Raw genomic sequence first — 288,358 nt, forward strand, 5'->3', positions numbered from 1 at the left:
GGGCACCGAGAGAGCTGAATCAGGAACGCGGGCAACAGTAACGGGCGGGCACTTCAACGTCCTCTACTTCGTCCCATTTCGCTCCTTCTTCTTCTAGCTCTAATGCACGTGTCAATATGACCAAATTTGTCACCGCTGCATATATTTATATTCACGCATTTTGCTGCTTATTTCCTTCACTTGCTCCAGCACTTCACAGCAGCGTTAGCAATGGCTTAGTTTCAGGTGTTTCGCCCGTTCTCGTTTTTCTGCCTTTTTTTAATTAACCCCTTTCACATACAAGTGCAGTCTGGTGACTAAATAAAACCTTGTTACTTCTTCAGATGGGCCTTCTGCGTGAACGGGGCAACCAACTTCTTATGCAGTCTATTTCTAACCACTTCCAAAATATCAAGAATACTTTCAGAATCTGTTCGTTTGGGGCCGATTCTATACTCTTCTGTTGTTACGGGTATATCGGGCAGACTTATTTGTTTTCTTGGGCCCATGAGTTACAACACCAGTGGGTTTCCTCTTTCTTTGTTGTCTTTCTTTCGGTATCTTTTTTGAAAGATAGGCCGGCAGATTCGGCAATAGCGTCGGTGCGGCATCGGCGGATAATGCTGGCTTCCCACGAGGGAGGCGGACTTCTTCACTCAGACCCGTAGAACGAAACGAGGTTCGAAATGAAGCTCACAAACAGCACAGCTACACAGCTCTTATCCAGCCGCTTGTCTGAGTGACGGAGGTTGATCTCCCACTGCTTTCTTAGAGCGTCATAGAAAACTCTGGGAGTGTTTAAAGAGACGGTATGTGTTTTTTTTTTTAACTGCTCTTTCACATGGAGTTAATAGGATATTGAAAAACATCGCTACAAGCGTCCTCTACATGCCACAGGAGAATTTGCCTAGCAGTGTCTTTAGAACAGCCGGTTTGCCTTCTTTAGACAATCTTTTTAAACAAATTGTAGAACTAAAATATTTTTGGAGCAGTGCATACAGGCACATAAACACGAAACTTGTACTGTTGAGACATATTCCTCGCTATCTTAAACCGAGAGTCCGCATTCATTATGGTAAAGCAACAAGACGCTATTATATGTTCCAGCCATCTTCAACGAACTACCAGACGACGTATTTTCTTTGACCACCCGCAAAACATTGAGAGTTGCTGTTCAAGCGTTAGAGAACATATAATATATGTACTGATGTTAGCAGTGCATTTTTGATAGTGTGTTGTGCCAAATGTTTCTTCTTTTTTTTTTTTGCCTCTGATGATTGCAGCGGCTGCCGATTGTCGCCGCACAAGCCCGCTTGTGGCTTCGGCGCTTCCGTATGTGTATGTTGTTCTAACTATACTAAATAAATATTGTTATTATTATTATTAGCAGTCTGTCCCAGTGAATTAACCGGTTAGTACAGGCCACATGTCCGCTTACCCCCTCATGTGCGAAAGAAAAGCACAAAGAGTTCTGATCTCCAGGCAGAACATGCATACGGCTGACGCACGTGGTGTAGTCAACACTCACTTTCGGCGGGAGCTTAAACAAGAGCCTGAACTGGCCTTTACTGAACAAACTCTTGAATTGACCTCCGATAAGCGCTAAAAAAAACATGCGCACAGCAGAGCAATAACGAACCCACAAATGCGCACAACACAGTGACAAATTGAACCGGCTGACAGCGACGGGCGGAGCAAAATCCTACCGTGAAGTCTACCGTTACGCCGCCTGGTGCCGGCGCCGCGAAGCAGACGCCTGTCGACGTACGTGGGGCCTCCGCTCCCCGTAGAGCCGCCGCGGAGTGAGCACACTACCCAATATTCTAGTTCACTGTATCGAGACGGCCGTGACCGGCGTCTGCTCCGGAGAGCGCGCGTGGAGGACGGTAGAGCTACGGTCGAAATGAGAGAGGAGGAGCGGCGCCGCCGGAGGAGGAGGGAGGAGATGGCGCTACCTTTAGTTTATTGTAGGGTGCCTCGATGTAGCGCGCCTTACATCGAGGGAAAAAAACATGTAGAGAAACCAGCCGTCTGGATGCGGCCGCTGCCGCCCGCGAAATACGCGCCTGGAGGCGTCATGGTCTGGTACTTGAGATATCACCAACGCATTGCGGACGAAGCTTGTCATGGTGCGGGCGTAGCGCTGACGGTATGGGCAAATCAGCCCTCCCTCTCGACTATAAGCTTTGGCTCCCAGAGGGTGAAATAAAAAGAAAAGCAGTGCATGCACAGATATCGCACCACTGCATACGATAACGCAGCGCCAGACGAGTAGTTCACGAGCGGCAGCAGGCGCCTTCAGACGGCTTGATTCGCCCGGCGACGTCACGACTGCGTCACTCGTGGGCGCGTACAATTCCGCGCATCGTCTGCTAGGTTTCGTTTTCGTGCGTCGAAAGTGGCCAGAATTGCCAGTGCTGCAGTCCTTAAGAAATGCACGTTTCTTGTCGTTTAAAATACCATTTGGCATTCTCACACCGGTAGCTCACTGTTGCAATTTGAAAGTAGCTTCTAGCTTGTATAAAGAAAAAGTTAATTAGTCAATCTTAGTTAATTATTAAGCTAATTAGTACGCTTTAGTACTCCTGATTTTTCTCTACTCTTAATACAGCAGCTAAAAGAAGAATCGACAATAAAACTTAATTTTCCTATTTTTAAAAAATAGGTAAAATCTTAGATGAAACACCCTGTATAATGATTGCACGTGTATTGATAGTAAGCACAACTGCAGAGAGCGAGAATCCTATCAGAGCAGCTTGGCCTTTTTCCTTGCTACTCTGACTTTTTCTGCAAGCTCCACGCCGCTCTAAATCTTCTTCTGAGTTCTTTTCGATGTTTTCTTTTAACTGCGCTATTTCTTCTCTCTTTTTCTTTTTTGCTGCCGAAGCTCACAGAAGTGCTTTTCTTAGCAGTCATGTCTTTAGTTGTTGAAGTCGTTTTCTTTTTTCTGACCCTCTTGCTTGCCGAATATTTCTGCGTAGCCTTAAACAATCAGAATAAACTTGTCGCGAATTGTTATCACAGAGCAGTTTTTATGACGCATTCGCTCTTCGCATAAGCTCCGAACTGCGGCCCCCACATACAATTTCATTTCACTGGCCTGCTTAAGATCTTCTACCTATCCAACCCTTTGCACATTATATAAGAACTTCTTGTGCACTTTACCGGTGTACGCTTTCATTGCACATGACAACCGCTCGTCGATCACAAAAGTCTTTTCAACTAGCAAGTTTCCTCGAACTAGACGACGAGTGTAAAACAGCCCGCATCTTTCACCTGTCTCCTCATCGCGAAAGTACTGAAATTTCCATTGAGTTGTTGCCAAAGTTACAGACTCCAGGAAATCGAGATTAAAGTCCGAGTGCGTTTGTTCAGTGCTGCTGTCGTGCCGCTCTGATGCGGAGTCTTGTAGGTTCGCTTCCGACACCACCGTCGAAGCACATGTGGAAGCGCAATCCTTTGGTGACTTTCTTTTCGGTCTAGATTGCTTCGGTTTTGAAATGTGTGCTGGTAATGAAAGAAAAACCCTTGGTAGAGCCCCTGGTGCCAACATCCATTTCCCTCTATCCAAAATTACTTCCTTACCTTAAATTATATGCCGATAGGTTTTTAGGATGTCTTCCTCTTCGAAGTGCATGCAGATCACAAACCTTGCATTTCGAAGTCAGTTTTTGATCTTTTCTGTGAAGGGCTTGCTCCCATCTTTTAAATTCGATAAAGTCTTTGACGGCCTTTCGTGTCTTCATTTCGATACCCACTTTTGCACCCTGGGGCAAAGCAGGTCGGCATGGAAAGTACCGATGTCGCAAAATAAAATTAAAAAGAAAGAATTAAGCCAAAAGCAGTCGACGCGCAGTGACTGGCGCGGGCACGTGTTTACGAAGACCGCTGCAGCCGCCGACGCTGGCAGCCGCGGGGCAGAGTGGCGGCGAGAGAGCAAGAATAGTTATAATTTTACTACAGCCATATGTAAGTGCAACGGCAACACGTCAATGGGTTATGTGTTACCTTGAGGCGCGGAGCCTTATGCAACCAAACCTCCCCCCATCTGACAGCGCCATGGCAATACTAACAGCTACATGTGTGCCGGCCGCTCCATGCTTCCGCGCCGTGTGTAGCAGACGACGCGCCCAGCAAGGAGCAAGAGTGGACTGCAGCGCAGCTAGTTCTCGCGACCGCCACCTCTCCGGGCGGAGCTCTAATTCTACCAATGCGGATCTGTGAAACTGAGTTTGTTCTTGTAACGTTTATGTAGTTCACTGCGTTGTCTCCCTTTAAACAATTTCTCTCGCTATCTTGAATCCGATCCTGCTTTCTTTGATTCTTTTTCGCTAGCCAGCTTATATGGTTCCCGAATTTCCTTGCTCCGCCTCTAGAGGCATCGTGTATGTCAGCATCCAGCGATCGGTGGACTGCTTTATTTTACTTTGGACGAGGGCCTGTACCTCAAGTTTCTTTTGTCGATATAATTCCCATTTTTGGTCGATTTCCCCCTCAGATACATGTGCTTTCTTTGCCACTCGGTGTTCCCTTGAAGCATCCCGTCGTTGTTCGATGGCTTCCCTGATTTCCTTATTCCATCAGCTCCGTGGCTTCCTCTTTCCATTCCAGCGGTTTGCTACTTTAACATCCTTAATTTTTCTCCTTATGAGTAGTTCTACCTGTTCATAATCCCAGTCTTCCATGGGGATTTTCTCTATTGCTTCCTCTATGTCTGCAGCTATCTGCGTTATTTGATCGTCGTTTAATTTTGCGTTTACTTTTTGTCTAAGCTCCAATTATTTTTTCATCAAGGGCCCCATCTGCAGACTAATAAGTTTATGATCACTTCCCAGACTACACTCCCCTTCTTCGTCTATTTCCATTTTTGTGACCTTGCATGGACCTTGCTATAAATTCCCCTCGGCCAAACGACCGCCACGCCGCCGCCGGTCGAAACCGGCACTACAGTACCTCCAGGCTCGGGGCTCATCAATCCATGAGAAGTTAACCACGCCACGCAGCCGCCAACATGGCGCCGTCTGCAGCGCGTGTTGATGAGCTAGTGCAACATATTTCTTTACACACGCGAAAACCTTTTCTCTTAGACGGCTGCGTTAGCCCGTTTTTGACTCTGTACACAGCGTGGCTTTACCTCTGGACGTGTGTGTATGGTGTGTCTGAGTACTACGAGGCCGGACTAATCGCGCTTGCCTGCATAGCCGTCGTGCACATACTGACGTGCTTGTTCTGCCACTGGTCGGTGCATGTTCGGTGCTTCCTTTCTTGCAGCAAGGTAGGTCCGTACCGAATTATGCGAATTCGAGGGTTTTATTTTGCTTTGCCAGCAAGGAGAACGCAGTTTTCCGGCTAGCACATGTGACGCGTTATCATGGTAACCAGGAGAGCTAAATAAAGCGGGCCGCATTGACCGGCCCGTTTTACGCCGCTCATTGAACGATTGCAGTTTCTCCCTGAAACTCTCCCCTTAGATTTTTATCGTTTCAGCAGATCTGTTTTACGTGCGCTTTTTACATTCATGTTTGCTTAGTGTGTGCCGTCTGTCCTTTTGTGCCCAGCCTTGGAAGTTTTCGTGCGTTACGATGCGTATGCTCTGATGATGTGGGCTGATGTAATGTGGCGTAGGCTAGCAGGTTGTGTGCTTTGATCGTGTGGAAGGATATGAGGTGGTGCAGACTAGCAGCTGTGCGTTTAGCTGTAGCTAGGTCTGAACATGCTTTTGAAAGCCGGTCGGAGTCGTAGCCGTGGGCCCATGGTCACTGTTTCAGGTCGCAGCTGCCCGAATAGCCGGTTGATCCTGTTTGAATGAAATATTCAGGTTTGGTACTTATGAAGGCTGTGTTAGATCTTCGCACACCTTTCGAGAGCTGCGGTGCCGTGGGTTTTGACCTCAACCTATGGCCACCGTTTCAGGTCACAGCTGCCCGAATACCCAGTGAATCGCGATCCGCCGACGTTATAAGAAGGCGCCAGAATTGGTAACTACGGGCAATGTACCGCGCTAGTGCGGTCACCATTAACAGAGGAAAAAATCCTCGCTATTCGCTGTGGGAGCCGTCCAAGAACCACTTTGAAGAAAGAAAACGTCAGTATGATTGATCAGAGCGCTTTGAACTCTACCCGCAATTCTAAGCAAGTAACGTTATTTGACTGCTGCGAACAGCAGAACAAGATACGGACGGATCCGTATCTCGAAACTGGCACGGCTGTTCTCGCACTTGGTACCGCTGTCAGATTCAAGCAAATGCCTAACGACTTGGTTTGACGGTCGTGTTGCAAGCGGGTAGTCTGTGAAAGAACACCGCATAGTCGCTTTCGGAAGCAGTCTCTAGCCGGCAAAAGTCCCCGCAGGGAACTTCCTGTTGGCGGCGTGGCCGTGTGTTTCCGTGGTTTCTATGCCACGCTAGTTGTGCCGGGCGGAGCAGCAGGGAACGCCGTCAGCTCCCTAGGTGACCCATTTCTAGGTGCCGATGAGGTGCTTGGCCATGTGTAAATTCTGGCGGCAGCATCCATAAGGCATTCTGCTGCCATTTATTTTCCTTGATTAAGAGATGTTTCCGCAGCTTGTCCCGCATGTTTATGGGGTTGCTTTTTCTGATAAGTGTCCTCCGCATTCTCGTGCCTTGCGCTAACGGTCACTAAAAGGGGACGCGTGGCTGAAATGTCAGGTTTGGCGTGCATGAGAGCTACATTTGTGTCTACGAAGTTTGTTTCCGCTCGGCTTTTATGAAAATTTGAAGGAAAAGGGGAAAAGAAAGAACCCATTTATAACATAACGAAATTATTGTGCATTTTCCCATTTCTATCCAGCCGGATAGAAAGGTTTCTGGGATTAACCTTGCAAAATAATTTGCAGATTTATGGTTATTACACACATTTGCCCTGCTGGTAGGACTAATTTTTGTGTTTGTCAAGTGTATTAACCCCACAAACCAAACCAAGCAAATGGGAGCAGAAAATGAACAGGGGTCTCGATGGTAGCCCACTGTCCGCCAGCGAACATTTCTTCCAAGAGGACTTGTCTTTGACTGTCCAGAATTATTCCGTGCCCTCTATCAACCATGGACTTCCTTGTAATGCTAGTTTTTACAAATGGGTAGTTTAGCTTGTTATTCTGAACTAAGAACAAGGAATCATAAAGTGAAGAGACAGCAGATCCATTTTGAAGAAGTGATTGTGTTAAAAATGCTACAGAATTTGCTTTACAACTGATATCTCGTTCAGTATTGTCTTCTAAAACTAGAAAACTTTATCTGGGCTAAATTTGCCTTTGTACCCAGCCTCTCACTACCGGGCGCCTTATTTTTTTATGGATGTGTTATAATTAGGGTTGGGATTTTTGGTTTGTCTGACATACCGAAAAAGGTCAGTATGTCAAGGACATGAAAAGGTAAAAAGTCATGAAAACAAATATTGTGGATGGTGGAAAGTGTCGACAAGTTGGATCAGAAACTTGCAAACTACCCTGTCCCTAGAAAACGACATTAAATATATTACAAAAATTTTCTTCATTCGCTTGATGAAGCTACTTTTAACTCCTTTGTCTTGTATTAAAAAAGCAGAGGGAAGATGAGTGACTGACTACCACCTTAGCTGCATTGAAGCAATTCTCAATAAGTACTTTTATGAATCAATTCTGTGCAAAAATTGAATCGTAGCTGGTCTTCTGATGTTTGATTGGATACACCTCAAGAAGTGGCACGTTTTGCCTCAAATACCTTCAAGTCAGAACAAAGCAGTGCCAACCAGAAAGGGCTTTATTTGTTGCTGGATGCAAGAAGACCACGTTGAGATGATGATGAAAGAAACGTGATTTCATGCAGGTACTACAACAAGCTTCTCTGCATTATACCTTGCTTCACAATCTGCGCAATGTGAAAAAGCTAAAAAATGCTGGCTGTGCTTCTTTATGATTTTTACTGTTTACTACCAGCAGTTTTCTGATTTTTATCACATGAACAACAATAAACTTGATTATGTCAGTTTTACTGAGTGCCTGGTTCAGTTATTTTCTCTTCAACATTGCATGTTTGCTTTCATTGCAATAATGTTAGAAATAAACAGTAAAACAGTATTTTGGGATCAAATTTCTCAGTATAGCAAAATGGTGAAGGGGTTAAGGTAGTGAAGTTTTGCATTTTAGCTCATTACTCGGCTACTTTACCTGTCGGCCCCTTTGGCAGAACTGTGAATCTTTTTCACTAAACAAGAAAGTCGAGAACAGTTATTGTGACAAGAAGCATGCCAGACCCTTTGTGCTACCACTAACCTGTGTGAAAACTTATGTGGGGCAGACTGGACACTTCGGAACAATCGTGCATGGGAACATGGCCGCTCGTTCATAAAAGAGGGCTCTGATTTGCCTAAGCATTGCCAGACCTGCACGTGTTGGTCACAGCTGGATTAGACTGGGATTCTGGCAAGAGCTGCAATACCGCATCATCACATAGCATGCAAGGCTTATAAAAAAAGAGGGCGTGACTGTATCAGCAACTTTTCAGCTGTGCTATACCGAGAGAATGTGGCAGTGTTTCTGGATAAGGTGCTGTAAGAATCTGGCTTCTTGTCTGCAGAATGTTGCATGTTTTTGGCTGCACGTGGTTGATGCATATTTTTTTCTTCTAAGCTATGTCTGCCAATTTTCCAGTAAAATTAGTGGTCACTTTGTGCTCCTCCAGTACCCTGTCTTTTGTGCGTGTTATTTCGTGCGACATTACCATCTCTGAACCACTCTGCTGCACATGATGGCTTCATGCAGCCTGACTGGACAGCATGTAGACGTGTGAAATGAGCAGCACTTTCCTTTCTCATATCTTAACAACTTGTGACACCACTTCCTGTTTTGACTCTCGAAATAGTGTTGCATATGAAAACGAGAAGCCGACCATGGCAGGTAAAGAATTCTCTTGACCAGGTGCAGTGCTCAACTCTCAAAAGGTGTCGCGATAGTCGTTTTTTGTAGTTGCATAATTTCCCGGCTTATTAAAACCTTAAGCTTTGCAAAAAAAAATCTTTAGGCTGCTCTTTTTCATGAAGCTCTAATTTCCTAATGTAGCTTGAACTTAATATTTTTTTTAACCTTCCTTTTTTTTTTTTTTTCTTGAAAAGTTTGAAGATTGTTCTTCCTTCAGATGCTTGAGGAACGAAAATTAAAGCAAGGGCTAAAGGCATAGCTTGACAGTGGCTTTTGTTTCGCCCAGCGCTGACAGCAGCCAGAGTGCAAATACGTAGAAGTTACAGTAACGATGTGTACACATAATGAAAAGGCATTTGTATGTGCATCTTACTGTAGGGTTACATAACATGAGAACACCTAGTTGTAATAACAAATGCTGTACACACTCAAAATGTGTACTGAAATCAATGGTTTCCTCAATTGTTCAGCAAAAGGGGGATTTGGTAATTTGCATTTTACATGCCGCAGTTAGTGTTAATTCAGTGTTGATGTGGTCATTCTGTTTCATTAGATTGGAGAGTCTTCACAGTTCTTTTTTTGCCCTGCGACTTTCCTGCTTTCTGTCCCAGGAGCCGAACCCAGCGAAGGCAACACTTGCAAAAGTTGTGCCCACATCCAACAATGGCTCAGCCGAGCTTGTCCGCATTCACATGGACAGGGTATGAGTGAAGTACTTTTTTCTTTCTTACTTGTGCGGGAAGCATCTGTGGCGTTAATTTGACACAGCAGCTCATGCTCAATGTATGGCATAAGTGATTTGTACACTTAATATTTTGGCCATGCTTTCAGCCTGGAGTCTAAAGTTTTATATTGGCTTCACACTCTCATTGGAATGCTTAATGTCTTGCATTTGGTAATTTAGTTTTCCTCTCCGAGTAGTCATGTTGTCATCTCTCAATGTGTTGTTGATAATATTTAAAAATCAAGTTTCACCTGATTGTAAATGGTTACAAATAGTGCTTGCATAACATACCACATCATTCATATAAAGGCAGATGATGCAGCAATTTATGGTTACCAAGTTGAAAAACTAGCCATTAGGGGACATGTTTGTACACCATTTGCCGAGTGTCAGAAGTATGAGTGCCACTAAAAAAAATGTGTTCTGGAAATTTCGCTTTTCATTGAAAATTGCGAATAAATCATTTGCACTTGAGAGCAGGTTGTTTATTCAGACTTATGTGCTTTTCTATGTATTGAATGAAAGAGTGCACACTTTTGACAAATATTTTGCTTGAAAGATAGTTCACTGCATTAGAGCAAAGGGCATTTAGGTTTGGAATTGCGTGAATGGCATTAAAACTTAAAGCATCACGCATTACAAGACATTGAGGAAACTAGAGCTCATATTTGTCTGTGCCGTGTTTTGCATAGATTGCCTGTTCACACTTGTGGGCATAAATAGGCAAGCTGCAATGCCCAAGCAGTGCTGACATTGTTCCGCTAGGAGCCTAAAAGCTGCAAAATTAGGTCGCTACAAAGGTGAGACTGCATTCTGAACATATAGAGGTACATGCCTGGATGGTAACATGCCAAGCAGAGCATTTCTTGACATATCCTAGTTAGTTTATACTCATGTCACTGATGGCTCGAAAAAATGAGGACGCTCATGAGGCAGGTAGTCGAGAAAAGCAGTGTGGATGCATCAAAACCTGCTTGCTCCTTCTGTGAAGCTGTGTGTTACGGTACTGTGATTGACATGGTACACAAAATTTGTCCCATTTGGCCTTTTTTTATTGTGTTTGTACTGCTTTAAGCTTGCAAGAGAGAGAGAGACTAAAAAAGGAAAGGAAGTGGCAAAAGAGACACTCTCATGACACCACCTAATGAGCTGATAAAAAGGCCATTCACGCAACATATGTGCGAATGCTGTAAGAGTTCCATCGTTCATTTCTAAAGTCTCTGTTCTTTCTCACATTAGTGGTAGCTGGATGGGTCGTCGTTATGTTAGTTGGGCTGCTATGCACAGGGATGTGGCTTTAAATTCTGGCTGCAAATGGGAGGATGGATGCTGTGTGATGTTTGTACAGGTTAAAGAACCCTAGGCGCTCAGAATTAAAGGTGCAGGGTGTTTTCTTTAAACATCCCAGTAAATAAATGTCCATAAATAATTTTCAAGAAAAATTTTTTTTCTTGAGTTGTTTTAGTTTGAACCGTTGAACAGTTGAAAACAGATGATCTGAGACAGCATTGCAAAAAAAGAACTTATTTGCTATTTCAATTCTTTGCAGCACTTTTTTTTTTCTTTTATAGCAGCTGTAATGGATAAGAACAAATAGCTAATATATTACTATTTTTTATGCTTCACATGACAGCAACATTGTCTTGACAGGTGTGTGACATTGTAACTGCCACTTACTTGGTTGCTAAAAGCATAACCAGTGTAAAATGTGAGAAAAAATTGAATCATAAATTATAGCAGGAACCCGGCAAATTCAATGTGACAATGCTTTCTCATGTCTTCTGCATCATTCGTATGGAAATTGAAGGTGCTGCAGAAATTGTGTGTGTCTAACTATGAGTGGGAACCCTGCACTTGAACCTCCCTTCCCCTTTTCTTTCCTTCTCTGCTTCCTTTATATCTCTCATGTCATGGCACATTTGAGGTGGTATTGAGACAGTTCCTAGTCCTCTGCTTTCCTTACAAGCAACTCTTTCACTCACAGTTTAGAACACTTCCACTGGAACTGGCTCATGCCTGCAGTGAAAACAATCACTGTTGCTTGTACTACTCACTCATTTTTCATCTTGCGTAATGTTTTGTATGTTAGTCATTAATATTTATTTGAGAATGGACTGCTGTTATTTCTGGTTTCTCAGGTATTTCGTCACTTCTTGCTGGAGCATCTAAAAATTAATTTCAAGGCTTTTAATTGTGCTAGAGGCCATTGCACTTGACTGAGGCAAAAGTGAGCTGAGTATGGTGAGGTGTAATTTTGATCCCTGTATGGTTTTTCTCATTGGTAGTTGAATTATGTGCACTCACAGTATAACTTGCTTGGCCGGATACATCTGAGATATATCTGCTGAGATATATATACCATTTCAGCAGAAAAGAATGCAGCAAAAATAAAATTGCATCAAGCTCTATCAAGAGTTTTAATCTGGCTGCAGCTTGTAGTTCAGATAATGCATTCATTTTCCCTTCAGAGAGTCATTAAGGGTAAGACAGTGGCAGGACTCTCATTCCGGTGTGCTCCTAATTCTTCTAGGGCAGAAATCTTGCATGGGTATCGTATACTGCTGTTTTGGCATTTACTGCTGTCTTGCATTGCAAATTGTGTGGGAAAATCTGTTCTTTGCATTAAAAATGGCAATCTTTATCTCTGTATTGTACACTTCGGTGAATTTAGGTTTGTTTATCAGCAATAAGACTGGCTTAGAGAAATACATGGAACTTTTTGGCACCTTGTAAGTTTGGTCCGCTAGAGAGAGAGCAGTGCGTTACTTACTGTTAAAGGGGAACTCCAGTTATTTTGTGGACCTCCCCATTCATAGCCATTTTTAAAATAGTAAAAAAAAAAAAAAGTGAACGATAGCATAACAGTAACTACACAATGCACAAACTGCAAGCCAAAGACTACGGCCAAACCTATAAAACCTGTTTGCTGCTGGGTGCTGGGCTGCCTTTCTGCCATTCGTCAGCTCCTTGGCAGGCCGTGCCAAGCGTGGCGTGCATGGGAATGATTGGTTGTAAAATTGCCTGTTTGACTGCATGAACTGACGGATGTGAAGGCTGTGCTTAAAATTATTTTGCAGAAAACCAAGTGGTTCTCATTTGTGCCATATGGCACAACCAGGCATAACTTAAGGAAGATCATAACATACCATTTTTTTTTTTTTGTCATCTGTGAACATAAAAAAAATCCCCAAGTTTGCCCTTTAAAGGTGGGGCAGTAGGAGCCTTAGTCTGTGACACCAGTGGCTGTGGCCACGGTGTCCGTGCAGTGTACCAGCTGTTGCTGGTGGCACTTGCACGTAGTGAAGAATTGGCTTAAGTGAAAGAAGACTGTGTGCAGCTGTGTGATAGGCTAGCTCAGGTATACATATCTATTTGGCAAAGTTTTGTCAGTTTTCAGAGAGGTCTTCTGTCAAAGAATTGCTTGCTGCACAGACATGCGATTCTCTGCTTTTGTGCTTCTGGCTGATAGGCTTCGAGTACATCTGTGCGTAAACACGTGGGAGCATGCAAAAACATTTTTTTTTTTGTGTCGTGGACATTTGGCTGCTTGCCCAAATACTTTCACCTTGACCTTGTTCTGTTTAGTGGCTTGCTACAGCTTGCTGGGTGACATACTGTTGTTTTGTGCACAGGCAGAAGAATTAAAATTTTTTTTTTAAACATACCTCTGTTTTGCTGCTGCTAAGTGACTGCCACTTGGCACAATATTCGCAGGTGGAAGGGACAGTGTGGTTCCTGTTCCAGAAGACCAAGTATGTGTACGACTCTGATCGCAAGACCTTCCGTGGCATCGAGTTCCCCACGGGGCTGCCCATGCGCCTTTACCAGGAGTGCAAAGGATATGCAGATGACGCCGAGTTGGCAGCAGCCGAACGCCAATACGGCAAGAATGAGTGCGCTTTTCATTTCTGTTGGTCACTGTTTTTTTGCACGGGCCCCTTATTTGCCATTCTGAGTTGCTTCCGATTTGGAAAATGTTGGTTGCCAAGTTTTTTTTTTTTTCCTAAAGCAGATGACTGCAGCAGAGACAGTTTATGCATTAACATATGCATAATGTTCATGGTAGTATGAATGAAGTGCAGTGATGTGAATTTGTGGCCTCTCATATGTCCTGTGCTCTGCGGACGCATATGCCTTGGAGGTCCTCAAAATTGACTAGTAATGGCACTCCCGTCTCCTTCATTGGGTCCAACCCCGTAAATGACAAAGCATATGTAGGGCACACGGTCCTTCACTGAAGGGTGGACAGCATGCTCATGCTTGGATTATTGCCTGTTTCTTTTCGGCTAGCCCTTGTGATTGCAGATAAATCTTGCATCATCTGATATGCTCATCACAATGTTACGTTTCTAAAATGAGTATGGGCATCAGATTTTGAAGCTCAGGAAGTAATGAGATTGTTTTATGATTATGCAATGATGCCTTCCGCAATGTATTGCATTGCCGAGAAGACATTTGTTTTTAAGATTTAAATACAGACCAAGCAGAGACGCGGATATGCAGAATCCACCAGTAGCAAAATCTTAACATTTATTGAGATAAATGAAGTAGCCTCAAATGGGTAACCATGACTCAGAGGGGTGACTACACCAACTGGTAGCCGCAATTCGTGCGCCCCTGTTAAGTTTGCATGGCATCACTGTATGCTGCCATTTGTGTTTGTACACTTTGTGTGTGCATGTCATGGGGCAGAATAAAATTACCATAATTGTTTTAACTTCACTACATTCTGCGACAGGTGTAGCTGGGAAAGAAAACAAGAACCCCAAGTGTGACTGAATTTTGCATTTATGTAGTCATACGTCGTTCAGGGGTGTTTTTTTTATTTGCATCTGTTCACCTTGGACATTTATGTTCAAGCTCATGATTCCAGATTGAAATTGAAACTAATCGAAATAAATGCCCCAATAATTGATTTGTTTCATTGCATTCATGCTTTGGCAGGTTGCATTTTTTCTACCTCTGTTTTAATCCTAGCCTCATTTCTGCTTTGCTTTGGATGCCTCAGATCACCTATTTGCTATTGTATGGCGCTGCTTCCATTGAGCATTGGTTTATGTCATTGCACTTGCTGCTGGAGCGTCTGCTGAACGCTCCAGCAACATTGTACCTGTTCCTGCAGCATTGTACCATTTATGGGGCTCTTTGTCCCTCTCACTGTGCATGTGGAAGCAGGCATGGAGGCTGCTGAATGGGAGATTGTGAGAAAGGGTTGGAGGAGAGGTCCTTTGTTTACTGAAACTGGTTGATCTGGCTGGCATAGAAATGAAGGAGGCATTGCTTCTACATAGGATTGCTAGTTATCAGTGCAAGGAAAGAGTAAAAAGCACAAAATTTATGGGCTTGCATTAATTTTTTAAATTCCTTTGCACGGTAGAACGAGAGGAGGAGTGTGCATTTCACTCGGTGCACTAGCTCAATGCCTGCTGGCTTCGTGCCACGCTTCTGTGAATCTGTTCAGGAGCTGCCGACAGCAAATGTGCACATAGGCTTGAACATTATGCTAGTAGTTGCCTATTAAACGAAATCAGAATGCATATTTGAGCCTGCTGAAGCTAAACTTGGGCTTGAAGGCAGAGGCCAAAATATGATGTGGTCATGTGGCATAACTCGCAATGTTGGAGCTCGTTAGCGTGAAGCAAGCATGTATGCTGCTCTTTTCAGCTGTGCGCAGCAGGCTCAGTGTTCAGCTGAAGCATCGAAATGAAAGGTGTCATTAACTCGTGGCCACATCTCTATATGCCAGCATCTTATGTGTGATGTGAACTGTGGCTGCTCTTAAGAAAGGCTGAGGCCTTGAACTCTATCATGATGTCGTCCTGGTGCACGGGCCTGGGAGTCGAAAGATGTTCTCAATATATAAACTTGCGAGCTCCTCCATACCTGTGCCCATCCGCAGGGAAAGTAGACGCTCAATGCGAGGTGAGCATTGTCTCCTGTGAGAGGTGTGGTGAGATAAGGAACGATGTTCCATAAAGATAACACAGAAGCTGTTGCGGAAGAAGTTGGTATGTGATGAATGTTGCAAATGAAGAACAATGAGCACCTTTGGTGCAGTAGAAATGAAAGGAGATAAGTGCATGAAGCACCACAGTCCTCTGGCTCCTCATCTGTCTGTTATCTGCTGGCGGCCACTTTAAAATCGTGATTTAGTGTTGGAGCCTGCAGGCAGTCCAAAACTGCTAAACTGGAGGAAAATTAATGTGTCCTGGTACCCGTTGGAAGTGTGCAGTCCTGACAGTGGACAGGCTTGCCAAGAAAAGAAGTAGTGTTTAAAAAAAGGGGTGTGCTGTAATGGCACAGTAGCAAGAGGAGTGTAAAAGATGCTTGTCATAGTTGGTCTCTGGCTTTTTTTGTGGAGTTGTGGTTCGGGTATTATTTTCAACTTTTCGGGGTCTTATATATAACGCATTTTAGAATGATAGATTAGATGAGAGGGCAGGTACTTTGTGCATTATTTCACATGTCTTAATAAATTACTTGGTGCTGCCTTAATGTTCGTTGACGTGTCTGAGAGCTTCTGAGAGCAAAATGACACCCTCTTCTTGAATGTGGTTATTTTCAGTGCTGGAATTTTGTCGCAATGTTTAAAATTTGCAACAATACCATCACATGTAAGGAGAGAACAAAAATAGTCTGAGTGCATTTACTGTCTCAGACTTGATTTGTAATGTGATTCAGACAAATTCTCTTCAACAATTGTTTTCCTTCAAGCTATGCGCTGCGAAATCTTTCCTGGAGTTGGAAGTTCAAAAACCTTTTCGAGGGCCCATTTGGATAATGATCTCTAGTTTTCTTGATACTGCAGTATGCACAGGTTGCACTTCTCTTTCTGTTAGCTGTGAAAATATTTTGCCTATGCTCTTTCCTTGCTTTTTAAACTTTCATATCAAACACACCGTTTCTTCATTAAACCAAGAGTTACAGTAGTCTAGTATGTTATGCTTGAAGGGCTAGAAGTCTGATGTGTTTTCGAGCCACAGCCTTGAAAATGCCATACCTTACCTGGCAAACAGAACTCTCGTCGAAATTGCGAGGGTTAACGAAAGAGGAATATGGTCAAGTGCACTAAATAGTGCATTGACCTTGCCTTGACGAGAAAGGAGTGAAGTAACGCTGTCTCTTCTTTCGTGTATTTTGAGAAAGTTTAATTCCAAAATTAGGAATGCTATTTTATGAACTGAAACAACTTCAGAAATGTAGAGATTTACAAATATAATGTTTAAGTTTGAGTTCCAGGCATGGAAAAATTAAGAGTGAAGGCCCAGGTGACAGCTGCAAATGAGGAGGGATGTCATCGTGCCAAGTGTTGTTTTTATTGTGCCTACTTCTGTATGCATAGATGCATAGAATATTTGGCTTGTTGCCTGGAAGTCCAATTGAGATTAGCCAATGAGACACCCTCTGTTCGTTCTTGGTTTGTCACATAGTTCCCCCTGCGAGATCTTTGCCACGGAGAATGAGAAGTGCTTTAGTTTAGCTTGTGCAGTGTCACTGCCGCTGCTGCTCTGCCACTAAGGAGATATTTTTCTTCTGCTGTAGCTGTGAGCCTGCCCTGTAACATTTAGAGAGCAGTCTTCAACAGAGGGCCAATGATAACCGTAGTTGGCTGAGAATGGGCGCTCTGCAAAGAGAGATGCGTGCCATGGTAGGCTTAAGTGTTGCATTCTGTGGTACAGTGTCACTTGCAGCCGATATTCTGCTCTGCATAGTTTTCTCACTTCTAGCATGTTAAGGTGACAATGTTGAACATTTCCTAAGCCAGAATGTGCAGGCACTGAACAAAGGCATATCTTGTGGATCCATGATCAGTTTTCACCTCCGCAAGCGCTCTGGCCTGTCCATTGCTGCTGCCACTGCATGCCTCCTTAGAGAACATGTTCCTCTTGCTGCGCTGGCTGCAAGGGAGTCTTGCAAAATTTAAAAAAAAGAAAGAGAACAGTCATCTTGTCAGTAATGGAGAGTAAACAGTGTCACTTGCGGTGCTATTGGACCGTTCACTTACAAGCAGATCGGAGGGCACAGGCATTGAGCGAAACCATGGCTACTGGCACACGCCACATATGTTGTCATTGCTTGCGTGGAGTTTCTGCACTGTGCGACAGAGTGAAGACTGCACTCTCTGCCGCACTGCACAGGGGACACATTCTTTACGTGCACTTTATATTGTTTTGAATATAACGTGGGCTGGGTCCTGGAGTCAGATGAGTTCACAAAATTGTTAGTCTAATTTGTCGATTGTTTTCTTTGACTGACCTGTTGCGTTTTTACCTTTTCAGCTTGGAGATGGAGGTCCCCGAGTTTGGTGCGCTGTTCAAGGAGCGTGCCACTGCACCGTTCTTTGTGTTCCAAGTGTTCTGCGTGGCGCTGTGGTGCCTGGACGAGTTCTGGTACTACAGTGTGTTCACGCTGTTCATGCTGGTGGCCTTTGAGTGCACCCTCGTCCAGCAGCAGCTGCGCAACCTGTCACTCATCCGCAAGATGGGAAACAAGCCATACATGATACAGGTACGCCCCCCCCCCCCCCCCTGCATGACACTTCATTTGGGGCACAGCTGGAAGTCTCATGAGGGGGGGACCTCTTGTTAGTAGCAGGTGCAAACATAAATTCTGAAAAAGTATTTTAGCAGCAACAAAAGTATGTAAGCAGCCAATTTAGAAATAATAATCCATTGCCAAATTAAGTGTGTCATTACAGGGCAATAATAGTACTATTATGATATTATAGTGATAGTAATGTACAGCCTTTGTCAAAAGTTTGAGTCCAGGTGAGCTTCTGAGCTGTGTAGTCGTGCTGATTTAGTATTAATGGAGGTCCTTCCCATTGGAGAGGGTAGGGTAAAAATATCTTATCTTCAAGAGATTTAGAGCACTCGAAATGCATTATAAGACGCACGAAGTGGCTCAGAAGCAGACCTCCTGGAAGCAGACTGCATCTCGGGCACGGAATAAGTACTGTTGTGCTCGATATGACTTGCAATGCCCTGCAGTGGGGCCGCAGCGCTTCCCAGAAGCACGGTGGGGTTGGCAAGCGGAGTGCCTGAGAACGAATGGGAAGGGATTTTGCTCTTCCAGATGGTCAGATGCTTACCCTGAATTCATTTATGAGGAGGATACCCTCTGTGTGACCATCAAAATTTGTTTGGTTTAAAGGAGTATTGGCACTTAATTTTTGTGTTTGTGTTTTATCCTTTGTAATGGTGCGTGAGAGATTGTACTATGCATGGATCACCACGTGACATTCGCCTACGACCGCTGAATAATCGAATTTATTTCCTCACCTGCTTCGGTTTTGGTTTCGACTACTGAGCCATGGCTATGATGTCAAAGTCAAGTCTAGGTTAGTGAGGGATGAAAAAAAACAGCGATATAACTGTGAAGAGTCAGCGATTCTGTCACTGCTTCTTCATGTCGCGTGTGACCTAGACTTTATTGTGATGTCGTAGCCTCCTTTTGGCTGCTGAAGCTGAAGCTGGTGAGGAAAGAAAGTTCAATTTAAATTGCATAGCAGTCATAGGTGAAAACCACGTGGTGATCCATATGCAGGAATGCCTTACACATCATTAACAAGAAGAAAATAGCACCAAAATTTGGTGTGTATACTCCTTTAATGCCTGACAGGATCTGAGGCCTCTCACTGAAAGAGCTTGTTCATTCGACAAAATTCAGCAATGATTGACCCTGAAAATTCAAAAAGAAGAGAGTAGATTTTTTGCAGGAAAAAATGCAGCCCCAAAATCATAACATAGGCAAGAGGAAAATTTTGACTCTGACTTGGACAAAATGAATCCCAGGTTGGCTGTTTGTAGACCAATGTGGTAACCCTGTGGCTTTCATGCACTCACGTCCACATTGTCACTTGGTTTTACAACCCTAGTGCACTCAGCAGGTGTCTAAGGCCATGCAGTCTGTCTGAGTCAATTGCGGGCGTGCCGTTAAGAAAAGCTTCACTGACAAAGTTGTGGCATTGTTCGATGTATCGAATGCTCCCCGGAAGCACGAGTTCGGTAAATGGGAATGACAGTGCTATCCTTATGCATAGGTTTGTTTAGGGGACGTTTCGCTGTTCAATATAAACAATAATTTGATATATCTGTATAAACAATAATAATTTGATATATCTGAGGTTATTTTGTCGCAGTCTGATTTATGAAAGTCAATGCAGTAATGAATTGCTACAAAATATTAGGAAATTTTGGATATTTGGAAATTCTCGGATCGAATGTGATCTGAATAACCCCACATATTAAATGTGTATTAGAATTCTGGAATATTTACACATCCACAGTTAATATTGTGCACCTTAATTGTTTAACGTGATGGTGAAGATTTCATTCGACCTCATGTTTGAAGTTCAGAAGTAGCTCCGCTGATACAGCTTTGACTGTTCAAGCAACTTTGACAATTCCACCTCTGTTGTCACTTCAGGTCTACAGGCATCGAAAATGGCGGCCCATTCTAAGCTGTGACCTCATTCCTGGCGACATTGTGTCTATAGGTAAGTTTGCTGGTTTTGGAAAACTTGTCGGTCTTTTCAGGAGGCGCACAAGCTTATATGAATTGAAATTTCATTTGCAGCTTAGACTTTGGCTTTCATCGTTTGGCTCTTTGTGCAGAGTTTTAAATTGTCCTTGTAAGAAACTTTCAAATTGTTCTGACCTTTTGAAGTCATAAACAAGTCATGGTTAGTCATGGAAAGACCTTTGAAACATCGTTGATAATCTTCGTATTTGCATTGAGCCTTCAGGGACATGAAGTTTCATTAGCCACGTGTTGCACCAAGACAAATTAATGTTGTTCTGCAGTGTATAGCAGGCTCTTGCAATAAACTTTGAGGAACCAGAAAATTCGTCCCACTTAAGGGGGGACGCGGGTCTTAAACTGGTCAGAAATAGGCGAAAAATCGATTTTGAGAAAAATGCATTTTCGGAATGTTTGCACTAGCCTTCAAAATATCAATACTGAATTCGGTCGAGAAATACGATAAAATCGACTTCTAAAACTCCACGGGATCTTCGAAATGGCCGAAAAGGGGTGAAAATTGTTTGAACTTCCTGCGCGCTCCGCAGGTGAAGCAGCTGGCTGGCCGCCGCCATATTTGGCTTGTTTTGAAGCTTATTTCCTTGTGCACATTTTGCGACATCTCCAAATGACGTCGCTCAAGCAGAACGACCACCGTCGCGGGTTTTCTAAAAGCCGTTTCCGTTCCACTGATTGACTGAGCGCGCGCTCGCAAAGCGAGCCCCTCGTCTAGCGCTTCCCATTGGCCAGCGCAACTGAGTTGCCTTTTTTTTTTTACGTTCGGCGTTGCCGCTGCTGTTTCGCATGTTTCTGATGCGGTTTCGTGATCGTATCAATCGCGTCAATCGTTTTCGCGGTCGACGTTGGTATTTAGATGCAGCACGGTAGACGTGCCATATCACGAGTGTATTAAAAACGACAGCGCTTAGCGAGTGCGCGTCGATGAACGAGTACGGCGGCGCGCTGCCAGGGTCGCATGTCGCATCGAAAGCGGCGTGTTCTCGGCCTAGCTGTAGCACGTCCGGCGGCATATAATTGTTTGCGAGAGGTTCGAAGGCATCCAAGACAGCATCAATAGATTGCACTGTCCAGCTGATACTCATGGTCCCCACCAACGCGGCCACTTCGTTGCTTTTTTTATCGCGTCGCTACAGGTGAGCCTGGCATCACGCCTTTGCCAGCGTTCCTCAGCCGCAAATAACACGTACGGATCCGTTTTTTTTTTTTTTTTTTTTTTTTTGAAAGTAGATTGCAAGAAATCGCGTCGCTGCGCTCAAGGGGTACACTGACATCACGGAAGGGGGTAGAAGGGTGGCAATTCCTGGCCCTACGGGGCTGGGATGGTAGGTCAATGCCGCTTGCGACGGGGGCTAGCTAGCCACCGAATTTTGTCTGTTGTAGGTCGTGATTGCACCCGCCACTGCTTCGGTGGTGGACAACGGCTGTTGTTGCGGTGCGCGCCTTTCTCTCCCTCTTCTTTTTCCTTTCTTCTCTATTTTCTCTTCTGTCCTCATGAGGCAGCGGAGGTCGCTCAGCTACAGGCTGCGCTCAAGGGGTATGGAAGTTTGAGCTTGCTCCAGCAATGGGTCCTGTGTGCCGCCCTGCATCCGCTGTGCAGCATAGTTTCATTCTGGAACTTAGCCAATTTATTAGGTTATTCTAGTATGCCACCGTGCTTTAGTCTTAAACTTTCTGCAAGTTTATTAATATAGCTAGATCATTTTATCGTATATTTTGAGTATTTGTTTGCCTTGAAGGGGACTACCATAGGCATGTGAAGTGGTAAATGAAGCTTCTCACGCTGGTTCTAGTGGCGGTATATATGGACTTCGTGGCAAGCTTTTGCCAGTATTTGGGGAGGGTACTGTTATATGTTTAGTATATAGCCTTTCTCATAAAGAACAAAGCCTCACAACAATTCCATTTATATTGCCATAGCTGCAGTGTAGCGAATGTTAAAGGTTGTTTCAGATTGCAAATGCATTTTTCTCAGTGCCTTTTCTAGACAATGCACTCAGCCTTACTGGGCTTTTTCTCTACATTCTCATTAAGTGACAATGACAAACTTAGTATCACTGCAGTCATATTGAAAAGATGAGGGGGTGATCCAATATTTACACCACTCTATCAGGATTTCGCAAATTATCAATTAAATAATATTGCATGTCCAAAAATTTAGCTGATTTCCTAATGGCATACACTATCTTGGCCATGGGTGATGGGGATAGGTTCAGTATTAGTTGTCATATTCAAAATCCAAAGACAGTTTTGGAAATGGGAAGAGCATGTCATTTTTGGTGACAAATATCACAGTGACGCTACTTATCGTCCAAGTTATAATATTTGGTTAAACGTAAAAGGCCATTTTCTCAGTTTCTTATTTTTGGTCGATCTTTATAGTCTTGCACAGGGTTTTGATAACTTCTTTTTAGTTCACACAAATAACTTTGGTGCCATTTTCTTCCGAGAGAAATGAGGTACCCAATGACATTTTAAATTTTTTAGTCCTGGCATTGGATAAATATTAATTTGAGATTAGCTTAATGAGTTCCAGTATCAAATAATGAAGCCTTTTACTCTGGACATATTATGTGAGGATGATGTGCCTTTAGAGGAAAATGAACGATGTCATCGGGGATGGGAAGTCTTTGGCTATCAATCCTTGTAATTAAAAGCAACGAAATGCAATGAGAAAGTTCATGAAAGCTGCATAAGAAATTCACTAATTATGCTTTGGAGTTTGTTAGATAACGTTTGATCTAAGACCACCAGCTCAATTATGATTGCATTTTTTGAAATCAGGAGAGAAAACCCCATCTGTGCGCAAAGTTTCGCGAGATTCTAGCCATAACTAAAGAAGTCAGTTTTAAGACCCTCATCCCCCCTTAACAGAGCTGTTCTGAAATACATGGGAACATGCTGGGTGTATTCAAGTTTATGAAAATTGTTAATAAAATAGCCTACCAGAAAGAGAGCAATTGCTGATAAAGCAGCAGTTAAAGGGAGATGCTACTCGAAGACACTTTTTTTTAATATTTGACTTAGAGCTATGAAACTCTGGTTAATAATTCAGTTTTTTATGCTGATTTCAAATCTGCAATTAGTTTTATTGTAAGACAGTTTTGGAAATGGAATGTTCAGTGACAGTGTGTAAAATATACACTCTTTTGCCCCCCTTCTTTGTCATACTAAACTTCCATAAACACACATTGTTGATGGCACATTGGAGAGTGCCAAAAACTAATAACAAAGTACATATAAAGTATGCTAATGACGTGAAAAATTTGAGCCTGGCAAGTCTACATTGTCAAGACACTACCATGTGGTAATTATTTTTTTTTTTTGTAAATATTTGATCAATATTTATTCTTGAAAGAGATAACGGCACTCCTCACACCTCAGAGAAAATGTGTGCAAAATTTCATTCAGATATGAGCATCAGAAGTACCAAAAACATGAAGGGCAAACGCTGAAAATTGTCCAAAATTGCATTTTGAGAAAAATGCATTTGAAGTTAAAATTGCATGTTTATTTAAAAAAGAGAGCTTCAGTTCCTTTCAAACTTTGGAACAAAAGAAGAAAATTGTCCATAAAGCAGCCACTGGCACTAGAAACTTCCTGCAGCATATGTCGCTCTCTCATGATCCTTGCGAGTGGACTCCAACATGAGCTTTTTTTCTTCACTGTGCGGCGATTTGTGTTCGCTTCCGCAGTCAGTTTCAAGGACATTTGTTTCTGCATTGTTATTTCTCTGGATGTGCCAAGCTATGATGCATTGGCTTGTAAAGTCCAATAATTGAGGAAAATCGCTCTAGCTGCTCATATCCAATTTCTATAAAACAGGCCGCCACAGCATCTTTGACGTTGAAGGCGAAGCTTTCATCCGAGCTCCCGCTGTCAATCTCTGCTCGCATCCCTGCACGCCATAACTCGCCGCAATCAGTATGTTGTGGAAAGCACACATTGCGGGCAGGCAGAGTTCTCACAGAGTAGTTCAAGAAACGAAGCGAGTCTGCACTTTGCGGCCGGTTCCCGAATACTGGAAGTCCTGAATGCTGGCTTGGGCAAATCGCGCCGCCCACAAGAATGTTCACCGCTGCCAAGTCAGTAACTACAGATGACGCCTCATCGCAGGCTATTTCCTCACCTTAGAAATGCCCAATCTTTTTTTCCGAGGCACTCACACAATCTAACGCCGCTTCAAATTCCTCGGAGGCATCTGAAACGCTGGAGGGATCGGCGTCGGTTCCACTAGGCCTAACTGCCACAGGTTGAGTTGTCACTGGACGAGCCTTCTCTTTCGATTTTCGCCAACGTCCTCTATATTTGTGAACAGAACGGTATTTCACTCCTCGGTGACTGCGCTGGTTCAATTGTGCTCCATCCATGACAAAGATGAAGTTGCCGAACGATCGTCACTCGGAAACGCACCTCGACGCAGCATGGAGCCAGCAAGTGGGCTTCGCCACATGCGCGCGCGCTGCGGCCAATGGCGAGGCTTGATTCGTACCACATGATTTAAAAACCAGTCGCAGCGCTCGAAAAACTCGACGTAGGCATGCTTTTTTTTATTATTGCTTGCGTTCTAGACGCGGGGCAACTCTGGTGATTGGGAGAATGCGGCTTGGCTGATCTCCTCACGTGATCCGCAACGGCGATCAACTGCGCTATGCCGACCGCGGGACGCTCGAAGATAGCATACTTTCGGTCATTTAACCGCCACCGTGTGCTCTTTAAACGTAATTTCAGCCCATTTTCTGTTTAAACTCAGCTTTGATTTTTATTTTCATGAAAGTAGATATACTAATCTTGACAAAAGAAGTAAAAACAAAAAATCTGTCATTTTCGAAAAAAACCGCTTTTTTCGACCCGCATCTCCCCTTAAATCTCTGTACAAGAGACGCTGTTACAAGAGACACTCGGTTATAAGAGACACTTGAAAATGGTTTTGTTGGTTTTCCTATGTCTGCCTTGTTAACAAGATTGCATACAAAAGACATGGTTACAAGAGACACTCGGTTACTAAGGGCAACTTTTTCAGGTTCCTTGAGTACATTCTTCACTATTTAGAAGCGACACAACCCAGATGTGCCCATGCAATGCAGCTGAAGCGTACCAATTCATAAATGATGCACTTCAGATTCCGTTAGCAAATTCTGTTCTATATCAGCATTTTTTTTGTTGTATATGTCAGGAACTGAGAAAGAGTGTTTCCCTATAATTGGGTAGTCAGAAAGACCCCGTTGTTTCAGCCACTGGCTTCGCATTACTGTCACTTTCGAAGCAAATCAGAATGCATGAATGACATCCAGCATATTTAACTCCTCGCTGTTAAAATTTGATCACAAGATGAAAGCTCAGAATCCCGATACCTTTCTCTTTGTGGACAATGCTTCTTGCAGCACCAAAGTTATTTTTTCGCTTCAAACTCCACACCCTACTTTCAACCAATAGACAAACTCGTTATGCACTCTTTCAAGTTGCTGTACAAAACATGGTTGGTAGAACGCCTGTTGCTCAACGAGCAGCAAGACTGTACAATAGTAATTGATGCGAAGTTTGCTGTTCAGGTGATTTCAGGTGTCTGGAATGGCTTGAGAAGTGTAGTTGTGAAAAACCGTTTCGTACAAGCAGGCTTTAGATGTGATGGCATGATGTAAGAAGGCCCATAGATGGATACTGTGGAAAGTTTACTTGAAAATCCCTTTCGGGCTCTTCAGTGTAGTACAGTAATTAAATATAACAGCAACGTTATAAAGCAAGTTACGAATCACAAGTTTCTAGGCGTTTGGTTCAATGAAAACCTTTCATGGAATACGCACATTTTAAATTTAGTAAAATACTTGAGTAGAATTGTAGGATGTCTTTACAGAATTTCTAATTTGGTACCCGTTTGGTTAAAAATTTCAATTTATTATGCTCTTTTTTATTCCAAATAACATACTGTATTCTCATATGGGGAACCACAACTTCTACAAATATTAATAAGTTGCTTGTTCTTCAAAAAAAAGCTCTTCGAGCTATTGAAGGTTATTACGGTATACTGCGCGACTTGCCTACAGAACCCTTATTTAAAAAATATGCCATATTAGCCGCTAATCAGATTTACTACTTTCGTCTTCTGCAGTACATTCACCATAATAGGCTGTATACTAATCTACCTGATCTACCTACAGTAACGTATGACCTGGAAACACGAAAAAAACTTGTACCTATTACCCGAACCAACTATGGAAAACAGAAATTAACTTTTCAGGTGCCATCTCTAATCAACAACACACCAAATGTGGAATTTTCATTGGCAGCTAGGGTATTTAAAAAGAACGTAAAACAATATTTAAATGAATATCCCCTATAATTGCAATGGTGGTAGTAACTGTATTTTTCTCATATGTAATCTTTTTTGTGTAAATATTTTTTGGTTTTAGTGAAAATACTTATGTTATTGACAGCGTGATCTGTTGATTTGTATATCCAATGAATACTGCATGTATTCATATCTTTTACATATCGTATGTAAGTGTTGCATAATGTTTCTTTTTTTTTTTTTTTTTTTTTTTATATACACTAGAGGTGTGTGCTGTTGTCTCTTGTTATCTGTTTTGGGAGCCAAGGCCCAGTCAGGCTTGCCGCCTTTTGCCTTGGCTTCCCCTTTCTTGTAAAAGAAAGAAATAAAAAAAAAAAAGATGAAGTTTGGGCCAGCATCCAAGAGTTGCTGAGGTACCAGAATTTATTGAGGAATTCATATCTGCAGATGCGGATCTTGTGTGCTCCCGAAGAGCTTACAGACTGCAATTTTCGCGCAAGTAAATGGCACATGTGCCATAGAGAATGACTACGAGGACATTTCAGAGGAAACGTTTTAAGGGGGGAGGCTACCTTTGAATACCAACTTTGTTGTTTCTTGCGATAATTGAATGAAATTTTCAGGGTAGACTCATGGCACAGCCATTTGAATAACTGCAAAGTTTCATGGAGCTGCGCACATTGGTACTCAAGTTAGAGAACTATATCAGAGTGGTTCACATGGGTTCCTTGTTCCATGCCTGGTGAACTTGCAAAATGTGTTGGCACTATGAAATTCATTATGAAGGTTCCTGATAAGGTGCCACAGGGCAAGACAGAGCCCTTTTTTTTAATTTCCCTGCCGAAAAAATTTAGCAGTGCATTGAGGTTAGTGCCACTAATTGGACTTGCATTACCCTAATTTTGATTGTTTATTATAAATTCCAGACTCAATAATTTGAAAAAATGAGCTTGTCTTGCCCTCGGAAATTTATTCAGGCACACAATAAAAAAAACCAGGTGGGAATCCGATTAGCGGTCCCAGAAATACTGCGGGAATAAGCAACCATACCATGAAAAAAATTCATTCTGAGAAAATGGCCCTTGAAGTTTAAAACAGCATTTTCAAGTCTAAAGTTTGTTTTTCACTGCAGCACGTTGTACCTCCACCTCCCCGATTCCCTCGGAAAGTGCATTTTCATGCGAACAGCGGACGACGCTGACGACGCGTTATCGCTTGCGATGGCAGACGCGATACGGGAGGCCGAGGTCGCCGAGGTTGATATGGTCGGTACAGCAGGCACGCTTCAAACGCCGGCTCCTTACGTTGACGCGAAAGATACGCAGTTGGAAGTGGCAGCGCAGTCGGTCTAGTAGTGATGTAGCAGAAGCAGCACTAATAGAAGAGTCTCTGCGCCCGTTGGCAACGCTTTTCGCTAACTTCGCGATTCGGACGGCATTCACAGAACGACGACGTATGCAGTGTTTTGAACTTCTTAGCGCGCATCGTGGCCGACCGTGTAATAATCCACAAAGTGCACATAACCGTTCAAAACACGCCACCAGAATTCGTAACGAGCGATGATCACGGCGATCTCAAAATAGTGAAACGTAAAGCGATTCAGCGAGCGCACAAAGAACGCCAGCTCAGTAGGCAGCCGGAGCAGACGACGCGCCGGGGAGGGGCCACCGTGTCAGCGCGCGCAGCAGCCAATAGCAGTCGCGCGATCCCCCGCGTTCTCACGGAGCGCGCGCTTTGTCCAATCACAGCCCGAATTCGAGACGCGGGAAGCTCAACAATTCCTGTGAGGCCCCCAATCACAAGCGAGCCATGCTCCTGCTACGCCGCGGACGCCGCCGGCGAAGGCAACATGGAAAAGGGCAAGCATTCACAAACAAAACAAGACCAAGATGGCGGCGCTCGGTTCAGCGGCAGAGAAATGGCGCGCGCACGAAGTTTGGGTACTTTTGCCGTTCGCTCGCGACTCTGGGGCTGCCGCGCCCAGTTGTATATTTAATTTAAAGCAATTCCACGATGAATTAGGCGTTCATAATTATAGGAAAGGTAGTTTATAACATATACAGCCGAGATATGTACTTTTTGAAAAGCCGACTTTTTCGCGATTTTTCGACTTTCAAAGCCCGCGTCCCCCCTTAAAGGTCCCCTGAAAGGGGTCACAAAGAAGGGTAAACAACGCCATAACACTGATAGTTATTGAACCACCCATCATTCTCCCGCAAAAATTTTCGATCTAGCTTCTGCAACACCAGAAATATCGGCGATTAAAAATGACCCTTCCAATTTTCCCTCTCAACTCGTACGCCGAAGGGAGCCATAAAAAAACAAAGAATACAAGCAAGTTCAAAGCTCTGCCCAGACATACGTCACTTCGACGAACTTCCGGTTGCCGCGCGCTCGCTCGCTGGCGTACTCGCGTCAACCCGTCCTCATTCGCACACGCCTGAGGAGTTCGCCAGTTCGTGCAGCGACGGTTAGTGTAACCGCGAACCCGTGGTTATCCTATGTTACACGGTGGACCAAACCATGGTTGCACCACTAACCGCGGTTACCGCAAACCGAGCTTGACGACCTCGGTTTGCGTCGTTAATCGAGGTTATGACGGCGTCTATTGATGGAAGCTACTCGTCGGCGCCCGAGTGTGCGAAACTTACGAGCGGGTCTGCTTCACAAAGTTATTCATTTGCCCACTGTATCACGTTTAAAGATCGATGTATAGATTATGGTGCCGCCCGACGTCTTCGATTACGGCCGACAGCGCAGCGACTGCGCACTGAAGCCTTGTCTTGCCTACAGTATCGTTTGAACAGCTTGTTGCTGAGCAGAAAGTCGAAAAATATGCGGCCTTAGCTATGAAAGTACATGAGTTTGCAACGCTTGCAGCACGGGATGCCGCGAGCAGGCTGAGGTACGTTACACAATTACCGTGGGGGTGGAACGTGCGAGCGCGGCGAACGCCGGCGCCGTGCGTGACCGTCCCTAGTCGTCGCTAGGCCTACATTGTTTCACTTCGAAGCCGCGGCGGTCAACGCTTTGTAACATGATCAACGCTGTCGTAAATTGTCTACTTATGAAACTGCCTTATAGTGATTCCTATCCTGCCATAGTAAAATAATTATAGGATTAACTCTGCCGATGCATTAATCGCAGAGCTAGTACGAGCAGATCGGATCAGCCGAAATGCGCCAGCGGCAGCTGGCTTGAGCAGAAACTAGCTTGTATCACGGCTATCGCTCTTACCAGCAATTTGCTGCTGGTCAGCGATCCTCACGAGGGCTTCATACTTGATATTCGGCTCAGTATTCCAGACGCCAACAAATTTTAGCACGCTTTATTTCGGACATCGGTGCTAACGATCCGCCGTGTCGTTCGCGAACGGTATGCGGGAGGAGGGGCCACAGCGGCAGTGTTTACGGCGGTCGAGGAGATGCTGCCATCGTGCGGTGCTTGACCGTGCTGTTGACGCCTCGTCGGACGACACTCCGATACTCCTGAAACCACGTTATATAAATAAGATATTTGTAAATGCAGCTTCGTTCTGCCAATCCCTGCGTCGCTTCGGTTGTTGCACTTAATGGGCAATGGCCACCTAACCGATAAGGGCGGCGAGCTGTGTAACAGCCCGCACAGAGTTCGAGCTGCGCAGGAGCAGACTACTTTCGCAGCTACCGGAAGTGTGTCCGTGACGTCATGGTTGCAGTGACCGCAGCGAATGGCAGCTTCTAGCAAGCCTTGCCAGTCAACCGACCCGTGACGTCACGGGACTAGGAAATAGTTCCATGCGACACCGCCAAGCGACATTCTCTCTGCCCGCGAATTTCAAAAAACGCTGTTTTTAAAAATGATTAATAAATCGCTGGCTTTGTTCCAAGGAGTTATACTTTGCGTTAATGCTCAAAAGGATGTGTTCTACACACTGAACACGTTTATCAGTGGTTTCTTGGGGGCCGTTTCCGTGGACCTTTAACATCTGAGGGTGACGAGCATGTAAGAGTGCTTCAAAGGTATTAGAGCAACAGGAAGGCTTGCAAAGTGAAGTGCTTTACGACCAAAATTTGGGAAGGAATACACTCTGTACTCACAAAAATACAAGTAAAACCTCGTTACAAGAGACACTCAAGGGACCCGAAAAAGATTTCTTGTAAGCAAGGTCTCTTGTAACCAAAAATTCTAAAAGCACTGTGTTGATCAGTTTACTGCGCATCAGCATATAAATGCATTCACATGCATTTATATGCTTTATTATATAACAGGAAATTATATATAACAGGAAATTATTCATACTAGTATGTATTTTTGTGAGGGCAGAGTGTATTCCTTCCCAAACTCTGGAGGTAAAGCACTTCACTTTGCAAGCTTTCATGCACGCTTACATGCTAGCCACCCTCAGATGCTGACACTTTTCCTCTGAAATGTCCTCGTAGTTATCCTCTGTGGAACATGTGCCATTTACTTGCGCGAGAATTGCAGTCTGTAAGCTCTTCGGGAGCACACAAGATCCACATCTGCAGATACGAATTCCTCAAAAGATTCTGGTACCTCAGCAGTCTCTTGGATGCTTGCCCAAGCTTCATCTTCAAGGAAGCTTTCCACAGTATCCATATATAGGCCCTCTTACATCATGTCACCACATTTAAAGCCTGTTTGTCTGAAACAGTTTTACACAACTACACTTCTCAAGCCATTCCAGACACCTGAAATCACCTGAACAGCAAACTTCGCATCAATTACTCTTGTACAGTCTTGCTGCCTGTCGAGCAACAGGCGTTCTACCAACCTTGTTTTGTACAGCAACTTGACAGAGTGCATAATAGGGAGTTTTAGAATAGGGGGACCCTATCGGTTAGGGGGATAGGGTAATAGCGAGGCACGAGTGCGCAGAACCCAAGCGTGCATTGGGTTTTTGGGTCAGCGGACGACGGTCACTCTATCTCGGCGAAATAGCATGGACCCTATCGCCGGATAGGGTCGGGGAACATGTCGGCGTCCGGCCAAGTGGCGGCCGCTCGCCTCGGCACGCATTCGTTACCGCTCCATGGTGTCATGCGTTCACGGCAAACGAAAGGCCAGCGAAGCTTGTGCTATGTCTCATGATGCCCGCACCACCAAATTTAAGCGATAAAACGCCCCATTATGTCTGATTGCTTCCGGATTTACCGAGCTGCTAGGCTTAGCGAGTTCGCATCGTTTGGTTGCCATGGGGACCAGGCGTCGAAAAGCATTGAAGGTACAAATAAGATTTCCCGGCTCAGCCTGGATCGGTTAAGATTGGCCGATTTCGTCTTGTCTGAAGAAAACAGATCATATAACCGGTATTTTTAAGATAGTTTTGTACAATGACAGCAGGTTCTGTTTAATAAAATAGCGTTGTTGGCTTTTATATATTTAAATGCTTTTCACGGTTTACCGTCGGGGCGCTGCAATCGACGAACGCAAGCTCCTCTCCGCTGCATCGGGAAAACCCCTATTCTAAAACTCGCCGGTCGGCTCTAGCGTTGCGCCGCGACACGCTATTTTCTTGGGGGCCCAAGCCTTGGGTACCCCTATTCTGAAACTCCCTAATGTCTTTGTTGGTTGAAGCTAGGGTGTGGAGTGGGAAAAATAACTTTTGTGGCTTTGAGCACGAGAACTTTGGTACTTTTGATGCTGGAAGAAGCATTGTTCACAAAGAGAAAGACATCAGGATTGTAAGCTTTCATCTTGTGATTAAATTTTAACAGCGAGGAGTTGAAAATGCTGGATGTTATTCATGCATTTTGATTTGCTTCGTAGGTGACAGTAATGCGATGCCAGTGGCTGAAACAGTTGGCTCGTTTTGACTTTCCAATCATGGGGAAGCACTCCTCAGTTCCTGACATAAACAAAAAAGGATGCTGATATGGAACAGAATTTAGCTAACGGGAATATGAAGTGCATCATGTGCGAGTTGGTACGCTTCAGCTTCATTGAATAAGCACACCTGGGTTGTTTCTCTTCTATATACAGTCGAACCCGGATATATTGGAACTCGAAGGGGATCGCGAAATAGTTCGATATATCGATAATTCGATATACAAAAATTGGCTTGGGACGGCACTTACGATGCGAAAAAACGATACTGTATTTGTCGCTGGTCATTACAATGCCGCCACCAACTGAGCCTAGCCTAGTGCTTGCCACTGCAAGCGCAAGGTCAACAATGAGCAAAATGTTTGAACCAGGGGGTTATTCAAGAACTGTGCAGTCCCTGGGTGGCTCCAGTAATTCTTGTGCGCAAGAAACATAGCACATGGCGATTTTGTGTAGATTACCGCCGCTTGAATTCAGTCAGTAAAAAGGATTTCTACCCGCTTCCCCGCATTGATGACGCCATTGACTGCTTGTATTCTGCATCACACCTTTCATTGGTCGACCTGCGGTCAGGATACTGGAAAATCCCAATGCACCCAGCAGACAAGGAGAAGACGGCCTTCATCACTCCCGATGGACTGTTTGAATTTAATGTAATGCCTTTCTGCTTATGCAATGCGTTCGTAACATTTGAAAGATTCATGGATTCTATACTGCGTGGTTTGTAATGGGAGGTCTGTATGTGCTATCTGGACGACATAGTCATCTTTGGCCGGACATTCAAAGAGCACAACGACCGCCTAGTCCTCGTGCTGGACTGCTTGCACCAAGCTGGTTTTGTTCTCAATTAAAAGAAGTGCCGTTTTGGTGAGCGACAGGCGTTGGTGCTTGGTCACCTCATCAATGGTGACGGCGTCCGGCCTAATCCTCAGGAGACCGTAGCCGTTGCATCGTTTCAGCAACCTCGGAATGGGAAGAAGCTCCACAGTTTTCTTGGGCTTTGCTCATATTTCCGACGCTTCATCCCTTGTTTTGCAGATGTGTACACTGGACACTAGAAAGAATGAGGAACACAATGTTGCAAGCAGTTTTTTGATTGAGCAATTATTTCTTGTTTTATTGCATAATAGAGTTCAAAGGTCAAAATATAGCACTGTAATGGTCGCAAAAAAAAAAAAAGCCATTTTAAAAATTTTGAACAAGAAATTAAAAAATCTGCTTGCAACATTATGTGCTCCATGTATTTGGCTTCATGCTGAAAAAGAAATTATTACTCTATCTGCAATAGGTGCCGAGATATTAAGGCCGCAACACTGCAAGTGGTCGACAGTGCATGTTTTGAGAAAAGAGCAGAAAAGAAACAGGATTGTTTAACGGACATTCACTGGTGCAATGCACACATTTACAATTTAAAATGGCTAGAAACCTCCAGGAATGCAGTCTCTTTGCTTTCCAACCACCAAGTGTCGCCTCTTTCATTTTGATTTGCAGTTGCAGCACATTCAGTTATCACTTTTTCGGCTGCGTGAGTCACATGCAGGCAGCGACTTTTTTTTTTTTTAACGTACGTCGCTTTGCCACGTCCTCAAGACCACGGTGAGGAACGTTTATTGCGGAAGAGAAATGCAATTTGGAGCTGTTTGCTGCTTCCCAGTGCTCTTCATTGCACAAGAAGCAAGTGCATTCACTAAGGACTCTGAACGAGGTCTGATCGGCGCTAACGCTCGGCTAGCTCTACGAAGACATGTCCCGCAGTTTGCGCATTGGAGAATGGGTTTGACGCGATTTCTTATCCACGTTCACTTTTTTAAATGCCAATATCGCCGCCGTATATTTTACACTTCGCCAATCTCGGCAAACTGTTTAGATCTGACGATCGTGAACTTCACCTCGCCAAGCGGACTGTCCACCGCGCTGCCGTCATTGTCACGAAAACAATCAGACTACCGCTTCGTTGCTGATGGCGCGAGTTCAAGCATTTTCTGTTTTGAGCTTATCTTTCTGCTCATCTGCGGCCTGTGATATCACTGTCGCGGCGGGTGCGACCGCTGACAGTATATAGCAGTCTCCTGTGCTGGGGAACACGCTAGGCCTACTTCAGGCTCGTACACACGATCGTTCGGTGTACGACTTTCGTCGGCCCGAGCGCGCACAGCCGGGGCAGGGCGTCATTTGAGATGATTAATCAACTATTTTTTTTTTTTTCACTTTTTTCACAAATTCTTGCTGTAAATGCACCTCGCGGTTCGAAACCAAGTGCGGCCGGCGTCACGTCTCCGCCGTCTCCCCGCGGCTCGGGTGCGCCGAACAGACGCCGTCAGCCTGCTTCACCAATGCGGTGACGCCTTATCGTCACGTGCACCTCGAAAGCCAATGGGATTGCAAATGCCACGTTTTCTTTTTTGATAATTTTTATGCAACCAATGGGCGAATGTAAACTGCAGAGGTGGCAATTTGAAGACGAAAGGCGGCTCTTTCGAATGAGACCAAGATGGCTACGGTGCCGCGCACAAAATTGGAGCTACGCCTCATGAAAAATGGTTGTTTTGGGGGCCGTTTTCAGCCCACAATTCGGGCAACATCGATTATATAAATTGGCATTGTGACTAAAATACCTATCCTAGAGATGAAAAACTTAGCAGATAAAGAGCTGCTGATTTCGCAAATCACATTTTCTAAAAAGTGATTTTTGTTGCTATTTTTTGTACGAAAGACCCGTGTCCCCCATAAGTGGACGCCCCAATCAGCAGATAATTATTTTGTTAATTAATGGTTGTCAATTTTTTTGAATTAAGTACAACTTTTCTGTAAAATAATCCTGAATAAAAATGTTTACATTTTCTTCAGAGTTTTGAAGGGCGTTATTAGCATTAAATTTCCACGAAATTAACGTGAAAAAAAAAAAGCAAAACAAAAACGACAAGGAGTGTACAGTGGCGCGGAGAAAAAAAACCCCGGCAGTGAAAGGGTTAATCCCAAAGACATACATAATTTCTTGGGGTACGACATGTGCTGCCTCTGCTGCAGCCTGGCTTAAATGTGCTTTTCCATCTGATTTCAGTGAAACGGTAATAATTTTCGTTTTACTTGGCATTCATGGGGCAGAGGTTGGCTGTTCTTTCTTTTACTAGCTTGGATGGTGAATACATATGGGCAAGAGACCAGTTTTCTTGTTGGTCTGGCTGCCCAAGTTTTATTTTTTCTTTGGTCCTAAAAATTTGTACAGTGAGTGGGAGTTACTTTACGCAATGCCTGATACTAGTGATGGCAAAAATGTTTAACTTGTTTAACTCTCGTTTATATACATGTAACAAACGTGGCTAGGCATTCTAAAGAAAATATCTATATATTTTTTTCAATATTATCTCCCTTAACACTAGTGCGCTGTTCCCATTTTCCTGGAAGGCTTTTGATACCTCACAGAAGAAGAGAAGCTTTTCTGGTTGTTAAGCCAGACCTAGGTGCAAGTTTTAAGTGAGTTCAGGTCGTTAGGCTTGTTCCTTTGACGCTTTTTGTGAGGTTTAACAATAGGGGCCAGATCAGAGAGTGCAGTGTGGTTTGGCCAAGCTCTTCAAAGCCCTTTTCCCGGCTGCACAGGGCCCGTTGCCCAAAAGGCACAAGGCTGCCTGAGGACACCCCTGTTTGCAAAGTTGCATTCTCAGGCAGGAGGACTAAACCTCTTGACACCAGTTCTCGACATTTTTCTTTGTAATGGCTTTGCTCTGTTTGTGGAGAAGGTCACCTGTTACCCCCCTGCTCTTTGCTCTTTTGCGGGTAATACATGAGTAGGCAGGATCTCCATTACCCTCCCCCCTTTCCAGAAAGAACTGTTACGATTAGTTCTTTTGCTTCTGGGCTGCTTGTATAAAGGGGTGAAAGTTCCCTTGGCGAATTCATGCGGTGCTGTTGATCTAGCTTAGGTTTTGTTGCACCTGTCATGCCGATACCTTGCGCATACCCAAAGGCATACCAAAAGCACTGCCATGCACAATGTTATAGTCTATGGCAACTTGGGACAGCTTAACTTGATAGTTTTTCATAAGGGTCTCTGCTGCAGCTGAACGATTGAAATGCGTTGAGGAGCTTGGCCGCCGTGAGCTTAGGTCATCTTTAATGTATTCATGGCTGTGTTGAAGCTCATTAAGCCAACAACCCTTCACTGCTGTACAAGTTACTAAAACCTCGTTACTAGAGACACTCAAGGGGCCCAAAAAAGATGTCTCTTGTAACCAAACATTCTTACCAACACGTATGTGCGGCAGTTTAGATTCCCTTAACTAAACTAGTTTCATATCAGTATCCTGTTTTGTTGCAATATGCTAGGAACCGAGGAGGAGTGCCTTCTCGATTGGGAAGTCAAAATGTCATTGGTTCAGCTACTGTCATCAGATTCCTGTGTGACTGAAACAACAGGGACATTTTGCCTTCACAGTCAATAGGAGACACTTCTCCTCGGTGCCTGACATAATGCAGCAAAACAGGACACTGATATGGAACAGAATTTAGTTAAAGGAACCTAAACTGCCATACATACAAGCTGGTACAAGTCAGCTGCGTTGCATGAGTGTACCTGGATTAATTGTGTCTCTTATAAGTAGTGAAGGATTTACTTTAGGGACGTGAAAAAGTTTCCCTTAGTAACTGAGTGTCTCTTGTAACCATGTCTCTTGTATGCAATGTTGTTAACGTGGCAAACATAAGAAGACCAACCAAACCATTTTCAAATGTCTCCTATAACCGAGTGTCTCCTGTAACCGAGTGTCTCCTGTAACAGAATGTCTCCTGTAACCGAGTGTCTCTTGTAACCGAGTGTCTCTGGTAACCATGTCTCTTGTAATGAGATTTTACTTATTCGTACTCGGAATTTTTTTACAATTTTTTTTTTGCACCAAGATTTATTGTTCTTTGGTAGTCATGTTTGAAATCATGGGAGGACGCCATGCTTGATTAACTATAATGCAGACCAAGGTAGGAGACAGAAGGCTTGATACTGCCTCATTTTTTACTGTAGAAATGACCTAAACCAAAGGTATAGCGAGATCAGTGAGGTGTTTGCTTATAGCCAAGCTGAAAAACTTTTTGGACCTCCCCTCTCGAATGCCACCTTGAAAACAACGGTTATGGTTAATACCATTTAATATTTTCAGGCAACGTCCTGTTGTGCATTTGTGCTGCCTTACAAGGTGACATTCAAGTTTCTCCGATTTTGAGCTTCTCTGGCAAGGCAGTGCAATTGCTCTGAAGGGACAGGGTGGTAGTGTAGACAGGGAAGATTGGTAATTTCTTTCCTGGTGCAGGCCGGTCGCAGAATGAGAACTTGGTTCCATGTGACATGCTGCTGCTGCGTGGCCCATGCATTGTGGACGAGTCTATGCTGACTGGTGAATCGGTGCCACAAATGAAGGTGAGCACCCTCCCAAGAGTGGCTCGGTGTGCACCGATAGCCCTGCAGGATTTGGCAGCTGTTCACTGTTGTAGCCTTCAGCTTTCTACTGTTTTGTTGCTGCTATGCCTTATGTCGTTGCTTGTTCTCATTTCAAGATACCACCCCCGCCAGCCTCACTCTTGCATTCTTTCAACTCCTGGTGTCGACCATTGCGTATACACTGGGGGAGCCTCAGGAATTGCTACTGTGCTTAGGCTTCATATTCCAGCACCTATTTGGAAACAACTATATTAGGCATTACAGTAGTCCAAAATATCGCGCACGTCCAAGCTATTGTAGTCCGAAAAATCGGTCGGCTACTGTTCAGAAGGGTGGTGGATCGGGCTACTAGGTACAGGTTTGGCATTTTTCCAAAGGGCTAAAACAACGTGTCTTGTTTCTTCTCCGTCCATGTTGTTTTAGCGCTTTTGAAAAATGTCTGCTACTGTGTATGGAAAAAGGTTGTCGAAGGTGAAGTAGTAGTTTGAGGAGGCCAAGCTTCCCCGCTGTCTCGACAGCTGTTGACTAGAAGTGGCAGATTGAGCTGCTGAACTTGGAGTGACCAGTTGGAATCGCTGTGGGCTCATTTGACATGTGTAACAGGAACCAGTGGAAGATTTGGATCCGGAGCAGCTGCTGGACATGGAGGCAGATGGCCGACTCCATGTGCTCTTTGGGGGCACCAAGGTCCTGCAGCATACACCCCCAGCTAAGGCTAGCACTGGGCTCAGGCGTGAGTGGACTGGCCTATGTTTTATGCATGACTTTCAAACCATCTTCACGCTAGTAGGTAATTCATTTTTATATCGAAAATACAGGTGCACGATTGATGTCTTTTTAGCTCAAAACAAATTTGATGCGAATAGGAAATTTCGAAGCAAATAGTTTAAATTGTTTTTTTTCGACCAAGAAGGGGCAAACAACGTAATTCATTGTTTTAAAAACCATTTATTTTTATTATACATAAGTTCATTGTAATCATCTGAAGAGAAGGAAAAATAGGCGCTAATGTTTTGCTCTGAATACTCTGAAACAAACGCAGAGACACTAAACTCTCATCTCTGGTGGACTTGATTTTGAAAAAGCTTGTTAATTTGAAATTCAAGGCACCAGGAAAAACGTTCAAATTATCCATAAGTTCAAATTAACAGATGACCCTGAAAAACTGTCAAGAACTGCTTGCACTGCAATAAATTAGTTCAGTGAAGGACATGGGCATGATCGGCTGGTTTTGAAGTGTGGCAGTGGCTATTTTTAAATATTTCCATCAATGATTTATTGCCTGCATCCTGACTGGAGCACTGAAGCAGGACTGCTCCAAAATCGTGAAACCTTCCTGCATCTTTCACGATGCGACGCAGTAGAGCCTTTCCGCTACTACATTGTGCCCATCGTAAGTGGCAACGGCGAGCGTGAGGAGGCTTCGCCCCACAAACAGTCATGTGACAAGCACGCGGTTTGGTTGGGTTGCCGAGACGAAAAAAAATGAAGACCCAGGAAGGGAATGTTGGCAACACGTTTGAGTCCTTCAAAGCTTACTGGTCTCAAAACTTCTCTGTAAAAAGGGGGGGGGGGGGGGGGATTGCTTCACATACTACTGTTTACCGCTGCTGGCTGTGGGCTGTGGCACCGCCATTTGCTGAAGGGCATCATCTGAGGCGCAGGAGGATGTTATGGCAGAGAAGACAGCCCCTCAGCTGTTAATGCGGTGATGAAATTTGATGTTTACTCTACTTTTGTGCATTCGGGCATGTAGTTTGTGTGCTTGGGGCTACGTTGAGCACTTGTGATGTGTCACAATGCTGTTCCTGCTCAGAGTATGCGACCGAGAAATGTCTTGTGTTCCCCTATGGCCTGTGAAATGGAGCTGTTGAGGAAACTGAAGTGCGACAAAAAACAGATGGCTTTACCTCTACCTCAAAGTGTGGTCAAATATTTAGGGGAATCCCCCAAGGTGGAGTGGATTTGTAATAAGGGAGTAATTACTCATTGCATCCACCCAAGCGCAGCCATACGGCTACAAAGGAAAGCTATACAGCTTTCTCAGAAACTTCGTAGTTAAAGAAAAATTCGTCCTGATCCGGGAATCGAACCCGGCACCACCGCCTTTCCGGGGCAGTCGCTCTACCGACTGAGCTAACCAGGACGGTCAGCAGATCAGACGGTAGGGCGAGAGCGAATTGATCTATAACTCGAAGTGGGAATAGTGTTGGTCAAATATTTAGGGGAATCCCCCAGGGTGGAGTGGATTTGTAATAAGGGAGTAATTACTCATTGCATCCACCCAAGCGCAGCCGTATGGCTGCGCTTGGGTGGATTTTTTCTTTTTTTTTTTTTCTTTAACTACGAAGTTTCTGAGAAAGCTGTATAGCTTTCCTTTGTAGCCGTATGGCTGTGCTTGGGTGGATGCAATGAGTAATTACTCCCTTATTACAAATGCACTCCACCTTGGGGGATTCCCCTAAATATTTGACCAACACTATTCCCACTTCGAGTTATAGATCAATTCACTCTCGCCCTACCGTCTGATCTGCTGACCGTCCTGGTTAGCTCAGTCGGTAGAGCGACTGCCCCGGAAAGGCGGTGGTGCCGGGTTCGATTCCCGGATCAGGACGAATTTTTCTTTAACTACGAAGTTTCTGAGAAAGCTGTTAGCTTTCCTTTGTAGCCGTATGGCTGCGCCTGGGTGGATGCAATGAGTAATTACTCCCTTATTACCTCAAAGTATGTGCATGCTTGTGAAAAATGTTTAATGTTCTCAGACTTCGAAATAGGCTTACGCCGGCCCCCTTTCACAAAGACTACACCTAATGAATTCCCAGGAGTTGTGAGTTTGATTTTGGCGCTTGCAGAGAGCCAATTGACAAGTGTCAGTGAATGAAGACACTAGCAATGATGTCAAATCAACGCTTGCATGAGATGCGCAAACAGTTGGAGGGAAGCGCCTGATGGCCTGGTCTGCCTAGCAGTGCTACAAGTGGGCTCTTGTTGACAGTAGGCAAGCAGACATTATTGAAACTCCTCTAATTGGTGCCAAGTGTCCCCTGTCATGTTTTACATTTTATTCAATGCGATTTTGAGCAACTTTTATAAAATGCTGTGCAGTTAGTTTTGCGTCTAATGTCTGCTCCAGTCAGCATTGCCCTTGTCTTTCTTGCGATTTCCTAGTGGAAGGTGCAGACTGCATTTGAAACTTCAAAGTTAAATGTTAGAGCACGTCTGAACATCAATTATGATAAATTTCATACTTTAAATTGCACATACTGCCTGAAGTGTTCCGCTGTCCAGCCAGTTTTGCTGCAGCTAGGTGCCCTCTTACTAATTAATGGTGGTGCCACTGATGTGAAATCTGATATGACCCGATATGAAACTCCGGTGGTAGTTTTGTGACCAAAAGGAGCATTGAAGGACTTTGGAGATGCTAATCAGCATCCGAAATAGTGCTCAGCTGGGTAACTTGGCTGGCTGATACTGGCTGTCGAGACATTGTCGCTGTGGGCTGGCAGTAAGCTCAAAGAAGTGAAATTGAAGCTATGTGGTCAGAATGTTTTGGAGACTGGGCTGTTCACACGTTAGAAGTGCACGAGGAACTCTGGTGCATTGAACTCTGGTTTTGAGTAGGGCCATCTACAACCTCTTGCAGCACTGGTCATACCTGGATGTGGCCACTTAAGTCTAGCACTGTGTAATGCTAGTTGTTCTCTATTTATGATGAGTCTAGTCTTTACTCTTTTTTTCAAGTAATGGTGTAATGGCCTTGTGTGCTAGGAAACTGTGCCAACCATTTTTTTTTTTTTTTTGATTGCAAACAGGAATTTTTATTTGCATAGAGTTCACTTCGAGCCAGAAAACCGTTATTTGCACAGGTCTAATGAGAAGCTTTCCAACTTTTGCAACTTTAAATTTTTTTTTTTCTGTGTTTGCTTCAAATGCAGGATTTTGTGCCAGAATAGGAGTGGTTCCAGAACCCTTAATTGGCGAGGGGCCCAAAAGGTGATGAAAAAAGTCGGTGGAGGCAAGGCTTCTCCTGTACTCTAGAGCTGTAGCTGACTGTAGTTCCCTCTGGTTCTGGTCTCCTCCTCAGAGTTGAGCTCTCAGCCCTTCTTGCCTAGCTGGCTGCTGCATTAAAGGTGTTCTAGGACACCTTTTGCCGAATGTAGTTTTTTCCTGACTTGAGACATGGTGAATGTTAGCCTGTTCTTGCCCGTTGATGTTTGTTGCACCTTTCAGCATCGGACAACGGGTGTGTGGCGTACGTGCTCAAGACTAGCTTCGGAACTGCCCAGGGCAAGCTGCTGCGCACAATTCTCTTTGGTGTGAAGCGGGTGACGGCCAACAACCTGGAGACATTTGCCTTCATCCTGTTCCTCCTCATGTTTGCCATCGCAGCTGCATCCTACGTCTGGATCAAAGGTGACCTGGCGTTCTTGGCAGAGTTCCAACTTGGGTTGTTGTGGGATGTAGTCCTCTCCTTTTCCTATCTGTTTTTGTTGCCTGGTTTGCATCTTCTTCTGGCCAAGATTCATGTGTACATTGGCCAGTCCCCGAGTTTGGAGAGGATTGTATAGGAAAAAAAAAAAAAATAGGCCATCTTGAATTTGAGAAAATGCTGTAGTTGGCAAAACGAGGTGCCAGTATTCCTCTGGGGACTTGGATACAAACTTTTGCAGATTCTTTGTAATGATGTTTTTGAATCACAGTCGATTCTTGCTACAGTCAGCCCGGTACATTGCAATATTACTTTTTTTTTTTTTTTTAATAGAACTGTTGAAATGTCCCCTAGCATTTTTTGCATTCATTGAACTCCCTTTCAGCACATTTTATATATATATATATATATATATATATATATATATATATATATATATATATATATATATATATATATATATATATATATAGGGAGGGGGTTGAAGCTCGAATGGGTCCGGTAGGTCATAAACTTGAAGTAGGTGACACACGGTGGAAAAAACAACACTTTAATCCGACGTTTCGGCCGGGGTCCGGCCTTTGTCAAGGAATGTAGAAAGAAGCTGTCGGTTCCCATTTCTTATATACATGCACAATCGAAGACAGTGGCTGGTCACGTGTTCTTTGATTGTGCATACACAACACAGGAAGAAAAAAAGGCAGGCGGCCAGGCCTGCTAGCTACTGCATATTCATGGAGGAAGGAAACAACTTAGGAGAGGCCCTTGCCATTCCCAATGCATTGGAGAAAGTGTGGCGGAAGTGACATCAAAATTTAGGGTTAGCCAAGTCGGGTCATTAGCAACGGCGACGCTGTTGCTATGAAAACTCGGGTCACTAGCAACAGCGTTGGTTAAGGGCCCTAGGTACGTGAGCGTCGCGGAGAAAGGGTAAAGGAGGAGGAGAGGCGTTGCAGCGTTCGGTCGCGGCGCGGCCTCGCCGGCTTCAAAAAAATGATGTCAGGGCTTCTCCCAAGTTTTCCTTCCTCCATGTGCATATTAAACCACAGTTTTGTGGTGGCGCTGGGAGCTGGCACTAGATATGCTGATGATGATAGCTACAGCACATGGACTATAGACCTCTGCGTTTTGGGCTCCCTGGGCGCTGCCATATTGTTCACTGGACAGTCGTGTTCACCGCGCTTAAGCACTTTGGAAGCGGCAGCGAAACCGGTTTCCGACTGTCCAGAGAGGAATTTCGACAATTTCCGCAAAAGTCTATATGCACAGAAATAGCGATTTCTGTTTTACGCGATTTCTGCAAGCTGCGGCGCTTTTAATTTCGTAATAATGATGTTCCCATGTTTCTAGATTATATAAGAAAAAATAAAATGCATGCGTTATTCTGAAATATATGCTATATTTAAATTCTGAGGTAATTTTACATTGGAAACATAGCAAATCTGCGAGGGTTCTTAACCAATTCGTTAATGTGGTGTTCGTAGTAACGAGATTTCACTGTATTTTAAAATTCTTCTACACACAGTTTCTTCCATGCAGTCCCAGCCATGCATTCATTCCGGCATGAAGTGTGAACAGCAGGCTGAACGCACGACAAAAGACTGAGTTCAGGTCATCTGGTTGCCTTCATCTGAGATAGGCGGGAGCATCCGATTACCAGTAGTTTTGATTCTTTTGGCATTCAATACCTCGCTTTGCCACTGGAGTGCCACGTCCATGCTTCCACCGATCGTATCCGACGTAGCAGTTTCTCTTGCAGTAGCGGTTGCCGGATGCGCGGTTGAAGCGGTCGTTCCAAGCTCTCAGATAGTGCTCTGATCTTGCTTCGTTCACCCCTGTGTTATCGGTGTCTCGTTGGAGTGCTAACAAAGGGTGGATAGAATAGCGAAGCTCCAGTGCTCATGCGTGGAACTGCTACCCAAGAAGTACTACTGTTTCGAACTTTGTCAGTCGAGGATGGGAAAACGGGCTCTCACTGCATTCACGAACACTGGGATGCGACACCCCCACGCTCATGGCCACTGCAGTGACCAAATCGTCTCAGAAGTAATGTCCTCAGTTGTGACAACATCTTTTCCGTATCGCTGGGCATTTTTTAAGAACCTGAAGTCCAATCTTGCTTGCACTTTGTAAGCTAAGTGGGCAAGAAGTCTGATCTTTATTAATTGCCTGTTCTTGCGTAAGGGTCTTATCGAAATGGTCGTAACTACTAGTGCGCCGACGTTGTGCAATATGTTTTTAATGATCTTGAAAGTTGAAGTAAAAGAGTTAAAAAAAAAGTTTAAAAAGCATCAAAAGTGTTTTTTTCTTTTTAATTGTCCTCAGAGATGTTCATTGTTCGCTGTTTTCTTGAAATTGGCGCTAATCATATCTCTGTTGAAACGTTACATAAATATGAGCTTTAGATGTTTGATCGACAAGTATGCTGATAACAGTGCAGAATTATTGCTGCTCTGCTGTTAACCGTATTTGAGAAAAAGGCCTGCAAAGTAGGTAAAATTTCGTTTCCTGGACCGATTTTGAGAAATTTTATAAAAACAGCTCCGTTACCCAGAAAAGAAAAAATTAACTGAATACAAATAAAAACATACATATATTTAGTTAGACAATTTTCAGCCATCTAACTTTATTATATTTTGCATAGTTATAACCAAAGCTGGCCAAAACAGCAAAGGAGATAAGCGCAGCACTCTACCTCTTCGTCATTTTAAATTCTCTGTACCTCGAAAACATTTTTGGCAGCAATACCAATTGCAGATATCTTCTTTTCAGTCGTCAGGTAACAATATATAAAATTTTAATGTAAATATAAAAGGTCGACCAACATGCTTTGTTTAATCTTACGGGGAAACACTCAGATAATCAGGGAATTGAAGAAAATCCGCAATTTTTTGTTACATTCAGGTTTTCGTTATGTGCAGTTTTCACATAAAAAATCACATTGCAGAGTTAGAAACCATAGATACCCTCGTCCCTTAATGTCATTAACGCATAGAAACTAACACATAGAGACTTTCTGTGATAGTGCTGATAGCGTGACTGTGGCAGCCGCCGCCACCTCCGCCTGGTGTTTGATTTGAGGTAAGCTAAGCGTAACAACACCCAGCGAGGGCTGCAGGTTGCTGCAGGGAGGGTTTCGCTAGGATGTGTGCACCATAATCAAACTTCTGGGTTGGAGATAACCACCTCTGTTGCCGTGCTTTATACATCAAATTATCAAACATTTTGAACAAGTTAATGATTCTCATTGAATTTCATATTTAGATGATCCCGAATATATCAAACTCAAAAGGGATTGGAAATAGTTTGATATAATATTTATAGCTTGAAATATAAAATTTGATAAGTGTTGCATAGCAGGAACGTGCATTGCGCGGGTCGATGGGCGCTCGTGATAGGAATCGTTTATTTGTACCAATCAGCCAGCTTATCTAGCATGACTGATAGAGAATGAGGGGAAAAAGGGTCAAGGGAATGCTTACAAAACATGCACTTTGAGTGTTTGCTAAAGTGATAGCATTTCCAAGACTTCTCTTCCCTTAATAATAAAGTCGCTGTATTGGCTTCTCTGGGTGTTTTGGAATATCGCAGTGTCTGTGGTGTGCGTAGCAGTTGCCACTGATGCAGGTTCTGCCTGCTCCAGCTGCAGACAGCTCAGTAAACTTGTGTATGACTTAGAAGCAAAAAATTTGTGGGGAAGACGCTTAAGCTCCATATTTAAGAGTTTGACATGAGAGCATTAATGGCCCCCACCCGCGACTTTTCTTGCCGATCATTGTTTGCGTACATTCACTTTGCTACTAGCTTAATTACTCATCTCCTAATTTATGCCTCTGACATCACGTATAATAATTACCTCATTGCACATTGGATACGCACTCATTAGCATGCAGTCGTGAGCTACCACATTGCGTGAAAAACCATCTGAGACAGATATAAAGCCTGGCTTTGACCAGGCTGTATGAATGTGCCTGCATGGCCTTATGCCAGAGTTGGGTGTCTTACTTGGGATGCAAGCACCCGGTGGGCTTGATTTCCATATCAGAAAAGTGCTCGCCTCATGACTTCGCCTCGAGAACCACCTGAATCACCCTGACTCACACATCGCATGCACATGTGGCACATGTGTAGCTCTTTTCCAAGCCCTATTTATAGTTTGCATGAGAAAAAAAGGCGTCCGACCCGTACTGTGGGTGTCTTTACTGTGTCTGACTCTGTGCTGGGTGTAGTAGTGGACGTGTGACATTTGACTACCCCGTCGTGCTGTCCCAGGCACTGAGGACCCTACGCGAAATCGCTACAAGCTGTTCCTGGAGTGTGCGCTCATCCTGACATCTGTGGTGCCCCCTGAGTTGCCGATTGAGCTCTCCCTAGCAGTGCACACTTCCCTGCTGGCACTCACTCGGCTGGGTAAGACCTTGGCTGCGCCATTTTTGTTCTGTTTTCTTGCGAAGGCGCAATACTTCTGCTAGTGTTTCGTTTTGAGTGGCACTGCATAAGCTGTCATAGTGCAGTACATGTGGTCGCCGCCGTTTCTTTCTTGCCGAGATGCATGCATTGTGATGCTATGCATTCGTAGTTGCACGTTAATTCCTTGTTTTGCTCTTGTCTCGTATCTTGGCCATGGGTGCCGCTTTGGGAGCAAGGTGCCCATGTATTTTACGATGTTAGTGCGTCTTAAATAGCGCCAAGGGGTTAAAACCTCCAGAGGCTTCCACTGTGATGTCCTACATACCACTTTGAGATGTTAAACGTTGTTAACCAAACCTTACGGTAAATTTTTTATTTTTTTTCATATAGTGGGCTTATTTTCTTAGTGATTATTTTCAGCGTATTTGCATTTTAATCTGCAAGCCCCCTTGCCGAGCTGGTGGGCTGAGTTCTCAACACCTGCCTTCATGAAACTCATCCAAGCGAAAGCTTTTATAGTGAAAAAATTTTGTTTGAAAGCTTGTATATTAGAATATTGTGTGACCAGAAATTGGCAGTGGCAGCATTGGCCATTTCAGGCACAGGATGACTTTCCTTTGGCTGACACAGGGACTGCTTATCTTGGCATTGTGCACATGCAAGTCAGTTTTCACAACACCTGGCATGGTGTGTGGAAGGTGTATTGCACAAAGCCTGGAGTTGGCCGAGGCAAGAGAGTCTTGCAGCCGTTTAATTTATCTTTTGATACTGTCAGCTTTTTTGTTCTAATGTACTATAACAGAAATTGGGCACAAAATGTCAGAGAAAGAAATATGTAGTGTAACTTTATAAAAAGTGATTTGGCGTTAACCATAATTGTTGTAGCGGGTCCCACAGGAAGCATAACAAGCTGTTGGGCAGGAAGGACTACACCCAAGCAAATGCTTGAATGGCGAATAGCCCTGCCTTACTCTCTGTACGTGAATAGCCTGTGGCTCTCTGCAGGGGTGTTCTGCACGGAGCCCTTCCGGATCCCATTTGCGGGAAAGGTAGAGATCTGCTGCTTTGACAAGACGGGCACCCTCACTACAGACAGCCTGGTCGTCGAAGGAATCGCAGGGCTCAAGTGAGTTGCATTGCTTTTACAAGTGCCCTCTGTTTCACACTTCTTGGGGCTATCCTCAGAGGGCTACTCTCTGCACCATCCCAGGTGGCATTTCTGCTGTTGATAGTACACTCACAAAGTGGGAGGTGCCAAGTTGGAAATATTTTCTCGGTGACCACTGATTGTGCCTTGAAACAAAAAATGCTGGACAAGCTGGCATTGGAGCTCTATGGGATGGCTTAAAGTAATATATTAAAAGCGGAACAGTTTTAGATAGCTCTAAAGGGAGTGGCTTACTTTTCGAGGCTAGAGCTGGGTGCTTGAGGACAAAATGACTGGCAGAAATTGGACACTATCAATGACATTTTCTGTTACTGCATGCAAGGCGAAAGAATGGTAGATCATCTTCTTACGGCTGAGGAGCACTTCAACCCTGAGTGCGGGATGCCGCCATGAGAGTTCAAGCAGCACCGTGGATTCGGAACAGCCAGGGCATGCTCAATTATCCAAAACTAGATACAAATAAAAGCTGACAAGAGGTGGAGAAGGTCAACAGAATAGTTTAGAAATGGAAACGAGACGGGCATTTAATTTGAAGATATTGTGGATTAGACTAACATTACTCCACACCGTGTCACCTGCAGACCATTGGTCTTATCGAGCGCACCAGTCGCGCTCTGACAACTATGTTGTCCATGTACGTCTCGTCTGGCCATCGCAACAATATTGACAGTATTGAGAAGCTACGTGACAGCTTTTCACTGCCTCTCTACAAAGGGGATGCTAATAATTATCCACGTGGAGGCCACTGGGAAAGGTCTTTTTCCTGCATTGACGATGATGATGATGAGACAGCCTGCATGGTCTTGATTCAAAGGAGTTTGTAAGGAATTACTTGCTTGGCAGTGTGTGGTCGCAAGCCTTATGTATGTATCTCCTTTTCACAACATTGATGTAAAAGATATGGATACTGGTGCTGTAGCACGTTCATCTTCGAATCTGTACACACTCATTGTGTGTGCCTTGGCAGTTGCCTTCATGCTCACACTGTGTATTAGTTCCCATCGGCTGCTCCAGCCCGCCGTGGTGGTGCAGTGATTAGGGCACTCGACACTGTGCCCAGCTTTTTGATGGAGGCTAAAAGCTAGATGCCTGTGTGCTGTGCAATGTCCGTGCATGTTGAACCCCAGGCGGTCAAAATTTCCTGAGCCCTCCACTATGCCATCTCTTATAGCCTGAGTCGCTTTGGGATGTTAAACCCCCCAAACCAAAACCAAACCATCTGCGGCTCCCTTTGTGAATCATTTTTTTGCATACATGCACTTTGCCACTCGCTTATTAATCACTAATCTCATAATTTGTGCCTTTGTTGTTTCAGACAAACTATTTAGCATACATTCGTAAGCTACCACATTAGTATGTGCAAGGCTTGGAGGTATTAATCCCCACTTTAACTAACGTGCTTGTGTGGCCTAGGAGTAGTGGGCCTTGCTTGGCATTCAAGGCTTCTGGAAGGGTTTGATTTCCACCTGAAAGCAGCTGCCTGAGTTGGCGGCTCCTGCCAACATGGCCATGTCATGTGGTTGCGCGGCATCACACAACCTGACAGCATGAATCAATGCCTGACCATGACAACGTGCTGGAGCCAGGCTTCTGATTTTTCGCTCACAATGCTGACAATGCTGAGGGTGTCCAAAGTCCTGCAGAAAGGGGCCTTTAACAGTATCACCTTAAAAATGGCCAAGTGCCGTGTATGCAATCACCTGACACATTTCCGAGATTCCACTTTGCATGAGTCAACCTTGTTTCCAAAAGTAGGCACTATCTGAGGAACATATGAAGATTTTAGAAAGGCGTGAATATGGGCTGCTTCATTATCTGCTGTGCAGGGAGCCTATTGAAAGCATTCGCACGCTGCCACTACTGTGTGTGTCACAGGCGCTGCACTGTGCGTTGCTGAAGACCGTGTGTGCTGTGGTTTGTATGTGCGGCAGACAGGCTGCTAGCAGTACTTTTGAACAGTTGAATCGGTTGTCTGTATTGCCTCCACTTTCATTTGGCACAAGAGGGAATTTCTGACTAGTACAGCCATCTGAGAAAGCCTGATAAAGGGGACCCTTTCTTGCAAAGCGGCACCATGCACCCATGCTTTATAGCTGATAGAGAGGTGGTTCGCTGAGCTTGCATAGAGAACTGTTTCGAACATGGGAAAGAACTTGCACAGATAGGATTTCTTGGTTCTAGCCACCAGTTGCTGCATAGTGAAAGCAGCAATAAGGGGAAGCAAGGTAGAAACACGGGGGCTCTCTGGATATGGAGCTCGACTGTTTGAGCCCAAGGATGAGGCGGCTGGTGAGGATGAGGGCTCAACACCAGCCGCGTCAGCCGTGTTTGTGAAATGCAAGACACCTGTGTGTGTGTGTGTGTGTGTGTGCGTGTGTGCGTGCGTGGACACGTGTGAATTAATTTTTACCACCAGGGGTTCTTGATACCCCAGGAGAACCCCAGGTGGTCAAATTTAATCCACAGCTCTCTATTACGGGGGCTTTTCTTAGCCCATGGGTCATGTGACGTTAAACCTCTTATACCGCATCGTACCATGCCTTAGAGTTGCTGTATTTTCGTGATTCTAAGCAGCACCCCCCACCCCCCACCCCCCCCTTCACCCCTAACTTTGCAAAAATGTTTTGAAAAGAAAACAAAAAATTGCGTGCGAATTTAGCACCTCCTTTTTTGGAGGAATAGAGTCGAGTGGGAGTCATGGGATACCAGAGGTGGTACAATGTCCGTGATGCAGTCCCCAGCATCTTGTGTTGCTTCATTTCGACGCTACACGACAGGGTCGAAAGTGACCCCAATCACTCTGTGTGTTGTCACATGGATATAGAATTGGCGGTCATTCGGCAGATCTTGGCAGGTTTCGTAGGCATCATGGGTCCTTGTTGCTTTGTTTGGCATCAACTGTTTGTCATCCATAACAAAAGTTGGAGCGTTTTAAGAGGGTTAGCCAGCTGTCACAGCTTAAACTTCCAGCGCACTGTAATCATGTTTGCGGAAGGTGTTTGCCAAGTTTGTATGCCAAATTATTTGACTCACTCGTCTCGTCGACATATAGACGCAAAAACGTGTTTGGGGGAGAGAGGTGTTTTATATTTTCTTAAATCTAAATCCCCACCCCCACACATACACATACTTTTGGCCTTACAGTCATGAAAAAAAAAATGAAGGTGCTTGGAATTGAGTAAATAGGGTACATTCATCTTTTCCAGACTGGGCAGTTTGGGGTTCTCACTGGCAGCCAGGCTCACCAGTGCAACCTTGTCATAGCTGTCAAGTCGGCATGCCTGGCTGATATGACAGATTACAGCATCGTTTGAGGCCTTCTTCAAACATGACCGCAGACTTCCGCTCTCAATATGTGTTTAGACATGGGCATAAACGCTTACATTTTGTCAACGTGCGATATGTGATGCAAGCATGCAGCCTTTAATGTTTTCTGCGCAGCGGAAAGGCAGATATGCTTTGGAAGGCACTCAGAAATATTCGAGAAGCTCCACATGCATGCATAATATCACTATCTTTATTAATTCAAAAGAAGAGCTTTCCAGTGGGGGAATTTGGTCAGAATGTAGTGCTTTTCACTCAAGTGCACGTTCTTTACAGAAAAGCAGATACGATATACTGCTTTCATGCCAACCTCATTTTGTGATTTACCGTATTTACTCGCATAATGCTCGCACTTTTTTTCGCGGAAAATTGATGCTACGTTGGGGGGTGCGATAATTATGTGGGGAAAGTTTTTGAGTAAATGTTTTGGAGCGCTAAAAGCAAATTTACATAGGTGCAAATCGGGGATTCTTAGGCCAGCTATTGTAAATATAACCAAAACATTACTTTCAAGCAGAACTTACCCTTGTTATAAAAGTACAGAGTCGCCAAAAGCACAAATCGCTAAAGCACTGTATTTGCCGCACGCAGACTCATCACTCCCCGCGTTTCATGATATAATGCTCACAGCAGACCGTACAGTTCTACTCTTGATCAGAGACTTGACCTGGTACGTGGTTCCTGCTCTCTTGTGTATCTGTGTATATCGTAGCGCGAAAATTCTTGAAATGGTAAACCAAATAGCCCCCATTGCTGCTTTGCTTTACTTGACCTGAGCCAGTGTCGACACTGCAGTCTCCAGTAGTGTACTACGCAGAACTCGATGCTGAAGTGCCTGCTGGCAGCGCGATTGCTATGCTGTAGCGCGTACTTGAAAGCTTTCAGCAGCTGTTTAACTTGTGTACTGCCCCATTGCGATGCGGCACCAATAACACGGCAGACGATGGAACCAAGCAAGTAACACGGACGGAACGAAGGAACAATGACAACGAGGCGCAGAGACACCTCGCAAAATGGCAATGACTACAAGCATCATGGAGGTCAAAAATAAAAAAAAATAAAAAAAAAAAGACGAGCATAACATGATGATGATGATGATCACGCTATCGCCGTCTGGTAGCACGTGCACACGAGGCCAGCCAGGTTCAGTAGCGCTCCAAAGATGTCGCTTGCTACTACTAGCAGACAACTCTCGTGATGGTGCGATGAATATGCGAGGAAAAAAATTCAAATTTTTGATGCCCAATGTTAGGGGTGCTAGCATTACGCGAGTGCAAGCATTATGCGAGCATTATATGAGTAAATGTGGTAGAACCAATCATGTCAATGGCATGCTACTAAATTAATAATAATGGTACAGGTGCTTTCACAAGAAAAATGTTCAACCAACTGATGTATGCTAGTTGAGATTATGTGTGCATTACGGCGAGTGGCAGACTGCAGTTGAGTGCAATTTTTCCTTATTCTTTTCTACTCGCTACCCGAAGGAAGAAATTCACGAATGCAGAAATCTGGAGGGCTACAGCAGAATCACCAAGGGGTGTCTGCGACTATACTGCCTAGGCGACAAATTTGACAATGCAAGAGCGCAATGTGTCGATTAATGAATGATTTGCATGCAATTTCTCACTCAGGTGTGGCGCCAAATGTAAACCATTAGCGTGCACACATACTATTTTTGAAGATCTCTCGAAGCTGATGCAAGCACTTCACAATCCATCGAATTCTGAAATGAAATCATCTGCTTGTTTTGCGGTCTGTGGCTACAACAAAACACTGCTGCACGCAAGGAGAGAGAGATAGAGAAAAAATGGAATAGAAAGGCAGGGAAGTTAGCCTGGCGATGCCCAGTAGTAGGCTGGCCTACACGTGGGGAGGGAAATGAAGGGAGAAAAAGGAAGGAGAGAGCGCCAAGGAAAGGAGTCTGTCACAGGTCCAGAGATTTATAGTGAAAGGAGGTAAAATGTGTACACTTAAAGCCTTGAAAGAAATGTAATGTTGGCAGAGAGTAGGGTTCGGCATGTCTTGCACTTTGCCACCGTTATATTGCCGTCTACTGTGAATGGCTGGCTGGTTCCGGTGGTTGTGAGCACACATGACCGGGGTTCCACTTGCAACCACCGGGTTGCCTGGGAATGGTAAAGTGAAGAAGTCCCGTGCCGAAGCTAGTTACTAATCTGGAAGAAGTGTTAATTGAATTGTTACAAAAGAAAAAAAAATACACAAGGCCGGGCATTGAACTTGCAATTAAGAATGTGGGAACTGGTTATTTGCTTGTCTAGAATGTCCACTTTTGGATTCAGTATTCTGTTCTCATTTCTTCCACCATTTATTGGCCAGCGCATCCGTAATGGTGGGTGATCGGTGATTTCGACAACACATTAAAAAATGGTTGCAGGTTGACACTGACAGGATGCCAAGCCATGTCTGAAACATTGCAGATTTGTTATTTTTCCTCAGCATCTAGTGTTACAAAAGAATTAAGTTAAAAAACCTGCCACTGTTTAATGTTGTTACCCACACAACACAGTGCATGAACCGCTTGTTTTAAGCGGGCTGCTTGAACTTCATGAACTACATGTAACTCGAACACTTTTCTCATTTCACTTTGAGTTATCAAGAATTGATCACAACTTTTCCTATGTCATCTTTATTATACGTAAGTGTGGTCCATTCTATCAGGCTGGTTTTAAATGTATGCAGACATACAAGATCCTCGAGCCATCATTTTGTGCACCCCACTCTGTTTCCAACGTGCCATCAGCATTTGAGGGTGGAATTCACATTTGAAACTTGCACCAGAGAAGGCATCGTAGTTTTGCTCAAGTAAGTGCGACCCCTGAGTTAATGGGAGGACATTTGCAGGGACAGGCCCGAGATGTGTGCTGTGTCCGAGGCGCCCCTCGAGAGCATCCAGGTGCTAGCATCCTGCCAGTCCCTGGCTCAGCTGGATGACGGCCTGGTGGGGGACCCCCTAGAGAAGGCTGCTCTCACCGCCATCGAGTGGAACCTCACCAAGGGTGAGGGTTTGCTGCCGCCAACGTGGCTCTGTCTCGAGGGCACTTGGGTGGACAGGCTCTATATCACTTGATCATGCAGTGTGTCAGCTTGCAACTTATAGATTTCTGCTTCAGTAAAGCCCATCACTAATTTCTGGCATTTAGCATTTTGAGGTTTAAAGATGGCTTTTGCAGCGTAGTAATGTGGTTTACTACACGATGATTGACAAGCGCTACTACCAACTGTTTATTAGGTTGTGAACACCAGGAATTCAAGAGAAAATATGAGCTTGCGCAGACATTACAGGCACACACGTCAGGCAACTGCAATCGATTAGGGCAAAAAAGAATTAAAGGGTACATTCAGCGCTGTAAATCTGCAAAGTGTCACTCGCACAGCGATCAAATAACTTTTTAACATGGAAGGCCTCTAGCACAAGTCGAGCTTTTACATTGGCTTTCCTGTCTAGAATCTTTGTATTCTCAAATCGGGCCCTACATGAGCTGACAGAGGAAGAAACATGCCGCACAAGGTTGGAGGTTCAGTCGTTATTCTCCTATGTTTTTAGCATGCTCCCGTAGCCGGTCATTAATGCAGCGGCCAGTTTGGCCTACATATAGAAAATCCACATGAAAGGGGTATGCTATATACCACTCCTGTGCTCCAGTTGACGTGGGAGATGGCACGCCTTTTTTTACAGCCCCCCTCACAAACGCCATAAATGTGACCGCAAAGCTTTGACAGCTTGTTAGGGGCTGAAAACATCAAAGGCACATGATGCTTGCTGGCCACTTTCTTGCAGTTGTACGGCACCTGATGCACATATGGGACTACCACCAGCTTTGAAGACGAAAGATCAGGTCCTCTTTTTTGAGCGTCTTTCAAGAGAACCTGATCTTTTGTCTTGATTTGAAAGATATCATTCTTGCATTTTGTGTAATTTTTTTTTCGCATGTACCTAGTTAATTTTCACCACGAATAAAAACACTTTGTTTTGTTCTTTATCTTTAAGAGTTCTAGAACAATGAAATTTGTATTTAAGGTGCACAATTGTTTGTTCTGATGTGATCATCTGCGCTACTTGCAGAAGTGAAAATTTTGCTAAACCTCCCCTTTTTTTTTTCTTTTTTGCTGCAGGGGAGAAAATTGCTACTAAACAATTCCTTTTGCTCATAGAGTTGGAACATCTGTTAGATAGTAATTTTCTTCGGCTCCAAAAGCTGCAACATAAATGCATATTTCTAGTTCCAGCACTGATTATGATTAAAAATTGTTTCATTGGGCAAGCAGTTGTTATAATTCAAGGATCAAGAATTTGACATTGGGACTCCTGTAATTTGAAGGCGACCTCAGCAGGCTTAATTCAGGAAAGATTTGCTGACTGAGCCTACTGCAGGGTCAGTGTTTCAGGAGTGTTCTTGTCATCTCCCTCTGCTAATTGCATTCAGTAGCATCATCTCACTGCTAATGGCTCTTGCTGCTACTGTCAACAAACTTCCTGTATGAAGCTGCTGTCCATGGAAGGTGACTTTTTAGCTTAATGTCAGCTACTTGGTGTCCAGCCTGCAGCAGTGAATGTAAAGTGCTGGTTCAGTGGTAGAGTCTGAACAGTGGCCCTTCATTTTCAGGAGACTGTGTGGTCCCCAAGAAAGGCCGTGCCCCTGGCCTCAAGATCTTCAGCCGTTTCCACTTCAGCAGTGCCCTCAAGCGCATGTCTGTGGTGGCAGGCTTTGTGTCTCCGGGAGCCATGGAGACCACTCACATTGCGGCCGTCAAGGGTGCCCCCGAGACCCTCAAGCACATGGTGGGTCCCCATGGGTGTGGCAGCCCTGTGTCAGGCACAGTTGAGGGAGCCACGCTAATGATGCCCAGTAGATAGAAGGCACCAGCCCTTTGTGACACATCAGTATTTTATTCTCTTACGAAGTGCTGCAAACGAAACCAATCCCAGCAGGAAAGGGAGCACTCACTATGTCGAGGAGACAGCAATAAAGAGTACTTTGTGGGCTTAAAGTTTTGTGCGGGGCTCGAAGTATCATTGTGCACATTATGAGAACATGCAGTAATGCTTCAGAAAGAAGAAAGAACTTTCATGTTTAGTGCGAGAGCATGTAAGCACTCGTAACGTTGGAGGAAGGAGAGGCGGCGGGTCTTGGGGTAGTGAATATTTTTTTGACAAGAACTGAATACAGTAGAAGCTCGACGATATCAATCTGGTTCATATGAATTTCGGCATGATACAATTTGTAAAATTCTGCAGGTGGAGTGCATTGTGTTGTACAATGTGTAGAACTTCGGACGTTCAGAGCTTTTTCCTGAGCCACTACGAATCATACGAACATGCTAACCGCAACCTCAGGTGCTGCCTACACATTGTTGACTTTGTGATCGTCAGCCACACTGTACTCACTGCGAGCAATTTGTGGCAGCGCGGGGCCCGCACGTCGCCGCCATCGCAATCTCCTGTTGAGCTCTACACGCTATGAGAAGTTTATGGCTGCGCATGGCCCTCAAGTTGCCAGTGTCGTGATATTCAGTGCGGCAGTATTGCTGGTTCTGATTTGGAGCGCCATCTAAGGCAGAAAAAGTATGTACTGGGAATATGATACTACATCATTTCCGCTCCCTTCCATGCATGCGCAAAGCGCTCGTGATGCAGCTGTGATGTGGCGTGGCTTTAGAAAGACCTTCTTGCTTGACTTTTATTTTTGTAAAGTGAACTTGAATAAGGTTAAAAAGCTCGATAATGTGTACTTTCTAGCAGGCGGTCGATAACAGGGATACATGACTGGACGCGAAGTGTGTTTCAGAAGTAAGCGATCCACCGTGTCCTTCATATGGTTTGGTTCTTTGGTTTTTGAGCTTTAAAGTCCCAAAGCGACTCAGGCTATGAGAGACGCCGTAGTGGAGGACTCCGGAAATTTCGACCACCTGGGGTTCTGTAACGTGCACTGACATCGCACAGCACACGGGCGCCTTGCTTTTCGCCTCCATCGAAAAGCTGCCGCCGAGGCCGGGATCCGATCCCGCATCCTTGGGAACAGTAGTCGAGCGCCGTAACCACTGCGCCACCCCGGCGGGGTCGTGTCCTTCGTATGAGTAACTTTTTATATGCTCGAATACCGAACACACTATACCGTATAAACTCGTGTAAGGGCCGCACTTTTTTTTTTAAATTCGGGCGAGTGTTTTGAAGGTGCGGCTCTTACACGAATAAAAAATAAAACTTTTTGCGTTGCCAAAAGAAAATGAATGACGATTGTATGCATAGGATTGAAAATGCCTTTATTTTGGCTTTAGGCTCTTCCTCACTCACTGTCCGTGTTCTCGGAGCTCGAGGCTGGCTGGTCCGTTTCCTCGAATGCTCGGTCTTCAAACACGAGGTCATCTTCGGTGCCGTCAAGTTCGTTCGAAATTCCGGTTACTTTGAAACTTTTAAAAATGACTTCAGGAGAAACAGAGCCCCATGCGCTGACAATCCACTCCGCAACAGTCGCCAAGGGAGCTCTCTTGAGCCGTCCGGTAGGAGTCTTTTCATGGGTAGCGTTCGCCATCCATTCCGTATAGCACCGACGGAACGCAGCCTTGAAAGGCCTATTGACGCTCACATCCAGGGGCTGTAGCGTACCAGTAAGCCCCCCTGGAATGACTGCCATGTCCGTTCTGGCTTTTCGAAGCTCGTCCTTCACCCCCTCAGTCAAGTGCCCGCGGAAGCTATCCAGCACAAGCAGGGATTTTTTTACCAGCATGGCACCGGGGCGCTTATTCCACACCGATCGAATCCAATCGGACACGAGGGTGTCGTTCATCCAGCCCTTTTCTTGAGCGCGTACGACGATGCCTCGAGGGAACTGCTCATTGGGAATGTTCTTCCGCTTGAAAATAACATACGGCGGCAACTTGCGGCCGTCTGCCGTAATGCATAACATCACTGTGCAACGCTGCCGCTCTGCACCAGTTGTACGCACAGTGACACTCTTGCTCCCCTTGAAGTCGATTGTGCAGTTTTCTGGGCTGTCAAACCATACCGGAGTTTGGTCTGCGTTTCCGATTTGCGATAAGCAATATTGATTCTGCTGTCGCACTGCGATAACATACTTCTGAAAATTCAGCAGCTTGTCTTCGTATTCGTGAGGAAGCCGCTGACACATTGTTGTCCTTCGCCGAATGGACAAATTGTTGCGCATCATAAATCTTCGCGCCCAACCAGCACTTGCTTTAAAATCTTCGCGAGGAATGCTCTTTGCACGCGCCAGCTCTAGTGCCTTGAAACGCAGCATGTCGGTGGACAGAGCATACCCGTTGCTTCACACCTCGGAGACATAGCTGGCGAGCTCTACTTCAAGCTCCGGGAATTTACAGGGCTTACCCCGGAAGGCGCGTCTAGTGCCCGACGTGCTTGCCAACGAATCTTTCTGGTTGCACCAGCGTCGCACATTCTTCTCGTCGACGTCAAAGTGCCTTGCTGCTGCGCGCTTACCGTGCTTCAGGGCATAGTCGATGACTTTTAGCTTGAACGCTGCAGTATAACTGTTCAAGTACTTGCCCATCCTGGCCAGGTAGAATGGCTATGCAGACACGCAAGTCGAGCAGGCTTGAGCCACCAAGCAATCCCCAAAGGTGCACGATAAACACGAGGATGACGAGACGAGGCCTGACGAGGTGCCGATGGGGCTGACAAAGCAAGGAAGAGAACAACCGGTTGTGCCGCTGTTTAGGGTCCGTTGTTCCGATGCGCGCGCCGCGTTTCGGACTGCCACGTAAACACGGCGAGCGCGGGCAACGTTGAGCGCGGGTGCATCTGGCGCGCGGTTTGAAAAAGTGGGGGTGCGGCTCTTACACGAATAAATTCTAGAATATTTTTTAGCAATTTTATCTAGTCAAAAGTGGGGGTGCGGCCCATACACAGGTGCGGTCCTTACACGAGTTTATACGGTAAGCTCTTCGAAACAAAGCATTCAGTGATATGCTCAATCAGTGTTCTGCGCTGCGAATATGAGCATGCTTCGTTTGTTTTGATATGGCATCTGTAGAAGAAATTGCATTCTCTCAAGGATGAAAGTTAACGGTATATAAAAAACATTTTTCTACAGCAGTGGCATACTCTCCACTGAGAAGCCTTGGCAGGTAAGAGACATGCGTTCCCCATTCATTGAAGTATCACTCACTGAATTGTTTGTGAGTCAGCGGAACGTTTTAGTTCTGAGAAGCTAGCTGTGTAAAGCTAGCTCTGAAAACGCTAGTCTCATGTACTTTGAGTCTCACGCCTTGTTTGGACTTGAGTTTTATGGGAATGTGGGCTTTACAGATTCATAAATGGCTGTGCAAGCACAGTGTGCAGTGCAGTCTTACCAAACCAGTGCATGCAACATGCATGTGTTGATAACTAGGGTGCAAACACACGTGAAACGATGACAACAAGCTTTCAAAATGGCTGTGCAAGCACAGTGTGCAGTGCAGTCTTACCAAACCAGTGCATGCAACATGCATGTGTTGATAACTAGGGTGCAAACACACGTGAAACGATGACAACAGGCTTTCAAAGATGTTTTAGCACTTTATTGTTGCCTTGCATGCGCTCCTGGATTATTGGGCAGAGATGCAAATGAGGTTAGCATTTCCTTAGGAAAGTTCGGAAAGCTAATAGCACTTTTTAAACAATGGTAAAAGTCTAGCTCATATTTGTTTATTTCATAGCAGGCATGGTCATTCTATCAAAACCAAGAGCTTTTCATTCGAGACGGAAGATGCCCTTGCAAAGCTGGAACTTACGCTCAGTTCAAGCACAAAGCTTTGGTGGCTGTCATGTAAATTGTCACAAAGTCAATTCATGCACCAGTGGCAATAGCCACTGTCCTTTTGCCCACGAGTTGGAAAAGCATTCGTGCTGTATGCAGTGCTTCGGTAAAATCAATGCATCAATTCAGAACCTATGAGAAATGCTTTCCAGCAAGCAGCAGTTCATTTTTAAAGGGCAGCCTCCACTTTTGAATGAATCATTAACATGTTCACCTCTCACCTCATCCTTAATAACAGGCAAGGACACCAGCTTTTTTGAACAAAAACTTTATGAGGCCCCATGGCAGATGTTCAGTTTGCACTAACAAACTGTTAGAATTTGCTTTCCACCTGAAATTTTGCTATTCATAGAGCTTTACTTATAACACCGTTTTTTGTGGAAGTGGTCTCTGTAATTGGAACATGACACCCTATTGATGAGGACCAACTCCACTTTGTCTTCAGCGTTTCTTGAAGGGATGAACGACAGAAAAAAGTCCACAGGACAAGTGCAGGCCTGACCATGGGCTAATTGGGGTTTTTGCGTTATTTTCTTGTAACACAGTCAGAAATAAGTAGTCATTGGTGTGCCTATTGGCAGTTTGTGTGTGATTTTGTTGTAAACATAATGCCCCTGTGATTCTGCTGCAGCTGCCAGTGTTACTTTTGTCAGGGGCCATCAGTGGGTATGCTTGGACTTGGAATGAGCTGTTGTCTGCAGGCATTATGTCCCACAGTTTCAGCTGAAACTGTCCTCATTTGCGCCTGAGCTGAGCTGGGGTTTGTGCCCTGCTGATCCTGTCTGGTTGGAATTTTCGATGGTGTGGAAACTGTGGGTGGTCCTTGAAACTTGGGAACAGAGGGCTGTTCTGTGCTGTGACGATGGCATGGCTGTTAGGTTTATAAAAGGTTGTCGCTGAGTGGCTTTTTGTTTCGAGGTTATTGTTCTGATCCATGGTGTCTTGTGCATTGATGTGATGTACAAGGGCTTCCTAGGCAGTCACTAGAGCATCTGTTCTGATGGGATAAGAACAATATGCTGAGGGGGGCCTCAGCATGGTGACTTGGTGGTTAGGTTAGTATATGACTGAGCTGGGGGATCTGGGCTCGATCTTAGCTGCAGTGGCCGTGCTTTGATGGCGCCAGAAAGCAAGATGCCTGTGTACTGTGTGATGTCCGTGCACATTAAAATACCCCCAGTGGTCAAAATTATCCACAGCCTTCCACTGCGGTATCCTTCACAGCTTGAGCCACTTTGGAATGTTAAATTGGATTAACCAAATCAAACCAGTATGCTGAACGAATCTGATTACAGTGCAGTCTGTTTATAACTGTATTGAAAGAATGTGGGATTCAGGCTTGCTGCGGCTGCCCTTTGCGCGGCCGCCGCCCGCTTCCCAGTTGTTCTCCCCGTTCCCTTTCTCCCGCCTGAGGCGGCGGAGAGGGGCTCGAACGACTTGTCACTGTTGTTCGGGCCACAGCTCCGCCCTGGCGTTCCAGTGGTTGTTCTCATTGGCGCCTTTTGGCGGGAACACGGCACCGCTTCGACAGCCGCGCTCGCGCGACTGTCCGAGCGGAGCCCACAGAGAGACCCCTCCGAGACATCGCAAGGTGCGTACGCAACTGTTCTTGTCTGCCGGCCTTTGTCCGCGCAGACCAGTGTGTACTCGAGTTCGTCTGCTCCGGGTCTTACCTGAGAGCGAAGCTCGAGCCTGTCGATCGTGATCCAACGATCCGCGACAGGCGTACCTTGCGGTGGTTGCCCAATCTCTCTCAAAGGAACCCTTTGGTTACTGCGAGAGAGAGATCACAGCACGCCCTTGCGTGCTTGCGGCGCGCACTCCGTGTCACTTCGTGCGCGCAGGGGAGCCTAGCTTCTCGCGCGCTCCCTTGACACGGTGACTGCATATGTGTGTGTATGTGCGTTTTGTATATATGTGTATGTGTGTGCGTACGTGCGTGTATGTGCGTTTGTAAATATGTGTGTGCGTATGTGTGTTTGTAAATATGTGTATGTGTGTGCGTGTGTGTGTGTGCCGCTGGAGGATGGCGTTTCAATAAACGTCTCCTTTGTGAACTTGGAGGTTTGTGTCCTTGCAGCGAAGTGCTCTCCTCCCGGTGGAGCTTGAGTGCGCGCTGCAGTGTTTCAGTGCGCGCGCGGTGACGGCTGATCGGGGCTTCGGCTCGCGCGACGCTCGAACCCGCGGTGGTTGGTGGCCTATGCCCACGTAGAAACCACAACTGGCGCCCAACGTGAATTGTCCCTGGCTCCATGAGTCGTTGGACAGCACATCGGCCGAGCCGGTCGCCTTGACGATCAAGCTCATGCGCCATGCCTGCCGCCCTCTGCGCGGCACTCGGCAAAGGCACTGAAACACGAACATGGTTCTTCGGACCACCCTGCGGTGGGACCGTTGACCATATGCCTCCGCTGTTTCAGCTTTACGCCGTTGCGGAAGCAATGTGCGCGACGCCGCCACTGCCGGCATCTCCGCACAACAGCACCCGTACCCCGCTTGCAGTCATTTCTGTTCGGGGAACGGCGAGGCGTCGGCCGGGCTCCCTCTGGAAACCGCACCGACAGCGCGCTCAGTTGGCTGATGCGGCTCCGCGAGCTTGCGAGCCGGCTGGCACGCCATTCTCTCCTCGTACAGCATTTCGACTTTTCGGTGCAGTATCTACAGGGGAGAGCGGGAGAATGAACGTGGTAGCTGACGCGCTATCCCGTGCCCCACTCGCCCGCGGCGGCGTCTTTACGCCGGCAGGCCAAGGGGGCGAAACAGCGGATGAGCCACAGATCGGCACGGAGGGGACGGCCGCAGACGGGTTCCCCATTCCGCTATCCGGGTAAGCAGCGCTTCGCAAAGCAGGCGAGGGTGAAAGCTCTTTGTGAGCACATCTGAGACGCCGATGCCAGCGGAAGTTTTGCTGCGACCCCGCGGGGGGGAAGAAACCAGGCTCTCCTTTGGGATGACTGGGATCGTTTTCAGCCATGAAGAGCTACGACGGTCCAGCAAAATGACCCGTTTTGTCGCGATGTCAGCGACGGTCTCTGGGAGACGAAGCGCCGTTACGCTGCTTGTATTGCAGCGGGCGCAGCGCCGTTACGCTACTTGTATTGAGCGGGCGCAGGGGGGCACGAGCCAGCGTGTGTCGCGGCGTGCCCCGGGGATTCATATTTGCTGGGCCATGACGGGCTCGCGCTGAAATACATAGCCACAGATGATGAGTCCATGAACCATTTGAAGTGGCTATTCCCCAATGTCTGAGCGGCGCTCTGTTGCGTTCTCTCACGACAAACCATTGGCTGGTCATCTGAGTGGCTCCAAGGTTTAAAGAAACTGAGTCAATCGGTGACTGCAGCTGGCATGAAGCGCGACATTTTCTGCTTTTGCCGTTTCTGCCATGTCTGTCAAATGGAGAAGTCAAGGGGTGGCAAGCCACCGGGCATGACGAAACCAACTGACAGTGTGCGTCCGTGGCAGATGGCCACCTGCGATTTCATGGGGCATTTCCCCAGTAACAAGCAGGGGCTCATTGCTGGAGAATCCCCCTATGGGGAAAGCCAGCCGTGCCTACCCTGAAGGCCTATGCGTAATGGTCTGACGAGCTTGCGCTGGTGCCCATTGTCACCACAGGCAAGCGCCAAGGCACACCCGACGCGGTGGAACGCAGCCGTGCCCCGCACCGGTACAAGGTGAGGCGACGTTCACCTGTGTGATTGATACCGGACGGCGGGCCTTTTCCGCAACCGAAGGCATACCGCTTCACCGAGCGAGCTTGCTCGTTCAACCCTACCCGGAAGCAAGGTTGGTCTCCCCCTTTTCTGGCTCGCTCAGTTCCAGCCTGTGTGCTTTATTATTTTTTTTTTTGTGTGTGTGTGCCTCTGTTCCCATGTTTCGCTTTCTTCTGTTTCCATTCTTGCTTCTTATCTTGTAAATATTGTACAGGGAGTGCCTTCTTTTGTACAGCGCGTCTTCTCTCCTCTTTCTTCTTGAAATTGCGAGGGTTGCTCATTAGGCAGCCCCGACGCGCGGCTTTTCCGGTGTGTGTGGGGATGAAGGTGGGGCCGTTTGGGGACGGGGAACATGGACGATGTCCCTTTCACCCAAGGCCGCCGCGATTGCGAAGGTGCTCGGGAGAGGTTCGCCGCTGAAGGTCGGCATCACCCTTTGTTTGGTGTGTGAGTGGCTGTGCGTGTGTGTGCCTGGGCGTGGAGGCGACGACGTCGCGCCATGTGTGTTTGCCGGCGTGTGCGGAGCGCGGTGGAAAGGAAGCCCCGCGCGGTCTTCCCATGTGCGTCTTGGATCGCCACGGAGTCACGGACTTTCCACACCCGGGGCCCCTTCGGCGTGTTCGCTGTCCCTGCACCTAACCTGTACCACCACCGACCGAGATCGTTTGCAGCCAAGGATGAACGTTGGCCACTCAGAAGTCAACGAGCGGTGAGTCACCGCAGGCTCCCTGAGCTGCACCGACGAACTTTGGAACTTCTGTACATAGTTGTGTTCTGTACATGATTGTGTTCTGTACATAGTCGTTGTTACTTAGCCTCCGAAACTTTGTACATTATTCTTCATGTCATCTTGTTCATTTTTTTTTGTGCGCCTTGATAATGTTTGTCTTTCTTGAGTGTGTCTTTTCGAGATCTTTCTTGCTGGAACTGAAGTGTAGTTGACTTGTTGCGTGAGAATAGCATTCTTTTCCTCATGCTGGGGACCTGCCGCGTGCTTTCACTGATGGGTAGGAGGGCAATTAAGGAGAGGAGGATGTGGGATTCGGGCTTGCTGCGGCTGCCCTTTGCGCGGCATCCGCCCGCTTCCCAGTTGTTCTCCCCGTTCCCTTTCTCCCGCCTGAGGCGGCGGAGAGGGGCTCGAACGACTTGTCACTGTCGTTCGGGCCACAGCTCCGCCCTGGCGTTCCAGTGGTTGTTCTCATTGGCGCCTTTTGGCGGGAACACGGCACCGCTTCGACAGCCGCGCTCGCGCGACTGTCCGAGCGGAGCCCAGAGAGAGACCCCTCCGAGACATCGCAAGGTGCGTACGCAACTGTTCTTGTCTGCCGGCCTTTGTCCGCGCAGACCAGTGTGTACTCGAGTTCGTCTGCTCCGGGTCTTACCTGAGAGCGAGGCTCGAGCCTGTCGATCGTGATCCAACGATCCGCGACAGGCGTACCTTGCGGTGGTTGCCCAATCTCTCTCAAAGAAACCCTTTGGTTACTGCGAGAGAGAGATACACAGCACGCCCTTGCGTGCTTGCGGCGCGCACTCCGTGTCACTTCGTGCGCGCAGGGGAGCCTAGCTCCTCGCGCGCTCCCTTGACACGGTGACTGCATGTGTGTGTGTATGTGCGTTTTGTATATATGTGTATGTGTGTGCGTACGTGCGTGTATGTGCGTTTGTAAATATGTGTGTGCGTATGTGTGTTTGTAAATATGTGTATGTGTGTGCGTGTGTGTGTGTGCCGCTGGAGGATGGCGTTTCAATAAACGTCTCCTTTGTGAACTTGGAGGTTTGTGTCCTTGCAGCGAAGTGCTCTCCTCCCGGTGGAGCTTGAGTGCGCGCTGCAGTGTTTCAGTGCGCGCGCGGTGACGGCTGATCGGGGCTTCGGCTCGCGCGACGCTCGAACCCGCGGTGGTTGGTGGCCTATGCCCACGTAGAAACCACAAGAAAAACTTGAAAATCCAATCGTTATAACCGATGATTGCTGTATCTGGATTGGCAAAAAAATAAACTTTCTGGGGGCACTTTGGACCACTAAACTGCGATGAGGCGAAAGGCGCCATTGCATGATTGTCTGAAGCCTTCTTCTACCAGCACCTCTTTCTCACTCTTTTTAACTCTCACCTTCCTTCTTTTCTGTACGGCTCGGCTCAGGTGTCCGCGGAGAATTATGACAGATACTGCACCTTTTCTTTCCTGTAGACCAATTTGAAACGCCGCTGATGCCTACTGTACTGCATCTGCTTCTATATGATGTGGGGTGCGGCGTTCAAGGAAGCGCCAAATTCAAGGCGCCATATGGATGCCTGGATCGGACGCCCGGCGGGGTCAGATTCATATATGGGTGAATCGCCTGGTGATGTCATGACCAATCATGACGTCAGTCAGTCATCCCTGTCATTTTATCATCACTGTCACTGTCACTATCATTATCGATCATTATGTACCACTAACTAGGGGTGGCAGTCTCCATGGCTACCGCGCTGGCATGGTGCTAGACAAGGAGAACGAAAATATGTTTCTCACGTTCCTGGCATGGCTAAGTCAAGATTGACAGCTATTGTGGGACAGGACGGACGCCGGACACCGCATGAGGCATTAAAGGCTTTCTCCATAAAACAAACAAAAAGTACACGCCCACATATTTTCCCATGCTTGTAAGCTTGCCTACTTACCAGCAATGAGTAATACCCGTGTCACACGGGCACTGTAAAGGCATTTGAATAAAAAGACACCTTCCCAAAAGGAGTTTCATCCGCAGACACACGACAGAGTTCGATCACCTTTCCAGAAGCGGTCTTTTCCGTAAGCGGAGATCGCCGATCTCTTTTACTGCTGGAAAGGAGTAGCGTCTAGCCCAGTGGACACCAGTGATTATCTTTTAATAAATAAAAGAAGCAAACGCAAATTTTCGTGTCATGCTTATACATTATAAAAAAGAATTTTACACTTCGCATAAGATTAACTAGGCACAAGAATGCAGTTTTTCTGCAGGGCAGTTGGAAGATATCACATTGTGACGCTAACCGCCGGTGCGTATGCGCGCCATTATCTTTAATTTAACGTTTGTGAACGTACTGTAGCTAAATTTACTATACACAGCGTGTTATAACACACATGTTTAATTTATATGTTTTGATACATCGGTTTATTTTGAGTGGTTTTGTTTCAAGATCTAGTGCTACGCTTGCGATAGCGTCCTCGGTGGAAAACGTTAAAAAGAGATCGCCAGCGTCGTGTGTCTGCTATGCAACTTCTTTTGAATAAAAGTCTTTCAGCTCGCTAAAAGACCGTTTAGGTGAAAGAGTTTTTGCTTGCTCATGTGACACTGATATAAATCTGGTTGAACAATGCTAATCATAAAGAGCACTGAACACTTTCTTGCAGGATACACCAATAGCCGTAAAATAACTTTAGCATACTTAAAAAGTCGGAAATTCAGGCTTGCTTGAGCAGCAGCTAAAGTTTGACATTAGCTGTAAGGATCGCTTGCAGTGGCGCGTATGCTGGCGGCTATGTGTGCACGAAACTGATTAGTGACTAGATAAACTGCAGAAGATCCCTAGTATTGATGATCATTAAAATCATAAAGTACAAATTTCCATATTTTTCTGCAAGGCATCTAACTTTGAAACCCTGTCAAAAAATCCCGATGAATCGGTTGTTTCATCTCAAGAGCTACCGTGTCGTCATTGTGGTTGGCACCATCTTCCACGGATGGTGATGATAATATCCTATGATAGTACTAGTGATCGAACCTCGTTATAACGAACACGGATACAGCAAATTATCGGATATAACGAAGTAAAAACGAAGTTTGGTTGGCTGTGCTTTATTTCTATGGGAGTTCTATCTGTATAATGAAATGAAAAACTGAAAATTTTACACTAAATCGGTTATAACGAAGCATATTTCGTATTCACACGACTCAAAATCTGCAAAGAAGCAAAAAAAAATTTTTCAAAACGCTAAATTTCGGTTTTATCAATCACCTCCACCTAAAATGTGTTTGAATCACCCGCGCTTTCGCACGCCACGCCATCTAGGGACCGCGAATGAATTTAGCATCAACGGCTGCCTGGCATGTGACCGGCACATGATCGAACCACCGCCCGCGTCGCCTCCACCTAAAATATGTTTCAATCACCTGCGCTTTCGCACGCCACGCCATCTAGGGACCGCGAGTGAATCTAGCATCAACGGCTGCCTGGCATGTGACCTGCACGTGATCAAACCACCGCCCGTGTGCCCCTGCCCCTACTTTTTGCCGACTCGCGCGTGTGCTCACTTTCCTCGAGGTTATGCCATCGTCTTGCAGCATGGCGATGCCGAAACGCGAAGCAGTTTCTCTTGAAACAAAGATAAAAATATTCAGGGTGGTCGACAGCGACATGGCGTCAACTGGCGGTTCCGAATGTTACGTTCGAGGACTTTATTGCTGCCGATGACAACTTGGCTGTGGCGCCCGAATTGACCGACCAAGAAATTGTCGATCAGCTGCTTCTTACAGATGATGCTACGAGCAGCGATGAGAGTGAAGAAGAAGGCGAAGAGCGAGCTCTCAGCAGCACCGAGGCCGCCGATATGGCGAGGAAATTGAGAAGGTACCTTAAGAACCTACCTGTGGCCAAATCAGCTGACATTGGGAAAGCGCTGCACAGTGTCGATTTCATTGAGAAATTTATTCTATCGAATAGTGTGAAGTGCCGCCAAATGAAGATTACGTCGTTTTTTAAATAAATCAGTTCTGTGTGGCCTAAATCCCGATTTGAGTGCTCATTTTTGCTTGGTAGTGCAAAATGAAAGGTAAGGTTTCGCGTGCTTATACCACGCTTTAAAGAAAAAAAAAAGCTTTTTTTCAGCTCAGCCCATTTTAGGGTAGCCTTTACTTGGGTTTATGAACAGAATTTTTTTTTGTAGGAATTTGTGTGTACTTTTACAACGAATATCGGATATAACGAACGAATTTCCGCGCAAAATGAGACTTCGTTATAACGAGGTTTGACTGTACTATGATAGTACTATGATAGTATACTATGATAGTTGTAGTGATGATAGTACTGGTCGTACCCTTTTTAACGGGGAGACCGCGGCATCAACCAGAAGGTCAGACCAAAAAACAAGGAAAGAAATGTAAAGGAAAGAATGCACAGTCTGCGATGTCGAAGACAATACGGACACACCTTTTGAGTGGCGACAGGCAGCGATTGCGGTGATGATAGCGCTCATTAACCGCACGCAATAATCACCGAGGATTTCTCCACGCCTGTCCGTTTTCGCCGCATATGTCGAGTTTTTACGTCATTCTCTTAGAATTTTATTTTTTATTAAGTATTTAGACAAATTTTCGTCGCAAACGCGTGTCGGTTGGTGGTAAAGCTATCGTTGTATCCGGTATACTGCCGATAATCGATCGTTATGTCTGGTTTATTTTTACATAGGTGCAATGGAAAAACTGGCGAATCCCAAGAATTTGACTGTTGTAAGCGATATACAGTCGTGCCCCGTTAATATGACCCCCGTTAATATGGACGACCCGAATTATGGACAGCTTTTCGGGGGACGAAACCTTTTCAATGTATTTATGCCTCGCTAATATGGAAACTCGCTGTCTGGACAATGGACAAGGGAAGAATGCACACGGCCCACTTGGGCCCTTGGGCCCATGTATTTTTGTCTCGTTAATATGGACAGTGCTTGAAAAAAAGCAGAGGAGTCCGAACGCAAGTTAAAGAAGGGTGCTCCGCCCGCGAACCTACGCGACAGCCGATACGGCGGGATGCCTGAACGGGTCCTGTGGGGTGGAAAAGAACCAAAGCGGGCGTGTCGCCGTTTTAGGGGTGGGGGGGACGCAAGAGCAGAGAGGAACGTACACAGCAAACCAAGGGTCAACGTAAGAAAGTCCTCGAAAGGGGGGAACCAGGATATTTCTGGGTGCAGGGGAAGTGCTGCCGCTGTTGGGAAAAAAGCAACTTGTGGTTGCAATAAATTCTGCTGAACGTCAACAGAGGCCGGTAAAAGCGTAAGAAAAAAATGATAGGAAGAAAGAAAAGTGCCTACAGTGCAGTGGCGGTGGGAACTGAAGTTTTCTTTCCCAAAGCACAATGTGTGTTCCATGAAGCCATTAACGCTTTTCGGTGAGATTTAAGACACACTCACAAAGTAGAGCGACAAAAGAAAGGCAACATATACAAACATGCAACCGGGACCGGGCGTCCCGTCCTGGACACGCTCTCCTCTCATGCTCCTGGTTTTCGTCCCTGTTGCGCTGTTGAACTGCCACATTTTCAACACCAGGAGGTCCGCATGTCGGCTTCGCTTTCAGTCAACGATGCGGCCTTGAAAAGGTCTGAGCTCTTCGTAGTCAGCTAGGCGTCGTTCTAAACTGTATTTCAGCTTGCAGTGTTTGTTTTATAGGAACACATAGAAATGGCGCCAAGAAGATGGGATGTTCGATAGCCCTCTGCATAGCAGCTTGCCAACTTGACTCCCTTGCTTCCTTACGGAAACAGTACAAGGCAAAAATCCATCTCAGTCAATCCAAGCCGTGAGGGACTAGTATCGACAGCTCAGCTGTTTCCTCGCCTCAGGAGAATCTCAAGCAGCTACTTAGCGGCTACTTTGCTCAGTGAAGAGGCCATTTTGGAAGTGGCGGTGAGTAGAGAATCGGATGCTGATTCATTGGCCAGTGAGGAGTTCGTGCTCGAAAGTTCTACCAACACAAAGCCCACCATCACGGGTGTCATGGTACGCGAGTCGCTTCAGACTGCACTACAATTTTTCGGAGACAACAATGACAAGGATAATGCACTCAAAATTGCTGGTATTCTGTGAAATTTTGAGTCCGGTGCTCATCGTTAGGGACAAAAGCAGTCATTAATTATAATACTTGTTTCTCAATAAAATCCTTTTTGTTTTTGTTCATGACTCGTTATTATGGATGACTCTCTTTATGGACAGTTTTGGTCGAAAACCAAAGTGTCCATATTAACGAGGCACGACTATTATTATGGGGATCTGGTATTATATCTGGTATTGTTATAAGTGGACTGCACTGTACAAGAATTTTACTCGTTGCATTGTATGCATTGTGTGTTGTTGCATTTGAGAGCATGAAGTGGAGAGGATTCGGCTAACAGAGCCTTCTTTGTGCATGCAGTTCGCCCATGTTCCTGAGGACTATGATGAGGTGTACCTGCGCATGTCACGCCGTGGTGCTCGAGTCCTTGCCATGGGGCGCTCCCTGCTTGGACAGCTGAGCCACCAACAGGTATGGCAATTTTTTTGCTTCATTGACATTGGGCTGGCTGCATTTTTGTCCCATCTGCCACTTGTGAACGGCAGTCGTAACTGCTAGCTAGCTTGATCTTGTCTCAGCTCTCGGTTAGGTCATTATTTGTCTCAGCCAAGCAACTCTGTTGAGCCATTTGGCAGTGCGACTCGTTCTGGTAGGCAGCAACAAGCGAGCCCCTCTTTTATGTTTTCACCTGGGCAGTTATCTCTCTAGTGCCTTAAATAGTGAGCAGTACCACCTTGCAGCTGCAGCATTGAGCTCCTTTTTCATGCCAAGTAGATCTTGTGCTCTTTCGATGAGCTTACATCGCAGTTTATCTGGGACTCTTCCAGGTGCGTGACCTCACGCGAGACAAAGTGGAGCGGAACCTGGACTTTGTTGGCTTCCTCGTGATCTCATGCCCCCTAAAGAGTGACTCGCTCGCTGTCATCAAGGAGATCCAGGCCTCCAGCCATCATGTGAGCCCCACTACAACACTTGTTTCTGGATGTGGTAGACTGGTGCATCTTTTTGCAGTGCTTCTCATTCTTTGTCTTATTGATGACATAACAGAAAGACAAGGAAAAACGAGATGCATACAGACTCTGACTGCAATAAGGGAATAATTACTCATTGACATCCACCCAAGTGCAGCCATATGGCTTTCTCAGAAAACCATATGGCTTCTGAAAAAGTATAGCTTTCCTTTGTAGCCGGCTGTGCTTGGGTGGGTGTCAATGAGTAATTACTCTCTTATTACAAATTTGCTCCATCTTGGGGGATTCCCCTAAAATATTCAACAAACACTGACTGTCAGCTGAAACTTAATGATTTATTCAAAGCATAGTCAGTCCTTTGTGCCAAACTTGGGCTGAACATTGGTTTTACAGTGCGCAAAAGTGGAGGGATCGTATGAACCGCTACAACTGCTGTTTTTATGTATAAAAAGATGCTCCTCATGAAATTGTTTGGGCAAGGTAGCTATTGATTAAGGAGGGTACCTCATGCTTATCTCAGAAACATCCAAAAGCTGGCATGCAGTTTTGTGAAAGTGCATGGTCTCCACTTCTTTGCACAGGTGTACGTTCTGTGGTTTTTATGTGGACACAGGCCACCAACCACCGCGGGTTCGAGCTTCGCACGAGCTGAGGCCTCGATCAGCTGTAACCACGTACACACTGAAACACCATAGCACGCACTCAACCTCCGCAGGGAGGAGAGCAATTCACCGCAATGAAACAAGCCTCTGAGCTCACAGAGGAGATGTTTGTTGAACGCCGTCCTCCAGTAATACAGTTGAACCTGGATATAACGAAGTTGACAAAAGTTCGCAATTTTTCGTTACATGCAGGTTTTGTATGAAGGCTCGCACGAATGATGCAGAAATGAAACCTAAAGGTTTCAGATATCAGTGAAGGTGAACTCACCCTTCAGGCATTTATTTTACAGTAAAAAACAGCGTAATCTCTGCTTGTTTCCGAACGAGCGAAAGCACAACACGGCGCTCCAATGAATCTAAATCGTGTAATGCTCCTTCGTCGTCGCACGAGCCGACGAAACGGCGCAATACGTCAATTGCGTTCATCACCTCCTTCGCGATGGGCACGTCACATGGATCTAGCTCACAGGAACCATCATCACAGACATCTGGATTTTGCACGCTTTCGGCAAGTGCCTTATCATTCATTTCTTCCGTAGCTACGGCGGCGTTGTCGGCAAACAAAAAGTCGCTCAGGTCGACGTCGTCGGGGACACCACCTTCGCTGCGTAGCTCATCCCACGCTTCGGCCACATCGGATGAAGCTGAAGTCTCTTCTTTCTTGTCGTCGGCACCGCCCTGTGCATTTTTTGTAATCCTTGCCTTCATAAAGCACTTCTTAATAACTTCTGCCCTGACTTCTTGCCAGGAGGCAGCAAGCATTTCAACTGACTGATAAATATCGATCTTCAGCTCCCGTTCCAGACGGATGTTCAGAAGAAGCTTCTTTATCAGTCGGCGCCGGTAACAGCATTTAAAACTGTTGATTATTTCTTTGTCCAGCGGCTGTATTAGTGGTGGCAGTTAGCCGGGAAGTAGCGTAGTTCGATGTGAGACAGCTGCAAGCCTTCAACATAGTGCGCAACGCAATTGTCCAGAAGTAGGCAAACTTGATGGCCTTGCCGCTTGACATCCTGGTTGAAGTCTTTCAGCCATTCAATAAATATTGCCCAAGTCATCCACGCTTTAGTGTTCATCGTGTATTTCACAGGCATACGCTTCATCCCCTTAAAGCACCTGGGACGGGCACTTTTTCCCACAACTAGCGGGTCTCGCTTGTCAGTGCCGTCGAGGTTGGTGCACAGTAGAACTGTTACGCGGAGTTTGCCCTGCTTTCCGCCGCGGCAGTCATTTGCTTTAAGTGCTAGCGTGTGGCCCGGAAGCATCTGATAAAAGATAGCCGTCTCGTTGGCAGTTTACATCCCCATTCCAAAGAAAGGCAGTGCCAAAGATTGTTCCAACTACCGCACGATCGCGCTTATTTCGCATGCTAGCAAGGTGATGTTAAAAATCCTGCAAGGTAGGCTGCAGCAGTATGTGGATCGGGAGCTTCCGGACGTGCAAGCTGGGTTTCGCAAGGGCAGAGGAACTAGAGACCAAATTGCCAACCTTCGCTGGATCATGGAAAAAGCAAGAGAGTTCCAGAAACCCATTTACTTCTGCTTTATTGATTATGCGAAAGCGTTTGACTGCGTAGATCACAGCAGATTGTGGCAAGCTCTCCAAGAGATGGGAGTTCCAATTCACCTCATCTGTCTCCTCAGGAACTTTTATGAAGGGCAAGAGGCCACAGTCAGAACTGGGCATGGTCTTACTGATTGGTTTTCGATTGAGAAAGGGGTGAGGCAAGGCTGCATACTGTCGCCCTGCCTATTTAACCTATAGGCAGAGTGCATCATGAGGAAGGCCGGTCTGGACGAGTCTTCAGCTGGAGTGAAGATTGCTGGAAAACGTATCAACAACCTTAGATATGCGGATGATACCACTTTAATGGCAGAAAGTGAAGTGGAACTCAAGAGACTTCTGATGCGCGTACAAGAAGAGAGTGAGAAGTTTGGGCTTAAACTGAACATTAAAAAGACGAAGATCATGGCGTCTTGCCCTATCAAGTCCTGGAGCATCAATGGACAAGAAGTGGAAGCTGTGACAGATTTTCTGTTCTTGGGCGCCAAGATTACCTCGGAAGGAGACTGCAGCCATGAAATTAGGAGACGCCTGCTTCTGGGAAAGAGAACAATGGTTAGCCTTGACCGCCTAGTAAAGAGCAGAGACATTAGTCTGCCAACCAAGATCCGTATAACCCGTGCTATGGTCTTTCCAGTTGTGATGTATGGATGCGAGAGTTGGACTGTGAAAAAGGCTGACCGCCGAAGAATTGACGCGTTTGAATTGTGGTGCTGGCGAAGACTCTTAAGAGTTCCTTGGACTGCCAGAAGATCAAATCAGTCGATATTGTCGACCATAAACCCTGACTGCTCATTGGAGGGTCAAATTCTAAAGTTAAAGCTCAGCTACTTTGGTCATCTGATGAGAAGAGAGGAGTCGCTGGAGAAAGATTTGATGTTGGGAAAGGTTGAGGGTCGCCGGAGAAGGGGTAGGCAGCGAACGCGATGGTTAGATGGCATTCTCGAGGCATTGCAGATGAAGCTATGTGATGTTAAGAAGATAGTGAGAGACCGGAAAGCGTGGCGTGACATGGTCCATAGGGTCACGAAGAGTCGGACACGACTGAACGCCTGAACTGAACTAACTCGTTGGCATTATAGATTTCAGCCGTTTCGAAGTGACTCAGTATTCCAGGAAGCATGGGTGGCTGACACGCTGACAGCCACCCATGAAGCAGCGGCATCGCTGTCTGCAGAGGCAGATTTGCCGCAGATAACTTTCCCGATGACATTATGTCGGCTCTTGAAACTGTAGCCACCCGTTGCTTGCCTTGAAGTCATCATGGCCCAAGATGCACGCAAAATCATTCGCCTTCTGTTGTAATATCGTCCCTGCTTATGGGCACATTCCTGGCTCGCGTGTCCAAAAACCATGTGAACACTGCCTTGTCCACATCATCATATGTTGACAGTTTCAATCTTTTCTTAGCCTTTGTTCCCGACTCCACTGCACTTCTAATCTTCTCTTCCGCACTCAAAATTGTTGACAGGGTGCTTGCTGGGATGTTGAAACGAGCGGCGATGTCCTTCTTCTTTTCGCCCGCGGAGACCGCACTTAAAATGGCAAGTTTGTCTTGAAGTGACAAAACGTTTTCTGGCCGTCGAACTCAGCACGACGAACTGATGCCGCAGATACAAGTGGAGCCCCACGAATACAGGCAGAAAGGTTGGCTTAGCACTTCCGAAACACGTCGGGCAAACCAACATCGCAAATCCGCAGACACACAAGACGTGCATGGGACGCAGAACAACAGACAAGATGGCGAATGCACAACGTGCGCAAAAATTGCATGTGCTACATGCATGTACAGTACCTACAAAAAAATCAACTGCAGCCACTAATGCCACCTGGTGTTGCACTATAATGCCACCTGGTGTTGCACTACACTGCCAACGCCTGAGGAGGCTACTGCGTTAGCCACGGAGCGGCACTAGGAGGTAATACTATCATCATCATCAATTTGCTTGATTTCTGTGATTACAGGCGTACACGTAGCTGCTGGCTTCTTAGAGTTCTAATATTCACTAAATTAATGTATTTCTTCGGCCAAATTTTCAGTAAAAGCTAAAAAAATAATGACTGATCAGCTTCACGAGTTAGTTACATCAAGGTTGACTGCCGCAACGCCTTCGTTACATAGAGGTCGAAAATACATTGGCTTCAATGGGTGTGGCAGTGGGGAATTTTAAAACTTCGTTAAATTCAGGAATTCATTACATAGAGGTTCGTTGCATCCAGGTTCAATTGTACACACAAACGTTCAGTTACCACGTCCCGGGAGTGCGTGAGGAGCAAGGCTCCGCCGCGTGCACTAAGTGATGAAAAATGCACGCCACAAGCACGCAAATGCGTGCCGTCATCTCTCTTGCGGTAACTGCAGGGCGGCCTCTTTGAGAGAGAGTGGGCAGCCAACGCAAGGTACGCCTGTCGGGGATCGCTGGACCACGATCGACAAGCTTGAGCTGCACTCTAAGGTACACCCTGAGCGGGCAAACTCGATTACACATTGGTCTGCATAGACAAAGGCCGTGGACAAGAATAGTTGCGTACATATCTTGCGATGTCCCGGAGGGGTCTGACTGTCACACAAGCGTGGTAATCGCAGTGGTACCATTGTCCTGCCAAAAGGCACATATGAGAAAGGCCATTGGGACACTAGGGCGGAGCTGTGGCAAGCGACAGTGACAAGTCGTCTGGACACCTCTCCACCACCTGAGGCAAGGGAGAAAGGGAACACCACAGGAACCAGGCAGCGGCTGCACAAAAGGCAACGGGGGAAGTTCCCAATCTCGCATCTGGAAACTCGATTATGCATTCCCCGTTTCTGTAACCACCTGCATTTTTGTGTGTAACTGTAATGAGCTGTCAATGCTGAAGGCTTAGATTCATACAGTGTTGTTGATTTGCTGAAAAGAAATTATTGTTGTCAAAACCACTGTACTGTTTATCGTTCAAATGTTACATTTATGAATCCATCGCAGAACTGAGTATGGCAGATTCGATATGAGAGCGCTAAACATGCAGCGTCCTGCCAAGTATTTGGCCTCAATTCCTCTGTCTGTGCTGCTTTCTAGCATAGTGAAGGAATGATGATGTCACTCACATTTATGCCCTGCTTCTTGTTCACAAGCTCTCTCACTGCTTTTCGCCAATGATTTGCCACTTTGCACTCCTTCTGAGTAATAGAGAAAAGGCAAGAAATGTTTCCTGAAATATTTATACTTCATCGGGCATAGCATCGATATCTGGCCATCTTTGCATGGCGATAGCGCGTGTTGTGACGCCCTGACAGTTGAAAACGTGGTTCTGGGAGCTTTCAAGCATCAAGCCAATGAGCAGGTGCATTTTGCGCATATATGCGCCTTGCAGTATATGGAAAGCGGCCCACCTGGGTGGCACAATGGTTAGGGCGCTGGGCTACTGTGCCCAAGGATGCGGGATCGAATCACGGCCGCGGTGGCTGTTGAATTTGAACGGAGGCAAAAAGCAAGGCGCCCGTGTGCTGTATGATGTCAGTGCACATTTAAAGAACCCCAAGTGGTCGAAATTTCCGGAGTCCTCCGCTAGTCGTCTATCACAGCCTGAGTCGTTTTGGGGCATTAAACACCATGAACCAAATGAAACCAGTGCGTGGGAAGCAGCGCATTGTGTATGACCCATATGCTATGTCAGCATCTGAACATGCCAGATCTCCGTCAGTACAGGCGTCTTAGTTCCCGCATCAGCAAAGAAAGCCCCCCCCCCCTTTGCCTTTAGAAAAGCAAGGTTCCGCAGAACTCTTTGTGGTGCACAGAATGGCCAGACGCCCCATAAGTGTCATTATGTGTGGTAGCTATGGTTCTCGGGCGTTGTGAAAGTATGCGAAAAACATTTCATCTTGAGCAGATCTTGTTTACATTCCAAAGCCCGCATGAAGTACAACTTCTATTGGCCTGGCATGGAAAGAGAAATTTCACTACGGGTAATCAACTAATGGTTGCACTTTGTTCACCTGTGAGGTGCCCGGCGGTTATGAGGGTAGCGAGGCGGTGGTTCGGGGGTCGAGGCTAGATGTGCGCGGGGAGGAAGGAAGATGGCGTTGGGACAACAGAAGAAGCGTGTGTGATCTGTGGTGTGGTGTGATGTGGTACGGTGCGGCTTGGTATGTGAAATGAGCCGTTGGCCAGCAGAGTGGACTTATGAGTGTGGGACTGACGTTTTGCGGCACAGACATGTTTTTCGTTTAAAGCAGTAAACCCAGTTTTAGCCCCTAGAACCTGACACACCTTATGTGTGAGTTCACTTTAACCAAGTTCATCTTAATGGGACTCGAATGTATTAAACTTTATTTGCAAAATCAAGATTCTCCAATAAGGTCAGGGCAAAAGGTTTGGACAAAATTTGCAGAGTTACGTTCACATTGGGGGGGGGGGGATACAAGGGACCTTTGGAATATGCAAAATATCGGCACTTCTGATAGCTTGTGCAGTTTTTCAGGCCAGAAGCAATTTTTTTTAAGGCCTGTATGTCTAAGGCCATTGGATGAAACAGTCGGGAGCACAGTTGTCACCGCACATATGGTATCAAATCCTGCCAAATGATGGGGAAACTATACAGTTGAGACAAATTACATCGGTAATAGCAGTATAGTACCCTTTTCAGAATGGCGGCTAAGTTTAGTGAAACGGGCCCAAATAAGAAGCTAACTCTGAGGCACTGTCACTGACATTCTCAGCTGGTTCTGTGGGCCTTTTTTGCCCTCTTAAAGTTGGTCGATGAGATAACATCGTAGCAACTGGTGACACCTGGAATCGTGATTTTAAAATTGGCTTTTGCATTTGTTGTTAGCTGGTTTACAGTGGTCAGTGGGCACAATAGGGAAAGAGTCAGCTGGGGTCTGTATAGGGGTGGTGTGTGTGGTTTGAGTAGACTCTGGTCGGCTGTGCCTTGAAAGAGTTGCCTCCCAGCTGCCTTTGTTAGGGCTGACTGTGCCATGCTTTGCTGCAGGTGTGCATGATCACTGGTGATGCTCCGCTTACTGCCTGCCACGTTGCCAGGGAACTCAACTTCATCTCCTCCCAGCGGGTGACACTTATCCTCACCGAGTCGGAGGACGAGAGTAAGTTTTTCATTCTCACACAGCCATGTTGAACATTTGTAAAAACGGTGCAATTGCATGGCCAACTACATTTACGAGTTCGCCTCGCTTTGAGTTCAGCGTGACGTTGAAAGACGGCTCACAGACGCATGCGCTGTCTCGAGGACTTGCATGTGAACTGGCTTGAAAAGGTGTGTTCCTTGAAGTGCGTGGGAGGGAGACTATACGCATACAGCCGAACCCAGATATATTGAATCCGGTTAATTCGAATTTTGGTTATATTGAACTCATGGAATATCCCCTTGAAAATCCCATTTAAAAGTATAGGAAAGTTGCATCGTATATTAAACTCAATTTCACCGGTCGTTCTATGTATCGAACTCCGCACCACGCTTTGGACGGTGCGCCTTCTCCCAAAGACGATCGCATCACCCTCGGCCGTTTGCCGCGTGACGTTTTCAAGCCACGCGCGGAAGGAATGAGAGGGCACAGTTCGGCGACGGCTGGTTTAGGGCAGCGCCGCGCCCTTTCCCCAAAGGCGCGCGCTTCTGCGGTGATCGTTTGCCACGCGCCAGCACGTGACGTTTGCAAGCTATGTGCATGAAGGCGTGAAGGAACGAGAAGGAACCAATGCAGCTTTGGTGTTTGGGAGAGGGAAAAAAACACGATAGAGTGAAGCGCAAGAGTGCGTCCACTCATCTACCATGCTTTATCTGTCCCCTTCTTTTCTCTTTCTCGGTCTTCGTTCCCAGCGCGCGGACAAGCCAGCTCGGCAGCTCCGTCCGTCGCAGACGCTTTCTCCAGTGCGTGTTGTAAACGCTCTGCGCGCGGCGGCTGACGTAGAATGCAAGTCTCGCGTCGTCATCCGAATATGTGTAGCTATGGCGGCTGCAAACTATAAGAAACGTCAGTTGTTTTTTTTCCTCTTTTTTTTTTTTTTTTTTTGCGGGAGTCGTTCGTCCTTGCCGTCATGTTGAACGTGCGACGTGGCGTATGCTATGGTGCCTGCGGACATTAAGAAGCAGCAAATGTTTTTTTCTTTTTCGAGAGTCGTTCATTCTTGCATCTACGAATCAACCAAAGCACGCAGTCAGCTGTGATCATGACACCGGCTTTTAGCATTGTTCACTTCAAACGGCATTTGGAGCCATCACACTTTCTAAATGATTTTGTGGCAGTAGACTACGCCCGCCCCAAGTGCGGCGTGATAAATTGAACCCGGCTTGTGCAATCAAGCCATCACGGGCACTCTGCCAGGTTCGCTCCCCGCCACTGTGGGATTTATATAAAGTATAGTAAAAAGATAAACGCCGTGAAGTTATCCCAGCATTTTAGTGCGCTGCCAATAAATGAGCTGTGGATATGGGACGCCCGAAACGAGGACGCGACACCGAACGCCTTTTTCTTTTTCCTTTTTTTTTTTACTTCCCGGAGCAGAATTGTGGGGTGTGGGTTCATTATGCGATTGGGTTGATTACATGACAAATGCAGTATCATTTTTCACGATTGCAAGTGGCGTCTCGCGTCTCAAGCCTATTTTTGCATATCAAACTATTTCGCGATCCCCTTCGAGTTCGATATGTCCGGGTTCTACTGTATATTATGTCTGGATGGGGTAGTGTAATCCCTAGCCACCTTTTGTTCTAATTGGGGTTTAGGAAGCCCACCTTACTGCCAGTCCTAATGTAAAGAAATCTTTAATAGTTCAAGAAATAAGTAGAGCTCGGCTTACTGGCTTAGGGCATGAATCAACGAAAGCTTTGGCTTAGCTGTCTAGACCTGCATTTCGCCTTGGAACCACCCTTAGCTTGTGCGTTTCTCTACCCTCGTTATAATCTTCTATTTTGATTTTTCCTTTAGAGAACTTGAGATTCTCTCTGTGGCATCCAAAACCTTGCAGTTCCTCTGCTCTTGCTATAACCTTGTAAGCCACTAGGCCACTTATTGCCTTCCACCCTCTTCCCTGTCACACATTCTCTCTACTACTTCGTCTCCCCTGAAGTGAAGAGGATGATTTCCGCTCACAATTTTGCCACGTGCCTGCCATATCATGTGTCAGTTAAATTAATAGTTTAATTAAATTCAGTTGCCACCTGCCCATTGTGGCAGGCAGCAGTTAAACAAATTCACAAAGTAATTTAGGTCATGTAGCTGACGCTATAGACTCCTGGCTAGAATGCAGTGCTGCGTGACTAAATCAGTCTCCTATAATGGCTTTTGGTATGAAAAAAGCCAGCAGAGGACAGCACGCAAGCTTTGAGCACACATTCATGTTGATAGTGTAACAACAGCCATGACTGCCAGAGCTCAGGCACTGCCACCCCTTGGTGCGGGAAGGGGAGATGGATGGGGAGGGAAGGTGAGGGGGTAGCAGCACTAGGGATGCCTGTTGCTTTCTATATTCCCTTTATCCTAGTCTTCCTAGCCATTGTTGCCGTGCGAAGTGCACTCTGAGCTTGCCTCACTTCTCTGCTGTGAATTCTCTGAGCATCATGACCGGTAACAGAGGCGGCACACGTCAGTCCACTGTTCGTCATTTTTATATTTTTATGTTTCCAGCTGCTTTTGTGGCTTAATGGTTTATTGTAGTTGTGGCTCATTCGAAAGTGAAATTTTGAGATGTAACAAGTTGGAGTGCCTTATTTTTAAGATGCTGCAAGTTGGGGAAAAATTTTGGACATACTGTGTGACTTTTAGTCCTCCCTTGGTTTGGACAAGTGCCATGACCACTGTGTCTTCTGTAGTGGTAGTATGTGAGCCATATCTGAGAAATTGGTGATGTCACCTCTCCAAGGTCACTGTCTGACCAGTTAGAATAACGCGGTTGCTTTGTGTCATCGCAAGATGCAGGAGAAATAACCATCACCCGCCATATATCCCAGCATCATGTGACGGTGGGGAGGCTTGACATCATGGAGTTCTCAGTTACAATAACACTACACACTGTGCCGTTCAGCTGGATAACACAGCAGTGGTTACCAAGCATGCCTCGAAGACTCATAGATAGGGGTCATTGTAATAATTGTATCATAATCAAACTGTACTGTGGGCAGGCATCAGGTAGAATAGCATTACTTTTTCTCCTTCACATTTGGTCAAAAAGTGGTTCGTAACCCATGGGAGTGTACATTTAACATGCCTATTTGCAACTGTGGAAAATGGAAGATTTTCATGTTTGCTACAGTCGAACCCGGATAACGAACCCAGATATATCGAATTTTGGTTATATCGAACTCACGGAATATCCCCCTGAAACTCCCATGTAAAAATATAGGAAAGCCGTGTCATATATCGAACTCAGTTTCACCGGTCGATCGATATATCGAACTCCGCACCACGCACTGGAAAGTGTGCCTTCCCCAAAGACAATCGCATCACTCTCGGCTGTTTGCCGCGTGACGTTTTCAAGCCACGTGCGGAAGGAATGAGAGGGGACAGTTCGGCTAGGGCAGTGCCGTGCCCATTCCCCAAAGGTGCGCGCATCTGCGTTTATCTGCGTTTATCGTTTCCTGCGCACCAGCACGTGACTTTTGAAGCCATGTGTGTGAATGAACCAGAGAGAACCGGTGGGAACGAGAGGGGAAAAACGCGATAGAGCGAAGCGCAAGGGTGTGCCCATTCTTTTGCCGAGCTATCTCTCTCCTTCCTCTTTCCTGGTCTTCGTTTGCAGTAGCATGCGCTACGCATGCGCCAAGCCAGCTGAGCCCGTTTTCAGACAGAACGTCGGACGCTTTCTCCATCGTGTGTTGCGAACCCTCTGCGCTGGGCGGCTGACGTGGCTATGGCGCCTGCGGAAGTTAAGAAGCGGCAGATCTATCTTTTTTTTTTTCTTTTTGCGAGAGTCGTTTGTTCTTATCGTTGTGCTGTACGCTCGGTGTAGCTTAAGATATGGCGTTACGAAGCGGCTTTCATTTTTTTTTTTTTTTTTGCGGGAGTCGTTTATTCTTGCATGTATGAATCAACGAAAGCATGCGGTCAGCTATGATCATGATACAGGCTATTAGCATTTTTCGCTTCAAACAGCATTTGCAGCCACTTTATCACGCTTTCCAATTACCGTATTTACTCGAATCTAACGCGCCCTCGATTGTAACGCGCACCCGTTTTTCGTGACCCCCACCCCCGAAAAAAAAAAAAGCTCCGATTGTAACGCGCACCCGTTCTCCGCGAAAAAGAGTACCGCGCACCTAACGCTTTCATACAGCAATACAACTTCGTCTCGTTTGGAAAAGCAAAGATTTAATCTCGGTGCACTAAAAAACACACACACAAAAGGAAACGGCTTATCTTGCCAAGATTGTCACTATGCCGGCACAAGGTTCACTCATCGTCGCTGTCAGACAACTCCTTGTCACTGCTGACGGACCAAAGCATCTCATCCTCGGTGCCGTCCATGGCATTCGATATGCCACATTTTTTAAAGGCCTTGATGACCATGGCAGACGGTATCGTGCACCACGCATCTTTCGCCCATCCAGTGAACTCTTGCAGCGAGGCACGCTTCATTCTGTTGCTGGGAGTGAATTCATGGCAGCCACTCACAAGCCATTCGGTGTAGAACGCCCGAATCCTATCTTTCACTGGCTTGTTCAAGCAAACATCGAGCGGCTGGAGCTGCGATGTCATGCCACCTGGTATCACGACAAGGTCGGTGTTGCACGCAGCGAGCTTGTCCTTGATGCGTTGGTCGAGATGGCACTTGAAAGCGTCGAGCACAAGCATCGCACGCAGGCCCAAACTGCCGCCGGGTCTCTTGCGCCAGACGTTATCGATCCAGTCGGCGACCAAGTCCGTTGTCATCCAACCTTTTTCATTGGCGCGCACAATCACGCCACTCGGAAACACGATTCCTTTCGGGAGCGTCTTGCGCCTGAATATGAGATACGGGGGCAGCTTGTGTCCATCCGCGGTGCAACAAAGCATTGCGGTGACGCGTGTTTTTTCGTGGCCGGAAGACAACACGCGCACTTGCTTCGCCCCCTTCTTTTCAACGGTTGTGGTGGCAGGCATGTCAAAGTACAGCGGTGTCTGATCGGCATTTCCAATCTGGCCGAGGTGGTAGCCGTACTTGCGGCGCAAACTTAGAACGAACCGCTGAAAACTGTGCAGCTTTTCTTCGTACTCTTCAGGTAACTTCTGGCATATCCCTGTCCGCCTTCGAAGAGAAAAGCCTTTTCTCTTCATAAAATTAGACAGCCAGCACCTGCTCGCTTTAAAGTCGCTCCGCGTTAGCCCTGTTTGTAGGGCTAGCTGCATCGCCCGGACTTTGAGCAGGTCCGTCGTCACTGGCCGCTGCGCCGCTCGCTGCTCTAGAACATATTCTGCGAGCCGCTCTTCTATTTCGGTGAACCGGCCCTGCTTCGGTCCACTGAAACCTTTTCGTGTAGCCTTGCTGCCGAAAATATTTTCCTTCTGCTTGCGCCAGTCCCGCACGCATGTCTCCGGAACTCCGAATGCGCGTGATGCGGCCCGATTTCCGTCCGTCTCTGCACACACGATGACTTTCCTTTTAAATGCGGCATCATGATGAACTCGACGAATCTTCGGCACGTTCATACTGGTCGGTCAATCGCAGAAAACGGGTAGGCTAACCAAAGCACATGTACCAAAGCACACGAAGGACGCTACTGCAGCTAGGCATAGACAGCTAGACCAGCTAGTAGGCTCGAAGTGCATACCAGGCGGCAATTTTGAAATGCCGATGGCGATATGATGTCGGAGATTTAGGGTCGTACTCGATTCTAACGCGCACCCAATTTTTGGACACGATATATCGGAAAAAAGGTGCGCGTTAGATTCGAGTAAATACGGTATTTTGTGGCAGTAGACTACGCCTGCCCCAAGCGCGGCGTGATAAATCGAACCAGGCTTGTGCAATCAAGCCATCATGGGCAGTCTGCCAAGTTCGCTCCCCCGCCGCAGCAGGAGCTATCAAAAGGTAAACACACTGAGACGTTATTGCTGTGCAGCATCTTGGCACGCTGCCAAGAAATGAGCTGTGGATGAGACGACCGAAACGGAGTGCGACATGCAAGCGATAATGCTGGCGATATCTGTCGAAGCGACACAGAAACCTTGTTTTGAGCTGCTGCGTACGGCAGAGGGACGCAGTTCCAACAAGTTGGAAATTTTTTTGCTCTGTCGCTGCCGCTCGTTGCTGAGATCACTTAATCGCTTGCATTTGAGCGAGCTGGCCCTAACGCTTTTTTTTTTTTCCAAATTCTCGACTGCAAAAGTGGAGGGTGGGTCCATTATGCGAGTGAGTTGATTACGCGACAAATACAGTATCGTTTTTTCGCATCGTAAGTGCCTTCCCAAGCCGATTTGTGTATATCGAATTATCAATATATCAAACTATTTCGCAATCTCCTTCGAGTTCGATATATCCGGGTTCAACTGTATAACCTTGTATTTCGTGCATGATAGACATAGCTGCTTGTTCGTCATAAAACCTCACATAACTCACCTTATGCTTACTATTCGTGCTTTATGAGGCCACCCTATTTTAACGTCACTAAAAACACACAATAGTACTTGCAATTCTGTGAGACACAAGCAAGAAGCCACAATGTGTCTACTAAGACCAGTGCTGCATTCACTGCTCGTCAGGGAAAACAAAAAGAGCACTCGTGTGTGCACCTCGCAATTTGCAGTGGAAATGTATGAAAACTAGGCCTGTGCAGATATGGAACAGTTTTGAATGTTTGATCGAATATTCAACTATTCAATATTTGATTTGATCCGAACGTTTGGTATTTGAACTTTTGAAGTATTGATCTCGAGCGAATAATTTTTCTGTAACGCTCGCTTCGCGTGGTTTTGATTCCGCCCTTTCCAATGCCCAACGCAAGGTTGTATTGGGCGCACAGGCGTGCGGTGTGTATGCCTAGCAGGTGTTGTTGGAATCACCACACAAGCAAAAGCTGCACAAGGATGCAGTCGCAGTTAAGACCCGCAGTTGGATGTCCCACAAAATGCCATCATACCCCACATATACTAGGTGTGACACAAAAAAACGAGACTGGTCTAATAAATATTGTACTTACAAAATCAATTCTCTTGGACATTATCACCTTCAAAGTAGTTGCCTTTAGCATTCACGCACTTCTGCATTCGGTGCTGCCAGGGCCGGTAACAGTTTTAGAGCGAGGTTTTTGTAAGGCTCTTCAGGAGATTCTCCGTTTTTGCCTGAACCTCTTAAACTGTGGTAAACTGGGTTCCCTTCAAGCAAGATTTAACTTTAGGAAATAAAAAAAAGTCTCATGGAGCCAAATCAGGTGATTAAGGAGGCTTCTCCATCACAGTAATGTTTTTGCTGGTCAGAAACTGCTTGACAGATAGGGCCGTGTGAGCTGGTGCATTGTCCTGCGTGCAACATCACTCCCCAACTGTGACCTTTTTTTTTCCTACTTTTTTCACAAACTCTTTTTAGTACTTCAATGTAGTAGTGTTGAATAACAGTCTGACCACTGAAAATTCACTCAATCATTACAATTCCACTCTTTTTTTCAAACTTCAAAGTTAGTCTCATTTATTTTGTGCCACACCTCGTATGCCTACTGCCCCAAACTTCCAGTGGTTATTTTTGTGCTAAGTCGACACAGCCTCAAAGAGTGTGACCAAAGCTTCAGTGCACTCTTTCTTTCTTTCTTCACATTCTTGCGGGTCGACCTATTTTGTATGCCAGAAGTACTCAGGATGTTCGCGAATTTGCTTCAGACCAAATTTACACGGGCTTAATGCATACATATTCAGGTGCGAGACATGGTTATTTTTAAATCGGTGAAATGTCATGTACTGGTTAAATGCACTAAAAGAGCAGTTAGGTCTTGGGAATGAGTACCTCATCATTGTCCACAATTGGTGGGAGTTGTTTGTTTCAGGCCTGCTCTGTATTTGGCATTTGGTGCAGCTGTTGGTTCTTTACCCCGGAGTAGGAACATACTGGTAGGGGTAACATACTGCCTGTTGTATGTAGCTTGTGAACTCCAAAGAGCAAAAGTAAATTCCTACAAGCTTGCGAAGACTACACTTTAACGAGTTCATGAAATGGAATTTGGGGGAGGGATGGCTACTCTTTAAAAAGTCTGAATCAATTTGCATAGCAAGGGAGTGTTGTCTCAAAATGATATGTGGTGTTAGAAATCTTACAGATTGTGTTGGACGGAGCTGCAAGTGAAACTCTTCCTCATGGCATCAGTCACCCCCTGGGCATTGGCTAGGAAGAGTGGTTTAAAACAGTTGCATTGTTTTTGGCTACTCTGCGTACTATCTTGTAACACGTCGAACATTCTTGTGCTGTCGTGAAACAGTCTTTGGCATCTGGTTAGGACGCATCTTGAAGGCTTTAAACTATTATGTTTACACACAGCGATGCATGACTGCATTTCAGTGCTTCATTCAAAGCTATCTTGTCATGCACATTGTTGGCTACAGGAGATGCAAGTTGGTGAAAGTCGTGTTGGTTAGCCCAGTGAAGGGGTTTTTCTGGTGCAGGGTGGGACTGGGTGAGCATTGATGAGAAGGAGCGCATCCCCTTGGACGAGTCGTTGAGTGACCACAGCCTCTACATAAGGTACAACCTCTGCATCACTGGTGAGGTGAGCGCCCGCTCTTCCATCTTCTACCATCCGAGGGGATAGGTTTTCAGCACGAGGTCATAATCTACAGTTTTGTATTGTTGCTTACACTATTGCTGGGGGAGGCACAAATTATTAACCTTAAGGCATAGGCAGTTTGACCCTGTGGCAAGCAGTGAAAACTGCGTCACATTCAAAACATGCTACTATGAAGAGGCAGGCTAGGCAGGCAGTGTTATCACTACAGCAGTGAAGAAATTTCTCTGACAAACGCTTGAGGTACTTGCTGTAGAAAGCAGCTGCACATCATGAGGCTAAAGTGGGGCACACTTGATAAGTCATGTTGTTTTCGTGTCTTGTACGGTGCCAAAGTAAATCTTATGCTTATTCTTCAGGGCCTGACTTACCTCACAGCGACAGCCAACAACTTTTTGAAGCGGATGTTGCCCCATGTTCGAGTATTTGCACGTGTTGCCCCAAAGCAAAAAGTATGTATGTTCTCTGTACTTTTCTGAATCGCATGACAGATGTGTTTTTTTTTTTCTGTGAAATTATAAAAATGTTGGGGATAGGTCCATTATGTATAGTATATTAGCAAACATTTTAAATGGGGAAAATCGGATAAACAAGCATTCTTGTAGATTCAAAATTTCTTTTATACCTTTCCCAAGTAAAGTTTAGGGACATGTGGATAGTGAAATTTTTAAGTATGTATTGAGTAAACTTGCATTATTTGAAACATCAAGAAACTAGGAGGGTTTCACCATTCTTAAGCCAGCATGTGTTTTCCCCACTCCTCTCCACGTGGCTCTTCTGTTTGTCCAGTAGATTGGCACTGCATGCTCATCAGGTGCAGTTTGTTCTTTGTGGGGGGGGGAGTCTCATTGCATGCGGTATTGTTGTTTGTGGAGAGGTTTAATTGCTACTGAATCATTTTGTGGCTGTTGCCATTTTCTGTGAGTGGATGTGGGGATGGTCCTCAGTGATTGTGAGTAATTTGGAAATTAAGCGGACCCGAGTCCCGTTCGGTGAGCTAGCGTGAATGATCAGCCAAGGTGTGCGTGGGGGCCGTGAATGGAGTCGTGCCCTTTCAGAGACTTGTTAATACTGAGAGATGCAGTCAAGTAAAACCAATTGCCTGTACTCACCTACGGGGCTGAAACGTGGAGGCTAACCAAGAGAGTTCTACTTATGTTGAGGACAACCCAGAGGGCTATGGAACGAAAAATGGTAGGGGTAACATTAAGAGATAGAAAGCGTGCAGAGTGGGTCAGAGAAATAACTCAAGTTACCGACATTCCAGTGCAAATTAAGAAGAAGAAATGGACATGGGCAGGACATGTAGTGCAAAGAGAGGATAACCGATAGTCGCTGAGGGTAACAAACTTGATTCCAAGGGAAGGAAAGCGTAGCAGGGGGCAGCAGAAAGTTAGGTGTGCGGATGAGATTAAGAAGTTCGCAGGGGTCAAATGGATGCAGCTAGCACGGAACCGGGTTAAGTGGAGAAATATGGGAGAGGCCTTCGCCCTGCAGTGGGTATAATCAGGCCGATGAGGATGATGAAAACCAATTGCTGGGCTAGTTGCTGCATATTAAGTTAACGCTGTGGAACCTTTCCTATACTTACAACACTGAGAGAATTTTTTTTAGTAGGGCAGTGCTCAGTGAAGTGGCATAGCCTATGGATGCAGACTCGAAATCACGCTAGTATTTCACAAGGCCCAGTCATGGTCTCAGCCAGTTGCGTGACTTTTCAGCGGTCCTCATATAGACGGACTTCATAAGCAGCTGAGCTATGTCACCGCCATCACAATGATGCAACCTGGGAATTGTGGTACCCCAGCCAGCGGCTGTGCTGACATATCACATTGCGTACTGCTCGAAGCACATTTTGTGTCTCTGCTCATTCTTTGCGGCACATATTCAGGTTTTACAGGACCGAGGGATATATCTATGATTTCCACCATACACTAGCTGTGACAGGTGTGCCGAAGTGATGGCATTGGATTTTGCATAGCCTGGAAACGAAGAATGGTTTATAAAAGGAGCCTGTAGGAGCTGGTCAGAGAGGCAGCCTGCGAGACTCTGCGTTTAGCTTCTTGTCCCTGTAGGTCAGATAGGCTGCCGTGGCATATATTTTCAAAGTTCTAAGGGTGACACTATATGCAGATTCGCGTTTCAGTTGCTGTCATGTTTTGCTGAAGGTGCTTAAAGGTAACAAAGGCAACAGTCGGTGTCATCTCCACTTCCTTTCGTGAAGCTGTCTTTGCAGCATTCTTATCATAAGTTTTAAAGCAGCAAGTTAGGCGAGTTGGGGCTGGCTCTTTGTTGAAAGATTGTTACTGTGCTGCAATTAAGACAAGGACAGACTAAATAAAGAACAGGACATGTACAATCCTGTACATGTCTTGTTCCTTATGTGGTTTGTCCTTGTCTCAGTTGTAGCACAGTAATGTACTTTCAAGGCAAGGAGACACAATCTCCCCAGTATTATTCACTGCTTGCTTAGAGGAAGTATTCAGAGACTTGGAATGGGAGCAGTTAGGGATAAGGGTAGATGTAATCGGCGATTTGCTGATGACATAGCCTTGCTAAGCAACTCAGGAGATGAACTGCAAAAATAATTGGTGACCTAGACAGGAAAAGTAGAAAGGTAGGCTTGAAAATCAATATGCAGAAGACTAAGGTACCGTTCAACAGCCTTGGGAAGGAGCAGCAGTTTACGTTAGGTAGCGAAGCACTGGAAGAGGTAGGCGAATATGTCTACTTAGGACAGGTAGTAACCGCAGATCAGGACCATGAAAAGGAAGTAACAAGAAGGATAAGATTGGGATGGAGCGCATTTGGAAAGCACTCTCAGATTATGACTAGCAGCTTACTGGTATCGCTCAACAGGAAAGTATACAACAGTTGCATCTTACCTGTACTCACCTATGGGGCTGAAACGTGGAAGCTAACCAAGATGGTTCTACTTAAGTTGACAACGCAGAGGGCTATGGAATGAAAAATGGTAGGGGTAACATTAAGAGATAGGAAGCGTGCAGAGTGGGCCAGAGAAATAACTCAAGTTACTGACATTCTAGTGGAAACCAAGAAGAAGAAATGGGCATGGGCAGGGCATGTAGTACGTAGAGAGGACAACCAATGGTCGCTTGGGGTAGCAAACTGGATTCCAAGGGAAGGAAAGCGTATCAGGGGGCGGCAGAAAGTTAGGTGGGCGGATGAGGTTAAGAAGTTCGCAGGGGTCAAGTGGATGCAACTAGCACAGGACTGGGTTAATTGGAGAAATATGGGAGAAGCCTTCGCCCTGCTGTGGGTATAGTCAGGCTGATGATGATGATGGATGTACTTGCAATCATGATGGTATGTTGGTCTAGATGGTACATATTCACCGTTAACGAGCACAAAAAATGACGGCAAAGAAAGTTTTTGTTATCATTATGTATATGCCCCTTTGTGCCCCTATGCTGCTATTAAGAATAACTGTTCAATTGCGAGTGAGCACTTAAGTTGTGTTGTCTATGTTGTTTCCTTTTCGTGGTTTTAAGTATAATGAATGAAGCTGTCTGCCTGGTGTGAGGCTGTGAGGCAAGAGGTTAGCGGCGCTTTAATGTGAAATTCTGGCTTCCGAGATACATGAGTAGTCTGTGCATGCATTCAGTGCGCAATTATTAGTCGTTCTGCATTACTTTTTATTTTGGGAAATGACTGCAATAGGTGGATGATTGTCTTGCACATGCACTTTTGACCATCCTTAAATATATGTACAGGGAAAGCTCATTAACCCTTTCGCTGTCACGAACGTACCGGTACGTTTTCGTACTTACCCCCCCCCCCCCCCACAGTATCACCAACCTACTGGTACGTTCTTTATCGTGCACTCAAAACTTCGCGCCTGAGCGCGAAGCTGGCATGCTTGGACAGGCTGCGCCATCTGTGAAATCTTTCTACAAGTTCGCATTTTCGACCCGCGTTGTGTTAGTACGTATATGCTAAAGAGTACGGAGCGACTGCGCCCACCTCCACCACCTTCTTTGCTGGGGGGGGAAGGGGAGCGCTGTCGCTGTGCGCGCGCTACTCTATCGCGCTAAGCGATCATGCGGTGCGTGCATGCAGTTACGGGTTCAAGGGTTGTTCGGCCATCTGCTGCAGGTTTGCAGGTTTTTATTTTTATTCTGTTGGCGTGTCTGCTACCATGCATCACGTTCAGGGGCTCGCGCCGTTGCCTCTCCTATAGGTCGACACATGACTCGATCACTGCTTTCGCTCTCTCTTGCTGCGCCTTACTTTCGGCTAGCAGCAGCAAAGGAGGTTTCTTTAGCCTCTTTCCATCTCCCTCTGTCATCTTGATTTCACAATGTGCCATTTATCTCTGTTGTGCTGGCCACCAAAAGTGCGCCCTCCGTGCGCGCATTTACTTCCGAATGGCTGATCACGCGGGACCTTCGACTGCGGACTGGAGCGAAGGCTCTTTTGATTATAAATACGAGTCGAGCTCGGATTCGGTCTCTCAAGAAGTATCGAGCAGCTTTTTTCTTATATTATCCTCATTTATCTAATTTATAATCAGGCTAATAATGATGATGATGTTAATTAACAGCACCCTCAGAACACTGAAATGTGCATGCAGTGCAGTCCACTTATATTGACACCAGATATGGCAATATCTCGCTTATAACTATCAAATTCTTGAGATTTATTATTTTTCCCGATTGCCCCTATGCAAAAAATAAACCAGATATAACGATCAATTATTAGCGGTACATCGGATACAATGATACCTTTATCGCTGCCCAGTAGGTGTTTACCACGAAAATTTTACTGAATATTCTAAAAGATAAAATATTAAAAAGACAAGCGGCAAAACCTGAAGGAAGTGAGGACTATCATCATCGCAATCGCAGCCACGCAAAGAGTGTTGCTGCGGCCGTATTGTCATCGCTATCGCCGATTCTGCATTCGTGAAAGATGGCGGCGACCACATTGATGGACGCTGCGATAGCTCGAGAGATGAAACGGCAGATTCATCGGGATTGTTGGCAGGGTTTTAAGGTTGGAAGCCTCGTGAAAAAATATGGACATTCGCATTTTATGATTTTAATGGTCATCAAGGCTGGTTACGTCCTTCTGTTCATCCAGTCGCTAATCGGTTTCATGCACTCAAAAAGGACTGCCGCCAGCGTACACGTTACTAGAAGAGATGCTCACAGCAATTGTCAGATCAAAAAACAGCGCGGCTACTTGGGACAGAGAGGAGAATAACGGACAGCGCTTGTCCGTTATTCTCCTCTCTGTTTGTCCCAAGTAGCCGCGCTGTTTTTTGATCTTGCAATGCACCAACTAGCTCAGATTTCCGTTCTACAGCAATTGTCAAGCTTCAGCTGCTGCTCAAGCGAGCGCGAATTTCCGACTTTAAGTATGTTAAGGTATTCTATGGCTATCGATGTATACTGCAATAAAGTGCTTATTGCTCTTTACGATGATTAGCGTTGTTCAGCCCGATTTACTCATCGCTAGTAAGTGGGCAAGCCTACATGCATGGGAAAATACGCGGGTGTGCTTTTTTTTTCTTTTTTGCCAGTCCAGATGTAACGATAATCAGTTATAACGATTGGATTTTCAGGTTTTCTCAATATTGTTATAAGTGAACTGTACTGTATTCCATTGACTATGTTATTTGTATAGCAATCGTAATCAAAAATAAATCGCTTTGCTTGCTCCCGATACGCTAATTCCCTTAAACCAAGTTGACACTGGGGGTGCATCACGGCCAGAAACGCCCGACAGCGAAAGGGCTAATTCGGACCTCGAAAATCGAATTACTGATAATTCAAACTACACTACTTGGTCCGGCCTAGCTACATAGAGATCTGTGTATAAAAAAATTTGGAGGACGCTGAAGCTTCGCCTTCAAGAGTGGAACGCGATAGCGTTATTGCACCTCGTCGAGAAAACTTATTAAACGCAAGGGTATTGGGACATCCTCGCACCGGTACCCGTGCGGCCCGAAGGGGAGAAGCGGGTGAGCGAAGATAGTGATCTAAAGAAAGGAAAGACGCTTGATTTTACAACCCGTGAGGGTGCACGGCGAAACGTCAGGGGCGAGTGGCGCGCCACGTGTCGGGGCAGCGCCGCACATTGCGAGGAGGGGTTCTTCTGTGTTTGCCGCAAGATGGCTCTGCATGTGCGCAGAGCGCAGAAGAAATGTAGCGGAAACGTACTTCGCTACTCGTGTAACTGCGACTTCTGTAAGTAACATGCTCATAATTACCGATATACACCGCAGTATAGCATTCTACGGCACGTTTCTAAGGCAACACCGCATTCACTAGAAGCGCTTTTGTACCGCTTTCAAGCATCGAACTCGTGGCTGAGTGGTAGCGTCTCCGTCTCACACTCCGGAGACCCTGGTTCGATTCCCACCCAGCCCATCTTGGAAGTTGCTTTTTATTTATGAAGTGCATGCCGGGATTTATCGCTCACTGCCAACGACGCCGACGACACCGGCTTTTCTGCGACGCGAGCTCCTTAACGCTACCGCGTTAAAATAGCTTGTCAATTCGAACTGCACGTCACCGCGTCAAAGTGGCTTTGCGCACACCATGTGGCAAAAACAAACAAAACAAAAAAAAAAAAACCTCCTCGGAAGAGCGGCACATTTAAAGGTTGTGCACGTCTGAAACGGGGACAGAAGATGGAACCTGGTAAAACCACGGAAGAGTAGGTAAAACCTATATGGTGTTATGACTGGTGTGGCAGCTGCCTTCTCTCTCTTCCCCGCATCCTCCGAACAGGGTGCGCACAGGTTCTTGAAAACCTTGAAAACCCTTGAATTTGAAAAATCATTTTCAAGGCCCTTGAAAATCCTGGCAATTTTTCTGCTCCTTGAAAATCCTTGAATTCCTAGCGTACTGCATGCAAATGGTTATTAATCAGAAAGAAACGCGGTTAAAATATTTGTATTTTCAATAATGTGTTTCAGTATCTGTGTTTTGGACGTAAAAAATCAGTTTGTGCTAATATAGCCAACGTTGCGCGACGGTTAGCCACATTGGAGCCACTCGCTCTGAAGCCAACTTGAGCCGATTCAATCCAATCCGATTTTGGCGCTTTGTTGGCGCTTTGTTATGGTGGTTGATGGCATTGTATTTTTACGTCGGTTGTGCACCCGACTTGCTGCAGCTGAAGCAACCGATTGCAAAGCTAGTGCCTGGGAAATGCAAATTTCAAGGCGCATGGCTTCACAACGACGCTTGCAAAGACTGGATTGCACCAGATATGACGAATGAGCACTGCACAAGATGCAGGCCTTGCAGCAAGGCTTTCGATATAACCACCACGGGCGAGTCGGTGTTAAAGAGCCATATGAAGAGTGCTAAGCATGCTGTGTCATGAAGATTGCAGTCAACAGCTCGGTATGAGCCAACAGTCAGCCGTCCCGTCTCCTTCGCAATCGGGAAAGCTGGATGATGCTTGCAAGGCACACGAGCTGGTGACGAACGCAGAGATTCTGTGCACTTTCAAGGTTGTCACATTGCATTTCTTCTATCGGTCATTATCGGAAGCAGGCCAGCTATTCCAGCGTATGTTCTCGGACTGTGATGTGGCCAAAGCATTTTCTTGCGGAGAGAAAAAATGTGCCTACGTGACGTGCCATGGTCTGAAGCCCTTCTTTTTACCTGCTTTGCAGCGGGAGATAAAAGATTGTGATTACTACGTGGTACTCTTCGACGAGCCCACAAATGACTATCTCCAGCGGAAACAAGTAGATGTTCGCATCCGGTTTTGGAATTCGTCTCACATAGCGGCAACGAGGTACTATACTTCGGTGTTTATGGGGCACTCGACATCCGAGGACATCCAAGGAAAGCTGCTGAGTGCGCTCGTACCTTTCCCTCTTGAGAGCATTCTTCAGATTTCAATGGATGGTCTCAATGGTAAACTTAACTTACTCAAGAATTTCCAAGAGCACCTACATCAAGCATACCAAGTTCAATGTCTGGACATTGGGACTTGTGGCCTCCACACCATGCACAACGCCTACAGGGCAGGTGTTACAGCAAGTAATGGGGAGTTGACTGTCGGCTCTCCAGTCTGAGTGTGCTTTTCCATGGTTCTTCTGCAAGTAGCGAAGACTTCTCAGCAGTTACCGGTCAGGAGACTTTGTTGCACACTGGTTTCACTGGCGTGCTGTTGCATCGGTTTCACACCGGCTTCAGCAGATACGTATGCTGAAAAGGCAAAGGCAGCTAATGATCTGAAGTAATTTAGATCCAATAGCCTGAGGAAGGCTGCACGAAGCAAGACTGAGGAACAGTGTAGCCTCAACGAGAAGATTCAGGAAAAGCGGCAGGAGTTCCCCTGAAGTTGCCATTGGCAGTTTTGCAGAATGGATTGCTCTTCGACATTGGTACAATTCATGCAGGGTGTTTTTCTAGACTGAACATTTTTTAATTATTTTGGCTTAGTGCAATACTGGTTTATTATGTTGGCTTAGTACAATGTTGGCTTAGTGCAATACAAGCAAGCTGTTCCTTGAAATGTTTCTTTTTCGATTTTGTTCAGTAAAATTGGTACCTGATATTGAAAACTGCTGCATGTAGCATTGTGTTGAGTCCTTGAAAATACTCCAACTGGGCCTTGAAATTTCTTAAATATTCTTGAATTTGCCTGTTTTGAATCTGTACTAACTCTGTCCGAAACTCGCAACTAAATGCTCATTATTTCGAGCCCTGTTAATTCGGAAATACAGATAAGTACTGGTGGCGTGGTCCCAGCCAACGCCCATGAACGGCTATGATTTCGGACGGGCGCTACAAATCACCGGGAAAGTATTTTTTTTTTTTTTCTTTACGGCTCTCATCCATCTTTTCAACTATTAGCCGCCAATGGAAGCACGCGGTTAGCCGCTATCGTGACGGCGGCTTTTAGCATTGTTTGCTTCAAAAGGCATTTGCTGCTATCGCTTGTTCCAATGATGAGTGGCAGCAGATGGCGCCCGCCCCAATTGCTCTGACATGATAAGGCGAACATACTGAAGCAGGACAAGTGCTGGCATTCTGCCAAGTTCGCTTCACCCCCCCCCCCCCCCCCCCCCCCGCTAGAGCTAACCTCAAAAGGTAAACACGCCAGGATGTTATCACTGCGCAACATCTTGGTGCACTGCCAAACAATGCATTGTGGATTATGCGAAATGGAGAGCAGCATTAACACCTGATGCCATCTTGTATTTTTAAATTATTATGCAAAAATCAGGTTGGGTGGGTTCATTATATGAGTGTGTTCGTTACGTAAGTGAATAAGGTACATATACCGTAATGCAAATGGTTCTTGTCAACTTTCTTGGGGCCATTCAATAATTCGAAATTGGATAATTCGACCTCCCCTCCCTCGCCCCCCCCATGAAATTAAGCAAAAAAGACCAGAGGTGCTTTCTTTTTTTTTTTTTTTTTGGGACTTCACCTACTTTACATGATTTACGTTGATTTACATTGATTTACATTATACTGCAGATCTTTTTGGTCCAAGCAGGACGAGCAAAACCGGGGAAAGAAGAAAGGACACTTTTACATGCTATGCACAGATAACACAATGAAAATAACATCCAAGTATGAATTGGGGCATTAAACTTTATTGGCATTTTTGCAGATATACGTTGTAGTATATTGTGAGCGTCTCACTGAATATTTCATAGTGAAAGAAATTAAGCTGATTTGAGATAGCACCAATGTGGTACTTTAAAAAATGGCCAGGCCATCACTGGTGTAGTGCGATTAACTTTCCTGTCCGCGGAAAAAGTAGGGGTTTTGGAGTGGTGTCATAGTTTTTTTTTCTTTTTTACAAAAACTTGCTTGGTACAGGAGTGTATGGTAACAAACTGTAGAGGAGGATAATGGTATTAGTCACAATTAACATCTTTATTGCGTAGGCGATGAAAAAAAAAAAATTATGAGAAAAAAAAAATTGCAGACAAAATAAAAACTTCGTAAAAACAGCAATTTTTTCACACAAATAAAACATAAAAAAACAGTTTGAGATATACGTTTTTTGGACCAGGGACCGAGGTAACAATGCTGCAAATCCTAGCTTTTTAACTACAGTATTACTCAAGTAAGGAAAGAAAACTTTAGACCATATGACTGTCGTGCCACCGTGCGAAACAGTTCCGTGTTGCCATGAAACAGAGGCTTGCTGCTGCACACGTCTCTCTGAAAACATTTGCTTTTTGTTCCACCTTGCTTTCTTCATAGCACAATTTGCAGTTCTTGTAGTTCTCTGTTTTGTTGGGGCTTGTGCTGCAGCCCCTGAGGTTGATCATGAGGTGGAAACGGGGCAAACATCGGGGTCTCCAGGTCTGGATCACCAAATCCAAGCAGTTGCTCTGCCAATTTTTTTTTTTCACCTCTTTTGGAGTGACATCTCGCCATGATCTGTCTTTATCACTGTAGGAAGGTTTTTTCAAAATTCCATATTTACTTGCATAATGCTCGCACCCCCAACATTGGGTGTCAAAAATCAAATTTTTTTTTCCTTGCATAATCATCGCACCACCAATATTACCACCGTGAAAGTCGTCTGTTAGTAGTAACAAGTGCCATCTTTGGAGCGGCACTGAACCTAACTGGCCTCGTTGTGTGCACGCACTACCAGTCGGCAATAGCGTGCTAACGTAGATCATCATTATCGGTTATGTTGGCGCCATTTTGCAAGGTGTCCGCATCTCGTTGTCATTGTTCCTTCGTTCCGTCAGTGTTGCTTTGTTCCACTGTCTACCGTGTTCTTGGTGTCGCATTGCGGTGAGGCGGTACGTAAGTTATGGACCTTATGCAAAATTGCTGCCATCTATCGGACCTTCAGCAAACCGTGCTACGCGACGCCATGTTCAGGGGTTGAGTGCGTCTGCTGCGCTTACGGCTGCTGCCATCGTGTTAGCTGCGTCTGCTTTGTGCTGTGATTTCTGTGTATTTGTTTGCATTCAAAGCAAAAAATGACGGAATAATAGACGATTGACTTGTCGACGCCGCCTACATTCCAATTGTACATCGGAAAGCGATACTGCGCTGCCAAAACTTCTTGCGAACGGTGGTAACAGCGTAGCTACAAATGGCAAAACCTTCGTTGTTGCTCCTGGGCATTCCTTGATACGGTACTCAAATACGCGTACATGAAAGTGCAAAACATATTGATATTGCCTCCGGGTGTAAAACATGTCTGCGATGTCGTTACGCGTACACAAAGGAGCTTTTTGTTTTTTTTTTCTTAATATAGGACTGATGCCTAATAAACACTGTGCTCTGATGGATCTTCATAGTTCCCAGTGAAGCGTGCGCACTACTATTCCCATCCTCTGTCTGAACGTTTAGCAGCTGATGTATCTCGTTGGCGTGTAATCAACCATATAGCAGATCCCATATTCTATATGTTACTGGCTAAAACCTCCAACCACGTGAATTTGCCGGCGAAATGTGACAGGTCAACGACGTGATTCCGTGCACGCTGATCCTCCTCAGATATGTAGCTCCTGTTGCCGTCACATCGTGGTTCTATTTCACGAAAATCAATATATAGTAGATACTGCTGCCTGCGAAATCATATAGCAGAGGTCTGCTTTGTACCCAGACGCAATGTCAAGCTCCTTCGTGGAAGCGTGTTCGAGCAGTGCTTTGGTGCAATGCTCAGTTTTGGCAGCAAAGTCTTCTTCCTCTCCAATGAAGCATTTTTTCTTCCTTTTTCCGCAGCTCATGACGGAATTGAAATATTTTAATTGTTTTTCATCGTCCATGTCGGGGATGAGCTCAGTAGCGAAAAAGGGGGGGGGGGGGGGCGATCGAGGTTTAAGGGGGGACTCTGGTCTTAAGACAATATTTTTTATTTACTGGTAGATTTTGATGAACGTTGCATCATTTATGCAGCTTTTTGTGCTGATTTCAAATATGCACATTAATTTTATGTAAGCCATTTAGTTCTGAAGATATTGAGCACTTTGTGCTCTTTGTTTGGATGTGAGCTGTCATTAAAACTACAGGAGTTTAAAAACTGATGTATCAAATCAATTTAGAACACACAGAGAATTCAAAAATCAAGATTGAATGTCCTGGTTCCATTTTAATCAAAGTTACAGCTTGTCAAAGTTCAGAGACAAAAAAGCCACCTTGACACTCCAGAAAACATGCAATTTTTAAAAACGTTCCTCATTAAATACCACAAATTCATTTATACTTTTGCACTATACATGAGTTTACCTTTCTGTTGCAAAAGGAATTATAGCAATATCATAAGTAGAACCAGAGATATAGCACCTCCAAACATGTACCGTCCTCGATATTTTGATTTTGAGAAATTGAGGGAAAACGTATTGATAAATTTTTGAAGCACCAAAGCTAACAGTAACTCATTAAAGTGGGTTCTGACTAGCTTCTGATGTCAATGCACCATTTACCATCGATATAATTCGCCCTCAAAGAATGAAATTTCCGGCAAACGGAACGCATGGTCCGGAGGCCGCCACCAAGAAGAGTTCGTTTGCATCGTGACCTCCGCAAAAGTTCGTGCCAAAGTTCTGGCGCGCGATCGCCATTCTCACGTTCATGCAGTAAACGCAGTCGGCCTGCAACTAGTGATAAGTGACCGTTGCTCGTCTTGCACCGCGTAGCATTCAGAAAGTTTATTTCGACAAGATTTGGGATTCCGCGCAATCTTCTCTGTGTTCCGCGTGTCGCGGGAGGCTGCTTCACGACTGCCGCTGCGGCTGGTCGCGGCACTGCCTCACAGGGCGATCTATCCCAGCGTTGAAAGCTGCGCTTGCTCATCTGCACCCTCACGATTCCGTACGCGGCAGATCGGGCCGCTCCTCGCTATCGCACTGAGCACGACCGGCTATGCTACGCCGTTATGCAGCGACCCCGGCGCGCTTATCTCCTCTTGCTACTTCTTTTTAGGCTAATAACGAAGCGTGAATCTCAATATTGCGCATTTCGTGTTGTGGTTACGATGAGGGAACGACGCTAGGCGGACTAAGCCTAAAGGAGAGACCTTTTCAAAATGGCGCCTGACCACGAACAGTCGACGCCGCTAACCAACCAAAGCTCGCCATTTTGCTCACGTGCGGTGAGAGTCCAATAGCAGGGAGTGTTTCACACAATTTTGTTCCTTTATTTTCCGCTTCGGTGGGTTCGCTCATGGTCACCAACCGAGATATAGGAATGGCCTGAATCGCGATCTTCTGAATGACACCAAGATTATGCCCCCGGATCGCGTATTTCTCGAAACGCGGGAGATTGAAACTCGGCGCGATTTGTCCTCAGTTTAAAGGGCCACACGCGCAGATTCTCATCTTTGGAACGCTGTAACACGCAAATTAGGCGATATTTTTCCACGAAACTTAAGAGATAGATGCGGAAAGATCTCAGAATCGCGAAAACGAGAAGATTGAAAATCCGATTTTCTGACCGATTTTCGGCTGGGAAGACCCGGGTCCCCCCTTAATGGCTTTCTTTGCGTGTGAAGATATTAAGTGAAAAAACTAATCGCACTGCGTTTTCATGCCATATTCGACACTAGTGACATTCTTCACGAAATTGTTTTGCGAAAAAGTAGCGAACGTATACGGGCTGTGTAATGTTAAATGGCGGTTTTCTTTCTATAGCTGCCGAACATATTTTGCAAATTTATGCGGTGTTCAGTCAGTTGACACCTGAAAGAACACAACTGTTTTCAGTGTGGAGCTGTGATGCATGGGATTTTTTTTTTTTTTGCCATATTGCAAAACAACCAACGTTATTTGCAGCAGCAATTCAGGGAAGTAGAATGTACCAAGCAATGGGCATACAGAAAATGTGATGCATACATGTATAGGGCTGGGTTCAGTTCAGTTCAGTCGTGCAGTCATGTCCGACTCTTCGTGACCCTATGGACCATGTCACGCCACGCTTTCCGGTCTCTCACTATCTTCCTAACATCACATAACTTCATCTGCAGTGCCTCGAGGATGCCTTCTAACCATCGCGTTCGCTGCCTACCCCTTCTCCGGCGACCCTCAACTTTTCCCAACATCAAATCTTTCTCCAGCGACTCCTCTCTTCTCATCAGATGACCAAAGTAGCTGAGCTTTAACTTTAGAATTTGACCCTACAATGAGCAGTCAGGGTTTATGGTCGACAATATCGATTGATTTGATCTTCTGGCAGTCCAAGGAACTCTCAAGAGTCTTCGCCAGCACCACAATTCAAACGCGTCAATTCTTCGGCGGTCAGCCTTTTTCACAGTCCAACTCTCGCATCCATACATCACAACTGGAAAGACCATAGCACGAGTTATACGGATCTTGGTTGGCAGACTAATGTCTCTGCTCTTTACTAGGCGGTCAAGGCTAACCATTGCTCTATTTCCCAGAAGCAGGCGTCTCCTAATTTCATGGCTGCAGTCTCCTTCCGAGGTAATCTTGGAGCCCAAGAACAGAAAATCTGTCACAGCTTCCACTTCTTGTCCATTGATGCTCCAGGACTTGATAGGGCAAGACGCCATGATTTTTGTCTTTTTAATGTTCAGTTTAAGCCCAAACCTCTCACTCTCTTCTTGTACGCGCATCAGAAGTCTCTTGAGTTCCACTTCACATTCTGCCATTAAAGTGGTATCATCCGCATATCTAAGGTTGTTGATACGTTTTCCAGCAATCTTCACTCCAGCTGAAGACTCTTCCAGACCGGCCTTCCTCATGATGCACACTGCATATAGGTTAAATAGGCAGGGCGACAGTATGCAGCCTTGCCTTACTCCTTTTTCAATCGGAAACCAATCAGTAAGACCATGCCCAGTTCTGACTGTGGCCTCTTGTCCTTCATACAGGTTCCTGAGGAGACAGATGAGGTGAATTGGAACTCCCATCTCTTGGAGAGCTTGCCACAATCTGCTGTGATCTACGCAGTCAAACGCTTTCGCATAATCAATAAAGCAGAAGTAGATGGGTTTCTGGAACTCTCTTGCTTTTTCCATGATCCAGCGAAGATTGGCAATTTGGTCTCTACTTCCTCTGCCCTTGCGAAACCCAGCTTGCACGTCCGGAAGCTCCCGATCCACATACTGCTGCAGCCTACCTTGGAGGATTTTCAACATCACCTTGCTAGCATGCGAAATAAGTGCGATCGTGCGGTAGTTGGAACAATCTTTGGCACTGCCTTTCTTTGGAATGGGAATGTAAACTGACCTCCTCTAATCCTGTGGCCACTGCAGGGTTGTCCAAATCTTCTTACATAAAGTATGCAGCATGTTAACAGCATCATGGTTGAGGTTTTGAAGCAACTCAGCTGGAATACCATCAATTCCGCTAGCTTTGTTCTTAGCAAGGCTGGCTAAGGCCCATTCAACTTCATTCTTCAGGATGCCCGGCTCAAGATCAGTAATCACAACCGTCTTATGTTGGGTTTGCACATTCGGGTCCTTCTTGTACAGTTCTTCTGTGTATTCCTGCCACCTCTTCTTTATCTCTGAGGCTTCAGTGAGGTCCTTGCCTCGTTTGTTCTTTATCATGCCCAGCTTAGCACAGAAGCTTCCTTTGATATCTTTGATTGTCTTATACAGAGCTCTTGTTTTCCTTAATTGGCTGTTGTCCTCAACTGCTTGGCACTGTATGTTCAGGAAGGCATTCTTATTTCTCCTTGCTATTTTCTGAAAATCTGCATTGAGAACCTTGTATCTTTCTCTTTCCCCCATAACTTTTGCCATCCTCCTTTCCTCAGCTATTTGCAAAGCCTCTTCAGATAACCAGTTTGCTTTCTTGCATTTCTTTTGCTTTGGAACTACCTTAGTAGCAACTTCTTGTATTATATCACGAACATCAGTCCACATCTCTTCAGGCTCTCTGTCTTCTAGATCTAATTCTTGAAATCGATTCCTCACTTCCACAGCATATTCTAATGGAATTTGATCCAGATCATACCTGAAAGGCCTTCTAGTTTTCTGCGTTTTCCTCAATCGAAGCTTAATTTTGGCAACAAGAAGCTGATGATCAGTGCCACAATTGGCCCCAGGCCTTGTTTTTACTGCTTGTATAGCGCTTCTCCATCTCTGCCGGCAAAGAATATAATCGATCTGATTCCTGTACAGACCGTCCGGTGAAGTCCATGTGTACAGGCGCCTCTTGTGCTGTTGAAAAAGAGTATTCGCTATGGTCAGGTTGTTTTGTTGACAAAACTCCACTAGCCTCTGCCCAGCTTCATTTGGCTCGCCAAGACCGAACTTGCCTATAATTCCGGATATTTCTTCACTCCCGACCTTAGCATTCCAGTCTCCTATGAGAAAAACGACGTCTGATAATGGGGTGTGGTCTAAAAGGCATTGTAGGTCAGCATAAAATCTCTCAACGTCAGCTTCTTCAGCAGTAGTGGTCGGTGCATAGACTTGGATAACTGTTATTGTTGAAAGGGTGACCTTGGATCCGAAGTGAAATCATTCGGTCGTTTTTGGGGTTGTACCCTAGCACTGCTTTGCCCATTCTTCTGTTTACTATGAGAGCGACCCCATTCCTTCTCTTGGATTCGTGCCCACAATAAAAGACATAATGGTCGCCGGAGTTAAATTCTCCCATTCTGGTCCACTTGAGCTCGCTGATACCCAAGATATCAATGTTCAATCTGTCCATTTCTCGCTTGACAACGTCCAGTTTACCTTGCGTCATAGATCTTGCATTCTATGTTGCTATGTGATATATCTCCTTGCAACATCGGACTTTCTGGTCGCTTCCCGACACATCCACAGCTGAGCGTCCTTTTGGCTTTAGCCCAGCCGCTTCATTCGTCCTGTAGCTACTAGGAATCGCCCTTTGTTCATCCCCAGTAACATGTGGGACGCCTTCCAACCTGGGGGGCTCATCTTCCGGCGCCATATCATTAATGGTATTGTGACTGGCCATAGGGTTTTCTTGGCAGGAAATACTGGAGTGGGTTGCCATTACCTTCTCCAGTGAATCACATTTTGTCAGAACTCTCTGCCGTGACCTGTCTATCTTGGGTGGCCCTACACAGCAGAGCTCACAACTTCATCGAGTTTCACAAGCCCCTCCGCCACGACAAGGCAGCGATCCATGAAGGGGATAGGGCTGGGTACTTTGGGTACTTTTAGATAAAATAAAGTGTGAAGACGTGTGTGCTCATTCTTGCTTCTACTGCGATATAGCCGCAGTAGCAAACTTCACTGCTAAGCGTGGTAAGGCTCGCTACAAATGATATTGCTCTGTGGATAGTGTGAAATGGCTAGCAGTTTCAATCCCTACCTCATTACACTGTTTTCATGGCGCGCCATGACGGTTAAATGAAAAAACGGCATTATTCAGCGATATGGATGGGAGGAAAGAAAACTGGCGTGGTCCAAATTAAAGCGTAAGTCCTTTTCGATGCACCTCACACCACTCGCAGAAAAATAATGTCGCGCGAATAAAAAAAGTAAACAGCGCAGTGATCGCTATCACAATAGCAACAACAATCATGCGAACTCGCGGTAGACGGGAGCAGCTAAACGGTAGGGGCAGCTGCTGGCACGTATATACTATGTCATTTCTTTTTCAAGTCGTGTTCTGGAGACGCATCTCAGCAACTGAAGCCTGGACGTAGTCAACTATATTCAATTCATCGATGAATCGAATGCGTAAAGACGTTAGAATATCGCACTGGAATTTATGAGAGCAGTCTGGCGCCTTTGAAGTGCTGAAACCTGTTCTATCTGGATACCTGGACGTATACTGTTGAACCCGGATATATCGAATTTCGGTTATATCGAACTCACAGAATATCCCCTTGAAAATCTCATGTAAAAGTATAGGAAAGTTGCGTCATATATCGAACTCAATTTCACCAATTGTTCGATATATCGAACTCCGCACCACGCACTGGAAAGTGTGCCTTTCCCAAAGACGATTGCAGCACCCTCGGCCGTTTGCCGCGTGACGTTTTCAAGCCACGCGCGGAAGGAATGAGAGGGGACAGTTCGGCTAGGGCACCGCCCCCAGCCATTCCCTAAAGGCGCGCACATCTGTGGTTATTGTTCCCGCGCGCCAGCACGTGATGTTTGCAAGCCAGGTGCGTGAATGAACCAGAGAGAACCGGTGGTAAGGAGAGGGGAAAAACGCGATACACATCGATAAAAACGCCTATACACGTTGAAGCGCAAGAGTGTGCCCATTCTTTTGTCGAGCTATCTCTCTCCTTCCTCTTTCCCGGCCTTCGTTCGCAATAGCACGCGCTACGCATGCGCCAAGTCAGCTCAGCCCGTTTTCAGACAGAACGTCGGACGCTTTCTCCAGCGTGTGTTGCGAACACTCTGCGCGCGGCGGCTGACGTGGCTATGGTGCCTGCGGAAGTTAAGAAGCGGCAGATCGTATTTTTTTCTTTTTCTTTTTTTCGAGTCTATACTTATCGTTGTGCTGTACGCGCGGCGTAGCGTAAGGTATGCCGTTACGAAGCGTTTTTTTTTTTCTTTTTTTGCGTGAGTCGTTTATCTTTGCATGTATGAGTCAACGAAATCACGCGGTCAGCTGCTATCATGACACCGGCTTTTAGCATTTTTCGCTTCAAACAGCATTTGCAGCTACTGTATCACGCTTTCCAATGATTTTGTGGCAGTGGTTTACACCCGCCCCAAGCGCGGGGTGATAAATCAAACCAGGCTTGTGCAATCAAGCCATCACGGGCAGTCTGCCAAGTTCGCTCCCCGCCGCCCCAGAAGCTATCAAAAGATAAACACGCCGCGACGTACGTTATCGCTGCGCAGCATCTTGGCACGCTTCGAAGAAATGAACTGCGGATGAGACGACCCAAACGGAGTTCGACATGCAAGCCAAAACACTGGCGATTTCTGCCGCAGCGATAGAAACCTTGTTTTGAGCTGCTGCGGTGGCTCGAATGGCAGAACGGCAGAGGGACGCAGTTCCAACAAGATGGAAATTTTTCGCTTTGTCGCTGCCGCTTGTCGCTGAGGTCGCGCTTGCATGTGAGCGAGCTGGCCTTAACGTTTTTTTTTTTTTTTCAAATTCTCGAGTGCAAAAGTGGAGGGTGGGTTCATTATGCGAGTGAGTTGATTACGCGACAAATACGGTATCGTTTTTCCGCATCGTAAGTGCCGTCCCAAGCCGATTTCTATGTATCGAATTATCGATATATTGAACTATTTCGCGATTCCCTTCGAGTTCGATATATCCGGGTTCGACTGTATAAGTTGATATCACCTAGAATGCCTGCTACAGTGCAGTCCACCTATAACGATATTGAGAAAACTGAAAAATCTGATCGTTATAAGCGATTATCGTTATATGTGTACCAGCGAAAAAGAGGAAAAACAAAAAAAAAAAGCACACACCCACATATTTTCTCGTGCATGTAGGCTTGCCTACTTACCAGTGACGCTAAATCGGTTTGAACACTGATCATCGTAAGGAGCACTAAACACTTCATTACAGGATACATCAATAGCTGTAAAATAACGCATACTTAAAAAAGTCGGAAATTCGCGCTCGCTTGAGCAGTTGCTGAAGCTTGGCAATCGCTGTGAGTATTCCTTCTAGTAGCGTGTATGCTGGCAGCAGTCCGTTTTGCATGCACGAAACGATTAGCGATTGGATGAACTGCAGGGCATTCTCAGCCTTTGATCATTAATTATTAATGATCAATAATATCGTAGGGCGCGAATTCTTGCATTTTTTCACGAGGCTTCCAATCTTGAAACTCAGCCAGAAATCCCAAGGAATCTGCTATTTCATCTTGAGAACTATCACGCCTCCAATGCAGTCAGCGGCATCTTTCACGAATGCACAATTGGTGATAGCGATGGCGTTACGGCAAAACAGGAAGCGATTGCTATGATGATAGTGCATTTCCTAATCACACGCAATGGCGCTTGCGGATTTCTCGACAGTCCGTTTTCGTCGCATATGTCAAGTTTTCACGCCATTCGCTTCTTAGCTTTTAATTTTTTATTAAACATTCAGACACATTTTCGTGGTGAACGTCTACCGGACGGCAATAAAGCTATCGTATCCAATTTACCGCCGATAATTGATCGTTATATCTGGTTTGTTTTTAAATTGGGGCCAATGGGAAAATTGATGAATGCCACAAATTTGATCGTTATAAGTGATGTATCGTTATATCTGGTATCATTATAAGTGGATTGCACTGTGGTGCATGTGGTAGCGTGTGGCAGGTTGTAGCAAAAAAATGCATACCAACTAGTGAAGCGTCGCATGATGCATGCCTGTTAGAAGCAAAGCATAGACACTATCCATGCTCATTTTGAGTTGTGGAGAACGACCGTAATGATGCATAATTGTGCCTTTTATCTTGCTTCAATGTGGGGCTCGTTCTGTACATGAAGTGCAGTGCTGTAAACATGGTGGGAAAACAACTGCTTATTCAACAAATTCTCTCTTTTTTTATTCAATACTGAAAGCATTCTACAGATTCAAGCAGGGTGGGTTACATGGCAAACAATAACAATGTTAATAGACATCAAAGTGTGGTGAAAGGTAGTAAGGAATCATTCCAGTCTGTTACAGTGCAAGAAAAAAATTATGTTAGTGGAAAGTGCGAAATATGGCATCAGCAAGTTAGTTTCCATAAGAAAAAGCAGCCGACAAAGCATGTGTCATTTCTAAAATATAAAAGAGCCCCAAAAAAGAAGAAAAGTCATATAACCAAGGAATAATAATAAAAAAAGTGGCACAAAACGCAACCGTCTGAACTCGTGAAAACACATATATTGACATGCTTGGGAATGTCCTTTTGCGGGTAAATAATGAGAAAGAAATCGGTGAGCATGTTTTGTTTGCTACCGGCAACCCCGCCGGGGTGGCGCAGTGGTTAGGGCGCTCGACTACTGTGCCCAAGGGCGCAGGATCGAATCCCGGCCTCGTCGGCTTCTTTTCGATGGAGGCAAAAAGCTAGGTGCCCGTGTGCTGTGCGATGTCAGTGCACGTTAAAGGGACACTAAAGAGAGAAAGGAAGTGGGTTTGCATCGATAGAATTCTAGTTCCTGATTACAAAAAGACCACTCTTACTGAAAACAGAGCTGTTATAAGGTAGTAAAGAAGAATAACAGAAATACAGGTATCGCCACCACAGCCAAATGGCAGAGGCTCGCAACTACAAATCACGTGACACGCTAGGGATCCCGGAGGCTGACAAATGTGAATTACGTTGCAAGTTTGAATGCGGTGGTACGTTTTTTCTCAAACATGATAACACGCTTTTATCATACGTAAACGACGGCGAAAAGACAACGTGAACGTTGCAAGGCAAATACAAAAATACACTTCAGTTTTGGTTATGTTTCGGCTCAGGCATTTCGTGCGCACTTGGATAGTTTGTTTGAACCTGCAGCGCCTGAATTACGAGCTTGGAGCAGCAGATGCGCCTTGATGGTTCCCATTTGAACATTCGGAGGCACGAGCGAGCGAAATCCACTACCGCCGACACGCTCCTTCGTTCACACTTCTGTGCCAACATATCGCCGCCGTTGCCGCTTCGACTGCGACCTGACCGCTTGACTGCAGCTACGTACGCTACGAAAAGCATACATATGCTAAGTACCGAAGGAAAAAACGCATTATCATTCAATTGTTCACTAAATCATGGCACATCTGACCAACATATACTGCGTCAACAAGACCTTCAACGTGCTATTTGCAGGCGTCGTAAACAAAAGGGGCATACTTGCCGCTCATACCAAGGAGAGCGTCGATATATTGCGTTCGTCGCCCGGCGAAAAAAAAGGGCCTCGGGTAAAAAGTAAAAGCTAAAAATAACGAAGCACCAGAAATACATTACAAAAGTAAAAAAAAAAAAAAAATCGATTTGGAAAAAAAAAACAAAAAAAAAAACGCCAGAAGCGGTAAGGCTCGAACTCGCTACTGCTTGCTCCTTAATGTTCGGCGCTAACCGCTCGGCTACGCCGCGGCACAGGAACCTTGGAAATATTTCTCGTTTTTATGTCATGGCCCCATTTACAGTAAAGTGTTTCTGCTGCCGGTCTAAAAATTACAACTTCTTGATCATTGGCGCATGCTGCCTGCTCTCACGTCTTGCAACTAATGTTCTGGATGCCTATGCTCACTATATTGTGCACTGGATCCATTTTAACATGTGGCATTTCACAGCGCTGGCAAATGTAGTGGCGCCGGCACTTCGGTCATGCTCTGCTACCGTGGACGAAATTTTCGCTGAACACGGAGCTGTAGCACAAACCTTGAAGGAAAAAAGTGCGACGAAGCTTCAAAACTGACAAGCACAGCAGCGAGGACACTATTTTGCTGGTAACTAAATCTTATTTGTATGTAAACATGTCAGGAACCGTTGCGATGACCGAGGGCTCGGTTTGTTTATACACAGTGCAAGAAGGAGCGCAAAAGCTTGAGAAACATGTAAAGTATTGTGCATTACAAGCGCTCTATGTTTTTTTTTTTTCTTCCTTTATGGGCCCATCGCTCGGTAAATTACTCTCTTCATCGTTTTATTTATTTCGGCTGAGGCCGTCATTGCGAGTACTCTGTTGCCATGTTGGCCCTTGGATGCGACGCCGCGGGCCGCGCCTGCTCGCTAGCTATCACGGAGTCTCCGTTTACGTCATAGTGTGCTTCACTCAACTCCAACTACGTAGTCGGAGGGCACCGTTTGAATTCGACCGGCGGGAACAAGAAAAAACCTCAACTTCTTATCGCAATATCTCAGCAATTATTCGATTTTTTGCTGCCGGATATGCGGCGACAGTGTCACCAAATGTAGTTTTATTAGATTTTCATACCATCTTTGGCTGTCTTTAGTGTCCCTTTAAAGAACCCCAGGTGGTCGAAATTTTAGGAACCCTCCACTACTGCGTCTCTCATAGCCTGAGTCGCTTTGGGACGTTAAACCCCAAAACCAAATCAAACCAAACCAAGCTACCGGCAACATTTCAAAATATTTCAAGGGTTGTGTGACAGGCACGCATGCGTGGCTGCTGCTATCATCTTTCCATGCTGCTTCTACTTCCCTTTGAAAGGTACACCCAGCGTGGCTTGCTTCCTCCAGCACTCCATAGTCACAGAGATTTTATTTTTTTTTTCTGCTTTCTCTGCATCCTTTGGATGCCACTAAGAAAATAGCATGTGGCGAGCGAATCCAGTGCCTCTCAAAGCATAAAGGAATGTGGGTCACCACAATGGAGTACTACCTAAGATGGCTGCTTTGCTGTTGGCAGTAAATGTGCATGTGCAAAGTGGGCCTTGTCAAATTATTCTGTTGATCTGTTGGAATTCGGAGGCTCTTGGCCTGTGCGTGCCGTTCTATTGTGCATTTCTGAAGCAGCTGATTAAGGTTGGTTTGTTGATTTGTGGGGTTTATCATCCTAAAGCGACTCTGGCTTTGAGAGACGCCGTAGTGAGGGCTCCGGAAGTTTCAACTGCCTTGCTTTTTGCCTCCACCGAAAAGCGGCTGCCACAGCCAAGCCCGGGATTCCCGCATTCTTAGGCACAGCAGTCGGGCGCCATGGCCATTGCACTCCCACGGAGGGGCAGTCGATTACAGTCGAACCTCAGTATATCGAACAGCGCAGTGATCTCAAAATAGTTCGATATAGCCAGAATTCGATAAATAAAATCGCGTAGAAAATGTGTCAAAAACTAGTACAAATCAATCAATGAACCAATCGTGGTGCAATATATACTCACTTAAGCTTCGAACAAAGTATTTTATTTATTTGGCTTAAAGTACTGTAGCAGCGTAGCCTGCTTCAAGTTGGAAACCGCCTACTTCACCACGGCATCCTCAACATTGTCTAGACGATCAATCAGCGATAGTCCGGAGCCTTCTATTGCGCCGCACAGCGGCCAATGCAGCTACAGCTTCAGTTGCAGTCGGGAGAGGGGCGACATCAGCGCTTGCGGGATCAATTTCAGCGACATCTTCGTTTGGTCGTTCAGTAGTAACTTCTGGTGCGATCTCCGCGTCTGTCAACTCCTCCACTGTTGCGGTATTGTAATCGCTGACGAAATCATCAATGCAGATGCTTTGTGGCTCAGTACCGACAAAACGCTCCAACTGGCTTCAGGTTTCTTCGAGTTGACCTTCTTTCTCTGTGCCGTCCAATGCTGATTCTTCTGTTGCTTCCTCGGAAGCTGCTTCAATTCGGCTCACGAAACCCGCATGCCGGAAGCAGTGAACTATCGTCAACTGCGTGACGCTGTCCTAAGAGGCTTGAGCATTTGGATGGCACCCAAAAGGTCTGTCTTTAGCTCTTGGCCCATCCGCAGCTTGACAAGCAAAATGTCAATCAGGCGACACTTATAAATTACTTTAAAAGCACGAATGATACCCTGGTCCAGTGGCTGCAGCTTGGATGTGGTATTCTGCGGCAAAAACTTAATTTCAATATTGCCCAGCTGGACATTGGTGTGGTGTGCCGTACAATTATCAACGATGAGGCAAGCCTTCCGGCCTTTACGCATCAGCTCAGAGTCCCATGCCTTCAACCATTTTTCAAATATATCTTGAGTCATCCATGACTTCGTGTTCCAGGCATATGTCACCGGAACACTGGGGCAGTGTTGTGTGCAGATGTGTGCAGCTACTGCACACATCGATTACGCCGAGGGCGCCATTTCAATGTAGCGGCGTACGCATGCGGTGTCTTTGAAACCTTTAAAACATTGCATTTGGCACACTGACTCCTGACTCCTCGGTGCCGTCGTTTGTTCTACCCAACGCGCCGCCGCTATCTTCGAGGGTGTTGCGGGAAAGCCCGCCTCCTGTTAACAGAGCGCACGTGGTCTGGGGTGGTGGAGTTCGAAATATCCATTTTACATCCGGCCCCGTTCGAAATAAAAAATAAAAATGCATGCGATTTTCCACATGATATAGAAAATGTTCGATATACGCAATAAGTCGATATATCTGTGTTCGATATATCGAGGTTTGGCTGTATAAGGGGTTCTTGGTTAGAGCCCACCAGGGCACTCTGTGCAACAGCGGCTTGGTGTGATGTGGCATCTAATTTGGAATGATATGCATCTGCAGGAACAGGTGATAACAGCCCTCAAGAGTCTTGGCTTCATCACCCTTATGTGTGGTGACGGCACCAATGACGTTGGAGCCCTGAAACACGCTCATGTTGGTGAGTTGTTGCTTATGCAGTGTAGCTTCTTTGCTAGTTGCGTGGCACATACAGTTGTGTTGGCTGCTTTGCGTGCAGTGTAGTTGGGTTTGGGAAAACAACCCGTGCTTGAATGGTGTTTTGTTTTGAAGTTGCCGCTTCAGAAGCAGGTACATTAACTTTTCTTCTCGTTTCTGAAGTGGAACTTCAAAACCTTATAACTTGATATCTGAGGCAGGCGCGGTAATTTAACCTTTATTGCATTATTAAATCTAGAGAAACCAGTGGCATGCATATTGCCTACTTCCCTGCAGCTCCATTTTTAAAACGTCATGACAGAAAACTTTTATAATGCATCTCAGGAATGCTGAAAAAGTTGCTTTATATAAAATCGAGCAAGATTTTTTAAATTTTCCTGCATGAGTACATGTTCCCTAAAGATTTCATAGTTACAATTCTATTAATGAAAATTTTTTCTTTCCACTTTGGTATGCTCCTGAGTTCTCAAACTCCCCCTCATATCATATATTTGTGCAAATAGGAAAAATAATGGTATTTCTGTCATACTTTCGTTACTGCTGATGTCCATAACAAAAGCAGCATCATAAGAGGGAATCTCCACAAAAAACTTGCGTGTCTACAGTTTTTCACAGTGTCACAGGCAGCTAGGAGCCTCAGTTATAATTTACAGCTGAGTGCATGGTTTGCATGAAGGAGCTCATATTGGAAAGTAAAGCTAGGCAGATTGCTTAAACTTCCGCAAAGTACAGTTAGTGCAGTGAACGTTTGGGTACTTTGCATATGTGCTGAGACCTTGTTTATCTTGAAATGTTTTGCAGTTATTACAGCTTCGAGCGAAATGCTGTTGTTTACGGTAGTTGTTGGCCGACTGCAGTGCTTTGATTACTATATAGTAGCAGTAAAAAATAAGAGTGCACACAAAAGTTTATTGTTGCTTTGCAACCCAATTTTATAAAACTGCTTGTTCAGGGTGTGGCATTGTCCTGAATTGTGATTTGCAGTCTGTTGCTCTCGCAGCTTGCTGCTTAAAGTTGCAGGTGCAGTATTGATCAATGTGGCCTTTACTATTGCCGTGTAAGACCAAACCTTGAGCATAATATTGTCAGGCTTGTGAGGAACTCGGTGAATCACTTCATGTGTGTGGCTGCTGTAACTGAGCCGCTGTCGGGAATGCCATTTGCAGGAGTTGCTCTTCTGGCCAATGCACCTCTGTCACAGGACCGTGGCAAGCGCAAGAAGGAAGACGGGGGAGCTAGTGCAAGCAACCATGCTGACACAGCGGACGGCGCTCCAGATGCGGTGAGCTCCCGCTTGGAGGCTATGGCCGCCCGCGGTCGCGTGGGGAAACGGCCAGACGGCAAGCCTAGTGGCCCCAGGCCGGGATCTCGAGCTGACAAGATGGCTGACGCCCAGGTAATGCGCATGTCGTCATCCCTCTCCTCTGCCTGGTGCGTCTCCCTCTCCTGTCTGGCTCCTGACCTCTGCTTGGCTGGTGCGTGCACTGCTTTCTGTGTGTGCACTCGGTCCGTGGTGGTGGAATCTTTGTGCACCCTTGGTGAGCAGCATTGGAAATTACCACTCCTCTGTCTTCTGCGTGCAGCATGCAAACTGAGGCTTCCGTGGGCAGCTGTGCCCTTGGCCTGAGCATGCTTGTGCAACTTGGTCACACTTCAAAATCAATTGCTGGGCAAAAGATGTAGACTGAGTGTTGGTTTGTCTCTAGGGATTACGAGTTGTGACTGGCTGCTCAAAGTTGTCAAATCGTGACTGTATTCAGCGCGAGGGTGCTGCCTTGAGGGAGGTTTGTAGCTGTGGGCCTGCCGCGTACTGCACATGTGCCATTTTCAGCGCGTGTGCAGTCGCCGACTGTGTTTTCGGACTCAACGGTACCTGGAAAAGGTCCGAACAATCGAACAGTCCGAAAAACTAATGAACTTGAAAAAAATCACTTTTTTGTGAGAAATCAGCTTTACAAATCACGAACTTTGCTGCTCTCAATATTTTGTTTATAAATCAATAATAGGGAGTTATCGCATAGTGCGATCCACTACTGTGGTCAGCTTCTGCGTGCCGCCCATGCAAACGCGGCAGTGCGATCTGATAGGGTAGGCCCAGCCACCGGTGCGGGCACGCTGACTGGTCCCGACGCGGTAGGCGTGCGTGCCGCCGGGAAGCACACAACTCACTCAAAGTGGTCATTGGTGCCGCGTGGAAGCGGATCGTGCTAAGTAGTCACCACTATAGCCCTCCAGTTAGAATATTTCTTCCAGTCATGCTTTAGTTATGTCCATGCCATTCAATATGTACTGTGAAGCGCAGGTCAGGCTGATGCCACGAACGAATCCACGTGTCGCACGAAACAATAATCGCAACAACATTGTTTCTGTTACCATGGTTAACGATGGTAGCAAAGACTGCGAGGTGGAACTCTCAGGAGAAGAAAAAAATCAGCGGAGCAAGCGCCTACCTGAATGCACTGCCCAACCCCCCCCCCCCCCCCCCCCCCCCGCTTTTCCCCGCGGCGGTCGGCGACGTTGGAGCGCGCCACGGCGGACGGTACTATATACAAGCGTCATGTTTTTAAACAAAGGTGGCGCTGCGATCGGCAGCGACATGGGGTGTAGGCAAAAGTGCAGCGTGCCTACACTGCACCAAGCAACACTGCCTTAGAAATCGGTTCGCGCGTGTGAATATTCTGAAGCGTAAGCTTCGCTTGTGCGTAAAAATAGTTTGGTTTATGCCTGGAGAGCAGTTCAAGCACTTTTGCAGCCGATTACTCCTGGAATCACCCGGCTAAGAACTGCATTGGCTTCCTTCTCCTTGACCTCAACAGCGCGCAGCTATGGTGAGCGGGATTGATTAAGTTGAAGGAAAATGAGAAAGCACAATCTATAAGAAAAACTAATAGTCAACACTGTTCAACTCCCGGGCCTATTGCTAGCGCATGAAAGGAGGACAAAAATTTGAATGATTGGAAGTGTTTTCATATGACGACTCATATAACGACAATATTACTGACAACTATAGGGAACTAGAAATCATGTTTCTAGCTCACTCTACCTGCAACTTAACTGACAGAATTTCATCGAATGAGAACTCAATCTTTTAGTTCTTTGTAACATTCCCTATAGTGCACAGCCAAGTTATTCTATTCACATATGTTTCATAGTAGACGCATTAGGGTCATTCACAGGCTAATATTGTAGAAGACGCTCACACACAAAAAAAAAATGCGGCTCACAAATGAAAGATGCAGCTCACAATATATATATATGAATGCTTTTAAGAATACTCTCATTTATTCTTTTCGCTCTACAGGAGAGGTATATGTCTTTGCCAAAAGTAACCAGGCTGCATGTTTTGCTTCTCACTTGTACTATAAAGCCAATAAGGATTCCCAGAACATCACTACTCGTTAACTAGAGAGGGCAGGTGCTCGCTTTTATTTTGCAAAGATTTAAAGTTTCGGATGTGGTATGAATTTACTAGAATACGACTTAGAAGCAGACCCTGCAGCCAGGTTAGTTTTGGCAAAGACGGTACATGAGCGCAAATGCAACGTTATCCACGATCGTTTGCAGCAAAATTTCAGAGATCTGCTGACCTTTTTAATATACCTGGAACATTTTATTCAAATGCGCGTCATATTATTCTGCTTATTTTGGCCCCCTCGTTGCCGACTCAACTTGGGACACTAAAACTCTATACGCCATATATACCATACCTAAAGATCCTGCTCGATCAGAGCTAGGCGATACGTAGATATTTAATTCGTTCGTCAGGTTCCTTTCAAAATAAAATTTAATAATCGGAGAAATAACGTTGCTCGACTTTGCCAGGATTCTAACAATGTTTACTCGCTTTCTAGGACTGGTGATGAAGTGTCACTCGTTGAAACTCGCGAAAGTGAAAACAGAGAAAAGCTACTCACAGTCCGGGCCGTTTCTGCAATATATATAGCGCCGGAGTGACCCCTCAATTTGTATATATATATAACTGCAGCTACCTCCACAGCAGCTTTTGTGTCCTTTTCTATACAAACATATACAAGGGCAATACTGCAGATGAATGGGATGCACACAGTGCAACTGTCCCACCTTCGATTAAGATCATATAGGCACACGGAATATCGCATCAAAACTTCTTATGACGTAGTATATACAGCAGAAGATGCATGAGTTGCAGGCGTTTGCTGCTGCGTTATTCGTCGTGCGGCCGAAAAACACCCAGAAAAATTAAAGTTGCAAATGAATTGATCACATTTCAATGCAAAAGTGCAACGCACGTTAGCCGCGAAGGCAATCCGTCACCGAAGGGTCTGCTTGTCGCGCTTGATGTTGCTGCCCTTCGCTCTCATCTTTATCCGACCGCAAGAAACATATGGAATCGAGTGCCATTTTCTTTTTATGCCTCGTGGCGCAACCAACCGCACCACAGCTTGCAGGAATATCGTGAATTATGGTGCCGCGCGGAAGCGCCGAGCATCTAATGCAGACGGTGCGGGCTTTTGCCTACACCTCGAAAGTCACTGCTGTCGCCAGCGCCGCCGCATATCCACTGAAGTCACGGGCTGACGCTTGTCTATACACAGAGAGGCAAGCTAGTTCATCCGAATGACTCACTTCGCCTAAGCTTTCACAGCTGCGCAAAATCTGGCTGTTTGGGACAATAATGCCCGCTCACGTCTGTTTCATGTCTTAAAAAAAAAAAAAAAACAAGCCAACAAACAACCTTCACAGTATTGCTGGTGCCAAATTTGGTCCAAAAAATTGAACTTTTGGACACATAGGGTCCGAAATATCGGTCGTGAAAATGTATACGCTCCTATGGGGTGCGTGACGGTTCCTGAATGATGCCCAAAGTATCGCACTAGTCTGAGTTATTGGAGTCTGAAAAATCTTTCGGCTACTGTATCTTCGTTTTTGAGTTTCGTGTAACAGATGACTCTGGCCGTAGCAGTCTCCTGCACGAGAGGTAGCAACGTACGATCGTACCCAATGCAGTCATGTGACCATATGTCATGGTAATGAGGACAAGGAAATTGCAGCGTTTGAAATCAGTCAGTGTTGTGCAGTGAACTCTGTAGGATGCTTGACTCAGGGCCACACAAATTTGGAGTGTAAATGTACAAAATTCCAGTGTCTGCAAAACATGTCAGCAATATTCAGCAGCTTGTAACTTGCAATCAATCCCGTGGTAAATGCTTGAGAGTATTATGCTTAGTTACTCTTTGGCTTGCCAAGGTTAGAACATTGTCTAACACAAATTTGAAAGCGTTTATTTGTAATTTTTTTTTTTATTCTTGAATTTGTTTGTCTCTGTGAATGTTGCAAAGCGTGTCTTTTGGTGTATGCTTCAAAGCTTTAGCAAACTGCCCCCTCCTCAGTGGTGGAACTGCTGCGCCAATTGCGCCAAACTGCGCCAAATCAGAAATCCTGCTACATGCTGCTACAAAATAGATTTTTTTGCCTACTTCTGCGCCACGCCTGCGCCAAAAGTATCTAAATAACTCTGCGGACAGCAAAACCGAACTGTTGCCAAACCAAAACTGACATCTTCTGGCAATACCATGCAAGGTGGAAGAATATTTTTGCAAGGCCTGGGTGGATAATCACGTGACACAAAATTGACGTTTGTCTACGTCACTTCTGCGTCACCTGCCGGTGCTTCTTTTATTATCTACTGGGAGGGAGTCTCTCAAGTTCAGTGTGCGGCAAGGGTGAAAGGAGAGGCTGGCAGGCTGGCCGTCGAAGGTTCAAAGCACGTTCAGACACGTGACGGCTTCAAGCTGTTCTGAGCGCTCACTAATTTTTGTGCGTGTGTGTGTGCAAAGGATGTGCGAGCAGGCTGGCCAACGCAGACAGCACGGTTTCAAACGAGTGACGGTTTGGAAGTGCCCTCAGCAAAGCACAGCTGGAGCAGTATGCATGCTTGCTTCCTTTTATTTCATACCAGTGAGGTATAGGCTGCGATAGCCTGAGTAGCAGCGCAGGGAGGGCTAAGGATTTTTACTGCTTCTGTGCTTGCGCACTGGACTCTGTTAGCCGCTTTTGTACCTTAAGTTCAACCCCTTATGTGGAACATCTTGATTTCACAGCTTAACTCATACGCAGGTACTCAATATATTTGCAGCCCCGCATACGGTCAGTGAGTGCCCTTGAACATTTTCATTACAATGAGTAAAGCATACGCACAATCCCTGCAGTGCGCTGCGAAGAAGCAGACTCACGACTCAGAGTCTCTATGTTGCTTTGATTAACCAGCCACCCGCCAAACCACTGGAAGCAAAAGAACGAAAGCAAAGATAATGAACGCACAGAACCTGCGCTCACTCTACATCTCCGCGCATTGCGCCTTTTGACTGATTAGCACTAGCAGTGTGCTTCTCTCAAGGGGAAAAAAAAATCTCCACCCAGGACCTGCAAAAATATTCTTCCCCCTTCCCTCCAATCAGCACGGGTCTTAAAGAAAAAAGGTGCCTCAACGTTACCCCTGATGTACAGGATGAGGACACCCAGAAAAGAGGTCAGAATCAGGAAAGGGTACTGGAAGAGATCAGGGTGGCCAGGAATATGAGCACCAATGCTGAGCTGTTTTTCTCAAAAGGCATCAAGTTTACAAATTTTGCAGTCGTTGAGAGTGGACAAGCCCTTCTGAAGAATGGACAGGAAAGGCTCGCAGCAGCACTGTCCAAGCTGTAGTCATCAAGGCAAGAAAAGAAATAGTGCCTTAAAGTTGCAGGTGTAAGAAACGGCAGTTCTGAATTTCTACAGAGAGTTCTTATAGTATTTACTCGCATAATGCTCGCACTTTTTTTCGTGAAAAATTGATGCTAAGTTGGGGGGTGCGATATACGGGAAAAATTTTCGAGCAAATGTTTTGGGGCGCTAAAAGCAAATTTAAATAGATGCGAATTGGGATTCTTAGGTCAGCTATTGTAAATATAACCAAAACATTACTTTCAAGCAGAACTTACCCTTTTTATAAGAGTACAGGGTTGCCAAAAGCACAAATTGCGAAAGCACTTCATTTACCGCACGAAGCCTCATCATCACTACCCGCGTTCCGTGGTATAATGCTCGCAGCAGACTGCAGTTCTACTCTTGATCAGAGAGTTGATCTGAGTCCGTGTCGACACAGCAATCGCCTTCTCCAGTAGCGTACTATGCAGTACTCGACGCCGAAGTGCCTGCTGGCAGCGCGGTTGTCATGCTGTAGCCTGTATTCGAAAGCTTTCAGCTTAAAAGCAGCTGTATAACTTACGTACCGCACCACCGCGACGCAGCACCAAGAACACGGTAGACGGAACAAAGCAAGCAACACGGACGGAACGAAGGAACAATAGCAACGAGACACGGAGACACCTCGCAAAATGGCGACGGCTACGAGCATTATGAGGGTAAAAAAAGAAAGAAAAAAACTAGCATAACTGATAATGATGATCTACCCGAGCACGCTTTCGCCGCCTGGTAGCGCGTGCTTACGGCGGCGCCAGCTAAGTTCAGTAGCGCTCCTAAGATGGCGCTTGTTAGTACTAGCAGACTCTCGCGGTGGTAATACAGTCGAACCCGGTTATATCGAACCCGGATATATCGAATTTTGGTTATATCGAACTCACGGAATATCCCCTTGAAAATCCCATGTAACAGTATAGGAAAGCCGCGTCATATATCGAACTTAATTTCACCGGTCGTTCGATATATCGAACTCTGCACCACGCACTGGAAAGTGTGCCTTCCCCAAAGACTATCGCATCACCCTTGGCCGTTTGCCGCATGCCGTTTTCAAGCCACGTGCGGAAGGAATGAGAGGAGACAGTTCGGCGACAGCTGGTCTGGGCAGCGCCGCGTGCCAACACATGACGTTTGCAAGCCATGTGCGTGGGTGTGCCCATCCTTTTGCCAAGCTATCTCTCTCCTTCAGCACGCGCTACGCATGCGGCAAGCCAGCTCAGCCCGTTTTCAGACAGGCGTCGACGCTTTCTCCAGCGTGTGTTGCGAACCCTCTGCGCGCGGCAGCTGAGGTGGCTATGGTGCCTGCGGACGTTAAAAAGCAGCAGCTTTGTTTGTTTTTTTTTTTTTGTTTTTTTTTGCGAGTCATCCTTTCTTATCGTTGTGCTGTTCAAATGTTAAGAAGGCGCAGTTTTTTTTTTTTTTTTTTTTTTTTTTTTTTTGTGAGTCGTTTATCCTTGCATGTACGAATCATCGAAAGCATGCGGTCAGCTGCTGCGATCATGACGCCCGCCCCAAGCGCAGCGTGATAAATCGAAGCAGGCTTGTACGTGCAATCAAGCCATCACGGGCACTCTGCCAAGTTCGCTCCCCGCCACCGCAGGAGCTATCAAAAGATAAACGCGCCCTGACGTTATCGCTGCGCAGCATCTTGGCACGCAGCCAAGAAATGAGCTGTGGATGAGACGACCGAAACGGAGTGACGCGCGCCATCGACATGCAAGCGAAAACGCTCGCGATTTCTGCCGCGGCAACACAGAAACCTTGTTTAGAGCTGCCGCACGGTGGCTTGAGCAGCGAGAGGGAGTTTGAAATTTTTCGCTCTGTTGCTGCTGCTCGTCCCTGAGATCGCTCAATCGCTTGCATGTGAGCGAGCTAACCTTAACGCTTTTTTTTTTTTTTTTTTCAAATTCTCGTGCAAAAGTGAGGGTGGGTTTATTATGCGAGTGGGTTGCTTACGCGACAAATACGGTATCGTTTTCTTCTGCTACAAAAGCTGCTACAAGAAGCCAGTTGCCAGTTCCACCACTGCCTCTTTTCTACTCCATTTCCAATCTCAGACTATTTTCTATGATTTGAAAATATTCAGTTTGCTTGGAAGCAGCAGTAAAACTAAGATAATTGTACTCACTAATTAAAAACTCTGAACAGTAGAAGAATTTTTGGGGTCCCATAATTTCAAATGTAAATTTTTGACTGTACAGTCTGAAAGCGGCTGCTTGCCCTATCCTGCCTGATCTCAAGTCCACCGCTTTCCTAGGGAAGTAACAGTCCCAGAGAGCTGTGTAATGGCACCATGGAGTGGTGCTGATGCTTGACGTACAAAATACCCTATTCTCAGTACTGGCAGTGCAGCAGACCAATCTGTTGTGCAGCTATGGACAGCCGAAGCAAACGCATGTAGAAAAAAATGGGCTTTGCTGCAACACACGAGGGTGGAGGGACCGGTTTCAATGCCACTTGCTATCAGCACTTCATCAAGGCACGGCCAGACCAATTATGCCTGTGCTCATATGCCTTCCCTAGCCCAGCTGTGATGTCTAGCGGTGGTCCTAACATCAAAGCACCTCCTAACCCTAAAGACTGGCCCACATGGAGCTATGCTTCCAAAATTCTGGCATTGTGGACAGAAAAGCGGTCGCAATAAATGCCGATAAGTGTGCAGGTTCATGGCATGGCCACATCTAGATACGTGTAACCAGGGTGGCAAGAATTAGTCTAATTGAACCTAATTAAACTTGAATTGCATGCTACTGAGTCTGCTGCACACCTCTGACATGTGCGCAACAGTAGGCATGAAGAAGAGCTGACGGCCCCGTTGCCAAGAATAGTCAGAGCGTATAGTTTGCGTTTTGAGCTCCATGCTTACCCTCAACGACAGCGTTTAGCGGTCATCAGTCAACTAGTAGTAACTGAAGCAGCCATGCTGTTTCGGGCACTGACTGGCACTGCTGTGTGCCTCCCTTGCTTCCATCCATGTGTTTCGCCTTGCATTGAAGCTGCACGCTTGCACGCTCGCATGCAATACAGCCGCTTGTGAGGGTACCGTGAGGGATGCTGCAGGGGCCCTTAACATTTTCAGCCTTGGTACTGTCATTAATTCGGGCTTCAAGGGACCGTAGAATTTTGTTTGAGTGTTCACAACACTGCCTTGTAGTGACCTCCTGGGCCCTGTCAGCCTGCTTATTTAGCTTTTAGCCCAGGAGGCCATCCAGTCTTTTCTTGAAAATAAAGAATTAATTATCTTGAGTGCACCGTAATGTGATATAAAACTAAATATGGTTTGCTTCATTGCTATCTATGCATTTATACTACTACATAATGAACTATTAGGAGTGCACCGTAATGTCATTCAACGCTAAATGTGGTTCGCTTCATTGCTATCTATTCATATATAGTAGTAAGTGTTTAAGCAATTACTTCTGAAGGTTAACATGGGGAAGTTCCAAGTAGAAACAAATATATTTTCAAGAATAGACTCTCAATTGGGTGGTCGTAATTTACTGTAGTAATCTTCTAAATACTGAGATAATTAGCTACAATTAAGTCATTAGCTTTTATTTGACCCAGTTGAGTGGTCAGTGCCAATATGGGATTTGAAGCAGTGGACAAGACACTGTAGTATCAGCTTTGAAGAAACAACAAAAAAGAAACAAAACTTGTTTTCTGAAGCCTTGCATTCCGCGAAATAAAATATGATGCTTTTTCCTGCACAGAAGTTAAGCTGAGCACATGAGGCTCGCAGGAAGCTTGGTGAAAACGGCACATCTGCTACTGACATGTTCCAATGGTTATGGCACCAAAACTGTGCCCTGTCATGAACTTTGCTTTGCTTTGTCACTCTAAAAAATGTCAACCACTCAGGCAGTGACTGTCCTTTTCCTTGCACAAAATGGCAAAGCAAAACAGTGTTTTTAATGTGGGATAATGGCGCATGAAGTTCGAGTTGGACGCTGTAGTCGTTGCAACACCTCATCAGCAGATGTTTTCACCGGGCTTTCTGCGTGCCTAATGTGCCCTGTTTTGATTTTGGGCTGGAATGAGAGCTGGATTTCTTCGTACTGCACAGCTTTAGAAAATCAGGCTTTGTTTGTTTGATATTTGATATGGCATAGCCTTGGTCACGGCTCCCAGGAGGCTTTAAGGGCCTAAAAGGATTAACTAAAGAGTTGGTGAGATTTAGCTAACATAGCTGAGACATTCTTGAAAATATTTTGTTCTTTTTTGATCTACTTTATTTTAGCCGGGACAATATTTTGTAATTACATATTTCTCCTGAAAACATAGCTAAAAGCATTAGCAGCGCATAAAATATGAGTGAAAAGCATTTTATTCAACCAGCGGTCTCCAGCTGGTTGTGTGAATGAAAAAAAGTTGTCAGTGATGCATTAGTTTGTGAACAGAGTGAAACCATGTTAATCAGGACCTTGAGGACTAGAAAAAAACATATCAATTATCAGGAAGTTCGGTCGTCAAAGGGTGACAAAAGTCTTTGAAAGAAACATTTCACATTGCAGCAAGTTCAACTAATTGAAAAAACGGGCCATGGCTTTTGGTGAAAACTATGTGGAAGGGGCTATTCTTCACAGTTCTGTCTTGCTGTACTGTGTATGCCGATCGTAATGAATATCATAGCCTGAGTTGCTTTGGGATGTTAAACCCCACAAACCAAACCGATCATCAGAGCAGTGGTGCTGCAAAAAAGTAAGCAGCCTTCTTGATAGATTCAGCGATGCGTTAGCAGTAGAGCCTCGTTACTAACATCAGTGTCCACGTGAGGCGTCACACTAACAGCGAGAAGCCCCTCGTTTTTTTTGCACGAGGAGTGTGCAGTTGCATTGGAATGATGGGAAAGAGGTTACAGGATGGTTGTGAGCGTGTAACATGCGTGTTAGTGCTAGCTATGATATGAAAGCAAATAATTTTCAGATGTGCGCGATTCCACACAACTGGCTCACAACATCTTGGCATGCTGCCAAGTTCACCTAGGTAGTCATTGCAATTTGTCGCTTTGGCAAGGTCGCCCATGATGGCAGCTGATCTGTGCTGCAGAAACCGCTGAAAACTGAGGAGAGAATTAAAGAGCTAATGCTCTCCAATGTATATATTGTTACTTAGCTGTATTCGCAGTTCGTGATGAGGATGAAGAAGTGCAACAGACTCCGGGAAGACGACGACGCTGAGTGTCGTGAAATTAGTGCCCTCATCAACATTAGCTGTGCGGAGAGCTTTCAGACTGTAGATATTCCACGTAACATCTCTTGGTGGAGGTCAATCTATTCGATTCCCTGTCACAAGCTGGATCTCCGCAGCGGCCGCCACGTTGGAACCACTACAATGACAACAGACGCCTCTACCTCTACAGCCGCCGCACCTGCTGTTGTCATGGCCCACCCCCGTGACCCCGGAACCTTCTGCGGGACCGACGACGTCGACGTGGACGACTGGCTAGCCCTATACGAGCGCGTGAGCAAGCACAATCGGTGGGATCCCACACTCATGCTCGCGAATGTAATCTTCTACTTGGCTGGGCCCGCACGGGTGTGGTTTGAAACCCACGAAGACGACCTAACATCTTGGGATATCTGCAAACAGAAACTACACGACCTGTTCGGAAAGCCTATTGGCCGCCACATCGCCGCCAAGAAAGCGCTCGCCTCTCGCGCCCAAACGTCTATGGAGTCTTATCTCACTTACATTCAAGACGTCCTGTCTCTATGCCGCAAAGTCGACCAAGGCATGCCTGAGGAGGATAAAGTCGCCCATATATTAAAAGGCATTGCCGACGATGCCTTCAACCTCCTGTTGTGCAGGGATTGCTCCACCGTGGACTCTGTACTGCAGGTGTGCCGACGTTTCGAGCAGGCGAAACAGAGGCGCATATCGCACCGTTTCGACCGGCTGCCGAACATGGCTGCGAGCTCCTCCTGTATCGATCTTCCGACCCCTCGACCGCCTGCTAACGACAACACTTTGACACGCATTGTCTGCCAAGAGCTTGAGGCAATGACTCCCGCGGCCTCACTGTCGCATACACCCGACAACACCCTGGCTACTATATCCCTTATTAAGGCTGTTGTTCGCCAAAAAGTTGCGAATATGGGCCTCCCTTCTGCCAGCGCCACCGACACCGTGGATTCAGGACCTGCACCTCCAGTGATTGCTGCTGCTTCATCCAGCGCCGGTTTCTCGCCCCGATATCGGTACCGCAACCCAAATGAATGGCGTACCCATGACAATCGCCCCATCTGTTTTACTTGTTCTCGCGTTGGCCACATTTCCCGTCACTGCCGTACCCGCTGGTATACGCCAACTCGTCGGTTCACCTACATCGACCACCGCGGAAACTATGCCCCTCGCTCTTCCTCACCTCGCCCCGACCAGACCCGTGCTGACCGTTTCCACTGTCCGTCCTGCCAACTGTTCACCATCCCCGCAAGCACGACGTTCGCGTTCTCCTCATGCTTCACCGTCCTATTCTGGCCACTTACCGGAAAACTAGCCAATGCAGCTCCCGGAGGTGACGCTGCATTTATGACCTGGACTGAAAAACCTTTGTTGACCCCTGCCCTACAAAATAACCGTATCGACGTCCTTGTGGATGGAGTTCCCGTTTCTGCTCTAATTGATACAGGCGCCCAACTGTCCGTTCTCAGCTCCTCATTTCGCCGTCGCCTCAAGAAAGTCCTTACGCCAGCCGTCTCGTCCACAGTTCGCGTCGCCAATGGCAGCCCTGCTGCCGTGGTTGGCATGTGTACGGCGCGAGTTACAATTGCTGACCGTCATGCCCCAGTGTTGTTCACCGTCCTACATGAATGCCCCCACGACGTTATCCTTGGCATTGATTTCTTAACAGCCCACTCTGCCCTTATTGACTGCTCTAGCGGCCTACTTCGCTTGGACCTTCCGCTCTGCTCTGAAGACCCCTCCTGCTCACCCCGACTTCTATCAGCACAGTTTAGCCGCCTTCCTCCTGAAACTGCTGTTTACATCCCTATGTCGCCATTTCCACCCGTCCCAGATGGCGACTATCTCGCTTGTCCCATTACTGATGTCATGCTGCAGCGGCACGTCACCCTTCCTTATCTAATTGTGCACATCTCCCAGAACCGCACCACTCTCCCAGTCCTTAACTTCAGCTTTTCAACTCAAGGGAAGACGACGACGCTGAGTGTCGTGAAATCAGTGCCCTCATCAACGTTAGCTGTGCGGAGAGCTTTCAGACTGTAGATATTCCACGTAACAATATATAACACAGATGTGCCAGTCAACATCCGAAACTGCGCATAGCTGGTGCTGGACTGCTGATGCACGGACGATAGCTGCTATCACTTCTGGGCTGGTAAAGAAGCTCAAAAAACTAAACTACATTAAACTGCATGCCGATGGGATGCCCCCGATCTCTTGAATTGTTTTCTAGACCTTAAAATAACCCCACTCCAGACAGGGTCCAAGTTATCCCATTGAAGGGACCGAATTTTCAGGAGAACATTGGATCAAGGCAGAAAGCTTTGAATGAACCAAAACCGTGATACAAATTGAATAGCTTTAAAATGCATTGCAGATATACATGGCTTGCACTGACGTCATGGCTAGGAGCGCGCTAGGAACACTGGGATACTATTCCGCCATGCTGGTGCAGCCAAAGCATCGAAGCAGTCTCACAGTAGAACCTCTCAAGCTTCGCAATGGTTATCTGCGCTTTTTTCTGCGCAATGGTTATCTGCACTGCATAAAGGCAGGCCCCAACATGGGAGCGTGCCTCTCCCATTCCTGCCATACAGGTGCAATGAGCTGCGAGCACAACCCCAGTTTTTTTTGCAAAGGATCCACACCTGTAGAGGCTGGTCTCACAACCTTTGTGAGGGGTTCACCTGCAGCAGAAATGTGGCAAGGTAGATATTAATGTTGGGTTCATTTCTGCACGGGCGCACATCACTGTCGATATTGTCGCACTACCGAACCGGCACCAGCGGCGAGCTTGATTAGTTACAAAAGCACACAAAAATCGCGTGACGCGACAGGTGAGACTTATAATCTGTTGGTCGGCAAATCTCAAGCGAGCGATGTCGGTCTTTTAACGCATGATCGTTTTTTTTTTGGCGCAATAACTTGGTAGGTATGCAAATTGAACAACGTATGTGCATAAAAAAGAATGAAAAGTGGTGTCTTCTCACATTGTCGAGGTACCGTACATGTGTGAAGAAATGATTTTCTAGCTTGACAGGTTGTAAACATTCTTTTTACTTTACGCTCGGTCACTTGTGGACTGAGCAAACGTTACCTTTTTTCCCCTCAACTGCTTCTCAAAAAAAAAAAAAAGTCTTGCTGCTTACCTCTCCAAAAAGAACCACCTTGTCACCTTAGAGCTGTTTTACTGACAAGCTCTTTACCCAACCGCTGGTAAAATAATTAGGTGCTTCAGTCGACTTAAAAGCGTTTCATTTCTTCAAGTGTCAAAAAGTTGGCAGAAAAAACAAGGTAATTGACGATGTCACCATGTGAAATCTCCGGGAACAAGTCAACATCGCTTCCAGTGTCTGTTTCCGGTCGCAGCTTGTTTGGGTCGATGTTGTCGCAAAGGCACGCTTTTTTCGTGTACCGTGCACGCTCAGACCCCATAAATTTCGAGTGGTAGGTAGTGTTAAAGGCTGCTTGCTGAGAAGCGGCGGCATTTAACCCGAAACGCACCAAAGTTAACAGAACGCACGAGGTAATGTGCGCGCGACTCGCCTGCTGCATTTCCGACTCGGCACTGTTGACAACTGACAGCACCAGCGATGCATCAGCATGGCCACCACAGCATGCCCTGCCGAGCGTGACGTCACGTGGAAACCATGTATAATCAGCCAAACAATATTTTTAAATTTTTTTGAATGAAACCAAAATCTCAAGTTATCTGAGTGAACTATTTCAAGTCTGCTCTGATGTTTGCTTTGCTGTCATCTCCCAGTGCTCAGTCTTTCACCAAATTGATTTACCATGATGCAAGAACTTGTCAATAGGGGTCATTCGATAATTCAGACTTTGGTTAATTCAAATATCTTTTTATGGTCTCAGTGAATTAACAGTATTTTACTGTGTTGAACAGAATAGCTGTTTGCTTTGTACACATCTTAACTCAAAATTCGGTATTCATCGATGCTTAATATTTTTGCTTTTTATGCCCTATCATAGTAACCTGATGGAATCTCTGCTCCGGTCTCATGCCATTGTGTGAACTGTGTGTCATTGCCTGCATTACAGAAGCAGCTGCAGAAGCTGCTCAAGGACCTGGAGGAGCAGGACCAGGCGCAGGTTGTGAAGCTGGGTGATGCCAGCATCGCTGCCCCCTTCACATCGAAGCTGTCATCCATCCAGTGCAGTAAGCTCTTGTGCTGATTATTTGTTTATACTCTTCTAGTGAGGTTAGTTAGTTTCCCACCGTTTTTAGAATATTTTGATAGTTGTACAGGACAGAAAAAAGCACAACTGTATAGCACTGTGTGTGTGCTTCATGTGTGTGATTCTTCTTGCTTGTGTGATCTCCGCACTCTTGTCAACCTGCACTGAAAAGTTTCTTTTGCAAGAAGAAAAAAAAAGCCACGAAGGGCTTCGTCTTGTTGGCTGAAGTATTTGGATTTGTTTGAGTAATCTGGTTCAAGCAGGGGTGTGAAACTCCCTATACCTCCCAGCGGCCACGAATTACAAACGCTAGCGCCAAACTCCCCATTATAGGATTATAGCGGGAGGGGGCGCGTAAAAAATGGACTTGACGGGGGAGGCCATATTGCGGACTGGTCCAAAAAAACGGTGCGCTGAAGGGGGTGTCGGTAGGTTGCTTCAAGCAGCTCGGGTCGCGCGCTCGCGTCCGCCCACGCTCGAGAGAACGCTCTGCCCGTGGATTTTCTACCGCATCATCGTTCTGCCGCGGCACGACCGGCTCGCGGCAGGAACAGTGTGATGGAAAGAAAAACCTCAAGCATAGCGCTCTCGAGGGCGCAGGCGCTCGCGAGCAAGCGTACCCGACCGCAGCAAGAAATAGCACAGAGAACAGCAGATATCGTTTCTCTTTTTTATTAGCTGCACGTGAAACAGAAAATGAAAAGATGGGACGAAGTATCCCTCACACACACACACACACACACTTTACATAGCCAACAGTTTACAGTAGTGTTCTGTATTCTGCGCTAACATTGTAATCTTGCATGCTTGCTTTATCACTACAAAAGAACCCAGTTTGCCGGCACTGCTTCTGTCAGCATGTGTACAGTTGATATGAAATTAAATAAATGATGCATATATTCATTCTACGCATTCCATACCATCAAAGCAATGTAGAAACATGAGCAAATACCTGCGTTCTAGTTACCTAGTGGTTGGTATTTGATGCAAGTAATCGCATGTCACTGTGCTATACATAACCAAAATGCATGATTAAAAATTTACACTACCCTTTCTGGAAGAACCGTCTTCTTCAAAACGCACTTACGTCTCTCCACAGTACATGAATGTAACAAGTTCAACAACACGAAACATAGCAGATATCGTCGACTGTAATGGCCAGCACAACCAGCAGACGAGATGGGTCCACGGAGCTGGAGGTGCACGCAGACAAGTCTCTCGTCTCACGAAGGGGTGAAGAGCCAGCAGGAATGAGATGCACAGAGTAAAAGAACCGCGACGAAAAATCGCGACTTTGGCCGATAAGCCAACACGCAGAGAATTCACAGCGCTAGGCTACGCAGACGACCGACGCAGACGACGGTTCTAATTCAAAACGAGCGGAGTCGTAATGGTTGCAGCGGTTCACGCGAGCAAGCCACGCAACGGAGTCGGCGGCGCCGTCAGTGCGAGGGGAAAATTTAGGCGCGAGGGAGAAGTCCTCCTCCCAGCTTTTTCTTTTCTCCTTTCGCCCCCCCTTGGGAGAATTAGATGGGACGGAAGTGCCGCTGACTTTCCACGGCCTGGTTCAAGTGGTGCATCTCTGATTTTATGCGAGGTGAAAAAAATTGGTCTTGTATCAACCTTTAAGTGTGCCAAAAAACAATTTGTTTCAGAATCAGCGCAGGTGTTGGCGTGTAAATAGGGCAGGTGGAAAATTCATCTGAAATACAGTCGAACCCGGATATATCAAACTTGAAGGGGGATCGTGAAATAGTTTGATATATCGATAATTCGATATACAGAAATCGGCTTGAGATGCTGCTTGCGATCGTGAGAAATGGTACCGTATTTGTCGCATAATCAACCCACTCGCATAATGAACTCATCCTCCCCTTTTGCCTCCGAGAATTTGAAAAAAAAAAAGCGTTCCCTCCGTTTTGGCTGTCGCATATACAGCTCATTTATTAGCAGCACGCCAAGATGCTGCTCAGTGATAACGTCACGGCGTGTTTATGTTTTAACTATACTTTGGATGACTCCTGCGGTGACAGGCAGCTAACTTGGCAGAGTGCCCGTGATGGCTTGATTGGACAAGCTTGGTTCGATTTATCACGCTGCGCTTGGGGCGGCGTAGTCCACTGCCACAAAATCGTTGAAAGCACTATAGCTGCAAATGCTGTTAACAGTGCCAAAAGCTGGTGACATGATCGCAGCTGGCCGCATGCTCCCGTTGATTCATAAGTAAGAATTGACGACTCTCGCAAAAAAAAAAGAACAAAAAAACTGCTGCGTCTTAACGTCTGCAGCCGCTATAGCTTACGCTACACATCCAGCATGACGACAAGGATATATGACTCTCGCAGAAAAAGAAATAAAAATCAGATCTGCCACTTCTTACAGAGATTGTCGACTCGCAAAAAAAAAAAAAAAAAAAAAAAAAAGAAATCTGCCGCTTCTTATCGTCCTCATTCGCCATAGCTTATGCTACGCCGTATAATCAGCACAACAAGGATAGACGACCCACACAAAAAAAAAGGAAAAACATCTGCCGCTTCTTAACTTTTGCAGCCGCCATATCTTATGCACGTTCAAGTTCAGCACGACATGAGATGCGCATGGCACATCAGCCGCCGCGCGCAGAGGGTTCACAACACGCACTGGAGAAAGTGTCCAACTTTCTGTCTGCCACGGGCTGAGCTGGCTTGTCGGCGCATGCGTAATGCGTGCTGCTGCGAACAAAGACCGGTAAAGGGAGAGGAAGGAGAGAGAAAGCTCAGCAGAAGAATGGGCACACCCCTGCGCTTCGCTCTATCGCGTTTTCCCCTCTCTCGAATACCATGGCTGCACTGGCTGCATCTGCTTCGTACAGGCAGTCACGCACACGGCTTGCAAACGATCGCTGCATATGCATGCGCCTTTGGGGACAGGCTGCTGCGCTGCCCTAGACAAGATTTTGCCGAACTGTTCCCTCTCATTTCTTCCGCGCGTAGCTTGAAAACGTCACGCGGCAAACGGCCGAGGGTGATGTGATCGTCTTTGGGGAAGGTGCAGATTCCAGTGCATGGTGCGGAGTTCGATATATCGAACGGCCGGTGAAATTGAGTTCGATGTACGACACAGCTTTTCTATACTTTTATCTGGGATTTTCAAGGGGATATTGCCAGAGTTCGATGTAACCAAAATTCGAATTATATTCGCTTTTGATATATCAAAGTTCGACTGTAGAATGACGCGCTTGCTGTATGTGCTACAAATGCAATTTATGGAATTGATTTAAATTTAGATTGCATTACAAGCGTTGTGCTGGTCTGATGCGCCGGGTGGATCAGCTTGGCACCGGCGCCGGCAAGGGATTCTCCAAGCCCATAGATGACAGTTTCAGTTCTGTAGAATTCACTGGTGGTGCTGATTGCAGCACAAAAGAAGCTTTGCTGTTTAAGTTATCACTTTCTGTTGCTTGCTGAAACAGCTGATGGTTTGGAAGCAAGTGGTGGCAGATATGTCGTAACACATGGTTTTGCTTGGTAACTGCGCAATAGGACCTTTGTACCATTTCATTAGCTTCAGCCCAGCAGTGCATCCATGCCTTGAATCTCTCACCCTTAAGTTGTTGCCCTGCTTGAGTGATGGTAGACAATCCTCTCGTATCACCGGTCCGTGCTTTAACTCTGGCCTGCTTGCCTGCTCCCTTGAGGTCTGGGTGTCAAGCGCAGTCTATTACCGTGCAAGAGTTTGCCAGGGCCATTTTTACGTGGTGCTGATCTGTAGCCTAGCAAACCAGGCCAGAGATTGTCCTGGGCTTCTTCAGTTCTCTTCAAGACTCTTTTCACAATTTTCACTCTTTTCTTAATGAGTCCATTTAAACGTGAGAACACTGGGCTTGAAGTCACTTGTTTGAAGTTGTACCTGGATGCAAAAAGAGCAGATTTAGGAGATGAAAACTGTGGCCCACTGTTCGTACACACTTCGATTAAAATTCTGTACTTGGTAGTTTCCCGATGACTGCACTAGTCACAATATGAACAAGTTTCTTTCACTCTAACTCAGTAAAGTTGTAAAGGGCATAAAAAATGGACAAATAAAAGCATCAGCTTTTTTGAAAAATATTCGTGCCTGCACAGTATTATGCATAATTTGGTGTACTTCTCATTACAAACTGTTTGCATTGTGGCTTGTAGGCATATTATGACGGGGCGGCAAGCCAAAGAAAACAGGAAAACAGTGTTCAATCATCAATGACGTTAAGGAGATTGTTTTGCAGCACAACCACAACTGATGTTTATTCTAAACCTGTGCTACACAAAGAGGCTCTGGTCGGAGAGTGTCTAAACGAGCTGCTCGCTGCTGCGGAGTCTTTGAGTGTCTTTCGTTTTGAAGAGAATGCCCGCTCTGTGCATCACCCCCTCCCCTCGGTTCCAAATCATTACCACATGTGCACACAACCGTCTCTCGCCTTCTTCTGAGCCAGTGTTTCTGCCTAGATGCTGTGCTGTGAAGGCTGCGGCAGCGGAAGCAGTATGATGAATTCTTAAGAAACAGAACATGACCGATGGGGATGAGATTACCTTTTATGAATGTGAGCGGGCCTAGCATGAATGCTCCTGCCCACGCCACTGCCCCCTACTTCCTCGTCCGTGACAATATTTTCAGCACACAATACAGCCTTACAGCATTGTTTTTATATCAGTGCTGCATCCGGGCGGAAACAATGGGCTTCTGGCTCTTGCTTGGCACTTATGGATGCATTTAAGCACTTCCCTTCTCATTGCCTGGAGAAGGAACTTGGTCCCTTTCAATACAACGCCCTGAACCCTTGACAGCTCGGGTGTGAATTCACTTTTCTTGCAACATACCACTGTTGGTGACTGCATGAACTTCGTTTTCTGTTGATTCAGCAGTGTCCTTGGCCTCACCAGTAGAGCCTTTGACAGTGTGTCTGTGAGGAAGAACTGCTTGCCTGATATAAACTTAAGGTTGTACAGTGAAAGCTCGTTAGTTCAAACTTTACTAACTACGAGATATGGATCATTCGAACTCTACTACTTGGTCCAGACAAGTTCCTTGTAGTTCCAAGTGACTGTAAATAGCCGTACTCAAGCCTTGACTGCATGTTACGGAGATGACCGCGTACACCTTTGATGTGCACGCAGCGGCAGGCACAATGAAAGGCCAATGGCCTTGTCTCCAAGATGAGGTCATGAGACCACTAGGCCGACCTTTTTCTCACTTCTGTTCGCATGGTCCTTCTGCGGTGCAACTGTGGGCTCATCAAGTGCCACTCTTTCATGGTGCAATGAAACCTCCTCATGCATGATGCAGGGTGCCTGTGAGGGGGAACAGTGACCACCATGTCACACAGTGAAGAACGTCAGAGAGGTCCTCACTATCTTCGAGAAGTTCTGCTTTAATGCTCTCGACAGAGTGCATGCAATTAGCAAAGCCTTGATGGAAATGCAAAAGATAGTCACTGTGACACTGTTTTCATCAAAAAAGCGGGCGACTGTTGGCCAGTGTGTCACCAAACATATTTACCGTGATGCAAGTGGTTCTTGTGAGTTTTTCGATGTCATTCGATGGTTAGAACTTCGGATGATTTGAACTTCTTTCTCAGTCCCGTTAAGTTCCGATGAACAAGCTTTTCGTGTAGTTGTATGCCAGCAGTCGTGAAAAAGAATGGGAGAATTAGGGCAGCACATTGCTAATACCTTTCCATGCAGTAAATACAGTGGCCGACTGATATTTTCTACTCCAGTCATTCAGACTTGTGCAATATTTTGGACTTCACTCGGGAACCGCCCCATAAGAATGTGCACATTTTCACGACTGATACTTCGGACCCTATGGTATCCAAAAGTTCAAGTTTTCGGACCAAATTTTGTGCCAGCAATACTGTGAAGGTCGTTTTTGGCCAAAGGCTTTTTTTTTTTTCGGCATGAAATAGACGGGAGCAGACATTGTTTTCACAAACAACCCGGTGTTGTGCGGTCTTGAAACCTTAGGCAAAGCGAGTCATTCAGGCGAACTAGCTTGGCTCTCTGTGCATCGTTGCCATTGGAGGCAGTGGCAGTAAGGGGATGCTCTGCCTTGTTATCGTGGTAGCCTAGAGTGCACAGCGAACGGAAAAATGGAGCATAAGCACCGTCCGCCACGACGTGCTCCGACACCACTGCCCGCAGGAACAAGCGGGGAGGAGTGCATTCATTTGCATAGGTTCTTGTTCTGCTTTTTCTTTTTACTTGTTTTCTAGTGTATTCCATCTCACAGTCTTTGCTACAGTCGTTAACCATTGAAACAGAAACTGAATGTTGTTGCTTCATACAGCGTGTGCATCCGTTCGTGGTATGGACATGATGAAAGCGTGACTGGCTGAGATATTCTGACTGGAGGGCTGTAGTGGTTACAGCTTAGCACGATCTGCTTATGTGGCGCACCACTGATTATGCGGTGGCCCCTTAAGAGGGGACATGGGTCTGAGAGCTATTTTTGTTATTTTTTGGCAAATTGTAATAAAAATTCACAGCTTTACTGAATTTTTCATGCTGATTTTAAATATGCAGTCATCTTCTTGTAGCCTAATTGGTTTTCAAGATAATTACTAATCAACATCCATTGTTCAAGGCCTAAATTTTGAAATAATGGGTTGTTAAAAACTTAAAATTACAGCATGCTTAGGTAGCCAGAAGTGTAAAGAATGAAATGTTTGGGAGCAGTTTCCCCAATACAGTAGAACCCCGTTCATACGTTTTTCACCAGTCCAAAAAAAAAATGTAACAGCCGGGAAAACGCAACAGTGAGGAAGGCTCCGAAAAGGAACAAGAACGGTGCAGCTTTCACTTCAAACAATTTATTTCCGCAAAGTGACGTTAGGACTTTAAAAAATCAAGAATAGTGGACTGCCATTTCTTTCGCTTGGTAGAAAACACTAGGCGCTTCTCAGTAGCCTGGAAAGCCACATTGCTGTCCGCGTCGCTTTGAGGTGCGACATACCTATGGAGGAGGTCGAGAGCCGCGACCGCTTCTCCAAAGCTCGGATCTGACAAATCCTCAGAATCGTGTGGCTCGAGCTCGTCATCACAATCTGCGGCTTCACTCGCGACCGAGCTCGCACCAATACAGTCGAACCCGGATATATCGAACTCGAAGGGGATCGTGAAATAGTTCGATATTTCGATAGTTCGGTATACAGAAATCGGCTTGTGACGGTACTTACGATGCAAAAAAACGATACCGTATTTGTCGCGTAATCAACCCACTCGCATAATGAGCCCACCCTCCACTTTTGCACCCGAGAATTAGGAAAAGAAAAAAAAAAGCGTTAAGGCCAGCTCACTCACATGCAAGCGATTGAGCGATCTCAGCGACGAGGAGCGGCAGCGACAGAGCGATGAAAGATTTCAACCTTGTTGGAACTGCATCCCTCTCGCCGCTCGAGCCATCGCGGCAGCTTAAAACAACGTTTCTGTGTCGCCGCGGCAGAAATCGCGAGCGTTTTCGCTTGCATGCGTCACTTCTTGCTTGCATGCGTTTTCGTGCATCACTCCGTTTCGGTCTTGGCAGCGTGCCAAGATGCTGCGCAGCGATAACGTCGCGGCGTGTTTATCTTTTGAGATTCTCCCGCTGTGGCGGGGAGCGAACTTGGCAGAGTGCCCGTGATGGCTTGATTGCACAAGCTTGGTTCGATTTATTCGCACAGGCCTGGTTCGCTTGGGGCGGGCGTCATGATCGCAGCAGCTGACTGCATACTTTCGTTGATTCATACATGCAAGATACAACGACTCCAGCAAAAAAAAAAAGAAAAAAAAAAAAAAAACCTGTTGCTTTTTAACGTTCGCAGCCGCCATGTCTTACGTAACGACGCGCCTACAGCACAACGATAAGAATAAATGACTCTCGCAAAAAAGAAGAGAGAGAGAGAGAGAGATCTGCGCCTTTTAACGTCTGCAGGCGCCATAGCCATGTCAGCCGCCGCGCGAGAGGGTTCGCAACGCACGCTGGAGAGAGAGAGTAAACTTTAATTGGTTAACGAAATTGTGGGGAAAGCGTCCGACGTCTGTCTGAAAATGGACGAGCTGGCTTGGCGCATGCATAGCGTGTGCTGAAGGAGAGAGATAGCTCAGCAAAAGAATGGGCACAGCCACACACATGGCTTGCAAACGTCATGTGCTGGCGTGCGGGAAACGATAACGTGGCTTGAAAACGTCACGCGGCAAACGGCCAAGGGTGATGCGATCGTCTTTGGGGAAGGCACACTTTCCAGTGCATGGTGCGGAGTTCGATATATCGAACGACCGGTGAAATTGAGTTCGATATATGACGCGGCTTTCCTATACTTTTACATGGGATTTTCAAGGGGATATTCCGTGAGTTTGATATAACCAAAATTTGATATATCCGGGTTCGATATAACCGGGTTCGACTGTATCACCAATACTTTGGCACTCCGATGTCACAACGGCAGCATTCACTGCGACATAGTCATCGTATGCGAGTCCCGTGGCACCCAGCGCATCCATCGCCTCAGTGAGCTCTTGATCGCAAAAGGCTGCTTCCAACTCCCCAGCGTCTGTACCAGGAAATTCCCCTTCGCCGTCTGTGCGAAAGCCACACTGCACGAAGCAGTGCTGTGTAGTTGATATGGCCACTGCAGCCGACGCTGAAGCGACATAGTGCATAGCGTCAAGCATCAAAATGGTCGTAGGCTGCTGTCCACGATCAATACGTGCAAGACAGCGCTTCACAACACTCGTCCGGTAGGAATGCTTCAGGTTCTTTATGACGCTGGCATCCAGCGGCTGCAGATGGCTTGTAGTGTTCGGTGGGAAGAACACAAGCTTGACGTTCCGAAGAAACTGCAGGTCTCTTGGGTGGGCAGCACAATTGTCTAGAAAAAGGAGAACACTCCTGCACTGGGATCCCATCTTGTTGTCGAAGTAGCGAAGAAATTCTTCGAACAACGAACATGTCATCCATGCACGACTGTTACTTCTGTAGTGACATGGCAGCAGGCGAGTGTTCTTCAAGCACCACGGGTTCCGATATTTGCCGATTACCCATGGCTTTAACTTATCGGAACCATCCATGTTGCAGCAAAGGAGCACCGTCAATCGCTCTTTGCTGTTTTTGCCTCCATGACACGCTTCTCTTTTCAGGCTTAGGGCCTTCGAAGGCTGCACCCGAAAAAAAAAGGCCCGTTTTATCGGCGTTGTAGATGTCACGAGGCGCATAGCCCTCAATTAGTATAGCAGATGGTGTGGCCTTTCAATCGTCGACTGTTGCCAAATTCACACTTGCTGATTCACCGCTTACTGTCTTGTACGCGATGCCGTGCCTCTTCCGGAAACAGTCAATCCAGCCATTAGACGCCGCAAAGTCCGTGATGCCCAGTCTGTCGGTGATGTCCACTGCCTTCTCGCGCAAAATGCTGGCATCAGGGTTGATGCCGGCAGCGTGAGCTTGCTTGAACCAGGTCAGAAGAGCCTCGTCGAGGTTTCCATACTTGGCCCCACGAGCCTGCTTAGCTTTCAGTCCGAAAAGCGCTGCATTGCCTTCAATCTCGGCACGCTTTGAGACGATGCTGTTGTTAAGCATCGATGGTGGCAGACCAAGGTCTTTGGCAATATCAATTCTTTTCCACGCTGGCTGCCTGTCGACAGCGTTTAGTACGCCCAGCTTTTCGTGAAGGGAAAGTGCCTTCTGATTGCACGACGCCATCGAAGAACGTCAGATCACGATCGTCGGATACAAAGGACAAGGATTAGTTCGACTGGTTCACGACCGGCTTTGTCGTGGACTGGTTCTACGGATGGATGGATGGATGGACGGACGGACGGACGGACGGACGGACGGACGGACGGACGGACGGACGGAGCTGAACCCTTTGAATCGGGCGGTGGCGGTGCACGCCACATAGCCGACGTTCACGAGCCAGTTGGCCATCTAGTGGCGGCCTCTCCAACTCGCGTGCGGCTTCTTGAAGTTAGTTCCATAGCCAAGCCTAGCCAAGACTCTTAAAGAGTCAAAATGGTGGTCGGCACGCGTTGCCTCAGGCGGGTTCGCGGTGATCAGTTGCGACGTATCATGCAGGAACGTTTTCACAGCTACAACGTAACAACGAGGACCCCATACAATGGATCCTACGGGAGCAATGCCGGGACGAGATGAAAGCGATGTAATAGCCGGGAAAACTCAGCAGTGAGGAATGTAACAACGGGGTTCTACTGTATGTTAATTAGCACTCATTTTGCAGCTTAATTTCAGTATACAAAGCTTGTGTATCAAGTGAAAATAAACTTGTCAAAATAATTAATATAAACTTTCAAAAACAAAAAAATCTGGTTTCAACATTTCACACAGAATGCATTCAGCTTCCCATTGCAAAAAGAATTTCAGCTCTACGTGCTTTGGGTGCTGAGATATTGAGGCCGCAAAACTGCAAGTGGTCAACAATGCATGTTTTGAGAAAAGAGCAAAAAAAGAAACGGGGGATTATATAGCAGACATTTCCTAATGTAATGAACACATTTACAATTTAAAATGGCTAGAAACCTTCAGTGATGTAGTCTCTTCGCTTTCCTACGTCCAAGTGCCACCTCTTTCATTTTGATTTGTAGTTGCAGCACGTTCAGTTGTTACTTTTCGGCTGCGCGAGTCACATGCAGGCAGCAACTTTTTTTTTTTTTCCACGTACGTCGTTTTGCCACGTCCTCGCATCAAGACCGCTGTAAGGAACATTCATTGCCAAAAAAAAAAAAAGTCATTTGGAGCTGTTTGCTGCTTCCCAGTGCTCTGCATTGTACGGGAAGCAAGCACATTCACTAAAGACTATGAACACGATCCATTGGCGCAAACAAGCGGCAATCTCTATGACAACGCCGTGTCCCTGCAGTTTGCGCACTGGAGAATAAGTTTGATGCGATTTCTTATTCACAATCACCTCTTTCAATGCAAATATCGCCACCATATGCTTTACACTTCGTCAGTCTCTGCAAACTTTACATTTGACGATCATGAACTCCTTCTCGCCAAGCGGACTGTCCGCCGCGCTGCTGGCATCGTCTCGAAAACAATCCGAATGCCGCTTTGTTGCTGGAGTTGACGCGAGTTCAAGCTTTTTCTGTTTTGAGCTTATCCTTCTGCTCATATGCAGCATGCGATGTCACTGTGTCGCGGCGGGTGCGACCGCTGCCAGTAGCTGTCTCCCGTGCTGGGCAACACGCTAGGCCTACTTCAGGCTCGTACGCTCGATCGTTCGGTGCACAACTTCCGTCAACCTGAGCGCACACAGCCGGTGCCGGGCATCACTTGAGATGATTAGTCAACAATGTTTTTTCTATTTTTCCTAAATCTTGCCGTGAATGCACGTGGCGGTTTGAAACCAAACGTGACTGGCCTCACGCCTCCGCAGTCTCCCCGCGGCTCGGGCGCGCCGAGCAGACGGAATGGGAGCTACGCCTCGCGAAAAATAGTCGTTTCGGTGTCGTTTTCGGCCCAAATTTGGGCAAGATATAAATTGGCACTATGATTAAAATACTGATCCTAGAGATGAAAAATTTAGCAGATAGGTAGATAAAGAGCTACTGATTTCGAAAATCACATTTTCTAAAAAGCGATTATTTCACGATTTCTTGACCCGTGTTCCCCCTTCTTAAGTGAGTTGCATGTTTCCACGCGTGCACACCTACCGCGTCGGCACCAGACAGGGCACCTGCACTGGCAACCGAGCCCACCGTATTGGATCGTGTTGGCGTGTATGCACATTGGCTTGCGTGCGGAAGCTGGTCACAGTAGCGGATTGCAATATGCTATAACTCCCTATTATCGACATATAAACGAAACGTAGGAAGCGGCGAAGGTCGTGATTAGTAAAGTTGATTTTTCACAGAAAAGTGTTTTTTTTTTTTTTTTTTCAAGTTAACGGATTTTTCAGACTATTAGATTATTCGGACTGTTTCCCGGGTCACGCTGAGTTCGAAAAACGGTCGGTGACTGGCCTTTCTTGCAACAAACTCCCATTGGGACTGTAAAAAAGTGGTGAAGTTTTTTACAGCCAAAGGTTATTTTCATTGCTTCTTTTTCTATCTGGGAGTATGTCTCCTCTGCACTGATCACCATGCATGATGCGCAAGCATTGGATACCAGTTTACCCATGATGTTGCTGGAGTGCTGTTGCTGAATTGTTTTTTGATGCATTAGATATTATCTTAGTTTCTTTGGCTGGGGTCAAAAATATATAGGTGGAGGTGCATTGCATTTCCACTCGCTGGCATAGTTTGTCCATTTCAAGGTAGTGTCCCATTTGATGCGGCTGCGTGCAAGTGTAGTCTTTCTTTTTTTTTTGTGACAGATTGGGTAAGTGCTTGCTGAAGTAATTGGCTACCCCTAGTATTCTGTGCTTGGCTGCTTTATCCTTTGGGCATGCTATTTTACCCTCAGTGACATGGTCAGTGCAGGGTTTGTCTTTGCACCGCCTTTGCTGATGACGTAATCAAAAAATTCAATTATTGGCATTCTAAACTGGCGGTTTTTGGCATTGAGAGTGAAGTCTGCCTCCTTGGCCTCTCATAACACGTTTTGCAAGCAAGCGTCATATTGTTGCTTAGTTGCACCCCAAATTAAAATGCCGTCCTTGTAGACCCCTCATACCCAGGCATTGGTAAAAAAAGTTTGCTTAATATTTTTTTGGAACACTTTATGGGGGGGGGGGGTGCTGACCTGATTCCAAATGGCAGCCTCAAAAAACGGTTGTTACCTGAATGGAGTGCTACAGGTGCATATTTTTTTGGAACACTTCATGGTGCCGACCTGATTCCAAATGGCAGCCTCAGAAAACTGTTGTTACCTGAATGGAGTGCCACAGGTGCACACTGGTTGCAAGATACAGCATAGTTGCCACCTTGCAGTTACACCTTGCAGTTGCATACTAAAGTTAATGTAAGTTTGATTTTTGCAATGCCTTCGGCAGTCAATCAAGTAAGGCACGCCAGGCAAGGGCTGCTGCTAGGCTTTAGTTTTATTTACTACACTGCACGATAACGATGTTGTTTTGAAAATGAGTAGAATAGGCCGGAGGCCACCATCAGGCATGCCGAATGTTCAACTCCTTGCACAGTTTCATTGCTCTGGGGTTGCCAGCAGGTGCCCAAGGCCCAAGTGATGAGAAAACAGCGTTAGGAGAAGAGCAACTTTCATGGCTGCAGTGCGTCATTTCGATGTAGCCAATGTTCTGCTGTGTGAAAGTTTGATAAACACATTTTCAGCATGTTCTGCTCTTCGATATAAATGGTAATTTGATATAACCACATTTGATATATCTGGGCTCAACTGCAATACCCTTGGAAGCTCAAAGGTAAAGTAGAGGGGTGGATATATTTGGTTTTAGCTGGCAGGGATTCATTGGCAAGCGGAAGAAATATGGAACTAAGGGCTGATCAACCCCATATCTGGGAGGTACCAGATTTGATCCCTGGCGCTGCTGGGCACTCCTCGGTTTTCAATCGGTGCAAGATTTCCCCGGGCTTGGTGCTCGGCTCTGCTGTGGTTAAGTGCTTGGGAAAGGGATCATGGACCTAAAAAAAAAGGGCTACATATGGGCTTCTGCCGCACGAGGCGGGCTTATGGTCATGGTCCTAAGTGTTGCGGGTCAGTGACCCCTTTTCAATGTTGTGGTCCATGATCCCTTTCTGAAGCATCATCATCATCCTGACTATACCCACTGCAGGGTGAAGGCCTCTCCCATATTTCTTCAATTAGCCCGGTTCTGTGCTAGCCGCATCCACTTGACCCCCGCGAACTTCTTAACCTCATCCGCCCACCTAACTTTCTGCCGCCCCCTGCTATGCTTTCCTTCCCTTGGAATCCAGTTTTTTACCCTAAGCGACCATCGGTTATCCTCTCTTCGCACTACATGTCCTGCCCATGTCCATTTCTTCTTAATTTTCGCTAGAATGTCGGTAACTTGAGTTATTTCTCAGACCCACTCTGCACGCTTCCTATCTCTTAAGGCTGGTTCACACTGGCGACTCGCGGAGGTCGCGCGACACGATTCGTCACGGAGGGGGCGACCCGAACGAGACGCCAGCGACCCGTTTGAGGGAGTCGCCATGTAGTCGCTCGCTGACCGATTTCTTGCGACGCGACTTGAAGTCGCAAAGCAACTGAGCCAATGCGCAGCGCTTCTGCCTCCTTCCAAGGCGGGAAAATTCAAGAGTGCATGCGCGCGTGTGCACGATCGACTTACTGCGCCCGCAGTTGTTGGGCACACATGTTAAGGAGCGCTGCGAAAGTGAAGCATACTAATTCACGTTTGTACTCGTATCCTTGGTCATGTGCTTGACGCTCGGGCATGAGGCGATTTCGTGATCTGCTATTTCGCGAGAACGCTAACAACAGCGCACACACCACCGCCGCTTCCGTCTTCGTCGAACTATAGCGCGTTGGCGGTCGAAACAGTCCTAAACATGGGAATAGCCATAAGATCCGGTTCCTCACTGATAATCTAACATATTCATAACCGAAATGAGTCCGAATTGATCTACCCCGAGCGCGGTAGCAGAAGCTGTAAAGGCGTGAAAGTCGCCTCTTCGTTCAAATCTCGTTCGGAGGCAGGGCTGTCGTGAATCGAGTCGCATTCCGGTGTGAACACTCCCTGTTGATCGACGATTGTCGCTGGTCTCCCCCTCCGTGACGAATCGAGCCGCGCGACCTCCGCGAGTCGCCAGTGTGAACCAGCCTTTAATGTTACTCCTACCATTTTTCGTTCCATAGCCCTCTGGGTTGTCCTCAACTTAAGTAAAACCCTCTTGGTTAGCTTCCACGTTTCAGCCCCATGGGTGAGTACAGGTAAGATGCGACTGTTGTATACTTTCCTTTTGAGTGATACCGATAAGCTGCTAGTCATAATCTGCGAGTGCTTGCCAAATGCGCTCCATCCCAATCTTACTCTTCATGTTATTTCCTTTTCATGGTCCGGATCTGCAGTTACTACCTGTCCTAAGTAGACATATTCGCCTACTACTTCCAGTACCTTGCTACTTAATGTAAACTGCTGTTCCTTCCCAAGGCTATTGAACATTACCTTAGTCTTCTGCATATCGATTTTCAAGCCTACCTTTCTACTTTTCCTGTCTAGGTCATCAATCATTATTTGCAGTTCATCCCCCGAGTTGCTTAGCAAGGCAATGTAATCAGCAAATCGCAGATTACTGAGGTATCCTCCAATTACCCTTATCCCTAGCTGCTCCCATTCCAAGTCTCTGAATACTTCCTCTAAGCAAGCTGTGAATAGTACTGGGGAGATTGTCTCTCCTTGCCTAACTTCTTTCTTTATGGGAATTTTGTTACTTTCTTTATACAGAACTATGGTTGCTGTGCAGCCACTATATATATCTTCCAGCACGAAGCAGTTTTTCCCAAAAGAGCCGAGCACCAGGTTGGGGGAAATCTTGTACCCACTGTAAACCGGTGGGTACCCGGCGGTACCGGGGATCTAATCTGGCACCTCCCGAAAGCAAGACAGATGCTCTGCCACAAGGCCGCCCCATTGATGCAGGAGTTAGGACGCTCAACTTCTGTGCCCACATATGCGGGATCGAATCCTGGTCGCGGCGGCCGCTTTTCGACAGAGGCGAGAAGCAAGACGCCCGTGTCCTGTGCGATGTCAGTGTACGTTAAGAGCTCCAGTTGGTTGAAATTTCCGGAGCCCTCCACTACGCTGTCTCTCATAGCCTGAGTTGCTTTGGGACGTTAAACCCCAGAAACCAAACTCGGGACTTGATCAGTGCTTGTTTCTTCCTTTCTTATGTGTATTTTTGTAGTCAGTATAGAACTTGAGCAAAACGACTTCAAAGGTCAATAAATTGGGACAGCTACAACCTATGAAGTAATTTAATCAGGAATTTATTGGCACATTAGTGTCATGAGTGGACCTATTTACTGATGGGACTGGCTGCTGCTTTGTGTGATTTATGACCAAATTGGCCAACGAGCTCATTGTTTGCTGATGGTGGACATTGCGTGCAGTTTGCCACGTGATCAAGCAAGGCCGGTGCACGCTGGTGACAACTTTACAGATGTTCAAGATCTTGGCCCTCAATGCTCTTGTCCTAGCGTACAGCCAGAGCGTGCTCTACTTGGATGGCATCAAGTTCAGTGACACCCAGGCCACTCTGCAGGGGCTTCTTCTCGCGGGATGCTTCTTCTTCATCTCGCGCTCCAAGGTTCGTATGATTTTGTGGTGCCTTGAGCTGGACAGACTACACTGTGTGCTTGGGGGCTTTCTCTGAAGCACCAGGGGCACAACACAGAGCAGCGTACAGTGAAACCTCGTTATAGCGAACAGTTAAAAAAATCGAAAAATAGTTCGCTCTATCCATAGTTCGTAATATAAAATTTCGTAGAAAATACATGCAAGAGCACCAAAATTTAATCAGAGAAGGCACAGCAACTCTGAGGGTGCCTACTTGGGTAACTTCCATTTATTTACGCGCAAAGAACTGCGTTATCGCGGCCTGCTTTTTTGTGTTGATGCGTTCCGTATCATGCCCTGTTCCACAGTTTGCAAACACTCAACAAGGGCAAACCCACTGCTCTCGATAGCACTGCAGTGGCTGCGCAGTAAATCCAATGCAGCAAGCACTTCTTGTGAAGTCGGGATGTTCTCATCGTCTGCAGCGTTAGCCTAAGCTTCGTCTGCGGGATGTTCAGAAACATTCCACAGCAATTTCGGCGTCCATCAGTACAGCTGTGGTCGCCGCGATGTCGTCGCCGCCTACAAAGTCCTCTACAGTCATTCATCGAGCTCGTGGAGCTCTGCTTCTGCTTCGTCGGGATCGTCCTCATCATCACTTGATGCACGGGCCTCTGCTGGAACAAAACGTATGTGCCGAAAGCAGTTGGCAATAATTTCGCCTTTCACGCTGTCCCATGCCGCTTTAATGCTCCCAGCAAGTCCCAAGTCCTGCTTCATACGAAGCTTCACGAGAACAGAGTCAATCAGTCTCCTCTTGTAAGCTGCCTTGAAGGCCCTGATTTTATCTCGAGCTGCTCTTTTTTTCACATTTACCGCCATCACAGCACTATGCACACCCGCGCACCACACTCGACACGACGATCGATGCAGCCTCCACCGAACGCTATGATGGCCACGCTGCGACGCTGCCACACCGCTGCTAACACTAAAACACGGAAAATGCAAAACCCAAAAAGGCAAAAGCAACATTCGAACGCGCCACTGCCGCCGCTGCTGAAGCGGCGCTGTTAGCGATTGCGAGATGCGAACGATTTCTCATGGCTTCTGAGATTACTTCCGTGCGCACAAACACGCGCGCGGGGGTGATCTCGGAGGTCATGAATTCTTTTGCTGTCAACTCTCAACGCCGTCGTGGCATCTATGGCGCTGTCAGCACCTGCGAAGTGCTCCTGAACGTTTGCTGTACCGCACAACACACTTGTAGTGCAACGAGGCCTGCCTCCTGCTATTAAAGTGAGGTAGTGCTTGGCGTCGCAAAGTTTGTGATATCCGTTTTATGCTGCACCGCGTTCGCTATGGGAAGTTATAAATACATGTGTTTGGCAAAAATATTTCGGAAGAGTTTGATATATTCAATAATTTGTTATATGCGTGTTCGTTATATCGAGGTTTGACTGTATATTTTGACTGAGTTATTGGTCTGTGGTACAAACTGACACTACCTGTGCACCCCATTTCATGACCACACGCCTTCTGGGACAGATACAGTGAAGGCTCAGTAGCCTGAAGCCTACAGTGTTCCTATTAGGTTGATTATTGAACCTTCCAGAAACGGAAAGCACAATAACCTTATTATTCCTGGTTCTATCACGCAAGCAATTGGGTCCTGCTATTCTAATTACCAACAAGCCCTGCTTTCTGCTTTGTATAGGTGAAAGCATTGCCCAATGAGCTCCATCAGTATGGAAATGTTTTATGTGGTCATGTTTTCTAGAAGACAGACCCAGCGTAGAAATTTACTAATCGAGCAACTGCTTTTGCAGTAGGATGGCGGGCAAGTAATCATCACTGGGCACCAATTTTGATTGCTCTGGTTTTATTTTCTGCATACATGCATATCCTTTACTGTTTAGTGATTGGGATCGTCTCTTACTGCTTGTCAGCTAAGCTTTGCTGCCACCTGTGAGGTAGCATATGGTGCATCAGAGTAGCAATGAATTCTTGAACTTGCCAGATGCTGAGCTTCGTAGACAGGTGTGTGAATCTTCAAAGCCTTCTCTCCGTTGCCTAGAAGGTGGTGTGCTATGTCTGTTTCTGTAGCAGAGCCATACATGACCCCATGAAGATTCACTTACAGTAAAAGCTCGTTAATTCGAACTTCACGGGACCGGGAAAAAAGTTCGAATTATCCGATGTTCGAAATATCGAATAGCCTCGAAAAAACTGACCGAAACCGTTTGTACTACGGTAAATGTACCGTATTTAGTCGCGTAACGAACTCGTTCGCATAATGAACCCACTCAGCCCCTATTTGTGCCTACGAATCAGAAAAAAACAACAACAAAAAAAATAAAGGCGTCAGTCGTTAGCGCGTCCCTCTGTTTCGCGCCTTCACGGTCCACAACACATTTCTTGGCAGTGCGCCAAGATGCTGCGCGGCGATAACGGCGTGTTTATCTTTTGACTTTAGCTCGGGCAGGGGAGAGGAAAGCGAACTTGGCAAAGTGCCAGCGCTTATCCGGTTGTGCAAGCCTCCTTTTCAGTATGTTCGCTTTATCATGCTATGAGCGACTTGGGCGGGCGGCGGCGTCTACTGCCACTCCAATCATCGGAGCGAACGGTGCTAAAAGCCGGCGTCATGATCGCGGCTGACTCGCGTGCTTCCTCTGACGGCTGATGGGTGGAAGGATGGATGGCTATCGCAAAAAAAAAAAAAAAAGTTTAATCCATAGTGCCAGTCCGAGATCATAGCCTTATATGGGCATTGGCTGGGACCGCGCCGACAGTACTTATCCCTATTTCCAAATTAACAGGGTTGGAATTAGCGAGTATTTAGTTGCGAGCTACGGAGGTTGCGCAGAAGAGAGAGCAGGCGGCCGCCGCCGCGCGCCCATGCACTGACCTTGCCGCGGCCGCGTCCCCTCCCTTCAACGCCGCCGGCCGCCACGCCGGTCATGGCGCCATTTAAGTTTTACCCACTCTTCCATGGTTTTACCTGGTTCCTTATTCTGTCCCCGTTTTGGATGTGCGCAGCCTCTAATTATGCCTACCGATCGTGGATGTGTTTCTTTACCTTTTTTTTTTTTTCCGCGTGATGTGCGCCAAGCCGCACAGAAGCGGCGGCGCGTAGTTCGAATTATCCGTAGCGGAACCGACTCGCGTTCGAATTAACGGGCTTTTTTTATACACAGATCTCTATGGAGCTTGGCCGGACCAAGTAGTGTAGTTCGAATTATCTGAAAATTCGAATTATCGAGATTCGAATTAATGAGCTTTCACTGTAGTAAGAGAAAAAGGTGGCAAATTGTACAATTGCCCGTGCTCCAGACTGCAAGAGTGGGAAACAAGGAAAAACAGCAAAGCAATGAAGCCCACAGTTGTGGGACCCATGGGTCAACAAAGTGAGGATATCGGATCGGGATGGCTGCCTACAGAGGGAGCTTCACGCAGCATTCAGCGTTCACTTGGCATTAGGCTATCTGGAGGCACAGCCAGAGTTCAGTAATTATGTGGCCAAAGGCATGTGGTTACTTCGGAAACTCTGCTTCATTTGTAGTGTAAAATGTGGGACCACCAAAAGCCCACAAGTTGACCAGAACCGATATTGGTATGTCAATTTTGCATCGAAATTTTATGTACTCTGCGCACTGCTGAAGGGCAAAGGCAGCACTCAAGAATTCTGAGCTTCATCCTTGAACATTATTTTAAATCCAGTGATGACATTTAGAAAATCTACTTTGTCTGTTATAAGGCCTGTGAGGTTTTTCGCTTTTATGGGTGTTGTCAGGCAAGGTTGTTAGGTGTAAGGGTGATTTAAAAATAGTGGTCTGTGATTATTTAGTGTTGTAACTACAGCAGAATCTCGGTGATATGAATCTTTCTGGGTTACAAAAAAATTTGTATCGTCCAAAAATTTTTATCATCCAAATTGTATCATACGAAACTTTTTATCATCAGAACAAACAAAAACCATTGTTCATAAGCATGGGAAAAGCATTCACGCAGTTCTGCTATGGCTGAGGAGAATTATTTATGGCCGCAAGGCCACAGCTTGTCGTTCACGGCATGTACAGCACGAAAAATGATGGCAGCATCTGCGATGTGCATTCTGCGTGATGCTTCAAAGTGGTCCCTGTGCATACAGCACGAATAGCAATCGCAGAGTCAGTGATGTGTGGGTCGTGCATGCCGCTGCCAATTGCTTGCGGTCCATAGCATGAATGGAAATCGTGACATGACGCTGCCGACTTGCGGGGCACGCGCAGCTGCAAACTTCTCTGATTGTGTAGAGCTGGACAGGCGATTGTGCCACTGCTAACTGTTCACAGTGCGTACAACGGGCTGGCGATCACGAAGTCAACAATGTGCGGACAGCGCAGTGCTCAAGGCTGTGTTTGCGGTTCGTCCACATCCATAATGAAGCAGGAGAGTGTTTGGAATATCAGAAATTCTGTGCATTCTACATACTAAGTGCACCTCTGTCAGAAAATTTTATATTTTCGTGTCATCATGAAATTTGTATCAACCGGACTTGTATCACCGAGATTGTACAGTAGTCTGTGAACAGTGAACTCTCATTGGGACAGGATCGGTTTAGCCAAATTCTTGATTACGATGGAGAGGTGAAATGGTTGGTTTCCCTCTCAGTATATAAAAAAGCATTCACAGACTATCAGTTAGGTTTGTATAGTGTGTGTTTATTTTTCAATGACGTTAGGGAGAACTTTTTATAACAACAACAACAGCATGACGTTTATTGTCCAACTGCACACAAAGAGGCACTGGCCGGAGAGCTTCGAAAAGGAGCACCGCAGTGCTCCGGAGTCGCTGAGTGCCTGTTTACTGACCTTGAAAGGAGTGTCCCCTCCGCACATCAACCCCTCAACCACAAAACCCTCAACACAGGCACACACAGCCGTTCCCTGCAGAGACGATGGGCGATTCCAGTCTGTGTCTTACACAGGCCGATATGTCCCTCCCTCGGAATCAGTGGGATGGCTTAGATGTGCCGTGAAGACTGCAATAGCGGAAGCGGCACGCGGAATATTCAACAAGTGTAAATGCGAGAGCGTTGCTTTTCTACAGCATGCTACATGATTATGTTATAGCCTATGTAAAGAAGTGACAAAACATAAACGCTCGTTTAGGAATAATTTATTGTGCGATGGAAGTTTCTTTTTAGATAACTTAGACCACATGGGATGGCCTGTAGCTGTCAGCATTTCTTTCGATGAAGGTAGAGATGGGGACACTCCTATGTGACCTCGCAGAGGCATGCGCATGGTTTTTTGAGGTGGTGAGGCTTCAAACGAGGGGGTGCAAGGGTCCTGCGTATTTGATTCCCGTCTCACCCTTCTAGGTGAAAGGAGCTAGGAGCTATCCAAGTTAGCAGCTTTCTCTACCTTCCATCTGGTCTCGTGATGTCAGAGTACCCGCTGACCAGTATTGGCGAATTCCATGAACAAAAGAGAAATGAGCGCCAGCAGGCCATTGCACCTTCGACCTGCCAGCTACTGCATGCTTGAGGCATGCTTGCGCTGCCGACAACATACAATTTTTTTTATTACATGGGAGTACTTGTGTTCTCTCGTTAAAAAATTGGCTAAATAAGCAGGGCCCTAGTTAAAAAGCTGACATGAGTTGGTGGCTTCTTTCTGTTTATGATTCCTACACGCTAGCTTCAATGTGGCCCTTCTAGCTCAAGCCTCATCTGAGACTGCAGTTTGACAAGTTGGAGTTCCACCCTCTATGTGTCTCGCTGCTGCTAGGCCTTCATCTTGCTACTTCAACTTGGTCTTGTCTATGCCAACACCTGTCGTATTGCAGCACGGTAGCTATGGCGCCATCTGCTCACACTGTCTTTTCAGTTTATTTTGTATTCCAGTCGCCCACAGAGGGAATGTTCACCGAGTTCTTTCTCATCAAGCACTTGTGCTTCTGAGCTGCAGCTGCTCTTAGGTGAGAAAGAGGATAAGATACAGAGCTAGAAGTGAGATAGTGAGGGAATTCACAACATCTGGCGACACTTGTGTTTCGGTTAACATTACTTAAACACTTGAAATCCTCACACAGCAGCAATAGCGGGAAGCAAGGGCTTTTTTTTTTCTTTTTTTTTTTAAATTTTATTTATGGCACAGCCGTTATGGCAGCACAACCTGAGCCATCATATGGATGAAATTCGTCCAAGGTCATTGATCAAATCAGCCAGAAGTGAAAGATGAGAGAATAGAGATGGGTGGCAAGAAGAGAAAGGAGGGAAGAAGTAGGGGAGAGAAAATGGAAGGATGCTGTCACTGACAGTCAAGTAAAATGATATAGAAGCATATAACACAGTCCCTGCAAGATAGAAAAGAGAAAAAAAAAAAAGGCTTTTGCACCTTACTATGGGTGCTGCGATGGACCTCATCAGTGACACGAGCACTGTTTGGCATTTATTATGGGGGGACGCGACCTTTGAAAACCGAAAAATCGCGAAAAAGTCGATTTTTGGAAGATTATATATTCCGGTAGTATGCCTTATAAACTATCATTTCTGTAATTATCAATGTCCAACTCGCCGTAGAAATACTCGAAATTAATTATTTAACAAGCGGCGGCAGCCGCGGAGCAGCGAGCAAGCGCCGAAAATTCCCAAACTTCGCGCGCGCACCATTCCTCTCCCGCCGAACTGAGCGCCGCCATCTTGGTCTTGTTTTGTTTGTGAATTCTTGCGCTTTCTTCTGCCACCCTCGGCGGCGGCGACGGCGGCGCGGTCGAGGCGTGGCTTGCTACCGATTGAGAGCCTCGTGGCGGCTTTCAAGTTTCCCGCGCTCGAATTCAAGGCTGCGATTGGGCAAAGCGCGCGCTCCGCGAGAACGCGGGGGATCGGCCGACTACTATTGGCTGCTGCGGCCGCTGACGCGTCGGTCTCCGCCTCCCCGCGTCGTCTGCTACGGCTCTTTGTTTGCTGTCGTTGTTGGCTTCGCCATTTTTGCGATCGCCGGATTTACGATCTCTCGTCGTGCCCTCTGAATGGTTTCGTGCAACGTGTTAAACGTTGCGTGGTCGCTCACGATGCCTCGAGGTGCGACACGCATTCAGTGCAGACTTGGCTAGCTTTTTTTTTTTTTTCGTTACGGCGCTTATGCCGCGGAAGATAACCCGGGAAGTCGCTTGTCGCGTTTGGGCCGCTCCTCGTTCCTCTGGCGAGATGCCGCGATAGATAAACCGGGAAACCGCTTGCTGCGTCTGCGCCGCCCACCATTCTAGGGCGAAATGCCGCGGGGGAATCGGGAATGCCGATTGTCGCGGCTTGCAGAGCTCAGGATCGACGGATCTCAGCATGTGGAAAGTGGTCCGCGGCACCAAGGCGTTCGCTGTAGCCGATCGGCTAGTCGCACAGATGTTCGCTGCAGCCGAGATCGACGGAGCGCCATAGCCCTAATGTATATTTTGACGGCCGCACCGGACTTGTTCGTGATAATTGCGAGTGTTCGTCTTAAGTGGGGCCGTTATAAGTGGGCTCGACTGTACCTGAATAAATTTTTTAAGGCAAGGCAAGCCCATGTATTCAAAATATTATGTCTGGAATTTGTCATAATTAATTTGGTTAATCAACATAGGTCTAATTGATAACAAAAAATCCAATTCTATGCTATTTTTCAGCAAGAAAATTTAGAAAAAGGGCTTTGTCTTGCCCTGAGGAACCTATCTAGGAATCAGCATGACAAATTGCACAATGCCAGCGCCTTTCACAATTTCTCCAGGCTTGATATAAAGGACCTACTCGAACCAGTTTGATATGCTTCTGTAACTTGAGAACTAGCGTGCACAATTCTATGAAACTTGGTGGTATTTCATTTGTTAATGTCATGAGCCTGTCTTGAAAATTTCATCATGATAGCTTGAGAAACAAAAAAGTTATTGTTCTCTCAACCTTTGAGAGCCGTTTTCTCAGAATCAATTTTTTGCACGGTGTGGCTGCTAGGGAAAGTCATAGCTCAAGAACCGCTTATTGGATTTTCATGAGGTTTTTTTTGTTATATACCTAAGTAAAATTCTGAGGGCAAGACAATTCGTTTTTTTTTAAATATTTCGTGTGTAATTAGGGGCAGTCAATTAAAATATCGTTAAGTCAGGTGTAAATTTGAACACTAAATTTGGGGCTGTACTAAAATTTTTCAGAGAGGAAATTTGGAAAAAGGGAATTGTCTTGCCCTGGGGAAACTATCCAGGAATGACCATAACAAATTTCACACTGCTAGCACATTTTGCAAATTCTCCAGGCCCGCCCCTAGGGACCTATGTAAACTATCTTGATATACTCCTCTAACTTGAGAACCGATGAGCCCAGCTCCATGAAACTTGGTGGTTCTTCAAATGTGTGTACTATGAGCATACCCTGAAAATTTCAATCAGATACCTCAAGAAATAAAAAAGTTGGTGTTCAAGGGTAGCCTCCCCCCTTAATGTGATAGTTTAAAAGCCCCATTGTGCACAAAATCTGGCATTTTGAGCAAAATATTGCAGGCATGGCTCTGGCAGGTGGTAGCTGGCAGGTGACATGGCATGGGCTGCCAACACGGGCTTCTTGTCTGAGATAGGAGGAGATGTCTTGCTCCTTGTACAGGGGTTACGGTGCATGCAATTAAGGGGTCAGTGATTAAGTGAGTAGCAAAGCGTGTGTACACAAACGAGGATCTGCTGAAAGGACCGTGCAGGTAGGTGCCATTAGCATTCTCATGTCATCCCATTAAAAGTGGAGCTTAAGTGTTCCTACAATTTTGTCCTTGCTATCTTGCTCCTTGCTTTGTGTCTGGATCTCCCATTACATAGGCAGCTCACAAGCATTAATGATTGGCAAAAGAGAGTTCAACAAAGATTTTCTCCACGGGCTTCTGGAGGGATAAGTAGCCAACCAATTTTCGTACTCCAATAATTCAGACTTGCACAATATTTCAGGCCTTATTTAGGAACTGTCACACGGCCCATAGGAGCGTGTACATTTTCATGACCGATATTTCGGACCCTATGGTGTCCAAATGTTCTATTTTTCGGACGAAATTTGGTGCGAGCAGTACTGTGGAGATCATTTTTTGGCTCAAGGCCTGTTCTTTCGGCATCACTTAGATGCGAGCAGGCATCGTTTTCGCAAACAGCCAGTTTTGCGCGGCCATGAAAGCTAGGCGAAGCAGCCATTTGGATGTTCATCGTCGCCATTTGAGGCAGTGGTAATAAGCAAAAGCTTGACGTTTTCATTGCGGCAGGCGCGCGATCGGAACGTGAGTGCGAGCGCTGTCAGCCGCGGCTCGCACTGACGCCACCCGTAGTGGAACGGGATGGGGGTCCGGTGCATTCATGATTCATGGGGATGCTCTTTCCGCTCGCATTTCTCCTGCAAGTTTCATCATGCGGTCTTCCATGAAAACTGAACGCACGGCGCGATCGACTGCATCGCAGTACGTCGTGAAGTGGCATGAACATGACGAAAGCATGACTGGCCGAGATATTCTAACGCGGGTAATAGCAGTTGCAGCTTAGCATGATCCGCTTATGCGGAGCACATCAGCGCACGCGGTGACTGCCTTGAGCAAGTTGCATGCTTCCCGGCAGCGTGCACGCCTACCACGTCTGCATCAGCCAGCGCGCGCACTGGTGGCCGCACCTGCCATATCAAATCACTCGAACGCATGCGTATGAGCGGCGCATGGAAGCCGATCATTGTAGCAGATCGCGCTATGATATAACTCCTTGTTATCGGCATATGGGCCTGATATGCTGCAACTTTGGCCATACATGTGGCGCTGTCTGGGAAGCGTCGCCGAAAAAGGCGGCTATCTGGACCCGCAGCCGTTGGTAGCGGCAATGCCGTGCTCTGATTTCTTCCTGGTTCCAAGTAAGAATAAAAAAAATAAACGCCGACTGAAACAGGAGCCTCTACTTACTGTTGTCTCTAAGGGACATGGGTCTTAGAGCTATTTTTGTTATTTTTTGGCAAATTGTAATAAAACTTCACAGCCTTACTGAAATTTTCATGCTGATTTCAAATATGCAATCCTTTTTCCTGTAGCCCAATTAGTTTGCAAGATAATTACTAATCAACTTCCATTGTTTAAGGCCTAAATTCTTAAATAATGGGTTGTTAAAGGCTTAAAATTAGAGCATGGTTAGGTAGCCAAAGAGTAAAGAATGAATTGTTGAGAGCAGTTTCCCGGTATGTTAATTAGTACTCATTTTGCAGCCTTATTGATTTCAGTATCCAAAGCGTGTGTACCAAGTGGGAATAAACTCATCAAAATAATTAATTTTAACTTTCAAAAACAAAAAATCTGCTTCCAACATTTCACACGGCATACATTCAGCTTCCCATTTCAAAAAGCATTTCAGCTCTACGTGCTTTGAGTGCCGAGATATTGAGGCTGTAAAACTGCATGTGGTCGACAAGGCATGTTTTGAGAAAGCAAAAAAAGAAACGGGGGATTATTTAACAGACATTTCGTGGTGCAATGCGCACATTTACAGTTTAATATAGCTAGAAACCTTCAGGGATGTAGTTTTTGCTTTCCAACGTCCAAGTGTCATCTCTTTCATTTTGATTTGCAGTAGCTTTATCTATCTACTTACTTTCAAAGTGCTATATTGCTCGGATTCCGAATTCCTACTTCAAAGAAAAAAAAAAAAAACCAAGAGCTGCCAGCAGAAGCGCTCGTGCACCGACGATGCGCTCGCCCAAACGCCAGTGGCCTTTTACCAGACGGCATGAACTGGTAGCGGCTTTCTTTGCTTTGCTTTTGGTTTATTTTTCAACAAACAGACATGGTACATGTGTGTCTTACGTGCACGTTTGGCACGAGGCAGGAAATGGCCGAAAAAAGTTCAGTTATAACACGTTTGCTGTCAAGAAGTGTAGACTTCGCGTTCACTCCGCCGCCTCTCTCCAATGAGCAGACATACCATAAAAACCCGCGTATAATACGAGGTTTTTTTTCCAACTTTCAGCGTTCCAAATTTCCGCCTCGTATTATTTGCGGATCCCAACCAAAATGTCAAAGTTTTGCGAGAAGTTTTGGTTTCGTTGTTGCCACGTGGCTACGGCTTGGCTTTGTTGCCCTAACGTGGCCGCACCCCGCAGTGGCCACGACGTCGAGGTGTCGTCTCTTCGTTGAGTCGTCGAGTGCGCACATCAACAGCGCATGTGCTCTCGTGCAAACCACACTTCGCGAAAAAGTGCACGTTTTTTTCTTCAAGTGAACGAGCAAGATGCCAGGGTCTCGGAAACAGTACTAGGCTGCTTTTAAGAGAAAGGTGATTTTAGTTGCTGAAAATATCGGCAACAGTGCGGCCGGGAGGCAGTTTGGCGTCACCGAGGGAAGCATTCGCGGATGACGACGACAGAAAGAAGCCCTTTTCGCGTGCAAGGGAATGCGAAGAAGCTTTCGCGGGCCAAAGAATGGGGCATTCCCGGAAATTGAACTCGCTCTGACGGAGTTCATACGAGAACAGCGAGCAGCGCATCTAGCTGTGAGCGTAGAGCTTATGCAGGCAAAAGCTAGGGAGCTTGCAAGGGAAAAGGGAATTCCGAGCTCTGCCTTCAAAGCAAGCAAGCACTGGATAAGTCGCTACATGTGCCGTGCTGGATTCTCGCTACGCCGGCGAACCTCGATTTCACAAAAGCTGCCCGAATCTTTCGAAGAGCTACTTGTGGCTTTTCAGCGCCACGTGATTTCTTTGCGAAAAACCAAAAACTTTCAGCTGGGGCAGATAGGCAATACTGACCAGACGCCGGTTTACCTGAACATGCCATCGCCCCTAACCGTCCATGAGAAGGGCTCTAAACAAGTTTGTATCCGGTCTACTGGAAACGAGAAGATGCGGGTTACAGTCATGCTATCGTGCACGGCAGACGGCCGCAAGCTCCCGCCCTATGTCATCTTCAAGCGCAAGACAATGCCGAAAGGTGAGGAGCTGCCGAAAAATGTCATCGTGAGATGCTATGAAAAAGGTTGGATGAACGAGGATCTTGTCCTCGACTGGGTGAAGTCAATGTGGTGCAAACGGCCCGGTGCACTGTTGTCCTTTCCATCCATCCTCGTGCTGGACGCGTTTCGTTGCCATTTGGCAGACTCGGTGAAGAGGCTGCTACGCGACTGCCGCACTGAACTTGTTGTGATTCCGGGTGGGATGACCTCACAACTGCAGCCTATCGACGTTTGTGTCAACAAACCCTTCCAGGACGCAGTCAAGCGATGCTACGCGGAATGGATGCGGTCAGGTGAGCCTGCAGTGACGCCGGCCGGGCGGCTGAAGCGAGCATCGCCAGCCACGCTGTGCAAATGGATTGTGGACGCGGGGGCAAGCATCCCAGAGGAGCTTGTGCGCCATTCGTTTAAGAAGTGCGGCATCTCAAACGCCCTCGATGGCACAGAAGATGAGTACCTGTGGGATGATTTGTCGGACAAAGAAATTTCCGAGGAAAGCGCTGCTGAAGATGAAAGTGATTGAAGTGTGAGGTCCGATTTCAATAAATGTCTTGTCTTTTCTCTCTCTTATTATATGCGGTAAAAACTTTTTTTTTTTCCATTTCGCATCTCCAAAATTTCACCTCGTATTATATTCGGGTTCGTATTATACGCGGGTTTTTACAGTACTCGTTATGAGAACCCCGGCGGGAGGTGGCAACACTTGTTACGAAGCAGTGGCGCCACCTTCCGCTGGCGCGAGACGATTCATCACGAAGGGAGTGATTAGTCATGGAAGGGGAGACCCGAACGAGTCGCCAACGATCCGTTTGGTCGCTCGCTTGCTGACCGTTTTTTTGCGACGTGACTTCAAGTCTCAGAACTCAGCCAGTCCGCGGCACTTCTGCCTGCTTCCTTGGGCGGGAAAATTCAAGAGTGCATGCATGCGTGTGCACGATTTGCTTCGCACGCATTTGTTGGGTACACATGTAACGATCACTGCGAGAACGAAGCCTACTAATTCGCGTTTCTACTCATATTCTTCTTCATGCGCTCGATGCTCGGGCATGGGGCGATTTCATGACTTGCTAATTCACGAGACCGCAAACAACAGCGTGCACACCACGACAGCTTCCGTTTTAATCGAACTAGAGCCTGGGTCCTGCTAAGTCCGAAAAAAATGGTCAGCGACTTAACAAAGTGAAAACCCAGCACATGTAGACAGTGCAGTCACTGCTCTGCTGCAGTAGTGTGAGGGCTTTGGAGGACTTGGAGGTGCTCGCGAGGCTCGATGTCAGCATAGACAAGACCAAATTGTGCTTGCTGCCAAGCCAAAAGTTGATCACTGCCATACAAGACTGAGGGGTAGGAGACGACAAAGGCCTCACAGTAGTGAGCATGTTGCCAGTGGTAATGCATAGAGGGTGAACCTTTCAGCTTTCAGAACTGCAGTCTCGGGCAATGCTTGCGCTACAGGGCCCACAGAGCCAGGGTGCAGGAAGCTTTGGTGCGAAACACCCACCGCCGCCCAGATTCTGGCTCACACCGACTGTTAAGCTAGCTCGTTGCTTAGTATATTTCTTTGCTGCTCTCTTCATGCTATCTATCTGTGATAGCGTCCCTCTATTCTCTCCACCCTGATTCTTCCCTTCCTTCTCTTATTGCCTCCAATCTCCATTCTCTGGCCTTTCCTGGCCATTTTGTTCATGGCCTCGGACAGAATTCATCCCCCTCTCTGCCTTAGAATGGGCTTCATATGATGCTCACACTATAAAGGAAAATTCACTTATGATGGACTTGTGGTGTCCTTCGGTTAAGGTGAACCTTTGCAATGGCATTGCACCTCAGGGACTCAGTCAACAGCAATTGCGGTGCATCCAAGTGGCACTAAGCTCTGTTCTGTTGCCTGCATGCTTAAAGAGTGAGAACAGGGCTATGTTGTTTGAGCACGACTGAGCCTGCTTTCTGCAGCAGGCAATTTTAATTTTATGGCTCTTTATGGAGTGTTCTTCCATAAAAAAGAGGTGCATTTACTGCTGAGAAAATTGTATTGAGAAGGTTTCCACCACTCAGTTAAAACTTTTGATGCCAAGGCTAGAAAGGACTTTATGATCGTTTGGAAATGAATATTTTGGTCTTAGGGACCTGCATGCCAAAAGCTTTGTGAGAGTCACTGCAGTGTGCTTGCAAAAATCCGGATTTAATTGTTTTTTCTCATGAAAGCCCTTGATATTACTGAAAAGAACCTCCTTGCTATTAGAATGTCATATTGTGTGGATGTTTGTCAACTTGACCAGCAGCGCTTGAGGAAATCGCAGCTGGGAGCGCTGTAGGTGAAATGTGCACCTTCATTCTCTGTGCAGCCACTGAAAGTCCTGTCTCGTGAACGTCCTCTGCCAAACATCTTCAATGCCTACACCCTGCTCACGGTGCTGCTACAATTTGCGGTCCACTTTGCCAGCCTTGTGTACCTCGTGCAGGAAGCCACTGCACGGTCGCCCGCTCGGTGAGCTGTTTGATCTTGTCGCCCAGCACTGGATGCGAGCCATGCTGCAACGATTCCAAGGGCCACTGTGCTTCCTGTATTTGCATTGAAAAGTGTACTTTTCTTCCCCAGCGGGGGGCACCTCATGATCTGGTGTACTGTGGTGTACTGAGTTGCTTTCTGTCGGAGGATACCATGCTGGCGGTCCCTGACTGCGTGCGGCTATTCTCAGCCAGATTCGTAGAAGATATTGTGGGCATACCTACATGAGCGCAGTGCAAATTTTGGCATATAAAAAGTTTGCTCCATCAAGTTGCTGTACAGGAGTAACAGGGAAAGAGAGCTGAAGTTTATAAATTTAAAAAAACTAATTGAACGAAGGCTGTCTTCTATAATTAGGCTGAAATTACTTGAAACACCTTCTAACATTTTTATCTTAGTTGATTGATGCTGAATTATTCATAGCAGTTTACTTAAGTGCGGACCACCTCTTTATGTCTGCAGCTCTCATATTTTGCCCCCCTTTTTTTTTTTTAGCCAAACTAACTGTGCTCGTCTCATGACAGTGTTGCAAGAACGGTTCAAGTGTTGACTCTGAGGGCACAACCACATCTTGCTTCTCATGCGAGCCTATGATGAGAGCGCCACCTCTCAGCTTTTAAGAGGAGTGTGAAGAGAGGAGTTCAGCTCTGCATACTTATCAAGCTGAGAAGCTGCAGTGGCTCACTGCAAGTATTGTGGGATCGTTCGGTGCCGCGGTGCGTACGCATACTTATGTATAGGGGCACTAGAAGGGTATCCACCGAGAGGGAGGAAAGTCGATGAGACTGATAGATGGGGAATCGCCTATCACACTGCTGCTAAAATTTTTGATCTAGCATATGTAGCACCAGATATATTAGCAATTGAAAATGGCCTTCACGTTTTTCTTCTCTTCTATTACACTGCACTGAGCAAGAAAACCAAATAAAACATACTACCAATACTGCGCTCCGCCCACGAATGTATCACCAAGTTAGTTTGGCTCAATTGTGCACTTTTTTTTTTTTTTTGCTGCTTGTTTTCTTGGCACGGCTTGACAGTAGCGGAATGAGTGAAAAGTGAGCTATACATGTTGTTTTGTTTGCCCAACATGCAGCCTGAGCCTGAGCCTTCCCCAATGACATCCCCGTGTAGGAGGATGTTCAAAATCAAAAGGCAAAATTCACTTGAAAAACCAGTGTTGAAGTGAACGATACTAAAAGCCGGCACCATGACTGCGGCTGACCGTGTGCTTCCATTGACGGCTGATGGGTGGAAGGATAGATGGCTGTTGCAAAAAAAAAAAAAAAAAAAAAAAAAACAAAGTTACCCGTAGTGCCCTTTCGAAATTATAACCTTTCATAGGCGTTGGCTGGGACCGCGCCAACAGTACTTATCCATATTTCCAAATTAACAGGGCTGGAATTAACACTCCTGTTCGTGGGAAAAGGGGTGGTTTTTGGGTGGTGCCATTAATGTTTTTTTTTTTTCTTTAAGAAAACTTGCTTGGTGCAGGAGTGTCGAGTATCAAATTTTAGAGGAAGAATTCCTCTTTGCAATGGCATTGAAAGCAATGAAAAAAACATTATTAGCAAAACAATGTGGTTAAAAGAAAACAAACACACAAAATTTCTCAATACAGATAAAACAAAAAATTTTGAAAATATACGTTTTTTACAACAGGGACCAATACAACATTGCTGCAAATTATAACTTTCTGTGTACAGTATTCGCTGAGTTAGGAAAGAAAACACTAGTAGAGGTTGACTACGCTGAGGTCGACCCCTGGCAGTCTTCTAGCGGAAAACACGACTCCCTGCGTTGCCAGCGGCAAGTAGTACTACCCAAAAGACGTTTTTGCCTTGCTGATAACAGTTGTGACCTTCAGAACAGTAATCTCTCCCAATCAGCGCGCAGCAAAAGCAGAAATGTTTGAGGGAGCGGACGCGAAACTTATCGAGGCATGGCTGTCCACGTTCTGGGTCGGTTTGACGTAGTTTAGCTGTCAGTGCTAAAGCCTAAAGAGCTGGATTCGTCTTCTGAGTCATTACTGCTGCTTATCGCATCCAAAAATGAGCTATCCGATGCGTCAAATTCCGCAAAACTGCGCGGAAACAGGAGCGCGCAATGTCGACGCCATGATGTAAACAAGGAGTGCCGATCACCCGACTCCAGAGACCATCTGGACGGGTGCAGCACGGCGAAAAAATTAAACCAAGAGCAAAAGAGCAAAACTGAAAGAACGGTTTTTCTATTTCCCACTGAATGACGCCACTCATCAAGAAGTGCTTTGAGAGCGGGAAAATTCAACCATCGATAGCGGGCAACACTTATCGGAACACGGCTATCGACGTTCCGGGTCGGTTTGATGCAGTTTCGCTGTGAGTGCTAAAGTCTGAAGAGCTGAATTCATCTTTTGAGTCATCACTGCTGCTGTTCGCATCCAAAAATGAGCTTTCCGATGCATCAACGTCTGCGGAAACCACGGAAACGTAGCGGGAGCGCGCAACTTCAACGCCATGGTGTAAACAAGGAGCGTCGATCACCTGACTCCGGAGACCATCTGGACGGGCACGGCACGGCGGAAAAATTAAATCAAAAGCAGAACTGAAAGAAGGGTTCCTCTATTTCCCATTGGATGATGACACTTGTTAAGGAGCGCTTTGAAAGCGGGAAAATTCGAATCGTGAAACCATCGATAGCGGGCTATCGATGGGAATAGGCGCGGACAGGAAAGTGTTAACGAGTATTTAATTGCGAGTTTCAGAGGTTGCGCGGAAGAAAGAGGAGGCAGCCGCCGCCGCAGCCGCCATCCCCTCTTTCCAACTCCGTCGGCTGCCGTGCCGGTCATGGCGCCATATAGGTTTTACCCACGCTTTCATAATCTTACCTGGTTCCATCTTCTGTCCCCGTTTTGGACGTGCACAGCCTCTAACTATTCCGCTCTTTCGCGGAGGTATTCCTTTTTTGCCACGGGATGTGCGCCAAGCCGCCCAGACGGGGCGGAGCGTAGTTCGATTGATCCATAGTGGAACTGGCTTGCGGGTTTTTTTGTACACAGATCGCTATGGAGCTTGGCTGGACCAAGTAGTGTAGTTTGAATTACCTGAAATTTCTAATTATCGAGGTTCGAATTAACAAGCTTTCCCGAGTCCTATTGTTTCAGGATTGCAAGTGGCCTTGCTAAGAGATGTGGGTGTGCATTCGCAAGGTTAGCACGAAATGCTTAGTATAATCATAGCTTGGTGTGCTATTTTTATTTAGACAGTTGCACAGAATGTGGCACAGTTTCTGGCGGTCGCTGCACTCGTCTACTTTCAGAAGGTGATTGCTCTTGCAGGGTGCTTAGCACAACACAGAAGCACAGAAGTGAACGTTCACAGGTGCACTTTGGGAGCACCGAAGACAGATGAACACAGCTTGAAACATTACCGAAAGCCAAACACACTGCTTCACTGTGTCCACCGGCACAACCACAAACATTATCTGTGCACAGCCTCCATTGTGGCAAGCTGCAAGTGACAACACATAAATGTCAACCAGTCACCAAGCTCAGTTTTGTTTAAAACTGCTTTGTTGCAGAACACTGGGAAAGTCGCAATAGGCTGAGTATAAATTTTGTGGAGAAGAAATGTGGGGTTTGCTCTTTGCATGGCGCAAACTAAACGAGCTCTGTGAGGAGCGCATGATGCAGTGCAGCGGCATTTCTGGTAATGAACTTCAGAAATGAGATGTCCTCTGTGTGCTGCCCCAGGCCCGAAAAGTTTGCTGATCGGGAGGACGAGTTCAAGCCCTCACTTCTTAACAGCACCGTGTACATCATCTCCATGGCGCTGCAGGTCTCCACCTTTGCCATCAACTACAGGGTGAGTGTTAAGGGACGCTTTTCTTTATTGATATAATGAGGCAATATCTTGCAGCAATGAGTGCCACTACAAGGCTGCCGGTAAAACAGTATCAGAAGTCAAATGATATAGAGGGGGAATGGGTTCCAAGCTGCCATCATCATTGTTCTGGTGCTGCATGCATTCTTCCATCTTTCACCCTTTCCTTCAAGCTTCCTTCTTTTCGATCACAGCAGTATATGCTAGTCAGTAGGGTCGGAAGCTTCCTACTAGTTCGTTCAGCCTCATGGGTCTGGAAGAACATTCTGCACTATTGCTTCTGAGAAAAGAGAGTGCAAGAAAACAAATAAGATGCTTTCACTTGTCGCAAATCAGTCACTGCTGATACATGAGTTGATTGTTAGCTGCCACGGAGAGATGGTTAACATTCACATGACGCACTGCCTGCACCCACTTTTCCCTTTTGCTGCATGTTGTGCAGCAGTTGGGCCCTCAACTACTGTGTCTAAGGATGCGGGATCGAGTCCCGATCAGGATGGCCGCTTTTCGATGGAGGCAAAAAGCAAGGCGCCCGTGTGCTGTGTGTTGTCGGTGCACGTTAAAAAACCCCAGCTGGTCTAAATTTCTCAAGTCCTCCACTACTGCATCTCTCATAGCCTGAGTCTCTTTGGGACGTTAAACCCTATAAACCAAACCAAACTTTTATCTCCACGCAGTGATGCTATTTCCTGCCTTGTTACTTAACCCCTTGGCTTTGGCGCGCCTTCAATTTCTCTGTCGTTGACCACACTCTACACTTTATAAAAACCGCCATAAATTTCACAAAAAAATTGCAGAAAAACAAACTCAGTGTTGCTTTATTTTGCTCACAGTTACCTACTCCATCAGAACACTGAAAAGTAATTGCAAACATGAAATGCCTTGGAACATGCAGGCATGTGGAGTGTAAAGAGAACAACCCATTTTTTGTTCAAGAAACCTGTTTTCTCAGAAATGATGACCACTGGTCGCGCATGTGGGTCTGGGTTGTTGACAAAATCATCGTTGCAGGCAGCCATGTGGTCTTTTGCTTTGATATGTGATTGCGTTTCCATGTTAATTCCTATTCAGAATGCCTTGGGATGCCATGTCTGCCAGTAAAGACCTCTGCCCAAGGGCATCCGCAGAACTTTTTGCAAGGAGGCGCAATCGTTTGCTTATAAAGGGTCAGTGGGGGGAAGGAGAGATGGTAAACCACCAAAAACAGTGTGCGATCTCAATTATATAGGTCGAACAAAAATGTGTTTTTTGTTTTGTTTGACTGGGACTGGGAGTTAAGGCTTCCTATCTCAGTCCTGTTGAAATGGCTTAGGTACAGCTGGTCTTTCTGACTCTCGGTACAGTACAAACTGGCAGACTTTTTGAAGGGCAGATTTATGGGTCAGGTTTGGGCGCTTGAGGGATAAGGTGGTTGAAATTTGGTTAGAGGAGGGTAAAAGCAAGAAGATGGGACATCATGGGAGAGTTTTCCTGCCAAGCAGTCGAGATTTTCTGCTGAATTTAACTGACAATTTATACCAAAACTCAACTTCTCCCAATCAAACCTTGGAATTCAGGAAAAGAAAATGTCAGAATGTTCTCTCTGAATCATTTGCTGTCTTCAAAGCCAGCACAGCTAGTTTTTTTTTTTTGTTTTGAAGCGAGAGCTTCGCTTCGTTACAGCCTCGTTCTTCAATTTAATGAAATCCCCGATGTAACAAAGTAGTTAAGTTTTGATAACTTTGGGCGCATAGAACACAATGTATTTTTTGCCCCCCTCTGATGAAGTAAATTTCGCCGAACTTTCAATGTAACGAAATTTAGTTGAAGGCTCAATGCCTGAACAAAGGTGTACCACGATCCTGAGCTGTTGAGAGCAGCACCCATCAAAGCGCACGCAGCCTGAAAACAAGCGCAGCGCGTCCAAGGTAGGTCGACCTTGGCACGACGGCGCAGCAGAGCCGAGCATGCTTAAAAATGGGACGATGGTGATGATGATACGACGTGGCATACGCTGCGCCATCTGATGCACTTGTGCGCGGGAGACGCAAACATGGTGTTGAAAAACTCCACTAGGTGGCACGAGCATCGGCCCAGTTTAGGCGCCGCGGCGCAGCATGAAGGCTCCCTACCCAGTTTATGCCTATTTTTTGCACAGCGCACGTGGGCGTGCAGCGTGTGTGCATTTGTTGTCGCCTTGCGTGTGACTGGTGACCTATCCCTCGTCGTCGTCGTAGTCATGGCGCTTGTCTGGCGGCTCCAATCCAGCAGCATGAGTGGCAAACGAAAGTGCTCTCTCTAGAAGTGAATGCCAGCATACTGGATGCCGTCACAAATGGCGAAAAGAAGAAAGATGTCGCCACAAAGTTCGACATACCGCAAAGTTCACTCTCCATGATTTTGAGCTCCAAGGAATCCATCATCGACTCCTTAAGGGGGGACACGGGGATCAAATCGCAAAATTCGCGTGAAAAATCAATTTTTAGGCGGATTTTGCAAGGCCTTTTCTATCACACCTTAAAAAAATTATCACCAAAAACAGTCTCTAAGTGTGCCTAAAAAATGTTTTTCTGACCGTGTGTAGCAAATACGTGGCGAACATCTGCGCGAAAATGGCCAATTTCCGAGCGCGATACCTCCGCGCCTTCATCGTCACCCGCGAAAAGTTTGGTATCACTGGAAAGCTTTTTTCACCGCAGTACTTCTCCCGTGGGAACCACATGTCTACGATAAAAAACAAACGGGAAAAAGGCGAAGGCCTCTGCAAAGGCGCAGCTAGGCACCGAATGGTTGCGGTGCGCACGTGGTACTCAGCGCGCCCTGTAAGTGGCTGCTGAATGGCACGCCGCTTCTCCGGTCGTCTGCTCCGCCGCTGGCTCCGTGCGCTTTGAGAAGTTTCGGTAGTTTGCGATTCCACTTCAGCTGAACGTTCTGCATTTTCGTCAACTCTTCTGTTGCGTGCGGCTTCGACTGTGTGCCTGCGATGGAGCGTCGCATAGGCCAGAAATACCGGACGAGATATGCGTACGGGAAGTGACCAGAAGCAACTGAACTGGACGAACTGAGGACCGCGTCGCTATCGAGTCACTCCGATATGTCTTCGGAAGGCAACCTGTGCTCGGAATTGGTGCCCGGCTGTGATTCGGAGACCCGGGGCCGTTGACTAGCCGCGACGTCGTGGAGCAGTTCCACTGCGAGCGAAATTTCGTTTCCGCCGCGGGGAGCGACGATGCGGCGCCAGATCTTCAGGACGACGGCGAACATTTGCCGCGTGACCCCAGTCCTACATTTCACGAACACCTGCACCCGGAATTGATGCCTGTCAGCAGTGAATACGAAAATCCGGGGCCGTCGACTAGCCACGACGTCGCGGAGCTGTTCCATCGCGACCGAAGTTTCGTTTCCGCCGCGGGGAGTGGCGATGCGGCGCCAGCTCTTCAGGACGACGGCGAACGTTTGCCTAAGCGGATGCGCATCATTCAGATGCACTTGGAACCTCAATTTGTGTCTTTGGAAGCAGCCGAGGAGCAAGAATGCAGCGTCCGCGATACACTTCGCGAGGTGCCGGCGACGGAGCGCAAGTTTGTATTCGCTCAGCGGAGAGAGGAAGAATCTGCCCCAGATGAGGATCAGTTCACATTAATACAAGCTAGTGCAATGAATTCACTAATAGGGCATGCATGCTGCCCAAATTGCGGTAAAAAAAGTTTGTCAGTGCAGCATGAGACAAAATTAGGCCTAGCAGTAAAACTGGTGCTTTTCTGTGCTGCCTTGGCCCTATTGATTCACATCGGTCATCAAAACGAAAATCTGAAGGAAGGGCTTTTGAGGTGAATATGAGATGTATGCAGCTATCAAGGCCATTGGAAAAGGACCCACTGCCCTGAATGACTTTCAGGCTACAATGAACGTCTCACATCGTGGGCTGCATCAGAAAACTTATCAGGAACATCTAAAAAAAACTTCCATACCGGGAGCACAGGAAGCTGCACAAAGCATTTTTGCGGATGCTGTACTCGCAGTGAAGGATGTCTAAAGCAAGATGCAGCCATCCAACCCAGGCAACATCATGGTCGTTTATGATGGCACATGGCTTACACGAGGCCACACCTCTAATATTGGTGTAGGCTGCATCATAGAATTTTATACTGGGCTTGTGCTGGATTGCATCGTACTATCAAACTTCTGTCTTGGGTGCCTCCGGCGACCAGCGGAGAGTGACCCTACCTTTCAAACTTGGATTGAGCAGCATCAGTGCCAGAAAAACACAGACGTTGGCTCAGGCCAAATGAAAGTGGAAGCCGAACTGGCGCTTTTCAGGCGCTCAATCAGCAGCTATGGCCTTCGCTACACGAACATCATATGTGATGGCGACAACCGAACATATCTTGCACTCTGCAAAGATGAGGTCTATGGCTTTATACCCCTCAGTAAGGAGGATTGCATAAACCATGTCCAGAAAAGAATGGCTACCGCTCTCCGCACACTAGTGACAAGGGCAAAAAAAGGGGAGCCATTGGGCGAGAAACACAGGACCTAATTAAAAAACTGACCATCTACTATGGTTTAGCATTGCGCAGGAACACTGAAGTCAGTGACATGCAAAGGGCCGTGATGGCCACATTTTATCATGTGACTTCTACAGATGACGAGCCTCATCATGAGCTGTGTCCACCTGGCCCTGATAGTTGGGGCAGACATCAGTCAGCACAGGCAAAAATGGAGCCACCACCGCCTCATGAATATAAGCTGTCGAGACGAGTAGCAGAGGCATTGCTGCCTGTCTACCAACGCCTGTCTGACCTCCAACTGCTGGAGCGGTGCAAGGGCAACAAGACGCAGAATGTGGCAGAAAGCCTGTATTCAGTGATCTGGGCACTGATTTCTAAAGATCAGCATGCTTCATTGTTTGCAGTGGAGAAGGCAGTGCACGAAGCAGTTGCACGCTACAACTGGGAAGTTGCGTGCCTACACTGAAATAAGCAAATCTGTGGGCCTCAAACCTGGTAGCCTCGCCCTTCAAAGAGCTGAAGACCAACAAAGAAAAAGAAAAGCACGCAGTGCAGCAAAAATGAAAGAGCAAGGACCCAAGAAGACCCCTGCAAGCAAAGACATCAAGATTACAGCCCCGGGGCATTTTCATGGACATGCAGTGACTGTGAAACTTTAGAGCCAGTTTTCTCAGAAGTGTTTTGATCCGACTGGCCTGCTTGCAGAAAGCGTAGCACAGCAATGGCTTGATGGATTTTCATGAGGTTTGTTGCACTATATTCCTTGGTAAATTCTTTATGCAGTGACATTTAAAATATGCTATCATTTTTTTACTTTTTAGCTATTTTGAAATGGTGAAAATGAGTGCTTCATGCAAGCATGGATGTCACCTTTTGTGTAAAAAAAAATCAGGTTGATAAAAATATTTGGACAATGTCACTGCATGAACCATTCATATGGCTAAAATATAAAACCAACTATGGGCTTCTACCATGTTTTTTTGTCACGCCAGGTTTTCTGCAAGTTTGGTAAAAAATGATACAAACATAAATTACTAATTTCAAAACTACTAAAAAATCCTAATGAAACTTTGTAATTAGTCATTCAACACACTTTCCAATAAGCATGCAAAGTTTCATTGCTCTACTACAAAAATTAAAGAATTTGACTTCGATTCCCATGTCCCCCCTTAAGGGGGGGACACTGGTCTTAAGGGGGGATGCTAGGCTAAAGGGTCAACTTTTGAACGGCTGTACCAAATTTCATAAAATTTTCTGGAGTGGCTTACCTTCCTCTTATTAAAATATATTCTAAATTTCATTGCCCTAGCACAAATAGGTAATAACTTGTAGCTGCTACACTGAACAAAGAAGTGTGTCAGCTTAGGAAAACTATCATTTCAAAAACAATGAAGATATACTAATTTTTTGTGATTGAATACCTTCTAGATAGTTCATCGTGCAGGATAAGGAGAATTGCGGGCTTTTTACGGCATTTTTGTAAAAATTTCTGCATTTGGAAAACAAACTTCATTTTTTTTGTTGTCATTGTATGTAAGATATCTCAATTTTTTTTTAACTTGGAGAGTAATTAGTGATCGAAAAAGTGCCTTATCTTGTTCCCGACAAAAATATAGTCCAGAAACCACCTTTAAAGCCGCTTATAGCGAAAGAGTTTGGAAATGATAGTTTTCCTAAGGTTGTGTTTTCGCAAAAAGTGCGAACCTAGAAAAATGAGTTCGAACATTTCGGAACATGCTGTTTAATTTTCGGACCAAAAATAATTAATCAAAGTGCCCTGCTGCATACGTAGGGCCCTCCTCTTTAACTCGACGCTGCTATTCGGCGATTGCTTTGCTTCCCAAAGCTTCTCCGCGTCGAAGACTTTGTTGCAGGCATCTTCCTATCCCACCATCAACCACTCACTGATCGCAACAAACTCGCAGAAGCGCAAGAAAGATAACAAGCAGCATCGAGCTTACTAAAGCAGTCTGGTTAGCCAGGCTACTTTTGGCGCAAAAACAGCGTTCGAAGGTCACTTGTCTTGTTTCGGCCAATCCAAGCTTCAGTTTCGGTTTTCCAGCCAATCCGCAATTGCCCGGCCCAAAATAAGGCTTTCCGTTTTTTAATTTTTTTTTTTAGTTGTGCGCTTTACTCTCGATAGCAGGTCATCTTTGGCTGGAAAGTGCGAAAAACAAACTTTCTAACGTGGCGTTCCACTCCGCGTTCGGTTTCTTGCCCGCTTTGCGGCCGCGCGTTGAAAGCAGCGTTCATAGGCGCTTTCTGCAGCGAACGCGCTCCACCACCTCGTGAAAAAAATTCATTTTATTATTTTCTACGGCGCTGATGACTACCAAAATTGGTGAGAAGCTTCTTTGATAAATGCAGGATCCAAAATAGCAAAAAATAAAAAACACGTTTTTTCTTTTAAAATCGCGATTTTAGCCCCGCATCCCCCCTTAAAGCTATTTTTGTTATTTACCAATCAAAATTGATGCAACTTGGTGGGTTTGTGTAGTTTTTAGTGCAGATTCCAAAACTGCAATTACTACTTTTGTGATTCAATTATTACATGAGATAATTACACCAATTAGTCTAATTCTTACAAGAACGATTACAAAATGACCACTGAAGAAAAACTTCAGATGAACACATTGCTGGACACTAGAAAGAATGAGGAACACATTGTTGCAAGCAGTTTTTTGATTAAGCAGTTATTTCTTGTTTTATTGCATAACAAAGATCAAAGGTGAAAATATAGCATATAATGGTCACAAAAAAAAAGCTATTTTAAAACTTTTGAACAAGAAATTGCTAAATCTACTTGCAACATTGTGTGCTCCACATATTTGGCTTCATGCTGAAAACGAAATTATTACTTTATCTGCAATAGGTGCCGAGATATTAAGGCCGCAAAACTGCAAGTGGTCGACAATGCATGTTTTGAGAAGAGCAAAAAAGAAACGGGATTATTTAACAGACATTCACTGGTGCAATGCACACATTTACAATTTAAAATGGCTAGAAACCTCCAGGAATGTAGTCTCTTTGCTCTCCAATGTCCAAGTGCCGCCTCTTTCATTTTGATTTGCAGTTGCAGCACATTCAGTTGTCACTTTTTCGGCTACGCGAGTCACATGCAGGCAGCGTTTTATTTTTTTTTTTTTTTACGTACATTGTTTTTCTACGTTTTCGCATCAAGACCGCAGTGAGGAACGTTTATTGCGGAAAAGAAATGTAATTTGGAGCTGCTTGCTGCTTCCTAGTGCTCTGCATTGCACTGGAAGCAAGTGCATTCACTAAGGACTATGAACGAGGTCCGATCGGCGCAAAAGCGCGGCGCGCTCTATCAAGACATGTCCCACAGTTTGCGCATTGGAGAATAAGTTTGACGCCGATTTCTTACCCCCGTTCACTTTTTTAAATGCCAATATCGCCGCCGTATGTTTTACGGTTTGCCAATCTCAGCAAACTGTTTAGATCTGACGATCGTGAACTCCGCCTCGCCAAGCGGACTGTCCACTGCGCTGCCATCATCGTCACGAAAACAATCCGTCTACCGCTTCGTTGCTGGAGTTGGTGCGAGTTCAAGCTTCTTCTGTTTTGAGCTTATCTTTCTGCTCATCTGCGGCCCGCGATATCACTGTTGCGGCGGGTGCGACCGCTGGCAGCAGTCTCCCATGCTGGGGAACACGCTAGGCCTACTTCAGGCTCGTACACACGATCGTTCGGTGCACGACTTTCGTCGGCCTGAGCGCGCACAGCCGGGGCAGGGCATCACTTGAGATGATTATTGAACTATATTTTTCACTTTTTTCACAAATTCTTGCCGTGAACGCACCTCGCGGTTTGAAACCAAGCGCGGCCGGCGTCACGTCTCCGCCGTCTCTCTGCGGCGCAGGCGCGCTGAGCAGACGCTGTCAGCCAGCTCCAGCAATGCGGTGACGCCTTATCGTCACATGCACCCCAAAAGCCAATCGGATTGCAAATGCCACGTTTTCTTTTTTGCTATTTTTTATGCGACCAATGGGCGAATGTAAACAGCAGAGGCGGCAATTTGAAGACAAAAGGCGGCTCTTTCGAAGGAGACCAAGATGGCTGCGGTGCCGCGCACAAAATGGGAGCTACGCCTCGCAAAAAATGGTTGTTTTGGGGGTCGTTTTCGGCCCAAATTTGGACGACATCGATTATATAAATTGGCATTGTGATTAAAATATCGACCCTAGAGATGAAAAACTTAGCAGATAGGTAGATAAAGAGCTACTGATTTCGCATATCACGTTTTCTAAAAAGTGATTTTTTCGCTATGTTTTGGTCCGAAAGACCCGTGTCTCCCTTAAAAAAAAGGGGACAAGCAGCCAGCGGAAAAGTTTGAAGGCAGCGACCTATGAAGATGTGGATAAAGCCATTTTCAAGTGGTTCATGTCAACCCGGGCACAAAACAGTCCCATCGGTGGCGCGGCCCTATAACAAAAAGCAAAGGATTTCGCATGCCTGCTAAGGCGCGACGACTTCCAGGCCCGCTGCGGCTGGCTGCATAAGTTTAAGGCTCAACACTCGATCGTTGGCAAAAGTCTAAGTGGTGAGTCGTCATCGGCTGACGCAACAGAATCGGCAGCCTGGATTATGAAAGCAGTGCCAGATATCCTCTAGCACTACGATCCGGCAGACATCTATAACGCCGATGAGACGGCAATGTTCTACCAGATGCTGCCTAATCGCACACTGGCTTCTGAAAAATGATTGTTGCCACGGTGGCAAGCATAGCAAGCTACGGATCACAGTCCTCCTGTGCGCCAACATGGATGGAAGTGACGAGCGTTTGCCGCTTGTGATCGGGCGCAACAAAAAACCACACTGCTTTAAGAATTCATGGCAACTCGAGATTTTCTATACATCGAACAAAAAAGCATAGATGACCCACAGTATTTTCCGAAGTTGGCTGCAAGATCTTGAAGAGGACATGAAAGAATCCGGATGCCACGTGTGCCTCATCCTCGACAACTGCTCTGCGCATCACGTTGACGACTTGGAGCTTGCACATGTGGAACTGAAGTTTATTCCACCCAATTGCTTATCCCTCATCCAGCCGCTTGTTCAGGGCATAATCAACAGCTTGAAGTGTGCCTATCGGTGAAGATTAATTGACATGCTGCTCCTCAACATTTGGCTGGAACGATCAACGAAAGTTGATTTGTTTCAAGCGCTTGATGCTGTCCGGATCCTAGAAAGTAACGCCGAAGCCAATCGCAGAAAACTGTTTTCGAAAAGCAGGCCTTGGAGCAGACGTGTCCGCAGCAGCTCGACCTGAAGGTGGTTTGTTCACGCTTGAAACAAGACAAGCGCAGGCACTTCAGTAGTCTTGGGAGCGCCTTCGCAGCGGTGTTGCTGTGCCAGAAGGCGTCGATATTGCCGATTTCATTCTTAGGGATTCCTGTGTCCTCACGACAGAAGAAGTGACTACGAATCCATCCTGAACGATGTGGTTCAGGAATTGTAAGGTGAGTGTGACGGTGAAACGGAAAATCAGGACAAGTGTGACGACGTCCCCACCTCCCTTGAAGTAGTCTATGCGATTGACATACTGAGGTGTTTCGTGGGCTCTACAGGAGAGGAAGAGGCTATGCGGTCATTGTGGGCCTATGAACAGTGCATAATGAATGCCAAGAAGACTCAAAAGAAAATCGCGGACTACTTTACCCACAAATAAAAGTTCTTCCATGTGTGCTTCGCACCAGCAACATCATTTGAGAATTTTATTTGCATATTAAGAGCCTAATTTCGATGTAACGAAATTTTAATGTAACGAATTCAAGTGTCGATTTTACCGACTTCATTATATCGAGGTTTAACTGTATAAACAAACTGTTTAACTGTTAAACAAAAGCCCATTAATTTGAACATGAGTCAGTTCCACTATGGATACAGTAAACCCTCGTTAACACGAACTCGCATATCTTGAAAAATCGGTTAAGTCAAAATTTTTCCACGCCGCGCCTTCACCTCCCATAGGTGCTATGTATTAGCTCTCGTTTACCTCGAAGAATTTTTTGGGCGTAATGCAGATATCTCGAAATTTTTACCAGAAGAACCGAAGGTAAAGGTCATTCCTGAAATGTGATACGGGCTCCGAGCGAGCGCTTTGTTCCTACACTAAGTGCCGAACGCGGTCACGTTCGAAAAGCGAATACAAAATTCCCGCGGACGCAGCCGCACCTTGGGACCAGTCACGTGAGCGCGCCGCTTGTGCGCGGGGGCTGATGGGTCTTATCGGGCAGTCGGTTCGGCGTGGTTTGGTCAGTTGCCCTTCAGTGATTGTGTGGTTTCATCGCGCTATGTGCACGAAGCGTTGACTTTGATTTTTGTTGTGTATGTGGTGTCCACGACGGACGACGATGTCCCGTCCTAAGCAGTGCAAATCTCTGACACTGGAGAGAAAAGTCGCCTTAATCAAGGAAGTAAACAAAGGAGGAAAGTCAAAAACAAGCATCGCCAAAGAATTTGACATACCATTGTCGACGTTCTCGACAGTATTAAAGAACTGGCAGAAGATATTGGACGACTTCGAGCAAAACTTCTCAAGCAAACGGAAGCGGATTTGGGCCTCAAAATTCCCGGAAGTAGAAGCAGCACTGATGTTGTGGCTCCAGAATGTCAGGGCAGCCAACCTTCGCGTGACCACCCAAATGATGATGGAAAAGGCCGACACTCTGGCATTGCAGATGGGCCGCATGGACTTCAATTGCAGCAATGGCTGGTTTGAACGGTTTAAGAAGAGAAACAACGTTGCCTCGAAGACAGTCCATGGCGAGAGCGGCACCGTTGATGAAGGGGCTGCTGACAACTGGCAAACCACCGCCTCGCTGAGCTACAAAAGGCTTACACGGACAAATATATCTTCAACCTCAGCAAAGCAGCACTCTTTTATAGGATGCTGCCTAGCCGCTTATACACGCCGAAGGGAGAAGCGTGCACAGGCACTAAGCAGCGCAAGGACAGGGTAACAGCACTTTTCGGAGCCCACTCCATCGGCAATGAAAAGCTGCCGCTGCTTATTATCGGCAAGTCGCAAAATCCACGGTGCTTCCGAAATGCACGGCTCCCCAGAGATGGGACCTATTGCGCCAATAAAACGGCCTGGATGACTGCGGCACTCTTTGAACAGTACGTACGTGCTCTTGATCGCAAAATGGCGAAGGACGGTAGGAAAGTGTTGTTCGTGGTGCACAACTGCCCCGGCTACGGAAAAATCGACAACTTGGAGGCATTTACGCTGGAGTTCCTGCCTGCGAATATGACGTCCGTGCTGCAGCCGATGGACCAAGGAGTCATTGAGGTTACTCGCAAATTTTATAGAAAGAGCCTCCTGCACCGAATTTTGTGTTCTTACGACAGCAGTAAGAAGTACGAAATAGATTTACTGGGTGCAGTCCACCTGATCGCTGAAGCCTGGCGACAAGTCCGGCCACTGACGATTGCGAATTGCTTCGCGCACGCGGGCTTTTCACGCAGTGAGAGATCGCTCGAACCCTCCATGCTCGAACCAGACACTGACGAGTTCAGTGATTGTTATAAACTCTGTGACAAAGTTCGCGAAGCTACTGCTGGCGCCGGCGATGCCGAAGTCGACATCACTTTTGAAGAATATGCACTATATGAAGCGGACGTGCCTGTTACCGGAATGCTGTCCGACGCAGATATTGTTGCAATGACAGGCAACGAAGGTGGTGATCAGGTTGATGACGAAGAGCCTAGAGAAGTGCCCATGACTGCAGAAACAAGGAACCTCCTACGCTTGCTTCGCAACAAAGTTGAATGCGGCGGCGACCAATGGCTCATGCTATGGGTTCAGCAGCTCGAAGACGCTTTTGTTGGGCCGAATGCCAATGCGAAGCAGACAAGCATTACCCAGTTTTTCCTGTCAAAATAATAAAGTTCAGTTTTTCCTGAGAATTCTGCGTTTATTATATAAAAGCTCCCTTTGTGCAGTGGAGTGTCGACGGGCGTGACGGGCCGAGGGCCACCAAAGAATTTCCGCCCGTCGCTGTCGCGCTCAGGTTCTGGGCCAACTCGCTCACATGCAAGCGATCTCAGCGACGAGTGGCAGCGACAGAGCGAAAAATTTCCAATTTGTTGGAACTGCGTCCCTCTCACGCTCTGAGCCACTACGGCAGCTCAAAACAAGGTTTCTCTGTCGCCGCGGCAGAAATCACGAGTGTTTTCGCTTGCATGTCGATGGCGCACGCCACTCCGTTTCGGTTGTCTCATCCACAGCTCATTTCTTGGCAGCGTGCCAAGATGCAGCGCAGCGATTACGTCACGCGTGTTTATATTTTGTTAGCTCCTGCGGTGGCGAGGAGCGAACTTGGCAGAGTGCCCGTGATGGCTTGATTGCACAAGTCTGGTTTGATTTATCACGCCGCGCTTGGGGCTGGCGTAGTCCACTGCCACAAAATCATTAGAAAGCGTGATAACTGCAAATGCTGTTTGAAGCGAAAAATGCTAAAAGGCGGTGTCATGATTGCAGCTGACTGCGTGCTTTCTTTGATTCATACATGAAAGGATAAACGACTCCCGCAAAAAAAAAAAAAAAAAGCAAGGAAAAAAACAACCTACCGTTTCCTAATGTCCGCAGCCTCCATATCTTACGCTACACCGTGCGTACAGTACGATAAAAATGGGTGACCCTCGCAAAAAAAAAAAAAAGAAAGAAAAACAGAGAGAGATAGATCTGCCGCTTCTTAACGTCCGCAGGCGCCATAGCCACGTCAGCCGCTGTGCGCAGAGGGTTCACAACACACGCTGGAGAAAGCGTCCAACGTTCTTTCTGAAAATGGGCTGAGCTGGCTTGGCGCATGCGTAGCGCGTGCTACTGCGAACAAAGGCCGGGAGAGAGGAAGGAGAGAGATAGCTCGGCTAAAGAATGGGCACACCCTTGCGCTTTGCTCTATCGCGTTTTTCCATAGCCTCCTTATGGTTTTTCCCCTCGTTCCCACCGGTTCTCTCTGGTTCATTCACGCACATGGCTTGAAAACGTCACGTGCTGGCGTGCGGGAAACGATAACCGCAAATGCGCCTTTGGGGAATGGGCGCGGCGCTGCCCTAGACCAGCAGTCGCTGAACTGTCCCCTCTCATTCCTTCCGCACATGGCTTCAAAACGTCGCACGAAAAACGGCCGAGAGGGATGCAATGTCTTTGGGGAAGGCACACTTTCCAGTGCGTGGTGCGGAGTACGATATATCGAATGACCGGTGAAATTGAGTTCGATATATGACACGGCTTTCCTATACTTTTACATGGGATTTTCAAGGGGATATTCCGTGAGTTTGATATAACCAATAATCAATATATCCGGGTTTGACTGTATTGCAGATCCACGCACCAAACTCTTCCCACCGCGTGCAAAGGGCTAGGGAAGGCTAACGAGCAGATTCTCTTGCACCTGCTCACCAATACAATGTTGTGCCCGTCTACTCTTAAGGGAGGACATCCCTCTTAGAAACATTTTTTTTTATTTATGGCCGGATTTGCACCATATTTGCACCACTTGTGTATTTTCTCGTGCTCATTCCGAAACTGCAAACTGTTTTTACCTATAACAGGTAAATTTAAATATATTAGGGAAAACTGATCTTTTGTTTGAAGGTAGCATGGTTAGTACACATCAGACCTTGAGAAGAAGATTTTGATCCTTAAATAATCTAGAATCACAAAGGACTGCAATAAGGCATAAATGAGCATTCTTGGATATCGAAGAAAGTTGTGCCTTGTCAAACTTGCCAAAAAAAAAAAGCCCATTGTGGTGACTGCGACAAATTTTGATAAATTTGGCAAACAAACAATGGTTGAAAAGCAGTGTTACTGCTGAACTTATGATGTTATCTTTCTGGCAAAAAAAAGGAATTAATAGTGATAGCTGCTATAGAAGCCACGATATCGCTCCTCCAAAATGGTGACTGTGCACAAAATTCAATCTTGAGAAATAAGTGAAGAATGTTTTTGGCATATTTTTAATTACTAAGGCTAACAGCAACTTGGTACAATGAGTTTTGACTGGTTTTTAGTGTGAATGCACCATTTCCCATTGAGATAATTGACCCTGCAACTCTGAAGGAAATTTATTTCGACAAGGTTTGCGATTCTGCAGGCCGCGCGTGACAATGTTTCGCGATCGCCGCTGCCACTGCGCCGCTAACTTTTGAGTGCTCCATCTGTCGCGGCCATGAACACCGCACAGGTATCACATTTTCATCTGCATCGTCATAATCACAATGCTCGCATGCGGCACCTCGAAATCGCTCGCTGTCCTGTCTATCATGCTGAGCACCACTGGTTATGCCCTTATCGGCCCATCGCAGAGCGTGGGTGCTTTATCACTTATTGCAGATAACAGGATGCCGCATTGCTGCGTCACTGGCGCACCTCTTATCTCAACCTTTCTCCTTTTTTCGGGCCGTTATGACAATTTTCAGTGTTTTATGCTGTGGTTGGGACGACGGAACGTCTCTAAACCATTTAGGCCTAACTATGCGACCTTTTCAAAATGGCGCCAGACCGCAAGTAGTCGACGCGTGCAGCCAACCAAAAGTGGCCATTTGGGTCACATGCTTTCGGAGCTCAATAGCTCCGAAAGCATGCCAGTCATGACATGGGAATAGCCTGAATCTCGATATTTCTAACTATACCAAAATGATGCCAATGGAGAGCATATTTTTTTATCTGCGGCCGATCAAAACTCGGCGTGATTTGACCTCAATTTAAAGGGCCAAGCATTCAGATTCGCTACTTTGGAATGCTGTAACATGCGAAATAGACGCTATTTTTGAACCAAAATTTGCAGATAGTTGCGGAAACGCCTCAGGACCGCGAGAATGAAGAAATAAACAAGTCAGATTTTTAGACAGATTTTCGACGGCAAAGAGCCATGTCCCCCCTTAAACATTTTGATCCCCAATATAACGGGCTGTGCTCGCACTGTGGGCAGGTGTCTGACACCTACCACATGGTGTGGGCCTGCCAGAAAAACCCATCCTTGCTGCGACCCTGTCCAGCTGCTGCACCCTCGAGGCCCAAAAGGCATTAACTCAGCGCACCCGGGCTGCAGCAAACGCCAATTGAGTGCCTGTCTAGGCAGACATCCCACCTAGTGACTGTACCTCTCTATAAGTTAAATCTCATTACAAGAGACACTGTTACAAGAGACACTCGGTTATGAGACACTCGAAAATGGTTTGGTTGGTTTTCCTATGTCTGCCATGTTAACAGCATTGCATACAAGAGACATGATTACAAGAGACACTCTGTTACTAAGGACAACTTTTTCAAGTCCCTGGAATAAATTCTTCACTATTTAGAAGAGACACAACCCAGGTGTGCTCATGCAATACAGCTGAAGCGTACCAACTCATAAATGATGTTTTCAGATTCCCTTAGCTGAATTCTGTTAAATATCAGCATAGCTTTCGCTGTATATATCAGGAACTGAGAAAGAGTGCTTCCCCATTATTGGGAAGTCAAAATGACCCCAATGTTTCAGCCACTGGCATCGCACATTCGAAGCAAATCAAAATGCATGAATGACATCCAGCATTTTTAACTCCTTGCTGTTAAAATTTGATCACAACATGAAAGCTCAGAATCTCGATGCCTTTCTCTTTGTGGACAATGCTTCTTGCATCACCAAAGTTCTCGTGCTCAAAGCCACCAAAGTTATTTTTTCCCTCCAAACTCCACACCCTACTTTCAACCAAGAGACAAAAGTATTATGCACTCTGTCAAGTTGCTATACAAAACAGGATTGGTAGAACGCCTTTTGCTTGATGGGCAATAAGACTGTACAATAGTAATTGATGCGAAGTTTGCTGTTCAGGTGATTTCAGGTCTCTGGAATATTTTCCCTCCAAACTCCACACCCTACTTTCAACCAATAGACAAAAGCATTATGCACTCTGTCAAGTTGCTGTACAAAACAAAGTTGGTAGAATGCCTGTTGTTCAACGGGCAGCAAGACTGTACAATAGTAATTGATGCGAAGTTTGTTGTTCAGGTGATTTCAGGTGTCTGGAATGGCCTGAGAAGGGAAGCTGTGAAAAACCGTTTTATATAGGCAGGCTTTAAATGTGATGGAAGGATGTAAGAGGGCCCATATATGGATACTATGAAAAGCTTCCTTGAAGATGAAGCTTGAGCGAGCATCCAAGAGACTGCTGAGGTACCAGAATCTATTGAGGAATTTGTTTCTGCAGATGTGAGTCTTGTGTGCTTCCGAAGAGCCTACAGGCTGTGCGCAAGTTGATGGCACATGTGCCATAGAGGATGACTACGAGGACATTTCAGAGTAAAAGTGTCAACATCTGAGGGTCACGAGCATGTAAGAGGGCTTCAAAAGTATTAGAGCAACAGGAAGGCTTGCAAAGTGTAGTGCTTTACCAGAATTTGGGAAGGAACACACTCTGCACTCACAAAAATACAGTCGACGACTGATTTTTCGAACTCTCAATGGACCACGAAAATGTTCGAAAAATCGGGCAGTCCAAAAAAACAAATGTGCACCAAAAAAAGCTCAATTTATTGCCTATTATTTACTTGGAGGCCGTTAAAAGTCATGAATGCTTTTCTGCACCACGCTCTGCTTCCGTGCTAACAGGTCCGCCTGAATTTCACTTGCATTGGCTGCGCTGCTGCAGGTGGGTCATCGTCGTCATCGCTCTCAGACTCCACAAGCACTTGGAAAATAATTTCTACATCTGTGAAGCCCAGCGCACAGTTCCAACTCGTGGTCCACGACTGTGAACTCTGAAAATGAGACGGCTGATGAAATGATGGAATTTCTACACCAGCAGTGCGAAGGTCGTGAATGAGCTGCTCACTGCCTGACAGCTGCTCGACGACGCTCTCCTCGTCCAAGGCAGCCAACTCGTCATTCAACACAAATTCCGCGTGGCGTTACCTATTGCGCAGCGTTGTGGATGTTAGACTTCCACGCATCGGCGAGCGTGCTAAGTGCTCCAAGCAAATCGACAGAGTAGGTTTTCCCACTGTCGAGGCACACCACAACCACCAACCACCTGCCGCGTTGCACGCAAAAAAAAAAGATCTTTTTAAAATCCGGAAACAGCTTCTTGAAGAACTACAACCACCAACTACCAACCACTGGATCACAACACCGAGTACATTGAGTGTCTTCTCGCTGCCTCGTTGCACGCAAAAAAAAAAAAAACTCAATATGTGGAAACAGCTTCTTGAAGAACTGAAGCCGATTCAATTAAATGCGAGCAACAGTAGCGACAGAACGTAGTTCTCGCATCAGCATGACCACGGCTAGGCCTACTTGCTACACTTGGCAACACATTTGAAACGCACGGCAAACACACAGGAACAGGCAGTCGAAGTGATCATGCTAAAAGAAAAAAAAAACATTACAAGGGTTCAACGCTGCTGAACCAAGTATTGAGTGAAAGCATTAGCTGCGTGTGACCAAGCATTCTTCTTCTCTTTTTCTTCTTCCTCAGCCCACATACTTGTATAAAGCCCCGCTTTAACTAAGCCGTATGAACGTGCCTCAGTGGCCTATAGGGGTAACGTGAATGCCAGGGTCCTAGCAGGCTGATTCTGACATAACCATCCCATGTGAAACGAGAGACCCAAGTTGACAGCTCCTGCCAGCCCATCTGGGGCGTGACGTCACGCGCTGTGCCGCGGCTGTGACCGCGCTACGCCGACCGCTTGAGTTGGTAGCCCAGCTCACCCTAGTGTCACGTGGGGTGTGACGTCACAGCGTCACGTGGATAAGACGTGGCTACCGCCGCGCTACGCTGAAGGCTGAAAACCTAGAGTAGTACAGTCGAACCCGGATATATCGAACTCGAAGGGGATCGCGAAATAGTTCAATATATCGATAATTCGATATACAGAAATGGGCTTGGGACGGCACTTACGATGTGAAAAAACGATACTGTATTTGTCGCGTAATCAACTCAATCGCATAATGAACCCACCCTCCACTTTTGCACTCGAGAATTTGGAAAAAAAATGCGTTAAGGCCAGCTCACTCACATGCAACCGATTAAGCGACCAAGCGATCTCAGCGACGAGTGGCAGCGACAGAGCAAAAAATTTTCAACTTCTTGGAACTGCGTCCCTCTGCTGTACTAGCCACCGCCCGCCGAAGCTCAAAACAAGGTTTCTGTGTCGCCGCGGCAGAAATCGGCAGCATTATCGCTTGCATGTCGCACTCCGTTTCTGTCGTCTCATCCACAGCTCATTTCTTGGCAGCGTGCCAAGATGCTGTGCACCGATAACGTCGCCACGTGTTTATCTTTTGATAGCTCCTGCTGCGGCGGGGAGCGAACTTGGCAGACTGCCCATGATGGCTTGATTGCACAAGCCTGGTTCGATTTATCACGCCGCACTTGGGGCGGGCGTAGTCTACTGCCACAAAATCATTGGAAAGCGTGATAAAGTAGCTGCAAATGCTGTGTGAAGCGCAAAATACTTAAAGCCAGTGTCATGATCGCAGCTGATCGCGTGCTTTCGTTGATTCATACGTGCAAGAATAAACGACCCCTGCAAAAAAAAAAAAAAAAAGCCGCTTTCTAATGCCATATCTTACGCTACGCCGCATGTACAGCACAACGATAAAAACTAACGACTCTCGCAAAAAGAAAAAAAAAAGATAGATCTGCCGCTTCTTAACTTCCGCAGGCGCCATAGCCACGTCAGCCGCCCCGCGCAGAGGGTTCGCAACACACGATGGAGAAAGCGTCCGACGTTCTGTCTGAAAACGGGCTGAGCTGGCTTCGCGCATGCGTAGCGCATGCGTAGCGCATGCTACTGCAAACGAAGGCCAGGAAAGAGGAAGGAGAGAGATAGCTCGGCAAAAGAACGGGCACACCCTGCGCTTCGCTCTATCGCATTTTTCCACTCTCGTTCCCACCAGTTCTCTCTGGTTCATTCACGCACATGGCTTGCAAACGTCACGTGCTGGTGCGCGGGAAACGATAACCGCAGATGTGCGTGCCTTTGGGGAATGGGCGCGGCGCTGCCCTAGCCGAACTGTCCCCTCTCATTTCCTCCGCGCGTGGCTTGAAAACGTTACGCGGCAAACGGCCGAGGGTGATGCGATCGTCATTGGGGAAGGCACACTTTCTAGTGCGTGGTGCAGAGTTCGATATATCGAACGACTGGTGAAACTGAGTTCAATATATGATGCGGCTTTCCTATACTTTTACATGGGATTTTCAAGGGGATATTCCGTGAGTTCGATATAACCAAAATTCGATATATCCGGCTTCAATATATCCGGGTTCCACTCTATTGCTTTCGCAATAAAAAACACTCCGGCAGCGAGCAGCGACGGCAGCAACGTTGTCTCGGAAACGGCAGCTGCTACGCAAATAATATAGCCTTGATCCAGTGTCAGTTTAGCTGAGGAGCGGCACGCATGGCCGGCACCGGTTTCGAGGCTATCGAAGGAAAAAGTAAACAAACAAGATGGCGGCAACACTGCTCAAAATATGTGGCAGTTGGCCCGGCTCATGCTTGGAATGTCCGAAAAATCGAATAGCCCTTCTTAGAGTGTCCGAAATTTTGAGCAGCGTAATACATTGACTTTATAAGGTATGTCTTGGGGCTGGGAAAAAGTCTGAATAATCAAGCATATTCGAAAAATTGGGTGTCCGAAAAATCGGTCATTGACTGTACATACTAGTATGAATAACTTCTTTAAGCTTTCCTGGACAATTCCCTGTTAATGCGTGTGAATGCATTTATATGCTGATGTGCAATAAACTGATCACCATAGTGCTTTTAGAATTTTTGGTTACAAGAGACCTTGCTACAAGAGATCTTTTTCGGGTCCCTTGTATGTCTGTTGTAACAAGGTTTTACTGTATAATAATGTTTTCACCACCACCACCACCCCGGCGGTGTTGCCAGCGGCAGAGCACGTGCTTTCTACGGATTGCACATGAGTTGTTCAACGACCACTGCCTCACCTTGTTTTTCCCAGTAGACAGCTCCAGCCAGGTGGCAGAAAATGTTACAAGAATTTGCGACGCTTCCAATTTACAATGGGAGCAATAAGTCCCTAATGAACTCTTTCTTCCTGCGCACCGCTTTGATGGAAGTGTCTATTTCTGCCTCCGAGGGGGCACAGGCGATGCAGCTTTGGGATAGGGAGATATAGTTTCGTGCCTTATTGAAAACTTGAAAAAATCACTTTTCTGCGAAAAGCAGCTTTACAAATTACCAACTTCACTGTTCCCCACATTTTGTTTGTCGATAAAAGGGTGTTATACAGTGAAACCTCGTTATAACAAACAGTTAAAAAATCGGAAAATAGTTCGCTATATCTATAATTCGTAATATAAAATTTCGTGGAAAATACATGCAAGAGCAGCAAAATTCAGTCAGAGAAGGCACAGCAACTCAAAGGGAGCTTACTTGGCTCACGTCTATTTATTTACGTGTGAAGTACTACATTATCGCAGCCTGCCTTTTTGTGTGCATTCCATATCACCCCCTGTTCCACAGTTTGCAAATACTATGGGCAAACCCACTGCCCTCAGTAGCACTGCAGTGGCGGTGCAGTAAATGCACTGCAGCAAGCGTTTCTTGTGAAGTCGGAATGTTCTCATCGTCTGCAGGGTCAGCCTGAGCTTCATCTGCGGGATGTTCAGAGACTTCTGCAGCGATTTCGGCGTCCTTTATTACAGCCGTGGTCGCTGTGATGTCGCCACCTACAAAGTCTTGTACAGTGATTGTTGCGGGCATGTCACCAACAAGAAGCGAAAAACTGTTCCAGGCCTCGAACTCGCGGAGCTATGCTTCTGCTTCGTCGGGATCGTCACCATTGTCACTTGATGCACGGGCCTCTGCTGGAACAGAACCTGCGTCCCGAAAGCAGTTGGCAATCATTTCGCCTTTCACGCTGTCCCATGCCGCTTCAAGCATTTGGATTGCTCCCAGAAGTCAATCTTCAAGTCCTGCTTCATATGAAGCTTCATGAGAAGAGTGTCAGTTTTCTCTTATAAACTGCCTTGAAGGCCCTGATGACACCCTGATCTAAAGGCTGCCTCTTGTCTGTAGAGTTAGGCGGAAGAAACCTAACTTCAATGTTATTGAGTGCGACATCTGTGTTGTGTGCGGTACAGTTATCAACAAGGACACACACTTTGCAACCCTCGCGCACAAGCTCACAGTTCTGAGCATGCAGCCACTTCGGAAAAGTGCATGCGTCATCCAACATTTCTTGTTTGAAGCATACTCTACGGGGAGTATGCGACCCCTTTTCATGCATCTCTGGGTTTTAAATCTCCCGATGACGAGTTGCAGCTTCACAGTGCTGTCCATGTTGGCGACAAGCAAAACAGTGATCCGGGCCTTTCCCTGCTTCCTGCCATGGCACGGCTCTCCATGCACGTCAAGGGTATGCCTAGGTTCAGTTCAGTTCAGTCGTTCAGTCGTGTCCGGCTCTTCGTGACCCTATGGACCATGTCACGCCACACTTTCCGGTCTCTCACTATCTTCCTAACATCACATAACTTCATCTGCAGTGCATCAAGGATGCCATCTAACCATCGCGTTCGCTGCCTACCCCTTCTCCGGCAACCCTCAACCTTTCCCAACATCAAATCTTTCTCCAGCGACTCCTCTCTTCTCATCAGATGACCAAAGTAGCTGAGCTTTAAGTTTAGAATTTGACCCTCCAATGAGCAGTCAGGGTTTATGGTTGACAATATCGACTGATTTGATCTTCTGGCAGTCCAAGGAACTCTCAAGAGTCTTCGCCAGCACCACAATTCAAACGCGTCAATTCTTCGGCGGTCAGCCTTTTTCACAGTCCAACTCTCGCATTCATACATCACAACTGGAAAGACCATAGCACGAGTTATACGGATCTTGGTTGGCAGACTAATGTCTCTGCTCTTTACTAGGCGGTCAAGGCTAACCATTGCTCTCTTTCCCAGAAGCAGGCGTCTCCTAATTTCATGGCTGCAGTCTCCTTCCATGGGTAACCTTGGAGCCCAAGAAGAGAAAATCTGTCACAGCTTCCACTTCTTGTCCATTGATGCTCCAGGACTTGATAGGGCAAGACGCCATGATCTTTGTGTTTTTAATGTTCAGTTTAAGCCCAAACTTCTCACTCTCCTCTTGTACGCGCATCAGAAGTCTCTTGAGTTCCACTTCACTTTCTGCCAATGAAGTGGTATCATCCGCATATCTAAGGTTGTTGATACGTTTTCCAGCAGTCTTCATTCCAGCTGAAGACTCGTCCAGGCCGGCCTTCCTCATGATGCACTCTGCATATAGGGTAAATAGGCAGGGCGACAGTATGCAGCCTTGCCTCACTCCTTTCTCAATCGGAAACCAATCAGTAAGACCATGCCCAGTTCTGACTGTGGCCTCTTGCCCTTCATACAGGTTCCTAAGGAGACAGATGAGGTGAATTGGAACTCCCATCTCTTGGAGAGCTTGCCACAATCTGCTGTGATCTACGCAGCCAAACGCTTTCGCATAATCAATAAAGCAGAAGTAGATGGGTTTCTGGAACTCTCTTGATTTTTTCATGATCCAGCGAAGGTTGGCAATTTGGTCTCTAGTTCCTCTGCCCTTGCGAAACCCAGCTTGCACGTCCGGAAGCTCCCGATCCACATACTGCTGCAGCCTACCTTGGAGGATTTTCAACATCACCTTGCTAGCATGCGAAATAAGCGCGATCGTGTGGTAGTTGGAACAATCTTTGGCACTGCCTTTCTTTGGAATGGGGATGTAAACTGACCTCCTCCAATCCTGTGGCCACTGCAGGGTCTCGTTTCATCTGCATTAAAGATGTCTTTGGGTTGCTATTTTGCAAGGATTTGTGGCCACTCCTCTTCCATTTGCTTTCTGATGCTCTCGCAGTTAACGCATCGATCTTTAAACATGATACTGTGGGCAAATGAATAACTTTATGAAGCAGACCCGCTCGTACGTTCCGCGCACTGGGGCGCCGATGAGTAGCTTCCATCAACAGATGCTGCCATAACCTCGGGTAACGACGCAAACCGAGGTCGCCAAGCTCGGTTTGCGATAACCGCAGTTAGTGGTGTAACCTAACCACGGTTTTGCGTAACCGTGGTTACGCTAACCGTGGTTAACCCTGCCCATGGCAAACTGGCGAGTGAGGAGGACGGGTTGACGTGAGCACGCCCGATGGGCCTTGGTACACCAGCGAGCGCGCGGTAACCGGAAGTTCATCGAAGTGGCCTATTTCTGGGCGGAGCTTTGAACTTGCTTGTATTCTTTATTTTTTTTATGACTCCCTTCGGCGCATGAGTTGAGAGGGAAAATTGGAAAGGTCATTTTTAATCGCTGCTATCTCTTGTGTTGCAGAAGTTAGATCGAAAAGTTTTGCGGGAGAATGATGGTTGGTTCAATATCTATCAATGTTATGGCGTTGTTTACCCTGCTTGGTGACCATTTCTGTGGACCTTTAAGATGGCACTGTTATGCATCCCCCCCCCCTCCCCCACTTTGTGTTGAAAGTGGTCACTCGTGCAGTGTGGTTGATGGCAGTTATGAGGCCCCGAACACGCCCAACACCCACACAGATGGAGTCAACTTCTTTTCACGTGTGCTTTACGTTGTCAGGAACACTATTGGAAAAAAAGCTTTTCGACTCCTGAGACCAGAGTGTTTCTCCAATAGGTGAACAAAAATTTCCTGCTGGACAGGGCAGCAGCAGGGCAGTAGAGGAAGGGGTCAGCACCCGCATTACTTTCAGCACTCAGAGATGGCTTTGTGATGCTAGCAGAGTGCAGTGATATTGCAGGTGTGTACAAAACTTAATTGGCGGTAAGTTCCTTTATCAGGTGCTCACATAGTGCCAGCATGCTTGCACTACCGCCAATTTGGCAGATGGAATTTTAATGAACTGTGAAAGCCGACCAGCTAGATCATAAGAGTGGCACCAAAGTCGTTGCCCACAGGCGACTGAATGGGACAAATTAGACAGAAATTCAGTGTACCACACGTTTTTGTCTCATTGTGCAAAATTTGTGTGGAAATGCCCTTTTTGCTTCTGGTCTGCAGGGATTCCCATTCATGGAGAGCCTGAGTGAAAACAAGCCGCTGCTCTATAGCCTGCTTATATCGGGGATCTCAGTCGTTGCACTTGTGATCGGCATCGCACCTGATGTGGCCAAGCAGTTTGAAATCGTCCCATTTCCTGCAGATGTGAGTATCTTCTTCGTTTTTGGCACTCTATTCATTCCAGTAGTTACCTCAAGCCCTCTTGCCAGTATCAATTGTGCACGCTTGTTCTGAATTTATCAAAATGATTATCATGCCCAATTTGCTTCTTAATTAAGTTGTTATATGACTGCTCATGTTTTTCAAGGCATGAGGTACTTCAGGTTTCACTAAAATGCTAATTCAGCCTGAAAATAATGAGGCAGAACTGTGTGTAATAACTATAAGTTCAAATTAGCAAAGGCCGGGACTTCCGATCATTGCTTTGCCTTCCGTAATACATGCGGAGTGCGCAGGGGGCACCACTGACCATGCAATTTAGGTTCGGGGAGGCCCGTTGTGGTGAGTGCTGGTTAGGTGGGTCCTATCTTGACGCAACCTGCAATCCGAATTAACTGGTGGGAGCCTGCTCACGTCTGAGCCGTGACAATCATAGACTTCATGAGCATCGGCCAGGACCGGGCTGTTGGAATGATCCAAATTTCCAAATTAACTGGCATCAAATCAACGAGATTTTAATTTTTGCACTCAAAATGAGGGCATAGTATTACCAGCATATGTCACGTCATATATTGTGCTCCCATGACTCATTTGTGCAGAATTCAGTGTGCAACCATTATTGCCTCCTTGAGTATATTTGCAAAGCTGTTTTCTTTTTTTTGTTTTTTTTTGTGCAGTCTGCAACACTTAAGGGGGGAGGCTACCCTTGAACACCAACTTCTTTATTTCTCGAGTTATTTAAATGAAATTTTCAGGGTAGGTTCATAGTACAAACATTTGGAGAACTGCCAAGTTTCATGGAGCTGGGCTCATTGGTTCTCAAGTTAGAGGAGTATATCAAGATGGTTTACATAGATCCCTTGGGGCAGACCTGGAGAATTTGCAAAACATGCTGGCGTTGTAAAATTCGTTATGGTCATTCCTGGATAGTGTGGGGTTGTAATAAGGGGATAAATCCGTTTTCCCCGCTTAAGGGGCAACACGGCTCTTTGAGACGAAAAAATCGATTTCTTGAAATTGACATTTTCAGAATCTGTAGCTACTATTCCTTTAATTCGCCAGGTTTTATATCTCGCGGTGCAGTTTTTGGGCCACAGAATCAATTTATAGCATTATTGTCAGCTGAAATCCGCGCAAAAACCTTTTTTTTCGAGGTGCGTAGGTCGTTTTCTACACTCGCGATCGCAGCCATCTTGGTCTCGTTGGAAAGAGCGGCTTTTCTTTTCCCATTTCCCGCCACAAGTGCCTCCGCCGGTTTACTGGTGACGTTGAAATACGAGCATAAAAAAGTCCAAACACTCGGTTCTATTCGTCGAGCTAGCACACGTGATTGAAAAGTGCGCTTTGATTGGCCGCGCAAAGTTCCCGTTGTCTGCTCCTCCACAGGCGACTCATCTCTCCTTGTTCAGTCGTAGGGTTGTGACGAGTGCGGCACGATGTCGGAAGCAGCGCCAAAGTTTGCCACGAGTTACAAGTTTGGCAAAAAGAAGAAACGATCAGCCTACAACTTCAAGAAGCGCTCAGTTCCTTCGGCTGGAGTCGAGAATAGTCCGCCGCCAACAGCAAGTGATGCCGAAGCCGCGTACAGTACCGAAGTGGACTTAGGCCTAACCAGATCGCCGACGAGTGAATGAATTCCGGACAGCAGCCGCATTCGGCACGACACCGAAATATTGCAGCGTACGGAGTTGTTGCAGAGAGAAATGGAAGCCCAAGAAAATCTACAAGTTCTTTCGTCAACACCGGCCACCAAGCGAAAGATGGATTTTTTCACTCGCGCTGACGATTTTGCGGCCCCGCCATCGGACATCGAGACGGGCTTCGTTGTCGTCAGTTTGGACTCGATGAACGCGTTGGTGTCGTTTGTGAAGTGCAAGGTATGCGGCGGTAGCGTCACGGTAGGGAAAGGTGAACGTGAATATGGCCTCGCCATAAAGATTATTATTGAGTGCGCGTGCTGCGGTGATGTTGCGTCGGCGGGGAGCTCGCCTCGTGTGAACGGAAAAGAGGAGTGCAACTCGTTCGTTGTGAACGTCCTTGCTGCGCGCGCGATGCAAGCCACCGGGAATCGACAAACGGCACTCAATGACGTTTTTGCGACCATGTACATTTTGCACCGTGGCCTCCACAACAAAACTTGGCAAAGGTACGTGAAGAAGAAGCTGGCGCCAGCAGCAGCTCTTGCTGCCGAGAAGCAAACGTCTCTGTGCGCGCAATCGGTCCGGGATCTATATGATGAGTTGCAGGTTGTGAATCCCGGAAACATTGCTGTGTCATACGACGGTTCCTGGATGACGCGCGGCCACTCGTCCCATATTGGCGTCGGCATGGTCATTGAGCTGTTTACAGGACTGGTTCTCGATTACGTGGTCCTGAGTAATTTTTGCGCTGGTTGCGAGTGTGCTCCAAGCGAAGATGACCCGGCATACAAAGTTTGGAAGGAGACCCATGCACGCCAGAAAAACACCACCAAGAAGGCTGGTGAAGTTGAGGCTGCTCTCACCCTCTTCCAGAGATCACTGCAACGGCACAACCTGAGATACACCACCTTACTCTCAGATGGTGACAGCCGCGCTTTTCTTGCGCTGCAGGATGCCCGGGTGTATGGGCACATTTCAGTTCAGAAAGGAGACTGTACCAACCATGTACAGAAATAGATGGGCATGAGCTTGCGAAACCTCATCACAAAACATAAGGGCTCTGGTTTGGAGAGCCTTGGTGGTAAAGGCAAACTGACCGCGGACCTAGTGGCAAAGTTGACAAGCTACTATGGCTGGGCCCTGAAGACTCACAAGGGTGATGTGCAAGGAATGAAGAGGGCAGTGATGGTCACTTATCGCCACATAACATCAAATGACTTGGTGTCGGACCACAGCTATTGCCCACTAGGACCGAGCTCATGGTGCCGGCAAAATGCAGCAAGAGCTAAGGGTGAGACAGCCCCTAAGCACCACTACAATCTGCCTCAGCACGTATGTGAGGCCTTGTTGCCCATTTATGAGCGCCTGTCTGATGAAAGGCTTCTTGAGCGGTGCCAACGGGGCAGCACTCAAAACAATGAATGTCTCCACTCCCTGATATGGTCACTGGCACGAAAAGAACAGCATGCCTCACTGTTCATGGTGCTAGCTGCTGTGGCTGAGGCTGTTATGAGATTTAATGCTGGTTGCCAAAACTCCTCTGCAGCAATATTGAAAGAGCTGCACCTCAACCCTGGGACACCAAGCATGAAGCGCATGGCAGAGAAAGACCACTGCCGAGCAGTGGCATCTGCAAACAAGTGCAAGACCACTGCAGACATGCAGCACGTTTTCAGAAAACACCATTTGGGTGGCCATAGTCAGTCTGACTACATCCCTTGTGCCTTCTAGTCACTTACATTGCAAAATATTGCAATATTTTCTCTACATTTTTGATTAAAAGAGAGCCAATCTCTTTTTTCTCGTTTTCTCAAAACACCGATTCTTGACTTCTTGCTTATTTGCAGAGGCGATATCTCTGCCTTCAATGGAGGTAGAAGCATAATTTTCGTTGTGGCATGTAGCTAAAAGTACAAAGCACACAATGTTAGGAGCAGATTTTGCAATTTACGTTTTAAAAATTTTAAAATTTTGCTGTAGGTCAGACAGTAGGGCACCCACATTTGAATGGTGGACTTTGAAATGCTATAACATCGCTAATATTTGTTTTATGAAAAAAGTGCTCCTAACATTGTATATATTAGTACCTTTCTAGTACCTAGCAAAGTGTCAATATGAATTTTTTTTAGTGTGGTTACATTTTTATTGTTTCTGCAAATTGTGAACAGTTAATTTCATCTATCTTTTGAACTAATTGGCCAATTGGAAAAATGGTTACATTTGAAATCAGCACAGGAAACTAAATCAGACTACCTATTTTTATCAAGTTTGGTCAAAATTAAGGAAAACAGCTTTAAAAGCCATGTCCCCCCTTAATCGCGGCTGACTCTCACAACCGCTGACCCCACCCAGTGATTGCGTGCGCTACCGAGCGCCCGCTGACCACTGCGGGATGTGCTCTTGGGAACAAAGGAGCAGCACGTGCTGACAACAGACAGGCATTTATTGCTGCAATAACAACAACGCCAGCTAGCAATAAAACACACTAATGAATACAGGTCGTCTGACTCACCAGCAATGCTACAGGCGAATGTTCGCCCATGCTAGGGCAGGGGATACACTCCAAGGCCGGACAAGACGGGCAAGCAGGATAAATCCTCGCCGGTGACTGCGGAGTACCGTGAAAAGACGTCTGCTCGCGTCCAGGTCCTGATGCCGAAGAAAACCGGCTTTCTCACATGCGCAGTGGGGAAGGTTCCGTGACTCCCCATCTACCGCGACGCTGGCGCCATCTCTCAATAGTTAACGGTAACCACAAATGCTGACATCATTTTGCGATAGCTAGAGTAACTACTGCGGGGAAAGCAGACTTTAAAAGGGACGAGGGGAGATCGTTCCCCACAATAGTTACCCCAGGGTAAGACAATTCCCTTTTTTCATCCAAGTTTCCTCGCTGAAAAATTGTCTCACAGTCCCAAAATCAGTGTTATTAATCAGACCTGCATTAACCAAATTTTATTTCTTTGTCATTGATTCCAGACACAATATCTTAAAAAAAGCAAATTGTCTTGCCCTTAAAAATTTATTGAGGTATGGAATAAAAGAAACTTCATGAAAATCTGATAAGCGGTTCCCGAGATACGACTGTCCTAAGTAGCCACACTAGGCAAATAGTGATTCTGAGAAAATGGCCCTAGAAGGTTGAGAGAACGCTAACTTTTTTGTGCATCAAGATATCTCAATGAAACTCTTTGGGCAGGCTCATAGCATGGACATTTGAATAACTATTAAGTTTCGTAAAACTGTATGCTGGTTCTCAAGTTACAGAAGTATATAATATGGGTCACATGGGTCCAGGCCTGTAGTTTGCGGAATGTGTCGTCATTGTGAAGTTCATTGAGGTAATTTCTGGATAGGTATCGTGGGGCAAGAATAGGGGCTTTTTTTATATTTCCTTTTTTAGTTCCACTGCAACAGATGCTAGGACGCTGCAGGCATCAATTCAGTCGTCATCGGCGCGCCTCTCCATGAGGATGTCCTTTGCTTCCGTGCACTGAACGCGTGTCGAATCTCAAGGCATCGTAAGTGGCCACGCAACATTTAACACGTTGCTCGAAACCATTCAGAAGGCACGACGAGAGATCGTAAATCCGGCAATGGAAAAAATGGCGAAAGGCGAATAGAAACGCACGAAGTACAAAGACAGCCAACGACAGCAAAGAGCCGAAACAGATGATGCGGGGACGTAGCTAACAGAGACCGATGCGTCGGTGGGCGCAGCGCAGCAGCCAATAGCAGTCGCCCGACCCCCTGCGCTCTCACGGAGCGCGCGCTTTGCCCAATCGCAGCTTTGAATTCGAGCGCGGGAAACTCGAAAGCCGCCGCGAGGCTCCCAATCAGAAGCAAGACACGCCTCGACCGCGCCGAGGGTGGCAGAAGAAAGCGCAATAATTCACAAACAAAACGAGACCAAGATGGCAGCGCTCAGTTCGGCGAGAGAGGAATGGCGCGCGCGCACGAAGTTTGGGAATTTTCGCCGCTTGCTCGCTGCTTCGCGGCTCCCGCCGCTTGTTGTACAATTAATTTTGAGTGTTTCTACGGTGAGCTGGGCATTGATAATTACAGAAAGGGTAGTTTACAAGACATACTACCGGAATATATAATCTTCCAAAAATCTACTGTTTCGCTGTTTTTCGGTTTTCAAAGGTCGCGTTCCCCCTTAAACTTTCAAAGGACGCTAAAGTCACTCGGGACTCGCAAAAATGTTTACTGCTGTTGCCGACTGATTTTTTGGACTTCAAATGGATGGGAAAAATGTCGGAATACATGAACTGTCCAAAAAAAATGAAGAAATGGAAAAATATAGGTAGTTTCGGTTTATCAACTTGAAAATTGTCACGGGTTGTGCCTTGCCTTATTTTGCACCTGCGTGAGACTACATTCGCTTGAATTTGCACAAGGGTCATGTATTTGTTTTGCACATTTCACAGCAATGCCAGTGCACTGATGTCCAATATCATTGGCTGTACGCAGCTGATGGACTTGCCATTGGAGTCGGACTCGTTTTATTAGAGCGCAAGCTCCTGCGCAACGATTTCGTCATCAATGGGCTTCACGCACAGTTCAAGGTTATCGTGAACGCTCTCAAGCTCTCGGTATATAGCAGTTGCCGGAATGTTCATTCCACTGCTTCACAGGTTGGCAATTAGATTTTTGCCATCTTCTGCTGCTAGGTCGTACCGTATAAGCTGTATTATAGGTCGAGTGGGAATAGTCGACCCCCTTACTGTGAAGTGAAAAAAAAATAATAATAATAAAAAATTGAGAAGCGCATACAGTGAAATCTCATTACTACAACGCCACATTAACGAATTTTTCAAATTAACGAATTTTTAAGAATCCCGGCAGATTTGCTATGTTTTCAATGTAAAACTATTTCAAAATTACGAATTTCAAAATAGCATATATTTTAGAATAACGAACGTATTTTATTTCTTCTATAATTTCGGAACATCAGTATTACGAATTCGGCTAAAATTAACAGCGCCGTAGCTTGCAACTCTTACGTGAAACGAAACAGAAACCGCCGATTCCGTGTGTATGGTCCGTGGGCTGTAGCTATCATCATCAGGACATCTAGGACCAGCTCCTAGCACCACCATGAAGCTATGGTTTATTACGCAGTAACCAGCAGGCCTAGCTGCCTGCGTTTTTTTCTTCCTGTGTTGTGTGCCATACGCGGCTCGGTCGTTTGTGCGTTTGCACGTGCAGGACGGTATTTTTATTAATTTTTTTGCCGCAGGTTATCTTATTGCAAAGTTTGCCAGCAATATTAGCCAGCGAAGTGCCAAGAAGATATGAACGCAGCTGCTTTCACTGCAAGAAATCGACGCAGGGAAAAAATGATTCGGCCTCTACAGACAGCTAGCATTGCCCCATCGACTGCCGCTATCATTATGAAAGACTGAGGCAAGATTTTCAAAGTTCAGGGGGCATTGAAGATGGGGTCATAGAGAACATTGATGTCTTGTATGGACAAAGTCCGTACTTTCATTGCTCGGTGCAATCATGCACGCAATGAGGTGTTCCGGAAGGTGGAAGGTGTATGTGCTGTAGTGGTGTAATGTAGTATGCGGTCGTGTTTGCTGCACGCGGAAGAAGAAGATAATTGATTTCTTCAAATAAATTAGCTTTGGAGTCGGTGCAACATTTTCACTTGAGGTTTTGCTTGTCTATACACGTGCCTACTGCCAAGGTAAATCATTTTCATACTTAGGTTTGACCACTGGCTTATAATCGCAGATTTTTTATTACAATGATATTTCAAAATAGCGAATGATTTTTTGCGGTCCCGCGGGATTGGTTATATCGAGATTTGACTATACAGTCGAACCCGGATATATCGAATTTTGGTTATATCGAACTCACGAAATATCCCCTTGAAAATCCCATGTAAAAGTATAGGAAAGCCGCGTCATATATCGAACTCAGCTTCACCGGTCGTTCGATATATCGAACTACGCACCACGCACTGGTAAGTGTGCCTTCCCCAAAGACTATCGCACCATCCTCGGCCATTTGCCGCGTGACGTTTTCAAGCCACGCGCGGAAGGAATGAGAGGGGACAGTTCGGCTAGGGCAGCGCCGCGCCCATTCCCCAAAGGCGCGCGCATCTGCAGTTATCGTTTCCCGCGCGCCAGCACGTAACGTTTGCAAGCCGTGTGCGTGAATGAACCAGTGAAAATCGGTGGGAATGAGAGGGGAAAAGCGCGATAGAGCGAAGCACAAGGGTGTGCCCATTCTTTTGCCGAGCTATCTCTCTCTTTCCTCTTTCTTGGCCTTTGTTCGCAGTAGCACGTGCTACGCATGCGCCAATCCAGCTCAGCCCGTTGTCAAACAGAACGAGGGACGCTTTCTCCAGCGTGTGTTGCGAACCCTCTGCGCGCGGCGGCTGACGTGTCTATGGCGCCTGTTGAAGTTAAGAAGCAGCAGATCCATCTTTTTTTTTTTTGCGAGAGTCGTTTGTTTTTATCGGGCTGGTTGTGCTGTACGCGCGGCGTAGCGGAAGATATGGTGTTACGAAGTGGCGTTGTTTTTTTTTTTTTTTGCGGGAGCCGTTTATCTTGCATGTATGAATCAACGAAAGCACTTGGTTAGCTACGATCATGACACCGGCTTTTAGCATTTTTCGCTTCAAAGAGCATTTGCAGCTACTTTATCACGCTTTCCAATGATTTTGTGGCAGTAGACTATGCCCGCTCCAAGCGCGGTATGATAAATCGAACCAGGCTTATGCAATCGAGCCATCACGGGCAGTCTGCCAAGTTCGCTCCCCGCCGCAGCAGGAGCTATCAAAAGATAAACGCGCCACGACGTTATCGCTGCGCAGCATCCTGGCACGCTGCCAAGAAATGAGCTGCGTATGAGACGACCGAAACGGAGTGCAACATGCAAGCGATAACGCTGGCGATTTCTGCCGCGGCGACACAGAAACCTTGTTTTGAGCTGCTGTGGTGGCTTGTATGGCAGAGGGACGCAGTTCCAACAAGTTGGAAATTTTTTGCTCTGTCGCTGCCGCTCCTCGCTGAGATCGCTTTATCGCTTGCATGTGAGCGAACTGGCCTTAACACTTTTTTTTCCAAATTCTTGGGTGCAAAAGTGGACGGTGGGTTCATTATGCGAGTGAGTTGATTACGCGACAAATACAGTATTGTTTTTTCGCATCGTATATGCCGTCCCAAGCCGATTTCTGTATATCGATTTATCGATGTATCGAACTATTTCGCGATCCCCTTCGAGTTCGATATATCCAGGTTCGACTGTATTTACATCGGCTTTGTCCCTGCATCGCCAGAGCTACAATCTCACTCTAAACTTCAGCAGAGTCGTCGCAAGACAACTCTTTCCTGCTTGCCACCTCCCAGACTGTGTCATCTAGTTCTATCAAGCGTGTTGCTTACGCAGCATTTCTTGAAAGGTTGCATGCGAACAGCTGATCCTGTTCGCGGCGCCGCATGCTCTTTTCTGAAACGCCGAATATTCGCTGAGAGAGCGGCCATGTTGTCGTTCACTTCTGCTAATATCAATTTTTCTGGAAACCCACTGTAAACTGTCTCTACATGTTATTCATTGCTAAAGAGGCATTTTATACTCTCATAGGTTGAACGAAAGAGCGCAGGCGAAGATAAATGCGCTTGAGATGGAAAAATAAATGCCAGCAACTGCAGGATGTCTATACAGTTTTGGTTGTTCGTTCACGAGCAGGCATGCCACTTGTTGCCAGACTGTGCCTAAAGTTCTGCTAAAGACCGCTATGCAAGACGAGGGGCGACTTGAGCTTGCTCTTTTGTGTAAAAATCCCAACCTATATTCCAGTTTATGCGGTAGTTGGTTGTAACTGCACTGTCAACAACAGACTATTAGTTGCACAAAACCCAGTGTGCTTAAAGCAGTTAGCAATCGCTGCTGCCTGGATGGTTTTCCACAAATGGCAAGCATGTAAACTGCCGAAAATGGCTCACAGAGTGATTCCTTGTCATCACCGCACAGGATTGTGCAGCAAAGCAGGCGGGCTCGACATTGCTTTTTAAGATATTGAATCATGCCCTGATCCATAGGCTACAGTACCCCCGTGGTGTTCGGGGGTAAAAATTCAAGCTAGATGGCCTGAAGATTGCCTACAATGCAAACAGTGCAATTGCCAATTGGATCCGGAACGTGCAGGTCAAGCGTCATGCAATCCTCAAAGAAACACTGGGTTATCCACGCTTTGGAGTTGCTCATGTATCATACTAGCAAGTTTCTGGCGCCCTTGAAGCATCTTGGGTTTCGAGACTTTCTAATCACGAGGAGTGGAAGTTTCTCGGTACTGGTCTTGTTTGCGCCAACCATAACAGTGATTGTTTCTTTGCTCTGCTGCCCTCCGGAACGTGTGTCACCTGGAAAATACAGCAAATGATCTGGCAATGTCTTAAAGAATAAACCTGTTTTATCATAATTAAAAACGTCCTCAGGTCTGTAGCTCTGCTGGACAGAGGTTAAATTCTTTGAGTTGTATTCTGCCTAGAGCACTGCATGCGCTCGGGCCGGGCCAGAAAATTGTTGATTTGCCAGGCCCAGGCCGGACTCGGGGTTGACATTGCGAGCCTGGCCCAGGCCCAGGCTTCAATTGGTAGGCCTAGGCCAGACTCTGGCTAGCTGTGTACAGCTTCTTTCAAAATGAAGGAAGCCCACCGCTAAATTCGGTCCAGTGGTTTAGGTATAAACCACTAATACTTTTGTTGATGCCGAATGAGAGAAACTCATTTTGTAGACAGAGTTTAATCAGCGCCCTAGTGTTTTGTCTTTAGTAAGTTCGGATACTCGCCTGCCGCCATTCAACGATGCAAGCCAAGAAAGTTGGAAAGACAAAGCGGAAACTCAGGAGTATGCTGCACTACAGTGAAGGCCTTATGGAGCGCTGTAATGCATGACACACTGCTCGTTTGCACGAAGACACGCCCGCTACAGTACACAACACCAGTCATCACACACTGTCGAATCTAGCAGAAGGTGCCCTGTATCTTGGTTTTGTGTTACTACTAAGAACTGGACATTTGAAGCCTCATAAGAGCCGCTGGGGGACCTTTAATCGATTGCCCGGCAGGCAGCTGTCTGTTCAAAAATATCCCTTGATTGGTAATATTGGCGGAGCCCAAAGCGCAAAAAAGACAGGGACGTGAGAGACGTACGTCTCTATCACGTCCCTGTCTTTTTTGCGCTTCCGGCTTTGCCAAAATGAGCAAACTCCACCAACAACTAGCCCAAGAAACAGCCGTGCTGAGCCCATTTATTGTCTGCCTTCGCATCCCCCCTCCCCCTTTCCCAGAAAAAATTCCTATTTTACAAGAAACGGCATTGCATAAACTTGACCCATTAGGTGATTTCTAATAAGGAGCAGCCATAATTCATAGCTTTTAAACACACATTGCGCACGATACCTTTAAGTAAAATGCCTTCCCCCAAAACTTTCTTTACCAAACCTTTGCTTCTGCAGGTGCTATGACGGTGCCCTTCTCTGCTGAGAAGAATGTTTTGTAAGGTTTTTCTCCCACCTTGATTTATTATGTACTGGTTAACCAGTACATTTTTGAGGCATCTGCGCAGACTTACTTTGCTGATCCTGGGTTGGGCCTATTCATGGAAGCACGGCCCATTTTGGGTCTGATCCATGTGAGCATGAACCCGGGTCAGGCCCAGGCTTGGAGCCATGGGCCTGGGTTGGGCTCAGGCTTCAAATTGTTGGCCTAGGCCGGGCTCGGGAAAGAAATGTAGGCCTGTGCAGTGCTCTAATTCTGCCACAGTTCCCTAGTTGACGGCTCCACTTTCGCTGCACATCTTCTTGAAGCATATTCTATGCCTCTTAAAGCCGCAGAGCCATCTGTCAGTGCACTTAAGTTCTCAATGTTCATCTTGACAGCGAGAGTCTTGGCCCTCTGTTTAAGCATGTCGCTGAAAACTGATTTCTTTGCCAGCACTCCTGTCAGCCACAGTTGAAGTGCATCTTTCAGCTCTTGATGGTCACCCTTTTGGTCGTTCTTCTGACCCTTGAGTGTGAATTCTTTAAGGCAGACAATATTTTGGTGTTGTTTCGGACGTAGTTTGAAACTGTCTGCTTGGGCGGCTGTAGCTGCTTTGCGACGTCTACTGAAATTGGGGCATTGCAGTAAAAATTGGCATAGGCATCGTAGAAGAGAGAAAACGTTTTCATTTGTTAACATGCATACGGTCATAAGTGGGTGATTAAGCGCTGTGCACTACATTTTTTACAAGTTACCTTTTCAGAACGACTGTGTACTCTAGGGTGCTAAGCTTTCACACTGGAATAAAGCAAGAGTCACTGGGCTCATGTTTGCTTTTGCATTGTCACAGGTGTTAGCACTTATCATGAGTATTTAGGGGTCTCTGATTAGCAACTGGAAGCAGCCAGGACCCATCTGCATTGTTGGGGGGAGTTTAGGCTGCATAGTGTTGGTATTGTTAAGACTTGTAGTTGATGCCTCTTTGTGGTGGCTTCTTTAATGGTGTCAGTTTCTGTGCCGCAGTGTTGTAACTTAATGCGAAAGGGCACCATAGCATTTCCTGTTGGTGTTTCATGGCAGTGCATATCGAAAGCATGTTGGTGATTGTTTCGCTTGAATGCCCTTTGAGGTCTGTCGATAATAGGCAGTTTTTAAGGTAAAAGCCTTCCTAGGCTCAAGGAATAAAATCCCGTGCGTGAGAGTTGCACGTGAGATCTTTCATATTCCGCCAGATGGTGGCAGGAACACTAGACAAGAGTCTAGTGTTCCTGCCACCTGCAATCACCAAGGGACGCCACGCAACTGGAACGATGATGTACCGTCTAAACTCACACTTGCCAGAGAAAGTGCGACAGACACTGCGCCTTTCCTTTCCTGTAAACCAATTATAATTATATATAGCACTGCAACAAACGCCGATAAGAGGCAAACGATGAGAAGGCAGTGATAGAGGAAGGGTAGGCTTTTGCCATTCTCCTTTTTAGAGACATCTAAGAGACCCTCTAATTTTATTGTGTGGCTTTTCACTTTGGTGCAGGATTTCGAGTCTAATGTTGGCTTTTAGTGCAATTTGCAGTCACCATTGAAAGCTAAAATTGGTATTGAAGAACAGAAGTACTACACATGGCTGCATCACTTATTTGTGGATACCTAAGCCACACTGTAAGGCAGGAATGGAGGAGAGATTGAAAGAAAAAGGCCTGTATTGGAGGGCTGTGCAATAATTTTTACCTTCGAGGGGTCGTAGGTGCATTGACATCACACAGCATGTGGTCACAATGGTAAAGAAGAGAGTTCTTGATTTAAAAATTCTATACCTTCAGCAGTATTGCCATGGACCAGGGCTGGATATTGCACCCCCCCCCCCCCCCCCCCTTTTTTATATCATTCTTTCAGGACGTCTTTTGTAATTCGCTTTGCTCATTCCAAGACACTTAGTTTTGATCTTCGAAGTTTCTGACATTGCTATTGCACAGACAGCTGAAGTTGTGCCTCCTTTTTGTTGTCTGCAGATGCAGCAAATCATCCTGCAAGTGTTGGCGCTCGACCTCATCTGCAGCTTTGGGGTTGACCGCGGCTGTCTTCTTCTCTTTGGCAAGGGGAAGCTACGGAACTCTTGAGTGATATATGTGTTGTGCAGTGGCCCGGCGATATTCGCCTGCAGTGATACACACTCTGTATATGTGTACCATCACTTCACTCACGATGATTATATGGGACACTGGAGTTTATTTAAGAGCGTGCATGGAGGAGTGAAGAAGAATGCATGCATAGTTTTGTCTTCGAGAATATGTTGTCCTGTCTTCTTGCTTTCGTTTGAAATGTCATTCCTGTGGCTGCTTAATAGCTTTGCTCAGGAAGCAGCAGTGCCACTTTGTCTTTTGCTGCATAAAAAAGTATTGTCAAACAAACAACTAACTGACTGTTCGAAAGGACTGAAATAAGAATGCACGCAGCTACACACTAGCAAATTGTACGTGTATTCGAGCACCTTTGTTAATGTCTCCTGCTTTCAATAGGGTGCCTGGAGTAGGGGATAAAACTTACCTTTGAGGAACAATAGGTGGTTGTGGTAAAAGGGTGAAGAGCTGAACCCTAATTGGTTCCAGCCCTTCCGGTATACTGTTTAACAGTTTTCAACATAGGTTGTCCTCATAGCACGTGCCGTAAAAACCTGCATATAGTACAGACCTGTATATTACGGATGTACATTCGGGATAACAAAAAATTAGCAGATCCTTAAGCTCCACCTTTAAGGGCATGATGTAACAGCATTTATGGCTTCCCTTGCAGATCCTACATGAATTTGCTACTCGCTTTATCCCTTATTTTCGCTTCTTGGTTAGCTCACAGTTGTAAGCTGCCTCCGACCTTTAACGAAGCCTTACAAATGTGCCTGCAGAGCCTAAGGCTAGTGACACCAAGGGTCCTGGGTTTGATTCCCATCTCAAAGGAGCTGCCTGAGCAGCTCCTGCCAGCTTTGCCACAAGTCATGACATGTGTACCTTTAACGTTACACAACCCACCATACAATCTGTGCCCAACCATGGCACCTGCCAATTACCACCTGCCAGAGGTATTTTTTTTCTATTACGCAAGCTTGCCGTAAGGCATATTATAAAAACGCATGTAAATTCTTTTCCATAAGGAACCGGAGAAAGCTCCTGCTCTTATTGTTGTCGGTGAGCCATTTGGAGAAGTCCTCTTCCCTTGTTGCGGTTAGTTTGCTCACAGTGCCAAAGCAGACACCAGATGTTTTGCACAATGGGGCTTTTCATGGCGTTGTACTGCTTCACTTGCAGTATATACGAGGAAATTTCACTGAAAGATTTTTTTTTTGCAGTGCTTTTACGCTTGGCTACATGAATCGATGGACTCCTGGAAAGTGTACATGCTGCCTAGCAGCACCCTAAACCGGGTGTTAAAAAGGGGCACACATCTCAGTGATGCCACTGTTCTGTCAGATGCTTCAAACTGTGCCATCCTGATAAAGGTTGGAAACAACTGAGCCGAACTGCTACAAATTGACTCTTGAAATCAGTTAGCATCATGCACCTGCTATCCGGTCAGACAACTTTAAGCTGCCAGTTCCAGTGAAAATGTGAAAATCTGTTCAAGCCCACCAATGACTGTATGAATGTGCCTGCATGGCCTAAGAGTAGTACAGTTGAATCCCGCTACAACAAAATTGGTGGGGCATACGAACAATTTCGCTGTCACGGAATTTTGTTTTTGAAAATTTACAGACTTGAGCAAAAAGAAATTTATTTCTAGAAGTTTGTAAGCTTTGTTTGCTTGCGTTTCACTGCCAGCAGTGGTGTCACGCGATTATCACGCTCTGTTAAGAACCATCGCAACGTCGTCATCGTGAGAGCCCAGGAACTTCCAATAACATCGAAGGCATCCATCACCTGCGGCGAGGTTGCCAAGATGGGTGAATCCTGGGTGGAGTCGTCTTCAGCATCAGACGGCGGCTCTTCCGGCTTGCCAACACTTTTAATGATGTTCTCATCACTTAGCTCTTCGTAGACAAGCACATCTGCGTCAGCGATGAAGTAATCGTCCAGTTCGATATCGCCAGGGATGTTTCCTGCATCCTGGAGGGATTTCCAGGCCATACTGATCCTCGGAGTCAACGATGATGGAACGTCATCTTTCGTGGCTGTAGCTGTGCTAGTCGCCTCCTGGTCAACAAACCCGGCGTGCTGGAAGCAGTTTTAGATCAAGGTGGACCGGGTCACGTTCCACACAGCAGCCATCATTTAAAGAGCCATGAATAGGTCCACCTTTGTCTCCCTGCCAGTTTCGAGATTCAAGAGAATCCGCTGAATCAGCCTCTCCCGCTAAGCACACTCCATGCTTTGTATGATGCCTTGATCCAGCGGCTGAATGGTTGAAGTGCAGTTCTTTGCGAAAAATTGCACTTCGACGCTTGACAGTTTGACGTCAATGCGGTGGGCAGAACAGTTGTCCAAGAGCAAACAAACATTTCGGTTCTGCCTGCTCATGTCGTGGTCAAATGCCGTAAGCCAATCTGCAAATATGGCACGGGTCATCCACGACCCCCCATTAGCGACATACTTGATGGGAAGACTTCTGTTTCCCTTGAAGCAGTGCGATTTGGCACTTTTGCCAATAACTAACGGGGGTGTTTATGCACAGCAGCACAGTCGCCCTTTTTTTGCTGTGCTTGCCACTCTGGCAATGCTGCCCTTTAAAATCTAGCGTCCTTGCTAACAGCATCTCATAAAAGAGACCACCCATTCCAATGCGCCACCAGTGTCCACGGAACTTCTTCACCGCACAACTTTTCCCACGATGTGCCTCGCTTTGAAGTGATTGAGCCAACCTGGGCAAGCCTAGCAAACAGGAATAATTGACAGCCTGCTGAACAATGCTTCCGCTAAGCTGGATGTTCTTGTCTCGCGTTTCGACAGACCAAGCGTAGACAGCTTTATCAAGCTCCTCGTATGTTGGCTGTGTCACCTTCTTGTGTTGAGCTTAAGTACCTGATGCAAGTGCTTTGTGATGCTTTCTTTACTCTTCAGTGTTGTTGACAGCAAACTTGGCGCGATGCCAAAATCTGCGGCAATATTTGCCTTCTTCCCGCTTTCTACTTTGGCGATATGTGCTTTTTCTTCTAGCGAAAGAAACTTCCGCTTCTTTGCTGGTGGTGACATCCTTGGAAGTTAGCAGCAACTAGCAGAGACAAGATGAGACCATGCTGAATGATGCACTCACGAACGACAAAGACACACAGAAGAAAAATGGTGATGCGGAGTGGGCTTCTTCCTGCAGGGCTTTTCAGCCCGCCTCGCGTTTTTTTTTTTTTCTCTGACAGAGCACGAACCTCCGCCCACTAGTCGTCAGCCTGCCTGAAACTCGCTCGGTTCCTAGCAGACGACGCCGCTGAAGACGCTAGCAGATGACGTCATATTTACGCACTGGCGCATTTTACATGCTTGGAGGCCGCGAATGCTTGCTAGCCAACACCGCTCGCACGTGATCATGACATGCTTTCCTGCTTGGCAGGAAACCGCGAGCACCATGACCGCGAGCTGTATCAATCGAAGAAGCCCTGCACAGGCAAGGGCAGATTCGTTTTTCTACACGGAGAACTGAGTTGGCCAGTGAGCGGGGCGTGACGTCACTTCAAAAATCACGTGGGCATCTAAAGGAAAAAAAAAGAGCAAACGAGCTGTTAGCGCTAGGAAGATGTGCGGTATGAGTGTGCCCCCCCCTCCTAGTGTGCGATGCAAAAAAATAAATGGCAGAAACAAGCAAGTCGCTCTCCAGCACCCACCTTCTGAAGGAAGACAAGATGGAGGGGCCACTCACCCACGAAAGTTCGCAAAAAAATTCGTAGAAGCGAACATGTGGTTGCAAAGTGCTTTGTTTTTGAGAAACTTATAATACATTAAGTCCTATAGAGTTTCACGGGAATGCAAAATACTTTGTTGTGGCTAAAATTTCGTTGAAGTGGCATTCATTACACCGGGATTGAACTGTATGTCGACTTCAGATTCAAGCGTGATAAATTGCATGGCATTCAGTTATATGCTGAAAATTGCAGAAAATAGACTATAGAACATGAATGATGCAACACAGATCTCCATGGTGTATCTTTTTATGTAATTCATATGCACAATCCACCGTCGGTCTGGTAAGTTTCAGCATACATTTTCCGAGTCGCTGCCATTGTCTCGGTTAGTAAAGAGCATAAGCAACACAAGCACCAAGATGGAGGCCGATTAATGACCTCAGGCTTGCTTATCTTGCGATTCTGTCTTTAATTTTCATGATTCCTGCCTATGTCTGGCGTGAGTGAGATGACCAAAGGTAGCATTTAATTATGATGCAAATTTTATTTGGTCACAGAAATCTGATATAAAAGTGCAGCAATGTCATCTTTTCTGAGCGCTTACGAATGGCAGCTTCATCATGGAGGATAGCACTTCGAAGCTACACATGGGCATGTTGGTCATACATAGATAACATTGCAAACTACACAGTAGCAGATATGTAGACCATATAATGACTGACTCGTGAAAAATCTGTGTGAAAACGTGAAGGCAGTGTATATAGCTTTGTTTCTCTTTTGGATGGCAATGAGGGGAAATATCTTCAGACACTGGAGTCTGAATTTGTGATGTCTTCGTGGTTCTAATTTACAAACCTTTACCTTATTCAAGGATTGCTAAGGGTAACCATTTATTTGTGTTATAAATAAAGCAAGAAACGAGCCATTAGGAGGCAGGTATTTACAATGTGACTCTATTATTGGGATGAACACATATCAGAAAGGATGGTGACCACGAATTCCAGACTGGCTGATGCAGAGAAGGCTTAATGTAGAGAAGCCATTGGCAGCTGGAAAAAGGGGGGGTATGAAGGGTCTGGCAACACTGGAACATTTTGGAGGGTTAATCTGCCTTTCTGCACAAAATTTGGCCCCCTCTGGGAGTGGTTGAAGATTCGTCTGCTACTGGTTGAAAACATCCTTGGGAGAGACAGCCACCTGTAAAAGGGCGATGTGTATCTTTGACAGCTACCACTATCTTCGCATACGCCTGTCATGAATATTAAGTGCACATGGCCTCCGAGATTGGCTCCAGCTGCACCGATCGCGGAGGACAAGAACTGCGCAGCTGAGGTTGGTGTTTGTTTTCAACCAGGAGAGAGGTGCGCAGCGTCCTTGTGAAAAAGGCAAATTGATCTAGCATTATGTATTGCACATCTTGGACACCTGCCCAAGGGATGAAGAAACAAACAGCACTGACTATGACTAGAAGGTTTTATTTCCATGCCATGAAGTATAAATACCACATGGGTGATACTGGTCTGGAAACACACACACACACACCACATTTCTGTTCATGTGCGATGCTTCATCCTCTGGCGACCGCACTGCCGACGCCAATGCAGCCGCCATCTATCCTCTGTTTAAAGGCTCTTTGAAGCCGCATGCTCCTCAAACACGACGAAAGCAAGTCGGGGCCTACAGGTGAAAAAATCTCGAAGGGGACACCTCGCATCATGCATTATAAACAGGACCAAATGGTGCCTTGTAACATTCAGCATACTGCACAGTGGTCAACTGCAAAAATAGTTGCGAAACGTGATTCGCATTTCCACTTATGCGATAGAGCCATGCCAAAACGAAAACCTTGCTTGACCCATTGCTGACCACGTTCAGCAGCAAAAAAGGCCATCCTTGGCCCAGAGCTTGACCTACCAGATCGAGCCATGATTGGCCATAGACACTGCATGCAGCAAATGGTGGTGCCAAACTGAAAGCCGACCTAGTGGAGGCTGGGCCTTGCTCGGCCACCCTTCAGTGGCCTTATGACCAACACAGTTTATGATAGGTGGCTGTACAAAATTATGCGAAAGAGTATTTGTGTGCTTAATTTGCATCTATAACCCAGGCACGAAGCAAAAGGAAAGTAGGACAGTGGCTATTTTACAGGTGAAATTTACAGTTGTATTTTACAGGTGAAATGAATGCTTCCACGACCCACTAATGTATCTCACTATGAGCCTCTCACTTCTCTACCGTCATCTGCTCATAGCTTAACAAGGGCCTCAGTACTGCTAATTGATGTCATAGGTAGTATAAGCCCAAGCATCCTTGGCCGACCATTTACGTGTGGCCGACGTTCGGAAAATGGTCCGCAGCCTACTTAGTCGGCTAGTAAACCACGGCAAGCGGTCGGCCCGGAGGTAGCCGCCAGCCATTTCGGCAAGTAGTTCGCAGCGGGCTTTGGCCCGACTTTTTGGGCGTACTAAATGCCGGGCACGGCGCCAGGTTAATGGCAAGAGTGCGGCAATGCGTTGGCCCGACTGTTGAGGAGGTACATTGAAAAAAAGTTATGAAGAGCACGACTGCTACTTTTTTTTCAAATTTGCCTGTTACTTGGCTTTGGTTTTTCGCGATGTTATGTAATTTGCGCTTAGTATGGAACAAAATGATACATGCTATTCAGTGTAAATGTTTTGTTACATTAATTAATGCTATTGTTTGTTTAACTTGTCGCTCACATTTTTAGTGAACCTTATAGCTGTTAGTAAAATTATTTACCGAGTTCTGATAAACAGCAAGCCACAAGGTGACCGCGATTTCATGTGTGGATCATGTCATTATACTGTTTGCTTATTACGAAGCGCAGCTGTAGGTGCTGTAACATCAGTTATATTTTGGCGCACAAGCTCCCGTACACCCCATTTAGCCCGTATCACTCACTGAAATGCGTCCGCTATATGGCAGGGCACTTGAGTAGACGCAACTTCTCATTGTAAGGGAGGAGAAGGCTATTGTGTAAAATAAAAGAAGCGGACAGAAGAGAAAAAGCACACAGGGGCAGAAATTATGCGTAGGGCACTGGCAAGCCTTGGCCGCGGCGAACGCTCCGGCAGCCAAGCAAAGAGACAAATTCTAAAAACACTACTTCGCAGCAGGAGAAGAGAAATGCGTACACGGAGGGAGACTCGGACGAAACAAAACCGACCTCACGCTCGGACGTTTCGAAGGAAGGGCGGAAAAGAGGGGGGGGAATGGGAAGGGCGGGCAACTGTGTCACCCCCGCAGCTCGAAAGTTGGTGGCGAGCGTAGTGTTCCTGACTGGGCGAGAGAAGAGATGTATACACGCCGACTTTGAAGAGAGCATGTAGTTTTGTGGTATTTGTATACTATTTTTGAAGGAGCTCTTTTCGAACAAAGTTGTCTTACGATCAAATACATGAAGAAAAAAAACGAAGGAAAATGATTATTGTCCAGGTTATTAATCGCATACTTTTTTTCTCAAAACAGTCTGGTAAAGCTAAGAGCCGCGAGAAAACGGGCCAGTGTCCTTGTCATTTGGTTTTGTTTCTTTGCGTGTGGCCCATTCATCCTCTTTTACGACCTGCCGGGGTGGGACGGGCGGCTCTTTTCATTTTTTTTTTTTTTTCGGAGGTCGGAGGGGCGCATTTTCGCAGCGAGCGGTCCGATTCTACACCGGAAACTACCCCCCTCTCCTCCCCCGCTTCTTGTCAACAGTTCTTGGAAGACTCGGCAGCTTGTGCTCGTGGGTGCGTGCGTGCTTTCAAGTTCATTGCAGAAGTGTAGAGCGCTACCAAGAGACGATCTCGAGCGCGCGAGGACGCTGTACGTGCGAACGAAATGTTGGAAATGTAAACGCGTTTTCCAAAGTTGCGCGTTATTAGTTAAAATTACAAGACAGTCAACTTTGTTACCTTCAATAACTAGGCGCTGGACAACCAGACCTCTTTTTCATTCGCATTTATATACTGTCAGGACAAGTGACTGTAGTAGTTTTCAACCGCTGTATCCTTTCAGTAACTCCGCCAAGCCATCCTGAAGCTCCTCCGGCGCGTTTGGACACAAAAAATCGAAGATGCTCCGCTTTTTCTGGTTTTTTTTTTGTTCCTTTTTCTTTTTGCTCAAAGAATGGGAGTGTGGTTTCATAGGAACGAAACAGTTGATTTTTATTTATTTTATTAGTATTTCGCTTTTGTTTTACAGATTGTTTTGAATTATGGCTTCTATATTTTCTTGCTTGTTACTGTCCACTCCTGGTCCGCGAGAGACATATTTTCTCAACGCATCCTGCATATCAATATGAGTTTGAGATCCCTATGTTAGACAGAGTGATTGAAAATTAAGAATATTTATTGAGAGCTACACGAGGTACGCGCAATAAAAGAAGCTAATTGAAAAGAATTCTTTCCTGAAGCAGCTGCCGCAATTTCGGGTTTTTGTTGTGGCTTGCAGACTAATAATATGGAGAACTTTTAGTTTTAAGGCGTGAACATGTATCGGAAGTGATTAAAGCGAATTATCTGTCGTACGTACTAAGCCGAGGGATCGCTTGTAGAATAGCCCTGCATATGGAAGGAATGCTGCGTAGGTCCAGAAACTTAAGACTTCTGCTTGAAAAGTACCGGGATAAGAGAGTAGAAACGATCATGACGTCATAGGCGTGAACTTCAACCATTTACATAGCAGGGAACCAAAGAAATCTTATTGATAAACATGGAAATAGCAAAGCACACTGGGACAATAAATAATGTTTCAGTAAAACAGAAAACAGTACCGAACATATAAGGTAGCGGCAAGAAATATATAATGCAGTGAGTTTCTGGTCACACGTTGTATATCAATAATGCGCAGCTGCAACAGGACTCCCTCGGGAGCTCTGACCACCTAACAAATTTCCAGACAGTCGATTGCTCGATCCTTTGTGCTCACACATATACGCGTGAGCCGCAGGTTTGCGTCTTTCAAGACAAGAACCGAGTTCAAATCACTTCGATGTACAAGTGACCTTCCTGAGGTGGATGTGCCGCGTCAACAACCTCCGGATAAAGCTTTGCTCTCCAAGAACTAACAGCTGGCTATATCTAGGTGAGACGCACTAGCATGGGGAACAGTAGACAACGGGGTCACCGAAAGAATACGATCGACCGCGTTGCTATTCTGCCAAATGATCAATCCCACGGACTTCACTACACGTTGTTCGAACGCTTCGCGCGGCCTTCCACTGTGCGACGAAAAAGCTCACGGCGCTAGGCAGCGGAATGTCCAAGCTGCGACGCAGTCCTTAAGGACACGTGTATGAGACTCGACCTGACCAAAGTTGATACTGTGCGGATCAATATGCCAGTTGTAAAGCCTGTCTTAATTTGGTGGGGATCGAATACGCCACACTCAGTGCGCCACCGAAAGTCTCTTAGAGCATGCGGGAGATAGGGTGCAACAGGCGTCTCCCACTTCGCATACGTTTGGCACATATGTATAGGGGCGCAGAATAGCAGAGCGCTTCGCAGAGATTAGATACTGCTATGGCTATCCATGCTCCGTCTACAAACATCTCCTCTAACTATGCGAACACGTGCGCCTGCTTCCCCTGACCATGCACTACAAGCATCTGCCTTCTACTTTCAAGCCAGTATAAAAGTTAATGCCGCCCAACTTAACCTATGTGATCCACTAACTCGGATACCCAATAGCGCACAACAAAGGGCATAATGAAGACAAGGCGGAACCCAGATAGGCGCCACCACCTAGCTATAGTGAAAATATAATCAAAGTAGATTGACTTTGGAAGAGGAATCCACAAGAAAACACGTGCTAAGCCATGCAGGGTCGTATCAGGCTGGATCAATAAACAATCAAGGAACACAGATGTGGGAAAGTTGGCACCTGTGTGCACTAGGCTTTATCAGAAGTTTCGCGCATACGTTAAATAGCTATAACTTTAGGATGAACAAGATGTCCGAGATTATTGAGTTAATAGTCTATCCCGACATCGGCACGAAGTCGTGTGTGACGCATGCACGTACGCACGTACGCACTTACGCACGTCTGCAGTCGCACAGAGTAAATTGTTCCACGACCTTACACAGTAGTACGATGGAATTGTTAACGCACGCACGCACTTACGCACGTCTGCAGTCGCACAGAGTAAATTGTTCCACGACCTTACACAGTAGTACGATGGAATTGTTAATAATATTTGAAAGAAGGAAATAAAAATTAGGGGGACGCTCAAGCTTCCCCTTAACATTCGACGGGATACAACGCCTTCTCATTCTTCTCTCTATCTCTCTATTTCGGTGGACAACCGCAGTTAATTGTAAATTGGTTATAGGAAAGTAAAGGCGCAGCATCTGTCACAGATCCCGGTGGGAACCTGGACCGCATCTCCATATTTACTACCACATTCCGAATATTTTAGCCAAAACCCAACGATACTCAAGCGAAAACCGGGTTAGCGAGGTGGCTTTTGGACCAAATGAGCTGTAACGCTTCGCATATATACATATATGCTGCACTCTCGATAGACGAAACTCGAGTATATTGCCGACATGAGGATAAATGGAACAGCTTGGGACAAATATTTGCCCGCCTCAGTTAAAACACGGGGATTAGGAAAGCTTTATTCCTTATATATCAATATGCCGAGGCCGACTGTCTTTATCCAGAACACAAATGTGGTCCTGATAGTTTTCAAATAAAAATGAAAGGCACGCAAAGAGCCGATCGCCCGGACGCTTCGCCTGTCGAACGTATTCTTCCTGCGAACACAAGCATTGTGCAAGAAGTAACCTTTGGTTCTTTTGAGAAAATTCAAAGGGATTGCGTTTTCAGAATCCCGCGCAACATGACGAGGATCGATCGGCTCCTGCACCAGTGGCGGTCTACATTGTTAAATTCTTCAACGTCAGCCTCACACGCAGAAATATGGTATGAAATGCCAGAATATATATAAAGTTCCTCGAATCCCCTTTTCCCCAGCCGCGTATTCACTGCTGCTATATTATATCACCAAATAACATTGTGCATATCAAAGTAAAGTCTCCTGCAATACAGCAGGTTTCCCCTTTACGTTCCATGAGGCAGTCGGCTTAGCAGGAGAAAAGTGGAAAATTCGTATCATTGAAACAGCTATTTTTATGCAACATTGAGTTATACCGCGTGCATGATATATATTGACACTATATCATTTGAGCCTGCTGATAGAATTATACATTGCTCAACAGAAGGTGAAATTAACTGTTATTTATACATATTTTGAAATGAAGCTTTAACCGCGCGCTAATTGAGCCGCGGCGGGTATGGTACACTCTGTAGTTGATCGCGAGTTGTCATGAACGTATGCTTGAATTTGTGAACTGGTAGGCGCTGATTGTCTGTTTGAAGCATACTTAGTATTAAGTGCCTAAGATTTACGCGGTAACTGCTATGAACCTACGAATGTAATTGTCCATTTTTTTTATGGTTAAATGGTAACCTCTGAATTTAAACAACCTCATCATAAAGTTAACCTATAACGTAACCCTAAGCAAACCCACGGTAAACCGAAGAGATCACGTGCCTTTAAGGTTTATATGTTAACCGTCAATTACTTTTGCCAGTGCCCTCGAAACCTATCAATCCTAAACGCCCTTAAATTCGTTTCGCAGCCTCCGTGAGTTTACATTTCGTACGGGGTCAAGAAAAGAGGCGGTGAGCTTTCATGAGCTTTCATCCGGATCCGGTGCACTTTGCCCTGCGACCTTCTTCTGATTTTCATGCATCCCTAAAACAAATGGACAAAATATATTTTTGTCAGTAACTTGCAGCAGTTACTATGTGGTTCAATCGGTATTTACCAGCTTGAGCTCGAGGTCACGGGCTTTAGTCGAGCTGCAGAAGCCGCATTATGATGGAAACCAAACGCGAAAACGGAAATGTGGTTTGCGATTAATATGACAGCCCGAGGGACTCTAAATAACCCACATACTGCTTTGGGAAGCATAAATCCGCATGGACTATGTAATCTCTGCAAAAGCACTCATAATATACAGTGTTCTGCAACTTAACCGTCTTGGAAAAGTTTCCAAGACGGTTCCGATAAAGTTGCTGAACACTATATCATAGCCAGGTCTTGCTATTTTGGCTAAATGAAGCTGCAGGTGTTCTACTGCCCCACACTTGGTTTATGTGGAAGATATTCGGTTAAAAGAACATTACATACATTCACTCCAAGCCATATTTTTTCATGCAAAGAACTACAGCCGCTGGTATCAAGACGGGGGCTCTACAGAAGCCGTAGAAAAAGGAAAAGAAAAGAAACTACCTCGACGCTTCTTGAACGACGAGGGAGGGGGGGGGGGGGGAGGGGGCGTGAAAAATAAAGAAAACTGCTTCTCGCTGCGCGGGACCCGCTGCCCCCCATCGGTCCATCTCTTCTCCCTGCGGCAAAGCGGAAAGAACCACGGGGAGGCGAATGGCATCGAGGCACCCTACCGCGGGGGGCGACAGGAATGCCGAAGCAGAGAGAAATAGCGGGAAAAAAAAAAAGAATTGCATGCACCGCACACAGGGAGACTCTCCCTGCTTTTGCAACTTCTCTCCCCCCCCCCCCCCCTCCTCCCTTCTTGAGGTCACGTGGCCAAAAGGCGGGAAAACACATCCCGCGCGAGCTAAGATGCGCGGCGGCACTCAGTCGACGGCCAGCCTCCGTGAGTCCGTGTGGGCGCGCGCGATGCCTACTGCCTAATTTTATCGTCCGCTTTTATTTCGCGCAAATTCAATCTGTCTCAACATCCTGCAGCAGTCAGCGTTTGAAAAGAACAGCCCATATATGCAGCTGATGATTGCAGCCGCTCTGTACAGATTCTTCGTGCCGAAGTTCACCAAAACATACGTAAGTACATGATCTTTCGGTCTTGATCAGAGGAGCTTTTTGCTAGATTCGATATTATACTGAACCTAATAATGTATTGTTTTGGAGAATATGTTCGTCTTGTTATATACTCCTCGCATCTTTCTTCATATATATATATATATATATATATATATATATATATATATATATATATATATATATATATATAAATTGGTGTGGGCGCTGATCGCGCAGGAAGACTTGCTGAGCCGTTTGGAAACAAGGCTGCGGCTGGCTGCGGTGGCAGAATTGGCTCATTTTGCTGCAGTCTGGGTCCTTGGGTATCTCCTGTCCCAAAATGCTCGCCTTTTAATATCGAGGGACACTCACTATACCGATCAGGTAAGTCCAATTAGCACATATTTTGTTCGATACGACAATATACTGCAACTGTTTCTGGAGCGCGTATATATATGCGCATCTTATTACTACGTACATTTTTTTTTTTTTATAATGTGCGCATTTCGCTCTGATTGCGCAGGAAGACGTGCTGAGCCGACTTGGAAACGATGCTGCGGCGGTGGAATTAGCTCTTTTCGCTGCAGTCCGAGGTCCGATCTCCTCTGCCCCAAAACGCCCGTCTTTCACTTCTTCACATCGAAGTGCATGCACTGACATGTATACCGACCAGGTAAGTCAAATTATCGCTGATTTTCTTCTATACGATAATGTACTGCAACTAATTATGTATTGTTTTGAGACTTATGCGCATCTTGTTACTGTAAATGCATATTTTGTAATTGGTGTGCGCGCATTGCGCTGATCGTGCAGGGAGACGATATCAGCTGATCTGGAAACTGGCTTCGACAGTGGAAGCTCGTTTCGCCGGAGCCCGAAGTCCTTGGTCTCCTCTACACTAAAACGCTGGTCTTTCGCTTCTTCATGGCGGTGCACTTGCCGGACAGGTATTAGCGCTGATTTTGTTCGCAAAATTCGATTATCCGACTCACATCGATGGGACGCATGCAACCCAGTTAAATGTCAAATGCTATCACTGATATAAATATTGCAGCACCTCGCCATAGGAGCGATCAGAAGCTGTACTAGCATCATCGCTACTGCCAAGCAAGCTCGTGCCAGGACTGAGTACAAGATTTATGCCGTGTTTATTATTATTATTTTTATTTTTTTTGCTGCTGTAATGATGTATATACGTGAAAATTGATGATTGAGTGATGCGGTATGCTGGCAAGGTAAGTGAGCCAGTGCGTTCATTTGTGGATTTTGGAATTATATATGTGATGCACACAGATCTGAGCCGTTTCACATTGATTTTGCTCTGTTCGCTTGCTTTCTGGGCAAGCAGTTGTATTTTCATCGTGCGGATTATTTCCTGGTGCTTACATGCTCATGAGGTGTTCAGCTAACTTGTTTCAAGCTTTAAAAATTTAGAACGGGTTCTATAAGCTTCTAAAAGTTGGGCTGTCTAAATAGCCGTCTTGGCTGATGAGACAATTTTTAAAATAATGCTCGGTTGTTAAATAACGAAAATAAATCAGATGACTTATCGTTAAATATCCGGTCGCTTTTGCTGTAAAACTTCCATCTAGTTTGAGAAAATTAAGCTGTATTCTACGGAATAAACTTATTGTAGGTTTTATGTAAATATCGCGGAAACTATTTGTTCTGCCGCGTTGGAATCCCTCATACGCGCTCTATGACAAGCGCGGACACTTGGTTTTGCTAGAATTATTAAATTGCAGCATTAGCATGCAAGAACGCGCTTCGGGAGGATAAGATTTGAGTGCGCTACGGTTGCAAATTGCAACATCATGACTCCAGCAAAACAAAGTGATCGCGCCTTTCTCGCGGATTCACGGATCCTGATTACCTATTGCGGCTTTGCGCTAATGCGTTTTCAGTAGGGTCGCATGAAGTCAAGCGCATAAAATATATGGATGTGATAGTGCAGTTGGTGGCAGTGAGCAGACGTTATTTTTTCTACCTTTTCACCCTATATTTGCCTGCAATGTAAAAGTCTAGACGAAAAGGAAATATTTAATTAAAACACTTTTCTTCATACAGCTGACCAAGATGGAACCTGCCGCAGATCCGACCAGTCGCAGACATCAAGTGATCGACAGGCTGCCAAAAGAAGGAGACCAAGCCTCAAGCCCATCTTCCATATGTGGCACACACGCAATCATATATATATCCACGCTTATTAAAAAGCAAATCGCGAGCTTTTTCTGAACGCTGTTGACAAATAAATTTTTCACCAAATACTGCAGTTTTTGTTTCTTCATGGCATCAGAAAAGCTACTGCTTTTCTTGATGCATTTGTATGTGCTACCCCGTTATATATGCATGGGCCACGATATATTAAATGCATGGCATGATACCTGCACGAGGGGCGATGCCGGCCACTAACCGGCGTCGGGAAGCAACCGGCCGACGTACGGTCTTTCGTCAGCAAAATACTAGGGCAGACGAGCGGCCGACCATTCAGTAACGCTGGCAGACGGCAGGCCCACGTGCGGCAGGTGGTCGATCACGTCGGGCCAAAAGGTCGGGCCGTCGTCGATTGCCGAAAATCGGCCGACGTTAGGTCAGTGTCAATCCCCGACGCCGGCCCTCATTCGGGTGCCGAAGGTCGGCCGGCCACTTTTTGGTCGGCGAGAAAGGTCGGCCCTACCTTTTGCCACACACTTTTTTTTGCTTGGGAGAATGCTCCTGCGAACCTGTGAACTTAGCCGTTTTCCAGTCTGTATGTTGTATAAGGAAGTGTATGGGGGATGTGAGGGACATGCTATTTTTAGGGCTGCTTGGCTGGATTTTACATTGTGAACTAAATTTTGATGCCAACGTTGCCACACAAGACAAATCGTTTGATACCACCTATAATGTTTTGCGTTGAATGATTTGGCTACATTGGCCGTTTCGAAGTTCGTGGTAGGTATAGTTTGGAATGGAAAAAGTTGTAGGTGCGAATCTTTAGCGAGCACTAGGCTCGGACTCGATTATGCTCCGTAACATGCTGAATCGTTTGATACCACTCTGAATCTCCCGAGTCAAATAGGTGGTCCACAAATTTGTATACTGATGATGGTGCTAAGTGATTCGACCTCGATGGTTCACAAACAGGAGTATATATAGCGGAACGAAAGTGTTTTGTAGCGAAAAGTTTCACTACGCTAGTCAACACCGCGCTTCGCGCGAGCCGGCGGATGTCGGAGCGCGAATGACGTCACGCACGGCGCAGGTGGCCGCTGCCGATTCATTTGACATTCGCCGCAAGAGCGTGTTTATCGCGGAGGCCGGCTGTATAGCCGCCTGCCAGAGAATAGGCATGCGCATTCAATACCACGGGAGTTGGCTGAAAGGGAGAGAAGAAATGAAAGGCTGAAAGCTCAATGAGCGTTCAAGACACCCGAACAAAGAGAAGAACGTCTCGCTAAACGACGCAGCAAAGCAGAGTCTGAAACGCCAGAAGTGCGAGGGGCACGTCTCGCTAAACGGCGTGAAAACGAGGCTGTACAGCGACGTTCGCATGTCAGCTGAGCGTAGGCATAGTGAAAGTTCGGTTTGGTTTGGTTTGTGGGGTTTAACGTCCCAAAGCAACTCGGGCTATGAGAGACGCCGTACTGGAGGATTCCGGAAATTTCGACCACCTGGGGTTCTTTAACGTGCACTGACATCGCACAGCACACGGGCCCCTTGCTTTTCGCCTCCATCGAAAAGAGGCCGCCGAGGCCGAGATTCGATCCCGCGTCCTTGGGAACAGTGGTCGAGCGCCGTAACCACTGCGCCACCCTGCTAGTTCATGAATCCGGAAAGCCTCATGTGGTTCTGCAGCGGGTCTACGGGGTTATTAGAGAGATTTAGCACACCGTGATCCGCGATCCGCTACCGTGAACCGTCACCGCGCGTTCCATTGCGCATGCTCAGATCACTTTCATGCCGATAGATGGCGCCACATACTTGATGTCGGCACATTGACCTGGCGCATCGGAACCAATCAGCTTGTACGCCCCGCCCACGAGCGGTAGAGTGTCACGGTGACGGATCGCGGATCACGGTATGCTAAATCGAGACATTTAGCATACCGTGACACTCTACCGCTCGTGGGCGGGGCGTACAAGCTGATTGGTTCCGATGCGCCAGGTCAATGTGCCGACATCAAGTATGTGGCGCCATCTATCGGCATGAAAGTGATCTGGGCATGCGCAAGGAACGCGCGGTCGCGCGGTGACGGTTCACGGTAGCGGATCGCGGATCACGGTGTGCTAAATCTCTCTATTGCCTTCATGTAGACGACGTATCTGCGATCCTTGAATTCGATCTCTTCTGCATATATGCGACCTAAACACAGTGCTTCAGATGTTTATCATGGTGGATTACCTACGAACGTTTAGGACGAAATTCATCCCGGATAAGCGCAGGATGAACACCCATTAAATTTTCCAATACGCTGTACGTATAATATACATGTGACCTCGTGCTGTTTCGGGCCTTGAAATGATCCTTGGGACATGCGCTGTTTCCTGGGGGTGTTGTGACCACCCTGGCAATTACATTTTTTTTTTCCTTGTACACATGCTGGGAATCTGTGCTTGCGCCAGAGCGTTAATGCAAGCTCGTCGCCTACCTCAGCAACCCGCCAGTTTAACTCTATCACGGCACTGTACGTGCACTGTGTGTACAGATGCCAACACGAGAGACAGACGCAGCACAGGGATGAAGAGAGAAGAGAGAAAAACACTTTATTTAATAGCGCAAATTAAGCACTCAGCGTATCCTTTGCCTGGTTTACCAAGGCAAGCTGGTCTTCCATCTGTGCCGATGACAGCCAGGCACTCCAGGAGGGAGGTGAAGGGAAGGGGATGTAGTGATGAAGCGCGCACTACCGGGAATCCAAGCTCAAGTTTCGCCGCGCAACGGCAGCGCCGCATTCCTGGCGTGGTGGCGAAATGTGAAATGATGGGGCGTCGCCGGAGCAGACGCTCCGCTAGCTTCCTGTGCACGCGCGGCGATCGCGCTGCGCCGGGGGGTTATTTGGCGATACAAAAACGCTTCCGCTGATGCGAAACGAGTGTATTAAGTAGCATTGTGTCATGGGAAGCCACAATAGTAGGCGAAGCGCCAAAAGACGAGGCTCGCGTGTGAAACTTTGCAGATTCCTTTGGAAGAATGTCCGCAAGACCTGTTTTCCAACCGCATGACAGCGTTCTGAGAAGTCTCGCGTTCTTTGTGGAAACGAAAAGAGCCAATTTCCCCTTCGTAAACTCGGAAATATTTGACAGTTGACAAAGACGGCTTGGAGTATAGTGGTTTAACACGTCCCATGCATAAAAAGTTATGAGGGTGGAAGATTATCCAGCTCTTCGCTCCCCGCATGTTTTGCCGATTTTCTGTGCTCTCTCCCTGCTTTGTGAGTGCTCTGAAAGCAACCAAATCAACAGATGCGACCTCCGCAATCAACACTGATGTGTGAATGTGCCCTAAATGTCCACAACTACATTTTCATTTTTAGATTGACCAAGAAATTATCTAGGAACGAGGCATTGTTTTTAGGGGGGGGGGAGGCGTTGGGAAACATACCTTGCTGAGACGCTTTTACAGATTTTCGCAAATTGGCCAATAAGTGAACCAATTACTATTATTAATAACGAAGATATGTCGGAAGTGCAGGACAAAAGTGATCCTAGCTATGGCTCCAACTGACACTACTCGCACGGAGCACCCCATTCACGTCACAGAGTTCGTGAGTGCAAACCAAATATTATCATAAATGAAGCACAACCATTTAATAAGAACCGAAATAAAACACAATGTAGTACAAGCTTGGATTTCACCTGCCTTCCGAGCCAGCGAGCCGGTTATGTCGCGTGCAGCGCACGGAGTACGCATGTACTCCGTGCGCTGAGATTGCTAGCGTTGTTGTCTTCAAAGAAACACCTCCTTCGGACTATATACTTATTCTTCTACTGCAAGATTTGCTTTGATAACGTCGTAATAATAAAAAACAAATCCGTATATAGATCGCATGCTACAGGCGAAAACGATTGTCAACGAGCGGGCCGCTTTATTTCACAGTACTGATGATACTTTAACAGTTTTTAAACATATTGTTACCGGGAAACGCGGGACCAAAGTGATGGGCTCACTGGCAAAGACGACGACCGAGGAACGCGGGCACGACGAAGCGTTGAGAAAGAGGACGACGCTAACAGAGTGGATACTGCACGGCTACTGAAGTCTTAGCGTAGAGTTCAGCCCATCGCAGTGCCGTTACATTAAGTACATCCCCGTAACATCTTGGTGGAGGTCGCGGGTTCGACACAATCTGACGCTGGATCTCCGCAGTGGCCGTCACCTCGGAACCGTCACGATGACAATCGACGCGGCTCCATCTACCTCGGCAACTCTTAACTGTCGTCGTAGCCCACCTCCGTGACCCTGGCTCATTCTGCGGTCGATGTCGAGGACTGGCTTTCGCTTTATGAGCGTCTTAGCCAGCACAACAGGCGGGACGCCACGCTGATGTTGGCGAATGTCATCTTCTACCTAAGAGGGACCTCGCCACACGTGCCCAGACATCTATACCGAGCCTTATATTACGTATATACAAGACGTTCTGGCCCTCTGCCGAAAAGTTGATAAAGACATGACAGAACCTGATAAGGTGGGGCACATCCTCAAAGGCATAACCGACGATGCCTTCAATCTTCTACTCTGTCGGGACTGTTCTACGGTTGACTTCGTTCTGCAGGTTTGTCGACATTTCGAGCAGGCCAAACACAGACGCATTGCTCATCGCTTCGATCGGCTCCCCAACACTGCCCTATAGCTCCACGTGCGAGGATCTGCCGACCCTAAGGCAACCTTCCAACACTGAAAATGTGACCCGCATCGTGCGTCGTGAACTGGAAGCGCTCGCTCCTGCTACATCCAACCCGCCCTCCTCGGACAGCAACCTAGCGGCGATATCCCTTATTCAAGCCGTCGTTCGTCAAGAGGTTGCCAACTTGGGCATCCCCTATAACCACACCGTGGAACACCACAGTTCGAGCCCCGTCCCTCCCATGGTCGCCACCGCTATGCCCCGCAACACCTACACGCCACGCTACCGATACAGCAATCCTGATGAGTGGCGCACCCCTGACGACAGGCCGATCTGTTTCACGTGCTCGCGTATTGGCCACATCTCTCGCCACTGCCGCAGTCGCTGGACATCATCACCTCGACATTTTCCTTACGTTGACCGCTACTCCGATTACGGTCACCGCCGTTTCATGCCTCGTTCTGAGCCGCCCCGCACCGATACCACTCCGCTTCTTCCTGTGCCCAGTCGCTCTCCTTCCCCGCCAGCCCGCCGTTCCCGTTCACCTCTTCCTAGCCGCAGTTCCTCGCCGTCTTCTGCCGGCCGTTTCACGGGAAACTAGCCAATGCAGCTCCCGGAGGTGACGCTGCATTGGTACCCCGACCTGGAAATCCTCTACTGCCCATTTCTTCGCCCTGTAACCACCTCTCCCTATTCGTGGATGGTGTTCCCGTCTCTGCCCTCATTGACACTGGTGCCCAAGTCTCGATCATGAGCTCATCGTTTTGCCGCCGCCTCAAGAAAGTACAGACCCTCGCCGCTTCGCCCACCGTTCGTGTTGCCAATGGCAGTACTGCTGCCGTCACTGGGCTGTGCACTACCCGAGTCACCCTTGCCGTTCATCACATCCCTGTTTTGTTCACCGTCCTCAACCAGTGTCCTCACAATGTGATCCTCGGCTTTGACTTTTTAACGGCCCACTCTGCACTTATCGACTGCTCCAGCGGCCTTCTTCGTTTGGACCTACCTGTCTGCTCAGAACATCCTCCATCTACACCCCGCCTTCGCTCCACCGAGTTCGCTCGCCTGCCCCCTGACTCTGCTGTTTACCTACCTCTGTCACCTTTCTCGCCTGTACCCGACGGTGACTATGTTGCTTGCCCTATCACCGAGGTCTTTCTTGACCGCAACGTCGTTCTTCCTCATCTCATCGTACGCGTTACACAGAACAGCACCTACTTTCCTATCCTGAACTTCAGTTTATCACCCCAAGTTCTCCCCGAAGGAATATCCCTTGCTACCTTGTCCCCTCTCACAGACTGTACCATTTGTGCACTCCTGGCCCACAATCAAGCGTCCTTCCAACACCCGTACTCCCCACCACAATTACCGACCTTATTTCCGCAATGATTGCCTCTGACCTCAGCCTCGAACACGCTCAGGACCTGCACAACCTTTTGTTATCCTTCTTCAACATTTCTGACTTTGCTGCCGGTTCTCTGGACCAAACATCAGTTGTGACTCACCGCATTGACACCGGCGATGCAAAAGCTGTACATCGGAGGCCTTATCGTGTGTCCCTTTCTGAGCGCCAAGTCATCCAGCGAGAGGTCGACAAGATGTTGGGCAACGATATCATCGAACCTTCGAACAGCCCATGGGCATCTCCTGTCGTGCTCGTTAGAAAGAAAGACAACAGTTGGCGCTTTTGCGTCGACTATCGACATCTGAACAAGATTACAAGGAAAGATGTTTACCCGCTGCCGCGAATAGACGATGCCTTGGACTGTTTACATGGAGCCCGCTACTTTTCCTCCATCGACCTTCGTAGCGGCTACTGGCAGATCTTTGTTGACGAACAAGACCGCGAGAAGACAGCTTTTGTCACACGTACCCGATGGACTTTATCAATTTAAAGTTGTGCCTTTTGGACTTTGCAACGCCCCTGCTACGTTTGAACGAATGATGGACTCCTTACTCCGTGGCTTGAAATGGACAACTTGTCTATGTTACTTGGATGACGTGATTGTCTTCTCGCCCTCGTTCGAAAGCCATCTTCGTCGCCTTTCTTCCATTTTGGCACTTTTCCGCAGTGCCGGACTTCAACTGAACTCAAAGAAGTGCAGTTTTGATCGCCGCGAACTTAAAGTGCTTGGCCATTTGGTGAATGCCACTGGCGTGCAACCCGATCCCGACAAAGTTCGCGCTGTCAGTGCTTTTCCATCTCCCCGTTCACCCCGTGATGTCCGCAGCTTTATAGGACTGCGCTCTTATTTTCGCTGGTTCGTCCCAAACTTTGCTGCTGTTGCTCGTCCTCTCACCAATCTGCTGAAGAAAGGTGTTCCTTTCTCATGGGGACCAGAGCAGGCTGACGCATTCTCCACCCTCATCGCTGTTCTCACCAATCCTCCTGTGTTGGCCCATTTCAACCCGTCTGCCCCGACTTCGCACCGACGCCAGTGGCCACGGGATTGGTGCCATTCTTGCACAGCGACAACGCGGCCAACACTGCGTGATTGCCTACGCCAGTCGTCTCCTGTCATCAGCGGAACAGAACTATTCTATTACGGAACTAGAGCGCCTGGCTCTCGTTTGGGCCGTTGGAAAATTCAGACCCTACTTGTTTGGCCGACCCTTCACTGTAATTACCTATCATCACGCCTTATGTTGGCTCTCTTCCTTCAAGGATCCTGCTGGCCACCTCGCCCGCTAGGCACTGCGATGTCGGGTATACTCCTGCGATGCAGGAGTATACCTTTTCCGTTGTATACAAATCCTGTCGGCTCTACCAGGATGGAGACTGTCTGTCCCGTTATCCCGTCGATCCTCCTTCCTCTACTGACCATGAGTCGGACCCCTGTGTCTTCTCTATATCGGACTTTTCCCACATAGCCGACGAACAACGCTTGGACCCAATTCTCAGTTCTCTTATCGACCGCCTCCGCACACACAGCCGTGAATCTTCCCTCGCCCTGTTCTTCCTTCATGGGAATACGGTATACCGCCGCAACATGCGACCTGATGGCGCTGAGCACTTGCTGGTCGTTCCCCAACACCTACGCTCTGCCGTTCTCGAACAAATGCACAACGCCCCTACAGCTGGTCATCTTGGCCTCTCACGCACATACGACCGCGTGCGCGGGCGTTTCTTCTGGCCTGGACTCTACCGCTCTGTCCAACGTTATGTAGCCGCTTGCGACCTCTGTCAATGCCGGAAGAAGCCCCCTGTGCTACCACCTGGACACCTGCAGCCGATTGCTATTTAGACTGAGCCATTTTTTCGTGTTGGCCTTGACCTCCTAGGGCCCTTCCCCGAGTCCTTGTCAGGAAACAAATGGATCGCTGTGGCCACCGATTATGCCACGCGGTACATGATCACTTGCGCCATTCCAACCAGCTGCGCCACAGACGTTGCTGACTTCCTTTTGTACGACGTCATACTTCATCATGGTGCTCCCCGTCAACTACTTACCGACCGTGCACTGTTTCCTTGCCCGAGTTGTTGAGGAAATACTTCGTTCTTGCTCCGTTCGGCACAAGTTCACCACTGCGTGTCACCCTCAGACGAACGGCCCTACGGAGCATATTAACCGCACACTCACCGACATGCTCGCAATGTACGTATCCGACAGTCATCGCGACTGGGATATTAGTCTGCCATTTGTCACCTTTCATATAACTCATCGCGTCATGACACTGCTGGGTACTCTCCATTCTATCTTCTCTTTGGAAGAGACCCCTTACTGCCCTTCGACACTTTGCTTCCTGCCGCTGGCCCCGTCACAACCTATGCCCGCGATACCATCGCCCGAGCCGACGCTGCTCGCCAGATTGCTCGTCACAATCTCACCATCTCTCAAGAAGCTCAAAAACGCCGCTATGACGCTCACCACCGCGATGTGCACTATCCTCCCGGATCTCTGGTGTTGCTCTGGCTTCCGTGCCGTCGTGTGGGGTTGTGTCAAAAACTTCTGCCCCACTACACAGGTCCTTGCCGTGTACTACGCCCAGTGACCGACGTGACCTATGAGATTGCACCGCTCCACCCAAAGTCACCGACTGCTACACACACTTCCGAAATCGTACATGTCGCCCGCCTCAAGCCATATTACTCCCCCTCCACACCGCACGCCTAATACGCACCGGGACGTTGCCTTTTGCCGAGGGGGGTAGGGTTACCGGGAAACGCGGGACCAAAGTGATGTATTCACTGACAAAGAAGACGACCGAGGAACGCTGGCACGACGAAGCGTTGAGAAAGAGGACGACGCTAACAGAGTAGATACTACACGGCTACTGAAGTCTTAGCATCGAGTTCAGCCCATCGCAGCGCCGTTACATTATGTACAGTCATGGACAATATTTTGCGAGACGCCGGAGCCCCGTTTCAAAGCTGCCTCTGGGCCACTAGGCGGCGTGGTGCGCGCGTCGAGGTTGCGCGGGCCGATGACTAGGCGCATGCCCGTCCTATATGCGTCCGCTGGCCTTTCTCCTCGCTCGTTTTGTTTGAAGCGCTGCTTATTCCGCACTTGGGCGCGGCTGGCGCTGTTTACTGCTCGCGCCGCTCGAGCTATGCGGCCGTCGTGCTCGGCGTGCAGCCAGTCGAAAGCGATAACAGCGCTCGTGCACGGGGCCCGCCACCTTTATACCGAATCATTTAGATCCGTTTCTTTTTTTCTTTCAATAATAACACAACTTCTGGCATGCGATAAAGGTCTCGTTTCTGCAAACTGCCCACTGCGATGAAAACATCTCGATAAAGACACTCGGTCCTTATGCTTCAACTGCGAGCGTTAGCGTGCATCGCAACTCATTCATAGTTATTGTGCCGACCAAAAGCGTAAAAGAGAAATAATCCTTAAGCAACAAGTTTATTGTCATAAAACAAAAAATAAAAATAAAACAATGCAGACATCACTGGCAAACGAAAAATTCCTAATACTTGGTGAAACCGCCATCAGCAGCGATGACGCTTGCCAACCGGCGTGGCATCGATTCGTAAAGGGAACGAACCACATCTGTGTCCGCACGAAGCCTTTCCCATTCACCTCTGATCGCTTCCCAGAGTGTGTCTGCGTTGGCATTCCCAATGTGAGACCTCATCAGGTGAGCTTTCAATAGGCCCCACACATTTTCAATGGGACTCATGTCGGCTTCCTTCGGAGGCCATGGCAGCTGCTGCACGCCACGAGCGTCGAGAATAGCGCTCACTTTTCGAGACGTGTGTACAGGACTCCTATCTTGTTGAAAAAGGTAGAATCCATCTGGGAATGGTCCGTCAAGGACATATGGCGTTAACACACTCTCAATGATGTCGACGTAGGCGTCCGAGGTGAAGGATCCATCGACTCTCACCAGAGGCCCCAGTCCATTTCTTGACATGGCGCCCCATACAGCCACGGAACAGCGACCACTGGAGAACACATTTTGCACGTATGGCGGGTCGTATCTATATAGGAGAAGGAAATCAGTACAAAGTTATAATTTGGGTCTTATGCATCAGGTTGAGCGCGAGTGAAAACTAACTTTTCCGTGTAAAAAGGTTTGATTAGCAACTGTGAATCGTTTCTAAATAGTTAGTACTTGAACCACGCTACTAAATGACAAGAGTTGTTTCGGAAGAGCAATTACTTTAGAGTAAATTGCGGCATCGGCACTAAGAAGCGTTTGCTAATGGACTCTCTTCGGAAGGGCGCTTCTATCAACATCGTGCACCTCCGAGATATTGCATGCTGAGGAGGAGTATTCGGCATTGTTTACGACGTATATTTCATTTGGGAACACGAAGACAGCAGTTTGCCGCTATATCCTACTTTATTCGTATTCTTCATATAAAATATTCAGGATTTACTTAGACGCAAAAAAAAGGGTATCCATACCTGCAATTCACTGGCCTCCAAACTCGGCACTTCTGGTCCCAGCGGGTGGAAAAAGAAGACTCGTCCGAGAATATAACTTCGGACCAGTCGTCCACAGTCCACCCTTTCAGAGAGTTGGCGAACTCGAGCCGTTCCTTGCGCTGTTTAGTTGTCAGATGCGGCTTCTGGGCAGCCATGCACGATCGGAGACCAATTTCTTTGAGCCGCCGCCTGATAGTTTAAGCAGATATATTCAGTGCAAGTTCCTTGCGGATTTCTTCTGCAGTCATGAAGGGGTCGGCCACCGATGCCGCTATGATCAGGAGGTCATCTTCTTCTGTTGAAGCTCTCGGTCGACCTGGGCGCTTGGAATCTGCCAGGCTGCCTCCATTGCGGAAAACGCGAATGGTTCGGGCTACTGCAGATTTGGAACGACCGGTACGGCGAGCAATTTCTCGCTGGGGAACACCTTCCACGAAGAGACATGCAATCAGTCTCCTGTCGTCGATCGGCACTCTTGGAGGCATTTTGCAACTGGCAGGATTTGCGATGAAATTATATAGGTTTTCCTGGATATCGCTAACCAATCATAAATCAAGTAACGTCGATGGCTGAGCAGAAAATATAGGCGTTATGTGGGAAGAGTGCTTGCGCTATCTCGCCTTTCTACGATCAGACGATGCAAGCATGTGCTCATCAGCCTTATCACGTCAGAGTGACTTTTAAACAACTATAGTTCGAAAATTACGGTATTACATCACATAAAATGACAGTTACATTTTACGGCCTTACGTCCCCGACGTGATAAGGCTGATGAGCACATGCTTGCATCGTCTGATCGTAGAAAGGCGAGATAGCGCAAGCACTCTTCCCACATAACGCCTATATTTTCTGCTCAGCCATCGACGTTACTTGATTTATGATTGGTTAGCGATATCCAGGAAAACCTATATAATTTCATCGCAAATCCTGCCAGTTGCAAAATGCCTCCAAGAGTGCCGATCGACGACAGGAGACTGATTGCATGTCTCTTCGTGGAAGGTGTTCCCCAGCGAGAAATTGCTCGCCGTACCGGTCGTTCCAAATCTGCAGTAGCCCGAACCATTCGCGTTTTCCGCAATGGAGGCAGCCTGGCAGATTCCAAGCGCCCAGGTCGACCGAGAGCTTCAACAGAAGAAGATGACCTCCTGATCATAGCGGCATCGGTGGCCGACCCCTTCATGACTGCAGAAGAAATCCGCAAGGAACTTGCACTGAATATATCTGCTAAAACTATCAGGCGGCGGCTCAAAGAAATTGGTCTCCGATCGTGCATGGCTGCCCAGAAGCCGCATCTGACAACTAAACAGCGCAAGGAACGGCTCGAGTTCGCCAACTCTCTGAAAGGGTGGACTGTGGACGACTGGTCCGAAGTTATATTCTCGGACGAGTCTTCTTTTTCCACCCGCTGGGACCAGAAGTGCCGAGTTTGGAGGCCAGTGAATTGCAGGTATGGATACCCTTTTTTTTGCGTCTAAGTAAATCCTGAATATTTTATATGAAGAATACGAATAAAGTAGGATATAGCGGCAAACTGCTGTCTTCGTGTTCCCAAATGAAATATACGTCGTAAACAATGCCGAATACTCCTCCTCAGCATGCAATATCTCGGAGGTGCACGATGTTGATAGAAGCGCCCTTCCGAAGAGAGTCCATTAGCAAACGCTTCTTAGTGCCGATGCCGCAATTTACTCTAAAGTAATTGCTCTTCCGAAACAACTCTTGTCATTTAGTAGCGTGGTTCAAGTACTAACTATTTAGAAACGATTCACAGTTGGTAATCAAACCTTTTTACACGGAAAAGTTAGTTTTCACTCGCGCTCAACCTGATGCATAAGACCCAAATTATAACTTTGTACTGATTTTCTTCTCCTATATAGATACGACCCGCCATACGTGCAAAATGTGTTCTCCAGTGGTCGCTGTTCCGTGGCTGTATGGGGCGCCATGTCAAGAAATGGACTGGGGCCTCTGGTGAGAGTCGATGGATCCTTCACCTCGGACGCCTACGTCGACATCATTGAGAGTGTGTTAACGCCATATGTCCTTGACGGACCATTCCCAGATGGATTCTACCTTTTTCAACAAGATAGGAGTCCTGTACACACGTCTCGAAAAGTGAGCGCTATTCTCGACGCTCGTGGCGTGCGGCAGCTGCCATGGCCTCCGAAGGGAGCCGACATGAGTCCCATTGAAAATGTGTGGGGCCTATTGAAAGCTCACCTGATGAGGTCTCACATTGGGAATGCCAACGCAGACACACTCTGGGAAGCGATCAGAGGTGAATGGGAAAGGCTTCGTGCGGACACAGATGTGGTTCGTTCCCTTTACGAATCGATGCCACGCCGGTTGGCAAGCGTCATCGCTGCTGATGGCGGTTTCACCAAGTATTAGGAATTTTTCGTTTGCCAGTGATGTCTGCATTGTTTTATTTTTATATTTTGTTTCATGACAATAAACTTGTTGCTTAAGGATTATTTCTCTCTTTTACGCTTTTGGTCGGCACAATAACTATGAATGAGTTGCGATGCACGCTAACGCTCGCAGTTGAAGCATAAGGACCGAGTGTCTTTATCGAGATATTTTCATCGCAGTGGGCAGTTTGCAGAAACGAGACCTTTATCGCATGCCAGAAGTTATGTTATTATTGAAAAAAAAAACAGATCTAAATGATTCGGTATAAAGGTGGCGGGCCCCGTGCACGAGCGCTGTTATCGCTTTCGACTGGCTGCACGCCGAGCACGACGGCCGCATAGCTCGAGCGGCGCGAGCAGTAAACAGCGCCAGCCGCGCCCAAGTGAGGAATAAGCAGCGCTTCAAACAAAACGAGCGAGGAGAAAGGCCAGCGGACGCATATAGGACGGGCATGCGCCTAGTCATCGGCCCGCGCAACCTCGACGCGCGCACCACGCCGCCTAGTGGCCCAGAGGCAGCTTTGAAACGGGGCTCCGGCGTCTCGCAAAATATTGTCCATGACTGTACATCCCCGTAACAATATTATATACGACAATATAATTACATAGCGGACTTACCTATAGGTGCACTTCCTACGTTTTTGCTAACATGGGACGCATTCACAATCAATATTTACTCATCCCGGCCTGTTGTCTGCTCTACAGCGCAGACGTTAAAAAAAAGTTTCCCGCCTATAATTAAGTATCCTTCATGGAAATACGCGCCAGGCTGCCCAATCAAGACGGAATGCAGGTGGCATGTCGCGGTGCGCCTGCGGATGCGCGTCAATTGGCGCGTGCTTGTGCGAGAGAAAACGCACGGCGCACACAGTGAAGGCAGCGAGCTGAGCTCGCGGCGTCTAGTGTGCGCTTTTCTGTCCGCGCGACAAAACAGCGCGAGACAACGCGTGCGCGGAAGCGAGAGAGCGAAAGCAAGGCGAAAGTAGAAAACTTGCACGGGATGCATACCCAGGAAACACAAAGCCATCTTCAAGACATCTAGTTCTCTGCTAGTTTAGCCAAGCAGGTTGACTGCAAGCCGTCTTCTTCAAGCCATTAGCTGCTATTAGCCGGCTTCAAGCTCAGCTTTTTTTCTGCTAACGCTCCCTCCAATATCGTCTTGAAGACGTCTTAGTAAGCTTCGGCCAAGAACATCAGTAGATATTGCAGATCTGTGCTGAAATGGCCTTATTGAATGGCAGTCCGATTCACAGCTATTACTGGATTATTTTGCAGGCCATCCACGAAGAAATACTGAATTGTTAAGAATTCTGCATTACGGTTGGAATCGGTACACTCCATGCATGGTTTCAACCATGCTGCAGAATCGTCTGATCAGTTGAGCGTGTGGTGAATGTCACACTGGAAAGCATGTTGACCAACATTAAATCCAGTAATATATTTATTGCAATTCACAAATACAAAAAGTGTAAAGTTTTCACTCTTTCAGTGAACATAGAAAAACAATATGGACAAGTGGTTCAAAATTGAAATAAAAAACTGATTAGAAATTCCAAAATTTCAAATAAATACAGCAAGTATCAATCTGTGACCAATACTTTCAGAATAAGATACAAAACAAATAGAGTTGAAAACGAACAAATACAGAACTATAGTTCAATATTGCGGAATTGCAAATAAACACAGAGGCGTCACTGTCATAGGAACTTTCAGTGATTAGAAGACTGTCGCCATAAATTTCAACAAACCGGATACAACAACGTTGAGCAGCTCAAACTTTATATATAAAGAACCACTTGAATATGATACAGCATCTAAACTACAAACAAAGACAATGTTACTGTCACCAGGACATTTAACGACTAGAAAGTACATTACTAAAAATGACCAAACACAGATACATACAACTGTTGCGAAATTCTCCACAGAACTTTCAATAGCTACAAGATAATGATTAAGTTCTCCAAAGTTCAAAAATAGAAAACTGGTTAAAATTTTCAAAATTACAAATAAATACAGCAGGTCTTAATATATGACCAGTAAGAAATTTCAGTTCAAAATTAATAAGATAAAATGCAAATACATACAAATAGTGCAAAATTGTCTACAGAACTATCAAGGGCTGCAAGATAATGTTCTTAAAAGTAAAGAACTGCTTATGAACTACAGAACTCCGAATGAATACACGTCTAAAATAGTCAAAAAATCTTCCAGTCACTAGAAGATACAGAACAAATTGAATTCAAATTCAACTACTTGAAAAAACAAAAATGTGTGAAACTACCAACAGAACCTTTCAGCAACTAAAGACGTAAAAAGGACTGCATAGTTTATAATTTATTGCAGAAACTAAAGAAGGCTAAACTGCAAATGCAAAGGTATAAAACTGTTACTGCAACTTTTTGAGAGGCCCGCTGAATGAGTAAGACACACGAGGGGAGCACACCATCCTTGAAAGCGTCACGATTTTCATCAGCTGTGCAGCTGGTTCAGAAGCTGTTACTCTGCAATATTAAAAAAAAACATTGTGTTTAGCATGAAATAACAAAATGAAAAACCTACTTCCCTCTCAAATGAAATGCAATGCTTAACTTTTTGCGCCATTAACTTGACTAAATACTGACAAAAAGCTATGAAGATGAAAACGCTCAACAGAAGCTGGATGCACAAGATATATAGTCAGCAAGTCAGCTTATTCATCTAAGCACACGGAAGTGTTACTATGAACTGTTCATGCACCAGTAAATGTTACTATGCAATGCTGTAGCGGCGCTCCCACAACAGCGAGAAACAGCGCCCTGGTGTCACAAAAAAGAAGTTTACAGTGAATTTCATGCCCCCCTGGCCTTTAAAAAATATTAAGGCGAAAGCCTTTATAGGCTCATGAGTGTGCGTGCGTGCATCCGCAGAAGGTGTCACACTCAACTTGTCAATCAAATGACATCACCTAAAAGAAAATTTCCCATAAATTTTAAATGGCGCTGGGATTTGAGCTCGGGTTCTCCCGGTTGAGAGTCAACATTGCTAACCGCTCGGCCACGACGCCACAGTGTAGCTGCATTGTTAAAGCGGCAATATATGTGCAGGCATTTTCACATTCACTTAAAGCGATATCGTGATAACTGAAATTAATTAACACTGCACCATTAAAGCTTTTCCTTCACACTTTAGTGGTCCAAAGTGCAACCCCCCCTTCCCATCCCCCCATCCCCCAGAATTTTTCGTTTTACTTAGCCGGCTCAATCACAATCATTGTTCAATGTACATAGCTGCAGAATTGATCAGGTACATTAAATCGTTGCTTCAACTACGCAAGCCAGGTTTTAGTTGCGCTAATATGAAACTTGTGGCCGCCAGTTCCACATTCATTATACATGCAGTTTACAGCTCTGGCTGGCGCATTTGCTATGAAGAGCCCCACCTGGTTCTGTTTCCTATTTTGCTAAACGACACTTCTAATTCAGGTGAAGTCTATGGTATGTGTATATAAGGCTCTACAGCATGTAGCTGGAAGCACTCACCTGATTGACCACCCAGTGTTACTGGCTCTTCCAGCAGGACAGTATTTGCATCAGTGTTGCCTGAATAAAAAATGCAACAATTGAAAATGTGTTTTTAGTTATATCCATATCAATGATGTAGAAAGCCATGTTCGTGTAAAACAGCACACAATTTTTAGAATCATGTTCACACTGCTGCTTTATACAAAGGCACACGCACACAAAAGAATGTTCCCATGGGTCACAAACATTAGGAATTCAGCTAAAAACATGCTACAAATGGCCCATAGCAAATGGACATATGTGACTGCAATGCATTTCATGTTACCATAATGCAAATGTCACAATCATACCAGTACGTTATGTTAGTGATTCTTTAAATAGAATTATGAATGGACAAATTACCTTCTAGAAGCTGTTGTCACCCTCAATGTGCAATTCTTCAGCCATCCTGCGCTGCTTGTTGTATCGTGTGGGAATCAGCAGAGGCATAGCGCCTGTCCATTCGTATAGATTCTGAAAAGAGGCACACCTTACTGAAGAATTGCAGGCACTGTCCAACAGCTTATTTGAAAAGTCTTAGTGGCTCATACCACGAAATGAACTCCAGTTTGGCTAAATAGTAACTGTTTTGGCATTAAGAATATAACATGTAAACTATTATACCATCTATCATTTTATGATAATTTTTCAAATTCAAGCTAACAGTGCAGGCCCTACTGGCATACTCATAGGAATGAATTAATGCTCATGCACTATTTGTAAAAGCCTACCAAATACACACCTTCAATCAAACCGAAGACAAGCAGGTCTTTCAAGCTTCTCTTGCCCCGCTGCCTGAAAACGCTGAACATCTTCCCCACTTTGTCGGTGAACACTGTGCGCAAGATGTTTGCAGTAAAAGCCCTGATGTTTTTTCCACCTATCAGTGAAAGTCGGCGTGCCTGAAAAAAAAATATATTGAACGATATTTCCCAGAGTAAAGCAAAACAACTTCACATATTTTGGGAGCATATCTTCTGGTACAGATGAATGAAGCATTGTTTTAGCTTGGTAGAGCTTGCCTCAATGTGGTGAAGGCTAAACCCAGCTTAAATACGAATTTATATTTGAGAACTGAAAAAGCATGTCTTAGATGAAGGCAGTTTTTCACTACATCAGTTCTTAGCATTCACTCAAATGATAAACAGCATTTTGTGGCTACGGCCTAACACATAAGATTTTGTTCCAGAAATTTGAGACCACAACCTTCATGCTTTTCTGAAATATGATATATAGTACTGAAACCTATAAGTCTACACACTTTAAAAAAAAAGGTCACTGCAGCTACCATTCTTGCAGCATAGCATCCGTCATAGTGAGCACTGATGAGGGTGACTGGAATTGGTGCCTGCGCTACTCCATTACTTGGTCTAATGGTGCCACCACCATACATGCATAACACTTCATACCACTTCAACACTTTGCTTTTTGAAGTTTTCCTTCTCAAGAACACTATCCAGCTACGGCATGTATGTCAAGGATACTGAGCTTTATTTGTTCAATTCCAACTGCAATAACTGGATTAATATGAATAGTGAAACTGCATTTCTCGCTACCAAGCGATAAGTCCTGTCCTTACCTAATACACTAAGTAATGCAGTATAGTATTAAATGTATTCTTGAGGCCCACCCCATTTCGTACTGTCCAGCTTCTCAAAAAGTCGCTCATGCTTTTGTGACCTTTCTCATCTGAGCACACAACACCAGAAAAGCCAGTACAACCTTCACTTTGAACAATGCCAGGTACAGCAGACACTTCTGTTTCTAATTCCACACAGTCTGAATCAGAACTGGAAATGTTGCCTCGTTCTTGATTAGCTGTGGATGGGTCGCCTGACATAGCGAACACATATTCGCACCGACAGTTTGCAACTCTGAACATACCGGTTCTTGATTAGCTGTGGATGGGTCGCCTGACATAGCGAACACATTCGCACCGACAGTTTGCAACTCTGAACATCCCCGCACCGGCCCTTGCTGATAAGGATTCGCCGAAACCGATCCCTCGGGCGACGGTTCAGCCATCGAACGTATGCGCCGACGCTTCTGCCACCGAGACAGTTCATCGAAGCTTTTAGTACTAAAAGACATAAGAAAAACTTAAAAACTCTACCTGTTGAACTCGCAGTCTTGGCGTGCTGCCGCTAACACAAGCGCAGCAATCGTTCCGACGGAGCAGCCTTTGGCGCGAAACACAGCATAGCAACAAAACTGACAAAACGCGGCCAGTGCGGCGCTCGCAGCGCCGCGACGCATCTGCACAAAAGACGTGTTTTCAGTGCAATGCGCTTATTAAAACTAATACCAACAAAACTTTGTATATCAAAAGTTTTTATTTTTAAAAATGTAATACCAAAATTTACTTATCATTTTGTATGCAGCTCTATACTTCAAAAGTTGAAGAGCAAGAAATGAAGGTGTGGTGGCGCTACTTTACTTTTGAAGAAATGGCGGGAAAACGTGACCTCCGCGCAGTATGCATATAAAATATCAGCGTTTCTATAAGTGCTATCCGGACGTGTCTACTTTAATGCTCCCTGCAACATTTTGTAAGCGCCACGTACGTGCAACTGAGATATGTTAATTTTTTTTTCGCTTGAAGCATACGCGGATCTAATTAATGAAGTATGGGTACCATATTACAGGCACAAAGGCCTCGAAGAAAAAAAAAATTTTGTTTCAGAATATTGCATCTCATTCAAGCATGCATGTACATTATTGTCTAAATTACGTCTATAAGGAAATGTCTACGAGGCATCAAACTTGAGTTGTCTTCTAGACGCTTATAAGCAAATGTCTACAAGGCATCAAACTTTATATGTCTTCTAGACGTCTGTTTTGTGGCTAACAGAAGCCGCAGTCGAGTTCAGACGGGTCAAGCTGAGTCAAGCTGTCTAGTAGCCGACATTGGTTTCCTGGGTAGGTGGTGCCGCCGCGTGTATCCCCAGTTTCTACTTTTCTGTCAGAGATGGCGCTCCCTGTCAGAAGCAGCAGCGCCGCTCGACGGTGCTTTGGAAGCCTTCGACTTTTGTTAACACGCACTGCGCACAGCCCAAAAATGAGCCACCATCTTGCACTTAGCCTATTTTGGTGTTTGATGAGTGTTGTGAGCGCCACTGACGACAGCGCCCAAAGCGGCAAGCTAACCAGGCGGACCACCGGGAGACCCCGGCATGGGCGACCGCGCTAAGCGGAGCGAAAACGGGCGCCATTACCTGATGTATAAAAAAACAGTTTTGATTGTTATACCGGCTACGTCTACCACATGGTGGCAGCGGCGGGATAACCAACGCAGCGTGACCGCCTGACACTCAGAAGGACAGCGAGCCCAACGTAAGCGGCCGCAGCGTCATGCCAGACACTCGCGGCGCGAACGAAGAGCGCGCGAGCGGCACGCCGAGAATGACGTTCAACCCGCTCGCCATGGAACTGCCAACAAAGCTCGATTTCCACAAGCCCGAAGATTGGACACGATGGCACCGCAGGTGGGAACGCTACCGACTCATCTCCGGTCAGACAGGACAGGACGAAACGACGCAAAACAACACATTACTCTACGCCATGGGCGAAGAAGCGGAGTACGTGCTCGCTGCTTTGAAACTGACCGACGAACAGATGGCATCATACTCCGCCGTGGTTAGTGCTTTTGACAAGCATTTCCTACCTCGAAAGATTGTCATCTACGAGAGAGCGCGATTTAACTCTCGGAAACAAGAGCAGCATGAAAATGTCGACGCCTTTGCGACTGAACTGTTCAAGATGGCCGAAATATGTGATTACCGAACTCTCAAAGATGAACTGATTCGGGACAGGCTCGTGGTCGGCTTGCGAGACGTAAAACTCAGCGAGAGCCTGCAGCTTGACGCAGAACTCACTCTCGAAAAGTAATCACAGCTGCCCGCAATTCAGAGAGCGTGAAACTTCAACACAAGGAAATTCGCTCCATCGAACAGCCAGCTCTCGACATGGGAGGAGTTCGCGGCCAGACAAACGTCAAAACTCTCCGGAACAAAGCGAAGGTGCCTTTCAAGTCGCGCCCTCAACGTACACACAAGACGGGAGACGAACGCTGCAAGTGGTGTGGTGGTGTGCATGACCTCACGAAGACACAGTGTCCCGCGATAGACAAGACGTGCAACCAGTGTGGGAAAAAAAGGCCACTACGCCCGCGTCTGCATGTCTAAGCCGAAGGACGAGACCTCGAGTATCCGACAACGATCAAAAGATCTCGGAGAGCTATATCTAGGCGAAATCAAAGTGGGAGTGAACACGCCGTGGAGGATTACTGCTACCGTGAACAACTTGCCTTTTACCTTCAAGGTCGACACCGGAGCGGATGTGACTGCAATCGCACACGACCAGTACGACAGAACCGTCATGGGACCCATCAAGTCAACGCAAAAGCTGTTGATAAGCCCAGGCCAGACAGCGATAGCCACTGTTGGCTACATCGATGCAACAGTCACCTGGCGCAACACTGAAGTCCACGAAGCAGTCTTCATCATCAAAGGATTAAAAGAACCGCTGCTCAGTAGACCAACTATAGAATCACTTGGGATTCTACAGCGCCCTCTTGAGCTAGACGAAACCCTCGCACAATCAACTGATGTCCCCAACTTCTTGGCGTCATACCCAAAGCTAACGTCTGGGCTTGGAGTCATGAAGACTGAGTACCGCATCAAAGTCAAAAAGGGTGCTGAGCCACACGCAGTCAGTTATCCTAGACGCGTGCCTCTTCCACTGCTTCCTCTTGTGAAGAAAGAACTAGAAAGGATGGAAGACTTGGGAGTCATCCAGAAGATCGAGCGAGCAACCGAGTGGTGTTTTCCAATGGATGTCGCACGAAAAAAGAACAATGAGCTGCGCATCTGCGTGGACTACGGTCAACTCAACCAACAAATAATACTCGAACGTGTGCTCATGCCTACGGTGGACGCGTGTCTTGCAAAATTAGCGGGTGCAACAGTTTTCAGCCGCCTAGATGCACGAGCGGGGTACTGGCAAGTGCCACTGTCCAAGGACTCTCACGAATACACAACCTTCATCACACCAGTTGGCAGGTTCCAGTTCCTGAGGCTTCCCTTCGGAATCTCCACAGCGCCAGAGTTCTACCAACAAGAAATGCTCCGTGTGCTCGAAGGACTAGATGGTGTGAGTTGTTTACAAGATGACACCATTGTCTTAGGGAAGACAACTGAAGAACATGACACCAACCTACTGCTGGTGCTGAGGAAGCTGGAAGATGCAGGTGTTACCCTCAACATCGACAAGTGTTCCTTTCGATAAACAGAAGTAACAATCTTAGGACACGTCGTACACTCAACAGGAGTCAGCGCCGACCCGGAAAAGGTCAGGGCCATAGTCCAGCTCGCCCCACCATGTGATGTGCCAGAAGCCAGGTCTTTGTTGGGCTCTGCAAACCACCTAGCGAAATTTCTTCCAGAGCTAGCAAACTTTAATAAACCTCTCAGAGACTTGCTGCACCAAGACGCCGACTGGCACTGGGGCCCAGCTCAGCAGCAGAGTTTTGACAAACTCAAGCAAGCTTTAGGCAGGACGCCGATTCTCACTCACTGCGATGCTCAGTCGCCTCACACAGTGTCTGTGGATGCTTCCTCATACGGTCTTGGGGCTCTACTTCTAGAGCAGTCGCACGAAAAGCTCCTAGCTGTGGCATATGCCTCACGCTCCCTTACGGATACAGAACAAAGATATGGCCAAATCGAAAAGGAGGCACTGGCAATCACATGGGCTTGCGAAAATGTCCGCAAATACCTGCTGGGATCAACCTTTCACGTGAAAATGGACCACAAGCCGTTAATACCGCTGCTGACGACTAAAGGACTTGACGAGCTGAGTCCTCGCCTTCAACGTTTCAGGATGCACATTTTGGAGTACGACTACACCATGTCCCACACTCCCGGCAAAAAGCTGTACACAGCTGACCTTCTGTCCCGGAAGCCATCTGGGAAACCAGCAGAGAAAGAAAGAACTCTTGAGAGTGCATTGCGCGAGTTTGAAGAATTAGCACTTGAACAGCTCCCTGCTTCAAACCAAATGCTGGACAGAATCACGGCAAGCATCCAGTCAGACGAAACACTTTCCAGGGTGGCTACCTTCTGCACTACATCATGGCCAACTGTACATGGGCTTTCACCTGACCTGAAAAGGTACGTCGAGGTGGGTAGTGAGATTTCGCTCGTTGATGGCCTGCTATTCATAGGCGACAGAATAATCATCCCGCCGCCAGACATCAGAGTAGAGGTTCTAGATAAACTCCATGCAGGCCACTTGGGCACAACGAGGTGCCGAGCAAGGGCAAGAGAATGCATATTGTGGCCAGGCATAGGCAAGCACATTGAAGACTACGTGGAAAAGTGTCCAACCTGCAGAGAGCACAGAAAGCCAGAAACAGAACCCCTGCTTCTAACCCCATTGCCAGCACACCCTTGGGACACAGTCGGCATGGATCTCTTCACGCTGGAGGGGAAAGAGTATGTTGTAGCAGTAGACCACTACTCCAGATTTTTAGAGCTAGAACAGCTGCCGAGGACACGTACAAAAAACGTAGACCTAGTCTTGGAGCCAATGTTTGCACGGTACGGTGTTCCACGGACAATACGCACAGACAATGGGCCGCAGTTCACTTCCACAGAGTTCAAAGAACTAGTGCATCACTGGGGAGCCTCACACTCAACCGCAAGCCCTTACTACCCGCAGAGCAACGGTATGGCTGAGAGGGCTGTGCAGACAGCAAAGCAGCTTTTGAGGAAGTCTTCCAACATACACGAAGCGCTGCTTGCCTGCAGAGCCACACCCAGCGTGGAAGGGTTTTCACCAGAACTCTTAATGGGTCGTCGTCTGAACACCACAGTACCAACCACTTCGAAGCTGCTAACCCCGAAGTGGGACGACAGCGAATTCAGACAAAATAATGAAGCCTACAGAGCTCGTGCAAAATGATCATACGACACCCAGCACAAAGTACGGAGCCGAGAGCGCTTACCACCAGGCACAGCGGTGCGCATCCTCGCTAGAGCTTCATCACACGGCGTGGTAACAGCCAACATCACACCCAAGGTCCTACGTTGTGCAAACCGAGAGAGGACAAGCAAGACGTACAGCAAGACACCTGCAACCGTTGCAGGACACGAGCACCACAAGAAGTGGACGTGTTTGTAAGCGACCAGAACGCCTGGACCTGTGAGATCAAACCTTTCAAGAAAGGGGGATGTTGTGGACGCCACTGATGACAGCGCCCCAAGCGGCAAGCTAACCAGGCGGACCGCCGGGAGACCCCGGCATAGGCGACCGCGCGAAGCGGAGCGAAAGCGGGTGCCATTACCTGATATATAAATAAACAGTTTTGCTTGTTATACTGGCTACGTCTACCAAAATGAGCTACCACTGCAACAGTGGAAAGCAACCTTTGTGCAAAAAAAAATTTCTCTGGTGTGCTAACAATAACGCTTTCCAATTCCAACTCTGATTTCACGGAAGCGCTGCTGCCCCTGACCATTATCTGCGTTTCGAGTCAGTCCACGGCGTCGTTGGACCTGTTTCTCGACATCAGCTCGAGCAGCGCTAAGCAGCGCAGCTGCCCACTTAAAATGGCGTTTATTTGCGACTTAGTTTCTTTTTGCTGTCGGACGCGGTGACGGCCGGCCGATTTTCCCGTGTTCGCGAGTTCCAAAAGGCAATCTGCATGCCCCGCACAAAGAAAGCATGCTAGTGAAGGCAATCGTCTACTGCACCACAAGTATGGCGGCCGGCTGCGTAGTTGGGAGCCACGTGAGCGCCAGAGCGGCTCTCTTGTCTGTCGCGGTGGCACAGTCGATTAGCAAGTCACTAGATGGTCAATATGAGTTGTGTTAATTGTTACGGGTGGATTGGCTTGCCTTACAGTACAATAACCTGGCATGCATGCTTTCCCGACGACAGGAGGGAGAAGGGGCTTGGCGACGATGGTCGCAAGGCGGCAGGTTAATTTTCGGATGGAAGCAACTCAGTGCAGATCACACATGATGGGGCACTTGTCGAAGAAGAGCTCATCTGGCGGCGGCACCACTGAAGCTGAGAAGTGGTTTGCAAGGTTGTGCAGCTAGGGGCTCATCGTATGGCCGCGGTAACCCGAGGCAGGGCAGGCGAGTTAATACATAGCTAATACTGGAGGATGTCGCTGAGGACTGCGTCTGAAAGGCTTGATGGTGACGCCGTTCAAGTACTACATCCCAGCCTTCAGTTGGGCTAACCGCTCACCGACGCTTGCAGGCTGGAACGCTGGATCTTGCCAGTTGGCCATCCCGGGACGCCATCAAAGCTGAAGGCGAGGCTCTCGTGGTCACCCCTTGTGGAGGTCGACTAGCAAAGGTGACCGCGCCCACCTTTTTGAGAAATGCTGGATGAGCGGCGGCGGTAGCGTCCGGCCGATGCGAAAGTCACAGAGCTTTATTGTGGCGCGTGCCAGAGTCATCTCTTTCACTACGCGGCTGACGCTGACCGCGCGAGTCCCTACAACGTCAAGTGAATACCTCCTATAATACTGATCACGTCTAGCCTTAAGTACGAGGAGCGAACCCAAATACCAATTTGTTTACCGTGCATGTGCATTCCGACAGTCCGATGTCTGGACAGTCACGATGGGGCTGTCCCGAAGGGTGGCGCAGCTTCCTCGCAGATCCGTGGCTGGTCAGCGGGTTTGCCCCGGAAGACGAGGCGGAGCACTTAGAAAACTACGCCACGAGCTGATCGCTCACTTTGCGATCTCCATTGCGCCGGCACAACACGCAACATTCACGGCACTAACATCCTCTCACCCTACCCCGAGACGCAAGTCGCCAATGGTCAGCCCTCTTCGCAGGCTGGGCGGTCGACGCCGCGACGCCGCTTCCAAGCGGAGTAGAGAGACCACCGTCTGGTCGGCGCACCTCATTCGAAGGAGTTTTCTCTAAGGTTCATGAAAGTGCATCGGCCGGATGCATGAAGTGTGGACCACCGGGAACCCGAATTCCGAGGTAGGGGACCGCTTTTTGCGAATTTAAAGGACTTTTGTGTGCCAAGAGGAGCGCCCGCAGCTGGGCCTAACGTCGACTCCGGCCTTGGCCGGAGGAGCGGTAGGCCAAGGCCGGAGTCGACGTTAGGCCCAGCCCGCGCCTCAGGGAAGCCGCCAGTGGAACATCGAATCATCGGTGATTACGCAAGCGATCACTGACCTAAGATAACTACCGCTATGCGAGTAGAGGTGGACGGCATCGAAATTCCGTCACACCAGTGCACAAGATCGCAAGGCTGGAAAACTGCCGGCGAGAGGGTCAGGCACAAAGGCATGGGCAAGCTAGGCATAAATCCCGTGCTTTAAACCAACCAAGATGGCTCCAAGGCCATGGCTGCAGATGTCAACAGCCGGAGCAACAACCTCTGCGGAGACTCCACTGGCAGCGATACACGTCACTCAAGGTCGAAACGTATAAACAAGGGCAAATTGTTGAAGGCCGCGCGCATGCCAGACTTGCCGCGCGGCGACATAAACATCGTATTACGACCACGAGGCGGGCTCCACGTGAGCGACGTGACCCGTGTTGAACTAAGTCGTGCAATTGTGGCGGCGGCACAGATCCCCGCCAACGAAGCAAGTGAAGACGTCGTGTGCCCCAACATCCAGCAGAATATCGTTGTGGTGAGCACCTCCAAGAGAGAGAACGCCAACCTATACACTGCAGTCGGAAGGATCGACATACGCGGCACGGTACACGAAGTAAGTACCGACGAAGCGGCTCCCCACGGCACGGTGAAGGGCGTAATAAGGGGCATCCCGCTCGAGGATACGGCCCAGGATATTCAGGACAATGTTGTGCACAAGCATAACCCAACGGCCCTACAGGCAAACCGGATCTGTAAGACCCGATCAGTCGTATTAGAGAGATTTAGCTTGCCGGAGACGTACAGACGTAGACGTATACGACGCCTACTGCGCATGCGTGCAAACTACCGATACGTATAGGCGCTGGAGATGTACTCTGGAAACGTATGCCGTGTGACGTCCAGCTTGCCGTAATCTCGCGAGATCTCACGAGATTTCAGCAGCCATGGAGGCAAGCCGCCAAGCGCCGATGGTATGGTGCTACGAGTGCTTGTAGAGTGCTGCTGTGCGCAACAGGCCACATTTCTCACGTTTTCACATAGTTTTCCCAAGCATCCCGAAGGAAAAAAAAAAAGAAATGGCGTCATCAAAGGCTGCAATACCCTTGCCCGTGCCAAGAAAACATCATGCGCAAGCGTTTCAGTGCGGCGGACGATCAGCAAGTGGCTCGAGATCGCCAACATCCTGTACATACACTGTACAGCGCAGGGAGAATTGGCGCCGTCCAAAGAAGTTGCAATGATTTCTAGGGATCCGCCGACGGCGAACTAGCGCTCGCTCCGCTGCGCAATGAAGGCGTTCGCAAAGGCGTTTGCAAGCCATCCATCGTCAAAAAAAATTATTCTGGTAAGTCATTACCCACTACCTTCTCTGTTCAGACGAGCGGACTGGACAGCGGACTGTCCGAGCGGAGCAATTAGTTATATGTGACGAGAACGGCACTTTCGAGTAGCTCGGAATGGCAATGACTCGGTGCCTGCCGATCGCGTGCGCTCCGAGTAGGAGTGGTGGTGGATGATGCTTATCCACGATACGTACGGCCCGCCCGTCTGAACACCGCCTAGTCGATTTCTGGGGAATAGCAGCGCAAAGTAAAAAACCACTTACGTTGTGCGAATTAGATTACATGATATTTCAGCATTTTTGCTAAGCATGGCTAGAGTTGCATAATATGATACACGTCGTGTAGCTGCTTTTGTTTACATGTGCATGTAAATATGCACAGCCACCAGGAGCCACAATAAATGAAAATTGTTTGCAAGATGATTTGCTTTATCTTCTCAGACAATTGTCTGGCACCATTAGCTAACAGCACATGCTGAATGCAGCCACAGCCAAATATTGCAAGAGGTCTTTTCATTTTTTTTTTGCTCCAAGCTTGTGAACTTGTGTTCCTGTGTCAGCACGTGAAATGAAGTGCGCCAATATTTTATGCTGTTGGACAAAAAATTCCGGCACTGGAAGTCCTATGTGCATTTACAAGTCGCAGAGGCTGAACTGGTTTGCTCATTGTGTTATAAAAACACCTGAAAATTAAAAAAAGGATCCTTGTTAAGGACCATTGCATTGAATGAAGGCAACAGTGTCTGCATCGTGGCACTGTTCTAGTGTCGTGGTGCAACTTTCAGCTGCACAATTAGATCCTATATTATGTTGGCAAGTTAATTACCAATCATCTGTGTCTCATATGGTTATTCCCTTTCAGATGAAAATGAGCCTGCAAGTGCCTGAATGACATGGTGCCCAGAGAGACGCATGATGATTAAAGCAATCATGACAACTCCTGGGATAGTAAGCGACAACATTTCTTATATTACTTTCTTCAATGTTCTTGTTGAACATAAAACACTGCATTGTTCAGTCTTGATTCTCTAACTGCAGTGTACAAGGTGTGTCCGGAGTGCTAAAGTAAGCTCGTGCATGTATAATTAAAATGTTATGCACCAACTATACACACTTTTGACGTGTATGTGCCAGAAAACAGCCAAAGATCTCATGACTGCAGAAATAATTATTTCTTTAATTTGTTTGCTTGCTTCCATGGAACAGCCACAAGTCTGCACAATGCGGAGCCGCTGCCGTCAACACCAAGCCTGCAGTCAGTGCCACTGAGGGGTGAGGACATATTTACGTTATTTTGAGCAGCACAAATTTGTAAAAAGTTTTATTTATCTGCAATGCCTTAACAATTCAAGACTGCTTAGTACAATTGCACTAGAACCTAGTTGTTAGCTTTTGCATTTATGCCAAAACTATGCACTGACCAGCAGCAGCAACAGTGCATTATACAAAATGCAACGGTCTATGAAAGCAGCGATAAATAAAATAAATGAGTAGGAAAACAAATTCACAAATTTTCATGTTCATGGTGCACCGTCACGAGACCATCGCAATGCTTTGTGCATTGTTATGCTTGTCTCAGACTGTTTTGAACCTACACTCCATTTGGTGGCATGACTGAGTCTTCGGTTTGAGAGAAGAATGACGTTTCGAAGATGAGAGAACAAAAACAATGAAATTTGATTGCACTTCTGCAGACTTATATACATACTTCAAAGGTCTTAACAGCAAAAGGTCAAAAGCAAGGAGTTCATAGCAATGATAGACTATTGAGCCTCTTGCCCAGGGCCAGTATTGTCTTTTTTTTTACTCCCCAAGAAACCTTTAAACAATCAATCCCGCCCTCTCACAGAACTTTTGCCAATAAAACACGGCACATCTCTCCGGGTCAATCAGCCAGTCAATCAAACAGTATTGGTAATTTCCCAAATTAGCTTTCGAAGGGCATAAAGTACCCAAATACGTGAGATACGACAACCTTCTCACGGCCAGTGCACGTTACATAGAAAACGAATCGACGTATGCTATACGTGCGGAAGAGTGGGCCACAGAATGGACGTGTGCCCGGATCCTTCGAACACGATCTGCCGAGGGTGCGGAATCTCTAACCCCGGCGAAGATCACGAATGTGTCCCGAAGTGTGGCCTGTGCGGAGGCGAACACCTGATCGCGGACAAGGCCTGCAAAGCCCGCTTCAAGACACCCTACGTTGTCCGCCAGTGGCGCTGGGAACGGCGCCGAGCAGAGGAAGAACACGCCGGGAGAAGGAACAGAGACAAGAGAGGTCCTGCAGGCGGATCCCACCGTAACGCCTCCAAACAACGGAGCCGGTCATACACGCCGGGCCGCAACAGCACCAACAGTGGCTGTCAACAACAACAGTCGGCAGAGTCAACCGGACACCGAGGGATCGCCGAGAAAAGGGTGGGCCGGACCAACAGGTCTCCCGTCGCTATAACCAGCGACACCGAAATCCCACCCTACCCCCTCCCAACCCCTTAACTCAAGCGAATCCGCAAAAGGACAGTAGCGAAGTGGTAGAGCTTAAAAGGATCATAGAGTGCCAAAACGCTCAGATCCAGGAGCAGAACGCCCAAATATAGGCGCTTATGAATAAGATCGAAACGCTAGCTAGTAATGGCAGCTTGGCAAATTCAGGACCCCAAGACAACACGGCGGCAAGCAACGCCGCATGCTTGCGCAGGGTGCCGTGGAGCCCCCCCACCCCCCTCGCCCCGCCAAGGGCGGACAGCGGGAGACGCTGAGGCCACGCAGCGTGCAGCAAATAATCTAGAGGCGATGGACGCCGAAGAGAGCCCCGCGAGCGGAGAGGAAGCGGCGAACGCAGAGACCGCGACCACGGTAAGGACACAGATCCCGCGAGAAGGAGAGCTGATGGCCATTTTGGCCGCAATTTCCCAAATTAACGAAAGGCTAAGCAAAATAGATGACCGACTTAAAGCTGTCGAGAGTCACCCTCAGACGCCATCGGTGAAGCACTAACGTCAAGCGCTAAAAGTATCCTCAACATCGGTGAGGAACCGCTTCACGTCCCTGAAAAAGGAGTGGGCCGAAAAAATAAAAAACGCGATCGCGAAAAGGCGCAATCGACTTGACACGCCCGGAAAGAATGATGCAGAAGCCAAGAAGGCGCACAAGATGACCGGGGGGGGGGGGGGGGGGACACGACCGTAATTTACCAATGGAACTGCCGTGGAATTCGCACCAAAGAAGCGGAACTAATGTTACACATTGACGGGAAAGACGAGCACTCGCTGGTCGAAATTCATGCAAGATGAATTGGCAGCGCGGGCAATTTATTTGTAATGAGCGCGTAATGTCGGCCGTTACAACGGCAGTACGAATTCCACCACATCGTGAGCCAGGCGAAAGGGTTGGCGGGGACCAGGCCCTTCCTGATCCTCGGCGACTTTAACGCCCCTCACACAACATGGGGCTATAAGTTCCAGCCAAAAAGAGGAAAAGCATTGGCCAAAGCAATGGAGGGTCACGAGATTGCATGCCCTCCTGAACGAGCCGGACGTAACTACCAGAAGAGGCAACAGTGCCGCGAGGGACACCACACCAGACCTTTCGTGGTTATCGGGCATGCTAGACATCTCCTGGAGAAACGACGAAGTGAACCTGGGGTCTGACCACAGCCTGATCAGCATCACGATCCAAGGTTTCCGATATCGGGCTGTGTTAGGGACAGCGTGGATCACCGATTGGGACAAGATGAGGAAGTTCACCCAGGAACAAGAAGAGGTGTCTGAGGAAGAATCAGGACAAGTTGAAACGGAACAGACCTACACCAAATGGTCGAGGGACCAGAAGAAGACCCTCCAAAAATTTACCCAAGAAATCGCAACGACGTCGCAGACACCGTACGTGGACGCCAGACTGACCCACATGTGGGCGGTCCGGCACTCGTTAACGCATCGATGGAAACGTCAAAGGCACAACAGAAAGCTGGCCAAGCGCATAGCAGCCTTGAACAAACAGATCGCTGAGCAAGCGGCCAAACTATGCAGGGAAAATTGGCTGAAAACTTGCGACGGCCTGCAGGGCACGCTCTCGACGTGGAAGACGTGGTGTCTCTTGAGGCATCTGATCGACCCGCTGAGTAGCAAAACTGCGACCACTCGCAACCTTACCAAAGTATGGAACATGTACAAGGGAGACGGCCGCAGGCTCCTGGAAGACCTGAAGGCGAAGTACCTAAAGACAGAGAAGGGGCAGTACCCGGTGCCCGAGAGGTATGAAGGACCTGACAACGAAGAGTTGGACTGGTCGTTTTCCATGATGGAACTGTGAACAGCGATAGATGAAAGTAACAAGAGAAGTGCACCCGGCAGGGATGCTATAACATACAAACTAATCCAAATCCTTTATTCAGTATTTTTTTTTTTTCAGTTTATTCAGTTTTTGTCTTCCACCCACGCCAAGACAGGGGCAGGAACCCCGTCAAGCTACTAGTACAGTAGCTTGACGGGGTTCCTGCCCCTGTCTTGGCATGGGTGGAAGAAAAAAAAATACTAGGACAGAAACAAAAAGCTACTGTACTAGTAGCTTGACGGGGTTCCTGCCCCTGTCTTGGCATGGGTGGAAGACAAAAACAAACAGGCACTTATGCACAAAACAGAATTCACAATGCTTTAAGATCAGACACACTCAAACACAACATCGCGTAATTATGCACTTGCTCGGAAAATCAGATTAACAAAGAAATAAAAAAAGAAAATACAGGACATTGAAATGCACACTTTGCACGAAATGATTGTTTGGTATTCACTGTAAAAAAAAAAAAGAAAATACAGGACATTGAAATGCACACTTTGCACGAAATGATTGTTTGGTATTCACTGTAAAAAAGTAAAAAAAGTGAAAAAAGTAAACGAATTGTAGGTTTACGTTCTTTCTAATGTCAGGTGTTCTTTCCATTTTTTTCTTTGAGATGTTATGTATATCGATACTGCTTTCCTGTAATAGATTATGGTATTTCGGCATGTGGTATTGTAGTCTGTGTAGGCCATGATTTGTACGTGAAAACGGAATTACCCACAATTCCCTTCTTCTAATCAGGTAAAAGTTTCTAGTGTTCTTCTAAGATTGCATATGTTTATAAAAGTGTTAATGTTATGTCTGATAGCTTCTTTGTATTTAATAATAAGGTTGAATTTGTGGACGTGCTGGACAGGAAGTACATTAAAAGAGGAAAATAGTTCATTAGTATGGGCGTCATAGGGGTCATCTGCTACGTGTCGAATGGCTTTTTTCTGCAGTAGGCACAATTTATCTATATTACCTTGGGTTGTGTCAGTCCAGATAAGGCTACAATAAAATAACATGGTAACATGAGCGGTAAAGCGGCCCGCGGCTTCCTAGGGCACATCAACGAAGCCTGGGAGAGCTCGCGGTTGCCAAAGGAACGGAAGGATGCCGAGGTCTGCTTCATTCCAAAGCCCGGCACGGCCCTCACGATAGACAACATGCGGCCCATCTCCCACACGTCCTGCGTGGGGAAGGTGATGGAACGCATGGTACTTCGCCGAACGTAGAAGCACCTGGAAGAAACGGATCAGATGCCGGAGACGATGTACGGCTTCAGGCAACATCTCAGCACCTAAGACGTGATGATCCAACTTCACGAACTGGTCGTCAAGCCGGCAACGAGGCACGCGCCGCGTGGGATACTCGCCCCCGACCTCAAGGGAGCGTTTGATAACGTGTCCCACGCGAACGTGTTGCGAAATCTGAATATGACAAGGTGTGGCCGAAAGACATTCGGCTACATCAAGGATTTTCTGTCAAACCGTACAGCGACCATCAGGATAGGAGAGGAGAAGTCAGACCCTGTCGAGCTCGGTGATAGGGGCACCCCACAGGGATCGGTCTTGTCGCCCCTGCTCCTCGATCTGGCCCTCCTGCCCCTGCCCGGTCTACTCAAGCAAATCGAAGGCGTGGACCACGCAGTTGTACGCCGACGATATTACGGTGTGGACGGCTCGAGCCAGGTCTGATGCCTGGATGAAGGAAGCCTTGCAGAAAGCAGCAACGACCTTGCCCAAGTACGCAAAGTCGTGCGGACTGAGCTGCGCTCCCCAGAAATCAGAGCTGCTTATGATCCAACCGGGAGAATCCAAGAAAGAGCTGCCGCCGAACGTGATTGTCCCCATCGACGGAACGGCCATCAAGCCAACACAACAGATTAGGATCCTCGGCCTACTACTTCAGACCGACGGGAAGGCACACGCCGCCGTCACAAAGATCAAGACTACAACCGAACAGATACTCAGCATGATTAGAAGGGTATCTAACAGAAACCGAGGCCTCAAAGAGGACGATGCCATGCGCCTGATACGCGCTTTCGTCGTGTCGCCGGTTACCTACTCCTCCCCTATGTCCAGGTGACGAAGGCAAATAGGGACACCCTAAACACGATGCTTCATAAGGCAACAAACAGCACTGGGCATACCCATATACTCGTCCACGCAACACTGCTAGACATGGGCGCCCACAACACAGTGGAGGAGCTCATTGAAGCCCACTTTTCTAATCAGAGAATCCGACTCAGTCATACGAAACATGGACGAGCCGTCCTGCGCAACGTAGGATGGCAGGTTGACCCAGTACCCCTCAAGGAAGCCTATCCGGAAGAGTGGAAGACTATGTTATTAGTCTGCCACTCTTCCTAATAACATTGATATCTATGTTGTTCCCGCCTCCCTTCTATCGTTCACTTTATTCTAATTGTATGTGGAATGATGTGTTAAAAAGGGTGCGCAAAATGCCGATCTCGCCTTCTACTAAAACGTTTTTCTTTAAACTTCATGCCGAAGTTTTGCCTGTTAAAGTGTGGCTTCAGAAAAAAAATATTTTCGTTTCTTCTGTTAATTGTCAGTTATGTGATACACCTCAAACCATCGAACACTGTTTTATTGCCTGCAAAGATGCAATATTATTTTGGGACGTTCTGCAAAGAGCATTGAAGAAAGGCTTTATTTTGAATTCCCACAGTGTGCGTTACTTGATAACCACCGAACATGTCCACGAACCCTTTGACATGATTTTCCTCCTTGGACTGCACAGCCTGTGGAAAACGCGTATGTTGGATAGGAATGCTGAGCCTCTCGTCTCCCCCGCTACTCATTTCGGCCAGATGGTGCACCAGCTTAGAGACACTTACGAAGATAGTGACTATCAACCGTACTGGCTGGCATTGTTGATGTGTTGTCTTTCCTTGCCACCGTTTTAGTAAGTTGTGCTAAGTCGTATTCTAGTTGTGTGGTATTGTGTTGTATGTTTCAATTGGACTTTTCGCCTGCAAATAATGCATATAGCTGTACGCTGAATTTAAAAACATGTAATAAATACCATGCTGAAGAAAAAAAGCGAAGCGTGGCCTTGTGGTAGAGCATCCGCCTCGTGTTCGGGAGGTACCAGGTTCGGGTACCCACCGTCTTATCAATGGTTACAAGCTTTCCCCGGCCTGGTGCTCGGCTCTTTGGGGTGAAATGTTCCGGAAAGTGGTCATAGGTCTCAAATAGTTGCTCCGATGTGGCAGTGATCAGTTCCGCCATCGGACAACAATAAGCCCATTATGTGGCCCTTTTTCTGTCAACCCGACCTTTGCAGGTCATTAGTTTGTTCGAAACATTAAGCCCTCGAAGGAGCACAGCAGGGTTAGCAGAGCCTCTCCCAAACGCACACCCCTGAGAGAGCCGCGCGCCGGGCCGGGGGACGCTTGTACCCATTTTACCGGTGGGTGTCCGGCGGCGGGTTTCGAACTGACCACCATCGTCTAGCAATCCAGCACCACCTTGCGAGTATTGCAGGATGGCTCCGGCGCAGCCGGCATAGGAGACTGGGTGGCGCAGCGCGAAACCGAAGGCATCGCAAGAGAAAGCGGGCGGCGATATGGCTATTCCGGCCGCGATTTATGCCTTAGATGTTTTAATTATCAGTTCTTTTATTTTGCAAAGGGAATTTCAATGTTAGGCGCTTTGGTTTGAAGCAGGACGTGTGTAAGACGCGAAGGAGGTGATGTTTGGCTCCGCTGGAAATTAACACAGCAAGCATGCACGCCTCCGACAATCAACGCTCAGTCGCACTTCCTCTTAAAAACACCTAATATTAAATGGGCTTACAAATCTGGGTGCTTGTAAATTTTTTTCGCATGGTTAGTACTGCCAACGCCGTGACGCATGTCAGCTGTTATATTGTATGGCGACGCGGCATAGTTTCGATGTCTCAACGGTTCGGTATCCCGAACTCCCTGTGCATGGTCGCGTGTAAACATTTCAAACAGTGATTTCGGCTAAAACTTCTCAAAATTAAGCCTAAACTGTGTCTCTGCTCAGTCGGAAACTCTGGATAGTCCCATTGAGAAAACGGTGTCATGCTGCACAGCGTATCTGGCCGCAAAAGCCGCCATACCGTAGTTTTTAGCATATTTATAGCAGAATAATTCTAGGACTTTGTATATGGAATCACAGTAGTCCCGATGTATTCAGGCTGAGTGCAGGGCATCAAGAACAGCAAAATTGGTGCGATTGTAACGTAGTTAAACTGATTCGGTTGCATGGGCGAAAACCTTTCGGCACTGATGAAAGTTGACGTAGACGGCGACGTGCAATAAACAGCGCGAGAGTATGTTGCACTCTGCAAGCGAGGTGATTGGCTGCGATGATAGCTACCGGACTTCGTATCTGCTTCCCACGAGAAATTATACTGAATTCGAATCCGCTAATTTCTGACAGCTTTTCCCCCCTATGCTCAGCAGAGGCTTCACGATTCGTGGTTGTATTTGACCGTGTTAAGTCTAGTCTAGAGCACTAATCATATGGGAAAAATGGTGCAGCTTTTGCGTTACACATTCACGACACGAAATTTTGATCACCAGCCCGCCAAGTATGGCGCCTTTACGCAGGTAAAGAAAATTTTAATCGGAGGAATTGTTGGACATATAAAGACAATAGCATGCAAATGAAAAAAAAAAAAAAACACAGCTGCTAATTTATATCTGGCTAAGGCGAAATGAAATATTCCTAGTTAGCGCACAGCTCATTCGAGCTGAACTAAGGCCATAATTAGCTTCCTCCACACATTTTCACCACTGAAGATATTTTCTCCTTGGAGGAGACGGGTGATAATCCTTTGGGACGACCTAAACAATAAATAAGCATTTATATTTGGAAAACCTTCGCAAACTATTTCTTTTTTCGCGCTCTCCCGGCGTACCTCAAAAGTTTGTTAGCTGTTAATTCAGATCACGTACGACGGGTTCAAGAGCATGCTTCCGGTAAAATCTGGTTCTGCAGCAGCCTGCTCCGCGTGCCGTCATTTCTGAAATCGGCATATATTTGCAATCGAATGGGAAGGAACTACGGGAGGTACAACAAATGTATTTGTGATTGTAGATGTAGAGCGAGGCAGAAATTCTGAACGATATTTTTTCTAGAAAGTTTTAATAGTATATAGCGATCGCCTAGCAATTAGTCCGAGTGTCGGTTTTATAACAGATAGGATGGGCCTCTTATTTGCCTTGGAAACGAGAACAAAATGCTTGCTCCCTATTCTCTGCACACGTTTGGGGAGGAAATTTAGATCGATGTTGCACAAGCTGCATTCATAGCACTCATCTCCCGGTAATCGAAAAGCGCTGCATCTAGCCTGATGTAACGTTCACCGCAAGATCAGCCGCAATCAAATGACTAGTGTAAGCTGTCAAACAGGGTTCATGGAGAATTGTTATATTTCGTGCCTGCGGAATCAACAACGCAACGATTTATGCCTAAAATCGACTGTATTTTGAACGGAGATTGCAGCATCATATTCGCAGCAAACGGATTGTAGCCGTTTTCCACGCGCGGCCAGCGAGCGTATCCTGCAACACGTGCGCTCCTCATCGCGAGCGGCGCTCCTGTCGGCGCCGAGATTAAAATCCCTTGATAATTTGAAAGTAGGGACACTCTCCTCCGCGCCGCGCTTTCCTCCTCGATTCTCCTCGCGCGGCGGCAGCGAGCGCTGCGCACGACACGCTTTTTCTCCTTGACGCCCGCCGGCCGGCCGCAGCAATGAGTGAAGCGCGAGCTTTTGGGCCAGGTCTGCGCTTCAGGAGTGCACAAAATTTTTGAAAAATTGCGAGAAAAGCATTGAGAATGCCGAAAGTAAAGTTCATGAATTGATTGGTTTCTTCTTAGAACTGTTTGAATGGGGAATACTGATAAACAAAACTTTCAGGCGAATTCTGTGCTACAGACACTTTTTAAGTCTCATGATAAGGTTTTACTTTGTGCACTTATTCTAGTACTGCCTCTGACCTTGTGTTTGTTTTTTTAGAGCGTGAAATCTGTCCCCGCGGTAAAACTTCGGAAAACGATCCAGGCTGGTGCTTTGAACTTCAAGATCAGAGAAGGTCAAAGCAGGACTTAGTCTATTTCGCTATACTGTCAAGCTATCTCTCTAAGCATAGTATATGTCACGTGATCAACCATGAGATTGGATTATTGGTTAATTGTACATGTATTTCGATCAATTACTGAGCCAAATTAATTGATATTTAGTAAATTGCAATTAAAATCTAAATTTTATCTGCAACATCGAACCGTATACCGTTGGAAAACTTAGGCCAAGTGTAATGGCACTGTGCTAGTTAACGATCCGCGATAATCTGCGTTAATTAGTTAATTTTGTATAAAACCAAATTTTGAGCTGTTCCTTGCTGCTTCGAGGCAAGGAACAGGTTTGCCACGGCAGTCTTGATATGATGCTGATGGAGGAATTAAATAATTTTATGAATACACGGCCCCTCACTGACTTCGCGTGTGGTTAAAAGACAGCAGGGTACACTGGGAGAAGTGGTGGGCCCTATTGCCGACACACTGAAGTTCTGGGGCAAGCATGCTGTGGTCTCATGCGCTATGTAAAAGAGCTTGATTTCATTGAACGCAACAATCAAATAAAAAAATTGCAAGGTGCACATAGGTCTTCAACGTGCGGAAATGAGAAAGCATATAACTGCCAATTCATTAACTATCGCTATGCTATCTATCACTATATCTACTAATGCCAGAGACCTATCGTAACTGTCACTATCCGCAACGAACACTATCACCTCACTATCCGGGCCTATTACTATAATTTACTATTATTATCCGTAACAGTCACCATCATTACCTATCACTATTCATAACCATCACTATTTAATCTGATGCCGCCCCATGACCCATCCATCATCATCATCATCATCACCATCATCATCATCAGCCTGATTATACCCACTGCAGGGCGAAGGCCTCTCCCATATGTCAGTATGGGAGATGTCAGTATTCACAGAACGTTGCATGTTAGGAAAGCAGAGAACTTGAGAAAAATGAGTGTTAGCCCGAAAATTCCCTAAATGCCAGCTGCTCCGTCAACGTTTGTGGCGATCCCACAACAAAGAAAATTTTCAACTTTGTTGTGCTTGTAAAGGCGGCTGCTAAACCTATTGGCAATCACGAACATGTGGAACGTGTGCCGTCTTATAGATTGACTAGGAAGCGATAGTCTTTCGTGACTCACAATTAGCTGCAAGTGATTACATGCAAATTCATACAGTGAGTTGTTGAGTGGAAGGTGACATGGATTCCAAGACTTCATTAGAAGTCAATTGCAGGATCAACGGCTTTAATGTGTTTCGTGCTTCAGTGATGCGCTTTTGGAGACTTGAATGATATTGGCTTGTTGCTATCGTTAGCGCGATAACACTCTTCGGCAGAGGTTTTCCTAAAGGCCGCTGTACGCTCGTTTTTAAGGCGCTGCGCCCATCCGCCCTCCGCTTGCTGGCAGATGCGCTTGGGCACAGGAGGCGCATAGGGTGCTATACGGTCACTTTGGTGCATGCGACTGAGGCGGATCACTGCAGCGCTCTGATTGGCGAGCCTGCTGCCTCGAATGTAGGAACTGCATATGGCGGCTGCGGTGGTGACTTTGGGAATTTTTTTCTCTTCATGGTGGCTATCATTGGCTATCAAATCGATTTGTATCCTAGCTGTAGATTTCTTGAGTCTCTATATATAAAACACAAACAGTATGAATTGACCATTAGTAGAGCGATTAAGTTGCCGGCGATGCAATCATCCAGACGTACGTACACGTCAGCGGCGTCTGCTTTTGCCATCTACTTGGTGTGTTTGAATTAATACTGAAAAGAAGGTGGCACAAATTTTTTCGAGTACTTCCAGACGTAAACATCGAAAGGTAAAGTGTATATGTTCATATCTCCCCTGTTTGTTTTCATGCATTCACTTTGGTATAGCACTCGCGGCAAAGATGGAGGATTGGGCCATTTAATGTTTTCACCAACGTTACTGCCTAAATGCATTTTATAACAAGCCTATTTTATTGTGAGGAATAGACTCCAAAGCATAAACAAACATGCGCACCATTTGAAACATGTACAGTACTATTTGCTATGCAGTTCATCCCGGTGGTAGCAATCTCTTAGTAGCATACATTTCGTCACATATTCCACATTTCTGGCTGAAACATATAGCTGTGGTATTGCATATGGGATGCATTTGCAGAAAGAAAATGTGTTTAGGTTCATGGCAGTAACAAACTTTCAAAAGTGGATACCATAGCAAATGATTCAAACAGTGCATGTTCAAATTATCTGTAAATTTGAGTATGTTTACTTTTTCAGACATTTCAAATAGCTAATCAATTATTTATTTGTATTCAGTTTGTTTTTGAGTACTATTCATGTTCGATTCAGCAGCAAGACTATGCTATTCATAATCAGTTCGGTTGACAAAACGTACAATTTGCATGCCCCCAGTGTATAATACCACAGTTTCTCCACCTCTGTGCTCAGTGCTGCCTATATTAATGAGTGTCTTCATCTCAAGTGCAGCATAAACTTCATTTTCTTGACCTAAGCCGTTAGGTCTTCCTAGGTTTCATGTGTGTGCACTGCTTTTGTGATTTCAGACACTGAAAGTTGCAATATAAAATCTGGCAATTGAGCGTAAGCATGCAACATACTCAAGCTACTCAGCTGCGGAATGTACTAAAAAGAATTGTTACGAATTGAGACAGCCTCTACCAGGCAAACTTCTAGTGAAATATTTGCAGTTATTGTTGAGCACAAAATAAAAAGTATGGCACAACTGTGCTGCTGTTAAGGATGAGTTCATAAAGTTTTCGAAACATTGCATAATATGCAATGACGTTTTTAAATAGAGATATGTAAATATATTATGTTTTGTGTGGAATGAGTGCTGCATTCTTCTGTTGTAGTTTTATTTTAGTGTTTTATACACTTAAAACAATCCAGCTAAGAGTAACCGCTGAGAAGTTGTGACACTGCACGGCAGAATAATCGTACACGGCTGGAGTGGTCAGTTGGCACCAAGAAATACTAAGCTTCCACTGCCTTGCATTGGCTAAGAATTCTCATCTGTACAGGTAAACTGACTAGGGGTTAATTGTAAAACAATCATAAAGTGTGTAGGCATGTCCTTTAGTTGCCAGGCTAGCATGCATACTTGATAGAATTTGGGCTTTACTGTGAACATGAAAAACTATACTTCTGTGACAATTGTGCACTTATCTCCCCGAGTCTTTTGTTTTGTTTACATAAATTTACTGGAAGCCCATGCATCAAGTTCATTGTGGAGTGAACACATAAATCCTCAATGCATTTGAAGGAACAAAAACCAATTGTGGTATGTAAATACACAGTCCAGTCCTCTAAAAGAGCCATGGCAAAACTGCACCTTGTGGAATCAAATTAAAATTCTCCTCTGAAAATTATAACGTCCTCTGAGAAATAAAACTGTGCTTGGAAGTGCAAACTGTCAAATAAAAGGAAAATGGAAGAAAGTGAGTGTGTGTGGATGTTAGGAATTCTTGCCATGGAAGGCCTTGCCTTACAAACCCCAACATTTTATACTTGGTGGCTTTTATAAGAAGCAATGAATGCGAAGATAAGACGCAGATGCAATAAAGCAGCATTGAACTGCAAGGGGTTTACTAGGTCAATATTATTTTATATAATGAGAAAGGTGCTGAAAATCTTGTCATTACAAGAAAAATGCTTTTTAATGACTGTTTATGATCGCCTAGCCTGTCTGAGACTGATTACAAATATGCTGACGATGTCCACCAGTCAACCGTTCGAAATTATGGTTGCATTTTGTACTGACACTTATTCCCTTAATCAACTGAAACTGGCAATGCTTTTTTAATGCTGCCTATGCTTAAAACGCCATATAGTATAGCTTTAGTGTCTTGGATTGCTAATTCCTCACTGGAATTTGTGTATTGATAGGCACTTGGAGGTTTCTGGGTCATTTAACAATATCACCAAGTTGCAGGAGTAACGTAAAGAGCACATTTGGGGCTTTGGCCAACTGCTGAAGGATCCTTCATTAGAGAGTCTGTCTCTACAAAAGCATTGAATGTAAATGTATGGATCGGTGAGGTTTTGCATGACTGTGAGAGGATGCATGCATATGTATTAACCATTTGCAGCTCACCCATGTGTGCCACTTAGTAGCTCAAATAGCATCTGCCTTCCAATGGAAACATGCCGCCAAGATACTAAAAATGTTGACGATCGTATGCTTGTTTAAGCACTTACTGTAGGGCTACTTGGCTCATATTGACTAATGGAAAGGCGTAAGGACACAATCACTGGAAAAGATGAGGAATATAAAGAGTGCCTTTCTTATTCCTCTTCTATCCTGTGATCGTGTTCTTGCACCGTTCTATTAGTCATCTTATGCTGGATTACCATTTCTACTTAAGTTGGGGACAACCCAGAGGGCTGTGGATCGAAAAATGGTAGGGGTAACATTAAGAGATAGGAAGCGTGTAAAGTGGGTCAGAGAAATAACTCAAGTTACCGATATTCTAGTTGAAATTAAGAAGAAATGGGCATGGACAGGACATGTAGTGCGAAGAGAGGATAACCGATGGTCGCTGAGGGTAACAAACTGGATTCCAAGGGAAGGAAAGCGTAGCAGGGGGCGGCAGAATGTTAGATGGGCGGATGAGGTTAAGAAGTTCGCAGGGGTCAAGTGGATGCAGCTAGCACAGAACCGGATTAAGTAGAGAAATATGGGAGAGGCCTTCGCCCTGCAGTGGGTATAGTCATGCTGCTGCTGATGATGATGAATGCGTAATAGCGCCCTCGCTTCACTGCCACTGGAAGATTCTAGTTTGTACCTGGTTCAACAGCAATGGGTTTAAACCACAGCACCAGATCCTGTTCGCCTGTAGAGTTCATGTTGTACAAAATGTCATTCTGTCGTGTGTTAGATGCGTGTAGGTTTTATATCCATTGCTGATTGTATTCTTTTCTTTTTGTTCTTTAGCTTGTATTTCGATGTTTCTTTTTAGGTGTTTCCGGATTCATGCACAAATTTCTGTGAAGCTTTCTGGATGCGTTCCTGCCTGTGCTGTAGTGTGTTCATTTCATTCTCAGGCATTGTCACGTGTCATTTCCCTTCATTCACTCTCCAGGCCTATTGGGCTGCATCGAATAACATTGGCCAGCACTACTGATTCTTGTGTGCCCTATTTTCTGCCTTTCATTTCCACTTTGTTCCCCTTAATACTGAAGAGAAAGTAGTCCATGCAGTTTCACACTTAGCAGACCCTGTTTGCTCTACTGCATAGTTCCCAAGTATCTGATGGAGGAGGGCTGTTGTAATGCAGTATAGTGACGCGCACCACACATGACATGTTATAGTTATGGTCACACCTTGTGGACTAACAGACAATACTGTTTCCTCTTTGAGTATTGTGGATAACCATATTGTGGGGTTCTTTTCTACCAGAAATTGAATAAATGGATCAGTTGGCAAAGCACTAATCTTTCTTATTTATTGAAATTCTGTTTTGTTCACGTAGCAGCCTTGTACTGTAGTGTCAAATCACACTTGTGTAGCATTGCACACTAATGTCTCTGCTCTTTACTAGGCGGTCAAGGTTAACCATGGCTCTCTTTCCCAGAGGCAGGCGTCTCCTAATTTCATGGCTGCAGTCTCCTTCCGGGGTAATCTTGGAGCCCAAGAAGAGAAAATCTGTCACAGCGTCCACTTCTTGTCCCTTGATGCTCCAGGACTTGATAAGGCAAGACGCCATGATCTGTCTTTTTAATGTTCAGTTTAAGCCCAAACTTCTCACTCTCTTCTTGTACGCGCATCAGAAGTCTCTTGAGTTCCACTTCACTTTCCGCCATTAAAGTGGTATCATCCGCATATCTAAGGTTGTTGATACGTTTTCCAGCAATCTTCACTCCAGCTGAAGACTCGTCCAGACCGGCCTTCCTCATGATGCACTCTGCATATAGGTTAAATAGGCAGGGCGACAGTATGCAACCTTGCCTCACTCCTTTCTCAATCGGAAACCAATCAGTAAGACCATGCCCAGTTCTGACTGTGGCCTCTTGCCCTTCTTACAGGTTCCTGAGGAGACAGATGAGGTGAATTGGAACTCCCATCTCTTGGAGAGCTTGCCACAATATGCTGTGATCTACGCAGTAAAATGCTTTCGCATTATCAATAAAGCAGAAGTAGATGGGTTTCTGGAACTCTCTTGCTTTTTCCATGATCCAGCGAAGGTTGGAAATTTGGTCTCTAGTTCCTCTGCCCTTGCGAAACCCAGCTTGCACGTCCGGAAGCTCCCGATCCACATACTGCTGCAGCCTACCTTGAAGGATTTTCAACATCACCTTGCTAGCATGCGAAATAAGTGCGATCGTGCGGTAGTTGGAGCGGTAACAAGCAACCATCGCAAACATACTTCACGAAGCATCAAGCAGTAGATTGGTGCTGATGCCTCGACGCTTCTCCGTACAGCCAAAATCGTTTCGCGCAAGTAAAGTACAGTTTTCAGAAAAGTCACTTCACATCCACGGCATTTCTGAAGCCAGAACACACACGAAACACGATTGATATCAGTGATCAACACGTAACACGAACAACATCGTGCGCTTGCGATCACTGAAAGCAAACGAATGAACGGGATTAGCAGAACAGCTCGAAATTCAACATTCGGAAAACAAAGCGTGCGCAGTGAGATTTTCGCCCGTAACAGATATACTTGCAGGCGATTTCACCAACTTGACAATGCAGCAGGCGTTCCGAACGTATCACTTTCGCTACACTCCCACTTATTGTCGCTGTTATAAAACTGACTGCGCTCACGAGTAATCAATTCACTGCGAGAAGCTGCTTCTTGATGCTGTCCGTGAAAATCCTGCAGTGATCACAAGCGGCTCTAAAGAAACACGTCGAGGCACCGCAGCTGTGTAGCAGTAGTACATCTTTCGTAGGTCTGATGGCCTTTCGTCAACGCAGTGCAGGCCAACTCAACTGGGGGAACTGTCACTCGACGCTGGTGCACAAGTAAACGGAAATTTCCAATTGGTCGCTTTGAATAATCGCAATAAACGAGCAATAGCGACACGATGCCACTATTATATGTTTCATCGACAGGCACCACCCACCTAGGCCTGGTTTCGCACTACACTCGGTCAGCGTTTCGCGAACGGCCATCTTTGCAAAAGTAGGAGGGGCTTGCGATGCGCCTCCGAGGACTCATGCGACCGATGCGCCCAAGAGTTGAAGTTGACCAACTTGATCCGCCACCCGAGCGAAGGGCGGATGCGTCCGCCCGCCCTATTATTATGACCTTGCGGATGAGCCTTCGAGCGGATGGGCGCAGCACCCAAAAACAATCATATAGCGGCTTTAACTCAGTAAGGTAACAGCTCCGCCGTGGTGGTTGCAATGGCTAGGGCGCTCGAATACTGGGCCCTAAGTGGCGGGATCGAATCCCGGCCGTGGCGGCCGTTTTTCGATAAATGCGAAAAGCAAGGCACCCGTTTGCTGTGCAATGTCACTGCATGCTAAGAACCCCAGGTGGTCGAAATTTCCGGAGCCCTCCACTACGGCGTTTGTTATAACCGGAGTTGCTTTGGGACTTGAAACCAAACAGTAAAGTAACGGATATTTTGAAGACGTGCCCTGAGAGCACGAACATGGCACGCGCCGCTGAGCCAAGCGAGGTGAGTTAACATTGGTCGCAGCCCTAGAAATTGACTATGAGACCGCCGGACACTTTGCAGTCAACTGATACTTGTCCGAAACGTACTTGTTATGCGACATGAGCAGTGCAGTGCCGGTTCGCGGCTCAGTGTCTAAATGACTGTATGGATGGATGAATGGAGGGATAAGGCTGAACCCTTCGAATCTGGCGGCGGCGTCACAGGCCGCCTAGCTGCGGCAGTAATAAATTTGTACCTATTCTTGCTTTGATTTCAGCCACCAATCAGGTAATCTTTGTATGGTTATTTCTACCCATTCAAAGTCCATTTTTCCTCCACTATTCTAAACATCAATGCTTTGACTAAATCTGCCCCGTTGCCTTGAACTATATGGCGGAGCCCTTTACAGGAAATTATTAAGTGTTCAGACATTTACTCATCCTCTATACACGCACTGCACAGCGTGTCTGTCCCTTGGTATTTGACTGAGTGCGTCTTAGTCCGCAGTACGCCTGTCCTAGCCTTGAACAACAATGACCTGCGCCTAGAATTATCATGGTGATTTTATTTGGCTACTTCCTGCTTGAAAGTTCTGTACATTTCCAATACTGGTTTGGTCTCCATCCCTGTTTTCCACAAACCTCTCTCTGTTTCTATTACCTTTTTCTTAACTCACAATTTCTTGCTAGTGTCCCTACTGTTATCCAAATATTTGCCTGCTAATGTTTTTGTCCGCCTTCTCCATTTTGTGTCAGCAGTCCTCATGTATAGGCAGCTGAAGACTTTCTTAGCCCACCGCTTTTCTCCTATTTATTTCAATCGCTTTTCAGATGCTATCTTGCTGCCGGCTGCCCTGCTCGCAAATGAAGGCCATCCCAGGTCCCCCTGCACAGCTTTATTTGGCGTATTCCCATGAGCTACCAAAGCAAGCCTACCTACCCCGCGCTGTTTAATTTCCAACCGTGCTTGGACCTTTGATCTCATACACCGGACTTCATTGGCAAAAGTCTTACTAGGAACCATCACCCCTTTGCAAATCCCTTGCACCACCTCATACCTATTGTAATTCCACAGTGCCCTGCTTTTCATGATGGCTGTTTTCTTCCTACCCTTAGCTGCTATATATTTTTCATGCTACGTTAGATATTCAGCTCCATTATTTATCCACACCCCAAGATACTTGTACTTACCCACTACATCCAGCATGTCCTCCTGTATCCTGTGTTCGCCATTCTCATTGTCATTAAAAATCATGACTGCCGAGTTTTCATTGCTAAACTTCAGACCTAATTTATCTCCCTCTGTACCGCAGATATCCAACACCTGAGAATCTACCCTGTTGTCAGCCATTAGTACTATATCACCTGCATTCATTATTCCTGGTAATAACAATTCGATAAATTCTCCTTGCTTGAACGCGCATATCAGGCGCATGGCATCGTCCTCTTTGAGGCCTCGGTTTCTGTTAGATACCCTTCTAATCATGCTGAGTGTCTGTTCGGTTGTAGTCTTGATCTTTGTGACGGCGGCGTGTGCCTTCCCGTCGGTCTGAAGTAGTAGGCCGAGGATCCTAATCTGTTGTGTTGGCTTGATGGCCGTTCCGTCGATGGTGACAATCACGTTCGGCGGCAGCTCTTTCTTGGATTTTCCCGGTTGGATCATAAGCAGCTCTGATTACTGGGGAGCGCAGCTCAGTCCGCATGACTTCGCGTGTCGCGGGTTACCTACTCCACCCCTTATCTCCAGCGGACGAAGGCAAATAGGGACACCCTAAACCCGATGCTTCGTAAGGCAATAAAGCAGCACTGGGCATACCCATATACTCGTCCACGCAAAGACTGCTAGACATGGGCGCCCACAACACAGTGGAGGAGCTCATTGAAGCCAACCTCTCTAACCAGAGAATCCAGCTCAGTCACACGAAACATGGACGAGCCGTCCTACGCAAAATAGAATGGCTACCCCTCAAGGATACCTCTCAGGTTACCACTAGGATACCCCTCAAGGAAGCTCTTCCGGAAGAGTGGAAGACGACCATTCAGACCAAACCCCTTCCCCGGAACATGACGCCGGGCAACGACGACGAGAGGCGCATCGCGCGGGCCAAAGCCATAGCCCGGAAGCTGGAAGAGAGCCCCAGGGTCCTCTACGCGGACGCCTCGATCCGAAAACACAGTGACCGTGCAGCGGTGGTGGTTACGTCAAAAGACAGGCTGATCGTCAACGCGTCCGTAAAGACAACAGACTCCGCAGTTGCCGAAGAAGCGGCCGTGGCCTTCGCACTCGCACAGCCGAGCGTGGACGCCGTGGGGTAAAGCTTCCGCAGAGGGGTAATCCACTCCGCGGCCCGAGACATTCTATCCAAGTGCAAGCTTCTGGGAAAAGCCACAGAGCTCGTGTGGGTCCCGGCTCACTCGCAGGTAGCAGGCAGCACCATCGCAGACTACCATGCCCGAAAGATGTCAATCTGGGGCGAGAACGAGCCGGAAGAGCTACCGCATCCGGTTACCAGCTTTCGGGAGATAACCCGTATGTATCGTGAGGAAAGGTGCGGACTGCCAGAACCGCACCCCAAACTCACCAGGCAACAACAGACGATCCTGCGACGAGCGCAGGCGGGATCGCTTGCGCATCCCGTACTGATGAACCGCATGTACCCTGCGGAACGCGATATGCTCTGTCCTTTCTGCAAAAAAACAAAAAGGCACCCTGCCGCACGTTTTGGCAGAATGCAGAAAACTCAAGACCCCCCTCCTCCCCTTCCCACCAATACCCCCAATCCCCAACCCCTTGAGCGATGGGAGACCTTAAGTTATCCAGCCCCGCCCTATCCATCCAGCTCGCACTGACGGACAGCGGCCAGGAGCTGCTGGGAACATATGGGTCCTGCAACTAGGGAACCACCCCATCTGGTGCAACCATGCGCCACCGAATTATTTCGGGCACGATAAATGTTGATTCTTCCTCCTCCTCATTTCTTGAAGAATTAAAGGCTGATGCTGAGTCCACTCCACCCTAGTTTAGCCTCTAATCCTTGAAGGTACAGCATGAACAACAAAGGTGACAGAGGACACCCTTGCCTAAGCCCCCTCTTTACCTCTACAGGCTTCGATAGCTTTTTCTATTGTATAGGCTCCTGGTTAGCTTTATAAATATCTTTTATAAGATTGCTTATTCCACCTTCCACACCTAATACGTCCAGAATGCCCCATAAGTCTTCTTGAAGTACAATATCGTAAGCTCCTTTGATATCCAGAAAAGCTAGCCATAGGAGTCTGCGTTTCTTTTCTGCTACCGCAGTGCACTGTGCCAATGAGAATAGATTGTCCTCTAACCTCGTTTGCTTCCAGAAACCATTCTGCAGCTCACCTAGCACCCTCTCGCACTCTACCCATGCTTGCAGTCTGTCCTTTATAATCTACATCACCACCCTGTAGACCATTTATGTTATTGTTATGATAGCATGACGGGATGACAGCACGAGTAGCGCCACCTGTCGTGCGCAAATCGAACTGCTGTCTATAAAAGCTTTACAGAGAAGCGGCTGAATATTATCGCAGACGAACCGGAAGTGCCAGAGCGCGTTGCCAACTGGGTTTCATAAGCTGCACAGTTAGCGGCTGCCGACACACCATACAATGATACAATCCCCCAAGATCGGCAGCCAATCAAGCACATCAATGCCCACAGTGGAATGCACGGGCGGTCCCAGCCCTGTCCCAATAGGTGGGATTATCCATGAATTTGCATGCGTCCATGGCGTACGCTCTCATCTTCTTGCATGTGTTTTTGGGCGCTGGAATGATGTTTCATTAAAACTTCTGTTTTGGCGAGTTAGAGCATCTTGAATATAGGAAACGGGACAGCGCAAAGGCATGCTTCGACAAGACGTGTAATGTCATGTGTTTTTCGTCTGTCTTGTGGTTGCACGCCTTTGCATGGTTATGTTTCCTAAACCAAATGATTTTTCATAATACTCGACAGGTCGCGATATCAGGTGTTAGTTGGCAGGTGATATAGCCAGGCACCTAGGCGCCTAGGCGTCAGAAGTATAGACGAACGTGTGATTGGTCGGCGTGTTGTGTGACGTCACGAGACCAGATGACATGGTCTAGTTGGGAGGCGCTCTCAACTCCGCAGCTGCTTGCATGAGAAAGCCTAGAAGAATAACAAGTATGCTTCTGGGAGATGGCGTGGACGTGTGCATTTCCAGCCATGACCACGTGGCTATGATAATCGCATTGAGCTGGATGCTCGATTAATATGTAATTTCTTTACAAATAGGCTTTAGCATATAATGTAACAGGCTCTGGAAACGTAATGCTCTTGCGTATTTGCAATATAAATCTTGTTGATCATCCGTAAACTTTTATTGTGTGGTTCTCGAAATTAATCAAATATGTGCATATATTAATAAAGTGCCGTGTTTGAATGACCTACCTGAGGGCTAAAGCGAAGGAAAAGCTCGTTGCCTACAAAAAATGGAAGAAAACTGCAGCGCCTAACGAAGCAACAGGCTATGTGGAAAACAATGTGTATGGATGAGACAAAGGAGTGTACGAGAATAACGTGCTCGAGGATGAGACGGCAGGGTTATTTCAAGGGGTAGAGCACAGATCCTTGTCCTGTAACAACTGTAGCTAACTTACAAAGGTAACACTGATAACGTGACAGGAATCGGGAGCATGCGCACATTTGCGACGCATCAGTAAAATTGGTATGACAATGAAGGGAGAGCAATTCTGCTCTTCACGTGCGAATATTTCGTGCAGTAAGCGCGCACTATATTCCTCAGACAGAACTTTTCTCTTTTTTTTTTTAACTTACGAATGAGACCTAAAAAATGGGTTTCTGAGCACCGCTATAGGGCCTAAAATTTGGACTCGTTCTAGATTGTTGCACTGCGAGAGGATGGTGAATCCTGAATCCTCATTAAACACAACGGGGCTTCCAACTTGGCTGCGCCATGTACGCTACACCACGAACTACACCGTGTTTTCTATTGACGCGGAGCTCCCCTGCACAGCGACCGAGGATCGAACCTGTCAAATCGTCCACCACCTTCCGGTGTGGAATGAGATGTTGTACTGCATTCACTCGGTGACGGCCGCAGACATCGCTCCTCTCTACTAGACTTGATGGATTGGCACAAGGGCTGCCTTTTGAAAAGCCACCGAAGCATACAGAGCATTGAACCCCTTTACTGGGATGTGTGCTACAAGTTGTCCCACCCGTATGACGACATTTTCTACAAGGCTTTCAGTGAGAACGTGTCGGTGAAGACGCTCAGGATCTCGCTTGTCGCTAAGCACGGGTACGAAAAAGTTTGTACGCTGATCGCGTCATGTGGGCGCCGCCTCGAACGACTCGACTGTTTCAACTCAGCTCCACCCGCGTTCTTTGCCGCACTGACCAGTGTTCTACGGACGACGACGTCCCTGACCATGCTCAAGATTGGCGATTGTCCACAAATGTCCGAACCGGAAGCGCTCGAATTTTTGGCGGCGCTGCGACAAAACACAATCCTGAAGGAGCTGTCAGTGCGCGAACACTACAAAGCCAAGGTTTCCTTTCTGAGCTGCTCCGAGTTCGCCGCCGAGTATCGGAAGAACAGCACCACGCTAAGCACATTAGACGTGTCGCCCGGGTTAACGCAGGCTTATCACCGCGAGAAGTGGCTGTTGATATTGGAAGGACTGTCACAGAGCAGAACGCTCTCTGGGACTCGCTGGGAGACATTATCATAGGCCGACATACCACCCAATTATACCTAAGATATTTACGCAGAATACTGCTCTTTGTTCACTTAGCATGAGGTGTATAAAAAAATCGGAGTATTTTCGAGTGGCTCGAAGCCTTGGTGCAGAGCGAGACGATAGAGGAAATATCGCTTGATTTTCATATGTTCTCGATGGCGCAGTGGGAAATGCTTTTTGTAGCCGTAGCGAGGAAACAGAACGTCCCCAAAGTGACTGTGAAAATAGTCCCTGTGGATTATCGTTGGCTATTGAAACTATTCAGGTTGCTGCGCGAAGGTGGCGCAAAGACAAGGTAGTCTTTGAGACGGAATTCTACTTTGTTGGAGATCGGCACGCATGATGGAGTGTCAAGCATTCTCAGAGGTTCTCGGGTTTCCGGGTACCAAAGGCGATATCTGCCGGGCTTTGCAGCGTGTGCCATCACTGCACCACGTCACAAGCTTGACTTTGGAGATTCCAGCTTTTGACCTCGACGATTCGATAGCCTCAGCTCTGGGTGTATGTGTCAAAGCCGCAACCTCGCTTCGGAAACTACGCCTGACCGCGACCCGGAACGAAGGTGCAGGCGACATCCCACACTGTCCGTGGGAAACAGTCATGTCATCTTTTCAAGAGGACACAAGCTTCGAGGGGTTATTTGTGGCTGCGGTGTGCATTCGAGACGAAGATATAGAATGCCTGGCGGACGCAGTCAAGTTTAGCACCATACTGCGCACTGTACAGTGTAAGGGCGAGAGCTCGGAAAAGTTGGACGTATTTTTTCAGCGGTTGGCCATGAATATATCGTGGAATTATAGCCTCACGTCTGTCTACTTCCTGGACTCAGTGAAACGAAACACGTCATCGTTCAAGCCCTGGTATGCCGTCTGGGATGTGGCACGTCGTAACCGTGACCTGCTCGAGCTCTCCGCTGTGTTTGTCAGCGGCACCCGGTCCGACCGATACGTAAGTCCGAGTTTTGCGCTATGCTTGATGAACAACAAAGTCTCGTATTTTACGGCCCGAGGCATGAAACCAGAGGTCAGTTGATATGCCTTCACGTGCAAATTAGATTGCGGTCGGACAAAATATTTCAAAATTTAAGGTTTTTGTGAGCGGCACGCCAGATTTGCTGACGAAAACATTAATCTGGCGCACTGAAGTGATGTGGTTATTTTGTAGGGTCCTCCTGTATCACATTGTAACCCAGCTGCATTTTTGAAGGTTTCGATCTTAGTTCATTCAATTCACTTTGTGGGGGTTTAAGGGGGGTCTTCCGCCCCGCTCCTTCTCCGCAGGTGCTGCGTCCTCGCTAGCGACCCGCGGAGGGGAACAAAGGGCAAAGGACGGGGACGAGACATAGTTAAGTACTCGAATGCTATTTATTGCACTTGCAAATAATACAGAGCATGCCGGCTAGCTATAAATCAACAAGGTTTTCCTTGGAAGGACAAGGCTACGTAAGAAGGACTTTTGACTCACCGGCTGGGGCATGGGGGTGCGACTTCGGCGGCGGACATTTGCACGCGCCATGAATATGGCGGCCGGGATCTCCCGTGCGCGCCGCATTCTTCGGACAAAGCCATACCACGGCGTTTGCCGCGGAAGGCGGCGAGAGCGTGCGGTATTTACCGGTCGCTTCGCCGTTGGGAACCAGAAGACGGGTGGTCGTGCACGACGGGTCCTCCCGTGTGCGCTGAGTACTCCGTGCCTGCTATCCCCCGGCGTTTGCCGGGAGAGGCGGCGGGAGACGACCACTCTCGTTGCCGGCTGGATCCAGACTCCCTCTCGTCTTCTCGCGGGAATCCGCGTAGACGTCTTGATGGCGCACCCATCGCTGGTCTCCTTCCCCCAAGGGGAGGTATTTACCTGCTCTCCCAGCCGGCGCTGCCATGAAGCTCGTTGGGGTGGTGGTTGTCGGTCGCGGCGAAGGGGGAGGAAACTGGTTTTCCACAACTTCTGTCACTCTAAGTTGTTATTTAAACCAGAGAGCAGATTTTGTAACAGGTAAAGCATGTATATATTTTTTGAAAAGTGGCGCGAACTTCTCGCCTTTCTAAGCCACACAAGAACTGTACCTCTTAACGTTGACTCATTCATTTAGCAAGACTAATTCCTGAGTTCATGTCACAAACTTGACCCGACACGGTTCTACAGAAGGTTGTTCAGAAGCCAGTGCATATTCTGCGTGTCCAATTGTTGAAAATGCTCTGTGTGCAGGGGCCCCTCTGCAGTGCTGCAGTGATTGGGGCGCTCGACGTCTGTGCTTAAGGATGCGGGATCGAATCCCGGTCGCGGGGGCCGCTTTTCGTTGGAGGCGAAAAACAAGCCTCTGTGTGCTGTGCGATTTCAGCGCACGTAAAAGAACTTAGGTGGTCGAAATTTCCGGAGCCCTCCATTATGGAGTCTTTCATAACCTGACTAAGTTCGGGAAGTTAAACTCCATAAATTAAACCAAACCTACTACATTGTGATTGTAAAAGGATTGAACTTTTTTTATCCAGCATTATGTTCTGAAAAAATGGGCAAGAGGGAAAACGTGCATTCTGAAGTTATAAAAAGACTAATTCTGTAGTAGCACTTTAGTGTAGCATAAAACTAAAAAAAAAAAAAACAGCTGTTGCGAACTATGGGCAGTGGTACGCAGCGTGTGTATTTGCTGAACTGTCAATAGAAGCAGTTTTTAATATTTTACATCACCAAACATGCCAAATGCATTGCAGTTCTTGCGTTTTCAATTTTCTGTGATGGTTAGCTTTCTATTTAGGTCACCAGAAACGCTTCAACAACGCACTAGTTTCTATCGCGGATGAATTGTGTGTGTCGGTTTCCCAAGACTATGGTGGAAGTTGTAACAGATTGTATAATATATACGTCATGTTTCTTTTGCTTGTGAAAGGGTCTGTCGCGAAGGGAAGTTTAAGAAAGATATTAAGGGACCACTGTACTCCCCTTCCTTTCCAAGCAAGGAAATTCGCACAAGTGTGAAGGCTGGTCAATCGTTTATTTTCGATGCGAATAGTGCAGAGAACGTGCAGTAGAAATGGGCACGCACGAATGTGCGTTGTGCTTCCGTAGAAGAGGCTTCCAAAAGTCGTTGCTGACGAATTCGACTGCCTGATCCTGATCGTGGGATGTACTTTGGATTGTAGCTTTCAAATAGCATCACTGTGTGCAATATTTCCAACTCAGAAATGACCGGAACAGGAGAAAGTTGCCCTGCGTGCTAGCAAAGTTTCTTGGAAAAGCTGTAATGCCCGTATATTTTTGTTTTGCATAAAATTGCATAAACTTTAGGGATGCGAATGTTTGCAGAAAAATCGGTCTAAGCCGCGACAAATGATGTGCAAGGGCATGGAAGTATGCTGCCTTTAGATATCACTGTTTTTGTTTTTTTTTTTTCCTTTTCTTCAGGCCCTGCGCTAGCGCTCTGGAAAAAAGTTGCCCACATCCCAGCATTGGTGGAGAAGGTCGCCTCGGCGGCGTCGGTCAGAGAGACCGAGGCAGGTGGCATGATTTATTTATTTAGTTATTTATTTCCAATACCTCTAAGACCCCAGGAGTACGGGGTTTTACATGAGGGGTAGGCTTGACAGTATTGGCGAGATTAACAAAATTTTTTTCAATGGCGGTTCTGAATTCTGGCTTGGGTTAGAGTGAGCATGGCATTGGCCCATTTGGAAAAAATAGACGAGTTCATGAGATCGCGTTGTCCGCAGTCAGATGGTGTGTCACCCGAGACGAGAGGGCCGCTTGTAGCTGGCCGACTTGAACCACGACTTCTGGTATTCCTTGAGGCGCTACCTCTTCCTGGACGACATCAAGGACTGCTGGGAACATTAAGTCGGGCCTGTTGGTGTCCACATTCGTGACTGACCACTCCACATCAAATAAAGATTATCAAGAAAATGGAGGGCACAATACGCATAATTTTTAGCGGACACTTAATCCTTATAGTGGGGAAGTGCGAAGAAAGGAGACTACAGAATTGCTGAAAAGCTACGTTGATCCTGTCTACTCTGTTTAACAACTCCTTGAAGAACCTATTGACGTTTACGGATCACACTTTCTGTACACGGCGTGCAGAAGCCAAGGTTTCTCTTTAGAGGAATATAAACACATACAATCTCTGTTTCAGTATTTTTGCTTTAATCTATCTATGATAGTCCAAATACATGCGGAAAAATGCGTATTAAAAAGGCGGTGTGTACAAAAGCTGTCGTTACTGTTAACGCGAAGCTTGAGCGTTCTCCTCAATCAAGCCGTCAAACCTTGCATAACCATGCTGAACACAGCTTTCGCGCGTATCAATAGGTTCCAGCTATGCCTTAAATCCCCACAATTTTTTTTTCTGCGTTATTCCTCTAACTAGCCTGTTTCTTAGGCGCTGAAGTTCGCACGAGCTGCGGAAAGAAGAGGTTAGGTTTTCTAAGCATGGGTGTACGACATGAAGAAGCAATCCTTAGCGCTTGCTAATTTTTGCTTCGTTTAGCTTTGCTTTGCCACGTGTAGCTATTAGCCAAGTATTTAACGGATGCTCCATCATTTTAAGGATATCTGGTTGAGGTGTTTACTCCGACTACCTCAGAGGAGGTGAAGACTGGGGACGACGACATCCGAGGCATAGTACGATGTACTGGCAACTTAGCACGCGTAAGAAAGAGCTGCTTATATGGCGCACTGGTCTATATTGCAGTGTGTGGCAAATACAACCCATTTGTTCGGCACTGGTTCGAAAACCACTAGAGGAGTTTTTCGTTCTCGAATAGTTGCTCGAAGAAGGCTTCATCGCCACCCCGGTAACATCCAAGTATGCAGGTAATAATGGCTCTGCATTAAACTTCTGTGCAAGCTTCACCTGAAGTTAAGTCGCACACTAATACCGGAGTGGCACTGCACTAAGATGCATTTTGATGCAACAGAATAGAAGGCCAGGTTGGTACGGAAACCCCATGGCGTTGTTCAGTGGTTTGGCGGTGCCTGAGAAAATTCTGATTGGATAGCGGGGAGTAGGACGTCACAAGCCACTTGACATGGCGAGGGGCGCACAGGCGGCAATGCGAAGGGGAGCAGATGTTTAGCGGGCGGCGAGGGTTGCGGCGTCACTCACCACGTGACCGGAAGAGGCACCGCGAGGCGTCAGTAAACAGCTGACTTCGAGCGCTTGTAGACACTCCAAGCTCGCCGTTGGCAGAGCCAAAATCAAAGCCATTGTGCTCTGCTGAAATCTGCACCCAATGAAAGTTGCACGGAAGTGCTATGCTGTCGCATTTCAGCACACAGGGATAAATGTTCCCCTTTGCTGCAAACCGTCAAGATATACAGGCTAGATGTGGAAGCTATTTCAGTCTAAACACTGGCATTATTTGCAATAGTTTTGTTTTCGTAATCTCGTTTGATAATGTGGAGACCCCTGAACAACGCAGTGACGAATATAATTACGTTCTCTTGTTGTTATAGCTATTTGTGTTTCGAAAGATGTGCAACTACCAAGAGAAATTATTCAGATCGAACTCGTGTACGCAAGTGCATGCTTTCATTGGGCGGTGCTTCGCGGGTGCGTTTGTTGATGAATGCACTTGCATATTTTCATGCTGCTGAGGAGGAAATCTCGTTTTTCGCAGTGAATAGAACCACTTCAGTTAATCGCCTACTCCTACTCTTCCTACTCACTCCGCCCTTTCTCGCTACGCTGTCGCTTTGTGCCAAAAATTTTTCCAACTCCAGAGGAAAAATGGTCGACTGGTCTCTAACCAGTACCCGGGTCAGTGACCAACGGCGTCTTGTATGCGGCACCAAAAATATATGAATTGAACTCCGACAAAAACGACCCAAAACAATGGCTTTCTAGCCCAGATTATACTGAAAAAAAGACGGCGATTTCACACGCCCAGAGGTCGCGCCGTGAAGCTTTTTCAAAAGTTCGCTGAACAGACATCGTCACGTGTCAGTGCCGTCACTGGCGGCGAAAGAGCGATGCCTGGCAAAGCTTTTGAGACAGTTTGGTTCCCCAGTTCGAGGACCAAGCGAGCAAGTACACATTCATTTGTAGGCACAAGTGATATGAAGCGCACACAGCAGAAAGGTCTTGGGAAATGTTCCATAAAACAGACGTTTATTACACTATAAATCACGAGCACACATACATTCCGTTGCTAGGCGACTAAGTCACAGATATTGCTCTAAGAGTTTGTGCTCCTGACTTCTACGGTGACCAACTATTACACTCAAATAAAGTAAAGACAAAGACGAGCATCGACTCACACACACGTACAGACATATAAACCTTCTTGCAGCGCGTGCGCGGCAGAATTCGTGGAAATTTTGTGGTGCCTCGCAAATGACTCGCTCAAAGAATAACAACTAGCCCAGTGTAAATAAAATAAAAAAGTTGCAGCACTTTTTTTTACTTCACACGTGCCAGCTGCAATGGTAAGTTTACCATGACAGTTTTGGGCTTCTGGACTCCGCGTCAAGTGTTTGGGCATCAAACTAAGGAATTTTGGTAAAAAGAACTACTGCCTTCCGAATGCCTGGTCGATTCCTCCAGCCAAAGATTCTCAAGCTGATTGAGCACTAGCATCACCCGGACAGTGTCGAATACTTCGTCGTGAACATTTTGTACAGTGTTTTCTTGCAATTTCAAAGACAGCAGAAACAACAAATACTTTGTCAGCAAATTTTGTTCGCATGAACTGTGGCTATTTTTTTTTTCTTTTAAACATGTTCAACTCTACGTCGGCGCATGTGGACCGAGGCACTGAGTGCAGGGCTGCAAATGTACTGAACGTCGGGTGAATTCTGTAAAGATGTTTCAGTTTGGGAGGTAAGTGTAGAATGGTGCACGGTGTCATGTGAAACGAAATAAAATGTTAAATCTAGCAAAAACTGTTTTTTTCTTTCCCGCAGGCGTTACGACGAATTTCTTTTATTCGAGCACAAATGCATTGAAGTGCAATCGGAAATACTTTTATGATGCGGCTTAAGGTATGCAATGTCCTGCCACGATAATGCTTCAGAAACAAACAAAAAAGATGCCACGATTAATTAGCGCACTGAAGATGTTTACGGTGATCTGCAAATAGGCTGCAATACATGTGATACCAGTTGACGACACAAAAATGCACACTTTTGACAATTCATGCAGAAATTACCGTATGGAAACTGTATGGAAACAGACATATACTGGATGAAGTACAGAGTCCCCGTCAGCCCTCTAGTTCGTGTTTTCTCCTCTTTCAGCGCAATGCAGTTACATGCACTCCCACCCCCCTCTTTCAAACCTTTTATTTTTTTTTCATCGGGCTAAGTACCCACTGGGCTTATGACGTGGTGCCTTCCGCCTTCCACACTTTTTTTTTTTTTTTTTCAGCTCGTTTAGTTCCAATTTCCGATTTTCCTACCCGGTGGAGTTATTGCGAAACCACGGTCAGATGAACTGCGTAGCTGTTCAATCCCTTGAGAGAAGCATAATGTCTCCACTTGCACTGTCCATTAGAAGCACACACACATAAAAAAACTCCGCGCAAGTTTTTTCCCTGTCAGTTCCCTTTTTCCGCATGGAAACTGAAGCTCTGAGAGACGCTACTTTAGCCTGGTTGTACTACGACCGGGCGTAAAGTTAGTGAGTAATTTCTATGCGGAAAGGTGATTAGAAGCCTTTTGCTGTTACTGGCTGCAGAATGAATATGAAACCCGCCGTGCAATATTGAAGAAAGCCGTGCCCCAGGGGGTGCTTTGTTGCCCGCTCGGAAGCGCCGTGTCCGCAAAGGCTGCTCGCGGCTTCGTACAAATATTCCTTCGACATGCGCCTGTGCTTTGCCACAGAGACCGCGTGGTCGACTTGGCAGCCAACGTTTGATACTGCTAGCTCACTTGTCACCGCTGCGAGCGGCAGAGAGTTCAGGTGCTTCCTGTACATGCGCTGCGCTGTAAAAAATGATACAAACAAGTAGGGCTGCTCTCACTTCCTTTCAATAAAAATTGCTAGAAGTGGTGCACCTTCTGCTCTATTCTAGGTATTTTAAATTTCTGTATAACCTCCACTAACGTCTCTGTTGAATGTCTATCATCAGCATATTGTTTTAATTTCCCAAATTTCAGTTGCGTAGACTCGTCTGAATTCGTGGTTCTCAAAGTAAATCAACCTTCATGTGTCACGGTTATAGACATCAATAAATACTCCTATGGTTTTGAAGCTGCTCGAGTTTGCATTTTAATCAATATCCAAAAAAAAAAAATTGTCTATCGCTTTCAACGTACTCTGAGCTGAAATTTCGTTGGAGGCCTGCACCAGCCTCTAATGTTTTACATCATCGTTCTGAACATCAAGGGCACGTTTCACTGTGATTGTCGGCTCGTGCTTGAAGGTCTACGGAAAGCTCAAATTGAATGGTTACTCTTATATTACCCCTGAACTAAACGCCATGCCTGAGCACTGCACCTCGACGCAGGAGTCAATTCCCTTGCTTCTATCTGACAGCGTCTTGGACTATGACGGTGTATTATAATGTGAAGAAAACCAGTGGTGACTACCGGAGTCATAGGGATCCGAAATAACTTACTACATAACAAAAGCAGCCAAAATTGTAAACAATTTAGTTTGCTCACAATGTTTCTAGTTCACAAAAGTGTCACAGAGTAAAGCGTCCAGAGTAACGTCTCACTAAGGAACAAACGACCGGGGAATTACGGAACCTTTTATTTCTTCACACTACGTCTAGCTTAAACGAAATCAAAAGTAGGCTACCCTGCAGCGCCCTCGGGTAAGTTACAGGTGCGCTGAAACGCCGTTAAGCATCCTGATCCAAATGTGTATACGAAGTGCTATTCGAAAAGTCATCGAAGGACTGTCGGTTGTTTCCTGAATTCCTTTTACGACTTCCAACGTTCTCAGTGGCGCAGTTTCCTTCGACAACAGCATACAATAAACTGTTATATTCGCTGTCTGTCCGTGTGTACTTTCAAGTCTTTCTTGAGCTCCAAGCATCGCTGTGTCCAGGAACGTGCTCACCAATCTATTACACGACATTACGAGCTAGAAGCTTTGCTTGGATTTGATGCCGCATTGCTCGCTCAACTATGGTACCGGTACTGCAGCGAAGACTGTCCGTTTGTCGGAGTCAGTTTATGCATTCGTATTAAGCCTCTATTTGGAGGCGAGACAGGATGCATTGTCACGCCCTCTACGCAGTTTCCATACATCCCTGCAGAAAGGTTCGCAACAAGAATCCTCTTACACTTGTACATGATACTTGCAGAGAAGGCGTTCGCTTGGGGCTTCATTGAGTCCATCGAAGAAAGCTCCAGTGGCACGAACTTACATATCTGCTCAGAAAAACGCCAAGTTAAATTACAGTTTGCTGTGTGCTTACCATCGCCCTGACTTAGCTTGCTGATCTTTATCCAAGTTACTTGAAAAGGGATTAAATAAATGCTACTCGCGTCACAGCATAGTGCACGCCACTCTGATTTGCTATTCATGTACAGATGAGAAGGACAGTCTCGGATAAACGAAGAAAAAAAAAAAAACAATTTTCCCCGGCTGTGACTGAAACACTGGAACTAAACTGCTTTGCAAGTGGCGGGAATTTATTGATGATAAATGTAAATAAGAGCAAACCACCTGAGACAGTGAACGCAGCGCGTGTTTAGAATATTCGACTCGTTCGAGGCTGCAGTTTAGAGAAAACTTAATACTGGTTTTATAGCACCTCGAGCAATCTTCCCTCCTATTCTTCGAAGCCGGCAAATGACTTTTCCGCCAGACAGTACAGACACCTTGACAGAAAATCAAGTGATAAATTACCACGCACGAGTGAACTTCGCACAAGCATGCAATATCACACCAAACTTTCATTCCTTGACTATGAATATGCTGAAGGGATGTGGTGATGCGGCAGGGATAACTCGTTTTTACCGTTTTTCTAACTGAGAATACTCACATCCTGCAGCATAAGCTCTCATACACGCAAAAAGAAGTGAATGTCTCTATGGCTGTGGGAAGCCGCAGGTTGACCTGTATTCTATACACCCATACACCGTTTCAAAAGCATTACACTTATATTTCGCACTGCACTTAGTGAGACCTGCACCTCACACTTTGCCACAGACAAGGAAACGTTTTACATGATAATTTAGGTTATTGCCCGACGAGATAGATCCAAGTGTTAAAACATATGAGTGTATATGATGCAGCGTAAAAACTAAATCAAGCCAGTGAACATGAAAGCACGTCCTCAAGAATTTTTCCAAGCATCGCTTGCGCGCAAGCTGAGTATTTTGAGCTTCCTGCGACCACTTTTCGACCTGAATAGAAAGAGTGGTGGCAGGTAAGACTGCAGCCACTTTTTGCACATCTGTTTAAGGAATGCGCCAAGGACAAGACAGAAAAGCCGGTGCTGGGTGCGATTTCGCAGCAGAAAGGATCACGACCCATTGATGCAGCCTGTAGGACGGTCTGGGTTGCTTTGCATTGCTTTCGCCCAATGCACATGAAAAAATATTTGCCTCCAGTTATGCTGTTAAAATGACATCCAATAAAACTATCGAATGGCAATGTGACACTTTTCTGCTGCCCAATTTCAGTTTGCCGTCTGTAAGACACGCTGAGCTTTAGCGACCATATAAAAGAAGTTACAAGAAGTGATTGCATTCCGAATGCCACAAGAACGACAAAAAAGACTAACAGATGTCGAAAGACGAAACCATCTAAACTGACTTCACTCTAATTTTTCCATGATGTCTGACGTGGTACAGCATGTCTTCGTATACTTTCTTCATACCACCGTCCCCATTGATAAGTTCTGTTGGTGTAAAGCTGCTGCGGTTTAGCAATTTTCTTTTCCATCAAAGAAGGATATATATATATATATATTACCAATTTTCTTTTCCATCAAAGAGGGATATATATATACGGTTAACACAAAAGTAAGTCATTTTGAAGAGGCGCTGGAAGTATTTATACAATGATGACACTGAAGGTTCGCGAAATCTGGCATAAACAGGCAAACACTGAAAGGTCAGTCCGTCAGAGTCACGCACGACTGTCTTCGTAGACACCATAAACAAACATGCACCACAATCATTTCTCATGGAGAAATATAAACAAGACTATTCAACACATGACAAGAGACCGATGAATCCCAGAACTGCCTTCTGGATGGAGTTCAGTCGAAACCAAACCCGCTTCAAGGAACTGCTCGGGGCCGCCCTTCAAGAAAGCGCGCTCTCACACGTGACAGTTGCGAGAGTTCAGGCCTACATGTTCCACCTAAATCGACCTCATAAAAACAAAGTCACACCTGTTACCTCTCATGTGCAACCGCAATGTGTGTGAGAAGACCACGCTGAGGCCTGCGCCGTTCATGTAGGGCAACGTACCAGCTCGCACACACACCACACCTGCCTCTACCATCTCATGACCAGAAAAGAAACAACATAAGAATCGCCCTTGGAGGGATTTACTCAGTGTGCAGCGCGGGAGCCCCATCTTCGCAAAATCTCTTTGCTTTTCAAGGCCCTGCATGCCTTGGAACCGAGCGAAAGAAGTGGCCTGCACTCGCTGCTAAATGAAAAACATCCATTCGACCGATGGTGCAAAGTGTGCGCGTATTCCTCTCTCTCTACAGCTGCCAAAACCCGGGAGAATAGGAACGGTGGGGCGAAAGCAGCAGAAAAAGTGAATGAACCTTGCCTGCGTGTCCAATTTCTTGCGCTCAGGAGAGTTTCTGCTTGGATTCCTAGCTGTCAAAGTAGCCATTGCACAATATTTCAGCATTTTTACCGCGGTCGAAGCGATATATGCATGGGTAAGAATGCTTGTTTTTGTTAAAACAAATGTTCAGGTTCATTAGACGATTATAACTTGTCTCAAGCCTCATTTTTCTGTCGACCGACTTCCCGGGTAGACACTCGAAACGTCCCCACCAGTTCCGAATGATTAGGCCCGACGCATGAAGACGTTTTGACGAAGCTTTCCTGCAATGAAAAGTATTGCTGCTTTGAAACAGGTGGTTTGGGCCGTGAATTCCATCCCTTCCACACCCTCGCTCAGGCGTCGTGTTTTAGAGCGCGTGCAAATAAAAATTCCTGAACGCGTTTACAAAGTGATCAATACTCGTTCATGGCTTGGAGTTGTGTTCGTCGGGCTGCGAGGGCCATAGGGACCTCCACCACAGCTCCCACGAAGACAGCGGTGGCGCGTGCACAGGAGCCAAGGTCAGCGTGCGGTTGTTGCTGACGTTGCGTCTGCGCCGCCTTCCGTGCTGCTGCTCCAGCTGGTCGTGCTGCTGGCTGGTCACTTCAACGCACAGCACCACAAAACTGCTGGCACACGAGTGGCGCTCCTGACCTGCAGCGCGCGGGGGAAAAGCTCGTCCTCAATGATGCGGTGACGTAAGAAAGACAGTGTGACGCTGCTGTCGCAACGCTGGGCTGAGTGGAGGTGAAAAGAAGGCGCCTAAAGAAATACGTGGAACCAAAAGATTTCAAAGCAATTTTCTGATTTCACAGTGCGCTTATGATGTCGGCATTAGATGCAGACTAACTATGAGCATCGTATAATGCATTTTGAAACTATGAAATCTCATTACTGAGGCAGAGCATTTTTAAAAGACCGCGAAACGTATGCTGCACAAGTTGGGAGCACGGCTCATGGAAACGCACGCAACAAAAAAACTTACGAAATATTTTCCATTTTCTTAGAGCATCAATAAACATGGCAGATGGTTAAACGTTAGCCAATGTCTTGAAAGAAGAGTATGACAAAGTACATTACATCACTTTGTTGCCCGTCAATTTTTAAAGCGTCTAGATAAAATCGACATACCCCTGAAAAACTAGCTATACGCTGGGTGCTTCTTGCAATCGCGACTGCTTCCCGTGTGTTTCAACTTGCTTCTACTAGGGCTACATTCCCTCTTGAATACAACCGCTTCACTGACACAAACTTTTAGGCTGAAGGCAGTCCTCACACCGCTCGATAAATGAGCAACGCGCTGCAGCAGACGACCAAAATGCCCCGTCTGCTCACACAAGTATAGCGTTCGCGGACGCCAGCGTCGTCCGCGATGGAATAGAACGTCGTCTTCGTTAATTACTGCGACATTGCAACTAGCTTGGAAAAACACATAGGACATCGACAAAAGGTACCGACTGCGACATTGCAACTAGCGTGGAAAAACACAAAGGACAGCGACAAAAGGTACCGTCGGTACCTTTTGTCGATGTCCTTTGTGTTTTTCCAAGCTAGATGCAATGTCGCAGTCATTAACGAGTACACACCAACTAGTCCAACTGTCTTCCAGGAACGTCGTCTGCGCCGCCGTCTGTTACAGTGGGACGTTCTCTTTCGCTCCCTTTTGAGGACGTTCGACAAGTGCTTTTTGACTATAGTTTCCCTAGGCTGCACAACGTGAACGACTGCTATAGTAAGCAAATTCAGTGCATATGGCTGCATATCAGGGCATACAAGAGAAGCTTGCGCGATTCGGAGAAACACCTATAGCGGACAGGAAGCATGTCGTCGGTATGTATGGCTTCACAACATATTCTTAGCGGCATTTTAAATATATACTGCCTCGGAATGACGTAGTATACTTTGTCACACATTTCTTCAAAGCTCTCGCCAACGTTTACGACCGGTCACTGCTGCTGGTGCTGCGCGAAAGAAGAAAAACTTTGCGGTAAGTTGTGTTAACGTGTGTTTCTATGGGTCTCCTCCCAACTCGCACCCCCCGCAAGTTTCGCGGTGTTTAAAAAAATAGGGCATCTTTTAAATGCCGTTTTATGATTTGACAATCTTGTTTATGGTTGCTGTGCACCGAATAACGATATATTAGGCGCTCCGCGCTATTAGAAAACGGATGTGAAAAGTTTTGCTCGCATATATTCCGATGGGCGCTAAGCCTGCTTTACACCCCCAGTCTGCTGCGGCGTCGTGAGCACAAATAAACGAGGCTCTTTGTAAACACGGTGTTGATCTATAGGGGTCCCAAGCATCGGAGCATGGCGCTGCAATGAATGGATGGATTATAAGAGCGTCGCCTTTGAAACGGGGTGGTGATAGTCTCCATCATGCTCGGCATTTCTTTCTTTTTTTTCTTATATCTTGAATGCTGTTATAAACTGTTGAACTATTTCGTAGCTATTAAATTTTTATTTCTACACTTAGGTCATCTTCCTGCTTTTCAGCCACCAATTTTCTAATCACGTTTTCCTAACTTGCACTGCAGATTCATTAATCCGACCACTGGTGTCTAAACCCGAAGGCCTCGGGAAGAGTGTCTGTGTCTGCCTCGAGACCCGGATGGATGTCATCGCATTCGAGTAAAAGATGTTCAGTTGTTTCCACGGATTTACAACACACTGCACATGTGTCGTCATCTTCGTTAAATTTCGTTTTGTGGCTGTGAGTTCTAAGGCACCCAGATCTAAATTCAAAACGTACGGCACTGCCTATTGAGTTATCAAAGAAAGACCCCTTCATAACCGGTCTAAAATTTCTACACTCTGCTTCTGCGGGCTCTAGAGTTATGATATAAACTCTAGCGAGCGCCAGCGAGAACATCTCCGAGAGACTCCGCGTAACCTATACCTGGCAGGCTGACTCGCTCTCCTGCCGACTTGCTTGCGTGTTGCTGGGTCTGCACGTGAACTTGTGGGTGCGCTTTCTTGCTTGTGCTCTGATGTCGCTGTAAAGGCCGGAATACATGGAGCGTTTCTGCCGCGTCAAAGCCCGACGGCACGCACTCGACGCCCCGCGTCAGAAAAAACGCGCGCCGCTGCCGATCTGGCCCTGCCAGGTATTTGACGCGCGGGCGGCGCGGCGTCCTCTCGAACCGGAAGCTACTGCCGACGCGAGCCAATAGGAGCGCAGAAAGCTGGCATTTCCGGGAGGGTAAAATTTGGGAGGTTAAAGTAGCAAACCGCTGGAATGGAAAGAGGAAGACACGGAGCTGGTGGAATAAGGAAATCAGGGAAGCCATTGAACAACGACGGGCTGCTTCAAGGGAACACCGAATGGCAAAGAAAGCACAGGCTTCTCAGGAGGAAATCGACCAAAAATGGGAATCATATCGACAAAAGAAACTTCAAGTGCAGGCCCTCGTCCAAAGTAAAATAAGACAGTCCACCGATCGCTGGATGGCTGATATACACGCTGCCTCTAGAGGCGGAGCAAGAAAATTCTGGAACCATATAAGCTGGCTAGGGACGAAGAATCAGAGAAAGCAAGATCGGATTCAAGATAACGAGGGAAATTGTTTAAAGGGAGACAACGCAGTGAACTACATTACATCAGTTATAGCCGAGTCATTTAAGAGCGACGATAGGGTAATCACCGCAAATCAGGAAGCAACACAAGGTAGCAGAATACAAAGCACCTTAGAACTGACTAATCTAAACTGGAAAAGGGCTGAAAAAAATATTCCTAAAAACACATCTACAGGAATAGATGCAATTCCGATCAAGCTGATTAATGAACTCGGTCCAAAAAGTAAGGAAACGTTGTTAAAAGCTTTGGAAACAGTCATAACGAATAAGCAAATTCCGGACAGCTGGCGGCAGAGTAAAATGAATTTGATTTATAAAGGGAAAGGAGAAAGGATGCACATAAAATCCTACAGGCCGATTACCATAACATCTGTAATGTACAGGTTAGCCATGCAGGCGGTGAAATTAAAGGTGCAAGCATGGGTTGAAAGTAACAAGATACTCGGAGAATTTCAGAACGGCTTTAGAAATGGTAGGCGCTTAGATGATAGCCTGTTCGTGCTTACCCAATGCATCGAAATATCTAGAGTGGAAAATAGACCTTTGTATTTGGCCTTCCTGGACATAAACGGGGCGTACGACAACGTAAGCAGGGAACTCCTGTGGAACATATTAAAAGAAGGTATCGGTTATGAGATAATAGAGTTCCTACAGGAAATATACCGGGATAACAAAGTAGAAATTACGTGGGAAGGGATAAGAAGTACGGAGGATGTCGAAGTATGCAAAGGATTAAGACAAGGCTGTCCTCTATCACCGGTGCTGTTCATGCTTTATATGATAAACCTGGAACGGAGGATACAAGACAGTAACCTAGGTTTTAACCTGTCATAAAGATTAGGTGGAAAGGCGGTAGAGCAGCGCCTCCCCGGTTTGATGTATGCAGACGATATTGTGCTGCTAGCTGAGAGTCTGGAAGAACTGCAAACTCTAGTTAAGTATTGCGGAGACGAAGGGGACGCTCTAGGCTTCAGTTTCAGCGCAGTTAAGTCGGGTCTGATGATTTTCAACGGCTCAACGGATCAGGGTCTTAAAATACAAGGCCTTGAAATACCTAGAGTAGCAGAATATAAATATTTGGGGGTATGGGTAAACGAAGGATTGGCATACATTGGGAAGCATGAGCAATCACTTAAGGCCAAAGGGCGAAGGAGTGGCGGGATAATGAAGCATAAGGCATTGTGGGGATACAATAGGTATGAGGTATTGAGGGGTATTTGGAAAGGAATTATGGTGCCCGGACTTACTTTCGGAAATGCGGTTTTGTGCCTAAAATCAGAGGTACAGTCGACATTAGAAACAAATCAGAGATCCGTTGGACGATTAGCACTAGGTGCCCACGGCAAAACTACAAATGAGGCGGTACAGGGAGATATGGGCTGGGCATCTTTCGAAGTACGGGAAGCTCAGAGTAAAATATTATATGAGGAACGCCTGAGGAAATTGGACAGTAACAGATGGGCAGCTAAGGTATTTAAATACCTGTACCTAAAAAGCGTTGACTCACAATGGAGGAAAAGAACTAGGAAACTAACTAGTAAGTATGCTAGTAACAAGGACGGAGCAATAAAGAGCATTAAGCAACAGGTGAAAAACACAGAAGGCAAAAATTGGATAAATTCGATGGAAAAAAAAAGACAGAGTGTGGAATTATACCGAAAGTGGAAAATGCAGATCAGGAAGGAAGATTTCTTTGATAACTCAAGAGGCAGTGCCCTACTTTTTGAAGCTAGATCAGGGTGCCTTAGAACACGCAGCTGCAAAAAGAAGTTTTACAATGGAGATGACGCATGTGCTGTATGTGGAAACTCCAGTGAAACAATTGACCATATTATACTCGAATGCAATGGGATCCATCCGGAAGTTGATGCAGGCGCAATCACTGTTCCTGAAGCTTTGGGGTTTAGAGATACCAGTGGCCGAGTGAATAAACCGGCGGTGGAAACTAGCAAAAAACGGCTGGAAGATTGGTGGCTTAAAAGCAGAGAAGTGACATAATGTTAGTAATGTAGGAGCAAAATTTAATAAATAGAATGATGGTTTAGTTAACCATTCTAAATCAATAATTAAGATATATGGAGAAAAATGAGCATAATAGCTACTGCTACCACCCCGTTTCAAAGGGGACGCTCCTATATTCCATCCATCCAGAAATGTGATTATCGTAAAAATAAACGCTTAATCAAGCACGGAATGTCGCTTTTTTGTAAGTATACGACCTACGCTCGGATCGTTATGTGTTTGTTTGCTCCCTGGAGCGAAATTTGTAAAAATAAAAAAAAGAACCATGCCGCTGGTATCCGAGCGGGCATTCCTAGTTATCATCGTCCATTCGAGCGAGCCAAATCCTTGCGCACCTATGTACGCTTTCTACATTTAGCACAGTAGCGTTAGAATGAGCACTTTCGGGATTTTACCACAAGGGACAGCGTCGCTTCTCTCACGTACCTCGCTCTGCGGTTATTTCCGCTCGCTGCTGCATTTGCTTTCGCATCGAGGGATCCGCGGCGGCGCTCGCGCCGCTTCGTCGTTCCGTGTATCTCGAGCTGGGCGTCGTGTCGGCGCGGCAGTTTTCGACGCGCGAAAATCGTGGGAAAAAACGCCGCATGTATTCCGGCCTTAAAAGATCTACTTGGTGCGCGCTCCCGTGGTTTAGAAAAAATAATGTCTTGCGCTTACTTCGTCAGCCAATTTGTTTTTGTGAGGAACGAATGGCGTGGAATGAAAGTGAAAATTAAAAGGCTACCCTAAACGAATCTGCTGCGGAACGAATGCGTTTCGCTTATTCTCTGTCACACGGACACGGCTGAACTTCTTTCAACTCCCTTCAACCAAGGTAGCCATTACCTCGAGGGAGATACGTGCCCTGTCACACGGCAGTCCATTATGGAAGGAAGTTAAATGGAGTTTTGAAGCAAAGGAGATCGACGATCTCCATTGATGGGCGAAGGGAGTACTCTCGTTTCCAATGTGCTTTGCTTCCGAGTCATTAAATAACATATTTCTTCAATAATGTAATTTTTACTCCTAAATATATTAGTTTTTATTGCATAAAATTGTATTCTAACTCGGTTAGTTGCGTTTAATTGTCGCGACTGCACCACGTATTGCACAACGCAGCGCATGGTGTCCAGCAGAGCGGAAAAAATGGCTATGTTTAGGGCATGGTCGTTGTTTTCAGCAAATGTGTGTTCTTTTATATTGATATGACTAAAGCTAATTGCATTTTGCGAGGAAAATAGTAGTATAAAAATATTTCAGTTTGTTTTGGACATTATTTTTTATATCTTTGTGCAAAATAAACATCGCCTAATGGCCCCCTGTTGGCTGCTCTGAGAAGCTCGTTGCAAGCCGTGTGACACGGGGACAACTCCTTTAAGGCGAAACTCCCTGCGACTCCCTTGCGCTCCTTTAGACCAAGGAAGTTCAAGGTAGTTCCGAGTCGGCCGTGTGACAGGGATATAAGTCGCGTGGGCGACGCGAACGAGTGCTCCCGGGTCGGTATCTTGACGGAAGAGAAGACAATTCAGACTTCTCAGATACTTCCCAATTACAGCTTACAGTCGTGACCTATTGCATTAATATATCACTTGCACATATAGTTAGACGTGCCACCTACCGGCCCAGAGGTTCAATGCCTAACACACAAGCGTCATCTGAGGAAAGCAAGACACAAAGGGACACATGCAAGGCAAACAAGACGCATCCCTGCTTTTAGAGAGCCGCGACGCGGCTTCCAGCATCACAAAGCTGCCCACCGACGAACATACAAGGCTCGTAGTGCTGCCACTGGGCGTCTGCTTGCACCAGCCGCGGCCGAGAGGAGACGAGCTCAACGGGCGCGAGCAGCACGCGGAGAGAGAAAGCGCGCGCCTGTTGCGCCTCCTCTCGACCGCAGCGGGTGCTAATGCGTCATCTGAGGAAAGCAAGACACAAAGGGACACAAGCAAGACAAACATGACGCTGGCACCACTGACGACCATAATGGCTCGCAGTGCTGCCACTGGCTGCCTGCTTTAACCCGCCGCGCGTGAGAGGAGACGAGCGCAACGGGCGCGAGAAACCTGCGGAGAGAAAGCGAGCCGCGCCCAAGTTTCATGGTCAGTCAAGGCGCCACGGCGACGTCGCGCCAGGCGAGCACCGCAGAATTTCGCCGCTGAGGAGCGCGCGCTGCAGTCGCGGACCCAAACTTGAAGTTGGGCTCCCTAGTGAGGCGGCAACTTTTCCGCACACGTTTTTTATTCGCGATGGAATTGACGCAACATGAAATAAGCGCACCACCAGTAAATAAGTTATAATCAAATGCATTCTTCTGAGCAGCTTCGCTTTCAGCAGCCAAACGGTGACTGCCGCGTCACAAGAAGCTGCGCTAAACGAGCTAAACTCCAAAACATCGAATGCTTCGCAGAATCTCAAGTACGTTCGAGATCACATTAGGTATATTAAAACTGCGGCGTAATCGCGGCTTCCTTGGCTTGCGATTTCTGAGCGTGCACCAAAAGTGCATGGCGCAGGAAATTTGTGTCCGATGAAGCAAGAAATAAATGCTTCATTCTAATTTGCAGAACTTCTGCATAGATTCATGAGCAACGAAAAAGCACGGTTTCACCGCAACATTCGCGAGTCGAAGCAGTGGGAAACGTCTGGTCAAAGTACTCCAGTGAAAGGAAACGCTATTTTGCCGACTCAGAAGGTAATGACCACTGAGTCGTGGGGCAATGAGGGAAAAATTACGGTCTCACTGCTTGAAGAAGTGGCACTGAAAAAAAAAGAGGTACCCTGCCGCGGTGGTAGAGCGGTTTGGCGCTCTACTACTGAGCCAGGGCCCGGGTTCGACCCCAGCCACGCCGGCCCATTTCATACGACTTTTTCGCCGAAGCTAATATTAAAAAAAAAGTTGAGTACTTAGAAGTAATCGACTAACAGACCAAGAAAATAGTGAAAACTAGGGCAGAAGACTCGCCATGAGATTGCGTCTTTAAAAAAAAACGGTTAAATTGAGCTAGGGTTGCATAGTAGCCATGACTTCATGTAACCTGTATAAACAACTTCCAGGATTCAGCAGGACAACCTTTTTTTAAAGGTGCTTTGTGGTTCTGGGAATGTACGGACAACTTAACTGAAGAGGAAAATTCGTTATCGTTGGAATTGTTTGCTTTCCTTCAGCATACGTACGCGGTACGTCAGTGGGTGCCTAAAGCCTTAAACAATATGGTTGAACTGTGAGCGCCGTCTATGTCTCGAGGAGATGATTTTGGTTCTGCTAACAGAAATTTTTTTTTAAAGAGGAAAGCGATAAGACTTCGCTGCAGCAAAAATGCGAAACTTGAGCGCAGCTCAGTGGCGAACGGCGTCGGCTATGCGTTTCGGCTCGGGCGCGCACATATCGAAATCCGCCGCCACCGATGCGGCGCACTGATTGCCACCTCACAGGAGTGGCATTGGAGGAGGAGCGAAGAGAGTAATTAAGTAAACGTTGCGCGGCGAAGAAATAGCAGCGACTGACTGATGCCGCTAACGGCGCTAGCGAGTCAAGTTAACGTGGCTCTGCGTTTCGGCTTGGGATGCACGCACCGTGATTCGCTGATGCCGAGCCGGCGCTTCGGCAACCGGAGATCATCGTCGACGCTGGCAGGAAGAGGAGATGGGGGGAGGGGGTACACCTAGCGGCGAACGGTGGCGGCAGGAGAGCGCGCTGCCCCGGCTGCAGAGCTGGTTACGAGGGACAACGGCGACGGCGACGCGAAACGCAGGAACGGGCGCCAAGGAGCTGCGCTCTAAAATGAGTGGGGCTAGGTATTTTAAACGAGCACTATGAATCATCTACTTCACCAGGAAAACAGCGGGTTCATTCACACCGTCCTCAGAAACAATCAAATCTCACCTAGAAGGCGCGCCTGAGAGCCCAGGAGAGAAGAGGCGAGGCCGTATCGGGCGGGTGCGCCCGAGTGCCAAGCATCGCAGTAGTTCTCCATGTCACGGGAGCCTAGTACGTCAGCACCGTGCCACACCATCTTGCGATGCCTGCGACGTAAATGCGACCCGAATAGCGTCAGCAAACAGCGGGGCCACCACCGGGTAAATACGTGATCTGGTGTCGGAGTAGTAGCCCGGTACATAGGCCCGGTACAGTGAACACCACCAGGAACACAAACACAGAAGTGCACTGGGCCCCAATTATACCGGGTGTCCCAGCTGACTTTAGCTAAGGGCCAAAAAAGTGATATATTTAAGGCAGGCGAGGGAAACCAGTTGCATGCATCTGCCAGCCGTCTTTCGCACTAGAGGAAATTTTTTATCTTCCAATTGAATAATTACTCCATTAGCTTAACTTTTTTTGAAAGTACTAGGTATTTACTTTGTACAATTACTGTGATTTGCGAACTCGGACAGCACCGTCTAAAACCCCTATTCAATTATTCACGAGTAATGATGTAAACAAGGAGCACCGATCACCTGACTCTAGAGACCATGTGGACGAGCAAGGCACGGCGGAAAAAATAAAACGAAAACCGAAACTGAATGAAGGGCTCTTCTATTTCCCAATGAATGGTGGTATTCATCAAGAAGCGCTTCGAAAGCGGGAAAATTCAATCATTGATAGCGGGCGACCCTTATCGGGGCATGGCTGTCGACGTTCCGGGTCGGTTTGACGCAGTTTAGCTGTCAGTGCTAAAGACTTAAAAGCTGAATTCATCTTTTTAGTCATCACTGCTGCTGTTTGCATAAAAAAATGGGCTTTCCGATGCGTCA

The 288,358-nt window shown here is 46.6% G+C and overlaps 2 protein-coding genes, 2 non-coding genes and 3 pseudogenes across 7 annotated transcripts in view; 4 read left to right on the top strand and 3 right to left on the bottom strand.

Moving 5' to 3' along the window:
• The first annotated feature begins 4,966 nt into the window (after positions 1–4,966).
• LOC146183215 (endoplasmic reticulum transmembrane helix translocase) lies at positions 4,967–201,027 on the top strand. Of its 2 annotated transcripts, none has more exons than XM_084609087.1 (25): positions 4,967–5,254; positions 9,505–9,594; positions 13,332–13,510; positions 17,897–18,125; positions 20,046–20,115; positions 37,569–37,675; positions 38,300–38,429; positions 41,927–42,109; positions 46,398–46,535; positions 47,541–47,661; positions 53,893–54,047; positions 55,656–55,831; positions 70,686–70,796; positions 71,153–71,278; positions 78,490–78,601; positions 87,077–87,180; positions 87,555–87,647; positions 112,191–112,287; positions 113,471–113,700; positions 128,265–128,382; positions 144,402–144,598; positions 158,870–159,012; positions 162,767–162,878; positions 187,440–187,583; positions 200,751–201,027. In XM_084609087.1, exons 1-25 carry the CDS (start codon positions 4,991–4,993, stop codon positions 200,856–200,858), a joined length of 3,537 nt encoding a protein of 1,178 aa, XP_084465213.1. In that variant the 5' UTR covers positions 4,967–4,990; the 3' UTR covers positions 200,859–201,027. The 2 variants fall into 2 exon arrangements, with proteins under 2 accessions (XP_084465213.1, XP_084465214.1); XM_084609088.1 differs by having other exon boundaries at positions 113,471–113,586.
• On the bottom strand, positions 39,769–39,842 carry TRNAS-GGA (transfer RNA serine (anticodon GGA)). The gene has a single exon. It is a non-coding gene; the product is annotated as a tRNA-Ser (tRNA).
• TRNAS-GGA (transfer RNA serine (anticodon GGA)) lies at positions 40,237–40,310 on the top strand. The gene has a single exon. It is a non-coding gene; the product is annotated as a tRNA-Ser (tRNA).
• Positions 165,859–168,045, top strand: LOC146183218 (uncharacterized; annotated as a pseudogene).
• Positions 201,028–260,850: 59,823 nt separating the features above from the next.
• Positions 260,851–263,685, bottom strand: LOC146183219 (uncharacterized; annotated as a pseudogene).
• Positions 262,295–263,490, top strand: LOC146183220 (uncharacterized; annotated as a pseudogene).
• Positions 263,686–272,430: 8,745 nt separating the features above from the next.
• Positions 272,431–288,358, bottom strand: part of LOC146183221 (uncharacterized) — a 235,550-nt gene continuing 219,622 nt past the window's right edge. For all 3 annotated transcript variants that reach the window (XM_084609091.1, XM_084609090.1, XM_084609089.1), the window contains 2 exons: positions 287,490–287,629; positions 272,431–278,684 (listed from right to left, as the gene is read on the bottom strand). In XM_084609091.1, the coding sequence (XP_084465217.1) occupies positions 278,455–278,684; positions 287,490–287,629 (370 nt within the window). In that variant the 3' untranslated portion in view covers positions 272,431–278,454. The remainder of the gene's footprint in view (positions 278,685–287,489; positions 287,630–288,358) is intronic.

This window comes from Amblyomma maculatum, chromosome 7, assembly GCF_055883805.1.
Source record: "Amblyomma maculatum isolate TAMU_Amacu chromosome 7, ASM5588380v1, whole genome shotgun sequence".
In the NCBI taxonomy this organism is placed as follows: domain Eukaryota; kingdom Metazoa; phylum Arthropoda; class Arachnida; order Ixodida; family Ixodidae; genus Amblyomma; species Amblyomma maculatum.

What these genes read in the sequence shown, in the direction of transcription:
- LOC146183215 (XM_084609087.1), top strand. Translation starts at nt 4,991, where the DNA reads ATGGCGCCGTCTGCAGCGCGTGTTGATGAGCTAGTGCAACATATTTCT. An exon ending in GAAGGAATCGCAGGGCTCAA is followed by an intron (nt 47,662 to 53,892) that starts GTGAGTTGCATT and finishes GGACATTTGCAG; the next exon opens with GGACAGGCCCGAGATGTGTG. An exon ending in CACCGAGTCGGAGGACGAGA is followed by an intron (nt 78,602 to 87,076) that starts GTAAGTTTTTCA and finishes TTTCTGGTGCAG; the next exon opens with GGTGGGACTGGGTGAGCATT.